Below are 234,980 nucleotides of genomic sequence, written 5' to 3'. Positions count from 1 at the left end.
TTGGCTCTCTGCTTGAGCATTTCTACCCAAACCTTCATATATATTTATTAGACATCTCGGATGTCTTCTTGTTTTCAAAGTTCTCATATGCAATAGATAGTAATTGTTTAAGTCCAGTGTGATCTGCAGTTATACAGTTACAAATCACCAGAAAATATTTCACATTTTCATGATTTATATGGTTGCCCCGTACTCTGGCCAAGAACAGAAATGGAGAATAAGGTACCCAGGTCACCTCAAAAGAAAAGAGTCAGTGTACAAAAGCCCCTCAAAATCATAAAGTCACTGGTGATCATAAAATGATATGGCACACTTTTTCAGGAGATTAATGAGTGGGTCATAAAATAGAATTAATTTTTTGGCCAACTTCCAGTCAGAAAGTTGTGTGTTTCCTAGGTAGTACTTTTCTAACCACCAAAGCCTTGCTCTGAAAATATTCGCAGCACAAAACACTAATGCTATTACATTTCTTCACTTAAAAAAAAAAATGAAAAGAGGAAAAGTAGCTATCAAAATCCCTAACAAATCCAGCATTTTCACCCCAGTTCACACTCCGTTATCTCTTTTTAGCTAAACTCCCCCAAATCAGCAGTGAGGGCAGAATGCTAATGAGGGGGCTCTGGTCCCCATGCCCCCCCCAACACACACATGTCAGAACCACAGATGGCTGCCAGACTGTACCCCCCAATTAGCAAGCTTGAAAACACAATTTATTGGTCACAGGAGTGATAATATTATGAAGTACAAACAAAAAAAAAAAAAAAACAATCACCACTTCTGGAAAAATAAATAACCCATACTAGTTGATCAGCCCCCAGAATGCCTGTAATGACTGACAGCACATTCACTCACACGGTAGGCTCAGAAAAAGGACATGCCCAGCCGACACCACAGCTTTTCCGAAATTCAGGGGGACCCTCAGTAAATGTAGCTGAGTCTGTAAGTGAGATTTTCTCTGTGAAAACTGGGACAGCATCATTTCATGTCAGTGCCTGCCTCCTAAATGTTCCTCCAGAACACCATATGACCTTGTGATGAACTGATTTACAATTATCTACCAACTGTATTTTAAAAATGAGAATTCTAAATACTTCTCACCTGAAATATTTCACTATTATTTTCACTTAAAAATACCATCTATGAATTTAAAAAACAAAACTTTAAGCCACTTTGAATTTCAAAACTCTTAGGAGAAATCAGGAATATTATCAAACACAAAAATATATTCAATTCAGAATATCATTAAAATAATAAACTTTTAGTTAAGATGCTAAAAGTCAAAAAGAGGCCTGTTTTATAATGATTTTGGGGTGTTCAAAACTTCCCAACTGTCCACCAACTTAAAGTTGCTTAAATGGGATATTTTACGTTCTCTTAAAAGCACAAGATGGTCTTTTCTAGCTGTATATTTCTGAGAGAACCTTAATGTACTAAAGTCAAATTCATTCATCCTCCCCCAAAGAGAAACCTGGATTCCAAGTGGGTTTCCATCAAAGCGAACTTTCCACATCCACAACACCACAGAATTATCAGGTATAAAAGAGACTTCATCTAAAATTTGATCTGTAATTTTATTCTTAAAAATGAGACCATATAGCCACATGCTGTGCATGCAATAGATGTGTATGTATGTGTGTGTGTGTGTTCTTTAGCAAATGTGCTGTACTTTATGCTGGTGTAAAATGTCATATTCGTTAATTTTGTCATGACAAATGTTTGACCACATGTGATTTCATGCCTTAAAAATACATCTGCATTTCAGGGGAAAAAAATAGGATGCCTCAGGTCTCATGCCAGATTTTAATGTAGAATTAATTCCTTTAAAAAAGAGGTTTTTTTAAAAAAACAACATTTTTCTAATGTACATTAAGGATGTCGGAGAGTTCACTGAAGCATATGCTCTGAGCTTTCAGGAGCAATCTGTAGTCAGGCATTTTAAATGAAAATTGATTTGTGATTTACATGGTCAGTGGAAAGAAAATTAACTTATGGAAGGTTGTAATGAAATATTAGACAAGTAAAAAAGTAGATGGTGATCTAGTGGAACTAAAAGTCCCATCTGGAAGAATTCTGTGACATTTTTACATTTATCTGTGTTCTGCATGAGTTGTAATGTTAGTGGTAATTTTATGGGACTGAACTGAAATGAAAAGGGTGTTATCACAGATTGCCTACAATATAGGATTGTGTTCAGTGGAGAGGCCTGTTTCCTTTTCTCCATTTTCCTATAATATGACTCATTGCACTTTTTTCAGCTACTGTTGTTGAATGCATTCAGCCTTTTACTTGAGGTTATTAAAGAAGAACATCAAATGCTCACAAATACAATCTAACTGCACATTTAAAAGCAATGCTGAGGCTTTTCCCTAGTTCTGCATTGTTTTGGTAATGTTCAGGAAAGAACCTTCAAAATGTACAAGAAAGAAGCAAGTGCATCGAATGTAAAGCTTGTACTTTAAGCCAATTTTCTTGTCTCAAAAGTATGATTAACACCTCACCAAAACCTAGAACATGCTAGCAGAATGGTAAATTTGTATCTTCCTTAAAATGGGTCATTCAGAAGTCGCCCGTTTTTTACCCTTTTTATTACAATTTGTAAAAGCAATCACAATTTTTTTTCTGTGGTCAAAGAAGAATGTTCTAGGGAAGAACATTCTTTTTCTGTTTTATATGAAAGAAATGCCTGTCGCATTTCAGTAGTAATGAGCTGATGTGACTTTTGAAAGGGGAATGAGTAGTGGGCTTAATTCACATACTAGTCTTTTTCCCTTTACATTTACTATATTTGACAGATGGTCATGACTTTTTGAAGTATATAATTTCTATATTACTGCACCTTAAATATTTGATAAAATTTAAATACTTTGACCCTGTACTAAAGAATAAGCAGTAAAATTATTTGCCTTAGAATTTCAACATCCAATTCTCTTTTCTTTCCTCTCCTTTCATCTCTTCCTCCATGAGCCACAGCTGAATATAGATAGAACTTCTAAAAAAAATTCTAAATATTAAGGTCTTTGGCTAAATCGATACTTGCACTATATTTAAATAAATCTGCTAAATGTGGGAAATCTTACTTTTCGGATAGTTTGGATTGTTCTTTCTTATTTTCAATGATTTTCACCAAGTAGTTTTAATTTGTGAAGTTTCCTCATTTTTATAATTCTCACCATTTTCTCTAATAAGAAAATTGCAGTTATTTCAGTACATTAAAATCATGTCATATTTATTTCACCCAGAGTGGCAGCTTTCTCTCTTTCTAATGTGCTTCTCAAATGTGACTGGCCATTAGCCTCACCCGGGACCTTTGTAAAAATATCAATTCTTAGGCCCCATCACAGAGTTCTGATTTAGTGGGTCCAGGGTACTTCCTGACATTGGTACCAATAAAAAGTCCCTGGTTGAGTTTAATGTGCAGCCAGGGTTGAGACCACAGCTCTGTAAGAGCAGCTGTAGGGACACCCTGCATGAAGCCACCCTATTTCAGGTGCGGAAGGAGAGGAGGCAGGGTTGGGTTGGTGGGACTGGATTCTCCCCTGCCTTGCTGGAGGATACAACTCGCATTTTCCTATATGCAGTTTTTAGGTTCCAGGAATAATTATTTGATCCACAGTATTTGGATTAGTGTATTTAACCTAAATATGTATACAAACAGTCAGGTTATAAGAGAATTCTGCGTTATTTATTTAATTGCATTTGCGAAGCACAGATTCAAAATATACTTTGAATCCATTGATTTTTATGTTTGATGGGACAGATTGCTGTCCCAATTTAAAATAAAATGCTTAAAACCTTGCTCATGAGAGCTGGGTAGAAGTATCTGATTTTGTAGGCACAAGCTGGTCTTTTGCTTCCATCCTTTGGGCTTGGTTTTTAGTTGTTTTGTTCAAGTGGAAAACAGATAACCCTCCCACCAACATGTCCTCTAACGTCAGAACGCAAGACTTTAGTGGTGGGTGCTGACGTAGCATTTAAACAACCATTTGACATCCATCCCTCCTGTCATTTCTGCTGTGCATTCAGTTCATAACATTTCTAGGGAAAAGGTCACAGATCTGTCACCAGCAGTGTTTGTGGCACTCAGAAAATAAAACGGGGTGGCTAATGATAGCTGGGGCAGCCCGCCTAATCACAGGATGCCGCCGAGGTCAATATCCCGTATTGGCTTTCCGTCCTGTCCATCCGAAACAATATACCGGAGTAAATGTAATCAGTAAGTGGTCGCAAATGAATCTTTTAGAGACATCAGCGTTACAGAAACAAGAGATTCAGGAGGAGATGCTAAGTGGGATCTTTTGGGTTGTAATTGCAGCCCTGGGAATAATTACCTTAATTAATAGCTGCTAAACCTGGGACCCTTGCTCCTGGACTCATGGATGAGCTCACAATTGCTGTCCTGGGAATGTCTTTTGGACTCTGCAGAGAGTGTCAGAGGGGTAAACAGACCCTGGGGACCAGGCTCAGGCGCTGAGAGCCTCCTGACTCCATCTTTTCCAAACCACAAGTACATCCCTGGTTATCAGATAGCCATCTCCACAGACCACAAAGTGGCGAGCAGCGGTGGTTGCGGAATGGGCTGAGGAGATCCATTTCAGCACTAAGTTCCTGCTTAGTAAAGACAATCTTAAATCTATCCTGCTTCCGGTGGATTGATAGCTCTGGTTAGGAGACAGCAGCCCTCCTGACATTTGCCGGTGAATATATAAAGAGCTCGAGAGAGAGGAAATAATAGGACAGCTTTTGTTTGTGTATCCTCCAGCCCTACTTCAGTAGACTGTCTTTAAGAGTCGGCAAAGCTCTGGCTGGAAGGGCCAGCCACAGGCAAAGCTGTGATGAGTTAGTTTCAGACCCCTCACTTGTCACGGACATCACTCTCTCCCCTCCTCACCTGCCCTCAGCTGTCTGGGCCCCTCTGCCTCCTCTCCTCAGTCCAGACCTCTCTCGGGAAAGTCCCAGTGAATTTCCCCATCCTGAGGTATAATTTCCCAGCAATGCTCCCAGAAGCATTTACAGGAAAGCAAAGGCTTGAGCCGGCCATCAGTTAACTGGATTTGGGAGTTATTTTGGACGGGAGAGAAACCTCCTTCACCTCCTGGCTTCATCCTGTGGCCATCACTAATATCATATCATTAATAGTTACTGAGGCCAGGATGTCATCATTGATTCATTGATTGATTTACTCACTGTAGAAGCTGATGTATGAACAACCACTGCTGATCAAAGTTTTCTCAGCAATGATCCAAATATTATCAACACAAAAGATGTCATTCACATGGAAAGCATATGTGTTAGAGAAGCAGGCAGGCCTCTTATAATAGTGTAAGTGTCTCTCCATCTGCCGGAAGCAATGTGTGTGTCCTGGACATTGTGAGGGAAGGAGAGGTACTAACTCAAACATTTGGAGGAGTTTAAATGTTGGTTACTGACTCGAATGCAGTTCACATTTGTTGAGGGCATACTAAATAGTGCGCACTCTCCAAGCTCATCTTGCTTACCTGACACAAGCACCCTGTAATAGTCTTTGTCCTCCTCACTATTCACAGTGGCTAAGGCTCAAATGTGATTAAGAGATTTTCCCAAAGTAATATAACTAGGTAGCAGCAGAACGTGAATTTGAACTTCAGGTGTCTGGCTGAGATACCCTATTCCTTCTGCTGATGCAGTAATTGGGGAATCAGGTTTACCTGCACCAGTTTGGAAGATTCAAAGTGGCTCCCACAAGCTTTATAAGGAGTTCAAGATAGCATGGTTTGATTACATAATTTTGGTAGCCTGAGATAGTAACAGGTGCTCAGTAAAACTTGATAAACTGAATTGATTAACTGGAACAACTTCGTGCCTCTGAATATAGCATTTCTGCTTCCCACAGCAATGGAATAATTTGCAAGTAAGTCCAGAAAGAGAGAAAATCATAAAGGGTCTAACAGATTGTCAGAATTGATTCAGATAGTTTCTGCCATTCCTAAAATAAACAAACCAAGAGAGAATGGCAGTTAGCACTAGTCAATATACTCAAAGTGTCTTTCTTATGTGTCTGATGGATATTATTGCTAAAATTTTAATTAGAATCCAAGCCTCCACCCTCAAGTAAGTCTGTGTGCTAGATAAAGGATTAGCACAGGAGTTCTCAACTGGGGGGATTCTTCCACCCACGCCCAGGGGACATTTGGCAATGTCTAAAAACATTTCTTGTTGTCACCACTAGGGGCGGTGATGCTACTAGCATCTAGAAAGAAGAGACCAGGGCTGCTGCTAAACATCCTTTGAGGCACAGGACAGCCCCACAACAAAAACTCGTCCAGCCCCAAATGTCAGTTTTGCTGGGGTTGAGAAACCTTAGATTAGAGAACTAAGATCAGGGGTAAAAAAATGACAACGGGTAAAGAAGCCTGATTGAATTTGCAATCTGAAAGTGTAAGTGTGGTTCTGTCTAGAAATTGCCATAAGGAAAGTGTCTTAATATTGTTAGCTTGATTGAAAAATTGTTTCAGTATTCTTCAGAGTTTAATAGGATAGGTTTTATAATAAATTTCAAACAGAGATGGAGTTAAATTCCAGGAAAACAGCAATGATAATAGGTGGCATTTTGGGACCACCTACTGTGTGCCAGGTATTTCATTTATGCTTTATACATATCATATTTAATCATCACAGCTCTATGAAGTAGGTATAATTACATGCTTTTATATATGATGAAATTTTGGCTGTAAGAAATCGAGTGGGGTGGCAGAGATACTTCTGTGATCACCATACCCCATTTCCTTTTCTCCTGGACACACAGACCATATTTTCCATCCCTTCTTCAGTTAAGTGGGCTCTGCGACTGATCCTGGCCAATGGAATGTGGGTGCAATAAGATATACGTTCTTCCAGGACTGGAGCCTAAAAATTTTACCTGCTCACTCCCCTGCATGTTCCGTTTTCCCTCAGAGGCATAGTATCCAGTGGAGGACTGAGGGACCCTAGGGAATGGCCTGGATCCTTGAATGTCCGTGTGGAGTAGACCCCCACTGCCCCTCACTGTACATTGATGTGAAAGAAAAAAAAAATTACATTTAGCCACTAAGAAATTGGAGTTGTTTCTTAGAGTAGTTGGCATGCCCTGATTAATACATACAGCTTTAGGTAAGCTGGAATCTGAATCCATACTTTTCTGATCCCAAAGCCCCTATTCATGACTGCTACATTGTGTTACAAATAAATGATTATTAACCTTTTCAAAACAAGTACAAATTATTTTCAAGAAATAGTTGTAAAAAGGTGTCTATAATTTTCTCTGTGTTTCTTCTGCATACAAAGCCAAAACATATAATTATCACTGAATTTTCTCATTATGAAGACATAAATTATACAAATATGTCCCTGAAGTATATAAATATTCAACAACTTCAGAAACAGATAAAATGTGTGGTTTTTATGATGATCATATGAATAGACACTATTCTTGACATGTTCTTCAGACATTATTAATAACTAGATGCTTATTAGCTGGTCTTTGTAAGCACAAAGCACAGGTAAATAAATTGCAAATATTTTAGAAAAAAAAAATGAAGAGGAGATAACCAAGTGCTGCTTATCTGTTCCTATTCCAAATCAAAATAAAATGCTGACTCTTGCTGAATGATCAAGATTACCAACCAGAAAGACAATCATTGCATGTCTAAGCTGGAGAACAAAGGGGGTTGCTTCTAAGAAGGCTAAGACTCCTGGTCACTAGGTTGAGAACTTTTTAATAGAAAACATCCTGCTTTATAAGAATTTGTTTACCTCCCTCTAGCAGGTAGGAGGTATTCAAATACTTATTAAATAAATCTATATGATCCTGTATTATTACAATTATAAGTGCTAACCAGAATAAACACATACTGGAACTAAAATTGTTGGTAGATTGCCTTTAACTTCTTGCTACCAATGATTGTATTGAACTCGAGATACCAAGCAGATACTATTGCAGTAGCAATCATTTAATGTTTCCATGACATGCTAAGATCAGAAGTAGTATGGCCCGTGTCATTTGCCTGAAATAATGCACATGCTAAAGGCAAAGAATCTTCTGGTGTGGGATCAATTTCCATGGCATTAAACTAAGGACTTGCCCATGAAATGAAGTTTTGTGCTCTCTCAAGGATATCTACAGAATTTCTTGACTCCACATATAATATTTCCATTCTTTCTGGGATGATTTTTTGGTTTTTAAGCTTTTAAGCCTCTTGTCAATAATATTTTAACTTAATGTAGATCACATTGGAGGCTGTTATATATTTAAGGTATTTTCTTATAAATAATGTGCAATTTATTCATCAGATATTTTATTAACTGCCTACCACATGCTATGCTCAGGAATACCACTTATCCAGCACCTCAATACACATTCTCAATATTATAATATCCTAACACGAGTAATACAGAGGTTGTAGTTTAGTGGGAAGAATAGACCTGAAAACAGGTAATGTGCAAAACAATTTGATAGAATATGGACATAAAGTGGGAGCTAAAGAAATGGTATGTTATCTGTCTTGCCAAAAAAGTATTTCTATTAACTAGTATCCAGTCTGCATTTAGGGTTTGGTTCTTCTCAAAATTATCATTAACTGCCTTCTAAATTAAGTAATTAAGTTGCCAATATTTTCAATAAATTAATAATTTTTTAAGAAATATGTTACTGCAAACCTTCTTGCACTGCTATATATTCATTCCCTGAAATCTGAAGGAAGGGGTCCATCCTAAACTCGATCTCCTCACCTCCCTCACTGCTCAGAGGAGGAATCCCATCCAGAGGGCTGGGGGTGATGATCTGGGTTATAGAAAGCCAGAGATGAGACATGGGCCTCTTCCTCTCATCCTGGGCTCCCTCCACAGGGCTGCACTACTAATGCCAGTGGCCAGAGTTCTGTGATCATTAGCCTACCCTCAAAAGAACACGGGCATGTGAGTGCCACCCTACACAATGTGGTTCTATTACTGAGCTTCCTGGTGGCTCATTTTCTCCTGCACAGTAGCGTCTTTTAAAAAAACCATAAAACCCGATCACTTTAATTATATCAATTCATCTGCTAGGTTGTCCCCTCTTGTGTTTTCCAGGCTCCCAGTTGTGAAATCAGAGCAGAAATCAGAGGATATTTTCTCTGAGACTTTTCATTAAATGGTATTCCGCACGGAGAAAGGCATTGTTGAATCTTTAATGTTCTGTTACCAATATCTACGTGGGCCTCCTGTCCTGCTTGTTCTAGCATAAATTTCATGGAAACTACATCTTTAGTACATATAGACTAAGCATACAGAGCCATAAGAGCCCCATCCGGTGGACAATAAGCCCAGGATGTTGCCATTTCTCTGTTAGACAAAAAATGCATGTTTCCCTTTTAATGATAAATGGGCCATTCAAATATTGAATAGGATGGTACTCTTAGGATTCCTTATGATTAAAATTAGATTATGGAAGGGGGGAAAAGAGTCTGGGTGGAAATGTTTTCTCACCTCTGATTAGCACCTTGGTGCTTTCAGTGCTGTCCTCTGGAGCAGTTCTCGCTGTGTTCTGAGCAAACGTGCCCTGTCCCCCCGGCCCTGACCCATTCCAGAGAACATGGTGTGAGAGGCGCCTCCTTGTATTGTGCAAAGCCATGGCCCTGGGTACTCTCAAGCCTTACCCTCTGTGAGTTTTGATGTGCAGAAGATTAATTTGGATCAGTTATTGGATTTAGCGATTTTTTTTCAGGTGAAGACAAAATGCATCCATGTTGCTGTATATCTCTGGAAAGGAGGCTGAGAGTAAAGGAACAAGATCACAGTGTGGTGCTTTTGGAAACCCACTTTTCTTGGTGGTTTTGTTTGTCTATCGGCTGCTTCGTATGCAACCTACCTCTAGGTACAAAAGTATGTTTTATTCCAATGATACTGTTGACCCCGTCTTCGTATAAACAGGCTACTATTTACTCGAGACTTTTCAAAAAATTTCTTTTTTGAAATGTCAATTTTCCTGCCAACACATTGAATTTCCCATGCATCACTCATGCCATTCTTCCCATCTAGTTCTGTTACACATAATGTTTTTCTAGAAGTAAAACTATCCAGATAGGGCATCAGCCAACAAAATAACTTTCTGCCAGACCGCTAGCTAAATAAGCTGTCTTGTGCATTCCTCCCTAGGCTTGGCTTTCTCTCTGTGTTCTGAAGCCGATTCTTTCATTCTAATCGAACAAAACAACTGCTTTCCCACTTTTAGTTCATGCATTTGTAACGCCTTGTAGATCCCGGCTCTGCTGTTTTTTGGAGGCTAAACTTCACACCACCAAGGTGGTGACTCTAGGTCAGCCCCTTACATTCTAGGATTTGCTATGTTTAACTTCCTAATTCATATTACACTGTCTTTTCCTTTCCTCACTGTTTAAATACCTGCTGCTCACATGCTCATGTCTCTTAGTAGCCTGCCTTTATCTGACCCAGATCTATAACTATTCACTTTTAGGAAAGAAAGAGGAAGAGGAAGTAATGAAGGCAACGTGATAGATGTATCTGGGCAGATCATAATAAAAAATACCTCCCAGTATCAAGTACCATGCTCAGGGCTTTCCACGTATCATCTCATTTATACACATAATGATTTTGTGTAATGTGTGCATTTCGCTTGTTCAAGGTCACACAGCAGGTAGGTGGTGGTGCTGGGATTAAAGCCAAAGCCTCCCTGCCTCCACCCCTGTGCCACCCTTCCCCGTCTCGCTCCAGCACGCTGGGCTCTCTCCCCCGAGAACCAAAGTTTCAGCCTATTTCCCCTCTGAGGTCCTTGGTGTTGACAAGACCTCAGCCTAGATCAGATTGCATTTTATCCCATTACTCCCTTGCATTGTCTCCACTGAGCTTTTTAACATACAGGGAGCCCTTCCTTAGAATAGCTGTCACCCAGGCCTATTGTAATTTATACCTATTGACACTACGCTGCAGATAATTCACCCTTGCAAACTGTCACTTTCCACTGTCACCAGAAACAGCTAGCAAACGGAAATCGTATGCATGGTGCCCATCAACAGAGGATCTTGGTGTCACCTGATGCAAACACACGTGGAAGAAAATGAGTCTGTACCTCTTGGATCACACAGATGTCTCCTTTCCGAGCAACAGCATCGTTTGATGACTTTGAGGAAGCCAGAAAATGAAAGGAATAACTCCTAAGATATGATCATTATTGAACTAGAATACTGAACAGGTGCATCTGCATTTTTCTGGGACTTCCCTCCAGGAGATCTTTTATTCTTGGGTTAAGTAGCAAAATGCAATTGCATTCCAAGAAACCATTAACATAATTCGTATTTTAAACCATACTGCCCTGCCCGTTTCCTTTGAGGGCTCAAAGATACGAATCAGAGGACCACAGGATTTCTTTAAATGAAACACGCTTCAGAAACTATTTGTTCCCACCTTTGATTTCACAATTAAAGAAATGGAGGTACGGAAATACTAAGGGATTCACTCAAGGTTAAAAGTGGCAAAGACTCCTCAAAGAATATAACTAAAGTGTCTCTCAAATTAATGTCATAGCAGTTATATACACTTCTGTACCTGTTACTTTTCTCTGCTTCCCTGGTGTTGATAATAATGGAAACTTATTCCTGCTTTCATATGGTGTTTGCATTTCTTTCCTCATCCTTATGGTTTGAAATAGTTAAAGCTTCAGCCCCAACCAATATGCACTTGAATTTGAAATTTGCTGTATGATGCTGCTGCTTTTCATTTTTTACCATTTCACACCTTGTCCGCATCTTGAGCAAGCTTGTAAGTTTCCAGTGCATACATTTCTTGTGATGATATATTGTCCTGGTGGAAAATTTCATTTACTGGCTGTGCCCTTTGCTGAACCTGTTGCTAGTCAGGGAACATGATAAGCGTATAAGTAGCATGCTACTTCATTTATCATACATCGTTTTAGACACTCAAATGTCTCATATACAATTCTGCATTCTGCACAAAGGGGAGCTACTCAGCTCACAGAAAAAAAAAAGATCTTCGAATAAATTGTCAGTTTATGATATATAAATGTATCCTCTTAATAAAAATTAATCATAGTTTATACTAAATCTGTAAGTACCTTTTATTATTTTTTATAACCCTGCTAACCACATGCTATCAAACACTAAGAGAAAGAATCTGGCTTTTGTGATTTGGTTTATAAGAAAATTGGAAGACATAAAAATGCTGTCTATTTTCAATAATTGAATTACATTGTGAAATAAATCAGGGCATTGGGAATCTCGGCAGCGTCTCAAGGCCTGTCTGGTGCCACACTGCTCACACGGCAAGTGCTTCAGCATTTTCCTCTTATCGCCTCAAGTGAAAACTGCTCAAAGTCAAAGCCAACACTTGGAGAAGGTTGAATTAGGCCAGAGAGAGAAGGCGCGCATCACGAATGGAAAGCCAGGAAAACAAAGCTCTAAGTGTCTAATGTAGAAAGTCTTTTTTTTTTTAAGTGTTATTTTCTGAGACTGCTCCAGGAGGCCAGGCCTGCCTAATTTCAGTAACTTTTCATGTATCGATTCCTGCTCTTCCCCTGCCTGTCATTACAATGGTTTACTAGCACCCATGTTTTATGTGTAGCGTAAAAAATCTACGTTCTGTCAGAATGGGGCCCTTGAAATTTTGAAAGTGAAACTTGATTTACATTAAACACTGCTTAGACTAATTAGGACCTTTCTCCAAGGAATTGTGAACATGAAATATAGCTAACAATTATGTGTTCGCTGTCTCTCTTTCTTTACAGTCAGAAAGTGCTTTAGCCGAGTGGAACCCACACAGACAGATGAGGACTACTGGCACTTCGATAAAGATGTAAATATAGATAGAAGCCCGGGCATTTTTATGTATGTAGGGCTATTGTCTGTCAGAAACAACAGCAGTGCCATGGTGTATATCAGCAGCAACTCGCTTAAATGCACCTAAGTGTGTGGCTTAGCTAGACCCTGCCTTGCAGGGGGCACCTTCGCAAAATGAGAGATGCCTCTCAAATGAAAACTCACTTTGTTTTAATAAAGAAGCATGCCCCTTTCTGAAATATAGGATTAGGATGCAGAATTCCAATGTGACATCGCTTCTGGCCACTGAAAAATACCTTGACTAAATATATAGCAACACCCATTTGATTTCCTCCATTTTTATGTTGATAAAACTCTCTCTAGGCCTGGGTTCTCCCTGCTCTTTGGATCAGAAAGTCTTTGAGACGCTAATAAAAGCTATGGATCTTCTCTATGGAAAAACATGCACGCCCTGAAACACACAGATGTCTGCATATATTATAATTTCAGGGCGTACAAATGCTCTGAGATTCACTCATGGATCCCTGAATGTGGTGGAAAGAGAACTGGATTCAAATAACTAGCTACAAACTTGGGCAGGTTATTCAGCCTTTCTGAACTCGGTTTGGGCATCTGTAAAATGGGCACAAAGATGGTACTTGCCTGAGTGGGTTTCTGTGGTGACTAAAGGAGACAGTAAGCATATGAGCTCAGACTCTGCCTGGCACACGGCAGTTGCTTAGCCAGTATGTGCTTTCTCTCCTTTCTCAGACTAACCTACCAGAAAGCGAAGTCCTCCGCTGGAAAGCAGAGCTTGGCAAACTGCAGCCTGCTGGCCAAATCTCACTCACCCTCTGTTTTTCTAAATAAAGATTTATCGGGATAGAGCCACACCCACTTGTTAAGCTCTTGTTAGTGGCTGCTTTTGGGCTGCAATGGTAGAGTTGAAGAGTTGTGATACAGATTATGTAGTTTACAAAACCAAAAATATTCTCTATCTGGCCCTTTATAGAAAAAGTTTGTGAATCCCTGCTCTGGGGCTGCTCACACAAGTCAAGATCATTCACAGGCTGGCTCCTTTCATCCCAGTTGGAGGAATCTGCTTATCCCCACTGGGACGGTGCCCTGTTTGGAGGCTGGGTCTGGGGTAGATACTGACATTTGGTCGTGGTAAGGTATGTAGTTCAGTCTCCAGCTCCATGCTGGAATCAACTCAAATGTCCATCAAGAGGAAAGTGGGCGAACACCTTACGGTATAGGATGTGTACAGCCAAATAGTGCACAGTAATAGCAAGAATGAGCTATCGCTATACACAGTCACATGGATCCCGCAAAGAAAGCCGGATATAGAAGGGTACATACTGTACAGTCACACTTATGTGAAGTTCTAGAACATGCAAAACTAATTCATGGTGATACAAGTCAGAACAGTAAGGGAGAGGGTGGTCCCTAGGAAGGGGTACGAGGGAAACCTCTGGGCTGCTGAAGTGTTCTATACCTTGATCATTGAGCTCAAGGTGATAGTTATATATGTAAAAATTTGTTGGGCTAATTGTTTGAAATTAGTGTACATTTTGCACTTGGTATTTTATATCTGAAGTGAGACAGTATGAGAGAATGAGAGAGAAAGACAGACAGACAGACAAGAGAATACTCTGAACTAAGGCTGTCAAGTTTCAAATCCTGCGTATCCACGACTAAGTTATATGACTTGGGGCAGCTGTCTTCATGTTGCCTCAGTTTCCTCAACTGCAGAATGGCCAAATGGTTGAGTAGGTCTAACCTTCCTTATCTACAATTTCAAAATCCAAAAAATATCTAAAAAGCAAAGGTGTTTTCATAATTCATTTAGCAGCAACACTGACCTTAACTTGTATCAGTGTATTTATAGTTTTTATTTATTCCACTTGGTATGAAAAGTTATAGCAGTTAATATCATTGCAGAAATATTAATGTTGTGGAATGCTGCCCTAGACCATACTGGCAGTGTCATGATGTCAGGACTATGTTTTCCATATTAAGTTTCTGAAATATAAAAAATTCTGAATTTTAAAACCTCTAGACCAAGGTCATCAGGTAAGAGACTGTAGACATCTACCTGCCTCATGGAGTTTATGAGAAATAAAGTAACACCTGATGGGCACTTGTAACAATGCCTGTCCTGCCGGGCACGGTGGCTCACGTCTGTAATCCTAGCACTCTAGGAGGCCAAGGCAGGTGGATCATTTGAGCTCAGGAATTCGAGACCAGCCTGAGCAAGAGCAAGACCTGTCTCTACTAAAAATAGAAAGAAATTAATTGGCCAACTAAAAATATATAGAAAAAATTAGCTGGGCATGGTGGCACATGCCTGTAGTCCCAGCTACCTGGGAGGCTGAGGCAGGAGGATCACTTGAGCTCAGGAAATTGAGGTTGCTGTGAGCTAGACTGACACCACAGCACTCTAGCTGGAGCAACAGAGTGAGACTCTGTCTCAAAAAAACAAAACAAAACAAAACAAAACAAACAAAAACAATGCCTGTCTAATGCAAAGCACTCAAAAAAGATTAATATTATTAGTTGTGGTCTCTGCTCCCACTCCAAGGAAGCTTGTGACTGCTTTTTACATAGGGCCAGTTGACACCAATTATGAAAACCATCATAAGTCGAATTTCTAAAGACCATCGTCTATAAACTTTCCCTTGAGCAAACTTTATGAGAAAGAAGTGGAAAACTATGGCTTTGTGGAAAGAGGAAAGCCCCGAATTATCATCACCTGGGAAAACTTTACATGTCACATGTCGAAGTGGACACTCCTTCCACTGAGACCAGAAATAGCTAAGCACTCTTGAACAGGGCATGAGGGTTTCTCTGAAGAACAAGAAAAGGAGTTTTGTCTAGTGCCGATTCTGTGTGAGCTTAAAAAATACACTATTCCCAGCATTCCTGCTGGGTGTGCGTATTTGAAGTACTCCACCATCCCTGAGGTCTTGCCTGCGCTGTGATTAAGGAGGAGGTACCCAAGGAGATTCCCCCAAATCAGAACAAGGGAAAGAAAACTTAATGAGAGAGGCAAATCACATAAATGATCTTTCAAGAGGATTTTCAGTATCTGAAAATAATCTAAAGAAGAGGCCTCTCTGCTTTAGTGGAAAGAGGTCATGGCTCTGAGCACCAAATTCTGCTTCTTGCTTTCGCCACTACCACCCGGGTGGCCTCGGACAAGCCGCTACAACCCTTTGTGCCTCAGTTTCCTCGTTCATAAAATAAAGGGATCTTATACATTGAAAGTTGATTTCTAATATAACTCCCAATGCTGTGAGTTCTAACTGTTCCGGTTCGGAAAGGCTGGAAACCAGTTCTTACCAACCACTTCAAACCCTTAACACGTGACATGACCTGAGGGTCCACAGAAAGAGGAACTTCACGAAATACTTGTTGATTTAAAATGCAACCTTGTTTTGTTCACTTCGGCATCCTCAGTATCTAAAATAGTGCCTGGCACAAAAGAGGTTTCTCAAAAAGTATTGTTGAGTGAATGAATGGCTATTTTAATTCTAGATCTGTTACTGAGGCAGCAAGTTTCTTTGACAAATAAATACTAATGAATTTTATGTTATTGAATGACTCTTGCAAGTAATGGATAGGATATTTTCAGCCATACAGAAAACCATAGCTCAAAATTATTTATGAGGAAAATGTCTTATCTCTTATAAAAAGAATTCAAGAGGTAAACAGCCTCTTTACTGGCTTATCCAGGGTTTAATGGTGCGACTTAAGGCCCAGGTTTCTTTCTTGTTCTGCCCTGCTGATTGGGCACATTAGCTTTCTTGTAGCTGGCTCACCTTGTGGCTGCATAAGGGCTGCTACCTGTGCAAGTGTCATGTTAAAGTTCTCTTAGAAAGAAAGAAGTAGAGGAATACATTTACATAGTCAACTAATAGTAGTGATCACTCCAGAATTAACTATCTGGTTAAAAAAAAACACCTGTTCAATAAATAAAAGAATGAATGAAGGGAGAAACAAATGGCATCAAGATAAAAAGTCAAATGTAAAAATGCCAAATGAATGATTCAGAGAGTAAGTGCCAGAGGAATATTCTGGAGATGTTACTGTGGACTGGTGTCAGTCCCAAGCAGGAAGGGATCACTGAGACAATGCCACATGACCTGGACTTGGAAGGTTTGGATACAGTTAAGAGCTGGTGAAGGCATTTCATTTGCAGGGACAATTTGATCCAATGCTGGGAAGTAGAAATACACACAACATGTATTAGTGACAAAGGGGACATTGAATGAAGAGAGGAGAGGTCCAGAGCGGACAGTAATTAAAGATCAATTTGGAAGAATAGATTTTACCACGTGGCTAATTGACTAGACCTTATTCTATTGGTAATGGGAAGAATTTTTTAAGTTAGATTTATTGACCTATACTTTATATAAAGTAAAACCTACTCTTTTTAGTTTGTAGTTCGATGAGTTTTGACAAACACATACTGCTGGTGTAACTACCACAACAGTCAGTACAGAGGATTGTTCCGGAATGTTCCTTCATGCCCCTTTGTAACTAACTCCTCCTTGACCACCACTATTAGTAACCACTGATCTGTTTTCTGTCTCTATAGTTTTGCCTTTTCCTGAATGTCATATGGAGCTTTTGAGTCTGGCTCCTTTCATTTAGCATTATACATTCGAGATCTATCCTTGTGGTATGTAGCAGTAGTTAGTTCCTTTTTATTTGAGTAAGGTTGCATTGTTTGGATATGCCACAGTTTGTTTATTCATTTACCAGTTGAAGGATATTTGGATGGTTTCCCTTTCTTTTTTTTTCCGCAATTATGAATAAAGCCACCATAAACATTTGCATATAAGTTTTTCTGTGAACCTACATTTTTATTTCTTTTGGGTAAATATTTAGGAGTGGGGTTACTGGTTTGTATGGTAAGTATGTGTCAATCGCCAAACAGTTTTCTAAAGTGGTTGGACCACTTTGTCATCCTACCAGCAAAGGATGAGCATTCCGGTTACTCCACATTCTTGTCACCATTTGGTATTGTCAGTTTTGGGGTTGCTTTTTTCTTTCTTCCTTTTTATTTGCTTTTATTGTTGTTGTTTAGCGATTCAAATAGGTGTGCAGTGGTGGCATCTGATTATGGCTTTAATTTTCATTTCTCTAATGACTAATTAGAGAATGTCAAGTATCTTTCTTGTACTTATTTGCTTTCTATATATCTTCTTTGGTAAAGTCTCTAAAGAGAAATGTTTTAATTTTTTTTTCTTTTTGGATCATGTTATGATAACATCAAAGCTTTAGAAAGTCTGGTCCAGGTCTGGAATGAGGGTGTTGGTGATATGGAAATTAGATAGGGATTTCCCTGCTGCATAAACCAAGTCCAAAGTGATGAGAGAGGTAGTATATCTACAACTAAGTAGTATATTTGCCCTAAAAAGTAGATTTTGAACATAGAAAATACCTTGCTCTGTGCCTGCCATTCAGTTTACTGAAAATGATTACTACCATTCATGATGTGCCAGACACATGCAGTCTCATGTGTGCTCTTCACAGGTATGAATCTTCACCCACCCCACAGCGTTCTAGTTTTCTCCTCTGCTTCTCATACAAGGAAACTGAGGCACAGAGAGAAAAATCACTCACTTATGATCTCATATCCAGTAAGTGGCATCTAGAGGATTTGAACTTTAATCATCTGGCTCTGTAACCCCCACATGATATTGCCTTTATAGAAGCATCTCATTAATGATTGTTGAATTAGATGAATTAAAAAACTATACAAAATCACCAGAAATATCTATTTCGCGGTTCTGGTTCTTAGAATCAAAATGTGTTTGGCAAAGGCATCCAGTGTAACTCTTCACAATAATACACAGCACATATGCCATATTATTTGGACAATAACAAAATGGTAGTGTTCTTCCTTATTTATCCAATTGGATCAAGAGTCGTGGTCCCCAAATGTAGCAGACTATAGGGTTCATTATCCATGTTCCTGTGATTCTTTCTCAAATCTGTCCCCCTGCTGATGGAAAGGAAAGGACCACTAAAGACAAGCTGCTGTGGGGAGCCACCTGCCCTGCACCCCTTAGCCAGCACATATTTGAGCCATGTCCTCACTCAGCCGATGTGAGCTCTTTTCATTCTCCACAGCAATGAGAGACCCAGCATCACTGCTTGGGAACAACTATGTCCCTGAAGGGCGTGGGAGCACATACCTTTGAAACCGCTCCTGCAGAGCCAGAGGATGAGGAGAAACAAACCAAAAACACAACAAAAAAGCCATTCATCCTTCTTCATTTCTCAGCTCAGCTATAGGAGAGTTATTCTGCTGAGTACCCCCAAGAAGAGATAAGAGGTGCTAATTGTAGCATCAATAATTTAGTGTAGGAACCAAGTCCATTTGTGCTACTAGATCAAAATAAACACATTTTTAGAGATCTTAAATCGTAAGGGTGTAAAAAGCCCACTTTGTCAAGGTAGTAGGCTAATCCCCAGAAATCCATCTGATCTCTCAGTCAATCAGGAAACTGAGAATCTGCTTTTCTTTTTTTTGCTCGGTGCCTTCTTTGAAAGAGGTATTTGATACTGTGCTCTAGCAAAGATTTACATGTGGGCAATGAAGGGGTTGGAGGTTATGCAAAAGTATCAAGCCTATCAGGCCTAAAGTACGAGAAACTTTACAGGTCATTGACAGTACCAGACCCACAACAGCATCTTCAGCTTCTTAAAACAAGATGCTGGTTGAGGGAGGAGACTTGAGGAAGCCTTTTGATCAAAAAGGTAACAGCATTTAATAAATTTCCGTTAATGATTTAATCTTTCCCTAGTAATGTCCTTTACAAGATTAGAGATAGGTTTCCTCAAGGGAAAAATTACTGTATTTCCAAATGAAGTAAGACTATGAAGTAGAAAAAAAAGAGAAATCTAATTAAAACTTCATATTAAAAAACCAAGTTTGTGATGAGACAATAAATTTCAACTGCTGTCATTTACTTTAGATTGTGATGTGTCTTTCTGAGACATAGGCATATTTTAAATTGCTTCTAAAAAGAAGACAGAAAACAATATCTTACCCCCAACACATGCTCATACTACAAAAAAATGTCATGACTACACCTTTTGGTGAACTATGGGAAACAGTCTGATCAAGCGGCAAGAGCTGAGTGTTGGTACAACTTGTGTGACCAAAATGGATTTCCTTCTCTGAGGGTGAATTTCCTTATCTATAACGTGGGCAGATGAATGTTGATACTTAGGGTTGTTGTTGTGAAGATTAGATTCATTAATATGTGGGAAATACTGGGAGTAGGTATTAATTTACTGGTATTTACTGGTGGTTCCTTTTTCTTCAAATTATACTCTCATGAAATTCCAAGGAATCCCGTAAACTAATCTTTCATTTCTATATGTGCACGCACACACACAAACACATACACAACATTTCTTACCAGCTGTATAGTGTTGATATAGAAAGATCATAATCTAAGGTTATCTATCTTCTGAGCGCCCAAATTCCAAGCCAGGTGTTAAAATCATTAGCAGAATCAACCATCTCCAGCTCAGAGGATTTAAACTTGCCAACAGGTTCTCCCCAGCACTACTTTGCAGCTGCTCCTTACCCAGAAATGATTCTTCCATTAAAAATGATTTGCTCTATAAAAATTCTATATTTTAATGAGCCAGAAGTCAGTAGCAGCCACAAATACTCCCACTGGCCTTTACTATTTCCAAAGGAATTTTGGGAATCTCTGAACTTCATAGCAGTCCATGAAGAAAGGGCTGAAGATGTCCAAATTCTATGACCTTGTATTTATTTCACAGAAATAATGTGGGGCTTAGATAATGAATTACTAAAGTTTAAGAATTTTGTTGAATGAGTTATTATCAAGCAAAGCTTATAAATCATGGAAATAAACATCTTTAAAGGTTAAATCTGCTTGGGGAAAATATACAGGCCTGCTTTAAGATATTTAGTTGAAGGTAATATCAAAATTAACTTATTCGAAAGTGAAGACAGGTTCATAAAACTTGAGCCAGGTAGAGCTTTCATGAGGACTGCCCAGTTCTCTAGTTCTGAATTCAGAGAAGTGCAAATAATACGTGATTATCTAACCTTCCAATTTTGTGCCTAGTCATTGGAGTCTCTTCATTCTGCTTACCAGTTAGTCAAACTGGGAAAATATTAGCCAAGTCATTAGCCCAAAAGGTTATGGCAATCTCTACCCCTTTCAAAGAAAATCTTTCCTTGTGACTTGGTTTTTGATCAATTTTTCACCTTCTCTTTAAACCTATTAACAAGTAACTACTGTGTGTGACACATCTTTCATTGGTTGGACAGTATTTTAATTCTACATGCTGGATTAGGACTGAACACTTATTCTGGTCACTTTTCCTCTAGGAGGAGCTTAGTTTTTGTAGTAAATGATGTTATCACCCCAGCAAAAACCTTAGTTGTCCTGGGTTTAAAACAGATGGGACTGCACATTGCTCTAGCTCGATTTTCAGTAGAGGGACCAATGGAGAAGCAATCCTTAAAAAATAGAAGGAAAACCAAATAATTTGACCAAGAGGATCATGGCTCTGATGCCTTTTGTTGCTGCCTTCACCACTATTTCCAACCCTTTTTCTAAAAACATGGTAAAGGGAACAAAGTTCAGATGGCATGTTGAGTTAAGCATTAGATAGATGGAGAAGAAACTGAAATATTATTTATGATTCAGTCTCTTCCCTCTCCTCCCACCGAGCATTTCAGAAAGCTCTATATCAGGGGGTCTTAGGGACACTGCTAATAAATAAACAAACAAGACTTAACCATATTTGAAAGTGAAACCAAGGCTGTTCTGCCACCTGCTACCACCTTTTGAAATTTTCTCATTGGAATGAATTTGGTCAATCTTTAGGAATACCATCAATGATGTAGTGTTTGCCTTCCACCAGCAAATATGTTCTGAGTCCCTCCTATGTGCTGGGCATTGTGATGGGCACTGGGATAGGGACAAGAAAGGCCTGGTTTCTGAGGGGACATTCTCGTGGGAGGGCAGTCATTCAGTGAAAGGCATGCACAAGAGGCATATCATTACAAATTGTGATTAGTACTACAAAGAGGGAAAACACACAGTTGGGATAGAGAAAATAAAGGGGGCACAGCTTAGATGGAGATGGTTTAGGTTGATCCCCCTCCTGAAAGTGACAGTTAAGGAACACTAATGGAAGATGTTTCCGAGTGGTTAAGCCACACTGCCTGGTATTGGGTGTCAGCTTCAGCCCTCCTTTGACCTTAGGCAAGTTGGTTAACCTGTCTGAGCCCTGGTTCCTTCATGTAAAATTGGGATGGCAAAACAACCTATCTTATGAAATTCATGAGATGACCCTGAGAATGAGCTAATTCCTGTAGATGGTTTAATGAATGTTGTCTGTCATCACCATCCTCATCACTGATGGTGGTATTGCCAGTAGTAATAGCAGTAGTTAATTGAGGCCCTTAGAATCTCATGAATCGAGACAATTTTTCTCACTCTGTTTCCTTAATAACTTGTTCCATAGATGTTTATAGCCAAAAAGAGAGAGAGAGAGAGAGAAAGTCTTCTCTTTGCTCAGATTTGAGACACATTCCAGCTCACCTAAATCCAGGATAGCTTTTTTTTTTTTTAGCTTGTAATCACTCCAATTGAGGAACAAAGTGAAGAACAAACAAGTTTTCAATACTCCTCGTGGTCCAAACTCTATGTTAGGTGCCTTGTCGTAGAATATTACCATTTAACACAGTGACTGCCACACTAGAAAAAAATTTTTTTTCCTTGGGGCTGCAATGTTTTATTATGAAAATAGAATAAAAACTTTGAAAACAAAACAATTCCTTCTAATTTAATGAAATTTTTTTTATTTTTTAGTGTTTTCTGTGCATGATTTATATGCAACTTGAAAAGTAGTTCTCAAGGCTCCCAAGGTAAAGAGATGGGTGAGTTGCATATGCTTCACAAGACCTCGGGCTCAAAATTAGCGTGAGTTAAATACAACTCACATGGCAGTTAATGTGTTCATTGACAACCATTGTTGGTTGGGGGGCATTATTTCCTCTCTACAGATGAAGAAATGGAGGCTCAGAGAGGCTCAAGTCTAATGTAGTCCCTGATACATCAGCCTATTCATTGATATACCCAGCACTCATAAATACCTATTTAATGATCATACTCACTCTCATAAGAGACCACGAAGGAATCCCAGAAACCACACACTTCCCAAAGCTAGCACTTACTTCAACAAAAACCAAGATGTCAGAGACTTTTAAGTTAATGGTCACCTATAACGAGCAGCTAGTAGGCGGGATCCCTGTCAGAGTCTGGAAGTTTCTGCTGTCTTCTAAGCATCTCTAGAATCTTTTTATTTTCCACTGCTATTTCTGGGTAGAGGCTAGGTCTTCCCTGACAATCTGGGATGAATCTTTTCCCTAAGAAATTATAAGATACATTTAATTCCTTAGTATGTATCCCATGTGGAAGCCTCAAAACACACCCAATATTAAAGACAAGATTTAGTGCGTTGATTTTGGTAGACCTCCTAGTAACTGTTTTCTTTTCAAGGGAAAAAAGCACAGTGACATTACCACTCTGGGAGAAGTGGACATATTGACTTACTAAGAGACATTGTTGACATTTCAAGTACCAGAAAGATGTGTAACAGGATATGGGATTAAAATAGTATTTCTGGCCAGTGGGGTGCTCACTTTTAAACTAAGCATCGACAAAGGGAAAGTTGTGGAAAATGGTATCTTCCCAATTAAAACAAAACAAAACACTTAAGAAAGAACCCTTACCAGGGAGGTAATAGAAAGGTATTTCAGAATGGTGAGACGTGCTCAGGAAAGCCCAGAGAGTGGAAGGTTGTCCTTGCTGCTCTCATTGCCTTTCCCGTCCTCAGCCATCTCAGCACTCCAGCGTGCCGAGGGTTGGCCAGAGTGGCCAGAGGTCTGTGCGTCTCCACTGTGACATGCAGCCCAGTCATCACGGAAGGCCTTTCTGCACTGATTTTCTCATCCCTAAAGGCCCCTCTCAATGCATGCACGGATAAAAATTTTTGATGGGTAATTTTAGTACAATATACCCACAGTATGTGCCATATCCACATTTAAATCCTTACTATCAGAATAACCATTGTATGCATTTCCGGCAGTTTGGGGCAATTCTGTTGTTTAGTATCAAATGCAAACATAAAGCAACCTGGTACCATTAATTTAGAGCCCGAACTCACTCGCCTTAGTTGGCCCGGTGCAGTTGCATATCACATGGGTGGTAGAGACAGGTTAGCTTTATTAGCCACAGCCCTGGAGGTCTCCTATCCCGCTGAGCTGACTTTGCCCATCTTGCTCAGTGGTTTTCAGAGTCAGACAAAATAGCATTTCCCACCTCCCCCACCGCACACACCCCTGCCCGGGACAAGCACATAAACAAGTTTTTTCATGGCTCACCCCCAAGGAGCTTTCTCAGGCCACAGTTTAGTTTCTCAGGCCTCCAGATCCCTATGACAATGACTCATTTTAGCCCATGAATTTTCTTTTTTACCTGGGGTGGATTTGTTTCCCATGCCCGTCCCCACATCCCACCCACCCACTCCTCTGACATCTGGGCCCCAGTGTAGCTGTAAAATCTTCATTGCAACAGGGTTTGAAGAATAAGAAGAAGTCTTATCCGTGTTGTTCCTGACTACTTAATGTGCTGCCACAACGTCTTTGCATTCCTTTCCGACTGAATTAATTTCAAGGACTGTTTTTTTTTTTTTTTTTTTTTGCTTCATCATTAAATGCCAACTGGTAAGCCTCCCTAAACCTCCACTTAACAGGGGCTATTAGCATTTTAAACCTGGGTTAGGACCCGCTTTCTCCCCTCCTCTGCAGCACCCCCAGAGTGTGCGTTTTTCCCCTGGAACCACAGATGCTATAACGCGTGTCTTGCAAAACATACGGCACCCACCGCATTTCTGCTCTTTCTCAAATCATGTCTGGGGAAACTGAGAAGCTCCTTTTGAATGATTACATTATGGCTTTGATTTTTATTTATAAAACATAAAGGACTAATATATATCAGTTAGGACATTTTGCTTCCAAAGTGCATTGTAGCAAAATAATTGGAAGGCAGTTGCACTGTGAAATATATGACAGCTTCACAGGACATAAAAAGCAGCTTTTTCTTTGTAATAGTGTAATTGCCTTAAACCCCACAATCATAATTGTTATCAAAAAATAATCCCGCGGAAAGGCTAATATAAGGTGAGCAGACTATTATAAGAGTTCTAATATACTCGATTCCTTGAACAGCAAATGCAGCTCTCAATCTCCAGGTGCTTTTAGTGTCAGTCAGAGAGTGCTCAGTCATTTCTGTGCATCAAGCCTGCAGTATTGATTTTTCCACTGACTGAAACAGCCATATAAGCATAAATTTTGCATGAGCCTTTCACTTTGTAGACTCTCCTTTGGTCAGATGACACATGATGTGAACATGAAGACTGTATAATAACAATGCATGGTCAACCTGCAGGCATTAAAGCGTGGGCTCTCGCGTCTCTGAAGGACAAAAGCTGGATCGGGAGAGGGCCGCCTCGGCAGTGCCGGGGAAAACAAATATCAGCTCCATCTTGGGAGCCCGCGTGCAATTTTATTTTCTACCTCTCTCCCGTATTTTCACGTCTCCTTTTCAGAGCACGCCCCCAACACACACATGCACACACACATTCACACACGTCTCGTCGGCTGCACCCACCCCAGGTAAAACTCGGCTTTATGAGAAAGAGTCACTGTGCTGATGGCTGAGCAGCCGCCCCAGCCCTCTCCCTGCACCGCCCTCTGGTTTTCTCCATGTTGTTTTGTTGGGTTCTGTTGTCGATGTCATTTCTTTTGTGTCCCCGGCCCCGCAGAGACTAAATAGTGTGTAACAACATTTGATAAGATCTGGTATCCCGCTGAGAAAGCCTTATCTAAAGATGTGGCTCATTGATACACAGGTACAAGAAAAACCAACCCTCCTTAATAGCCACATTCCATTTAACCTACTTTGGCCCTGTTTGAGATCTCCGTATTCATTAATAGTTCTTTATCTCATCTCTTTATGATTGAAAATGTTCTGTTTGAAGTGCAATCATTCTGTTACGAGATTTTGCCCGTGGAAACGAGAGAAGGGCGTATAATCCTACCCCCACGGGTCAGATCTCCCCTTAATCCCAGGTGGCGGAATTGCTCCAGCACAGCCACTCTGCTCAGTCCCATTAACTTTGGCCATTTCGTGTAATTAATTTATATTAGGATATGAAGAATTCTCAAGATTAAATTGAATTGGCCTGGGGCGGGTGGAGGGGGGGCAGGATGGGAATTACCTATAAAAGAACAAATCTCCGTTGGCCAGATAGAGTTAACCAGAAGGAGAACAGCATTTTCTTTTAAGTAAAAATCATGGTGCCAGGCAGGACCTTGCTGTAATGAATAACTGCAAATGCATTCACTTTTTCCCTTTCTGTAACCATTTGGAATAACAACAATAACCTTCGCCTCGAAGCTTGCTAACCTGAAGGAAGAGAGGTGCTAAACCCAGAATTAAACACTTCAAACTTCTACAGCATCTAATTAAGAGTATAAACCATTAGTTTATGTAAATCTAAACATGATTTGGTTTATTTTTAAAGAACCGTGGTCCTGCGTTCATCTGGAATTTCTCCATTGCCCAGAAATGGATTCTATCATTTAAAATTTTTTTAATGTTTCCCATTTCCAGAGGGGGCTGCCTATTTTTTGTTTGTTTGTTTGTTTGGTTTTTGTGATCAACTTCATTGGTGCTGCTTATTGTTTGGGAAAAGTTTTGAAAATTATCCTTTTTATCTCCAGTTGATGGCATCACAGGAGATATATCTACTTAAAGCCAAAGTTATTATAGTGAGAGCAATGTTCTTTGAAATGAGTTTTGGCCAAAGAGAATGAACAAAACGACCTTTGTGAGCCTAAGCTTGGAGAAGAGCTTAGTCTACAGGCTCGAGTGTGGAGGAGGAAGACCTGGTTTGCTTACTTTTTATAGGAAACTGAAAATCTGGAGAAAATACACTAAACGTTCTTTTTAATGCTTCATTTGCTCACCTCCTCCCATTAAAATAGGCTCAAATACCAATTGGGCAGAATAAGGATGCATGAGTATTTAATGTGAAGTAAAAAGAAATAAAAATAAGAAGATAGCTCCCCAGCCCAGCTGAGCCCCACTCCTGAGATTCCACTCCTTGTTTAGTAAATGCAATCTCAACTCCAGGACCCTGGGAGAAGGCACACCAAGACACCGGCCCTAGGATGTGCCCTACGATTGTGCACTCAGTAAAGCAGAATCCACTCTCCAGACCCCTCGCCCCAACAGAGGGGTGTTGTGGGGAGAGTTCCTTCTTCTCTTCTTTCTTTTTCCTTCTTTCACCACCCTTACCATCCCCACCCTGAACTTTGATTATAATCAAGAGAGAAAAACAAAGAGACTCAAAGACGTGAAAGAGCTAGTGTAGAATCTTCAGTGGTTCATGCCAGTGCCTGTTGCCCTGAATCCATCCCTGTGTCTAAAACGTGATCCTGTCTGCTCAGGCCTGTCTGAAATGTGAGGGCCAGCTCTGCAGCCTTCCGAGCGCATGGCTGGCCTTGTCATTCCTCTCACTCTCCTCGAGTCTCTGTGGAGAGATCAGCACATCATGGGAAAGGACACTAAAGGAGTTGACAGCCAGCGTCCCTTGAGCTCCAGGAGGGTTCCTTATCAATGGGAAAATATGCCAATGCGCTTCCTTCAGCTGTTCCTCAATCTGAACGTGGATGCAGCTCTGATGGAGCCAGAGGACCCTGAGGAGGTTGGAATAATCCTATAGACAAGTTGCATAGTTTAGATCCATAATTTTTACAGCCTCTCCATGGTCACCAGAAACACACACACACACACACACACACACACACACACACACACACACACACACAATTCTGAGCAGCCCTGGAAAAAAATCTGAAAAAAAAAAAAACCAAAAAAAAACCCAACTGACAGCTTGAAATAAAGATGTCTTTGCCACTATGAAATAAAAAACATTAACCCGAAACATGTTTCAGGTTCACACAGCTTTCTCTCCCATGAATGTATTCCTTATATCAAGCTGTAAATGAGCTTCCTTTTTGCAGAGGTTGGACACTTGTGTTTGGAGAACTGTATGGTTTCTGGCTGTTATTCGCATGTGCTCAGAGCCTTTGTGCTTGCTGTTCTTTCCCTTGGAATGCTTTTCCCTCAGATGTCCACATGGTTTATTTGCTTACTCCCCCAAAGGTCTGCTCATGGCATCTTATCAGTGGGACCTTTCATGCCACTGTGTAGAAATTAGCACCCCCACCCCACCAGCACACCTTATGCCTTCTTACCTGCTTTATTTTTAACCATAGCTCATAATACCACATGATAGACCATGTATTTCCTGAATATTTGTCCATTTTCTGCACTGCCCCCCCCATGGAATAGAAGCTCCAGCAGGGCACTGACTATATGTGGTTTCTGCTGCCTTCCCAGCTCCTGAGAAACTGCCCACAGTAGGCATTCCATGAACATCCCATGCAGAAGGGTGGCATCCATTGCTCTCTCTGTTTCCTCATCCAATATAGAGGAAAGAAACCATCTAGAAGGGAGACAGAAATATCCCTTCAGTCCCTGAGGTGCTGCTCCAGGGTGTTGGAGCTCAGCAGAACAGCTCCAGGGAACTACTTGCAGGGGTGGTTTGGAGGCTAGAGAATTTCCTAGAAGATGCAAGAGTCTAGATGTATCTACAGCCTTCTTTGCCTCATGCAAGAGCCTCAGCCCCAGCTGAGGACGTGTGTACCGACAGGGGCAGGAACAGGGTAGCACAGAGTCTGCTGATTGAGGTGCCGGGGAGCACCTGGTTAACAGAGCTTCTATCCTATAAATGCACACAGTGGCTTGTGATAGACAAGCTTTATAAAATAACACCAATAATAGCCTTTATTTAATTTTGGTATTTCTATATTTTTTGTACATTGCCTTTGGGCAGTGTGCAGCTTTAATAAATAAACACACAGCTAGCTTCTAATGAGGGAATGAAATTACAGAATTGCTACCAAACCCAGAACAAGAGCCGATCACTACTGCCCGTCACCTAAATGAGAAACATGTAATGTAGGTCACAATATCGAGAAGCCGGGGACCCCAGTGTCACGTAAAGTGGTGGATCTGGTAGAGGAGGGGACACAGGGTGGGGGGAGGAAAGGAGACACAGAGATGCCTGGAGCAACCCCTGAAAATGGGGCACTGCCGAGAAACTTCTATTTCTTTCTCTTCGAAGCTTCTGATGAAATTACTTAACTCTTTGTTTCCGTGTATGACAACCAAACCATTATTTTTTTTCTCTTAGAGTTTACTCATTATCAACATTCTGCCTCTTTACATCTGGGTTCATCTCCCTTCATTCATTAAATTTTATCTTGCCTAGGATGTGTACTGTAAATACTTGTCAATAAACTACAAGGGGTTGCCATGAGCCCACCTGAAAGTCAGGACACACTTTAGGGTCATTGGAAAATCAGTGCAAGGGAAGTGTGCTTAGATCTATGCTTCCTCCTGCCATTGCACATGCTGCCTCATGTCACAATTTCCCTACTCTGTGACATCCCCCCAAACCCTCCTCAGAGGCTGGACAGCTTCAGGGCAGACACTGGCTTATTCTCTCTGGATTTGTGACCCTCAGCACACACTCTTCCATATAGTAAGGTTCTACAAATATTTGTGTGAAAAATGGAAGACTGCATAATTTGGAAGCCAGTGACAACAAAATGTGCTTCTTGCTTAATCATTTCCAAAAGCCTGGTCGCCATCAAGCTACCATTCTTTCAGAAAAGAGGACAGCTCTTGCATTACCAAACGGGAAATGGGAGAATTGAGGTTTATAGAACGGGTCCACCCTGATTCCATGCTAGTCTGACTCTTCTAGTGTGAGAAGCAGAGGCCCATTTAAGCTGCTTTGAGTAAGAGGACGTCCATTATAAACATTAAGGAGGATCTCTGAGAGTCTAAGGAAGACACTGCAGAACAATCGAGGAACCCATGTCACACTCCCAGTGGGCCACACGTTCTTTATCACAGCATCTCTGCCTCTCTCCATGCATCTGCCCCTTCCTCTCCCTCGTCAAACCGTAGGACCCCTATTTTTGATAACTTCTTCTACCCTTCTATACTTTTGGCTTCCACAGTCATGTTGACCATCTTCTATCTGCTTTCTGGCTCTGACTTCAGCTTCGGTGTCCATTGCTACAGGTCTCTCCGATCCTAATTTCAAATTTCCGAGAGAAATGTGATCTGCCCTGCTCATCCATTTGAGCAATGTCACACATACCTTCGAGGAGAGAATTCGTGTGAGCTGGGATTCAGCCAGGCTTCATGAAGACAGTGGCCCTGGTTCAGGGCCTCAGCAGCTGCACAAACTCTCAACGCAGAGTGTTTCAAAATCTTGTTGTAATTCCACCCAACTCTTCCAGGTCATTTTGCAGCCCAACAGCAACTATACAGATTAATCTACAGAGAATGTAAACAATTTGGTAGGGTTATAAGATGTCTAGACAACTGTGAGAGTGTGAATATATCCTTTGTTTAATAACTGGGCACACAAATGGAAGAGTTAGAAACACTCCTAAAAATAATGAGACGTTCACTTTAAAGAAATTACACAACTTTTAAAAACTAGTGTGGTTTATTTAAATTGAAATACAAGTGGCCTTCTTACTTAATGATAAACATTTATTGTTGATAAAATTATTTTAATTGAGAATAATATATAGAAAATCAGAAAGTTCATACCCATTAAAGTATTAAGAGATCTAAACAGGAAAAGCTAAATTATAAAAGGATAGCTTTGCAGAGTAGATGAGAATATGCTCCACTAAATTATTACATGTGCCTCATGGAAAGAAAACATTTTATTCTTCGTGTTACAGTTGAGGACAAAGAAGTATGCCTTTTTAATCTTTGTGTGTCTGATGTCAAGTGAAGAATCTGACACATATTTGATGGTCAATAAATGTTTGGGGAATTTAATAATAAATGACTGTGGTCTTGATACTTTGGGAAATGGAGCAGAATGTAAACTACTTTGGAAAGTCTGAAGGCTCTAACTCAAGTTATTTAAAAATTAAATCAGCTAAATGTCTGGTTCAGATTAACCAATAGCCAAATAAGTCATCACAACCTATCTAACTTAAGGCTGTCTGTCCAAAACTGAGAGCCTTCTGGGAGGTTCCAGATGGGCTTCATTTAAGAAAGAGTATGTGTGTGTTGGGGGCTGGGTGTCCTCCATCCCCTTTAAAAGCAGCCCTACCTTCCCAAATTTCCAGCTGTGAGCTCCTCCAGGGGAAACAACGATATCATGTGCTTTGCCAGCTTCTAGCACAGGCCTCGTACAAGTTTGCTGAATGAATGGATTGCTCCACACCTGGACAAAATTAAAAATCAACCAAGAGTGTAGAATACGGCCTCAATGGACACTCACCAGTGGATTGGTTGATTTGAGACAACTACAAGTTTAAGAATGGCTTCTGCCCTTCCCAGCCAGGTTCCTTGGATCTCCCATTGATGTTTCTTTGTTTCACATTGAAATCATCTGATGTACTGTTCTGTTCTTCTCGACCCTGTTATTTTGCTTTTTCATAGTGTTCATCACTCTTGCGTTGTTATTTGTAGACATCTACTTTTGCTTCATAGAGCACATGGCCTTGCACAAAGTAGCCCTTCAACAAATAGTTAGCATAAGGAGGATGGAGTAAAAGAACAACATGCTCAAAGGTGGACGAGCAAAGGAGGACCTGGGTACTGAAACCTCCAAGAGAGAACACCATAGGGCTGATGGAAAAAAAGAGAGACAGTACTAATTCTTTAAGTGGAAAGAGGTGAGTCAGGAAGGTCACTGTAGAATGTATCCCACATTAAACTCTCTCTCCATGTGGTAGGAAGAATTAATGTCCCCCTCCAAAGATGTCCATATCCTAATCTCTGGAACCTCTGAATATGTTACATGGCAAAGGGAAGCTAAGGTTGCATATGGAATTAAGGCTGCTAATCTGCTCACTTTGAAGTAGGGAGATCATCCAGGATTATTGGGTGGATATAATGTAATCACAAGGGTCCATAAAAGCGGAACAGGGAGACAGAAAATGAGTCAGAGTTAAAGAAGGAGATCTGATGACAGAAGCAGGTCAACATGATGCGGTGCAGAAAGACTGGACCAGCCTTTGCTAGTTTTGCCGCTGGAGGGAGGGCCATGTGCCAGGGAATGTGGGCAGCCTGTAAGAGCTGGAAAAAGTGAGGCAAAGCATTCTGCCTTAGAGGCTCCAGGAAGGAACACAGCCAAGATGATGCTTGATTTCAGCCCAGTAAAACCCATTTTGGACTTTTGACCTCTAGAAATATAAGATAACAAATGTTTGTTTTCTATGGTAGTAAATTTCTGGTAATTTGTTACAGCAGCAAATAGCAAACCAATACACCTCATGGAAGTCTATTATTATAAGGAACATTTCACCTGAAAGTTTACCAGCCCATCAGCCCTCTCAAAATGAGGGTTTGTCACAACTATTAATTTCCCCAAGCCACACCAAGCTCAGCAGCCACATATATTTATATTTGGCGAGACAGAATAAATACTAAAGGGCCAAATACTAAAGGACCAAGGATACCTAACAGAAGGAAAAAGTGGACACTCTGAGACTTTTCACTTTCTGATATTGTGACTGACATACTTCCTAATACTTTGGGGGAAATGTACTAGAGTCAGGAGTAACATAAGTTCTGAAAAACCTAGATATTATTTAGCCATTGTAAAGCCTGGTTAGAATTTCAAATTATGTAAGATGCCTTAGATAGAATTTTCCATTTCTGAAGGGGAAAAAACATCTTCCTGACACAGTGAAATTTTAAATTCCTACTCATATTTGTTTTTCTTTTTCTGTTGCCCATCTGAAATCATTATGTGTTAGCCAGTAAGAAAATCCATAATCAACCTCCTTTAGGCTGCACATGTTGTATCTTCACACTGTTATGCACCCACAGACCAGCTCTGGGTGGTGGGAAAGGCACAACCTCATGCTCCATATGTACCTCACTGGCTTTGGGAAAATGCCTGCTTGGAAATAAAGAGCAAAACTAAGAAGGTGAGAGAAATAGGATTAGAATAGAGCAGGGGTCCTCAAACTTTTAAAACAGGGGGCCAGTTCACTGTCCCTCAGACTGTTGGAGGGCCAGACTATAGTTTTAAAAAAACTATGAACAAATTCCTATGCACACTGCACATATCTTATTTTGAAGTAAAAAAACAAACGGGCAAAAGCACCCGCATGTGGCCCGCGGGCCGTAGTTTGTGGACGCCTGGAATGGAATCTTAAACTGCAACCCCAAGCCTGAAACACCTAAAATAAGAAGATAATATTTATGCATTTGAACAAAAATCACATATAGCATCACAAATTCCAATGAGAAAATCCACCTTAGTGAAGTTCTGTGTGCCTAAGAGGCAGAGTGTACACAGTGGAAATTTACACATTCATTGCACCTCTACACTTATTATGTTTTTTTCCATGTATCTTCTCATGTATATCATAGCTTTCAGATATATATAACTTTTATGCAACGGCAACAACAAATTCTTAAAAGAAAGTATCAGTGCTTAATACTTTTTACATCCTTAGTTTTGAAACTAAATTGTTAGGTTTATCACTGTTTCCCCCAATTTCCTATTGATGCCAGATTTGCTAGGGAGAAGAAATGTAATATAAATTGAGGCTGAACATAAACAATTACATCACAAATTCTTAGCTTTCATATCCTTGGGTAAAGGAATTAACTTTCAGATGACACCATGTAGATGACTTGGTTATGAGTATAACTCACAACAGGAACAATAGTTACATATTTTTATTTTTTCATTTATTTGTCTCCCAAAATAGAAAAACATACCCAGAGGCAACAGCACTTTACTGTACTCTGAGAGATGTGAAGGCAGCAGATCTACCTTTTACTTTTCGAGAACATTTACTAGGTATAGATGAGAAAAATAGAAATATTAACAATAAGTGTGTTCTGGAGCTTTGGGTTTTATCCGGGCATTTTTACATATTGGTTTTACATTGTGCTTCATATTCTCTTGTCCTCATTGGTAGCTGGTCTGAGCCACAAGTGTCATGTTTTAAGAATCTTATGCCTAGACCCTGTATATCATAAATTAATCAACTCATCTTCTTCCTGGTTGCTTCATTCCACAGCGACCCTTCCAGGACAATCTGTAGTGTAATAACACAATTGTTGGTTGCTAATTTTTTTCTAATATGTTTAACAGTTTTTTTGACATCTCAGGTATAAAAATCACCAATAGTTATAAATTATTTTCTGGCTGCTTTGCGTACAAGGATACACAAACATGCTCTACATGTTACAAAAAAAAAGAGGAAGGGGGTGGGGTGTGACAGCAGGATTTGTGACGTTGAGAAGTGGTCGAGGTGGGCAGAAGATCACAGTGGCAGCTATAAACCACCTTGCTCATTTCAAGTGACAAAGAATGCAAAAGGAAATGGAAAAGGAAGCAAGCTGAAAAGAAGGGAAGCTAATTGCAGGCCATTTGTAACTGTTCGGAATGGGTAAACATATTACACTTCTCCCAGTATAACATACCGTTCTGGGTGAACTGCACCTAATTTTTTTCTTATTATGCCATTTGAAGGACAAACTCATTCTTCACAGAAATTGCTTCAGGGCCTGAGGGCTCATGTAACTTGTTTAATCATGATTGTTATTTGATAGCATTACCTGGTAATCACTCTATCAAAAGTTGGATGAGTATCTAGAAGCCACATTAAACAAAGACATTTAGAGACTACAGATTGATAAAAACTCAGTTCTGCCTTTGTAACAATACAGTCTGTGGACTTCAGCAGCAGCTGACTTTTGTTTTCCAACTCAGTGTTGTCCTATAGTGAAAAAATAAAATAAAATAAAATAAAATAAAATAGTGGACAGCCCTTTAAGCCAACTATTTATTCAGATGTAATCCTGGGTAAGTTCTTTAGCCTGACTTTGTGTTGAGAAGTTTCCCAGCCCTTGAAATAGACCATCCTGCAAAAATATTCACAAACCACAACTTGCCCTTCAGGAGAGATGCAAAACAAAGTAGACTGCTGGGCCAGAGTAGGAAGATGACAGAATACTCCAACAAGTGTGGGGTTCAGAAGGCAAGAGGCGAGCAGAGAGCACAGGGCAGGGAATGGTCCAGCTGTGTGCAGCCAGGACAGCAACGCACCAGCCCTGAGCTCTTGGAGCCAACTTCTTCCTCTAGGACTTTCCAAGGGCAGTGCTGCTCTCCTAGTCCAGCGATGACCAGGCAGCACAGGGACACACAGGGAGTCTGGGCCTGCACATTCCTAGTCCTTGAGTGCAGGCTTGTGGGATATGGAAAAGCCCATCCAAGCTCTGACTTAGCTCTCCATGTGTGTTCCCTGTTTCCCTGCATGAAGCCTTTTTTTAATCTCACCATTTCTTCTCACCCGCTCCAGCCCCTTCACTGCACATGGAGTTTCTGGCATTTTCCTGCCATATATAAGAATACTTGTATACTTGTATATGCTCTCAAACTTTCTGTCTTTTTTTTATATTTATTTATTTCATCATATTATGGAGGTACAAATATTGTTAGGGTTACAAATATTGCCCCTGCTCCCCTCCCTCCCCCCAATGTGTCCAATCCCCCGGTGATGTGCATCACACACGCTATGGAAGCATACACCCCTTTCCTCCTCCCCCCTACCTCAAACTTTCTGTCTTAAAGCCTTCATGGGACTGCTCCAGATTCTATCCCTCTGCTGGTCTTTTTTGACTTCCCAACAGCCTCCACAGGGAAGTCTGTGTACCGTTCCTGGCAGCACGTGCGCTTGCCCCAGCTCTCAGCTTCACGGTGAACTCTGCAGAGCCCAGATACCCGGATGCCCAGCTTGTGGGCACAACTGCAGCCTCAGGCCTGGGGACGAGGGACCTCCTGGTGGGGCCAGGAGCCTTGCGTATGCATGCATACTTGTACATACACACAGCACACACATCATACACACCACACTCACCACACACACAAACCACATACACAGACACGACATACCACACACACATATCCATACCACATATACACCACGTATACCACACATACATATACACCACAGACACCACACCACACACGTATCACACTCAGACACCACATACACTACACACACACCCCCCCATACATACCACACATACCAGATACATACATATACAACACACATATATCACATCACACACACCACATGCACTGAATACACATACACGCACACCACCCATCACAGCTACCACATACATACTACATACACACTACACACATACCACACACACACACACTCACCACAAATCTGTCTCCTGCTTCTCTTCAGCCAACAGTAAAACCTGCCATGGAGACTAACTTAGGCAAAGGGGTTCTGTGACCACAAACTCCACAACCAGCCAGGGCTGGGCCAGGCCGTCAGGAATGTGTTCTACCGGAAAGCTCTTCTTGCTTCCCTAGCTCTTTTCCCCATGCTCAGCTTTCTCCAAGAATTCTAATTCCTCCCTCACATCTTCTCTGTTCGTCCCTTAGGTCACTTTATTTAAGCGTGTGATTCCAGTGATTATCTTTTAGGACGTACCCAAGCCATCATCTGTATTTCTCTATTTGCTTGAAACTGACTTTCCATTCCTGGCTGTCTTGAGGAATCAGCTTTTCTGGTTCCCACTCTTATAAGGCATTGTTCTCATCAATTTACTTCAATTTTTCTCACTGAAACGCCCCAAATCTCCGCAGGTAGGGACAATTTACAGATGAGAAAACCAAGGCACAGAATATTCAAGCACCTTGCTCAAGACCACACCGCTGGTAAGTGGCAGAGGCGGGATGTGAACTTGGACCTGCCCACACTACACCACGTGTCATTTCTCAAAGGAGAAATGACGAAATGGAACTAGTAACTCCTAAGGCCCTTTTCATCTCTGTGGTTCTGTGATCTGTTTCTTACTATATTGTTCAGGTAAATGAGTTTTTATTTTTGTTATATTTATGCAGATTGGCTTAACCAGAAAATTCACTAGTCCTTTAAGAAGTCAGAGTAGATGTAAAAGAAATGAGCCAGTAAATCTAAAACACATTTCATATCTGCTCTTCTCTTGATTTTAGGCCTTCTGGGAATTAAGCTGTGAGGGAGAGCTTGAGATTGTTTTTGGAGTTGGCTGCTTCAGGAAGCAATGCAGAGTGGTGGAATAACACTGAAAAAGGAGTCTGGAATTTAAAAAAAAAATTCATGCAGTGGTGCCCGTTTGGGGAGATCTGTAAAGGTTCAAAATCTTTCACCTTCAACTAGTTTATAGCCAAATATAAGCTTTGTATATTATATAATTCAACTGAAAACAGTGGCTTATAAGATTTCTATTTTTATTAGGAGAACAGGGTTGTTTTGAGGCCTCAGTGGAATGCCCAGAGAATGAGACCCAACTGTGAACAGTCCAATTTGGGGAAAGGATAGCCTTACCAAACAGGAATCAATGGCTCTGGACTGCTGCAATGTGCTTGTGCCTATAGTCACAGTGGCTGGGGATACTGACCCTCAATTTTAGATCCATTTTCTTTTCCTCAGTGTGCCTGATATTAGCAAAACTCCATTGACAGAATCCACATTGGATCTCTGTTCAACTCTTCATTCTGCAAATGAATGCCAAACATCCAATATCTGCTATACGGCTATGTAGACCAATTTTGTGCTCCTTCTTTTTATAAATGACTGTTATTTTAAATATTTAATAAATGTATAACAATATACCAATCAATATTTTCCATAATCTTATGACAAACTAAGGGTGATTCTAGTTTTCTTTTTAATACTTTTCTGCATTTTTTGAATTTTAAAACTGGGAAAGTTTTAACGTTATCATCCCCAAAATGTGTAGAATTATATCAGAACCTAAACTTCTTTAAAGTCTTGTGGTATGCATTTTTTATTTATAGTACAGTTGTAGTTTGTTTTTTTTCCAACCTACATGAATCATAGAATTGGACTTTTTTTTAAACATAAAATGCATTGGAACCTATAACATATACTTAACAAAATTACCCACTGCATTTTCTGTGAATTGTACCCAACTCCCTTTCCCTTCTTTTCTGACAACAAGAGTGCTATTGCTCAGAAAATCACCATTTCCCCTCACTTTTATTTGACTGAAAACAGACAAGTTTCTACGGGTTTCCTAAGGTACCATGTTCTGTTCATCTGATATAAGATCACGTTAAAGATGATTGTGGCAATTTGTTTCCTCTTGTTGTGAAACCACATGCTGTCCCCAGAAATTCAGGCCATATTTTTAGAAACCTCTTTTGTGTGCCTTTTATTATTATAAAAATATACATGCACAGTTGTAAAATTTAAAAAATTCAGAAAAGTATTAAAAAGAAAACTAGAATCACCCCTAGTTTGTCATAAAATTATGGAAAATATTGTTTAATTTTTTTCTCTTTTCAGTATTATTAAAATAAAAAATGTGTTTTGAAATCACCCAGAATTGTATAACTCAGAGTTACCTTCTTATAATGTTTTGGTGTTCTTCCTTTTGGTATTTCATCTCATCACAGATAGTGTATCAATATTTTTAAAAGTTTAAATCACACCTTCTATAGTAATTAGGGTTTTTTTCTTTAGCATCTTATTCGGAATTTAGTCCCTAAGCTGTACCTTTGGTTTGAACTTAAGCAGATCTGCAAAGATCAGAGGATTATGTATTTGTTTAATTAAGACACACATGCTTTTATAATGTGGCTATACCTTGGATACAGTATACTGAACAAAGAAAAACAGAACATGTCAAAAGAGGAAATTCTGATATAATTTATATTGACCTTTGAGTTGCGAAACCTACAAGATATGCGTACAATCACACACGCACACGCACATACACACACACACACTCTGTCACCCGCCCCTACTTCTTATTTCTAATCACTTGTATTACAACCTGACAGAATACGGAATATCGTTTTATTGTCTGTTCTCTCTCACTCCCCGTCACCACGGACCAACCCCACATGTAGGCTCCATGGGCGCAGGGACTTCACTGTTGCACCTCCAGGACCGGGACCTGCGCCTGGCACTATTGACTTAGGTCCTCAATAAACGTGGGTGAAATAAAAGGTACGCACAGGGCCGCTTCTCGTCCTGCATTCCCTCCGTTCCCCCAACTCTTCAGTCTGACGTCTGGTGCCCATTTGCTGATTTTCTCCCCCGTGGCAGGAAGGACTGAGGATGGGAGGTTACTTCTCCACACTCCCAAGGCCTCTGAGAAAGATCAAATGTGAAGTCCCGCCCACTCTGTGGCGGAGGAGAGCGTGCGTCTCGGCGCTGACTTCCGGTTCTAGCTGCCCCACTTCCGGCCTGGGCCGCTGGGGCAATTCATCCGCCGCAGCTGCTGCGAGCGTCGTGTGATCTAGTGTCCATAAAGTTCCTAGAATAAGACGGGGCACGGTGTAAGTGTTCTATTGATGTCAGTTGTTAAAGAAATCAGGGAGCAAGGAAGTAAGATCAGAGGCACTTGGACACCCAGCCATCCAGCCGGCCCCGGCTGAGCAACTTGCCTGGTGAGAAAATTCGTTCCCTGTGTTGTAATGAAGACTTGAGAAAACCTAACTGACTGCAGAAGTGGGCTTGTGGGCCCCAAGATTATTTCCTGAGCGCATTGTTTTGGATGTAATGAGGGCCCCAGCTTTGTCTAAACTGTGTACATCTCTGGGGTTCTGCCAGTCCTGGCCATATGTGGGAGACTGACCCGTGAGGTCATCAGTTGTTTACCTACCTGGCTGAGGCCGCCTCCTCTGGTGTAATCCTGTAACCCTAGTTCCTAGTTTAGTGCCTGCCTCGTGCTTAGTATTCAATAAATATGAGTGAATAAACAGCCCATTCAATAAATAATACAGGTGTTCAGAATATATACGTATATGCATATGTGTATATATACACATAAATGTGCATGTATATATGTGTATATATACACACACACACATGCACAGGTGTGTGTGTAGATGGCTAATATGTATACTCCCTACATGCCACAAAGAATTACTCTAAAGAATAAATCCAAGAAGGTATCCAAAATTGATTGGGAAAACTGCAGATGTCTATACAACAAAAAAGTATTTGCTCTTATTGTCAGGCGTGGTCAGAGAAAGATTATTAGAGGGGATTGTTAGGTCTTAAGCTGAACTTTGAAGGAAAGGTAAAGTTTGGCCAGGCAGAGAAAAGCCTGCCTGGTGAAATGAACAGAAAAGGTCAGAATGTATACCTCAGGCAGTTCTTGATTTGCTGTTTTATAGAAAAAATAAAGACACCTTCCCTACCTACCCCCCAACACACACTCTAGTAAAAATGCTGGGCCCCTCTGGTTCTGAATATGTGGCATAGGAAATCCAGGCCTTTGGGACCTGCCCAAACCTGGGATCAGGGTGCTTAGACTGCTGAGCCATGCCCCTGGCTCGTAACTACCCCCACAGCCAATCCTGCCTGTCCTGAGCTTTGGGAGCCAGACTGCCTTTCGGGAAGTCTAAACAGGGTATTACTATTCTTCCACCCTGACTTCCTTCAGGGAGGAAACCAGAGCTTCTCAAAATCTCAGACCCAATGCTTATCTTCATAAAATTTAACATTCCTTATGTTCAGTCCATCTGAAAATAAAGTGCATGGATTTTCACATGTATGCATGTGTATTTCAAAAGGGTCATAAGGTTTCAAATAAGTTATCCTTATTGTTACCATTGAAAGACTCCACATTTTAGAATCTATTATCAAAATTAATAATTTATCTTAATCGGCAGTGTTTTTTTTCTCCAATTTGGTAGTCCCAGAGCTGGTCTTTATGCTGGAAGGCAGCATCTCAGGCTGGCAGGAGAGATTTCTATCTCGCTTTGACTCCATTAAAGTAAGCTTCTATAAACAGACATCAATTACAACCAGTTTTAAGGGTTTTAAAATGTAATCCAACAGTGCTGCTTAACTAAATGAATCCCAGGAAGTGATCTCCAGTGAATTAATAGAGCAGTGTGCAGACGACTCACTATGAGTCTGAGTTAATGACTGAAGAAGATCAAATTAATTACAAGTGTCTCCAAGGAGTTTGCAGGAAGAATTCTCCCTTATCAGTTAAAGTCTGTTTAACCCTTCATGTTCAAAGTCCATACATTTTCTAATTGCTAAGATACTAAGTGATAACGGGAAGAGAAAGGCTGATCTGCCTTCTCCTTGGAAGTGTAGGTTTTCAGATATATCAAAGCATCTCACCCCACTGGGAAGGAAGAAATCCCATGAAGACACTGTGATTCACCAGGCCCTTTTCATGGGTTGGAGTCCAGCTGGGTTTCTGTTTGACCCGTCAGCTGAGTTTCCTTGGCAAAGATCCACAGGAGATTTTAATGAAGTTTCTATGGTTAAAAAGTGTCCAAGAAAGATAACTTTAATTGGGGATGGAAGATATCCATGTGAACAGGATCAGATCAAAGTCTGCACTGACCAGGAAAAAGGGTTCAAGGCCATGATTAACATCATTTTGCACCACAAAGATGTGGTTGTTCTTCAGCAAAGAACTCCTGGATGAGCTGATTTCCCCAGGAATCACAGAGGGGCAAACTCTGAGGCCTTGCTCATCTGCACTGTTCACCCGGCCTTCAGGAATCACCCTCAACCCAGCCCTGAGCTTTAGCCCCTCGCTTCCCTAGTGATTTTTTTTTTAAATGACAAATTGTAATTGTACATATTTATGGGGCACAATTTGACATTTTGATACATATATGTTATATAATAATCAAATCAGGGTAGTTAGCATACTCATCACCTCATGCATTTGTCACTTCTTTGTGGTGAGACCATTCAAAAGCCTCTTTTCTATCTACTTTGTAATATACACTACCTTATTGTTAACCATAATCACCTAACTGCACTAGAGCACCAGTACCTACTTCTCCTCTGTAATGGTAACTTTGTACCAAGTGACCAAGCTCTCCCCCTGTGTAGTGATTTCCAAATGAAGATTTTGTTTTGTAAGTAAGCTTCCTTGTATTTTATTGCTGTCATAACCAAGAATTATTCTGGAGGGTGCATAGGGTGGTGTGCTTGCTTAAATAACATAATTGGACAGCAAAATGACAAAAGTATAGAAAAGTAAAGAAAAGGCAAGTCAAAAATAAGGAGTGAATAGTGTAGTGTGTGAGGAGCCTGGAAAATAAGAAAGAGAACACATACACAGACACACATAAAATTGTGTTACAGAAAATGCAAAGGTAATAGGGCTCCCAGATTCTCTGCTCTTCAAATAAACAAGTGTTCTCTATAATTTTCATATCCTTCGAGCACCCTCATTTTCAGTCTTTCATGGATTAATTCATTTATACATTGTATAAATGCTCATCGAGTGCCTCTTCTGAGCCAGGCATGTGCTGGGCCCTGGGGAGGCAGTGGCTGGGGGTCCTGCATCTGTTGCCTGTCACTGCGTACCCTATGAAAGGCTAGTTTCTGACATACAGAATCCCAGTAACATTGTATAATTTGCATGATTTGGAAAAGATATTCCTCTGTAAAGTAATATGCCTAACTGATAAGTACTAGCTGTTGACTTTTCATAATTTTTTTAAATTTGTTTTTGTTTTTTATTTTTTTAGAGACAAGGTCTCACTATGTTGCCCAGGCTGGCCTCAAACTCCTGGGCTCAAGTGATCCTCCTGCCTCAGCCTCCCAAGTAGCTGGGATTATAGGCATGACACTGAGCCCAGCTAAAGTTTTTAAAGTTTAATTGAGCACACACTATTAACTCTAACTAGCTAGTCTGCTGATATGCTAATTTCTCATGTCAGAGTTTGTCAATATTAAATTTATTATTAACACTATGAGGTTTACCCTGCTCAAGCTCTTTGTCTGTCAGTCTTTAAATAAGGTGAGTGCTGCACAGCTTGCTTGTGAGTAGAGTTTGAACAGAAGGGGTTGCTGAGGTTGATCTTTAAGGTGCGTCCTACAGCAATGCTGAGCTTCTTTTTAAAATATAGTAATTCCATAGAAGCATTAGTTCTTAGTGACTTTCAGAATTTCAGCCTCTGAGATAATATAGCATGTTTTTATGTATCATCTGCTTAGGGATGGGGCAACAGAGTGTGAAAGTCGTGGAGTCATGTGCCAAGATCAACTGTGATTTTGTTACTGCTGTAAAGTCCATCAAAGATAATGGAAAGTAGATAAAATAAAATCACATTGCCCGTTCTGCACCCACCCAAGCTGGAATTTCAGTGCCAGAACACTAATTGGTGCCGATTTTAGATCTGCCTGATGTTACCTTTATGAGTGTTCGTGCTTGTGGGACAATCATACAAAACATGTCAGGGTGACGGCTTACACCGGTAAAAGGAGGGAAGTACATAAAGTACTGAGGCGGAAGGTGCTCGATGACTTTCAGTGAGTTTTTTTAAACAGAGAGATAGAACTGTTGTTAAGTTGCTCAAGCAGAAGTATCTATAGGGCACTCCAAATGGCAGTGTTTTAAAAGAGCTCTTTTGTCACTTTTGTATTCCTTGGAACAATAGGTAAGGGACAGAGAAACTAATGCATGGGCTAGCCTTGCACAGTGAAGAATCGCCCTGCTCCAGTGTGACTCTCAAATGTCCTGCCAGACATTCATGCTCATGGAAAAACCCTTTTATGATGATCTGAGCTAAGAACCTTAAATTCATTTTACATATACATCCAAGTAATGTTTTATTTAGAGCTGATACGCATTGCGTTTTCCAAAAATGCGGCTACCATGGACATCAAGGGAGAGCTGAACTTTGTTTTGTTCAGATTTGTCACCATATACACAAGAGTTTTCCCTGCTTTAAGGAAGCCTCCAATTCGCATGATGCTGGTGGTATTTAAATTACTAATTCCAGGCTCTTTGTCATTCTGATTAATAGCTATGATCCTCCCAGAGTTCTTCCTACTGGTACAAAAATTAGACTACTTCACCATGTCTTTCAGTGTAGCCATGCCCGAGCATTTACAGTTAGAAATACTTGATATTTTATTACAAATTAGCTTCCTTTTATTTCTCCTTTGTGTTGTAGTTGAAGGATTATAATGATTTTTAAGAAAGTAAGTGTGTAGGTAGGTTATAGTGTTTCAATTCAGGCTAGTAAGGGAGTGTTACACAATAATGTGTTACAAAGAAATAATGTGGGTGTGATGTGGGTGAGAACTACTGGCCCAGGGCAAGAGAAGGAAAGTCTCAGACTAGCACCGACACCGTGTTTATGTTGTCTCATTTCAGCATGATGTTCACCTTTTCTGGACAGTTCCTTCCAGTACAGGGATTAGGAAGAAGGCCTTGATTCTCTCAAGGTTCTCCCTAGGACTCTCGCCAGCCCTGAGACAGGGGCCCCTGGCAGATACAGATGGTCAGCTGCCCTGGAGGCCTAGCTTGGCCTCTACAAGTCGAGTAGGCAAGAGCAAGCCGTTCCCTGTAATTCACCACATACCCTCTTGCCCTTTAAGTGGTTTTCCTTTCTTCTCCACCCTCTTTAAACTCAGCCCATAGAACCTGCCTTCCCAGATTTTAGAATTTGAGGCAGGACTTGGTTGCCCAGCAGGTCTTCTTCTTGGGAGTCCCCTAGCCCCTGCCCCAAGCCTGTTGAAGCACAGCCTGCTCCAGCCCGTTCAGTTCCTGGTGCAAACCAGGAGCTTGTGATATGGCTTTTTTATGTATTGTTTGGATGGAAAAATCTTGCACCACTGGTGAGAGTCATATAGTTAGGAGCCATACTGACTATGTATGTGTTACTGTCATGAAGTCCATCAAAGTTAATGTAGATAAAATAGAATCACACCAACCCATTCCAGTCTCACCAAACTGGAATTTCATTGCCAGGACCAAGTCAAAATTAGCTCTCAATATTTTCCCAAAACAGGAAGAAGTTTTATCAGTAATGTAGTTAAAACAATAATCATTAAGAAAGGACGCATAACAGTATATAGGAGAGGATTGGGGACATTTCACTCTAGATCTTGCTTATGTCTCCCTGTCTTTTCCTTCATGGGAAGCAGGGTACTATGGCAGTTAAGGAAATGAGCAGACTTGGCTTCAAATTCCAGTGGGTGGGGACTGTGGAGAAGCCACTGGCCCAAGCCCAGGTGTCCTTATAGGTGGTATGTGATTAATACTACCTCCTTTAAGCATCATTCTAAGCATGATGTGAGTAAGCAAACACCTACAATGCACCAGCTAGTATCGTAAGCGCCTTGTAGATATAAACTTACTTGATCTTTAAAACAATCTTATTTTACAGGTGAGGAAGCTGAGGCACAGAGAAGTTAAAGGACTTGCCAAGGTCCCATAGAAAGTATGTGGTAGGATGGGACTTGAAACCAGGCACTTTGACTTTGGAGATCATGCTTTTAACACGTATGCTATATTGTCCCGGGAAATGTATTTAGTAAATGGTAGCTATTATCACTATTGCTATTTTTATTCTCTTCCCTTCTCCTGTGGAATGGAAGGTAAGGGAAGGCATACAAGTCTTTGCAGGTAATGAAGTATAAGTGGGGCTTTTACTGCCTACACAGCCTAGGCCTGAATCTTGTCTTGGTAGTAAATGAGGCCATATTGCAACATTCATCCTCATTGGTCACTATGAGACTTGGAGGGTTTCGGAATCCCCCAGTGCTGCTCAAACTTTATTTTCCTGTCAATTATCTTACATATCTCTAAAATGTAGAATAATAGAAAGACTCTTAGAGATTCAAAACACCAGCCTTCTGGTCCCAACTTGTTATGTAACTTCAGCTCAGCTAGTTAACTTCTCTGAGACTTGCTTTCTTCACCCAGCTTCACGAGGCTATTTTATTTCAGCGTTCTAAGACCCCTTCGTCCTTGAGGATTCTAGGGTTCTTTCTCAGAGTCCCGGCTCAGTTCGCTTTCCATCACACACCCACCGAACACTCAGCGACCTCTTGTCCACCCAAGGGCCAGTACTGCCCTGAGGCCAGCTAGGTAATGACTTAGATCAAGGGACTCCCAACTAACACCTGTGGGCCAAATCCAGCCCACCATCTGTTTTCGTACGTTCTCGAGCTAAGAATGGTTTTTACATTTTTAAATGATTGAAAAAAATCAGATGGAGAACAATCTTTCCTAATACATAAGAAATTCAAATTTTAGTGTCCATAGATAGTTTTGTTAGGATCCAGCCTTGCTTATTCATTTATGTACTGTCTTTGGCTGTTTTGAAGCGGAGTTAAGTCTTAGTAGCAACAGGGACCTATGATCCTATATGGCAACGAAGCCTAAACTCTACTCTGTGGGTGCTTTACAGAAATAGTTTGCCAACCTTGGATCTAAATGAGTAGGAAGACAAAATTTTCTAGGTTGGCTTTGTTTAGTTTTTGTTTTTGCTTTTACAGAGGAAATCTAGGTATTGTCCTGTGTTCAGTCGGTGAAACAAATTACCCTTATGACCAGGGGGCAGTCCCTCTAGTCAGGAAATTACAGAATGCCCAGTCCTGGCAGCATGCCAGCAAAAGAGGGTTTGCAGCTGTGTGAACCATAGGAAGCGGCAGATTATCGCACCAGTGTGAGCTTTGCAAAACTCCCCTCTCGTGGCTGAGCAAACCTGCTCAATGTGCCACAACTTTCCATCAGTAACATGCCTATATGCTCATTTTCAAACATTATCTCTGTCAGTAGGGATAATTTGCTGTAATACAGGGGTGAGATCCAGAAGCAGCTCAACCAGCCATTTGATTTATTTTTTTTTAACTAAAAAAATCCTGGATATGGAAATGTGTTCAGCAAAACCAGTTTGCCATAGAAGAAAAAACTTGGAGATTTGATTATTACTGATCAAGTAGGAAGCTGGGGTCCCTGGGATCCACAAGGTTGTGAAGAGGATGAGGAACTGGCCTTTGTGAATATGTGTGTGTATGTGTGGTGGTGGTTAGGTCAGATTATAAAAAAGCTAATACTTCTGAAAAACATGTGAATGGTAGATATGGAGACATTTAAATAGTATGATGGCTACATAGGAGATTTAGGAGTAAGTCCAGAGATAACCCAGGGTTATAGGGAAGAAACTGTTCCGTGGTTTTTAAGAAAACACAGTACTTAGTAGTTGCTCAGATAGAAATGAGTCATAAATAACAAATAGAAATTTTAGAACTAGTCAATATGGATAGAGCTGGAATGCATTCTACTAAGTGAAGTATCCCAAGAATGGAAAAATAAGCACAACATGTACTCACCAGCAAAGTGGTATTAACTGATCAACACCTAAGTGGACATATAGGAATAACATTTATTGGGTGTCAGGCAGGTGGGGGAAGAGGGGATGGGTAGATACATACATAATGAGTGTGATGTGCACCAACTGGGGGATGGACACGCTTGAAGCTCTGACTCGAGAGGGGAGGGAGGACAAGGGCAATATACGTAACCTTAACATTTGTATCCCCATAATATCCTGAAAAAAAAAAACAGTGAAAATTTGAAAGAAAATTTAAAAAAATAAAGAACTAGTCAATTCATTATCCCTCCCACACCCCACTACTGCAGAGAGGTATAGAGTCCAGGCTAACCTTGCCTTTACTTCCATACCAACTTAGCTGCTGAAGTCTTCCCAATTAGCTCATCCAGCCTCCCCAGGGCTGGATGGGCCCTAATGTCTTCCTTCCCCACCAAGTGGAAGCCTCTGGGGACCAGCATCATATTAAACATTTTATTCCTCCGTGAATCCAAGACCTGCTATCAGGGCAAGAGCCATAATAGGGACCCTATAAATAAATGTTTGCTGAACAAAATCAGATACCTAGTTAGTTCAACTTCAGGAGGTGAGAATAACTTTTTTTTTGTTGAGATTGGAGCTCTCTGAAAATAAATATGCTAAGTATAGCACCAAACTTAAAATTCAAGCTTGAGTTTCTAAAACATTGGTTAAATTCATATCAACAAAAAATGAGTTGATTTGCTATGTTGTACTTTTGGATTCATAATTATATATATTTAGAAAGACCTATTTTAAGAAGAAAGGACAATCTTTAAATAAAGGTGATTTATTTAGTATATCTCTCTCCTTTCCCAAATTCTTCCGTTCTAAAACAAGTAGGAGAGGATGTAGCACTTAGATTATATTTATGGAACAATTATATTTACTTTAATTCTAGTTAAACAAAAAGCAGTAACAAAGTTAGAGCCCCTGACCTCCTTCCAGAATTCCTTGATAACGAGAATGAAAAGACAACTTTAAGCAAACTGTAAACATTTTAGGGAATGAAAGAATGGGTCACGATGGGGGAAAGTATGGGGAATATGATATTTTTCAGGATATTAACCAAGAAACTCTAAAGTACTAACTTGGGCAAGTCAAAGATAAGAAAAAGATAAAAAGAACTCTCAAATCTTTCTTAAAGAAGAATTCTAAATATCAAATTTAGATATTTCCTGCCCTCCAGAATATGGAACTTAGTTCTGCCCTTCTCCCTGCCCCTACCCCCTAGGCCGGGCTAGACTTTGTGACTTGCTTTCAAAGAACAGAGTATGGAAAGGGAAAAATCCTTTACAATGAACAAACCTAGCAGGCAACTTAACCAAGTGGTAACAGTTAACACCATCAGTAAGATCGTGTGGATGTCGTGTGGATATCGTGTATACTCTGATGTCATGTGATGAGAAAGACACTTAGCTTCTGTGGTGTTCTTTCCACAAACCCTTAACCCTGTTGAATCAAGATAAAACATCAAGTAAACCTAGATTGAGGGACATCTACAGGGTACCTGGCCAATATTCCTCAGAACTTTAAGTTTATGAAAAACAAGGAAAGACTGAGAAACTGTTACAGGCCAGAGGAGGCTGGGGAGACGTGACAACTAAATTTAACATGGCACCTTGGGTTTTATCCTGAAACACAAAGAGGACATCAATGGAAACCTAGTAAAAGCCAAACAAAGTCTAAAAAAAGAAAAAAAAGAGTGTACACCAAAAAAATCTCCATGATTTTGAAAGCCAAGTTCTAGTATATCTGAAAGCTGTTGAATGTTGAATCTGTACTAAGTACCTATTAATACACATAATGAAAAAGAGTATCATCAGGAAAAGAGTAAGTTATACTAACTAGTTCTCTCTTGACTTTTTCCTGGTAGACTGCAATTTTTCAACTACTTTCTTAATGTAATTATTTAATTGCTCAGAAAAGTTACCAAAGACTCCACTTTGTCAAAGTCTGTGTTGGCAACAAAATTATGGTGACAAGGCAATGAAATGTAAATGACTAAAAATGATACAGTTAAACACTTTTTGGAATAAACTGTAATGGTTAAAGAGAAAAATAATGAAAAAATATAAGCATAATACCCATGTGAATATGGCAACTTTATATGCTTATTCCCAATAAATTTAATTTACTTAAAGTAAACTAACAGCTATATTCAAGAGTTTGGTGATTTTTTTTTCACTTCACTTCAAACTACTCACCCAAATATTTATTGTTGGCCACTAGCATTTAATTTGAAACAGCCATATATAAAATTCTCTTTCAAAACATAGCTTGCAGCATTGTGCTTTGGGAGAAACTGTGTCTTTCAATTGGAAAAACAATAACTAAGATTTAAGAAACAGTACAATTTCAAGTAAACAAAGATAGATAGGAAATTCTCTGGTTTTCAAATCTCCTAGCTAATAAATCAACATAATCAAAAAGAAAAGAAACACATATTATTAAGTCTCCAAGCACCAGTGCTTTGATTTCAGCCCTGGGGGAGTATGGAGGGTCTAGGATCTCAGAATCTTTGTTGTCGTTCAGTTTATTGGGGACAGACTCAGGGAAAGGGAAAAGATAGGTGTGCTGGTTAACTCTCCCTTCAGAAACTTTCATAATAAGAAAAGGCCACCAAGGTGGTTGCGGAGAAATTCAACAGGGAAGCTGTTGGAGCCAGGTTGCCTTGTAGAGAATGGTGGGGGAACATGGATGAGAAACACCTCCTCTAGGTGCAAGAGGAACTGTGGGCAAAAGCAGAGAAAGTTATTTCAGAAAAAGCTCCTGAGAAAGGAGCCATGGGACACTTTAGCATTAGAGTGTGAGCAGAAACTGGAAGTAAGTTCCTCCTGTAGATCTAGACCCAGAAGACACCAACCAATGGCATTTAACCTTCTGCATGGGGTTGGGGGTGAGGGAAGTTTGCTCACCCAGTTTTGCTCATTCTCCACAGCAGTCAGAGTCCACATGGTCCAGGTCATAATAGTATTCTACTCTGTCCTTCGTGAAAAGAGGCTACATCTCTAATGAGAATGTGTTGCAGCTTGCCATATGCAGAGGGATGCAGTGAACAAAGGGTGTTCAGTAGAGTCTTATACTGGTTTGCAGATCTTCCTCATAGGTGTCACCAGATTGTGGGCACCCACCTTATGCTTGTCCCACTCTATTGCAGGGGGCAGAAGCCTCATTACTGCCTTAAGGTCCTTCTTTCTGATCACCGATAGTTCTTTGATGGTTCACCTCAGGAAAGTCCCTTTACCCAGTGGCCCTATGTTGATGCCTTTCTTCATCCCAGTATGCGGGGGGCCATACAGGCAGGAACAATGGGATGTGTGCATGTCACCAAATCCAGCATGTGGCTCAGTTGAGAAGCGCTTTTGTGCACTGAATCCTGCATATTGTCTTTCTCAGTCAAGGTATCACTGCCCACAGGTTGGAGAACCGAGACTCAAACATCCTTCTCCTTCATTACCAGCCACTTCCAGCCCCCACATTCTAGATTCTGTCTCCGAAATAGCACCGAATTTCACCTCCTACTGTAGCCTTAATCCCTACTCTTGTTGGTAAGTGAGATTAGGACCGCCCAACCTCCCAGCTGCTTCCTCTGGCTGTAGTCTCTCCAAACTGCCTGGCATGGCATACACAGCCACTCAGAATGGGCTCCAGCCACTTTTTCCAATCTCATGTCTCACCCCTCCATGCCACACATCCTATACTCCAGTCACTCAGAGCTTCTCCCTGGAATCATCTTCCTTCACATCGCCCTGGAATGCACTCCCTTCCCTGCCCAGCAGGTGTCTACTCCTCATGTCCCAAGCCCAATGCAGATGCCACCTGCCAACCTTCCCAGAAGCCCTAAGCAGCTTCTGCCTAGAGGTTGCCATGACGCTTGCATAACTTTTGATTCAATCTTTACCTCTCTGAGCCTCAGTTTCCACATCTTTAAAATAGGAGAAAAAAATAACATCTGTTTCACGGGATTGTTGTAGAAATGAAATGAAATCATGTATTGGTTTTCCAGGGCTATAGCAAACTATCACAAACTGGGTAGCCTAAAACAACAGAAATTCATTGTCTTGTGGTTCTGGAGGCTTGGAGTCTAAAATCGCAGTGTCAGCAGGTTTGAAACCTGCAAGAGGATCCTCCCTTGCTTCTTCCTAACTTTTAGTGGTTTGTCAGCAGTCTTTGGCATGCCTTAGCTTGTACATGCATCACTCCAATGCTCCAGCTTCACCTGGCTGTCTTTCTCTGTGTCTGTCTCTGTGTCCAAATTTTCCCTTTTATTAGGACACCAGTTCATATTGGATAAGGACCCCCTCATGATCTCATTCTAAAGTGATTATCCGTATAAAGACGCTCTTTCCAAATAAGATCACATTCTTAGTTACTGAAGTTCAGGACTTCAACATATCTTTTTGGGAGTACTTAATTCAAACATGACAGATAATAAATACAAAGTTTGGGTGTGTACTAAGCCCATGCTCCCCACAGTGTACACAGATGGCTTGCCTGCTACACTGTGGAGCTCAGCCCTCAAGTCTGTAACAAGTGACCAACAGTGTGTGTTCAACCAAAGAAAGACCATCAGTGCGGCTTCCTTTCCCTCCCTCTCCCCCAGACATTACCCTCTGACCTCATAGGAACCTTAGAAGCTGAAATTATGCCACTAGATATAATACAAGCATGAGGATTCAAATGGACCACGTCTCTGGAACTTACTCTCCTTTCCATTGCTTCTGAAAATTGCTGAAGAGGCAATTACAGCTACATGTTGGTAATGGAAATAATTATGACTACTTTCTGAAATGATGTATTTGATATATTCCTCATAGGTAATTTAAGGGGGCAGTGAAGTGGGATAGGTGGGTTCTTTTACTGAAAGCTCACACTAGATAATTGAACAGCATAATGGAGGAAGAAAACTAAAGCAACCAAGATAATGCATAAGATAATGCAATCAAGAGAAAATAAATTAACATACCGATGGCTTTGGGATTTCACTAGACTCTCACAACTGAAGTATTGGGAAAGATCCATGAGTGAAGACATCTTCTATGTACAAAGTGATCATCAGATGCCATATTTTAGATCCCTAAAATGTAGTGATCCTCACATGTTGGCAGACACCAGTGAATCTCCAGACATTCATGTTCTGGCTAGAATCCAGAACACCCTTGTACAAAATCTTTTAGGGTGGCACTAAAAAACATTTTGCAGGATAAATGCATCTTTTAGAAGTTTTAGTATTTACTAATGGAAGATACCTGGGAAATAAACAAAGAATACAAGATTTATGAAAACAAGCTCACTCATAAATTATTACTTTTTTATGTTTTAGGGGTTTTTAATTTTGGTAAAATATATATAACATTTATTATGTTTTTATTTTGTTTTTAATTAACATAATAATTGTACATACTTATGGGGTATACTGTGATGTCTCAATACATGTATACATCACATAATGACCAAATCAGGGTGTTTAGCATACCCATCACCTTGTACATTTATCATTTCTCTGTTGTGAGAACATTCAAAAGCCTCTCTTCTAGCTATTTGGAAATACAGTACAATACTGTTAACCATAGTTACCCTACTGTGCAATAGAACACCAGAACTTATTCCTCCTATCTAACTTTCTACCCATGGACCAATCTCTCTCCATCACCCCTCTTCTCCCCCCGCTTTTCAGGCTCTGGTAACCACTGCTCTACTATCTACTTCTATGAGATCATTTTTTTTTTTTTTTAGATTCCATATATGAATGAGATCATGTGACCTTTTAGTCCCTACCTTATTTCCCTTAACATAATGTCCTCCAGGTCCATCCATGTTGCCACAGTGACAGAATTTCATTTTTTTTTATGGCAGATTAGTATTCCATTGCATGTATATTTCACATTTTCTTTATTCATTCGTCAGTTGATGGATGCTTAGGTTGATTTAGCTATTGTGAATATCACTGAAGTAAACATGGGAGTTCAGATATCTCTTCAAAACATACCAACTTCATTTCTTTTGGATATATACCCAGCAGGGGATTGCTGGATCATATGGTAGTTCTATTTTTGATTTTTTTGAGGGACCTCCATGCTATTTTCCATAATGGCTATACTAATTTACATTCACACCAACATTATATAAGAGTTCCCCTTTCTCCACATCCATGCCAGCATTTGTTGTTGTTTTTTTCTTTTTAATAATAGCCATTCTGATTGGGGTGAGATGATATCTTGTTGTCATTTTGATTTTCATTTGCCTGATGATTAGTGATATTGAGCAATTTTTCACATACCTGTTGGCCATTTGTATGACTTCTTTTAAGATATGTCTATTTGGGTCTTTTGCCCATATTTTAATTGGATTATTTGTCTTTATGCTATTGAGTTGTTTTAGTTGCTTATATAGTATATTCTGGATTTTAAACCCTTGTCAGAAACATAGTTTGCAAATATTTTCTCCCATTCTGTAGATTATCTTTTCACTCTGTTGATTATTTCCTTTGCTATGTAGAAGCTTTTTAATTTTATATAATCTCATCTATTTTTGCTTTTGTTGGCTGTGTTTTTGAGGTCTTATTTTAAAAATCTTTACCCAGACCAATGTCATGAAGAATTGCCCTTATGATTATTTCTAGTAGTTTTATCATTTCAGGTCTTATATTTAAATCTTTAATCCATTTTGAGTTGATTTTGTATATAGTGAGAGGTAAGTGTCTAGTTTCTTTTTCTTCATGGGGATATCCAGTTTTCCTAGGACTAATCATTAAAGAGACTGTCCTTTCCCCAATGTATTATTGGTAACTTTGTTGAAAATCAATTGGGCTATCAGTGCATGGATTTATTTTTGTGCTCTTTATTCCATTCCCTTGGTCTATATGTCTATTTTTATGATAGTACCACACTGTTTGAGTTACTATAATGCTGTCATATATTTTGAAGTCTGGTAGTGTAATGCCTTCAGTTTTGTTCTTTTTGCTCAAAATTGTTTTAGCTATTCCAGGTCTTTTGTGGTTCCATATGAATTATAGGTTTGTTTTTTTTTTCTATTTTTGCAAAGAATCTTATTGGTATTTTCATAGAGATTGCAATAAATCTGTAGATTGCTTTGGGCAGTAAGGACATTTTAACAATATTAATTCTTTCACTCCATGAGTACAGAATATCTTTCTATTTATTTGTGTCCTCTTCAGTTTATTTCATCAATGTTTTATAGTTTTCATTATAAAGATTTTTCACCTCCTTGGTTAAATTTATTCCTAGGTAACTTATTTTTTTGTAGCTATTGTAAATGGGATTGCTTTCTTGATTTCTTTTTCACATAGTTCGCTATTGCTGTATAGAAATGAAACTGATTTATGTTGATTTTGCAACAACAAATCCTACAAATTTCCTAACTTCGTTTATTAGTTTTTACAGTTTTTTGGTGGAGTCTTTAGAGTTTTCTATATGTAAAATCATGTCATTTGCAAATAGGGACAGTTTGACTTCTTCCTTTCCTATTTCTATGCCCTTTATTTCTTTCTCTTGCATTATTGCTAGCTATTTTTAAGTGTACATTTCAGTGACATTAAGTACATTCACATTGGTAAGCAACCATCACTGCTATCCATCTCCAGAACTTCTTGATCATCTCAAACTGAAACTTTGTACTCATTAAACAAAAATTCCTTATTCACCCTGCATCCCAGCCCCTGACAACTAGCATTCTACTTTCTGTCTCTATGAATCTGATTACTACAGATAGATATGTCGTACAAATGGAACCATACAGTGATTGTCCTTTTGTGACTGGCTTCTTTCATTTAGCATAATGTCTTCAAGTTTCATTCATGTTGGAGTATATGTCCAAATTTCCTTTTTAAAGATAAATAATATTCCATTGTATGTATACATAGCATTTTTCAATCTATTCATCTGTCAGTGAACTCGGGTTGTTTACACCTTTTGAGCAAATCATGACTTTTAAAGCTTACTTTAATTCAACTGATTCCCAAGACCCACAGATTTTGTCCAGTGAACATGGTAAAGAAACACTGCTTCTGGGTAACTCAGCCAAAAGACACTTAATTCATTTTCCTTTCTAACATTAAAAAAAATAGCAAAGCCCTCTCAAAATGTGAGATATGCATTATTATTGTGATTATTGCAGATGAGGATACAAAAGCTTAGACCATTTAAGTGACTTGCACATCTAGTAAGTTACAAAATCAAGATGCCATTTCCATCTGTCTGCCTCCAAGTCTGAGCCTTTCCCCTGCACCACAACCCAAGTCCTACATGTATTAATGTTATCAAGATTCTGCAGGCTCAAGAAGGCAGGAAATTCCTTTGCAAAAGAGACTTGGTAATAAGATAAATTTTTCCAACATGCACATGATTAAGGTGGATCCTTAGTATAAATGTTGGAGATCTGGTTGATTCTACTTAACATGGCCCAGGTTGGGCTGGTGCAACTCTGTATATGAAAATGCATGTTTGTGGCCCAAAGTCTTCACAGCAGGGAGCAAATTTACAAGGAAGGAGTACAGTAAACTTCTGGGAGCTCTGGCTTTCTGTGGGTTTTGCAGCTGTGGTGGTAGCTGTTCACAAGATAAAGGGATCTGGTGGAGTCTGAAAAGACTACCATGCTCTACCAGTATTTTCTCCAGTGAATGTACTGGGGGAAATTTCTCCCAACAGGTTATTATGACTACTTTAATGTACGTATGACCAGCTCTCTGGAAAACAGTTCAAATTTTGAATAGTTTACAAATATACTGACAGATGTGGTGACAGCACATTGTAGCACCCTACATTTAATTTGATCTTTGTTCTTTAAAACAGTGATACTGCCTTCTGAGTGGGAGTAAGGCATTATATCCTTTGGAGAAATATACATCCCTTTTCTGTGTAGTAGCTTTCCAATACTTTCTCTTCGGAATTTTAATGTGTTTATGATTAAAATTATAACAGGTTTGGGTTTCTCCATGCCACTCCAGAAGTAAGAAATGGCCTTTCTTCCTAAGTTAAATTCAGTCAAGGTTTTTGAGAATCTGATATTAATCATTTCCGGGGCTGTCTCCTCCTCCTCTGACCATATAAGATCCCCAGGCGTATGCAACCCCCAACACGATGTCTGGGTGGGTCTAAGCATCTGTTGCTTCTCACTGGCCTGTGGGGTCCTAAAAAGCTGGAGGCTTCTTTCCCTCTGTGCCGTGCTCAGCCCTGGGGCTCTCCGTGCAGCCCTCAGGCCCACAGTGTGCTTCCCTCACAGGAGAGAACATCTCGTCTCACAGATAAGGGAACCAAGGCTGCTCTAGTGGCCTGCTTTGGTCCTGCAGAAAGTGCCAATGCTTGAATTTCACTCCCGGGTCTTCAGATCCCAAATTAAAAATTTTTTTCTAATTTGTCACAGCTATATTTGTTGGATTTCCCCTCCTGCAAGGATTGTAACTTATCATCTACCTGCTGCACCCCGACACTGTAGATATTTTCCACTGAAAACTCTCATGCCATGATTGGTTATGTGTATGATGCAGAGACAGGATATTTTTCAAAGCCACCCCAGAAACTAGGCTGTATGGCCACCACACCTATTGTCACTCACAGTCTTCTGGCCTACTGATCCACTAGCAAGAAGGCCCTTTGAATGTGTGGTTTATTTCCATAGCCAGTAGCAAAGGTTCAGGAATTCCTACTTGGGAATATAGGCAGAGTTGCCAGCTTATTTCAAAAAATGGTATTTGTGGCCGGGCGCTGTGGCTCACGCCTGTAATCCTAGCTCTTGGGAGGCCGAGGCGGGCGGATTGCTCAAGGTCAGGAGTTCAAAACCAGCCTGAGCGAGACCCCGTCTCTACTATAAATAGAAAGAAATTAATTGGCCAACTGATATATATATAAAAAAAAATTAGCCGGGCATGGTGGCGCATGCCTGTAGTCCCAGCTACCCGGGAGGCTGAGGCAGAAGGATCGCTTGAGCCCAGGAGTTTGAGGTTGCTGTGAGCTAGGCTGACGCCACGGCACTCACTCTAGCCCGGGCAACAAAGTGAGACTCTGTCTCAAAAAAAAAAAAAAAAAAAAAAAATGGTATTTGTGCAGAACTCAATTGTTACTCATTGTTTCTGAAACTTGGATGTCAAAGGTATAGATTTTAACATTTTTTTAAAACTAAAACACTCTCCTATTAAGGAACTAAAACCTTGTTTTTTAAATCATGTGAGTTAGATTTTGGAAAAAAAATATGTATCCCAATAAGCCATAGAGGAAACAAATCTGAAATTATGTGATGCCCTAAGAGAACTGGCCCTTGGTGCCTGCATGAGACACTAAAGTTTCTCAGTTATCTTCCCTAGCAATTCCATGTTGTCCCATCTGTCAGCTCCCCTGCATCCTTCTCACTCCTGTCCTTATATCCACACCTGTTTTCAGGACTGGTATCATCTCAGAATTTATTCCCTGAAGGGAGGAAGCTTGGGGCACACCTTGATTCTCTATCAATGTTGACTGATGGAGAAAATTAGCAAATGAATGGGTGAAGATGAATCTGTGAGTTTCTCCTCCCACCAGCGTTTGTACTTGAAGTGTCATCTCTACTTCTTGACCATGTAATTTCTCTTTTATTAAAGGAGCTTTAAAAAGGCCAGGCATGGTGGCCCGTATCTATAATCCCAGCACTTTGTGAGGCCAAGACAGGAAGATTGAGACCAGAAGTTTGAGACCAGCCTGGGCAACATAGCAAGACACCATCTCTACAAACAAAAAACAAACAAAAAAGAATTAGCTGAGCATGGTGGTGCATGCCGGTAGTCCCAGCTACTTGGGAGGCTGAGGTGGGAAGATAGCTTTAGCCTAGGGGTACAAAGTTACAGTGAGCTATGGCCACTGCATTCCAGCAGCGAGAGAGTTACCTGGGAAGTGGGAAGTAAGTAGGGAAACTCTGAAATCATGGTTTATACAGACACACATCGGATAGATGTGTGTCTTGCTTACCTACAAGATAGGCCTCAGGGCTACATTACATAAAGTCAAAGACTCTAGAGCTATTGCCCAGACCAAGGATTACAAAAGTAGCAGTATGGATAGGGTACATATGATTTATAAGGAGAAAACATCCTGGCTCAGCAGTGAATCCAAAATAATTTAATTACTTAACTACTTACAGTCTTTTTATGACATTATTTCCTAATGTCAGTTGTTTTAGTACCATAGCATGGTTTAGCCTTACTGCCAAATTAAGGGGCAGAACCAACAAGACCATGTAAGACACTGGTGGTGTTCTAACACCAGTGGCCCCTTCCTTAAGGTGGTGCATCCTTCCAGATGTACTCGACCATCTCTCAAACAGTCTTCTGCCCTGTCCTTGAACACGCCCGGTGATGGGGAGCTCGTTTTGGACAGTTTGTGGTGTTAGAAAGTTCTCCTTTACATCACTCCGAAGCCTGTTTCCCTGAAACTTTCGCTGACTGACTGTCTCATGGGTTGACACCAGCATTTTCCAAAGTGTGTCCTAAGGGTGCTAATTAGTTTCATGGGATTTTAAGAGGTATATTTTTAAAGGGAGACTGGGCGTTTGTGGTCAAATAAGAATAAAATCCCTAACTTAAAAGATGTCAAGCAAGTCTGCTTCCCCAGAACTTGTCAGCACCTTTAACAGGCTAATGGATGCTGTGAATCTCTATGAGAGAGGAGCAGAAAGCGTGCTCGTGCCCACAGCATCACTTTTAAACAGCAGCTCTCAAGATTAATAGCCCAACAAGCCATGTTTGCAAATAGTTATCTAAATAAACATAAAATAAACCTACTTTCCTTTCCTCATGCAAGCTCATCAGATATCTGAAGAAAATTATAAAGAAGATAAGTTCTAACTCCAGGTAAATATCATAGTTCTTTAAAAGACAGTGCCCCGCTTGAAGCTCTGGCAGAGCGGGGTGGGGAGGGGGGGGCAGGGGCAAGATATGTAACCCTAACAATATTTGTACCCACAGAATTTGAGATAAAAAAATTAAGAAAAAAAAATTAGACTGTGCCTGTGCTATGGCTTTTCAACCTCAATGGCCTAGTTCCCTCACCTAGATTCTTTTTCTAGTATTTTACGCCTCCTCTAATGCACGACATGTTAAAGCTAAAGTCCAGATCTGTAGTTGCTGCTGTCTGTGCTACTCATCCTCTCCGAGCCTTAGTGTTCTCATCTAAAAAGTGGGGAACGTCGTAGTCTACCAACATCACTAAACCGTTTTGAAAATTAAATATGTTCATGTACGTAGAATATATATGTTAGCCATGTGCTGTGTTTTTATCTTCTCTTCTGCTTAGGGCCTATTTCCTCTTAAATGTATTTGGTCTTGCTTTTCACATTCAGATTCCAGAAGACACATACAGAGAAAAACCTTGGGTCAGACATCTAATGGTCTAAATCTTACCTGTCTGCGGTCATTCTCTAGTTCCTAAGAGCTTTGCTGCTCCAAGATCATCTGGGAGCTGGTTAGAAGCTCAGGCTCAAGCCCAGATCTACTGAATCAGAGCCTGCATTTCCTCGGGAACTCCAGGCACTTCATGGGCACATGAATTGAGAAGCTCTGGCCGAGAAGGTACACACAGCACCCAGCCCAGGGCTCTGCATGCAGCAGGGCTCAGTGGGGCTTTCGAGCACCAGTGTTTATTGATTGAACCTATATAAAACCTTTCAGTCGGGGGATTGCTGACAGGGAAATTCTAGAGTCAAAGGCATGTGAAGAACAGATAGGAAAGGGCTTGCCTCATAGCAATTACCACAATATTCCTAAACAGGATGAAAGAACAGATACATTTTAAACACTAAAAAATAATTAAAGGCCCAGCTTTTGAATTATCTTTTTAATGGCTTTTTAATTATTTAATCTTCTTTCAATTACAATCAAAGCTTTAAATTGTGTGAGATAATGTTAACAATCCGGTGGACTATTTATCCTCAGAGGCAGTAGGATGCAGTGTCAAGACCATCATCTTTGCATTGAGACAGACCTGAGTTCAAAACTGAGTTCAAGGCTGTCACACAGCCTCTTACTAGCTGTGTGGCACTTGGGAAAATTACCTCACCTCTCTGAGCTTCAGTGTCTCATCTCTAATGGGGGTACAGTAATGCCTATCTCATAGGGCAAAGAAGGATAAACTAATGTACATATAGATTTCTAGCACAGTGACTCACAAGTAGCAGGCTTTCCACAAACATTGGATTCCTTCCTTCTCCACCACATACCAACTTTATTTTCATGAGAACCTTGATGGAGGGGAAAATTGAAATGCTATTTAGAAACATAACCACCTGGGTCATTGGTTTGCAAGCCCATCATTGATGCATGATCATAAACTGTCTGTCCTACAATGCCCACAGTCATCATTGTGAGCAAAGGGACAAGTTTTCAGCCCATTCTCCAATTACGGTTAATAGTGATCACATGATTTAAAAAAAGCAATTGAATGAGCATATCGTGTAGATGATGAAAACACCAGAGACTTTATTGAATCATAATGTCTGGCACGGAGAAGATACTCAGTGTTGGTCAGTGAAACTGACAGTTGTATACAGCCTTTGAGGACATCTAGTCCAAGTCCCCATCCAATCTGGGCATCTTTCCCTACCAGGAACTTACTACTCTCTGCCTATACAGCTCCAGCACTTAAGCGCTCAGTGATTCTCAAGAATGGCACATTCCATCCTTAAAATAAAAAAAATTAAGCCTTTATTTTATTTTAAGTCCAAGATAAAAGCCCACCTTTCTCCATCTTCCAAACATCGTTCCTAATCTTGACCTATACTAGAGCTACACTGCCTAAATATAATACCTTTTCTTCAGGAGAACATCTGGAAATATGTCAAGGGAGCACTCAGGTCTCCCTTTTCTGCTCATTATTTCTTCTGTGATCCCTTCCTCCCCAGCTCCTCCCTCCAGCTGCCTCTGGAAGGCAGCTCTGCCTGGCTGCAGGCCCTCCTACCCAGCATGACCCGACACAGGCCTCACTTGCATGGGGCCACTCCAGCGCCAGCACCGGAAACTAGACAGCACGGCCCAGAAGGGCTGCTGTACCCTTTCTATGAAGTTCATTCCAGCCATTAAACCACCCACCACATAGCCATTTTATTGCCAAGTAGTCAAATTGCCGGGTTCTAATCAACTAAAATCTTTTGTGTGTGTTACATACACTGCTATTAAGCCAAGTTTTCCTGGCCTTTTAGTTGTACAGTTTTGTTTTATTTTACCTAAAAGCAGGACTTCACAGTTTTTCCATTGAGGCTCACATTAAAAATTTTAACATTTTGATTCAATCATGAAAAAATATTAGCTATCATCTTTCACCGATGGCTGTTGATCATCCAACATCGAAATGATCTTTTAAAAGAAAATGTATACAGTCAGGTTTTAACAGTGTTCTCCAATAATCTGGATTTATAGTTCAAAACAGTTGGCCTTGGTTTTGATAGTCCATTAGAACAAATACCCTAGCCTCATGGTATAAAACATAGGTCATTTACAGTCAGAGATGTTACATTTCCATTATCATTTGTAGTTTGGGGCAATCCTCCTGGGGCTTATTATGCCATCTCTGGCCTGTGTTCCTCCTCACATTGCTGTCAGTGGTGTGAGCAGCGCCGCTGTTAAGCCATCTTAGCTTAACGATAGGGACTCAGGCCTTAGTGTTCACCACCTAGAAGTCCCGGTGACACTTACAAAGAATAGGCATAAGATTCAAAATGACAAAATGGAAAACCACTTCTTTTTATTAGGAATTATAAAATAAAGCACCATCCATAGTTAGAAAAAAATACAACCTAAGGAACAGTATATATTTTAATATAACATTTCAAGAAATTTATTTCGGCTCCTTTTTGTATACACAGGTTTTGAGTTTTTAAAATCCACTTCATATTTTGGGTTGGTCAACTTCCTCTTTCATGTTAGTCTGTCTCTTGAATTGCTCTTCACATCTGTCCCCAGAGACCCTATCCCCACCCATCCCATTTCAGAATCCAAATCTCACTCCCAGGATTCTTGTTGCTGTGGTCTGCCTGTCTCTGTATGCTTTCCCCTCGAGTTGCTCCCTGGGGTGGGGTTAAAAGCTTCAGGTTTCCTGGGCAAGTGTCCACACCAAGCCACTCCCCATACAGAATTTGTTCTCTGAGCTTTTCGTTCTTGTATTCCAGATTCTAAACATGGCTGTGCCGTATTCTTTTCAATCAAGTTCTTCAAGCTGAACCCGGTGAATGGCTTTGCAAGGGCCATTTTCAAGGACCAAAAATATTGTGCTAGAAAATCAATAGATGCTATATTCAAATCTAATGATCATTTCTGAGTAAATTGAAATTAGCCTAGCATCTCGTTGAAGGATTTGTTTGTTGTCATCATTACTTATTCCTCCCTAAGAAGGAGATCATGTGTTCATCTTGTTGATTCAGCTGTGTCCTCTCTTTGCAACCTCCCGAGATACTCAGGACTTTCTGTGGTGACTGCTCTCCTTTTGAGAGTGCAGGCCTGTGATTGTGAAATAGAAACAAAGTAAAACACACTGGTTCATATAGGACTTCATTCACATTATGCAGTTGCTAACCAATAGCAATGAGATGGGCTAATGAAAATTGCAAGTACTTATAGAAAAGATTGGACAATTGGTTCAAAGAATGCCACTCCTATAAAGAAAACTCTAATCTAGATTTATCAATCCACTTTGGTCCAGATCTCTGTACTTATAATATTTAGAGGAAAAGAGGACAGAGAAAAAAACAGTGCAGGGTTACAAAATAAGGAACTGATCATCATTGCTTAAGGTTTAAACTTAAAGCTGTTATCTGAGTATGGATACAAATCTGTAATTTTTGAATTACCTCTTTTAGCTGATAACTTATAGCATTTGGCAGTTATACGCTTACAAAGTCACAAATTAATTCCTGTCTAACTAATCATCACTGTCTTTCACTTTAGAATAATTAAACATGAGCTAATTAAATGAGTCTTTTGGAGGTGAAATTATTTGATCGTTTTAACCTACATTTGACCTGCTGTGGATGGCATAGTAGACACCCAGTGAAATCAGTGCATTATTTTAGGTTTTGCATTATGTTGTTGTGACCTGCTGTAATTATAAGAGGAAAATTTTTTCTTTATTTACAACACGTAATTTCAGAATGCTTCCAGATATTACATCTCATTTTGTTTCCCACTTTATGAGATGCAAAGATACTGCCACCATCCAATTATATTGGATCACAAGCTTTACACCTGCTATGATTTAATTACATTTTTGTTCATTCAAACGTTCATACCTCGTGTGTGTTTTCAAATCATTCTCACTCTGGTGGCAATTTCCCAATGTGGCTGTGGGAGAAAATGGCCTTTGAAATGGTGCTTTCTCTGTAGTGCTTTAGAAAAGAAGGCAGCACATGAAGAAGAACCTCAGAAGATGAGGGCCAGGCTTGAAGCACGGTTTCATTAATACTGGATGGCAGAAAAGGAGCCAAGTCCCAGATAATGAGGAAGGAGTTGCAATTTTTTTTAAAGCTATCTGGTGACAGGGAAAACAAAAATGACATTCAGCTGACGAATGAGCGGAGTTTGACCTAGCCTTTTGACCCTTGACAATCAATCTTACCTGCTACTTCATAAAGAATTATAGCTCTGCCACTCACATTTGACTCTGTATTTTTACTATTCCCTTTACCTTTTTTTTTTTTGAATACATGGTCCAAGAAGATAAATGTTTATGTTGGATATAGCAGAGAGGAGGAAATATGGGATGCTCAGAAGGGGGAAAAAAAACTGAGAAAGAGAGGAGAGAGCAACAACAAGACCAACGGCCATAAAATGGTTTATACATGCAATTCAGAATTGTCAGAGATATTTTTTATGTGGCTGACCAAAATAGCAACTGGAAATAACTGATGACCCTATATACACCTTCCACCCGGTGCTGGGCTGGATGAGAAACCTGGGAGAGCGGGGGTGAGTTCTGAGCCCACCTTCCCGCCTGCCTCTCGGCTCCCCACCTTCACCCGCCCAAAAATGCATCCAATGAATTTTGATGAATCCATTCCCTGTCCACGGGCTCTGATTATGGCGTGCATTGTGAAGGGTTTCGGTGCCATCATTACAGGAAAGAAAGGGCAGGGGGTCCAGGCCACCGAGCTGTTTTCATTATCTGCTCAAGGCACCAATGCAAGCACTAAACAGTTTGTGCTCGGTCCACCTTTGTGTCCGCGAAGAAGGCGTAAATCAACAGGGGTGAAAAGTGGCTCATTGGGGAGAGAGAGGAAACACCTTAGGAATAAGAGATAAGGTTCTCCTTGGCATTCGGGACGCTTTGTTTTTATATATAATTTGACGCGGTTTGTCTCAAGACACTGAAACGGAGGCTAGTCAGCAAGAGCAACTTTATGGAGCTCGGCCGGTGCATAAGCTGGCCGTGGGGAGTTTTTCTTGCCTTTATAGAGTCAAGATTCTTTTTCATGACTGTACTGGAGACTTCAGCAAAAACTCAGTCTCATAGAAGTAGAATGCAATTTTTGACCATTTAATCCATCCCGGATCACTGGGAATGTAAAACTGTTTTCTCATCTATCTTGAAACAAGAGCATCAAGTCGGGGGTCGGGAGGGGGACTGGAGGGATGGCTGGAGGCTCGAGGTGGCTCAAAAACAAAAACACACCACTGGAGTGGGCTGTACGCAAATGAGCCCTTTCTGGAGCAGGTTTCCTAACCCTGAATCCTGTTCTCTGGCCGCCCATGTCCTACAGAAGAGAGAAAGCATCCAGGCAAATAAAAAGAACCTGGTTCTTGTGTGAAAAGCCACCACTCTACCTCTGACGCCCTTCTGGGGAAGCAGGGATTAAACTTTGCTGTTAGGCGCTTCACAGACCGAGCTGCGGTGGCGGCCACTGCCCGGCCACTGCCGTGCCAGGGCCCTCTCTGCCCACAGCCAGCTGGCTCTCGAAGTGCCACCCTCCCTCTCCTTGGCAGGGAATTCATGACTTCCAGAATTACCAGGCTGACAAGCTGTTTATGAGGTGTTTCTGGGCTGTGTGTTCGTAAAGAATCTCCCCTCAAAATAGGGCGAGCTCGTTAATGGAGGAAGTGAGGTCAGTGTGCTTCTGACAGTCCTAACAAGATGACAGAATTTATGAAACGCCGCGGTGGAAAGATGTAGTTATCTGCAGTCTATTCATATAATAAGGCCACTTGGGGCCCGTCGTTCCTCCCCTTGAATTTGTTTTCCTTTCTTCATTCCTTTTTGTTGTCTGGCTCTTCCTTTGGCTTCCCTCTCAGATCCACACGGAACCGCTGTGGTAGCTGAGGCAGACGGGCCCACTTCCGCCTATGGCCCGGTGCCTGTGCTGGGGGCTGTGTGGCCAGGTCCTCGGGCCCGTTTTGTGTAACACTTAAACGTGGTATCAAGTCAGCCACATCTTAAGACCAAGTTAAAATTTTCAACTCAAAAAAAGAAACTTGTGACAGCTTCTTTTAAAAGTCCAATGTCCTTTTTTATTCCAATGAATGGTGACATCTCTTTTTCCACAGCTCTGTGAGGTGGGAGGAATTGTTTTGTCCCTGGGAAAACTAAGAGGTGTGAAACCGTTGTGGCCCTAGTAATCAGGGAAGACTCGATGGGTCCGCACAGCTTGATCTGTGCAAGAATGGAGCAAAGGATTTAGAAGGCGAAAGGGAAGAAGGGAAATGGTAGGTTAAACCATTTCTGGTATTAAAGTTAAGGAACAATTTGCTCATAGTATTTTTTTTTTATTTCGGCATATTATGGGGGAACAGATTTTAAGGTTTCAATAAATGCCCTCCCCCCCACAAGTCTGAGTTTCCAGCATGACCATCCCTCAGATGGTGCACATCTCACTCCTTATGTATATATATACCCGCCCCCTCCCCCCTCCCACCTGCCCAATACCCTATTACTGTAGTACCTATGTGTCCACTTAGGTGCTACTCAGTTAATACCAGTTTTCTGGAGAATATATCTGGTGCTTGTTTTTCCATTCTTGGGATACTTCACTTAGTAGTATGGGTTCCAGCTCTAACCAGGAAAATATAAGATGTGCTATGTCACCATTGTTTCTTAGAGCTGAATAGTACTCCATGGTATACATATACCACATTTTATTAATCCATTCTTGGATTTATGGGCACTTGGGCTGTTTCCACAGCCTTGCAATTATGAATTGTGCTGCTATAAACATTCGAGTGCAGGTGTCTTTTTTGTAGAGTGTCATTGGATCATTTGGGTAGATGCCCAGCAATGGGATTGCTGGATCAAATGGTAGATTCACTTGTATCGCTTTAAGGTATCTCCATATTGCTTTCCACAGAGGTTGAACTAGTTTGCAGTCCCACTAGCAGTGTAGGAGTGTTGCTCATAGTATTTTTTAGTTGTAAAAACTAGTAACAGATCAAGTCTATCGGTAACAGGAAATAAAATAGTGCCTATATTTAAACCATGGGGATCCGGTCTAGTGAGATCATTTCCCTGTGGGAGAAACATCCCTTCAGAAATCCACAGCTGCAATGGCAGCAGCTGCCTCAGTTTTTACTCTGACTCAATATTTCTTGTCAACTGGACATATTAAAAGTAGGTTTTCCCAGCTAAATTGTTAATGAGATGCATTCACTGTGTATAATTTTTCCTAGGAATAATACCTCACAATTCATTGGGGGAAAAGGAAAAATAAAGAGTTACCTCAGATAAGCAGAACAAGAACAAAAACACAGTATTTCTTCTATCTAGACCCAAAGAGCCATGAAGTAGTAGCAAGTGGTCCAAACTGTGTCTGAGTGCAGAACAAATCTACACATCTGATTAAAAAAAAAAAAAAAAAAAAAAACGAACGCCTATCTTACCTTTGACTCTTATGGACTAAAAATGTTGTTGAGCTAGTTGTTGTACTATTCGGGTCCTCCAAATGCGCCTTGATTCATTCTGCAGATCTAGAAAGAGACAGGCAGTCTTGGCTAAGCCAGATCACCAAGAGACTCCGGGACCTGTACCCATCTCAACACAAGTGACTGAAATGTACCCAGCCTGGTGGACATGTGACCGCTGGGCCATTTGACCTCCTTCCGTAAGGCTGACTTGTATTTGACCCAAAGAAAGACCTCTTATTGGATGCTTGCTGGACTGAGCCCATGACATGAGGACATTTCAGAGTCAGACCTGCAATGCTTAGCATTGAGATCAGGGGTGGGTCTGGAAAGAATGGCCCCTGAATCTGGCTGGTGAAACAGGACATTCCATAACATTTCACGGATTTTGAGAAACAGGTTATGGAAAGATTCTCATTTGTTGGTCATGCTATGAATTACTCTAGGATCAAAAAATTACATTTATAAGTTTGCATTCTAAACAATCTAAGCAAGATTGTTTTAAATGTTTTCTTTTTTTACCAAGATATTTAGTCCAAATTATCTTCTATACATTCTAGTACAGTGTACAATTATCAGATTCCTGGATTGGAAATATAAGTACATGTGTGACTGAGTTCTGTAAGCAACACAGGAAAATCAGCCTTGGTGCTTTCTTGGGACCAATGGGAGAATTGTGAGGGGACAATAAAAAGTTGGATACAGGGAAGAAAAGTGCCAGCCCAAGCCTAATATTTAGATAAAGTAGTCTCGTATGTTTTTGTGTCTCAGTAAATATTAGGAAAGCCATACTACTTAACATGACCTCTATTCATCTATATTTATTATTTATTCCTCTATACAACCTATTCTTCCTATATTTATTCCTCTATACAACCTTTATTCCAAATTGTCTAAAACTCATCCATTATAAATTTCTTCCTATATGTTGTTAAATATATTCTTTCAAAACACAAGCAACTTGAGAGAATTAACCCAGATTCATTCCATATAAACAGTATGTGCCAGACACTAGGCTAGACCTGAGGATATAAAGAGGGATCCTGGTCCCTGCCTCTGTAGAGCTTATTCCACTGTTATCAGCCCTTCACACTTTAGTGGAAATTAACTAGGAGCTAGTAGTGTTGTTATCAGCCCTTCACACCCTAATGGGAATTAATTTATCACATAAATGTCTTCTATAATAGCTTAATCAGAACAAAGTGACATCATAGATTTAAGGAAATTGAAACTTGGAGATATTAAGCATATAACATTCTATTTGTAATTTCAGAGTGCAGCCCAGTTCTGCCACATAAATTCCTGCTGTGCATTTTCTGAATTTCTATCTTTTGTAGAAACACAGGAAAATGAAAGAGTTATTTGGTGCTCATTAATTATGATAACTCTAAAATTAATCATGTTTCCTCTATTTTTTCTACCAAACATATCTTAAATCTTAATTTGTGCCTCCCCTACTAAGTACTCTTGAAAGTAAGATACCATGTCTTAGTCATAATTGCATCCCTAATACACATGTTTTCTGTGTATGGTATTTAAATAAGCTATTATCCTCTCTCCTCTTGCCCTCCCCAAATCCAATCTGTTCTCCACATTGCAACCGGAGTGATTCTCTCTAAATGTAAATTTTAGCATGTTGCATCCCTGTAGTTCTTGGGATAAAATCCAAAATCCCTAAACACAGCCTCAAGGCCTCCTTATCCAGTTACCCTGACCCCCTCCTGCTGCAGAGTCTATATGGGAGTTGTTCCCTCCGCTTGGAACCTTCTTCCTCCCCACCTCGTTGGCATAGACTCATCCTTAGGAAGGCTCACCCTCCTGCCTGTACCACCCCAGAGGGGAGCGAAATGTAATTTTGTGTTTGCATATGCCATTCTGGGGCTAACATGTTTTCCCCTCTTGAGTCTTAGCTCTGTGACAATAGGTTCTATGCCTGGCTTTGTTTATCACTGTTTCCCCAGTGCCTGGCCTATATCTAGCAATGAATGCATGAATGAACAAATGCATGAATGAATGAATGAGTTTAACTGCTTAATAAAAGCTCAGTGCATTTATTTATTTGAGGGCACAAGAATATTTAACGCTAACATACTTTGAAGCCCTAAGGTATCAGAACAATACGTACAGCCTGGAGAACTTTCCGATTCTAAAATAATTTTGAAAGCCAAGGTCTGTATATGCCTGAGAGAGAAAAGAGTTAAATTCCGCAGTAATTAAGCAAAGTTAATGATTAGAGTAAAACCTCTAATAAAGACACCTGCTTAAATTATATTCTTTAGTGTTTGTGCTTAATTATTTTAATAGGGGTTTTGAGTTTTTACAGACACACACACACACACACACACAAATTCACATATGCACATCCACATTGTTTTCCTGGACTGAATTCGGCATGGCTATAGAAAGTCTGGGACTTTGCACCATGATGCCATAACCGTCACTCGTTTCCTGTTGGCATTTACCTTCACTACGAGACAAAATTCACTTGAAACTCACATTTAACAAGTGATAACACGGACCATGGTTATTATAGTATTAACTCTTATATATTTGTTATTATTATATTTATTATATTTGTTAATTATATGTATTAATAATTATAATAATTATTATAATTGATATTATAATTAATTAATAGAAGAAAAAATGGTTAAGTGTATAGTTTTACCTCAAGCCAATCTCTTATCTGACCATTACTAGAGCCGAAAAGTAGGGAGACCAAAAGTCTGTTGCTTTAACATATATAATCAAGGCCTGAATTAATTTGCAAGACCACTGTGACAAACATTTCTGCGCTCTTAAGTCCAGTGTTAAATAAAAGTATGTGCCCTGACAGATACTTCTGCCATCTGTGAAACGTCCCTGCCAGTATGGGGCGGAATTCATTGTAGTCAAATTAAACTACCCTCACCTGTTTTCGAAGTCTGGCCTAGCAGATGCTTGCAGTTTTATTTTTCATTGCTTATTTCACATATTTTTTTTTCATCTGTTTGAATAACCAGACAAACTTACCCTATGACCCTTTTGGCTACTGCTGTGTATTTCATCTATCTTGTAAAGATCTGTTTGGGCCCACTTAAAGAGGGAGCCCAAATAATTAATAAGCCCTATTCCCTGAATTGTGCCCATAGCATTTGATACTTCTGAAAGACACTGAAATAAACAAAACAGAAACAGCTAGAAGTGTGTCAATTTCACAGTAGGGGGAGGGGGGCTGAAAACAACCCTCCCTGCCTAGCAGAAAGCTATGACCGAATCAGTAATGAGGGGGTTGAGTTGTTTGAAGTTTGGTATAGACTGTATTCATAATTGGATGTCGGAATCTAAATATGGTGAGAATTAAATGCACTGGATTTAAGAAGCATGTGCTTAAAAACTAAACAACGCTCAGAGAGTCCCCCATCCTGCCTGCATTTGTGCTGTTTCTGCACGTAGGTCTTCATTCAACTCCAAAAGGGCCTTTGCTGATGTCAAGGTCCCTCAGGCACGAAAGACTCCAGAGAATTCTCCGCCAGGGGAAAAGTGAAGAGCCACAACTTGATTAACTTAGCACACGGGCATTTGCCTCTAGGCAGCTTCCTTCGGGCCATGCTTTTTGCTGCCAGACAGCCACTGTTCTTTCATGTCCCCAGCCAGGAGGAGGCAGAGGCTCCTTGCCAGCACCCAGCCTGCATGCTCCGCTGTCCCAGAGACTGACTTCTGCCTGGAGAGACACAGAACATCTCTCCCTCCCAAAGGCAAGCCAGCCTCGGAAGGAAGGACTCGTGACCCTTTGTATTTCCCAATACCCATCACTCTCAGTCACTAATGACATCCTGAAACCCAAGCAGAGAAAACGGTGTCCTTCATGAAGACCTTACAAGAAAAAGATGAATAATTGTGATTTTATAAAAGTTTAAAACTTCTGTGTGGGTCAACTCAACATTGTAATAAATAACCAGAAGTAAAATGGAGGCTAGAGTTCAGTTGTGTGCAGTGGAGACATCCCAAATAGTAGGGACGTACCACAGTCCCCAAAGACCAAGGAGAGAATGGGAAGCTGGCAGAGGAGTGGCAGGGACCTCAGGAAAGGGCATTGCAGTGCTGGGGAGGGGCTTACGACTCTCAGGACAGTCCTGGTAGCTGGTGACAAATCCTGGAGCTGGCAGAGGACCGCCACCTTCAGCCCTCACTTAACTTTGGTGCCTGTTGGCTCGTGCTGCCCTAACAAAGTACCACAGATGGGGTGGCTAAAACAACAGAAATTCACTTTCTCACAGTTCTGGAGACTGAAAGTCCAAGATCATGGCGTCGGCAGGTGTGGTTCCTTCTGAGGGTATATGGGAAAGGTCTGCTCCCGGCCTCTCCCTGGCCTGTAATGGGATGGCTGTCCCTGCGTACTCACACCACTTCCTCTCAGGCCATGTCCAGATTTCCTCTTCTTGTCAGGACACTGGTCATATTGGGTTAGGGCCCACCCTAATGGCCTCATTTTAACTTAATGTCCTCTTCAAAGATCCCGTCTCCAAATACAGTGACGTTCTGTGGTACTGGGGTTGGGACTTCAACATAGAAATCTGGCCGGGTTTGAAAAGTCATTTTCCTTGGAATGTTGTCTTTAATTTCATAGGGAATTATCCTGCTAAGTCATTTTGCCTTTCTTATTCCCAAGGTTTTTGCATTCCAGTCCTATCTATCTATGATGGCTATCCAGACATTCAAAAGTGTATTTTTTAGTGTCTATTTAATAGTTTTTTGACTCCTTTTCATTGTCATATTGTGAAGTTAGAATTGACTCATTTCTAGAAGTTTTGGGTTTATTTCAGAGTCTCTCAGCATCTTGAGGCAATGTTGGAATTCCCCTCAGTGCTCCAGGTAAATCATGGCGTCCAGAACTGAGCACAGCATTCCTGGTAGGATCTCCCAGTCCAGTGTGCAGAGGGATTTTACAGCCTTTCTTCTGAGCTCTGTTCCTTTATGGATCACGTTGGCTTTGGCCAACCATGTCATTTTGTTGCTCGTTGTCATTAAGACCTGTAAGACTTTTTAATGTGTGCTGCTGCTACCCACAGATCCCACTCTCGCAATCCTATAGGGGCACACGTGTGTGTGTGTGTGTGTGTGTGTGTGTGTGTGTGTGTGTGTGTGCACATGTGTATGTGCTAAACCACCACATAGATTGCTAACTTTGTCTTTATTAAATTTTATTTGGTCAAGTTTGTTTCATCATTCCAGCCTGTCATGAACTTTTTGGACCCTTGGCAGTGCTCCCTTCTCTGCTCTTACTCCAGTCTCTAAAGAAAATGTTAACCAGGAAAAGGCTGAAGACAGATCTTTGAGGCAGTGAACCAGAGAGCTCTATCTGGGTTGACACTGTGCCATTAAAAAGTCCTCTGGATTTGCATGCTCGGTGATTTGTCACCTTTATGGAGCCACCAGTAGCCTGCATTTTTCCAACTTATTCCCAGACCTTGTTGATTATTTCTGCTTAAACATAAATAATAATAGCAATTTGTTTATAGCTTCCCCCAAATCTACAAAACTAATAAGTTTCCCAGGGAAAAAAAGTAAAGAATTCTTCCTCTTAATTTGTTCATGGTTAACATGTGCCAGCTCTGTTATAAACATTGCCCCTTTTAAGTAGTTATAAGCCACGCATTTAATACAGTAGCTGTGAGTTTGACATGAGAATAAAGTCAATTTCTAAAGTCTACAGTTTTCAGAAACTATCTTTTTCTCTGTGTTGAAAATTTTCACATTTTCTCAATTTCAAACCCCATTTTCCTGCTCAAATTTAAAAGATTTGGGGCAAGTGTTGTTCAAGTAAGCTTTGAATGAGAGTAACCTAAGGATTCTTAGAGGGTAAAAGCAACTGGGATGGGATCTGCCCATCCCACAAATAAAGATCACAACTTTGGGGGTGACATTTATTTACTTCCTGCTCCATGCTCTTGTGGATGTTGTTCCACTACCAAAAGGTTTGAGTGAAACAGCCATTTGAAGACTCATAGAGTGGAAAAGGAGAAACTCTCTATACTCCATGTTTGCACCGAATTTAGTAGTTGAATCTATAGCCTAAGTTGGTACTGCTTATTCTCTGAATGTTTGATGGGTCTCAATGACATTGTGAGATCCTTGAGGACAGAGGCTATGTCATATCATTCCTTAGAAGTTCTACGGCGATTAGCACAGCAAAAGACATACAAAATATCAATAAGTACCAGGTGTCTTAACTTGAACGAAAAAATGAGAGCAATAAATGAGAGCCAAGAAACTAGAGTAAAATCAAAATTATGTTTTAAGTAGGTGACATGTGCACTTGCATCTTTTCTTTGTCACTTGCACATCTACCATGTAGCCAGTTATCGTCAGAATGCAAACATAACAGGCATGCAGTAATTGCTGAGTGATGAGTCACTGAATGTTGGAAATCTAGATGTGAGGTCTAATCTAGTCCAGTGGTTCTCAAACTTGAATGTGCATCAGAATCCACTTGGAAGACTTTTTAAGACACAGGTTGCTGGGCTCCAACTCAGAGTTTTCTATCTGTTGGTCCAGGGTGGGACCTGAAAATTTGCATTTCTAACAAGCTCCCAAGTGCTACTGATACGGCTGGACGGAGGACCACACTTGAAGAACCACTTGTCTCACATATGTGCTTGAAAAGGCAACAGCTCTTACATCACAGACACCACCTTCATTCAGTACAACGCACTGCTTTGTGCTTTAGTTCCTCTACTTAGCTATTTTATATGGATGCGTTGAAACGCCTAACATTCGCAGATTGCAATTGTTAATATCCTCTATGTTTTCACCATATTCTCATTCCTGCAACTTTTGAAAGGTGAAAAAGGAGTTGATCTTCTGGATGGGATTGTGTGGAATGCAACTCTGGAGGTTGGGCTGACTTCCCTTCCTTCAGCAAAACTTCAGTACGAATGATGGCCTACGTGATGATGTGCATGGCACACCCAGCCATGGCCTGGTCCCTACAAGCTGCAGACTTGGGAATGAACATGTGATTTATATATTTATAGGAAAGGAAAGGAGAGAGGGAGAGATGTTAGATAAATTCTAAGAAATAATCTCATGAATTAATGAATAAACTTTTTTTCTCATAGAATTCTTAGAGAAAAAAAAGAAGTTATAATTCATGAAACACCATGTACTTCAGATCTCTATTGTTTCGTATCAAGATTATTAAACTCCACCCTCCCCATCTTCCACTTTGATCTACTTCTGGCTATCCCAAATATGGTATCAGACTAATTCACTAAACCACAGTCCTGAGAAGGTCACCCCCTTGAGCTAGCACTTTCAGTGATATTTATCTCTACTCAAATGGGATGAGGTGTTTCCAAAAGTAAAAGCAAAGAAAACAAGTCTGTAAAGGAAAATCTTCAAAAATTTGATATATAAAAATATAGGCTGGGTGCGGTGGCTCACGCCTGTAATCTGGGAGGCCGAGGCGGGCAGATTGCTCGAGGTCAGGAGTTTGAAACCAGCCTGAGCAAGAGTGAGCCCCTGTCTGTACTAAAAATGGAAAGAAATATATAGAAACTAAAAATATATAGAAAAATATATTTTATAGAGAGAGAAATATATAGAACTATATAAAAATATATAGAAACTAAAAATATATAGAAAATATATAGCCAACTAAAAATATATAGAAAAAATTAGCCGGGCATGGTGGCATATGCCCGTAGTCCCAGCTACTCGGGAGGCTGAGACAGAGGATTGCTTGAGCCCAGGAGTTTAAGGTTGCTGTGAGCTAGGCTGACGCCATGGCACTCACTCTAGCCTGGGTAACAAAGCGAGACTCTGTCTCAAAAAAAAAAAATATATATATATATACATATATATGTATATATATAAAAGATCTTTCTATTAAAATACTCACAGAAATGAAAAGATAAATAATCAACAGAGAAAAAATAGGTGCAACATATATGACAGGCTAGGAAGTATCTTTAATATATAAAGAAAACTTATAAATCAATAATAAAAGGGTAAATGCATCACAGAAAAAAATAGGCAAGGACACAAGAGAGAAAATTTAAAAATTACAGAAACGATATTCTGAGAGCTTTATAGAATTCAAACAACATCTCTTGAGCCAACACTTGGTGGGTCTCTTGGACATCTGAACAATCTAGGAATCTCAAACATTTCACCATCATTAACGCCTACTGGACCTCTGCTAACCAGTCTGTACAGTAGAAGTATGAGCATCACAGGATCCCTCCAAAACACTGACCCCAAATTAGAGCCAGAAGATTTTGTAAAACAAAGCCAATGCAAAGCAGGAGAAAAGAAACAATCCTAATCTCAGCTCTAATGGGAAAAAAAAAAAAAAAACAAGAAATGGGGCCCTCTGTCATAGTAAGTAAAGACCATTAACCCTGGTTTAGACAGAAGTTTTTGATCCAAAGATTAAAATAAAAATGATGCCCCATGCAAGCTGAGAGCACACACAAATGATGTCTTTCTATCTGGAAAGGAAGTCCCTAGGTTTTTGGTATCCTGCAGAAAATTCTAAATTCCTGGACAGTTTTACTGAATTAAGATAATTAGATCTGGTAGTGACCCCAAAAGTAACCCTAAGGCTAAAAATCCCTGAGACAATGATTATTATGGACACCAGAATGTGATAATAAATTTGATAAAATTAAATCATACAGAACATCATTTAATTAAGTCTTTTAGTTAGGTAAGGTATGTTAAAAGATAAGATTTATACCTTCATCTAATCCTTGCCCAGCCAAGTACATAGCCTATATTCAAAAAACAGAACAAAAAAACAAACAAAAAAACCCTTTTCTTTTATAGTATACAAATTCACAAGTTAACATATATTGGTGCTAAATCCATTATGTCTCTTGTGGGCCAAAATAATAATAATTACCATTATTGGACATTTAGTGCTGAGATAAGCTCTTTAGAAACATTATTTCATTTAATCTTCACAGTAACTTTATTAAGAAGGTACTCTTCCCCTGTTTTACTCCTAAAGAAGTTAAGGCTTAATGAAATCAAGTAACTTGCCCAAGGGCATACAATTGGTAATAATAATGTCCCTAATTTTACACTTCTTACTCTATAATCAATGACAATTCCTATCTTCTTGTTTTCTAAACTGTGTTTAAATCAAAAAGGGTTTAACTCAAAGGCACCTTTCTTATAACTCTTAAAGTGTAAAAAATAATCAGAATGGCAGTCTGACTTTTTATTGAGTTTATTAGCACGTGGCCAAGATGACTCAGATTGCTCCCCAGCGCTCATGCTGTAATCATGATGTTTGTGCAGAGGTGCAGCAACTGTCTGCACATTTCCTGGTGTTTGTGGTTTTTATTAACACTTACAGTCCTCAATGTTGAAATTTCGAGGTTTTCAAGTATCATATTTACACGAGGGGACTCCTGTAGAGGTTTTTCTCCTGCTGTGCAATTCCAATGAGAACATACAAGTTCGAACTGAAGGGAAATGGTTGGCTTAAATTGGCAATATTAGACCTCTTTGAAAATGTAAGATGGTAAACGGGCCTTTGCTAATGTTCTTTGATGTGCTGGGAATTGTCATGTATGTGATTTCCATTGAATATTTGTAAAAGAAGAGAGAAAGGAGCTAAATTTACTCTTAGAAAGCTTCAATAGTTTTCTTTGTTGGAATAGAATAGTAAAATTTTTAACCACTCTGAAATATGACTCCAATTTCCTTTCCTTTGAGAATAACCCTTCTTACTATTTCTATTTCTTTTTTCTTTTTTTTTTTTTTTTCTTCAAATCTGTAGTTACTTAACTGTAGGGAAAATTTGCAAATTCAGTCCATGAAATCCTATATACGTGAACAATATTTAAACTTTCCAGGCTTCCAACAAATAAAAACCAGGTTCACAAATCAAGAGAACCCAACACATTAAATCAACCAGCACTGCCAGCCTGTCAGTAGCCAATAAATTAGCATTGTTGAAAATAAAGTCACGCTTGCTTATAAAAGCAGCTATTATTGATGAGTACAACACGTCAACCTTCAAACAGCAGTGGTGGCATAAACCCACGAGGGAAAAAAAATAGCTATCATTGGTTGAGTATCTACCAGGATCCAGACACTTTACCCACAGCATCGTGTTTATCCTTCCTAACATCCTTGCAGGTGGGCATCAGTAAGTTTGCTTTATGGATGAGAAAACCAAGGCTAAGGTGGAAGTCAAGTAACACAGCCAGGGTCACTTAGTAAGTACCAGAGATCTAAGCCCAGATCTCCAAAACTCATGGCCCCCTGCCCCACCACACCACACCACGATTACATCACTAACGAGGTACCAGTGGAGACCCTCATTCTACTTTCTAGAATGTATTATCACATGCTGGCATCTGTTGCAATCACTGCCTCGGGGTTGTTAGCTCTAGTGTTGATTTGGGGTCAGAAATCAAGTAACTAATCAGAATATCTAAGTAAATTCAGAAAAACTTGCCAGGAATTTAGAATTTTCTGCAGAACACCCAAAGCCCAGGAACCTTCTTTACAAATGGGAAGGATGCTATTGGTATATGATTTCAGCATGTCCAGAGCATCATTTTATATGGTAATCTTTAGTTTGGGGACTTCTGACCAAACTGGAGTTAATTTTCAATGCCAGAGGGCCCTGTTTCCATCCAGGTTGAAAATAAGATTGTTTCTTGATTTCTTGGCTTCTGTTTTTAAAAGGCTTTGCCATTACAAGCTTTCAACTCTGATTTGGGGTCAGAATTTTGGAGGGATTCATTAAAAGAGGTTCAGGGGGAGTGAGTCAGTGATGAGATGTTTGAGGACATTGAATTGTTCATATATCCAGGACACTCACGGAATGATGACTTGAGAAATATTGATCTGAATTCTAAAATGCCCTCAGAAGGCTGTTTCTGCAGTTACTATTATGCATTTAAAATAACTGACACCCAGCCACCACCTTTAAAAAACATTTTTTTTTGTGAAGTCAGTTTTTAATAGGTCAGAATATTCTTTCTACGTGAGCAGATTTGGGGTTGTACAGCATGAAGCTTACATAATTTTGGGAACTGTCTTTAAGAAAAAGAATATAAAATTAAAAATACAAAATTATGTATTAAAGTTAATATTTTTTAGAATGAGGAAAACTCACAGTAAATTACAAGTGTAAAAAAATAGTTGAAAAAGCCATAAGCAGCACAAAATCCACAAATATAATCTATCATACTCTATACTATGTCCAAAGTTTTTGGTTAATATCGTTCAACTGCCTCTCCAGATGGCAAAAGTTGTGTAATATCAATATCTACATAGATTAGTAAAAGATTATTCAATGTTTCCTCTGTCATGGTTAATCTTTTTTTGAAAAATTATTCCTTCTTTAGAAAAGTTTCTTAGAGCTTCATTTGTTATTGATAAAGTTTTAAGACTGTTGTTAAATTTGAGAAGAATCTCTATCTAATTACTTTCATTATAAGAGTCATGAGATTTACAAGAATTTTTCATAGACTAGCCTCTGGCTTTGCACATTTCAACTGTTGCCTCCACTACCCACACATTTCCAGTGCCTGTCCCATTGAACAAGGACCTATGGCAGTGCTCATCCATGTCACAAAGATGGGTGATAGGAATATTGCTAGAAGGCCTTCCTCCACCAAGATATTTAGCTGTAACTTAACAGTTCATGGGAGAAACTGCAAACCACATAAATACATCCTAGTAAACCCGTACTAAATATATCACTAACTCAACTTCCCCACAAATACCCACAACCACTCCAAGTACCACCTGGCCAAGGGCAAGGGTTGGGGTGGGGGTAGGGGTGGGGCTCAAAGTGGAAAGAGGCAGCAGACACAGCCAACTGCCGTTGAAGTACCTCAGTAAAGCATGTCGTCAGGTGGACACAGTGCTAGGGCCTCTTCTGGAGGCTTTGAAGGGGCCTGTGCCCATGAGGGCCCCTGGGACTTAAGCTTCACTAGCTTCATAGGGAAAGGAGGTTGTCAGGTTTGGTGCTACAAGCTTCCTAATCCACAAGCCACCCAAAGTTGGTACTGGACCCCAGACATGAATGAGAAATTAACCCATGATTCTATGTAAAAGTAGCTTCATAATTCCAACTGGAATATCAAAACACTGTCCTCAAAAACAATAAGATTTGGGGTTCCCTTGCTTCTCCCCTACCCCATACCAGGCAGAAGAAGCAGAAAGCCATCAGCTGTAAACTGCAGGTGACTGTTCCCGAGGGCAGCCAGAAAGGGAGTGATTCTGCTCCACCAAGTCAGGGCAGAGGCACCCTGTGCCTGTGTCCCCCACCCCACTCCCGGAAACAAGCTGACTGCCCATAACGAACTGGTTTCTTTCCCCCTGTGGGCCCCAGGTGTTGGTCCACCTACTTCCCGGTCCACTTTTCAGCCCCGGGGTTTTGATAGCCATTTAGTGAAGAGGCGTCTCAGAGCTCCCTCAGTGTGCTGTGTCTCAAATACACATCTAGACACACACTACTTTTCTGGCATTTTCCAAGGGGATGCCTCCACCCATGTTACCCACCTTCCTTTTGTTTTTTTCCCCTACATAGACATAATAAAAACAGGCACTCCTTGCTATGGACAAGAGCAAAGGGGAGGCGGAATGGCACAGAATAGAGAGAGAACTAAAAAAGACTCAATTGCATCTGAGGAAAATCAGGACTTGGACAGAAAATTCCAAGGAATTTTCTTTAAGTAGCGACACAGGACCCTTCGTGAGTGAGATGCTACAAGAAATCCTGCCTAGCCAAGCCAGACTGGGGGGACCACGGTGGATGGAACAATCTTTGACAACAGTCCTATCTCTTTCTTCCTCTGCCTTTCTAATCGCTCACTAGCAGAGGAAGCAAGGTAGGATGGGAAAGAAAGTTCTGGAAAGAAAGTTCCTAGAAGAAATGAGAGAGTGAAGATGGTAAAGGGAACCCCACACAATGGTCATGACCACTGGCTGGGACAACTGATCCCCCTGGCTATCCACAAAGAAGACACCAGCAAGAAGGAGCGTGGCCCGCAATACAGACACTCTACATCTTTAAAAAAAAAAAAAATTTCCTCAGGTTCACAAACTGAAGGGCATTTAAAGAAAACTGGAGGGCTAGTATAATGTCAAGGTTAACATTTTAATTGCATAAAACATGGAGAAAGCCAACGCTTGTCATTTTTACAAGGTTACCTTTCCTGTACAATGGACGCTTTCATCCAGCAACTCTATACGAGTTGGTGACATGACATAGAATGTGACTTACATAAATGGAAGAGCTCACACTCTTTTTTCCTCTATAGCTCCTCCACAAGGCACCGTCAGGTAGCTAAATTGTGGCCTTTTAAACCTTTCCTCGCAGATAAGAAATGCACATATATGTGTCATTTTGTAGTTTTGAATGCACAAGGCCTAATTCTCCTATAGTATGTCTGGCCCCTCCGTGCCCAGAGCCCCATCGACTTCAAAGAGGGTTTTGCAGGTGGAATGGCAGATAAGCGGTGGAGAATTTAGCTCTTTTGGATGATGTGATCACATAACAAAAGGCTGCTGTAACCCTGCGAGAAGGCAAAGTTAAGGTTACTGTTGGAGCCTTAACTCTGAATTCCCTGAATCTAGGGCAATCCGGAGTACATAGCCCCACAGTGCAATACTTCACAGCGCTTTACAATGAGTGGAAAAAGAGAAAGAAAAAAGTCTTGTAAAGGATGGGAAGCCTTTCAGATCTGGGCATTGAATCTCAGTTTTCTTTCTTTTTTTTGAAAAATAACTTTCCAAGGTTGAAAAGTAGCTGAAGTAAGTTTCTACACATTGCACGCACTTAGGAAAATAACAGCTTTAGGTATTAGATGTGGAAGGGACAAGTGTCCTTATAGGTTTATTCACAAATGTCTACTTAAGTTTTCATTTCATAAGACTCAGGTACGCACAGGAGATTGTCATCCATAACACAGACTTTTAAATAAAAGACCATCATTCTCACCACCAGTTTAGAGATCCATCTCCAAATCCTCAGGTGTTACTGCCTTAAATATCAAAATGAAGATAGACTCCCCTTAAAACAGGACTGGTTCTTTTTTAAATTAAGGAAACACCACCACACATCAGTTCATATTCTGTGATGCTAAAGGGTCACATGTCACATTACATGTGTACAACACGCTAGCTTTGTTCTCCCAGCCAGGAGGAAGGCAGCGTTGGGATCGCCCAGAACCAAAAGCATCGGTTTGCCTGAATGCAAGGCAGCAAGGGAGTCTGTGACTGAGACAGAGGCCCAAGTGGAGGTCCCCTACGCCCCCACAGCAGGAGCCCCACCAGCTGCCTGCCTTTGCCCACCCTCTGTCCAAGAGACGGGTGAAGTAGGACTCTGACCACCTAGAGTGAAAGGGACATCAACCTGCACTGGGGGAGGGAGGGACAATTAGGAGGGTGAACCTCCAGGGAAGCAGGACACATCTAGTTTGTGTAAAATCATCCAAGTTTGTGGTTTTTAACAATATTTCAGAAGAGAGGATGGGAAGTGGATTCCCAAGTTCCCATGTGGCTGTCTGAGATCCCAGCTGACCTCTTTCCTCTTCTTCACCCCCTCAATGAAAAGCCCCAGCCCTCAACAGAAGCTCTGAGGGGGCAAAAGATCTCTGCTAGGTAGGGACAAGGCTTCAGGGGAATCCACTCACACTGCGCAAGAGGAAAGAGTGGCCACGTGGGCACATGCTGTGCTCGTGCAGAGCAGCCAGGCATCTCCTTTAAAACAAAAATGCTTCAAGTCGTATCACTCCTCTGCTCAGACCTCTCTAGGAGTTAGTTGTTGCACTCCTGCCACCTCACCCGCCACTGCCTTCACCGTAGCACTGGCCACCTCGTACCGCGTTAGGTCACCTGCCTGCGGGCGATGCTAGTTATGTACTTTCTGTCCCCCCCCCAGAATGTAAGCTCCGCAAGGGCAGAGATTCTTGCCCATTTTTATCCCTGCCTTACGATTAGTCCCCAAAATAGTGTCTGACACCTACCAGCAGCCAATAAATATCTGTTGAATGAATAGGTTAATTAATGGATGGATGGATAAATGTGATAGCGTTAGACAGGACAGGAGTAATGCAGTGATCTAGCTGCTTGGCGTAGGTAGAGATGGAGACAGAGACACCAATGGCCGCAGGTATAGATAAAGTCCCACTTAAAGGTCATGATTGGCTGGGAGTGGTGGCTCATGCCTGTAATCCTAGCACTGTGGGAGGCCGAGGCCGGCGGATTGCTCGAGGTAGGGAGTTCGAAACCAGCCTGAGCAAGACCCCGTCTCTACTAAAAATAGAAAGAAATTAATTGACCAACTAAAAATATATATACAAAAAATTAGCCGGGCATGGTGGCGCATGCCTGTAGTCCCAGCTACTTGGGAGGCTGAGGCAGGAGGATTGCTTGAGCCAGGAGTTTGAGGTTGCTGTGAGCTAGGCTGATGCCACGGCACTCACTCTAGCCAGGACAACAAAGTGAGACTCTGTCTCAAAAAAAAAAAAAAAAATTTCGTGATAGACAGAGATACACACGGCTAGGTGTAAAATAGAGGAACAAAGTATGCCAAGGCCAAGCAAAGAATTTATCCTGAAAGAAATATTTTAAAAAAGAAAAAATTCCTTTATAAAGGAAATGAAACAGGGCATGTAATTAATGAAACAAGACCTCACAGAGGTGATGGTAACACTAAATGAAATTTTTAAAGGAAGAATTAGGGGCCACAAAAACACATTGTAAATCAGAATACTACTATTAAAGAGTGGATTGATAAATTAGAAACATCAATGAGGAGAATACACATATATCTATCTGCAGTGAAAGTAGAAGGAAAGGAATCATAGATTAGAGTGATAGAAGGGTAAAAGACATAGGGGATAGATGTTAGTGATCCAACAGAAATGTACAACAATTGATTTTTCAAAGAGTGGAAGAAGTAGTAATAGCAGAAAAACTTATCTGGAAATGAAGAAAGGGCTGAATCAGCATGAGAAACATATTCTAGAGAAAAGAAATAATAGAGAATGCTTGCTATAAGGCATGTTTTGGTACCATTACTGAACTTAAAAGTTAATTATTCAGGCATACAGGCATCAGAAGCAAGCTATCTAGAAAGAACAAATAGTAAGCCAATCTCTAGCTTCTCCACAGAAATACTCAATGCAGAAGATGGTGGTGCAAACTCAAAGAAGTTTTGAGAGAAGCAGTGACCTAAGTATTTTGTACCAAGCCAAGCAGTCACCCAAGCCTTAGAGCCGCTACAGGAGTCCTCTTACCCATAAGGGATACATTCCAAGACCCCCATGCATGCCTAAAACCATGTACCCAATCCTGTATACACTATGTTTTTTCCTTATTAAGTCTAGAACTTTCTTTTTTTCACTTAAAGGAAGCACTTTACAGCTTCTCTTTGGCACATACAAATGGCCAGCATCACTACTCTTGTGCTTTAGGGCCATTACTAAGTAAACTAAGGGCGACTTGAACACAAACACTTTGATACTGCAACAGTCGATCTGATAACCGAGGCAGCTGTGACGTGACAAAGGGTTGGGTAGCAGACACAGTGTGAACACACTGGTCAAAGGCACGATTCATGTCCCTCAAAGGACAGAGTGGGACAGCATGAGATTTCATCATGCTACTCAACTCAGAATGGCACGCAATTTAAATTATGAATTGTTTTTTTCCGGAATTTTCTATATAATATTGTCTGACCATGGGTGACCGATAAGGAGGGACTCCTGTACTATGTAAGAGCCCAGGGAATATAGCACTCCTGAAAATCCACTCAACAAACAGGTGGAAAATCCACCTCACTCAGAGTAAAAGCCAAAGTTCTCTCAATGGTTCACAAGCTCTCCATACCTTCTGGTGTCCCTGATCTTTCCAATCCATTGCCCGTTCCCTCCCCTCTTGCCCCACGCTCTCCACCCTTGCTCCCCTCCTTCCCGAGGCCGGACACATCAACCACGCTGCTGGCCTTGCACCAGTGTCCCTGCCCCAAGTGCCCTTCACCACATGTCTGGATGCCTTGTTCCCTCACCTAGTGGGAGAGGCTTCCTTGCTGCCCAATCCAAAACTGCAATACTCCAGACACTCTCTTTTTCTCTTCCCTGCTTGATTTTCCCCTTAGTTATTACCACCGTCTAACACACTTCCTTTTCTTTATGTATCTTGTTTCCTATCTATCTCCCCCCACTAACAAGTAAGCTCCCCAAGGACACACATGTTTATCTGCTTTGCCTGTTTCTTTCTTCCTGGAATACTGCCTGGAACATAGTAGACATTCAAGCATTTATTGAATGAATAGGTAAATCCTCTGGGGTGTGCGTCTCCCCTTCCCACCCATCCCCTTAGCAGTTTTGAACCAGAGTGAGCCCGGAGGGTGAAGGGCAGCACTCAGAGGAGTCCGTTAGCACAATCTGATGAACACCCAGCCTTCCTGTTCATTGACCCTAAATGTATCCAAAGGAATGTCAAAAAAGACTTTTTAGGTATTGCTTCAGAAATAGAATTTGGACATTTACAGAAAAGTAAATTTTTAGTTTTCCAAGAAAATCATCTTCCAGTCAGTCCGAGCCAATGATAAAATCAGTCTCTTGTAAACACTGAGCTTTCCTGCCAATGGAGATTGTGAAAAAGATGCTGGATATTTTCTGACAGGGGTCCTGTGGAAGAAATTCCCACCATGTAAAGGAGTTGAGTACAAAGAGCCCCCAAATTCCTCTGCTTTGAGATTTTTGCAATCCATGCACACATGAGATTGTGGGGTGCCGTGCACACGGTTTCCTCGTTCTGTTGGGTGTGATGGTGCTTTGCAGAGGTGTACATTTGGGAACTGGAGCTATATTCCTGACTGCAGGTCCCTGGCTTCTTCACCCAGTTCCTGCTGGCTGCACTCTGAATCGCAGCACTCCCTGTGGGTAGGAGTCCAGCACAGTTGGTTGAGTGGCCATTTCTGAAGAGATTTACAACTGAGCAGGCATTCCAACAGGAGAAATCCATTTACTATAATTGAGTAAGCAGGTCATCTCCTACTTCTTTTGAAAATTGTCATTAATAAGATCTCTGGGCAATTTCTCCCAGCCAGACATGGGCCTTAGTTGAAGCAAGATTTTTATATTTCCCTAAAGTAAGGATAAAACAATCTTATGAAAAGGAGCTAAAGATTCTAAAGAGAGTTGAGTTAGTTCTGGGCATTTCACTAAGAGGGCAGCACATTCTCGCTGGGGAATCATAAGGAAGAGCCTGAAACACACATTTTTATTTGTTTGCTTTTCTGTTTTGTTGTTATTGTTTCCCTAATAGTCATGTTTTATGTGGTTATTCCTGTTTCTGAGTCCAGTTGATAAGATATGGAATTCATAATAGCATTCAATACAGCAGTCAAAATTTAAAACACTTATTCTTAACATTTAAAAAAATACTTATTTGGCCTGGAGGGTTGCAACCTAAATTAATTATGATTTTATTTTATAGGCTACATGAACTAAACTATAGCAAAAATATTAGAGAGAGCTGAGGCTCTGAACAAAAGCAAAGAATTGTTCCCAATAATTCTTTAGAAATTCACCTTCTTAAGCCCAAATGACAGCAGTCACCCTCCTGAACTTGAAAGTGGACAACTTTTTAAGAATCTTTTGACCATGGAACCATGACAGTGATGATCTTCCTGAAGATGGTATAAATAAAGCTTCAGGTGGGATCAAAATTAAAACATAACAAAACCCCAAACCTCTGTGTTCTTAACTATTCACTGTATTTCATAGCCCTTCCGTGACTGAGATTTATGGTTCTGTCAGTTCTAGTGTCCCGTTTTACAGCCATAGAAAGAAAAATTTGTGTTTCGCATTCATTGTTGAGCGGGGGATAGCTACTATGTATGGCTCTGCGTGGGTTAGGATTTTTGAGGGAGGCTTGCTACTCTAATTCTATAAACCATCTGAGAGAATCTTCTTTCTATTTGTAAATGTTTCCTTAATATTTACAATGTTAGTTTTTCCAGGGAAGCGTACAGACTCTAGGATCACTGCAAGAAGAACTTTCTTGGCCTGGCTTGAGGCCGGTCCATGGCACAGGTCCCTTAAGCTGTACGTGCAAAATAACCACCAGGGCTTCTTGTGAGAGTAGCAGGAGGTTACGTGTGGCACATAATAGGTACTCAGTGAATGATCCATAAACTGTTTGATTGTGTTAGTTTGTACTTTCAGGCCCAATGAATCTGTATTGTTAGAAAAATAAATGCCCACTAGTTCATGGGCAGTTCCTACTCTCTTCGTGCTCCAGGCAGGCAGCCCTCCTATACCATGGACCTCTCAATGCAGCCCTGCTACCCAGGGGAATAGCCTTCCCTTTATTCCTCTTTGGTCCACTCCCCTTTCTCCTTCAGACTCCCCTCCCCCCATCTCACAGATCTTCTTCCCTGGTTGGAGTCTCCAGTAGCAGGAATAGTAGTGGGTTCAGGGGAAAGGAAAGGAAAGAATTCCTTTCCTGATGTTCCTACTTCATAGGTGACATTGACCTAGGGCTTTGCATGCACTATTTCACTTTAGCTTTATAGCATCCATGTGAAATCACAAATTTTTCTAATTGTATAGACAAAAGATCTAAGATTTAGTTAAATAGTTTGCCCCAAGTTAATTATTTTTTCCTTTTGGTATATTTGTCTTGTGAGAAAATCCTACCACTTAAGGTGAGAGAAGTTGGTTGACAGCAGATTGAGGAGTCCTCCTTGAGTTCAAGTTCTATTTACCACTGTGTTCCAATGATAATATTGATAACAGCAGAGTAACAGTAATGAGAGTAGTAATAGTCATACCAGCAATTATAGCTATAGTAGTAGAAAACTTAGAAATAGTATTGACAGGCTTCAATATTCGACTTGCTATCTTCTCAGTGTTCCTGTTTTAAGTACTCTAACAGTATCACTCAAGTCACTGAGCTTATGGATATGAATTTATCTTGTTGCCGGGAACCCTCTGAATACAAGTAGGAACTTAGTGGTTTGGTTTCCTTTCTTTTGATTTTCAAAAATGTTTTTTGGAGAGACAGGGTCTTGATATGTTGCTCAGCCTGGTCTCAAACTCCTGGGCTCAAATGATCCTCCTGCCTCCACCTCCCAAAATGCTGCAATTATAGTTGTGAGCCACCACAACTGGCCTTGATTTCTTTTTTTTTAACTCTAATACTAACAAAGCCTAATTGTGACCTTACTCAGAGCTGCATCTGCCACCCATCCGCACCAGATCCAGGGACTCACATAAGAAGATCTAACAACAAGGGGCTAAGCTCTCAGGCAATATGGCTGAGGAATAGCCTATGATAGAACCTGAGCTTGCCCCTGAGACCCCTTGAGTTCCTACCCAGTATGTGCTGGTTACAGAGTGAGTGAGCCACTCCACAAGGGTGAGGGTCCAAGCACAGCTGGGGACAAGTAGTCCCCATACTTGCAAAGCTCTTTTATTTTCCATGTAAGACTTGCAACTTGGGGGCACCTATGTTGGTGCAATACACAGTCCTCTGTGTACCGTCTCATCTGAAAGTCTTTAGGTTTCTCAGTTCCCTTCCTACGTGCGGCTCTGCACACTGTCACAGTCTTTATTTCTAAGACAAGGCAGCAGATCCCTCTGTCCTCTTGCTCCACTTTGCTGTGGCTGGAGGCAGATGAACTGTTGCTGCAATTATGAATTTCAGAATAGGACTTGATTTATTATTAACTGCCTAATAATAAAAGGGGAAAGAAACTCATGCGGATTTGAGTCTTTTGAGTACCCATTCTCTCTAAATTCTTTCGCTTCGGTAAGTGAGGGGCAAAACCAAAAAGCACACACGGCAGCCTGGCCTCACAGGCAAAAGCTTCCCAGTACCATGCCGTTGTCTCAGTCTGAGAGGGAGGACTTGATGTTCTTCCTGAGTGAAGAATCAGGAGCGCACTTTCCTTTTTGAAATAAGTGCGACACTTTATTCCAGAGCAGAAATTTCTCTCTCTCTCTCTCTCTCTCTCTCTCTCTCTCTCTCTCTCTCTCTCTCTCTCTCATCTCACCTCCTGTGCAGTTAAGTTGTCCTTTATTCTAGAAGGAAGTAGGTGCTGTTGAGTTGCCTCGCCCAACCTTGAAAGTATTGGAGCAATAATATTTCCCAGAGGACACCCAACTCAGTAGCATGTAAAACGGACTCCCAGGCAGCGGGACCTGGAAATCAGCTGCCTGCGTGGCTGGCACTCACTGACGCTTTGTAAGAAGCCGGCACGCAACCAGAGTGGCTGTAGCCCTTTCTAATGTGAATGACTCTTTCTTTAATTTATCAAGTTTGCTTGGAAGTCATCACAGTGCCTGGAACATGGTAGGCACTCAGTACATACATGTTGCCTGAACAAATGAAGATAAATATACAACTCGGTTTTTGTGCCAATGGTATTTTTCAGGTTTAATAATTTATGGTCAAAAGCTAAGAGCTAATAAATTACCATGGGGATTTTTTTCCCTACTTGCTTGTATTATCTTAGATAAAATAGTTCTTTAAAAAGAAGCTTTTGGATCCCTTTCTAATTATCTTCCTCATTTAATAATGTATTTACAGAGATTTTAACTATTAGGTGTAGAACTGCCTCTAGAATTCTAAGCCAGTAAGATTCCCCTTGGTATAAGTGCTTATTGGTTCAAGATATATTCAAAATACACAGACAAACAATCCTATCTTTTCCTTTTTGTGCACTTGAGCAAATCATTTCAGGTCTCTTGGTCTCATTTTTCTTATTTCTCAAGGGTGAGATTGGGTTTGATGAGTTCCAAGGACCCTGCCAGCTCCGATTCTCATATAGATGGCAGAGTGCTGGCGAAGGAATCCTTAGATTACAAGTCACTCTTTCACTGTGGCAGCCTCTTAAAGACCTAACCCTTCTTTTTCCTTTGCTCCCCAGTCTGACCCCACTGCCTTAGAAAACCTTTCTTTCTTTGCGCTTACGATGGGTTTTCCTCTTACTTCCTACCCTAACCCTACTGCTGTCTCATGGTTCATAAACACTGCCAAAGAAATACATGCTCGAACATATTAATAATTTGCAGGCTATCTGCGCATGCCACCAAACTGTTAGTTTTTTTGAGGGTAAGAAATATATCTGGTTCCTTGTGGTGTCCTAGGCACCGAACACCAGGCCTGGCACCCTGTAGAGACCACTGCTAGTCAAGAGCAGCCCAAGTACCCCCTGTGTCAGTAGCTTGTTTAAAGGGCGCCAATCCCTCAGCCCACTACAGAGCTATGTAATCAAATTTTGTGGAGGTGGAGCCCTGGAATCGGCATTCTTACAAGTACCTCTGAACCCTGAAGTTTGACAGCCTCTGCAGTATATAGTCGACAGATATGTGTAGAATGCTGAATGAATATTTCCAAAGAAAGGGGACCATTACTGTTTTACGTCTTAGACCCACAAAGGCAATACCAGGGAGAAAAGGAGAAAAGACAGAGAGGAAAACACGGCCCTTAAGCCGGTGGTTCTTAAGTGTCTGCTGCAAAGGAGCCTATCAGCTCTCTTAGGAAAAAACAAACCAAGGCTCCGTTCCTCTGGGGTTAGTGCAACCATACATTGAACAACAAGCAGGGCTTTCGACCCCGCACTGTTGCTTTAAACTCATTAGTCAGGGCTGGTTCTTCCTCTGCCCCCAAATTCCAGCTCCAGGAGGTCTCACAACCTCCCTGGCCATTGTTAGGTGATACAAACACTGCTTCAGTTTAATAAGTCTTGAAGGCACAGATGTAGTTAAATAGTCAAAACTCCCACCCCCGCCCCAGGCCTCTCACATTCTACATCTCAACAGAGTTGCAAGCAAAAGGCATGCTTGGGGGAAGCAATTGTCAGCTCTCTCTCTTTGTTCCCCACCTAAAGTTTCGGCTCCTCCCCCACTCTCCAGTTGCCGAAAGGGAAGGAAAAGGAAAGCAGGAAAGTTCCAACTTGACTGGTCAGCTGGCTTTATGCTCACTGGACTTGGAGATATTTGCAGATGACTCTTTTTTGGAGGGATGATTTTATGGGTTTTTCTTTTGGAAACCTCCCAATCCCAGCCTCCTAAATATAGATCTTTTGGTGTGGACGATGCACTACCTCTAAATTCTCTATTCTGAACTATATCCCCCCCCTCCATGGGGCTCTCTCAGACAGGCTCCTAGATGGGCCACACCAGCATTCTCTTGTGCACGCAGCCCACCTCTGCCCCTGGGAAGTTCTGGTACAAACCTCAAGTGCCAGCCACTAGGGCTGCCATCCCTCCTTAGCTTCCCTATTAGAGCCCCTAACCAGCCTGTCTTCTTTACCTTTAGCATTTTCCAACAAAAGGCCAATGCAGGTCTGATGTGTTCCCCTACCACAAGGACAAAAACAAGCTCTCTGTGTCCTTCCATGGAAGCCCCCTTTCTTCGGCATGAAGCGAAGGGGAGAGAGCCCCTACTCCTTGAGGGGGTGGCAATAAGATATGGAATTCATAATAACATTCAACACAACAGTCAAAATTTAAAACATTTATTCTTACATTAAAAAAAAAAATACTTATTTGGCCTGGAGGGTTGCAACCTAAATTAATTATGGTTTTATTTTATAGGCTACATGAACTAAACCATAGCAAAGATATTAGAGATACCTCTTTCCAACAATACTATTTAAAAGCATATTTCTTTATAACACAGATGAAGAGTTAAGAGATGTCTACCTGATTCTCAGATAGCCTCTTTACAAGCCTGCTTCCTGGTCTAGCAGTGCGCTGTACTGTCCGATATCTGCTACGGTAGGATCCCTGTAAGCCCCTATAACAAAAGTGAGACGAAGGTGGACTATTCAAACATGACTTTAGTAAAAGCCCAGAGAGCTTTTCCTCTCTACAAGGTAGTCTGGCTCTCACTTGGAGCTCACTCACAATGAATCCCCACGTGGCAGAGAGAGTCTCCAATTCTTTCCACCTAGGAGATCCAGAGCATAGGTGAGAATCTCAAGACCTTCAAGGGGCAGAGTTCCCTCAACCGCCTGTGCCCACCTTCCAAGTTCTGAACCTCTGTCGAAAAACTACCTCTCTCGGCAGTGGACACCAGTGAAGGGCCATGCATTTCCAGGAAGGCCAATGTCCTTTGCCCAGATCTGGACCCTGATCTCCAAGCAGAGAGTCTTAGCCATGGGTAGGTATCTGAATGGACTTCAAAAGAGTCTGAAATCTCCTACAAAGTTATGCAATTTTGGCATATCCTCCGGAAAGGACATATATTTTTATCAGATTCTCAAAGGGGTTCATGATCCAAAAAGACTTATCACAGGTCTAGAGTCTCAGCATGATCGGAACAAGGAGACCAATGTTCTAATACATTACAACGTGGATAACAGCTACAAAAAAGATACAGTAGCCCCCCCTGACCTGTGGGCAATGGGTTCCAAAACCCCAGTGGGTGCATAAAGCCATGGATAGTACTGAACCCTACATATACACGATGTTTTTTCCTGTACTCATAGACCTATGAAGTTTAATTTATAAATTAGGCACAGAAAGAAGTTAACAACAATAAAAATCATTCTATAAAATAGAATGATTATAAAAATATACTGTAATAAAAGTTATCTGAATGTGGTCTCTCACATTCTTTTAGGGCAATGTGTCTCTCTCAGAATGCTGTAATATTTTCGGACCATGATTGACCACAGATTACTGAAACCAGAGGAAGTGAAACTGCAGATAAAAAGGGACTGTTGTGTGTACAGACCATAACTAGGGTGTCACTTCACTGCACCTACTATGTGCTAAATGGGAGCAGAAGAGGCTGCCCAGAAAGATGAGCTGAGTTTTTAAAGAAATACAGGATTGTGACAGAGTGAAACGGAGAGGGGGAGAGGGTGTCACCATTTCAGAGAGCAGGAAAAAGCACGAGCAAAAGCCAAGTGTGAGTGTGAAACGTAGTGCAGGTAGTTCAGCTAGAATGTGAGGCTCCATGTGGGAGCCTGACTGGAGCTCAGACTAGAAAATGGGGTGAGGATTAAGTTGTGAAGGGTGAAGATATGCACTTATTTCAGAGATGTGGGAAGACGGTGAAAATCACTGACCAAGAAGAAATATTATTAACATATCACATTGAATTGTAGTTGGGCATTTGTATGTCTGTTTCCCCAGACAGAATGTACAGCAAAGCAGAACCAAATTTTAAGTAACATTTATAAGTTTAGCCTGCACATTCCCTGGCATATGGTAGGTGCTTAATTAATGCTTAGAGTAAGGAAAGAAGACGGATAGAAGAAGGAAGGGGACCAAGCGTGGTGGCTCACACTTGCAATTCTAGCACTCTGGGAGGCCTAGGTGGGCAGATCATTTGAACTCAGGAGTTCGAGACCAGCCTGAGCAAGAACAAGACCCTGTCTCTACTAAAAATAGAAAGAAGTTAGTTGGACAACTAAAAATATATAGAAAAAAGTAGCCAGGCATGGTGGCACATGCCTGTAGTCCCAGCTACCCGGGAGGCTTAGCCAGAAGGATTGCTCAAGCCCAGGAGTTTGAGGTTGCTGTGAGCTAGGCTGACACCATGGCACTCTAGCCTGGGCAACAGAGTGAGACTCTGTCTCAAAAAAAAGAAAAAAGAAAGAAAGAAAGAAAGAGAAGACAAGAAGAAAGGGAAGGGAGGAAAATGGGAGAGGAATAAAGGAGGAAGGGAGAGGGAGAAAGAGCAGTGGGGGAGGAGGGAGCTGCACTTGAAAGCATACATATGGGAAGAGAAAACAGACACCATAACATCGGCCCAGGCAAGCAACACTGAGGACTTTCGTGAAGGGAGTGAGTAACTTTTACTTGTGAGATGCTATGTTGCCACAAAGCACAAATTCTCGTCTTCCTCTAAACAGCTTTTGTATAACCTGCTCAGATTTGTACTAAATGGTTTTCTTTTTTTTTATTTCAGCATACTATGGGAGTACAAATGTCTAGGTTACATATATTGCCCTTGCCCCACCCTCCCGAGTCAGAGCTTCAAGGTTGTCCATCCACCAGACAGTGCGCACCGCACTCATTATGTATGCATAGACCCATCCCCTCCTCCCCCCTCCCATCTGCCCAATGCCCGATGAATGTTATTCTTATATGTGCACTTAGGTGTTGATCAGTGAAACCAATTTGATGGTGAGCACATGTGGTGCTTATTTTTGCATTCTTGGTACTAAATGTTTTAGTTTATTATGATTAGAAAGGGTCTGGAAGTGTTGTTTTACCAGTCCTGTTAGTGATGTCGTGCTCACCCATCCTTTACTTTAGCCTGGTTTCCCTTATGAACAGAGCGTGCATTTGCTGATGGCATGGAGTGGATGGAGTGTGGCCATATGGGAAGATGGGAAAGTAACTGACCCGTGGGTCCCCACATGCACCTTGCTTGTGGTTTGGCCCTTCCATCAGCCACTCACTCAACAGGGCAACGTGTTTGCTATGCCTGGCTGGCTTTTACATCCTGCCAGCCTGGACATACTAAAAACCTGACCTTCAACTTAAACCCTCTTAATCCGTATGCTCTATTATATCTCTCCCAGATTGAGTGGTATTTGGGTCAGCCCTGGGTTAGGATGACATTTTTCACTCTTCTAAGATTATGATTTAATCTGTCCATCTCAGATCCACCTGAAGCACTTTTCTGTTTATCCAGATAACCTTTCAGGGCTTTCTCAGCCTGTCATTTCCTCTTTGACCACATTTTATATACATGTTTCATGTTGAATTTCTATGGCACACCTTGAATCCTGAATCCTTAGATGTTCATTCCCTTCCTTTGATAACTTGCTAGTTCATAAACAAAAATATCCTGCAGAATTTTGAGGACATGAGTCCATATGTATCAGAGTGGCTGCCTTGGTCTGTATAGTTACAAAAAGGAGCACAGGAATTTGACTTTAAAAAAAATAAATCTATAACATTCCCCAAATTAATTACAACTCCTCTGATGCTCAGAGGTCACGTGATTTACAAGTAGTCTGCTAGAAACCTGAGCACTGAATCCCTTTAACCTCAAGAATTCTTTAACGATATCTGTTCTTTTGTGAACCAAACCAGAGCAGGCATACGGTACATGACAGGTAAGGAGAATAAACTGAAGTTAGCCAGTGGCCAAATTACAGTTCCCTACGATTACTTCTAATTTTTTTAGTGAACATCTACTATATGCAGGTTGCTAAGAGAGAGAGCAGGAAGATTTAAAAACAACAACAACAACAACAAAAAAAAAACCTGATTACCTTCCTTAGGAAGCTATTCAGTAAAGGAAGCAACCAGGGACACATTAATCTTAGTGCAGGGCACAACACTCTGTCCCCGTACAGGAGTGCAGAGGAGGGCAATTCATTCCGGCTACTGTGGGTCCCAGCCCTGCCCTAGAGGGCTTCTGCTACTCACCTCCAGTTCCCACATAGAGTCATACAGACCTTCTAGATGTTCTCCGTGTGTGTGTATGCGTGTGTATGTGTGTGTGTATGTGTGTGTGTTTTAGGAAAAAACGGACAATGCATATTTTATTAGAGGGTTTCTCGAGTTTGGTTTACTCTTGTCAACCAATTCAAATTTTTTTGAAGCCCTGATTCCATAATTGTACGAGTGGGGCATCCATGTGTGCTGGCTGTGTATAGCCATGTAGCACCAGCTTCTACCCCCAAACTAGAAGTGAAGCTATCAGAAGAGGTTAGAAGGTGTCTGCAAAGGTGGGTTGAACCCAGAGTGTACTCATTCTCCAATACTGGGCTGAGCACAGTGGTTTAATTGTTTGGACTATGAGAAATATCATACAGTCCTTTTTCTTTTTTCCAGTTGGTGGGATAATCCCATCAGTGTTTTAGAAAGATAATTCTCATGGCAGATGGGTACTTGGCACAAGACTTGATAATATTAGTTAATTTAATGAACGAGAGAGAGAAAGAGCAAGAGAGCGAGAGAAGGAGGAGAGGAAGGCAAGAGATCAGAGGTCAGTTAAAAGGCTCTTTCAATGATCCAGGCAAGGCATAATGAGGTTCAACTAAGGGAAATGACAATGGAAAGAAACTAATAAATATAAAAACTATCTCGGAAGTAGAGTGAGGTATTTGTGGAGGTCATTAACGGAAATTTTTCTGGCTCTCTCCCTCTCTGGGCGTTGAGAGTATGACACTTCCTGGTCTCCTTGCGTTTGGGTGGTGCCATGTGACTAGTGCTGGCCAGTGAGTTGCAAGAGAAAGTGATGGGGGTTACTTCTGAGCCAAAGCATTTAATTACCACCCTCAAAATCTCTCTTTCCTTCTGGTACAGTTGAAGATAGTGGCTTCTCCTTCATCTTGGGCACTCATGTGACTATAATGAACTAAGCTGATTTATGACATATAAAGAGGTAAACTCTGCTAGGATTTTAAGGTTATTTGTTACCACAGCATAACCTAACCTATCTTGATCGAAACGTGTGTTTGCCTCTTTTGTCTATACTTCATTATACAAAGTAAAAATACTACTATTGTACTTCCCATAAGCAAGACCAACCATCCTGGCAAAAATCCAAGAGACATTTTCACAAACATCTGAACTCACATAGGTAATGCAACTATATTACGTCCTAGCCCCATTAATATTCCAGAATCTATTGCTTTTTTTGAATTTTCCCAGGATTCTTTTTTGATGACTCTTTTCTCCCAGTAGAGTTTATCATTAATATAATTATTTCATTAAAGCTATTAGTTGCCTTCTTTTTAACTTACTACGTATGAAAGCCTTTAAAAGGAATTACGTGAATTGAATGACTAATTTGCACATCAGTACAAAATAGCCAAATCACTCATGCAGTATATTCATTCTCCCACTAAAGAATTTTACTGTAGAGATGGAAAGGGAATATAAGAATAAGAATAGTAATATTATTTATGCTGTAATATAAATAACTTTTAACATTTAACAGGAGTAACATTTTGCTACACAAGTAAAGTCATTTTGTTATGGGTTTCTTTTCAAAGAGTCTGGAATGGAATTGCAAATCTAGCAAAGACATATTTTTGAATCTTATATTTTAAAATATGAAAATAGATGTAGCTTAAAGCAAGTATTATTTATTGTGAAGGCAAAGCAAAGCTAGCAAACATGTGGTCCTAGAATCATGTCTTAGATTTCCTCATCTGTAAAGTGAGAGGAAATATATTAATACTCTATTTCCTCTTCCCAAAAAATAAGCAAGAACCAATGAAGTGAGATCTGCAAAAGCTTTTTTTGGCAACCCTGAAGTTGTTGTATAGGAACAAAATTGAATTGCTTATTTACGAAGTTTAAGTTCACCCTAGATAAGAAAGATTTGTGATGATACAGGGGAAAATTAAAGAGAGAGCATAGTCAGATTCTTAAAAAGAAATCTCTTGCTATACACTCTGGCTTCCACAGCTTTCTAAAGGAATCAGCCACTGCATCTTTGTCACTTAACTTTTTTTAATCTGAACTGACAGATACTGGAGAATAACTGTAGGGAATAATCCCCACACTGGCAGAGGGGATGGATTAAATCAACCATGAAAATAAGCACTGGCCCATGTGTCTATAGCCTAAAAGAAATTTGAGTGAACATAGTGCTGTGTTTAAACCAGGTGCAGTAGCCACTGAATTGCCTGTAATATTTTCTTCTACAAATCTCCATTTGAAGAAAACGGAAGCACCGATGCTTTGAAAGCCAGGATGCATTGCTTTGTCTGCTAAATTTAAATAATTATCGTATTAACATAGCGAAATAAAATGAACATACTTTTACCCCTTCCCCCATATCCATAGCATCATTTTTTAGTGAAATTGTCTTCTCTTCTACTTTTATTTTTTTTATAAAGTAAAAAATTTCTTGGAAAAACCATGCTCAATAAATGTTAGCTACAATTTTAAACATTTTAAGCTCCAAGATAGACAGGCCTTCTAAGAAGAGGCCACCAAGGATGTAAATAACTGTCTTACACATTTGTGGAGGAAAGATAATGAGATTGAATATTACATGAGCACTTCTTTGAGCTGCTTTCCTATTTCTCCCAAATGTATTTTTTTGTCCTTAAACACATACGGTATCAAGAAGAAAGTGAGGCACAGATGGTGACTCTCAAATGTCTCAAAAAGCAAACAAACAAACAACAATGATGGCTTGATTGTCCATGTACTGGAGAATGTGCAGAGCACAGAGAACTGACATCCAAGGAGAACCATTGTTCTGCCCTATTCTTTACTAAGCCTCTGCCATTCTCCATAGGGAAGGACACTAGTTATTGTGGGAGGGTTAGGATTCTCTGATGGATAAATTTGGTCTCATCTGTTAACCAGATTTCAAATCAAGAATCAGTGTTTCCATATACAGTCTGTGGAATCCCTGCGGGTTATGCAAGCATCAATAGAGCAAAATCAAGGAATATGTAGGATCTATCTACTGGAATTCAGTTAAAATATACATTCAAATCCTAGGGGTTCTAATGTGATATTGGATTAACACCCAAAGGATACTTTAAAATTTGATGGGAAAGGGTTATTTAATTGTTTTGCTTAAGGAAGATCTTATTTAAATGTTTAGTATTGATAGAACTGCATTTTCCTTCTTTACTCATGCTATAGGCTTATTTGGGGAGCAAGATATCCACACCGGGCTCCTCACAGCGAAAAGTCCATGGTCGCCATGCCTTCCCAGAGTCTGGGAAGGGGGCAAGTAACACCCAGCTTGTCCTAGCTGGTCCTAGAACGCCCAAGCTCCAGTTTCCCACCTTTTCACACTTTAAGTCCCTTTTTTGTATTTCTTTCTCCTTTCCTACCAGACTATCTAAAATACTTTGCATTTAAGGAAACTGCATGTGTTAAAAAAATTGTTATGTACATACCCCTTAGCACATATTTACACTTTTTAATCAATCCAAGATGTTTATTACACTCACTTAAACTTTCTCTTCAGTATGAATTAACCAGATTCACCACACCGGATAAATTCATCACATGAATTAATCCATGTAGCCTCATTAGGGGTAAACTTAAGAATTTCATTAGGCTTATTTTATACTGAAAATAGCTTACCACTTCCTTCAGAGACCCTGATATAAACTATATACATATAACTGTATTTATATGTATGTATAAAATTCTTTCATTATCAAAGTGGTCATTTCTGACTATAATAGACAGAGACACCTTCAGGTTATTTCTAAGTGGGCCCCTCAGGATATTAGTTCCATACATATGCATAAGTTTGCGTCAAGAAAAAACAAGACAATGGAATTGCAAGGTCAAATGAATTTGGTCAGTGTGGGATGGAAAGTATTAATCAGGTTTCTTTAATGCTGAAATTCTAGTTATCAATATTCTAATGCTCACTATGGATTGCCAAAAATAGGATACAACATGTGGTGTCTCCCAAAGGTTTTGGCTATGGAACACCATTTTTTTTCATGAAATATATGTGGGGACTAGCATCCTATGGAATAGCCCTTGGGAATATTTCTTGGACTATCAAGAACAAATGTCTATTGTTGACTTTTCAAAAGAAGGTTCATGTCACAGTTGGTGTCACCAGCGGAGCCAAAGGTGAAGTCAGTTCCATCCAGAGTCTACCCTCAACCTAAGGAGCTCAAGACACTCAATCTAGTGAGTGTCCTAGGATGGATCAGAATCTCACATGCTGACTCAAACCTAGGAAGACAGATTATAAAACCAGGATGCCCATTTTAACTTACAAAGAGAAATATAATCATCAAGGGGAACTAACGTGATTGCCCTTTAGCCAACACCTTCTCTGCTTGTGATTTCCATGGAAATCCTTAGTTTCAGAAGGTTGCCAGATGAGCGTGGATACAGAAGTAGGCACGCCAATTACTGAAAGATACAATGGTCACATGTATCTGCACGATGGGAGATACCTGCCAGCCGGACCAGAGAGGTCACAGCCTCCGACCACCTCTCCAACCGCAGGATTGGCTTCTGTGGTGTTTGTCTTTGTACTTCTAGTACCCTCCATCTGATGGACATCCGTCGGCATGCTAAACCTTTCACCAGTTCAAAGCTTCCAATGCAGCTGAACTCTAAGCACTATGAGAGCAAGAACATCTCTGTTTTGTTCAGTAATTATTAATTGACCAAGTTTTTGAAGCCTGGGGACTATCTGTGTCTTTAATGTGGCTTTCTGTAATGTATATATAAATAATATATGATATTGTGAATATATGTAATATTGAATTATATAATATAATATATATTATATTATATATAATAATTATATATAATTATATATTATATATAATTATATATGACATTATATATTATATAATTATAATTACATATAATATATAATTATATAATATATAATATTGTGTGTGTATATATATATATATATACACACACATATATAGTGAAAAGGAGAACAAGAGTCTGGATCAAGGAGACCTATTATAATTGTGCTTTCCACCAATCCATTACAGATTAGCTCCATGGAAATGTATATTTTGTCTCTCTGAGGGCAATTTCCCTCTTCTTAAGAGTACCTTAATGTGGCCTACTATGTAGCATCGTCACCTCTGATGGTAGTTTTAAAATACTGTGCTCCGATTCTTAGGAAGTTATTTGATTCTTTGGCACTGAAGCCACCTCCCCTTTAAGAAGAGCTAAATATGTTTATAGTTAATGCCCCATTTCACCCAGGAACCAATGACTCATTAGTGCAGGGAGGAATAGAAGGGACACAGGGACTATTCAAGGCAAGATAAACCCTGAGGGGCAATTTATGCTTCAGAGCTCCCTGGAATCAGGATGAGACTGGGACTTCACCGGAAGTCTGACCTTTGCTCCCTTCCTGGCCTCTCTAGGGAGCCCTTCCTTAAAACATTTGCACTTGAATCTTTGGCTGCATTTGGGAGAATGCAATGTAGAAGACCTATTTTATAAGATTGTTGAGAAGACCAATGAGGAAATTAATGTCAAGCACTTAGAACAGTGCCTGGCACATAAGAATTTGCTGCTATCATACAAGATGTAGCCAAAATTTTGAAACTAACTTTAAAAAAAAAAAAGTATCAGTGTAATACATGCATGTGGTTAAAAATCAATTCAGAAAGACATGCTGAGTTCTCAGCTATACTCCTTTCCACTCTCAGGTTTACTACCCCAGGGCAATCATATTTACCCATTTCTGGGTTTAGGCCTTATAGGTTTACCTCCATATTTCTAAAGACTTCTCCTTTATCTCTATTCTTGGTTTATTCACTTTGTGTGTCTTCTGTATGTTTCCTGCTGTGGTGTATGAGGATTTAGCTCAAGTACATCTCCCACTTTCTCTTCCTCCATCCTCCTAACAGAAGTACAGTCCTATTTTTAGGTAACTTTGTAACTTTAAATATTTAAATCCCTATTCTTCCTGTCAACTATAGATTCTTCACTTAGCCCTCTGGTCTTTACTTTCTCTTCTCCCTCCCACCAATCTTTCATTTCTGCGTGGTTAAGGGTGATAACATTTGTGTTCTCATCATATATATCATTCTTTGTTTATAGGTTGTTCCAAAAATTGAAAGGCTATAAACACTTTTGACTTTAATATGGCTACCTTATTATTTCCTGCAGAGTCAAGAAATACGTATGAGCAGGTGTCCCTCTCAGTCTGGATTTTAGCACACTCATAGAAAACATCCCAAGTGGATCATCCATTCATACTCAAAGTGCTCAAAATCACACCGCGTTTTATTTTATTTTGTTCTATTTTATTTCATGTTATTTTATTGACATAATATAATTGTATAATACATATCTATGGTGTACAGTGATTCAATCAAGGTAGTTAGTGTATCCATCACCTCATGCATTATCATATCTGTGTGGTAAGAACATTCAAAAACCTCTCTTCTAGCTATTTCATAATATGTAATATTTTACTGTTAACCATAGTCACCGTACAATGCCATAAAACACCAGAATTTATTCCTCCTATCTAATTATGTTTGATTACAAATTCTCACCATCTTCCCTGCTCCCTTGCCAGTCTCTGGTAACCATTGTTCAATTCTCTGTCTCTATGATATTAAACTTTTTTTTCCTAAGATCCCACAAATGAATGAAATCATATGGTATTTGTCTTCCTGTGTCACTTACTTCACTTAACACAATGTCCTCCAGGTTCATCCACGTTGCTACACATGACAAGATTTCACTCTTTTTATGGCTGAATAATATTCCATTGTGTATATGTACCACCTTTTGTTTATCCATTCATCCATTGATGGACATTTAGGCTGATTCCATATCTTGGCTATTGTGAATAATGCTGCAATAAACATGGGAGTGTAAATATCCCTTCAACATACTGATTATATTTTCTTTGGATATATACCCAGTAGTGGGATTGTTGGATCATATGATAGTTCTATTTTTAATTTTTTGAGAAACCTCCATACTGTTTTCTACAGTTGCTGTACTAGTTTACAATCCCACCAAAGTGTTCCCTTTTCTCCACATCCTTGCCAACATGTTTGCTTTTGTCTTTTTGATAATAGCCATTCTAACTGGAGTGAGGTGGTATCTCATTGTCGTTGTGATTTGCACTAATGATTAGCATACCACATTTTATTGCAGAATTGAGTCATGTTATTTCCTTTATTATTTCTTATAAAACCATACATTTTCTTATATTGTTTGTTTTGCCTGAAGTTTCTATAAAATAATAAAGTTCCCCATTCTTTAGTATTATTATTATAAGAAGAAGAAATGTATACCTTCTTTAGGAAGTGGCTAGCATCTTCTAACTTACTACTTTCTCTATATAGCATTGAATCCATTTAGTTTTTCTTCTTGAAGTTCAATGACTTCTTGGACTTCTCGTTCTAATTTGGAATAACTCACTCATATCTACATTGTGACTTTCCCAGACCAACTTTGAGATTTTCCTGAAGTTTCTAGTTTCTTTTTTCCATTTTTTCAAATTCTTCCAAAATAGCAAATATTTTATCATTACTATGGAATCCCTCAATTTTATGCAGATATTTCACCTTAGAGCTTTCTGCCTTTATGCTCCACTCTGGACTGGTTGCAGTCTAGAACGCCTGGACAGCTGTCATGGTGGCGTCCCTCCTGTTGCTCTCTTGGGGGACATACACTGTCTCCTGGATACTATGTCTTCTTATTTCTTAGTTCATGACTTTATTTTATGGAAGTACCTATTCAACTTTGTAAGAAAAAGTATGTTAAAAATAAGATGTCTAAGTCTTTGTAAGTTCCAAAATGGGCCTTACTCTGCTCTTGCTTTGGCCAGATAGTTGAGCTAGCAATAGAATTTTTGGCACAAGATAATTTTCCCTCAGAACTTTGATAACATTGCTTCTCTGATTTTAGCTATATGGTTTTGCCGATGAGAGGTATGATATCAGTTTAATTTTTGTTTTTCTGTAGGTGGCCTTTTATTTTCTCTCTGAAATCTGTTTGAATTTTAAAATATCTTTATCTTTGGTGTCCTGCAGTTCCATGGGGGAGCTATGTAGGTGTGGATCTTTTTTTCTTTCACCTTGGTTGGCACTCAGTGGGAATCTGGAAGGACTTCATAAGTACTTGGAAGAGTGATCTGATTTAGAGCTCAATGTATTAAAGTGAGATTGTGGGTGAATGAGAGGAGAAGCACTGTACGTACTTTGGAGTGCCTATGTTCCCACATTAAAAATCCTAGATCTTCCCTGGACAGTTGTTCAATTTCTTTAGAGGAGAGCCTTTCCCTTATTTTCCTGAGACATTAGGCCTAGCTGTGGGCCATTCTGCAGGCAGAGATGGTAAGGAGGTCAGCTGCTCCATAAAGGGACTTGTACCTCTGAGTCCTTAGCCCCTCTGACACTCTGCTGGGTGAGTGCAGCTCCCCTGGGGACAGTCCTGCCAGAGCCCCTTCTCTGCTTTACAGGGGGACTCATCCTGTGCTTTTCATCTTCCTTGTTTAACGAGGCATCTAAAAGATAATGTTATGTGTCAGGCTTAACCCTTCTTAAATTACTGCAACAAGAGTGCCCCCTAAAATGTCAGCAAAGGCAATAGCAGTTGGTGAATTGTCCTGATTTCCAAAATAAGGTACTAAAGAACACTGGGTGATCCTAGGTGTCTGTTGTCTTTTCTTTCCAATCCATTTTTTTTTCTTTTTTGCTAATGGCAGAACAATTTGTTGAGATGAAAGAGCCTCAGAGTCACGGGGCTGGATAAGCAAGCTGATCTGCTTGGTTGAAGGTCAAGGGAAGAGCCACCCTTCCCTGCTTGCAGCCACTCCAGTGTGGGCGTGGGGGCTCCAAGGGCAACAGCTCCCGACCCCCTAGGGGTCTTTGGAATGCAGATTTTAATCCTTCTCTCTGGAACCTACTTTCCTAACCAGCTCCCCAGGTGATTCTGGTCCACAGTTTGAGATTGGCCACTAGGATTGGTGACAACAATCAATCTAAGAGAGAAGCTTGGGCTGCTCAGGCAATACATAGAAAGTTGAAGGGATGTTTTCATTGGACGAATTTATCTCTTTTCCCCTGACATCTCCAGAGACACTTAGATCTCTGCCTTAAATGCAAAAGAAAAAAAATCAGATTAAGGACATGCATAGCAATATTTTTGGAGCTGATAACACTGATCATGTGTAAGATGGTCACACATCATAATCTTTGAGGCAGACTTGACTCTGGTTGTTTCTTACATTGTTGCCAAGAATAAAGGCAGAATTCCCAGCAAGTGTTCACCTGCTGTGCTTTTTCAAAACCCCCAGTCCTCAGCTACCTACCTTTTTCCATCTACTTTGCAAAACTTCTGCCTTCTAGTGTAAGCTAGCTAGGGATGATCTTACTGAGGGCAGCAGAAAGGGTTTCTGACCTGCATCCTTAGTTCGGCTACATTAGATGTTCTTACCTAAGGGGCATGTGTGAATGTCCTATTTACTAACTCAAATTCCTCCTATTGGGTTCTTCTAGATTCCACTTTTTTCTTCTTCTAGAGGTTACAGTGGGCAACAAAAGTGAACAATAAATAGAGTTAATGAAGTGAAGGCTACATCTGGAAGCATTGGGTTTTTTTCATGGACCCAGAGATTCTTTTTAACCACTTGGGTACGGTGCTCACCGGCCATGACACTCTTGCCCACAGCAGGCACTCAAAGTCCGCACAATAGTTTGTGCTGTGCATTGACGACGGATCCGTTTTGCTCTTGTGTGATGAGGAAAGCTTGAGAGCACTGAAAGCTTGTTTTACTTTACAGGCAGGTTTACTTGTAATGTAAATCAGAATAGGTAACATATACATATATGTTTTCATTACGTTATTTTTAAATGTTCACAATTTTATTTTGATAAATGAAAAATTAGAAAAGTCATATCACGGCTGTCGGCTAAAGTCGATGCTCGGCTGTGCGCGTTCATCTGTGGCTGTCGACTATAGTCAACGCTCATACCAAAGTGGTTAAGAGTAGGGGTGATCTGGGAGTTGCTGTTGCCAGTTAAGGACAAATCCAGCTGGAGAACTCTTAGATGCCACCCCAGTGATACTCTAGAGACAAAATCCTACTCACTTTCCTTAAAATGGCACGAGGCCTGAGCACAGTGTTGCTGCCACCCTATGTCTAAGCATGGAGGCAATGTTTTCTTACCATCAAGGCCCACTTGTGACACGAATAAAGTGCACTGTGGCCCTTCCCCACTTCCCTTCCACTCATGCCCCGTTCCTTCCTGCAACACCCCTTGTGCGTTTCTGTTCCTCGTAGTAACTCACGGCTCACACTCAAATTAGCATCTTAATCCTTGAAACGCACATTTACATCTCACATCATCACGCTTTGCCGGCAGCCGGACAGGGAACACCTGTGCACACCTTCCCAGGGGCTGAACCGCTCGTCACTGAACAACCATTCAATTTAGGCTTTCTAGCTGCATACCTGAGCCACCCCTTCTCAAGAGCACAGCCACGGATGGCATCTCTCTGCAAGTGAGCGGTTATCTTGGTTCAAACCTCGAGGAGGAAATAAGTGGCCCCTTCAGTGCAAGTAATTCTATTCTGTTTCAAGGCTTTGGGAAGCACCCAGAGCACTCACTGGCTGTGTAAATTTGGGAAGGTCACTTAACCTTTCTGAGCCCAAATTCTGATGTATAACATGGCAGTGATATAATCTAGCTACATGATTGTCTCGAAAATTTAACTCATCATAGTAAATGAAAGTACTTTCCAAACTATGAAGCACTGTCTTACTTTTGACCCAAGTCACCATGACCGTTCTCCGCCTGTGCACACTCTGTCCAGCTTCCGAGTCTTCCCGGCACTGCTTGTCAACATATAAGAACAGAACAGAAAAATGCAGGATTCTTGACTACTCCTTTGTCGTATTATTAATTATTTATTCAGGAAGTTTCAAGACACTGGTTCTGTCACAGCATTCTCTTCCCTCTAGGAAATTCAGTTTGATGGAATTTTGTTTTGTGTTTCTTTTTCAAAATTGCAAATTTTTAAATTTTCAGAATGTATTTCTTTCTGTGCATGTCTTTTTTTTTCATAGCTGTTGTTACTGTAGTTAAATTTCACATTTAACATTGCCCTGTGTAGTGTATAATAACCAGACTTAGAGGAAACAATCATAAAAGACATAAATACAAGAAAAGAAAGTAAAATCTTTAATCTTCCTTGCCTGGGGTCAGAGTATTACCCCAACAAGCATCATTTTATCTGCAAACATTCTTTGTAGTTCAAATATGTCCTTGAACCTCCCTGATTTTATTCTTGTTTTTTTTTTTTTCATTTTTTATGTCTATATTTCACTATGCTTTATGCAATGAGCCATTTAGAAGCATGGTATTTTCACATTTTTTTAACTTTCACTTTTATATTATTGCGTAGGTGGCTTTGGCATTTATTAGACCAGAGTTACGTTCTCATACACCCCTCTTGCTTTTCTTTGCATACTGTACATAATCTGAACGTATTTTATTTTCCATCATCTTTTGCTTGCAGATGCCAAATTAGTTTACGTAACTTGAAGGAGGTCCGCTTAGGTTTATGCCTTTCCAGTCAATCTGCTGTTACGGGAAAGAAATGTCCAAGCAATGGGAACTCGCTGCCCTAAAGAAACGAAGACACATTGGGGACCGTGGCTTATTAGTAGGTTAGGGTCTGCTGCGCTTACCCGTCTGCCAATATCTATCTGCCAATATTCCCCAGTCTTCCCTGCTTCTAAATGCTGATTTAGATAAATGCTTTTCTAACCAAAATGAAACAGTATAATATTTAAGTCAACCATGAAAATAAGCACTGACATATGTGCCCCCACCTGAGAGAAATCAGGATAGGCTTGATTCGAATCAGGCAGGAGGCCAGATGCAATCAGTTCCCAAAGTCTGTAACTCTACCCAAAGGAGAGATCAGGCTTCCAGGATCCTGCAGAATGCAGACAGTCTTGGGAGGTCAGAATCTCGCTGGGTGCCCAGATCTTCAATGAAATGTAATTCTGCGCAAGAGGAGGGAGGGAGGGGGAAATGACAAAACCAGGTCTTCTAACAGTTTCCATTAAGGGCACGAGGCAGGGGTACTTTCCAGGCCTCACTCACACACACCACCTCTACCTCCCGGAGCCACATCACGGGCCCGGAGCACCCTGGATTTACATGCAAGGCAGGACACATGCTGGACTGTTGGAACAGACCCGGAGCAATTCAATGGCCCAGGGAGGACTTGCTGTCCCAACTGGCCCATCATGGAAGCCATACGTGTGGTTCTTGAGATCACAGAATTGGTATTTGGTACTCCCGGGAATGGTCAAGCTATCACTTCAACACTACAGCTATATTTCCCTTTAAGTAAACCTGATGTATATGTTGACAATCTGGCTTACACCAAAGGTGACTTGGAAGGGTCCATCTTCCCACCTCTTTCACAAGATAGGCTCTCCACCTTCTCTAGGGTTGCAAGTTATTCCAAACTTCCTAGATCCTCAGCTCCAGGCAGTCCATTCTCTACATCGTCCTTCAGAAGTATCAAACTGTGCTATCACCTGGGTGTTTCTCCAGCCTGGAGTAGCGTCTCTTCCCGCATCTCACTCTCCCAGATTCTCTCTGCTCACATCCTACATCCACCGCGAATGGTGCGTTGGCCTCTCCATCCCACAGAGGCCCCACCCCCGACTCTTCCAGACCTTCTGGTCACTTTCTCGCTGTTGACCATTTAGTCACTTAGCAGCTACGTATCACACATCTGCGGTTAGCAGGACTCTGTGACATGTTCCTCTGAACCTGATTGTTTCTTACAAGTTAATATTATTTCCCCAAATAGACTGCAAGCACCTTGAAGGCAGGACTGTGTCTTTTTTAAAAATCAGATTACCTGGCACATTACCAGGACATAGCTGGCACTCAATACATTTTAAAAACAATGATTTTTAACTTTACAAAAATAGTTACTGGCTGACTTTCTTACAGAGAAAGTTCTCCAGGTGCCCTCAATATATGGTTCAACATAAGTGTATTTTTCAAGAACATTATTTGTGGTGTGAAGGAGGGTATGTTGTATGTCGCTTTACAGAACCAGTAGATTTTTAAAAATAGGGACTAGTTTAATTGTCGCAAACAGCAGTTATTACCTTTGGAAATCTTGACTAATTCTAGGTAGAAGAGGCAGGAAAACATAGCAACCAAGGCTGACAGGTGGAACATTGATCCTTATATCTATTCATTCACGGGCTTATTAGAAAGCTTTTAAACTGAGATTTAGGCCAAGCAGGAAGTGAATTTGTTTTTTAGCTATAATTTTCTGTTTATCATTCTTTGGTTCAACTAAGTTGCTTCCCACTGCAGAAACTGCTCCGTGTCCGATGGACATGCAAGAACAAATTTCACATGCTCAGTACTAACACAGCTTCTCCCACCAACTCTCACCTTTCCCATGGCAAGGGAATCTTAGAAGACGCCTTCGTTGCCTGAGTGCCTTACTTGTCCTTGAGGTATCGCTGTGTCTCATCACCACACTGTACAGTGCACAGTCACCTGCCGTACTCACTCCAGTTTGGGGCTCTGTCTCTGCTCAGCAGGTGAAAAATTCAAACTCAGACTCTTGACTCTGCAATATGGAGAAGCAGGTCCTATCATTAAATTTAAAAAAAAGAACTGTAGACACCTGAACCTAAGATGCCTAGGCAGGTTGGTGGAGGTCTGAAGTAGCAAGTGAAACTACACCAGTAACGGTGTTGGTCATGGATGAAAGGGAGACTGCAAACAATTTCGTGTTCTGTTCTTAACTCCAGTCAAGCACTTACCAAAAGAATTAAACTGGTTGAGCTTTAAAAATCAAATTCAAATCTTGAAGAGCACGAGTGTATTTCCTGAGCAGTATGGAAAGGAAGAGAGAGAAAAGTACTTACAAATGATCTCCACTCCCACGACACCCCCTTGGGGTGTCTCGCTCACCGCCTTTAAAAGTAATGTCCGATTATGTGCTACATTCTGGTCCTCCCTAAATTTTACGATGTCGATGTCCCCAAGAAGCGACTTTATTTCTCCCAGTGCCTCCCAACCTCTTTCAATGCCAAAGAACGTCAGGGGGAGAGGGCAAGCTTTTTCTGGAGGAGGCCCTTCTTGGCTTGTACAGGATGGGCTGTCAAGACCCAGCCAGACGGTGTGTCATGTTGATTTCACTCCCCGTTCACTTTCTCTCCTTGTAGCTACCTCATCCCTGAACTCCCAACTCCAGCAGCTCCAGCTCCAGCTCCAGCAGCAGCAGCAGCAGCAGCAGCAGCAGCAGCCTGCACCGCCACCCAGCCAGCACCCGCAGCCAGCCCCGCAGGCGCCCTCGCAGCCCCAGCCGCCGCCACCGCAGCCCACCCCACCCCAGCAGCCGCCACCACCTGCCTCCCAGCAGCTGCCAGCTCCTCCATCTCAGCTGCAGCAGGCCCCGCCGCCCCAGCAGCATCCACCGCACTCCCACCCCCAGAACCAGAACCAACCGTCTCCAACCCAGCAGAGCGCAAGCCCCCCGCAGAAACCCAGTCAGTCTCCAGGACATGGCCTTCCTTCGCCGCTCACGCCACCCAATCCTCTCCAGGTAGGCTCCCCGTCCGCCCCCAGGGGCACAGAGGACCCTTGCGTGGGGTTGCGCCGTCCCCAGGGGCAGAGGACCAGCAAAACTTAACCGTCCAGCGCTGCAGAGTCTAATTCAAATTGATCTCTTAGACGTAGGGAAGAGGAAGCAAATAGCAGGCAACTGGGGATACATGTAAACGAAACAAATAGAAGCCCATTGATGTTGCCCTCCAAAGGATAAATGTTATCTGTTTCCTCCTGTGAGAGGCCAGCACTATAAGTGCACTTGTAGCCTGTAATAATTCCATTTTATGATACTTTTTGAAGGCAGCAAAGATAGCATCCAATTAAAATTATTACTAGCACAGTTTTGTAGCCCCGTGGAGAACTGCATCTACTGTCCATGAGGCATGGTGGTTATTTCTCTATATTATGAATACAACAGTGTCTTACCTTAAGTACTTTGTGCTCTTTTGTTTCTATTTTTCTAAAGACTCTCTGGGGTTAGGAGGGCAAAGAAATTTAGCCCCAGTCTTATGTCCCAGATTCCAACCATTACTCCGCGGTCTAACAAGTACTCTAAATTCATGCCGAGAGCCTCAACAAATATGCATCTTTATAAAATAATAACACATCTCTATATTTACTTTATTAGTGTGAGGCTGAGGGGCATCAAAAATAGATATTTCAGGCTAATCATGAAAGCTTATCTTTAACCTACCTATTGAGCAGGAAGGATGGGAGCATTTAGGAATATATAACTTTAAACTTCAGAAAATCATTTTTAGCTTAGGTGCCTTCAAAATAAATTAGCGTCAAAACATAATGACTGTGATGTCAACATATCAGATCTAGAAATTAATAGCTCAGTTGAACCATCCATTCTTTGACTTGCATACTGATGTTTTCCCCTGTGAGATTTCAGATGACTTAGTGTATTGGCAGCACTGTGACAACATCAAACAGAGTGAGCAGCCTATGCACCCCTTTCAAATGCCAACTCACCCCCTTCCTTGGTGGTGGGCAGGCACCCCTACCTGAGGATGATAATTGCAATGGCATCCTTGGCTCCTAAATAGCAAAGGATACAAAATAGAGACAGATGGATACACAGTCATAAAGGCAGGTAGATTAGGGTCTTAGTATTTTAGAACTGATGTAGTTTCTTGTCCTATAGCCTTATCTCTGAACTTGGATTCTCCGCAGTGGCTCAAAGTTTTCCTAGAAATGAAAACATTTGGGTGAGATGAGTAATTATGTTTAATTAAGTATCCCTGGGCAGTTGGGCCAGGGATACTTTCAATCTGAACCCTTTCCTGAGTTGGGTTTGAAGATGTATTTTCACAAGTCTTACCTGGGTGAGACAACACAGCACCTTTGACACAGGACTGAAATGAACATGGGCTTAAAAGGCCTTCACTGTACACTTGACATCTATAGAGAGAGTATATATTTATCAAATTTACAAGATGCATGATTACAGAAACCCTAATGTTTTCAGCACTTGGAATCCAACTCTATTGTTCCAAAGAAAGAGTTCAATGCTTTTTAAGAATAGATAGATTAGATGTACCTACACACCGTGTGATTAAACACTTCCTCTATTCTAGGCACCAAAATAGGTAAAATTACCAAAGGAAAAAATTGCCCTGTTCTCAGGGATAAAATCACTTTGCTGTGCTCCTGATTGTTGACTATATTCCAGTATTTCTTCCTGGTAAGTGAACGCTTTGGGTCCTGTGGCCATCAGCCTTCTCTGAACACCTCAGACAGCTCTGCTGGCCAGGGAAATCCCAGTGTAGACAGGCCCAGTTGAATGACTGTTGACAGAACTTTAGATCAGGTGACCATTCAGCCTCATGGAAATAAATTCTTAGGAGAATTTCCAAAACTTCTCCTAACAGTTTCCCATGGAAATCCGGGGGCTGTTTTGTTTTTGCAACAAATGAAGGCTCAGAGCCACATGGCTTTCTTTATAACCCTAGGAGAATATTCCGATTTTTCACTGTTGGGGTTTTAGCTTACAAACTTAATAGATACATTAAGAATACATTTAAATATAGATAGAGTAGATTCTACTCTAACTCCTTCTGTGGATCTAGGGGTGAACACTAAAGGACTTGGTACAAATTTTTGAAACATTACTGAGCAGATACAGAACTAATTTTGAATAAATCATGTCAGTAGGAATAAAAGGACTTCTTTCCTTTGCTATAGGCATATGTAAAGAAAATGGAGAATTTTATAGTTTAATTTTTTTTTCTACACTGGCTGCAGGGTTTTTGAGTTTGTAGAACATGGAATGTTTGAACTTTTTAAAAAAGAAAACTATTTAAAAGGAACTACAAAGATATTTAACTCTCAAAGGTGATGATCTTTATAAAATGTTTTTGTTTGAAGATTATTAAGGGAATAAAAATCAACTAAATTCATATATGACAGCTTAAATTTTATTTTACAATTCTTCATTTTCATACAGGCTCTATCTTTTTACATTATTCAAAATCTGTCTGAGAGATATTAGTTTAGAACTATGCAATGTAGATTGTCAGGGGAAACCAGTAAATCGGAAGGTGCTTTGCTTAAAAAAACAAAACTTGGGAAGATAATTATTTCTAAAACTGTACAGATGCTGTCTTGTCTTTAGAAAAAATAAATAAATGAAAGTAGGTTGTATAGGCATATTTGGGTGAGCACATTTCTCAAGATGAAAAAAAAATTAATAGTGCTGATGGGTATAAACGCTCTAGACAAAAATTCTCCAAATAGCTCTTATCGGGTTTTTCTGTAATAGTACACAGTATAATTTTATTTCAGTCTTTTACTCAATTCCATAAAATGCATTGCATTTACAAAACCAGGTGGTTGTTTCAAGACAAATAGGATTCTAAAGTATTTTCTTTGCAGAGAAGCCCAGGTACGGGGACAAGAGCACCCAAGATTAGAAGAGATCTGGTGGTCTAGAGTGGGTACCAGCAGCCGGCTCCGCAGGGCTGGGTTTAGATCTCAATGGGGATTGAGACTCACCCACCCCCAGCTTCATTCTTGCCCAGGAAACATGAGGAGAGGAGTTCTAAACAGGAAGTACAAACACAAAGGTTTTTAGGGGCCAGGCAGTCAGTGTAAACAAGTAAGGTGGTCTTGGTTGTAAAACCCCAAATCAAATTCAGCCCTTGGGTTCCAGGATAGACAGCAGTGCATAGTCCTTACTGATTTTTGCTCTAACCCACTGGCCACAGGTTGTGCCAGAATCTAAAGCCTGAAACCGCAGGTGTGTTGGATAGGAGCAGATCAGAAACATAAATGGAAGCGTTTATATGGGGAAAGATGTGATCTAATCATTCCTGGGTACAAAAATAAATACAATTTTAATTTGGATATACACATTTGATCTGGATAAAGATCCCATAAGCACAACAATAATGAAATAAAGCCTCCTTTCTATGACCTTTGAGAAGGTTTTTTGTTTTTGTTTTTGTTTTTTTTTCTTTTTGAGAATGTTCCTCAGAAGTTTTTATTTGCACTGGGGAAATTCCAAAGGTTTTGTAAAAGCCATAATGTGCACATTTTCCCGAGTGAGTGGTCTGGAGGCCCAAGGGCATGGGTGGAGCCCAGGTGTGCCCACGCTGTGGTGCAGGTTGAGAGAGTAGCTGGGGGTTTGAGGCCTCATTCTACTTCTGACCCTGCCTCCAACTAACTCACAACTTTGGATAAGTCAGTTTATTTTCCTCATCTGTGTGGTCTAAGGCCTTTTTCGGTCCTATGAGTCTATGATCTACATGCTGGTAGGCCTCTGGAATTTTATTGGCTATTGCAAACCTGATGGTCCTAAAGATTCTCTGAGTATTCTTCAAGGTCAGGTTAATTTCTTCCCACTCAGCTGGGTGGCAGAGTGAAAAGAGAGTGGGGGACAAACATAAGTGGGATAATGATAGCAGAAGCAGATTTTATCTTAGCCAGAAGGGTCCAAATTAAAGTCAAGTTTTTATCCTCAGAGAGTCACTGCTGTGAGCTCTGGTCCCAGATTGCTTTTCCACACCTATACATTAGAGGAGCTTAAGAAACCAAATGCTGCATTTAACCTTGGCCTTCTGCGTACCATCCTGCATGGCAGGAAGCAGGATAATCTTTTCCTTTTCTTGTTGTATTGCACATTTTAATAAATAACAGAGGGAGAGAGAGATCAGTGGAAATAGGAGAGAGAAAGCCATCTGGGCTCGTATGAGGAATGAGGGGCATGGTCACCTCCTCAGAGGTGAAGTTGCTCTAGAAATAGTGTAAAATGCATTCTCAACCGTGTGTACTTGCTAATGGAAAGGTCTAGTTACCACTCGGGCATAGTGGGGTAAAACTGCATCGGGATGCCGCCGCTGTCGTACGGTGGGCACAGCCTTCTGATCTTCCTGTTTGAGACGTTTTCCCACTGGCAGACTTAGATTAAGTTCCAAAGTGTGTATGTGATGGGAGAGGGTGGTACATTATCACTTTTTAAAACAAAGAGTCCAGACCCTTGAGAAAGAGTTAGATCTATGTGACTTTTATCCTCTTCAAAGCAAATGGTTTCCAGTCATGGGTCTGCCCTATAGAAAAGGCCCAGTGTCCTGAGCCAGAGGCCCCTTCCCCGAGAAATTAGCCTTGATCGATTTACCACCATAGTAGTAGTCAAGGCTCTGTGGGTCTATGTTTTTTCATCTATAAGTCGAGGGGGTAAAATTAAATACTTTTTAGAACTCTGTCAGTTCTATTTGGAGTTTTTTTTTGTTTTTTTTTTATTTCGGCATATTATGGGGGTACAGATTTTAAGGTTTCAATAAATGCTATTTGGAGTTTTATGTTACAAACCCCTAAAACTGTGACCTATGCAGGCATATTCATATAACCCATTGTGGGCCACAGTAAATTCTAACAGGATTCAGATATCTTTATATCTACACAGGGCGGAATCAGTGTAGAATTCACCTAGCCACAACTGAGACTAAGGGGAGGCCATGAAGCTCTCGTTTCAGATGCAGAATTTAAGGGTGCACCCAAAAATTCAGTAATCAAGATAAACAATATTTTAATAAAATGTTTTAAAAATCAAAAGGAATACCAAAAACCCATGGTTAATAAGATTTCAAATTTTTAAACACTGGATCAGTAACAGTATTGAGCCATATCAGAGTAATACCAACATTTATTGATCATACATTTTTGGTATTCATTTTTACTTTTTAAAATATTACATTAAAATGTATTCATCTTGACTGCTATGTTTTGAGCACACCCTTAAATTTGGTGTCTGAGGTGAGTGCTTCATTCATTTGCCTCACCCGTGTTGCTCCCAGCTTAGCTACTAGCTGTGTAATGATTAAGCGCAAACATTCTTCAAGGTCAATGGCATTCTGTCCACTATAAATTCCAACCAGGCCTTAGATCTCACTTTCTAGTTGAATTTGAAAGTTGCACCAAATTTTGTATAGTAGAAAAACAAATGCATGTTGGATAAGGCATTGGGGCAAGGGGTGGAGTAGAAATCCATCTTCCCAGTTGCAGACAACTGATAAGCCAATCATTGTTGATTGACTTGAAATGTTATCAAATCATATAGCTCTTTTGGCTGACTTTTGTCACTGAGCTAATTTATGATTTTATGAAGTTAAGTAAACTTGGTGAACATGGTAGGAGTATCACTATGTAGACAATATTCTCTTAGAGCAATCTAAGCCCTGAGGACCTTTTGAAAACTGGAAGAGTCCACATGGGGTGGGCAAGGCTTCCTCTTGGACTAAAGAACCAAAAAAAAACTTTATTATTTTGGATAAGAAAATCCATCCAAACTCACAGTTGTTGTGAAAATTAAATATACTGATAAAAATACTTTGTATGCTATAAATTTGTTAAACAAATGTTGATTATCTTAAAGATATGAAAGCATATGAATTTATTTCTGCTTATACTATCATCCAGAAAATTGAGGGCTTCATTCATGATTCACTCATCCAGCAGGAGGTTGGGTAAGAAATGAGAATACCTTTACCCAACAGTATTAAGCGCTGAATAAAATAAACAAAACATATTTACCCATATACTCTGCAAGGGACAATTTCTGCTTTTATGAAAGAAAGAAAATCTCCTTAAAAAAAAACCCCTCAGTTCAACATTACTGACATTTCAAAGAATTTATTACATGCATTTGAGATCCAGCAGGAACAACAAAGTTTATATTGCTTTGAGAGTGGCAGGGGAAAAATTAGTTTACCAAGAATATACTTATATACTGCGATGCTTCTTTGTCATTGTCTAGATTTACCATTCCTGGGCTCTGCTCTGTAGATTAGTCAAATCATGTAGAAAGGGGTTTAACAAAGCAGGCAGCATGTTCGCAGCACCGGCTATAGAAGCTCACGTCAAGTAGTGATAGATGGTGAGGGAGCCAGACTCAAAGAGGGGACGGAAAGCTTCTTGTGGCATCTGAACATGGCAAGTGACTACTTCTCAGAGAACACAGAACCTCTCTGATCACCGCAGGGGGGCAGATCCATGGGCTCTCTGCAGTGAGCTCAGTAAGGGCCTGGAGCCACCTACACTGCCCAATCCCATCACTGTCTACTGGGTAGTGGCTGATAAAGTCATCCCAAAGTCCAGCTCAGAACGCTTCTGAAACAGTTTTGCCTTCATGTGCAGAGATATAGGGTCTAATGGCAATTTGAGATGCCCGAAATGTGCTGGCTGGCACTTTGCTCTACACAAGCAAAACGTACCCAGCATTTATGTGAACTTAATACAATAGTCTAGTGCTTTCATGATCACGTGTTACGATTCCTCATCTTTTAGACTCAATTCATTTCCCACAAGTTTAGGGTAAATTTTCCATGGGCTTTTAAATTAACTTCCAAAGCATTGAGTTGCATGTGAATATTCTCCAGGTCGTAAGAAAGCACTTTTATCATTATCTGCAAACGTTGAGCACCTATGGTGTGCATTGTCCCGGGGAGGATTTGCAGAACAGACAGGGTGATGCCTTAGAGAGAGTGTGGTCTTCGGAAGCAGACAAACCTAGATTCAAATGCTGGCTCTGCTGGAGCCATGGGTCCAGTCTGCTCATCCTACTAAGCCTCATTCTCCCCTTTGGTTGGAGAGTTGATGTGCGGATTAAATTGAATGACTTATAGGGGAGCATCTAATTTGGTTCCTGATAGATAGCTGGCACTCAAAAAAAAATATTAGTATCCTGTTTGCCTTTTTTCCTTCCTTGGCTATAGATCAGGCGTCCTCAAACTACAGCCCGCAGGCCACATGTAAGTGTTTTTGCCTGTTTGTTTTTTCACTTCAAAATAAGATATGTACAGAGTGCATAGAAAATTTGTTCATAGTTTTTTTAAAACTATAGTCTGGCCCTCCAACAGTCTGAGGGACAGTGAACTGGCCCCGTGTTTAAAAAGTTTGAGGACCCCTGCATGTAGATATTATAATCTAAGGAATAACACAAGACAAACAGATGCACTTAAAGTTTAACAAAAAGCAAAGAGTCATAGAGATAAAAAATGCACATGTACACAGTAAAGTCATGCACCGCAAACTACGGAAAAGCTTGTATTAGCTAGAATGAGGCTAATAATTGCATCATCGTGAGTCAGAGAGGTAAGATTCCGGGGAGGGTGTGTGGAGCACATGCAGCGCAGGGCAAGCCTACACAAAGGGTGGCTCAGAGAGACGTGACGCCTCCGAGGTGTTTAGAGCAGAGAGAGAATTGCACTCACATAATGCTAATATTGTCTAACCATATAATTTTACAGAATTCTCACTTAAACCTACAGAACCTCCATTTTGCCATCTATATTATTAAGATCGAAAAATTACTTTTTTCTTCTAAATTCCTAAAGTTGTGGGTTTTAGTGTATGGGTAAAGAAGAAGAATCTTGATACTTTGGGGCCATGGGCAAGTCACCTAATCTCTTTGAGACTCAGTTGTGTCACTTATTATATGAAAAGTTTATATTAGGTGATCTTTAAGTCTTTTCCATCTCTATATTCTACTTATGAAATAACACACATAACATGATTTAAATTCTATGGAAAGAAAGAAAGAACTATATATACACCACACCATAACCCACATCACATATGCAATACTCAATTAATACTCCTGGTAATATTTGCAGTGTATTTTGAAATTTACAAAGTGAATTTTTATATACATCATTTTGTGCATTTGGGCTCACGGGTTCACAGTTTTAACGAGAACAATCCTGATCATTTATCATGTGGTCTCTATGCATCTTATACTGTCTAAATTCTTCAGTCTCTCATTTTCTCTTCAAAACAACCCAGAAGAGGCAAAAATTATCTTTATTCAGATCCAGAGAAACTGAGTCTAGGAAGGTTGAGGCAAATTCCTCAACATCACTAATAATGACTGAATCAAAATTCCAGATCCGGTCTGACTGTGAAGTGTCTCTATTTACATTTCAGTCCCTCTGCAGTGTTCACTCTGATTGTTGGGGAAATATATATTCGTATTTCCTTATTTGCCCACCAGCATTTTCATCATTTCCCAGTGTCTTCCACAAACACTAATCCAAAGAAACATTGTTGAGTACAGCTTGCATGGTAGGTAGGTAAACAGGGACGGAGAGATAAACGCTCCATACTGCATGCTGCTCCTACATATTTCTCAGGATTATTTTGAATACTGAAAGCTAAAAGGCCTCCTGCCGTAGAAATATCTAGTTAACATGTATCTAACCAAGACATTCCAAAACTAGTGTGACCACCAGAGCCTTTTCTTTCACATAATGCTAATGAATATCCCAGGGAGAATCCTTCAGGAACCTCTGCTCGAAGGCTTCCTTCTCTAATGGTTGTAGGGGCAGCACAGCTAAAATAACCTTCCATTTCCTTACCCAGAACAGTATGCAGAAATCCACAAACCAGATTCGATAGGCTGGACACTGGAGAAAGAAAAAGTATGGAAAGTATAGAAAGATGAGAAAAACTCAAAACCAAAGGAAGGGCAGGGAAAGCTGAAACCGAGAGTCCTTACCGTCAGCGATGAGCAAAATCACTTGATGGGAAAATCTGGCTGGACCGCTCTCCCTGGCAGCGGGAGCCCTGGAGCCTTCTCTCTTCCTCTTCCTCACTGCCCACTGTCTCTTCTGCTCAGGCACCTGGAGTCCTGCCTCCCACGCTGCAGCGTGAACCGCGGGCAGGGTGCCGCTGGACCACCCAGCCCCTGCAGACCCAGGGGACCAACAGCACTGGGAGACAGCACACGTCCCTCCCCTCCCCTCGACCCTCCTCATCTTTTTTTTTTTAATATACAATAACTATAATATTGTTCTTTATTTATCTACTTATTTTTTGTATTATGGAATATCAGTATGGTATAGGTTTTTTCTTCTTTTTTTTATTATTATTTTTTCTTTTTTTATTATTATTATTTTTTATTTCGGCATATTATGGGGGTCACCTCATCTTTTGACTGAGGAAGTTTCAGTGCCCAGGTGGTCCGCTGACAGCCTCAGTCTCCACCCCTGTGTTTTGAGAGGGTTTGGATTCCAAACGACAGGTCCAGATCCAGTTAGTCTGAGCTGCGAATGGCAAGCCAGGGCTGAGTCCAGAGCACCAGGCTGTCGAAACTCCATGCCTGTGGGGCATGTTCTTAGTTTTAAGGCCCCCATCCTGCTCTTTTTCCATCTCTTGCATTTTGAAAAAAATGGACTTTCAGAGTCGCTGGGGTTTTTCTTCTCTTTCATCCTCCACTGTTAAGAACTAAATTGGACATTCTGGCTTAAAATGCCAATACTAGGTAGGGCCCTGTGAGTGCAGAGGTAAGGCCTAGAAAGGCACCATGTTGAGACATGCAAGAGAGAAACCCCTCAGGTGCTCCTCAGAGAGGCTGTCTAGCAGACAGGGCAACCTCGTGTCCTTGGCCACTCGGTGGGATGCCACCGAGGCTACAGGTGAATACACACGAAGGACTTTGCATTTGTATGCCGACAGCTCCATGCTCAGAGCTAGTGGCTGTGTCTGAAGGCCCAGTTGGGCTCCGATCAATGCCAGCTTCCTAGCCCATTTTGTCTGAACTGTTGTTCGACAGGGAGCTGCCTGGCATCACCGCTCAGCCTGCTACACCAGGAGCTATTTAACTGTCATACAAAAGAAGCGAAGTTAGAGACCCTCTTCTTTTTCCCAGCTGGACTCCGTATCCTCCCAGAGACTGGCTCCTCTTTCCGGAGTTGAGTTCTCTGTCCGTGCACTGTGAGGTTGTGAATGCAGCATTTAAAAAGAACAAAGCCACGTTTAAGGATTCAGAGAGGAGAAGATTTAAGAGAAACCCTCTCACTTCCCCCAAGGAAAGCTCTCTGGAGTCTGGTTGGCTTGGAAACGTCTATTATTTTAATTAGAGGGAAAAAAAATCTTGTACTTCTGTCTAAGGTTCTAAGAAATGATATTCCTTAGTGTAGTTACCACCTTCGGTACTCTGCACTCTATGGAAGGATCTGACGGACCTAGGGCTAATGGCTAATGGTCCTTGCAACCAACCGGACAAGGCAGAAAATTACTAAAGCCAGAAAGCAAAGACAGGGTGTTTTCCAAGCTCCCTGCTGCAACAATCACACGGAATCCATTTTAAACATCTTCAAGGCTCAACCCACATACCATGTGCATTGCCAGTGAACCTCCTTAGGTCATAAGGTGAGTATCTTCCTACCACAAAGGAAGACCTGCATATAAGCAAATATTCTCAGGGCCACTGGGGACTTGTCTGGCTGAGAACTCTCTCTTCCTCTTGTCTCACCCAAGCCACATCATCTTCCAACAGCTGAAGCTATGCCTGTGCCCCTGCAGCTGTATTTTGTCCAATTCCTTTGTTTTCTTTTTCAAGAGAACATTGCCCAACTCTGCAGTAGTGGTTCAAAACATAGGTGATACATTGGGGTCACCTGAGGAGTTCTGTGGTTTTTGTTTTTTTTTTCCTGAACTAGCAATACTTGGGCCCTACCCAGAGATTCGAGTTGAACCAGAGTGGGCATCAGCAGTTTTTAAACTTCCCAGCAGACCCCAGTGGGCAGCCGGGGTTGAGGACAACTACATATGGTCTTGTAAATCAGCTCCCCATTATTCATTTCTAAAAGGACAAATTCGTGCCCTTTGTTTATATAAAATGCTTTTTACCTTAAATGTTGGTTGCATGAGTTGGCACTGACTTTACTTTTGTGAAATAATAAGACTGGGTTTTCATTTCCAAAAAGAATGAGCTGGCATCACTTGTGCCCTATTTCTCTTTAGACTCACGCCCACCAGGGAAGGAAAACAGCCATGTCTGTTCTTTGTTATCCACCCAAACTCGGAAGTTAGGTTATTAGCCTGGTGTCGGCAGAAAAATCTCAAACTTGGTGATTCATATATGACATTCAAAATATAATGGGAGAAATAATATCAAAAATATATATCAATAATATAATCGTCCTTTCATAATCTTTAACATCCTCTCAATATAAGAACACTGTATTGAGAACATTGATTGAGAGCATATTGGACACCTCATAGCTATTAGATATTGTCTCATCTAGTCTATACTAGGGCTTTGCAGACTTGTTTGCATATGAATCCCCCTGGAAGCTGATGGATGGGAGTTCTGATCCAGTGGTTCTGGGGTAGAGAGACACCCAGATTCTGCCTTTCTAACCAGCTCCCAGGTGATGCTGATGCTACGGCTCCTCAGCCCACACCTGGAATAATAAAGCTCTGCTCAAGGAACCTCCCAGTGCCACTAGCTTCATTTCCCAGGTGAGGAAGTCAGGTGTGAGAACTTGTAATAGGCATGTTTCAAATTTAGATCTAGAGCACCAGACCTGAAGCAGGAGACTCGCTTGAGCCCAGGGGTTTGAGGTTGCAGTGAGCTATGATGATGCCATTGCAATCCAGCCAGGGCAACAGAGAGCCTGTCTCAAAAATAAGTAAGGAAATAAATAAATAAATTCAGAAGGTCTTATACTAATTTTGGCCCCAAATCGCCTTGCTGTAGGATGGTAAAGATCCCACATACCTATGCCCCACCATCTTTCAAGATATATGCAAAAAAAAGATCTTTAAAATGTAGATGCCATAATGTAGATGTCAGAATGTTGTTCTTTCTACCTGATTTCAGACAGTGGTAGTTTGTATAATAGGCATCTTTATTGCAATCATATGTTTGTTTTCAGAAATAGCCATTTCTGTTAGAACGGGGAATTGGGGAACTTACATATATAATTGGGAGCCATCATTGTAAGACCATGTTGTGTTATGTTTTGTTTTGTTTTTGATAAAATGGAAGAAAAGTCTTCAAAAACACCTCCCCTTTTGAAGGTCTTGGCCTTTCTTTTTGTATTTCCTTCAAAGAGGCCTGTGGACCCAGTAACCCGGGCAAAGCCTTGACACTTGCCCAGTGTCTGCCTACCCCAGACTGGACAGTCAGCTCCTGGGGATTAAACAGCTTTAGGAAGAAATCTTATTAACACCTTCATCTTCAAAGAACAGAAACCTAACAGAACTTGTACAAATATCAGCCTAAAGATTCATAAGTGAATGCATGGGTTGACCTAAGAGAAAACAAACTGGGAAAATAAACTCTTAAACCCTGCCAACCCAAATCTAACATGTGCATGTCTGTGTACTTGCACTAAAGGGTTAAACTGTACGTATATGTGTAGATTATAAATCTTCCTAGTTATGTGTATGTTTATTCAATATTTGTGTGTATACATGTTTGTGTTTGATATACGTGTATGCACGTATTTATTAGAAATACCATCTCAGGGATTATGCACATTGTCTCGGGGCCATCCAGGTAGTTTGGGCAAATCAGTGGGGTATAAGCACATGGGGAAGGAGGGACATTGTCTGGGGCTTTTCTTTCTTTCCTTTTCTGCCTTGGCCGGCCGTTTTTTTTTTTTGTTTTGTTTTTTTTTTTTGAGAGAATGACTAAGCAGTGTTGGAGATTACGAATTTGCTTAAGTGTGAATGGCTGATTGCCGAGCGGGAGGCCGGCCCTCCCCAAGGTGATTGACTGGGGCTGCAGGTCTTCACACTTGATGCCTGGATTTGACTCGGAAAGTCTGCCAAGTCTTTTACTCGGAAATTTATCTTAATTAGATCTGAAAGACCTGCCACAGCAGAATAGTCACACCGATTAAAATGAAAAACAGGAGAAATTACTGATCAAATTAATCATAATGTCGGGTTACAGCTGTAGGTCTGATGTAATTTGCCACTCCAGTGAGTTACATCGGCCCGGGCCCGGGAAAGGAAGCTGGCTTTACGCTGATCCGTAACACCCGCCCGCTCCAGGCGCCCGGCAGGAGGCTGATTCCATTCATTTTCCTGGCTTGCTCTGACCTCCCTGCTGCAACTAGAAACAAATCAGGCACCAAACAAATGGGGGGGGGGGGTCGGGGGGAAGCCGGGAAGGGTAAACAAGAAATATTCTCTTACCCAAGCGATGGGACTATTGTACTATTTCAAAATGGTGAGCTCTGAAATCTCGCCCCGGTGGGCTTGGGGCCTGGCGCTTGTTTGGCTTTGTGCTTTCGGTTTTTCCACTTAACCTCCTTTTAGTTTTACCTGTGGTGACCTGACATTGATTAGATGCAGAGCGGGAATCAAAAGGTCAGAGGACAAAACCTTTGGCTCTGAGCAATGGGAAAAAAAAAACCTTTAGAAAAATCTCCTTGCCAACATGGCTCTACAAATAGAGCCTGGATTGAAATAATCTAACGTGTCACAACAGAGGGAGAAGAAAACTGGGCCGTGCCATCTGATTCTTCCAACATGGGTGTGGTCCCGGTATACTAATTTTTAAATAAACACCACTTTATACCATGTGTTTGGGGGTGAGATGGGTGGAGGATACTTTTTTTTTTTAAAGAAAACAAATCAGAGTCTAAATCCTTTTCATTGTATAGCCCTGAATCTATGGTTCACTCAGTGTTTACGAAACTTATCTTCCCATTAGAAATTCAAAGAAGGGGACCCTAAAACACCCCTCAGCCTAGGCATTCGATTGGGAATTCTCAGAAGTTAGGATTTAAGAGCAATACAGTACTTGTCCCCAACTATTTTATCAGGGAGCTAACCTTTCCTGGAGGAAATTACCTTAAAATAGAGGCTTTCGAAAGCAACAGGGAGAGGGAGTCATAAGACTTCTTTTTGGCCATATGATGGGTTGCACAAATCCCATTTACTCATCACTGGGCCAGTTGTTTATTGCCCCAGTCTGAAAAGTCTCATCTTTTCTCCTTCCCACCAAGAATGAATCTGGTACTTTTGTGAATGAGGGTTCCTTGACCCAAGGATAGGAAGACAGACAGACATAGGAGTTGAGCTGGCCTTGGCACTCAGGAGTCTCTGCCTCTGGACCTTTCTATGGATTCTTGTGAAGAATTAGGTGTGCCCAGATTAGGGAAGAAAAAAGTGTTTTCTGTGACATTGTGAGTGGTTATTTAAATTAGTTTAATGGTTTGTAACCAGCACTTTTTAAAGAAAATAATAGAAAATTCCACGGCATATCACACATAGAAAGGCTATCTATTTTTTCTTAAAACTTTTGTTTAAGTGATGTACATTTATATAGACATATATAGTTATATGTGTGTGTATATATATATATATGGAGAGAGAGATAATTATATGCATTTTTATGTATATATATATGTTGGCTTGAGATGTGAAATGTATTTTTTACTAAGGGACAAGGTCAGAAGAATTTGAAAAATACTACCCTGGAAGACCAACTTTTCAGGCAAGTGGAGATAGGATTTCTTAGGCATATAACAGGTCAGGCAACAGGTTTATCAGTGTTCTAACATGTTGCATATGATGATGAGCTCCTAAATACCAAACACCCTCCCCAACAGTCAAAAAAAAAGGAAGGCCCATCACCCCTACCAGCCCATACACACACATCTTACAGGGAACTTCAAGATTCAACATTATATCTTTTTTTTTTTTTCCATTCTTGGGATACTTCACTTAGTAGAATGGGTTCCAGCTCTATCTAGGAAAATGCATGTGCACTGTCTGGGGGATGGACACGCTTGAAGCTCTGGGGAAGGGGGGCAATGGCAATATATGCAACCTAAACATTTGTACCCCCATAATATGCTGAAATAAAAAAACATTATATCATTATCATTATATATCATTATATCATTATCTATGTGGTTGAAAACTCACATCAAGTGAGTGGCTTAACAAATCTATTAAACTGAGAGACTAAGTAATATCTTAAAAGCTGATGAAGTAGTCCCACCAAAAGGAATGGATAATTCTGAGAATGTGAAAGGTGAGAAAGAAAATGGTAGGAAGGAAGCACAGAACACTGCAGTGATTAACTGGCTAATTTAGGTTCCTGCAAAGGGCCACGTCCCCCAGGAAGGTGCAAGCCAGCGGCCAGGCCCGCAGGCTGCTGGTCAGAGAAAGCTGGGGCTGTCAAGCTCCACATCCAAGGTGCCTGGAACTTTTCTCGGTTCTTCCAGCCCCAGGGAGGAGCTATCACTAACCTCCCTAAGTTGGTCTGCTGAATTCTGTTTTCTCTTGGATCCAATCCACTTTGCAAACCACTGCCAAGTTAACCTTCCTAAAAGAACATTTAGTTCACATCACCTCTGTACTTAAAACCCTTCCTTTTGGCCTCCTGAGCCTGGATACTCTGGCCCTCCTCTCCACCCCATCTGCCACCTCCCTCCGCTGCATTCAGCCTGGCCTCCTGGGTCTCTGCCCCTTGTGGGGATGCCTGCTTCTCTCCTCACCGCTGGCCCCTGCACTTCCTGCTCCTTCCACAAAGCACCCACGAAGGTGTAGCCCTTAATAATCACCCTGTTTTCTGAACTCACACATGGGGTACTTAGTATGTGATCTTTGAGTCTTTTTCTTTTTTTCTCTTTATTTGTTAATGGAAATATCTAATATCATACTTGAATTGCAAGCCCTGTAAGAACAGACACTGTGTCTCACACCTCTGTGTATCCCAAGGCTGTCAATAATTGTTGCAAGTGAAGATTCCTCATTTTGCAGCTATTCACGTCACAAATATGTAAGTGCTTGTTTTCAGACTGTCTTAAAATTATTTACAAAATAACTTGATGAAGATAGTTACTAATGAGCGAAATGATAGCTATTTATTATTATAATTAGAACAATGCCTGGCACATGGCAAGGACTATCTATGAAAGCCTTAGATCTTATTATGATTCCTTGGAAAATGTTTCAACCCCATCCTTCTCTGCACTATCTTCTCAGTGGGCTTTAGGAAATGCAGACGTGATTTAGATTGTTCAAATCAGCTTCTTTCGTTTGGGTGGAAATGTACATCAAAGTAAGGACCATCATTTTCTAATTAATCTGCTTCCTTTTTCCCAGCATCTCAACAACCCGTGGTGGTTCCTGATATTCAGAATATAATGGATAGAGGAGCAGGCCTTCTTAATGTTTTATAGATCTGATTGATCTGTGGGCTAAATCATGTTTTCCAACGCATAAAAGCATCACAAAGCAGATAGGGAGACCCGAGGAAAAGGAAAGTGGATTTCCCACCTTGGGTGTGCCCCATACCACACCATTTGATGTCTGGAACTCTCACGTGACACACCCTGGCTGCCTCTAACCCCACTGGGAGTGGACAAACACACACAGAATCTCCTAGTATAAGAATTATAATTCTATTAAAAAACAGACTGTTGAGCATTTAACACGTGCCAGGCACTGTCGTAGGTGTTTTGCGTGTGTGTTCCTATTTATGCCTTGCAATCACTTATGGGAATGAGGAAACTAGGGCTCAGAGAAGCTGGTAACTCATCAAAGCTGTGCAGTTTGTAAGAGGAGGACCTAGGATTTGAGCCCAGTCTGGGTCCGGCCAGAGGAACCTCCTACCTCCTTTTAATCAGGACAGTTTCTGTGCATGTCCATCGTCCAATGTAATCACTAATGGCACCCATTTCACTCTCAGAGCTATTCTGGCTTGGAGGGTGAAATATTTGGCCTCTTACTCCAAGCCCATGCTCACCATGTTACCTCCAACATTTTTCTAAACCGCCTGCACCTTGTTTCACTCCACTAGATACCACAAAGGCTAAGCAGTTTGAATGACTTCTTAATTTAATTAGAAGATAGAAATAGTAATTCTTATAAATATATTGTGTTCTCTCTAGAGCCAAAAATGCAATGTTTTACAAAGGTTTGCAGGTGACATGAAGGGGAAAGGGCAAAAATTTTCTAAGCAAGGGTGGGGCTTCAGGTGCTGATTGCTCCAGCTTCCCGCCTGGGTGGCCCCTGAGGATGCCTCAGAGCACTAAATATTCCCAGTCTGGCCATACATCAAAACCACCTGGGAAGAGTTCTTCAACAAATGGTTTTCCAGATAAAGTGAGAGAGAGACAGAGAGAGAAAGAGCTGGGGAAAGTTGGCCTGTAGATGAAAAGACACAGCAACCAATTTCATTGTGTGGGTCTTATTTAGGTTACAATTCAAGCAAACTGTAAAAAGGGAAAAGTACAAGGTTTACAAGACAATTAGAAATTATGGGCACCACCTGGATATCTGATGATATGAAATAATTATTTTTAATATTTTTTGGTGTGATTGTATGTAATATGCAGGAGTTTTTTTTAAAGAGTAGCTGTTGAAGATACATACTGAAATACAAATGAAATGATGGCATATCTGGGATTTTTTTATTTTATTTTATTTCTTTGCTAAAATGACAAGGGAGAAATAAAGAATAATATGGATGGAGGTGGCTGAGTGGGGTATGAATGAAAGAATATTGGCCATGAGTTAATAACTATTAAAGCTGCATGATAGGTCCATATGAGTTAATTATACTATTGTTTCATCTTTATATGTGTTTAAAATTTCCATTAGAAAAAAAATTGAAGAAAAAAATTTTTAACCAGCTGGGGATTCTTTAATAATACAAATTCCCTGCACCCAACCCAAAAATGACCAAATCAGAGTATCCTGGGTAGAGGTAGTGATCTTGATGACCAATGCGGTTTAAGAAATACTGCTCTATAGAACTATAAACAATTTATTAGATCAAGACAAGTTGGTTAAGGCTCAGGGGCAGCACGCTAACATGGTTAATGGATTGGGCCACAGTATCTTAAATGGAGGATTTTTAACTGAATGACTAAATAACTGAAGACGGTTGTGAATTTTGTTTTGGTGGTTCTCCGGTAGTGTAGAGGTGCTGGACCAGATGAGCTCTGTGGTCCTGCCCAACTCTGAGAGTCTGTGGTTAACCCTGAGAACAAAAAAAAAGGAAATGGAGTTATACTTCTGTGTAAAGAAAGTGAGTATGACAGGTAGATGCTTTTATCACCAGGTGAATTAAACTTTGGAACAGATAATGGAGAAAAGGTAAAATATCTTCTTGGCCGTGGTTTAAACACAGACCAAAGCCTTACTGAGTCAATCTGTGGGTCTTAGTCACCCCTGTGCCCTGCCTGCCTAACACGAAACTTGATACGTATTGATGTCGCCAATTGAATGTTGTTTGCGTCTATGAGGTGATTCCCACAAGGAAGTGATGATTTTGGGGGGAGGTTTTAGTGTGAGAGGAGAGAGGAAGAAACTGATACAGAATAAGTATCCAGCAGTGTGTCAGACAGGGTATGAAGGATTCGCCCCATCTGTACTGTTTGGTTTGGAAAAGGTAATAGCACTTCTAAGTCTTATGGTGGTTTGGCCTTCCCATTGCCCCAAGGATTAGACATGGCAGGTGGAGAGAAACACCATCTAACTCAACAAGATACTCATGTATCTTTAAACATTCTGTGGATCTATTATAGAAAAATCTTTGGTTATAAAACTTTACAGTTTGTAAGTTTCTCTACTAGAACTATTATAAACAGCCTCCGTATTAAAATATTTTTATGTAAAACATATGCTCTCATCCCTAATTTATAGAAATAGGAAAATAGGTATACTGTAGTCTTTAATTAATTAAATTAGCATACTCCTAGAACAAATAAATAAAAAGCAGTGGGGGAAAAGCTGGAGGAATGAAGTCTTGTTTTATTTTTCAGATACCCAATGTTTTCTGTAGCAGTTGATCAGGAGCTGTCAAATGCACTGATGAGAGGTTTCCCAAAGTTAATTTTTCTCATAATACAATAACCAAATTTGCTTTAACACTTGAAAAGGCCCATCCATACTAAAAAGAGTCAGTTGCTTAATCCTAAAATTAAAGGTTATTGCATGCAAGAGAAAATAATTACATGCTCAAAGTATGGAAAAAAGAAAACTTTTTTTTAATATGTAGGTATTTGTATAATTAAAGACTAATCAAGCGTGAAGGGCTGCTGACTAAACCAGAAAATGAGATTGTTGGCAAGCAATATTGTAATGTAAATGCCATTTTTGTTTAACTACTAAGAAGCTGGAGAAATGATATCCTGAACAGATTAAAAGCAAACAGCATTGATAATAAATATTTATCAGATTTCAAATGCAACACAGAGAATTTTTATATTTTACATGCAAGATTTGTTTGCAGTGAAGTATTCAGGCACTTTTCAAGGGGGTAGTTAACATCCTTATTTAGAATTACATTTTCAGATAGTATCTTCCTACTGTTAAAGTACATGTGAAATATTAACCAAGGGAAAGTGCCTCTTTTGAGATATACTGCCCACAATGCAGTTATCTATTAATTAGGATGCTGTTGATTGGTATTAGTTACTTAGACTTGCTAATGCATATACTGAATCTATTTTTAGAGAGAGAGATGAGATACAAGCCACACAGCATTGTTAAAACAAAGGAAATAGAAATATTAAATGTAAAATAAACAATTTCTATAAACTTCAAGCACATGATTTAAAGTAGAAATAGTAGAAACTTTGAAGTCACATAAAAAAATTCTGAGACTTTTTACAACCATAAAATATTATATAGCACACTCATTTATCTTGAGGTTTAAATAATATGTGTAAAGCACCTTTCCGTTCCTAGGATATAATAGTCACTCAGTGAATCTTAGTGTTGCTTCCTTTCTTCCCTCTCATCTGCTGACCTAATTTAATCTGACCATTCATGTTCCTGTCGTCACGGAGACTGTCACCTCTGGAGACCCCGATTCTGCGTCATGGATTTGCACAGAGAACTGGCCCACCACCCTCAGCCTTCCTGAGATGGGAGAGTACTCTGAAGGGTGGAGAGTCTGTGTTTTTTCCTTGGCCTGAGGGAGCTCAGAAATTCAACAGGAAAGAAAGATCATACCACAGACAGACCAAAGATTTTAATTGAATGAAGCCCTCACTGTAAAATTTACTTTCTATTTGTAGGTGGTGATTTCTCTGTGTTCAACTGTGCTCACCCCTGATTCATCCTGTAAATCAAGATTTGTTGTGTAAATGAACAGCAGACATCTTGACCCACTGATAAAAGTATGAATGAATTAATGAAAAGTAGCTTTTAAAACTCAGGTATTGTACTCAGCAAGTATGTTGTTTTCCTCCCACCACGAAGCGTAATTATAGATAAGTTTTCAGGAGAAGCAAGACTGTCATTTTTTTACCCTCAAAAACACTAGAAGATTCACTTTTCAGTTTCTAAATTAGAATCTGTCAGTTTGACTGCCTCTGTTTCTTTTGGGTATGGATCCAGAAAGCTGAAAGCTTGCAGACCTACTAAAATGCATTTGGGGATTTTCAGAAACAGATTACTGAGTGACAATATGATAGCCTTCAGGCTTGCTGCTAGAAATTTTTATTTAACTTATTTTCTCCCTAATGTGGTAGTAACATGTACCTATTTTCCGAAGATTGCTGAGCACATCATCAAATGACAGTTCAAAAAACATTTTAAAGTTTATTCTTTTCCTTTTTATGTAACTTACTTTGAGCGCCAGGGAACGGCAGGCACAGATGTGTTCCTCTCTCTGCTGCTCCCCACTCCTGCTGTTGGAAGAGGTCACAGCGAAATCGCGAGTTCTTGAGTCCGAATAAAGAACACCCACAAATGTTCGAGCTCTGATTTTAGACAGTCTGAGGTTATTTGCAGAAGTGAGTGGGTCACATGGGAGGAGGAACCCACAGAGAGCGCCTTTGTCACATACACGCAGGGTGTACTTCACAAGCGGCCAGCGGACAAAGCGCCCAGCTGCACAGGACAGCGCCGATCCCCTCTGGGTGCTGTCACCCAGCAGTGACATCTGAGGACATGAGGTGTTACTCGCCTTCCTCAGCCTACTGCTATTGCCACAGCAGTCCTCGCCGCCCCCTCATCTGGGAATGGAGAGCTGCTCTTTCCGAGAATCAGAACCAAGTTATAATCTAGTCTTAAATGACTCAAAAAAAAAAATCTTTCATTAAAACAAATCTTGGAGTTTCCAGTCCTGACCAAAATTCAGACGGTGTGCATTTAGGCAACATCTCTTAAAGTCCTGTTGAAAGCTATCAATGGCCAGGAATAAACACAAAGGGAGAAAGGAGTGAAGTAGTTTATTCCAACACGTATAAGAAGTGTTGAGTAGCCCAAGAGAGGACCTGTTGGGGTCCCCTTGGCACCCCCCTCTTTTCTGGGCAAGTTTGCTTAGAAGAGGAACAAGATGAGGAGGATTTGTGGGATACTGAGATTCACAGAGGACTGGGAGGCAAAGTGACCCAGACCTCATCTTCTCGGGAACTTTTTTTTCAAGTTCCTGATACCATTTGTGATTAGATGTCTGATCTACATTCCTGATAACATTTTAATCCTTGGAACCATTCATTCATTCATTCATTCATTCATCAGCTTTGTATTGAGCATCTACAGATGCCAAGAAGTACTCTAGGAGCCAGGGCAGAAATCAGGGGCGCCTGCATATAAAAAAGGCAAATAAACACTTAAATGCATATTAGCATATCAAACACTGATAATGTGTTATATGGAGGGATAATAAATGAGGTCAAAGTGAAAGAAGATGCTAGAGTCGAGGGTTACTATTTGATATAGCGTAACCAGAGAAGTCATCTCTATTTCAATAGAGACCTGTAGGGAGAGATAATAAATGTAATTTTTAAATCTGATAATATGCATGTATGTTTTTTTTTCATGTACTTTAAAAGACACAGAATGGAAGAATATCAGGATAGCATAGGAAAATCTTGGCTATCCATCACCCTTAAGGAACAAAGTTTCTCTTGATAGATGAGCCTTCTCAGAAGAGCTAAGGGTTAAACCTTTTAGCGCTAGCACTGTAAAAGGTATAAAATGTAAATCTTTTTAAAGCATTTTACTCCCATCTCTTCCCTTCTTAAACAGAGTATCATAGTAATAAAAACCTTCTATTTGTATCATGCCTTGTGGTTTACAAAGTACTTTAACAAACATTATCTCACACAGGCATACCTCATTTTATTGCACTTTGCTTTATTATGCTTTGCAGATATTGCGTTTTTTACAAATTGAAGGTTTGTGGCAACCCTGCATTGAGCAAGTCTATCCGCACAATTTTTCTGATAGCATGTGCTCACTTTCTGTCTCTGTGTCCCATTTTGGTAATTCTTGCAATATTTCAAATTTTCCTTATTATTATTAGGTCTGTTATGGTGATCTGTGGTCAGTAATCTTTGATGTTACTATTGTCATTGTTTTGGAGTGTCATGAACCACAGTCAGAAAAGATGGCAAACTTAATTATTAAATGTTGTGTGTTCTGACTACTCCACCAACCACTGTTCCCCTGTCTCTGTCCCTCTCCTTGGGCCCACCTATTCCCTGAAATACAACAGTATTGAAATTAGGCCAATACATAATCCTAAAATGTCCTCTAAAGTGTTCAAATGAAAGGAAGAATCGCATGTCTCTCACTTTATCAAAAGCTAGAAATGATTAAGCTTAGTGAGGAAGGCATGTTGAAAGCTGAAACAGGCTGAAAGCTAGTCCTCTTGTCCCAGTTAGCCAAGTTGTGAATGCTCAGGAAAATTACTGAAGGAAATTAAAAGCAAAGTGTGAAACAGCCCTATTGCTGATGTGGAATAAGTTTTAGTGGTCAACATAGACATAGAACATCAAACCAGCTACAATGTTCCCTTAGAACAAAGCCTAATCCAGAGCAAGGCCCCAACTCTCTTCAATTCTATGAAGGCTGAGAAAGGTGAGGAAGCTGCAGGATAAAAGTTTGAAGCTAGGAGATGTTGGTTTATGGAAAGAAGGAAAGAAGCCACCTCTACAACATAAAAAAAGAACAAGGCGAAGCAGCAAGTGCTGATGTAGAAGCTATAGCAAGTTATCCAGATCTAACTAAGATGACTGATGAAAGTGGCTACACTAAACAACAGATTTTCCGTGTAAATGAAACAGCCTTACATTAGAAGAAGATGCCATCTAGGACTTTCTTTTCACAGACAGAGAGGAGAAGTTAATGCCCGACTTCAAAGCTTCAACGGACAGGCTGCCTCTCTTATTAAGAGCTAATGCAGTTGGTGACTTTAAGTTGAAGCTAATACTCCATCATTATTCTGAAACCCCTAGGTCTCTTAATAGTGCTGCCAAATCTACTCTGTGCTCTGTAAATGGAACAGAAAAGCCTAGATGACAGCACTTCTGTCTATAGCATGGTTTACTGAACATTTTAAGCCCACGGTTAAGACCTACTGCTCAGAAAAAAAAAAAAAGATTCCTTTCAAACTATTACTATTCTTTGACAATGAAGCACATGGTCAAGCAGGAGCTCTGATGGAGATGCTCAGGAGGTTAATGTTGCTTTCATGCCTGCTAACACAACATCCATTCTGCAGCCCATGGATCTAAGAGTAATTTCAACTTTCACATCGTACTATTTAAGAAATGCATTCTGTAAGGGTATGGATGGTCATTCCTCTGATGGATCTGGACAACATAAATTAAAAACCTTGTGGGAAGGATTCACCATTCCAGGTGCCACTAAGGACATTCTTGATTCATGGGACGAGGTCCAAATATTAACATCAACAGGAGTCACCCTCATGGATGGCTTGGAGGAGTTCAAGACCTCAGTAGAAGGTCAGTAGAAGGTGAACATTAATCAAACAAACTAACCAGTTTAAAGTCAACCACAGGCTCATTGCGATAGCACAGGAGTCAGCAAACATTTTGTTTTAAAACCCTAATAGTAAATATTTTAGACTTTGCAAGTTAAGATGCAAAATCAAGGATATTCTTTATGTACTTATATAAGAAGAGAAAAACAATTAGTAGAGGAAGTAACTGCAGATGTGGGGGAAATAGCAAGAGCATTAGAATTAGAAGTGGAGCCGGAAGATGTGACTGAATTGCTGCAATCTCATGATGAAACTTGAACAGATGAGGGGTTGCGTCTTATGGATGAATGAAGAAAGTGGTTTCTTGAGATGGAATCTACTCCTGGTCAAGATGCTGTGAACACTGTTGAACGGACAACAAAGGATTTAGAGTATGGCATAAACTTGGTTGATAAAGCAGCAGCAGAGTTTGAGGGGATTGATTCTGATTTTGAAAGAAGTTCTCCTGTGGGTAAAATGCTATCCAACAGCATCAGGTGCTACAGAGAAATATTTTGTGAAAGGAAAAGTCAGTTGATGCAGAAACTTTATTGTTGTCTTATTTTAAGGAATTGCCACAGCTACTCTAACAACCTTTAGCAACTACCACCTTGATCACTCGACAGCCATCAACATCAAGGCAAGATCTTCCACCAGCAAAAAGGATTATGACTTGCTGAAGGCTCAACTGATTGCTGACTTTTTTTAGCAATAAAGTATTTTTAAATTAAGACATGTGTATTGTCTTTAGACATAATGTCATTGCACATTTTATAGACTGCAGTATAACATAAACATAACTTTTATATATGCACTGGGAAACCAAAAAATTTAAGTGACTTACTTTATTGCGATATTTACTTTCTTGTGATGGTCAGGAATAGAATATGTGATATCTCCAAAGTATGCCTATATTATCCTACAACAGTGCCTGGTAAAACAGACACTTCAAAGACTTGACAGATTGATGAGATAGTCACTAGAGTGTGAGTGACCTAGTGTAGATGAAAGGGAACATAACTACAACTTCCTGATGATTTTGAGCCATTATTATTGGGATTACTAGGATGTTCCTGGAAGGCAAGACTAACATGCAACATAAGAGAGCATAATGAATGATCAAACTTAGAGACCCAAAGAGGAGCCAGCTGAAGACTGGAAGTGTCCAGGAGGACTTCCTGGAGGCGGGAACTTGAGCAGAACTCAAAGTTCAGTAGAATTTAGAAGGACAGAAGGAGCCAGAGGGAGACAGTAGTAAGTGTACTTACTCCTGGATGTTTGAATCAGTAGCAGTAACGTACTTGGATGATTTCTCTTTTGCTGCAAGTGGGTACCACTGCTTTGGCCAACTGTGCCCCTGCTCCACTCCCCACCTAAATTAGTTCCCATAACTGTTAATTTTATGCATCAACTTGACTAGACCATGGTGCCAGGTATTTGCTCAGGCATTATTCTGGGTGTTTCTGTGGGGGTGTTTTTGGATAAGATTAACAGTTACATTGGTGGACTGTGAGTAAAGCAGATTGCCTTGTAGAACAAAAGACTAACCTCCTCCAATGAATAGGAAATTTTGCAGCAGATGCCCTTTGAACTTGAACTTCAATATCGGCTCTCCCTAGGATGCCAGCCTGCAGCTCATCCTGCAGACTTTGAGCTTGGCAGGCTCCATAATCTCATGAGCCAATTCCTTAAAATAAATTTCTCTCCCTCTCCTCTCTCTTCTCTCTCTCTCTTTCTGCACACGTGCATGCGTGCACACACACACATACATACACACACATTTCTTATTGGTTCTGTTTCTCTGGAGAACCCCTAAGGAATACAGGTCCTTTCTCATAAGTCATAGAAATTTCCAGAAAGACAAAAGGGGTATAATTCTTTTCTGCACAGTCTAGACCTGTGCAGTGGGTGGAAGGAAGAACACTTACCCATACAGTCAGTGGAATCAAGGATGTCCCTGTGATTATGTGGGCAAAAGAAGCCGGACGTGGAGAGTGGCTCTCTTGATTCAGCCTGGGGTGACCCAGCCCCAGAGCTCTGGAGCCCAGTGTCTCTTGTCTTTCACCGCTGGCTGCTCTGCTCGGAGCCTCACCAGTTATCATGTCATCTCTACAGGTTTCCGCCTGAGCTCCTGTGTCTCTGCCCAGTCCCATCCAAGGGGATGATCGTGCTGGACACAGGGCGGTTACCCTCTGTCATTTGACTCCACTGACAATTCTGCCAAACACCTACTTAAGGTGGACATTGATCAAACTAACTAACCAGTTTAGATTCAACCACAGGCCCATTGCTATAGCACAGGAGTCAGCAAACATTTTGTTTCAAGAGCCAACTTGTAAATATTTTAGACTTTGCAAGTTCGGAGGCAAAATCAAGGATATTCTTTATGTACTTACATAAAAAGAGAAAAACAATTTTTCACAATTTTTTAATTGATGAAATTCAAAATATAATAATAGTCATTGAGTAGAATTTTTATAATACAGATTTTCCAGTGAGAATAATGGAATTCTTTTTGAGGGGTGTTTTAATCAATGTTCCCTAGAGAAACATAACCAATAGAATCTGTCTATCTACCTATCTATCAAGAGAGAGAGAAAGAGAAAGAGGGAAGCTGCTTTATGATAAGGAATTGTCTTATGCAATTATGGAGGCTCTCAAGTCCAAAACCTGCCGAGCTGGTGTCCTGTTAATATGTAATAGTTACAGTCTGAAGACCAGCAGGAGAAAAGTCTCTTTTGCTAGGGGAAGGGTCAGGCTTTTGTGCTATTCAAGCCTTCAGCTGATTGGATGAGGCCCAGCCACATGATGGAGAGCAGGCTTCCTTATCATTCTATCAATTTAAATGTTAATCTCATCCAAAAACACTCTCACAGAAACACCCAGAACATAATGTTTGACCAAACAGCTCAGCATCCCCACGGCCCAGTCAAGTTAACACATAAAACCAACCATCACAGGGGGCTGACATTCCACACTTAATTGGAGTACAAACTTGGTGCTCCTCATCAGCAAACCAATTGCAAATGTTCATCTGGAAAAATCATTCTTAGCTTGTAGACCACACGAAAACAGACTGTGGGCCCAATTTGGCCCGTCAGGAGTAGTCTGCCAACCCTTGCTATAGAAAAAAAACCCATAATAATGATAGTTATGCCCCCTAAAAATAAAGATACAAAAAAGATAAAAATAAAGGTAATGAGAGCTGCTACAGTATATAGTTAAGAGAAAAGACTGAAGCCCAACTGCTTGGGTTTGAATTCTTACTCTCTCACTTAGAGGCTGTACGATTCTAGACAAATCGTTTAGCCCGTCTGTGCCTCGGTTTCCTTTTTTTAAAAATGCAGATGAAAGTGTCAACCTCATAGATTTCCTATAAGGATTAAATTAGTATCTATGAAGTTCTGAGAACAATGTCTGCTACACAGAGAGTGCTGTGTAAGTACTAGATGTGATAATGATGGTGTCGAAGTTGATGGAAGAAGGAGGTGGGGCACAACGAAGATGTCAGATAAGACCTCATGATGCCAAGACACTGAGTGGTCTCCACAGGGTGTGAGCACTGCTAGAAAATTGGTTAATTGACCTCTGAGGCCGACCAACCCTTTTAGCAACTCAAATATGGGACATTCTGTTATATTCCAAGAATCAAGAGTCATGGTCCTGTATTATAGCCCAACAATCAAGATTATGAGTGTTCATTTCACTCTGAAGACCCTACAGCCTAGAGAAGTTCGGCATGGGGAGAATGGCAGATGGAAGAATTGGGTACTTACCTTCAGAAACGATTCAGAAACGATTCAGAACCTAGCACACTGCAAGTGGAGAGCAGCCTGCCCAGTCTTAGCTAACCGTGTGAGTTTACTGGAGAAGCAATAATTTTGCAAAGAGGCTGGGAGTTGGTATCCTTATTGAATAAAGAATAAGCTCCCAGATTTACATTCATTGATTTTCTATCCAGTTTCTATCTATATTCGTCATGTTGAATTTCTTCTTAGTATCCAAAAATCAAGCCGTTGAGAAAGCAAATGTATCTGTCTCTGTGCACTCAGTAAGGCCCACGCCCTTTGTAAATAAGGCCAATTTTTTATAGACCTTAACTCTTAATTGTACTCGTTCCAAAAAGAAGATTTTTTTTTCTAAAGAAATAATGGATTTTGAAAAATGAAAAGATCTGGCCTTATTGCTTCGATGAAGATTTGCCACCCTTGACCCTTTAAATATTGAACTTGGACTATAAAAATATCACTTCTTATTGATCACATGGTTATTAAAGTCAGTCAAATGCTGAATTTATATGTCAAACACTTGTAATATTTCCTGTAAATATTAGGGCAAAGGGAGAAGATGATAATGCCACTGTGGAGTCACATTAGATTTGTCCAACTTTACGTAACTGAGAAATAATAAAACTGTCATCAAGAATTTCATTATATGTGCCAAGCACTTGTCAAAACCTGCTGCACATCATTTATGCATCTATATATGGCTATGTATGAGCCCACACATGTGCCATGGAGGAGAATGGGCTGGCAAGCAGTCCGTGCACCTGTTCCCCTACACCATACCTGTACAGAGTAGCGTCCAACTGCAGCTGGGATTCTGTGGGCAGCCCCAAACACATTTGGGTTCGCCTTTTCTTGAACTCCAATCTCCCATGAGATATTCACCAACTGTCCGGGTCTAGAGGAAGCCTGGGAACTCAACAAGTCAACAAATGCTAAATAAGGGCTCAAGGCAGATTCTTAAAACCCATCGGATTCTTAAAATCCCCACCTAATGATATTCAACAGTGCGTTTGGGGAGAGGTCAGCACAGAGACTCTTAGATTTCCGGTTTCCCCACAAGACACCTTTCCATATAAGCAAATGCTTCCCGGTGAGTGACAGAACGGAACCCTCAGCCAACCACTGGGGAGGCCTCCCTGGGAGTCTTGGATTGGAGGCCCAGGGCAGGCCGCCGATCGGAGAAGTGGAGAGGCATTCCTAATGGCATTTTGATGTACATGCACAAAATTGATGTCGGAAGGATCATTGTAAAGCCCCAAACAGTGGAATATTGAGGACATTTTCAGGTGGCAGTCAGATTCTGGCTGGGTGAGCCCAGTATATTTTCTCATGTCACAGTTGATTAGGTTCACAGGGAAGTGGAAAGAGTAAAAAAATTCTCTTATTACTGCAGCAATGCTGTCTCAGCCTCTTTTCCCTTTGAATGCAACATTAGTTTTTGTCCAGAAGTCTAACTGCTTTCTACAGTTTGGGGAATTGTAAAGCAGAAACAATTTTCCCAGCCAGGCTGACCTTCACAGTAATGAGAAATGACTGGAATTTCTCTCTATTTCTCTAACATTTGGGGAGCTTTTGGGAGGGGGGGCTGGGGGGGGGGATAAAGGAATACGCTTGTTTTACCTGATATTATGTTGTGGGCGTCCATTTGGCACTTCGAGCTTAATTTTTTTCCATTCAGGGGATTACATGGACTGTTGCACCGTGTGACCTGGAGCCAGACCACAAGTGTATTGAGAAACGACAGAGATGCACTTTAAACCTTTTGTTATCACAACAGAGATGGCATTTTGTTTCAGCCATTAAATGAATAAATATTTCTCTCCTGGGGATGGCTATTTTCATTTACTCTCCAGCCCTTAACTCAGGTGATGACCAGTGGGGCTGGGAGATTCCACCTTCGTGGAGGTGGTGCCACCAGGTCTCTGGTGCCCCTGGAGTCCTCCCAGCCGCAGGACCTCCCAGCGAGGCTCCCCCAGAGCCAGCCGCGCGGTGCTCACTTCTGGGTCCTCCTTCCCGGCTTCTTGCTCACCGTTCAGCTCTCCCTTTGCTGGGATGGGGGACAAATGGACTGTCTGGGCAGCACCAATGCTTCCTCCTTGATTTTTTAAATATTTAAGGTTCCTGTTTAAGTGCAGAAGTGTGCAAACTCCCAGCAGGGGAGTGCAGAAGATGAAATCTAACAGTCCCCCCCCACTCCCCGCGAGGCAGTTAGCCCTAAAGTGGACATTTAGTCACAGGAGACATACCCTGAGCTGTCCTGTAACTAAGTGCTCGGGTTGGCATTCAACCGCAAGGGGCACTTCAGCAGAGACAGCAATTTATTGGGTGGGGGTGGGAGGTTGTTGCTCTCCCCCGCCCCCAAACTCCATTCCTGCAGTAGGGAGTACAGGTTCATGACTATATCCTACTCTGCCACTCGCTAGCTGTGTGACCTTGGACAAGCTACATAAACTCTCTGAACCTCAGTTTCCTCATCTGTAAAATGGGCTTATAATAGTGCCTACTCCACAAGATTGTTGCTATTTGAAAGAAAAAAAAAAAAAAACCCTTAGCACAATGCCTGTTGTGTGCAATCAGTAAATGTCCTCAACGAACTGCAGCTTGTATCGTTGACTCAATTCTGTCCATTTTAAGTGCATGGCAGAGTGGTGATTAACTTGCCCTATGATATCACACAACACTCCACAATTCACCCATTCACGGGCACATGCCACAGAAAGGCGCTGGTGGATGCTCATCATAGGACAGCAGATGAAGAGAGACGGTGGTCTGGGCCTGAAACTTGCTTTTTTCCAGACTGCTAGAACTGGGGGTGAACACTAAGCGCTGGAGTAGTGAGTAGTCAAGAGGAGAATTCGCATGAGAATCAGAAGAAACAGAGCGCCTAGGTGTGGAGAACGGGGTCTCCAGAAGGGAATCTCAGCGTCTGCTCCGCCACCAACTCAGAGCTGCACCCTCTGCTGATGAGCAGCACTGGCCAACATTCCCACGCTCTCTCCTTTCACACAAAGGGAAAGTGAAACCCAGAATATTGGAGCAACACACCTAAGGCCACATACGCCCAGGAGGTACACGGTCTCCAGGGACTCTTTTGACTCTAAAACTTCTGATCCACTAGAATATTATTTGCTATTTACAACAGTCACAATCACAAATACTAGAAGCCTCCACTTCCTAGAATAGACGTCAGAACTCAAAATGACACTTTAAATATCCGATTATCTATGGTGGGCATAGCTTTCTTATTTATTTTTAGAATTACTTTAAACTATTTTAATATTATTTTAGCATATTTTAATATTAGTGCAGTTTAATATCCATTTAGCATGTCTATACTTATATGTTTATATATTTAGCATTTATTTAGTATATTTATTGTATGTATACTTATGTATAATTATACATTTATAATTATATAAATATATTTTACTTAATATTACATATAAATATATTTGTTTAATTATATACTAAATATGTACTAAGTAAATTAAAATCAAATAAACTAATTCATATAATTATATTTAAGTTATAATAAATAACTTAAATATTAAATATATTTATATTTTACTTATATATAAGACAAATCATTTTGTTGGGAAATGAAAATGTTTGCCATAGTTAAGAGAATGATTCAATGGTTCTCTTCTTAGGCCCCATCTCCAAGATTCACCAAAGCACGTGGGCATTGGCAGCTTTATAGGAAGGACTTCCAGAGCTTCCTTTGGTGTTCAAATGTCAGGAACCAGCTCCTTGCTCCCACCTCACTGTGTCAACCTTGGAGCAGAAGAATTTAAATACACCTATTTTGCAATGTGTGTTTAAAGATAAGACCTTAACATGTGGGTATAATCCCAGCAATTCCCTGAAGAACTAAGGGTCAACTTGGGAGGGCGACTTGGTAGAGAGAGGGAGAGTTGTAAAAAAGCAGGCAAAGACACAAAAACCTTATTAACTTACAAAATTAGTTACTTTGTAATAAGTAACATAAAAGCCACATAAGGTAGGTACCTCTAAGAAAAGCTGGTGCAGGAGAGGAACCGTTTCTTTCCCCCAAACTTTTCCTTCTCCCTCTGGCTTGGAGAAGTCTCTTGACTAAGTTTTTGCCAGCAACCTGTCCCTCAAGGAATCTGCATCCCTTGGGATGCTTTCTGCCACTAATTGGTCCACCGATATAAGTGGGAATCTCCTGTAGCCAATCTCCTGCCCCAGGTATTGCTGGCATCTCATGAGTGACTGACTGACCACTACCTTGGAGGATAATCCACCTCTTATAATGATGAGAACATATTTCAAGAGATCATCTCTGTCCCCAGAACATCTTTGAGGAAAAGTAGTGGTTTATGGGTATAGTCATGTTCTCCTTCGCAAATTCGTTCCTCTTTCTCTGTCTTCACTGCCACCATCTTGGATTGTAATAGTTCTTGAGGTTCCAGCACTAAGCCACTTCCCACCCTCCCTAATCCATGCTTCCCCAAAGCCCCTCTCAACCCACAGACAGACCAAGTCAACCTTCTGAAACTTTGGTGAAGCACGTTGGTGGCATAAGGTGGTATGATGTGGCATGATGCTCCGTGGTGTGGCATGATGTAGCATGGTTGGCTGTGGAAGAGCATGGACCCGGTGAATCACAGGACAGAGTTCAAGCAAGTCCTGACTCTGCCTCTCCCTCTATGCCTGTAAATCTCTCGTTTCGATGATTTTTAGTTTGCACTTCTGAAAAATGAGCCCATAGATTTTCTGAAAGACCCCTTCTTTCTCCAACACTGTGGGATTTATCCAAGGCTCCATGGGTTATCATCCTTGCAACCTGGGTCATTTAAAAAGTGGCAGAAATTCTTCATATTCTTGGAGGACCAATGTGAGATCCTTATTAAATTGTTTCTGATCATTTGAAAGACTAAATAAGCTATTCTTGGCAATTCCTGTGCTCATAGAATTGTCTAATGTCCACATTGTGATGCAATTATGTAGTTCTTTGAGATTTTTTTGGGGGGGTGGGGAAGATTGATTAAGCATGGAAAATGCTAGAAGCAGATCAAGGAGAATGATCTTGCAATAAATAGTCCAAATGTGAAGAAAGGCGGGTCTGAGCAAGGCCAACAGCAGTGGGAAGGAGGGAGACAAGTGGACGCCTCCTCAAAGGCAAAATGGTAAGATTTAGACACTGGCTGGACCTAGGAGTGAGTAGAGAAAGGGGCCAGGAGTGAATGACACTGGAATTGGGGACGAGGGGATCTGGGGACAGAATTGAGTTCTGCTTTGAACAGGCTGAGTTTTAGGGGCTGTGTGTCATCACTGTGGAAATACACAGCAGATCCTTGGGATGTGTCTGGCAGTAGGCCCAAGTCGGAGCTAGAGCCATAGAACTCGGAGCTAGAGCCATAGAACTCGACGCAGAATCATACACATTAAAATCTCTCCTGGTGGAAGGATGGCTTTGCTACCCTGCCCTTTCTTCCAGCCATCAATCCCCCTGCTTTTTCGCTCTTGGTTGTGCAGGTAGCCACTTTCCCCTTCTGTCCCCAAACTACCTACCATCCACTGTACCCTGCACCCGCTTGCTTGCAGTATCATGTCAACTCCTTTCCTTAAGGTCCAACCCCCCTCACTTAGATGTTCAGGAAGAGACAGAAACTGTTTCTTTTCCTCTTCCGCACGACCCATTACTACATGCCCTTTAGGTAAAATTCCACCCAGCTTCTGTGATCCTGCAGCGGAGCCAGACAATCCACAAGCTCTGCTATTTTCCACGACGATTACCATTGTTCTCCTTTTTTCTTTTTACATTTTTTTTAAACACAAAGAAATCCGGGGCCAGTTTCTCCCCTTGGTTCTCCCACCCTGTCTCCCCCTCGTATCACCAACACCAACTCCCCTGGTTTTCAGGGAGCACTGTGTGCTTGGGTCAGTATGTGAGAGGATATTCCTTCTCCAAATGAAAGCCCTCGTCATTTGGAGGTAAAATGCCTTTCTAGACAGCTGTATGACTTTCTGAAAGAGGGCATTTATAGAACCTCAAATAGATGAATCGTTTTCTTTCAAGCAGGGAAATGTATTTCACTCTTCTTGCTTCAACTGGGATTGAGCCCATTCATTTCATTTTTTTATGCTCTCCTGTTTTATTTAGAAATGATCTATTCATCCCAACCCAATTGAAGAAATATAGATAACTCAGAAAAAAATTGCCATATTATTCACATGAGAAGTATAGATGCTCCCACTGAATATTTTCATGGCTCCATTTAATTTGAGCTGTATAAACCTGGCCTACAAAATTCTCTTTTATTTGTTACGCTCTAAGAAGGCAGTGTAATGCCTGCAGGGAGTGAGACCCAGATTCTAATTGCAGCCGCTCTCGTGCCCCTTGGACAAGGGATTTAACCTCAGTTTCTTCACCTGAAAATGGGAATAATCAAATCTATTTTCCAGTTTGTTATAGGACGAATTGAGGTAATATGCGTTAAGCATCTGACACATACCATGTTATATGGTAAATATTATGACATGTGTAAAGACCCTATCTTGCAGGAATATTTTTGCGTCTCCGATAGCATTAGTGTAAACCTCTCTGCTAGCCTAACGGGAGGATGCTCTGTTTCACTCCTTCGTTGTCAGGTCAGCACTGCTTCTCTTGCAAATTATAGGAGATTTTTAAACTGTAATAAAATAAGAATATTGTAAGTGTGAGAATGCTAGATGATGGCCAAAAAAAAAAAAAAAAAAAACTTTACCTCATTATAAATTGAAATCTCTTTTACCAAATTGTTTTTTATTATTTTATCAGCATGGATCTGCTTCTGTGATAGATATCTAGAGAGGCAAAGCAATTGAAAGTTGCAGAAGTGCTGCCTCCTACCCTTTTTGCTTCTAGGAGTCTTCTCTTCTTGAGTTCCTTCACAGTGATTTTTTTTTTTGAGACAGAATCTCACTCTGTTGCCCGGGCTAGAGTGCCATGGTGTCAGCCTAGCTCACAGCAACCTCAAACTCCTGGGCTCAAGCAATCCTTCTGCCTCAGCCTTCTGAGTAGCTGAGACTACAGGCATGTACCACCATGCCCAGCTAATTTTTTCTATATATATTTAGTTGGCCAATTTATTTCTTTCTATTTTTAGTAGAGACAGGGTCTCACTCTTGCTCAAGCTGGTTTTGAACTTCTGACCTTAAGCGATCTACCTGCCTCGAGGCCTCTCAGAATGGTAGGATTATGGGCGTGAGCCATCGTGCCCAGCCCACAGTGATATTTTATAATGTCTTTGCTGAGACAGGTTTCACAACAGATCCCCAGATCCTGCATCGTGGTGCCATGTCCACCAGAAATTGTGCTCATGCTCAGCCCACCAATTCCCCCGATGGTCCCTGGGAGAAGCCCTGGGTGACGTGCAGGAGAAAGGTGGGCACCGAGCCCTTTGATGACCTCATTCCCAAATAAGAGAGAGTCGTTCATGGGGGATCCCACAGCATGGGGTGGCATAGGAAAAGTGTGATCAGTGCTCCAACCTCTTCATTTGCCCCATTTCTAGAAACATGGTGAATGCCTTCCTTCACCTTCCCAGACACAGGCATTTCACCTTGACTCGCCTCTCACCAGCCCATCCAAAACTCCTTGCAAGAGAACCCTAATAAGGTCTTTTGCTATGGGTTGCAAAAGTCTGATTTGTGTGTGTACGTGTTTCTTCTCTTCAAGATATTTGCATGATTGCAGGGGACAATGCTCCTGTTCCAATTTAAGCAGAAAAGTGACCTAATTATGGAATGGATTCCTATAATCAGTTGATTGGATTTTTGATTTCCATTTATTAACCTAGTTTCTGTCTTTAGAAAGTTATATAAACTCTTGTGGAACCTGTTTATATCTTTAAGAACTCTCTTGAGCTAATAGCTGTGAAATATCATGACAAAATATAAGAAAAACAATTTTTTTCACCCACAAGTAGGGTAACAACTCCCCTGCTGGAAACCAGCAAAGTGGCTCTTTGAAACAGTTGAGAATCGAGCGACAAGCAAGAAATAATAATAATATGAAAATTGTTAAATCTTTGTCAAAATGTCCGTGCACATTATCTAAAGGAGAGAAGACCCTTAAGCTTTGACCCAGATCCATCCAAATTGGTTATCTGGTTACAAAAGCACAGCAGCTGATAAGCAACCTTTAAGAAGGGAAAGAGGTACTCTTGGAAGCAATCCCAAGGACAGCTGAGAAAAATGGCGCTGCTTATCAGCATGGGAAGGTGCAGAAACAGGCAAGTCAGAAAGCACAGGGCCTCCGGGCCTGTGGACAGGAGGCACAGGGTGCAAGTGATCTGGTAGCACAGAGAGCAGCACCAGCACTGAGACTCCGGGCTGGGTAGGCAGCGGGTAGAGGACTTGGAAGAACCAGGACGGGAGAGTGGATGGGATGAGGCAGACGACTGGGATAGACCCCAACCCAGGGGCAGACCCGCCGCAGATTCCAGAAAGAGAAGGCAGAACCCTGGAGCCAGGAATTCATGTGGCGGACACAGGCCCTGGCAGGCAGGATGAGGCGAGAGTTCGGGACAGAGCCGTGCTCTCTTGGGAAGCTCGGAAGACTGAAGGTGGGGACAGGGTGTCAGACTGAAAGGAACCTTGCAGGTTTTCAGGGAAAGAACTTCGAGCAGGAGAGAATGTGACCATGACCCTGATTAAAGAGGCTGGTTGCCACACTGAACCTTAGAGTAGGGCACCGAGTCAGGGGGAGGCCGAGTGTACTGTTGATCTGAGAGGGCAAAGTGCCTCAAATGGAGATCCTCCAACGTCCCATAAAGATAGGACTAGGGACAGAGAGCCAGGCAGATCACACTATACCAACTTATTGTCATAATAACACCCTGGAGTCATCAAGAAAATGAGGCATTCCATTAGGAAGGCACAAAAAATGTATTGGTATGGAAAGGTACGAATAGTATATAATATAGTAAAAAAGAGTGAATAAAAAAAGATTATCCTTCTCCCAAAAGTACTTACATTGTGCCCCTATTATTGTTAATATATGTATCACCAGGGAGAAGCCCAAGAGGACAGATATCAAAATGTTGACACTGTTATCTCTGAGGTTGGAGTGGTTTTAATTTATATCTCATTTGCTTGTCTTTATTTCACAGTTTTCTACAACAAATTTGTACTTTGTGTGTAATAAAATTGATAAAGGGTAAAAAGGAGGGTGTGCAGTTGGCAATGCATTTTGTAAGATTTCCATGTGCGGGATTAAAAGTGTTTTTAAAACCCCTCAGCCATTCAGAAGTCCTGATGATCTGGTATGATTTATACTCCAGAAACCCCAGACATCTGAGATTTTCCTTTTCCTATGCAACAAGAACCTCAGTCTGAACCACACTAACAGAAACTTTCTATCCCCCTGTCTCCTGCAATATTTTAGCCTATTCTTACAAGGATGATGTTAAATTACCTTTGATCAGGAGATCAAAGACCCCCAGTTAGCTCAACCCAGTGGTGTAACCTCTTCATCATTAAGAGCTATGTCTTTGACCTCTTTTGTCTTCACCAATGAAGTATCGAAACCATCACTGGGTCCACAGAAGTCGTTCAGAGATGCTTATCCGTTGACCAAAACTCTGAAAGATTACATGGAGGTGTCCACAATCACAGATTAAGCCAGTGCTTAGAGTGCTAGAGCCCAGGCCCCTGAGGACTAATCACCATTTCTATCTACAAAAGCCACAGCCATTGTCAAACCTACTGAGAAAGCACCTGTTTTAAGAGGTCAGAGGTTTCTGCGCCTATAAGACCTGTGCAACTTCTCTGAGCTTCTGTTTCTTCACTTGTCAACTGCCCATCTGGGAGCCTTCCTGTGACATGAGATCACGTGGAAACGCTCCTCAGTTCTGCAAGGGCAGAATGACTGAATGCCATCATCTTCTTCCCAGAATGCTTGATTTGAATATGACAAATAGGACCCCAGATAGGGGTCTTAAAACGTGGTAAATAACAAATCATTCATGAGTGAGGAACTCAAAGATCTTTGATCCAAAAGCTGATTCAATAATCCAAAGCAAGGCCCACTTAGAGATCGGGGAGGGGAGGATAAATCCCAACCAGCCCCAGTGGTTCTCATTTGTTCCACTAAAGTCTGGAGAAAGGAATTTTATTGGTTATGGCTCATAGAATAACAGATGCTCCATCCTTAGAAATACTTGCAGTTGGTTCAGATCAAATGCTCCGGGGCTTGGACCAGACACCATGGCTGGGCTGTTTCCTTTTTGTAATACCAGTAACAGATGGGCATGTTAAAAACCTTACAAAGTTTTTAAAAGTCTCAACAAAGTACCCTCAAACAAGCAACTCAAAACATGCACCTATTAGTGATTGTGTTTAAAGACTTTAGAAATGTAGGTTGACATATGAGTTGAAAACCAAAGAGTCATCTGGAATCTGTCATTGTTTTGTGGTTCTTTACCAAGGTAAACAAATCTGCTATGTGTATTGGATATAAATTAATATAACTAACATCCAAATAATTATAACTATTTTTTCAAACCTAGGGCTTGCAAACAGCCTTGCATCTTTCTGCCTCAGGGCCTTTGCACTTGCTATTCCCTCTCGCATAGTCCTGCATCCAGATATTTATGTGGCTGGCTTCATCTCATCTCTAAACTCTTACCTGAAATCTCACCTTTTCAGAGAGCTCTCTCCTAACCACACAATCTAAAAAAGTCCCTCTATCATAACTTTTGTTTTATTTTCTTCCTAGCACTTGCTACTACCTAAAATTATCTTGTCTGATATTTACCCATTTACTGTTTGTCACTTCCATAAGAATGCAAGCTATCCAAGAGCTGGCACCTTGTCCTCATATTGATCTTGACCCCTACTGTGCTACCTAGTATCTAGGGCAGTGCCAGGCATGTGACGGGCACTTAGTAAATATATACTGAATGAATGAATGAATGAGTCTCTTTGTTTCAGTATTTATGTTTCTACCCTGTGGGCCATACTTGGGCACAATCCCCACCATATTTTATCTATAAAACATTTTTCCTTAACTCCCCAGAAACAGAATAGGCACAAAACTATTGGTTCAAGTTGACTCAGAACACATTTGGAAGCTTTTGTTCTCTAAATAAATCCTTATAAGTAAAGGGATGAATTTTGATCAGATAGTAATATCCAAATGTTTCTGAAGCCAGAATATGGAAGACGTTCTAAATTCTTATTTGTATATATGTAATTTATAACCCACCTACCTGCAAAAGGGATCTGAAAGGGCTTATACTAAAAAACATTATAATACCCATAAGCAGAGCCAATAAAACAAACACCAAAATCCATGCAGAGTGAAAGGAAAACAAGACATCAAATGGCCAGCCTAATACCATTTCTATAACTGCTCATTAAATTTAACCCTGGACTTCCCAAGGCTGAAGTTAGAAAAGGAAATAATAGAGGTTCTGTAACTCTCAAATCCTTGCAATGGGAAGAGTATAGTGTGTCACAAACAGCCACTCTTTTCCTTTCTTGTATTTATTCATTCAACAAACACCCGTTGCTTGCCCAGCAAGGCACTGTGCTCAGTACCGGGGCAAAGAAGGAAGTAAAGAGGAGTAAGACAGGGGCTCTGCTATTGAGTTGCTCACGGTCCTGGGGACGGGAGGGAATCAGGCATGGCTGGAATTGATTACGACATGACAAATCTTATGTAAGGCTCATGTACAAAGTGCTAGTGTGAGAATAACAGAGCAGGGAGTGATTCACTGTCTGGGGGTAGGACTTTGAAGGCAGGACTTTCACGTTGGCACTGGGTAGGGAAGGAGCTCATCAGTGAGGGAGAAATATTCTAGTCGGAGGCTCCGAGGTATGTAAGAGCATGTTGAGTTCTAGGAGCAGCAAAGTTTAACGTGGGTGGAGCACTAAGAGCCCAGCGATGATGCGTAGTAGCAAGCATCTGCTTCGTGCCAGAGCGTTGAACTTCATATGGGTGCCCCAAGGCAAATGCTTTTATTACTCCCCAGAGACACTGGAGGAGACTGAGACTAGAGCAGGCTAGGTGTGGGGACTCTCTGATGGCTTCCCAGAGCCTCCTTCAATGGAGAACGTGTTGCTCCAGCTGTCTGGGAGTCTTGTTGGCACACAACCACCAGCTGTCGGCTGCCAGATGGCCTTGGCCACAGACAGCCCACCCACCCCAAGCCTTGCCCAAGGCCATGCCCATTTCCAGGATGGCCCACATCCAACAACCTGCTCCCGGGGGCTTTAAAGGCCCAACCAGGCCACTCATACAGAACATTCTAAGTCCAAAGCTTCCCCATGGGGTTGAAAGAGAAGTCAGGCCTGCATCATAGCTTGAATTCGCTCTGCTCACCCCTGCTTCCACCCCCTCTTTCCTTCAGGGGTCAATCCCAAGGGCACTTCATTGACAGCCTACACACTGAACTCACAGGCTCTGCTTCTGGGCAAGTTCTCCTGCAGCTCAGTCAATAGGACTCAGAGCCCAGGCAATGTGACTCCAGAGTTAGTTCACCCCTGTTAGCCCAGCTCCCTCATGCCCAATGCAGAGTGAAGATGAGGCTGGAAATACAAATCTGGGCCAGACTGTGGCTGCCTTTTTGTGTCATCCCCAAATGGTGAGATGCTATTCTGAGGCCAAAGGAGAATGAGCCAGGATTGTAATCAGGAGGGGGAAGTCATCCTATGTTATAGGATGGTCCCTCCGGCAACAGCACAGGACTGGCCTATGATGGGAAGGGTCACCTTATCTCCCTCTATAACGACCACGGTCAAGTTAGAATCCTACTTTATTTTATGTACAATTCCTTCCATAATGGCAGAACTCAGAGAAACCTGACGTTTGTTTTGCAGTTTACTTAGCTGATTTAATGTACTTTCTACAGTTCTGTTACATCTCTATCAAGCACACTAGTTTTTCCCTTTAAAGAACAGGGCACTGCAGAGGAATGCTGGTATCAGGTTGGCGTGTAGGAGGGCACACTGTATCCAAACAAACCTCCAACAGACCTGATCAGCTGGGTGCGGTTCTTTAGCTCTGTCCATCTGGATACAGGAGAGTTTCTGTTCAAAGCAGTTGTTTTCATTTGCTACAGTTGCTCTTGAGCTGCTGTCTTGATGGTCATGGCTTGATCAAACATCTCGTCCGCTAGCTGTCGGACACTGAGCTAATGTGGAAGTCACTGAGTGAATCTAAGATTCAGTCACTTCCCTTAAAAGTGCACATCTAGGCCGGGCGCGGTGGCTCACGCCTGTAATCCTAGCTCTCTGGGAGGCTGAGGCAGGCGGATTGCTCGAGGTCAGGAGTTCGAAACCAGCCTGAGCAAGAGCGAGACCCCGTCTCTACTATAAATAGAAAGAAATTAATTGGCCAACTAAAAAATATATAGAAAAAATTAGCCAGGCATGGTGGCATATGCCTGTAGTCCCAGCTACTTGGGAGGCTGAGGCAGGAGGATTGCTTGAGCCCAGGAGTTTGAGGTTGCTGTGAGTTAGGCTGATGCCACGGCACTCACTCTAGCCTGGGCAACAAAGCAAGACTCTGTCTCAAAAAAAAAAAAAAAAAAAAGTGCACATCTAACACATTCATCTGATTCCTGAGGCCGCTCCTAGTTCCGGGGGGGGAAACTGGACCTCCTCCCTTAAAAGCAGTCATCTAGTCCACCAAAAGGCCTCTTCGTATCCTTTAATTGTAAAATAAGGGGATATCAGAAGCAGTCATTTCTAGGGAATAATAATTACTCAGGTTATGGTCCTCCAAGAAAGGAGCAGAATGGATGTCTTTCAACCTTCATAAAAGAGAATGGAGAGGTTTGGGGGTGAAAGCAGGATTGAACGTGTGTCTATTTTCATGATCAAGGGTTTCACAGGTTCGTGGCCGCGCTCACATGAAAAACCCAACTATTGCATGAACAGTGAGGGCAACCTTTGTAGGCATCATGACAGGCCCTGGTCAATAAAAGGCATCTCCTCACTTCCATTGTTTGAATGGCCTGTGGATATCCTTGTTTGATTATCAGAATGATTTTCAAACAAACAAACAAAAAAGTTGGCTGTGGAATGACTCTAATAATGATAAATTGAATTTCCTGGACTTAGTCTTCTAAGAAAACAAAAATCAGAAAGAGGAAAAAGACCTTATTTTGCTGTCAAGTTCATCTATCTGTTATGTTAAATTAATGGCTAGTACATAAATTCTATTTTATATTTGAAACCATTTCTACACGAGATAACCTATTTTATAATGTATTGCATGATTACTGCTCGAATACCAGATGACAAAGTTCATGAGAGAGAAATGCATTAAAAATGTTTAGAGAATTATAGGATTGTTTCAAAAAGTTTTTGAAATGGAATGCAATTTTCACTACATTTCCTGGGTTTATTTACCATAATTTTATTGTTTTACTTTGGGCAATTTATGGGCATCTACATACATCAGTTTATTGACTCTCCTCCTTCTAGAGAAGACATTTGTCACAAAGAAATATATCAATAGTGGTCATAGTATTGCTAACAATGATCATAAGACACACAGTAGTGTCATTTATTTTCAGAAATATACAAGTCACTATACCATTTTACTTTTCTACACACATGTGAAAATTTAGGAAAAAGACAGTAGCACATGATTATATCACATTTCAAATATATTTATTTCCCAGAACAATAATTCTATATGTTTTGGTTTATTTCTGACGTGCTTCAAAACAATCTCGTCACTGACAAATTCTAAAATATAAACTTGATTTATCTTAGAGCCAGGCTGTAAGATTTAGTTATATTAATAATTTATAATGACTATATTTTTTTGTTAAGGAAATTTTTTTCCAGAACTTTGGATACAACCAAACCAATATCTTTTAATAACTTACCTTTATTTCAATTGTGAAATAAAGCAACTGATCTATAGGTACAAATAAATTTATCTACCAATATTTCTAAGGTTAAAAAAGTTGTGGTTATAGAAATTAAGGAAAATAGATGACCAAAGGTGAATTTGCTCCTTAATACAATTTTTTTCTTAACTATAATACCATTCATATATATATATATATGTGTGTGTGTGTGTGTTTCTTGTTTTATTTGTTAACATTAAGGTTTTAAAAATAAAATGAAAGTCTTAGTGGCCATTTTTTCCCTGTGTTTAGCAATTATCTTCTAGGGCATATATGAGTAGAAAATAGTAAAGCATAGTACTCTCAAGTCAAAATTAGGCAAGTCAGCCACAGATGAGTTCAGAATCTATAGCCTTTAAAGTAGATACCCTTGGACATACATGGCCCCTTTCCAAATCTCCACCTACCTGTACAGAGAACCATTTTCTAGTTTTTCCCTCTTAAGAGTTTCTTGTCTAATACATGTGCTTGCTTCCCATTGCATCCCATTCCATTCAAACCTCTTCTCATTCTGAGATGTAAAAGGTGCCACATCATGTAGTATAATAGTGAAGACACCATCCCACACGACCATGCTCACTTAACGGTAATATTGGACTTGATAGTAATGCAGAAATATTACCATCATGGGCACTTAATGGTAACACAGATGTGCTTGTAATTCTCAAAGCTCATGAATCTCTATGATTTTTTTTTAAATCAATAAATCTCATCTTTACCAATTTGCATGAACATTTTTAAAAGCACCAGAGGGAATGTTTTCCAGACCTAGATGGTTTGTGGAGCATCTAGGTTTGGAAGATAAAGTCCTTCCGTTAGATATAGTTGATGAGAATAGCCAAGGTGGATCACACGCTTTTTCCATCAGCCCATTTGTTAAATCTGTAGAAAACAAAGTTATACATCACCCAGCTTTTCCCAGAGTGTATAACATAGACACACACAAACCCTAAAGCATGTAAGTGATGTTACATGAAAAGGGGGGTACTATGATTAAATAATCTTGGGAAATACTGAGTTAAACAAGCTGAACAGATTTCTTTACCATGGATAACTTTCAGAACCTTTGACATGCAGAGATGCATCATAAATAACAAAGAGGTAGATAATTCATGCAGTGTTTCCCAAAGCTATTTTATTCCCAAACTTTTATTCCAGAGCAAATCCTAAGACCAGCGTTCCATGAAACACACTTTGGGAATTGCTGTAATTCTCAAGTCTTCTACCAAATATCATTGCTTGCTAGCATGTACAGCTACAAGTTGAAAGTACATTGTTCCAAAAACATCATGAACTTCCATTTTATTTTGAAATTTTCAGATCTCAAATTCTTGAAAATCATATTTATCCTTGTTACTTGATAGTTTCTCTTAAAACTCATGTGACTATCTTGGTCAATTTGTCCAAGTTCTTGAAACCAAAATCTGGGAAAAATTAAACATGTTTCACATGTTAAGGTTGTTTTTTTTTTTCATTTTCTATTTCCATATTTTATTTTAATGATGTTTTCTATACAATAACTACCATGTTTCCCCAAAAATAAGACAGGGTCTTATATTTATTTTTCCTCAAGAAGACACCCTAGGGCATATTTTCAGGGAATGTGTTATTTTTTTTAAGTACAGTACAACAATCTACATTTATTCAAATATAGTTAAGTCATCTTCTTCTGGAACATCATCATAACTCTCCAAACCCCGAATTCCATCCTGAATTTCTTGAGACTCAGTTTTCTTTAGAACCATTGGCCCTAATCTCTCATGTTGAGCAATAGAGCTCTCATGGGGCAGATGAGAAGAGCTGTTCGTCTTCTTTACCACTCCACGACTGGACAAAATGCATGGGTTGTGCAGATACCCTGGGTAGCCACGCCCATCACTAGGTCTTATTTTCAGGGTAGGGCTTATATTGCGCTAATGCTTAGAAATCCTGCTAGGGCTTATTTTATGTGTAGGTCCTATTTTCGGGGAAACACGGTATAGTATCCCCTCCTAAAGTTGTGCACTTTCTTCTCTTCCCTTTTTTACATTAAGCCCTTTTGCTTTTTTTTCCCTCCATGTGTGGCAATTGAGAAGCATAAAGACATAAAGAATAATAAAATGTGCTCTTGTTTTTTTAAGAAAGTGGTATGCAGAACTAGAACAAAGCAGTGTGCATGCTAATCTCAAAAATCAAACAAAGCATGAGTGAAATTTTCTACTATCTGGCATAAGACTATAACCCCTCAAAACCTAGGTCATTCTAGCGTTTCCATAGTAAAGTTATACTGATACAAATCCCCAGCAGGTGTATTTCAGCCTAAGTTTCATAGGGCTGACCATTCCTTTCTTTTCCTGCCTTCTGCAATGGTTCCCAGTATACAGGCAAAACTGAGCTATGCCAGTTCTTAGTCTTGGCTATAATCCTTGAAAGCCTTTGTCTGGATGATTTGCAGGTAGTTTTCTTTTAACATCAAGTAATTAGTTTTTTGTTAAAACTCTGTTGTAGGTTTAAAATTATATTGCTATTCCCTATGACAAAACGTGATAGCTCTGATAGTGTTGGAAAGGTCCCTGGTCCCAATCACATGGCAGCCCAGAGGTGTTCACATACCTATTGCTACTGCCCATGGGCTGCTGGAAGCCAACCCAGGAGTCAGTGAACAGCACAGTCGTTTTAGAAACTTGCTACAAGCCCTGACTCACTACATACTTATTGCCAGCCAGGTGTTCCCACTTGGTAAAGCAGACTTAGAAAATTGTAGTTAGTTAATATATTTATTTCATAATTCTTACAGAAGTAGAACTCAAAAAAAAATTTTTTTTATAGCACTGTTCCAAATTTTATCCCATTTTAGCATCACCATAGACTTTTACCATTTGAAGGAAGCTTAGAGATTATCTAGTCTGCTCCAGAGTTTCTGAGTCTGCAGGTTTGGGGCTGGGGCAGAGGCTGAGATTTTGCACTTCCAACAGTTCCCAGGTGAGGCTTTGGTGGCTCCTCCCAGGACCACGCTCTGAGAGCCACCCTGGGGGAAAGCACTTCCTTCCAGAAGCTGCCCCTTTCTGGAGCTGGCCTTCCACACCATGCCCTGCAGAGATCTGGGAGGAAGGAGCAAATCTTGCTTTCTGAAACACAGGAATGATTGATTGGTGAGCGTCCACTTGTATCAGGGGTTTTCGTCAGGGAAGGCTAACTCTGTAACACACATCCCTAAAACTGCTATGGCTTCACTGCCATCAGGGACCACATTTGGACGATCATTGGTCTAGTTCAGTCTTCTCATTTTTACAGATAAGGACATGCAGGTCAGGCGGGGCGAGATGGCATGATCAGGGGACTGCTGACTCAGGAAGAGGACCCAGGTGCCCTGACTTCCCGCGATTCCCTCCTGCGTTGCTAGTTACCTGGTTTCTGCCCGTCACTCCTCAATAGTCACCAGGATTGGCAAGACATTTTTATAAATACTTTTCTCTTTGGCGATTGGGAAGTTTGGTTTCGACAGTCAGCGACTCCCTGCTCTCTTCTCCCTCAATGTGGAAAATGCCCACGCAGCCTTGCTTTTGCTCTTGGTGAAATGAAGCTTTATGTTTTTAAACCTATGTTCAGTTTTATTAATGGGAACTTCCCAAACAATCTATATAACAACTTTTTATATTTTCTTGGCTCACGGCTCCTACAGGTAGTGGTTCTTACTGTTAGCTTAATGTTTTTAGAACAACCTGTAACCAATATATTTTGTAAGCAGAGAAGGATTTCTATTTACCTCTGAGCATTCTAGTCATTTTTTTTTTTTTTTGCTTTCTCTTTCATGTGCTTATCTTTCCACTTCCACGGAGTCGTATTTTCTCTAATAACTTGGACAGTTTCTTTTTCCTAACGGCATAGTTCTCTTCGGGGACTTATGGTGCAGCACACCTGGCACAGGTGTGGCAGCTGCTCCTGTGATGTTCAAAGTCAATTCTTGAACCATCTGCCAAAAGTCCACCCATACTCTTTACAATGAGGGACCCCCCATGGGTGATGATCCCAGGCTGCTTCACAGATACTCACTTTACACAGGTGTGACATGACCAGAAATGGTACTTTCTTCTCCCTGTAGTCTAAATGATATATCTGACTCTTACTGTGAATTTAAGAGAGTATATGTTGTTCTAAGGTTCGATGGCAGAACAACAACAAATGGGCTGATTCTACTGATCCTCTAAAAAAAAATAACAAATGTAGTATTGTTTTGTGGGAAGACTAGCATATCTTCTGACTAGCTCTCTCTCTTCCACAACAGCTGTTCAGTGAATAAATTTTATGAGGCAAACAAAACATTATGCATAATATTAAAATTCAGTAACAGCTTAAACAAGGCTCTCCACTTGGCCATGGGTTGATAAAATGAAAATATTACACATAACATGTGTTACAAACACATTTTAATAACCAATGTGGTTAGTGAGATGGAAGGAAGAGGAGGCATATGTTTTGTTCTTTATAAGTGATAAATTGAATTGCTTGGATTTATGAAAAGTTTCTTGGGTTTCAATGGTAAAAATGGAACCTGGAGAAAATATACATATTCAGGAGTAAAATAGCCCTAGAGTAAATAGAAGACATCCGTCTATCCTGGGAAGATTCTCAGGGACCAGAGATCTTATAAACTAGTATAGCTCTTCTAATTAATTTATAAAATCATAGCTCAGTCTTTTTTTAAAAATAGATACTTAGATTTATTGTAAGGAATTGGCTCACATGATTACAAAGGCTGAGAAGTTCCAAGATCTTCAGTTGGCAAGGTGGAGACGCAGGAGGGCCAGTGATAGAGTTCTAGTCCAAGTCCAAAGGACCAGAGCCAGTGGTATTAGTTCCAGTCTGAATAGCTCAGTAGTAACACATGGACCCAGCCATGGATACCATGGTGGTCCTTCATAATCCGCGTTTGTAGTTTTTTGCGAGAGAGAACATTGTTTTTACAGATGATGGCTTTGTTTTTATTATTCAAAGTCCAATTATTAATTTTTAGTCAGCCAGCAGTTTAGATTTCCCTTTATATAAAATAAATGAATGGGCATTTACTGAAACCTTAAAATCTGTACCCCCATAATATGCCGAAAAAAAAAACAAACCATAAAATAAGTTGAAATAAAATAAAATAAAATAAAATAAAATGCTGAAAAGAAATTTAACTAAAAAATACTTAATCATTATAAAATGTAGATATTTAGAAAGTGATAGAAATGAAAAAAAGAAATCCAGAAATATCTCTAGATGTTATGATAAGCAATTAGTACAATATGTTAAGAGTGTGTATTTTAAAAAATAGATTGAGCATTTATTCATCAAGCAAGGAAGTTTACTTGATAATTAAAATGTTTCCTTTTTAAAAATAATTAAATAAATTTAAGCAAAGAGTAGAAAAAAATAAAATAAAATAAATGAAAGTACTTTATGACTTGATGACTGTCAATTAGTATTGTTTCCTGGGCTGCAAAGCTATTAAGGCTACCTCCATAATGTTGCAAAAGGATATGGAAATTTAGGTATTTTCATAGCAACCGCGTGCAGGGGGGTTGCTCGGGAGGCATCTACACTCATGCCCACCATTCACACGTGGGCTTCCTAATGATATTTCCCTACCTCCTTTCTCTGACTTCAAAACCCAGATCAGAAGGTTACTGCCTAGCTCCATCTCCTGCCCTAGCTGTGCCCTGAATGTGCAGAACACAGCAGGTTTTCTGATGTCCCCTCATCCTGTACTCATTCTTTTTTCTCCTCAACTCTCTTCTCCTAGTTGCTTAGCGGGTCTGTGATTTATTCAAGACTGAGCTCCTATCAACTGAAGCTTCTCTAACACGCTTCCTCTTTCCCCCATGGAGCTAACCAGCTCCCAGTGTTTCCACGGTTCACTGAGCATACCCCTGCCCTGGCTGTACCCACCACTGCCTCTTATCTGCCTGTGCATCTATCTCCCCTACACCCTAGAAGCCTTCTAGGGGGGGAGCTCTACGGGGGACCACACAACTAAACCTGACACGCATGGTTGATGCTCAGCGTTTGCTGAATTTATGAATGAATGAATGGTGAAGCAGACAGTGCTTCAGTGTGCAGTTACCCCCAGCTGCCCCCTTCTCCTAGTTAAGAACAACCCTCTCCCTCTGCCCTCACTCCCAGCTGCCCCCTGTTCTCCTTTGCCTCCAGTCTGATCCCCCCAACCCAGTCCAGCTTAGTCTCCAAAGTGATCATTCTAAAATTCAGATCTGGTCACATCCCTCCACCCTTGCCTGCAGAAAAAAGGACAAGCCCATGAACTGATGCACAAAGTCCTCCTTCCCTAAGCATGCGCCTTCCCTCAACATCTGCTGTTTCCCTCCTTCCACCGCATGTGCCCCAAAATGCCAGACGTGCCCAACTGGTGCTCCACACACACAAAATCCTGCTTCATGACCCCACAACTTGGACTATGCTATTCCCAGTGGTTGAGACACCTTTTCCTCTCCGCTTCTCACTTCCCCTACAATCAACTCCTGACCACCCTTTAAGCCTCACTTCCAAAGCAGCCCTCCTGGGAAATCTCCCCTATTCCCCACAGCCTGGCAAGGCTCCTTCGCCCTTTTCTGAACAGCACTGCCTACGCAGGGTGACTGGACAGAAAGCGCCCCAAGGCAAGAGGCTCTTGCGTCACTGATCTCTGTGTCCCTGGGGCTGGCACAGAGCCCGCACTGTGGTTAGCAGAAAGTATCTGATGAACAAAATTGTCCTGAAGCTCCATCAAGGCAGAAGCTGTCCCTCAGCTTTCTTCGAGTCCCCCATTTTTTCTTGTCTTTCTTCTGCACTCAATAGTACCTATTTTCCCTTGTAGGGACTCAACAAGGATTGGGAACTACCTTGAGGAAATTAGGCTTGGACGTGTAGAGTATATTGTGCTCTTCCACAGCTAGAAACTAGAATAATACCAACTACTGTAGCGTGGCAACAATTTTAGCTCTAAAAAAAACTTTCATCACAGGAGTGCTTCCAATCACTTGTTTAAACTGGATGATAGAATAAAAAAAAAAAGAGTAATTTTGAAATATCAACAAATTCACCTAACTAATGTGCCATGACAATAGGCAATTGGTAAGAGTAGCACTATTGTATGTAAGTAGGAGAATAGCATGAAACTCAATAAAAAGATAGATTTTTCAGGTTATTAAATGGAGGACTAGACAGAAAAGGAAATGAGATGTGTAGGCTTGTCGTAATACAGTATTTGTCTACATAGAACTTGGACAAAATCTGATTTAGAGTTGGTGTGTTTTCGTAATGCTGACCTCTCTACTTCAAAATCAAATAAATGTATTGGGTTAAGTTAAAAGCTGGTTTTTCCCCTCAGCTCTGGGCTTGGCTATTTTATCAGTAAACCTGAAAATAAAAAAGGAATGCATCCGTTTGGAGAGCTTTCTAATAGTTTGCCACCAAATCACAGTGTGTCAGCCAGACTTGTTTCATTCCCTCCCGCCCCCTTCAAGTGTGCCCAAGCTCCTCCGGGGCAGATCTCTTCAATTATCCTGCATAACTTGGACCCAGACCCCCTGCAGGATCTACCTGTCTCTCCAGTGTACTTCTAGAACACTCTCTAGAGTGAATGTTCATGTGTGCTCCTGGAGAGTCCCCTCTGCCCACCTGCAGTGATATCCAGACTGTGAAGCCATCCGAGTAGAGCCTCAGTTTTGACTCTGCATCCAATGACCTCCAGGAGCCACAAGCCACCTAAATGCCCAAGTGACCTGACTCGCCCTAAAACCCTACCCCAGGGAGGCCACACAAAAGAAGAGAATGCCCCTCCTTAACTGACGTCACAGCAGTGCTTGTACCCAGGGGCACATACAGTCCATCCTTATCTGGGGAAAGCACTGCCTCAGAGCCACCACTGTAAATCTCAAGCCCCCCAGCCCCCCAGAGATCTCTCAGCAATGGTCGGTGGAGATTTTCGGTGGGTTGGCAAAAAGTTGGAAGGTCAGCATCTAGCACACTGCCCACCTCTGCAGGAAAGTGGGGGCAGACAGCAAGCAGCAAACCATGGCTCAATACTGCAGTTTACAAAGCTGGTTTCTGACTGTTACAAGAGTTTTATAACACAGTCATAATCATGAGACCAAGGGGAAAAGCCTGGTTGGATAAAACACACATCAAGTAAGTTCTTGAGACAAATATGGCCACCCTTTCAATATTTCCCTAACTGTTATTTTCTTGACCTTTTACAAGAGACTAGAGGGTAAAAAGTAGAAGTACTGATTTGGCTAGAAGAGTTCCAAGGAACCAAGAAACATGTTTTTCACACATCTAGGAAAAGTCAAAGCCCTAATGTATGTAAATAAACTCAAAAGCTGCATTTGCCCTGCTGTTTCTAAGCAGCCACTGCTGAGTCATTTCGAACCTTAAATGAGGAATGAATAGTGATGAATGCATTTATGAATATCCTCATTTAAAAACAAACGGCAACACAGTTCCAGAGTTCTAAATTGAAAAGTTAGTAGCAAAAAAAAAAAAAAAAAAAAAAAAATGAGCTGCTCCAAAATCCATACTCTATAAAATCCACATAGCTCATGATGAGAATGATAGAACTATAGATCATGGGTAATTATGCTCCAAAGAAAGGTTTTGAGCCTGCTGAATTCATAAGTCCTCTTAGAATAAAGATATAAATATATAATACCATGGCTAAATTGCCTCATCATGCTACCATATTTTTGTAAATGAGATTTGTAATAGTAGAATCATGTAATCTGCACATTTGCATGAGCAATAGTAAGACTACTAATGTTCAGATTTAAGAAACCTGAATTCTTTCCAGGATGCAAAATATGAGTCTTTCAGAGAAAGAGAATATGGGTGGTGACTTGGAGAAAAATTCTCCTCCATCATGTAATGATATCATCTATGGTGACATCTATATGATGTCATACATATGACATCATCTAAGGGTACTCCTTGGGCAGACTTGGTCAAAGTTTTTTTTCTCATCACCATTTAATGTCCACCTACAACAAGGAGACACACCATTGTAAATACGGATTTATTCTCATTACGAGATGGGCACCCGATATCCATATTGACGTGTGGTCATAGAAATATTAATAAATCGTTGCAAAGCCTAAGGGAACATTTTTTTTTTGCAAATCCTTTTCCTGCATGCCCTCACTATGAAATCAGCAACTGTGGGATAGACTCATTCACAATATTTTGACATGAGGCAGGAATCAGACTCCAAAATGCGTGTCCTTATGGGACTCCAACAAATGTTGTAAACTAAGAATGAGGAAAATGTATTGTTAAAGAAGGTAATGCCTTGTCTTGCTCACCTGTCACCTACTGACTCTCGCTTCAGCATCTAAACACTATTTTATCTATAAATGAGCCAGTCCCATTCCATAGGAGAGGCCCACGACAAGTGGGCCCAAGACAAGCTATGTTTTAAATACTTTTTCTTGATGCCCTCCACTCTAAAATACTTTTAAACAGCTTTCAAGCTGCCCTTTTTAAAAAAAGTAAAATAAAATTGCTATAAAAATCAAGAATAGTTGCCCTTGTTCACGTTATTTCCAAAGTAAGAAGACATTTATGGAAGCGAGTTCTAATTCTGATAAATTGATTAGTTCAAAATCCCCATACACAGTATGAACTGTGAGAATATTAATGAGCATTTATTAAGGAAAAAAATGAAATATGCTAGGTATTGTTCTAAAACTTTGTATTTGTTATCTCACTTAATTCTCATCCTACCCTTCTGAGTGGCATTATTTTTACACCCATTTTATCCAGGAGAAAAATGAGGCCTGGTTTCCTTAAAATCACAAAGCAAGCCAATCTGGTGTCAAAAGCAATGCCCTCAAGAGCATTCATGGATGGGTGAGTGGAATGTGAGGTTTGGAGCCCTTCCTCACTGGTACAAAAGTATTTTAAAAAAATTATTGTGATATTTTATTCTCTAAAATTCTAGGAGGAAGAAAACTGTCTTAAGAAATCAGTGCTATTAGTGGGGTTTTGACTCCAAAACTGTAACTTGATGTACTCAGGGCCCAGAATCCATTTGGATGTAACATAAAAACTGTAGCCCTCTGCAAATCCTTACTTTGAAAGCTTCCACTTTTGTGAACAAGCATGCACCAGAATTCAGTGTGCCTTTTGAGCTGGTCTGTTGGAAACACAACCGTGTAACACAGTCAGACTTCATTTGGGCCGTCCTTTGCTGGTTAGGTACATTGGCAATGAAAATGTGAAGGCATAAACTTGGCAGCAGCTTCAAAATATCCAGATGGTCCTGGAACGTTAACGTGCTCATTATGTGCATTTGTTGTGCCTGGTCTCCCCGCTGTCCAAATCTAACCCAGAGTCTCCAATCAAGAGGAAGTATTGATAGGAACACTGCTAACATGACATGACTGGGGACGATACAGAGAGACATGACCCGAGGTGATGAGAGGAGAACACGTTATGGTTTCTCTGCCACCCCTCCCCCTCCCTGCCACGTATCTTAATGCATATTACATCCCTGCCTTGGCAGTCGCAGACAGAAAAGCCAGAAGATATTTATGAAGTTGCATCCATCAACACTAGCAATGGTCCACCTGAAATGCTGTCAGCTTACAGACTGGCTCGAACCCACTGTCTGTGCGCACACACTCTGTGACTGAAGTCCTAGCTCTCCTTCTACAGGGGCAGCGGGGTGTCTCCCTAGAGCCCTGCCACCTTTCACAAAGACCCACTGGGGTGCCCAGTAGGAAGTAAGAGGGTCAGTGACTTGGCATTTGCTTTGTTAAGAGGGAAAGGCAGCAAAAAGAGGAACAAGTTGGATTTCGAACTAGGACCAGAAATAAACATTTAAAATAAAACAAACTTGTGTATTTGTGGTTGCTGAAGCAACCTTCCAAAGTAGTTGAAGTGAACCCATTTCTGGCCCTAAAACACAAAGTCTCAGAAACTCAATTTTAAGTAGATACTTTGTTTTATATGCAGAATGGTCATTCACCTTTTATGCAATACCTGGATTTATAGCAAATACGTGGGACTATAACTGAACAATACACTAGTGTCCCGAATGTAAGGAATTCTCAATGTGCATTGTTGTATTGTATGCAGAGAGTAATTCCACAATTTCCTATATGGATTTTTGATTGATTTAGCTATTAGGGAAATGTCCTATAATTATTAAAAATATTTTGTCTTCATTAAATAGGAATAGCTGCCTATCTTCTTCAGGGAGCATTCTGCATGCACCGATTTAAGTTTTTTGCCCAAAATTCATAGACAAAATTGTATATTCAGCACTAAGACCAAACTGGCACACAATTTAATCTTTCTTTGAAAATTAAGAAGCTTATTTTGAGATGTCAAAACTCAGGAGTTTCATTATGATTTCAACTTGTACTGCATAAAAGAAATGTGAAGATGGCAGTTGACAGATGGCCTAAGAACGGTGTACCAATGGGCAGTGTCTAGACTGGCAGTTTTGCAAAAGTGTTCCCTAAAAGCTCCCTAAGAGAAAAAAGGGAAAAAAACCACAATATGAACTCTTCTCACTTTAGGTAGTCAAGCTAAAAACAAGGAAAGAGTGTTCTCTGGACACATACTGTTACTCACCTCACATGCACTATATAAAAACATAGAAAACCAAGACCAAGACCAACCTGAATTTTAAATCCCATGGTGGTAATCTGGGATAAGACAGGGTTTCTCTTTAGGCTGACGAATGAGAATTTTTTTCCTCCTTAAAAAAGAAAAACACTACTGTCTTTTAGGAGAGAGATAAAGGCAAAAGACATAAAGTAATAAACTTAAAAATGGATTTTCATGTCTTAAAAAATATGTTCTCGGTCAACAGAATTACTGTAGAACTAGTTATGTGAAATTTGGTTATAAATGAAGAAAGAAACCAATAAGATAAGGATATCACATTAATGAAAAAAGAATTATTAAATTTCTGTCCTTTTTGATGTTTCCTCTGATAATTAGTATTTTCTTCTTCATCAGATGATATAAACTGTAGGCAAATTTCCAAAGGAATTAAGTAATAAAATATATTTCGAGGGAAAGAAAGAAATAGGGAAGAAGGAAAGGAAAGAGAGAAGAGAGACTGAGACAGGATGAAGAGACTAAAGAAGAAAGTAAAAGAAGTATTTCTGGAAGAGCTTCCAGGATTTGAATTAAGTATGGCATTAATTTTTTTCCACCAAGTCTTAGTCTTGGCAGGTTTCTGCTAAAACGCAGGAATTTCATGGATGTGGGAACTGGTGATGGAAAATGAATTATTATACACCACAATTGTTGTACTTGAGAGAAACTATATGGGGAAAAAAATAACACCCTAGAATAAATACAAATGAAATTCATGTATCAAAACCAATACTGTGAAAATAGTTTAACTGTTTCTTGAATTTATATCTAGTCATTAACCTAAATGCAGATTTTAGTTCAAGCCACACTTCTGCCTCATGGTCAGAAGGCCTGAAAACCTGTGGCGTGGAAAATTGGCAGGAAGAAGAATATTGAATTGGTCTCCATGAAAAAAAACAGATTTTGGCAGCCATAACCTCCTCCCCGAGCAGGTCTCTCTCCCCCCTCGAGTCCTCCCTCTCTGCTTCGCTCTTGTCCCGGGAAAGAGGCCAAGGGAAGGCCATATAGTAGCTAAAATAGTAAGCAGATGTCAACTTGACCGGTTGTCAAAGGACCTTTCTCACTGGCCTCGAATCCCATGGTGAGGATGAGCCCCCAAAATGTCCCAACCCTAGATTTGCCCCCTGAGAGCATAGAGGCTATAGATTTCCACCTCTACCAGCTTTGGTTTCCTTCTTCTCTCAAAGAAGGAAGTGGGGTGGGACACCTACCTCACTTAATGACCCTAAAAGAAAGTGCAATTCGCAAATGGAAAATGATAAATTCATTGACAGAAATTCTGAGATCTATTCCTCTCTTCCTCCTACCCTTACCCTGTTTTATTACCTATTTGCCTGGTTACCTCAAGGAAAGTAGACAGTTCCTCGGAGATCTATTTAGTCTAGAGGACAAAATCCAGGGACTTCTCCAAAATCATTCGTCTACCTGGGAAGATCCTACTAGCCCACCTCAGCCCTTGAGTTCAGGCTCATTCCCTACTGGGGTAGCCCTAAACCCAGGCTCCATGAAGCAGCCCAGTGTTGGTGGAGAACGTTTTCCTTCCAGCCACGTTTCTGTCCTCCCCTAAACCCCAGAACTTCCACTGGAATGTTCCCCAGGCCCGGCCGGTGGGTTCCAGGCCCTTTGCATGAGCGAACTGAGGCGAGAACTACCTCCCCTGAGTCAATGTTGTGTCCGTGTGCTGTGCCTGTGCCTCTTGGTGGTTTTCACAGTGATCTTTTCTCTCTTTGCAGCTGGTTAATAATCCACTAGCAAGTCAGGCTGCAGCGGCTGCAGCAGCCATGAGCTCCATAGCAAGCTCACAGGCCTTTGGCAATGCCCTCTCCAGTCTTCAGGGGGTCACAGGTCAACTAGTTACTAATGCACAAGGACAGGTGAGTGGGAGATGGGAATAAGAGTGAATTTTTATGGCAGATTGAACTCGGAAAGGAAATGAATTTCTTTTGCATGACAGTGATATGTAACCGCATCTATTCGAGGCAAATAAATAATGTTTACTAGCAATGTCAAGAATAGGAGAAGGGTTGGGAGGTGTTTCTATATTTTAGAAGCAAGATTTTTTTTCCTTCCTCTAGAATGTCGAAGTTTTATTTTGTTTTTATTTCTATAGATGACTCATGTTATGACTTTAATTAAAGAGGTTATCTTTCATTACCAGGGCATTCTTTTTAAAGAGAAAAAAAAAAGGTTAAATTTTAAAAATAAAATTTCACTTTTGCTTTTTTATTTTTCACTCTTTTTAAAACTTGGATAATGGGGGAAACTGGTCTGTTTCCTTCCTTAATTGCTGTAAGATTTCTAAATTAGTCCTACTAAAGCCAATTTCTGAATGAATGTACGGGAAGGTGATGAAGAAGTCTTATAAAAGCAACAAAGAAAAAAGGGTGAGTTAGAATGAAGCCAATTGCAAGTCAGCTCCAGGGCCCCGCCTCTCGCTGACTGTCACAGAAGCTAGGTGGTCTCTTGCATGCTTTAAATTTATTTCAGTTTGTCAGGGTCAGTAAACCTTCTTTATGTCATGAGAGAGGGTCCGTCCCCTTATACTGCTAATGTGCCCACTCATGGTCACCAAGATACTGACAGAGCTTCAGACAACCCAATAACCCAAAAGCTGCATAAAAGCAAGTAAGAGATGAAACTGACGCTGTCAGGGGGACCCTCCCGTGGAGGGCCTGACCCAGAGCCCAGCCTCGGTGGTCAGGCCACTTGGTTCTCCGACGTGGCTGCTTATGATCATGAAACACAAGGGAGTAGGACCTGGCATTCTCATGAGGACTTTTCCTCCCCGAGTTATTTATTTAGTAGCAGTGTGTTTACCTACTCCAGGCTGGGCCTGCTCTGTGCCGAGCAGCAATTGCGATGTCTTGAACCCTGTTTTTATTTTACATAAAGAGTAAACAAAGATGCATTATAAGCTAAACCGTCTCCGTCTACGTCTCAGGGAAAAAAAGCTGACCTTGTTTTATTTCCTGGGCGGGTGCAGGATTGTCCCGTCAGAACCCCGAGGGCTGAACGATGGAGCTTGTCAAAGAGAGGCCCCGTGTAATGAATCATCTTATCACAGGTGCACACCACACATATTAAAGGAGGGCTGTGTGAACACCGTGCCCTCTACAGTAACCTTTCAATGTCTGCTTTAACCCTTGTTCCAATCCCTTTTCATCAAAGGGTCATTTTATGCAGCCGGCCCTGAATGGAGGCTCTCAAAAGCCTATTAAGATTTCTGGAGGGATGGGGTATTGGTGTGGAGGAAAAGTTGGTTTTAATATCTATAACTCATACTCACATCAGGTTGGTCCCAGAAGCTGCTTCTTACACCTGTGCCCAGATATAGAACACCCTGCTTCACCCCTGCCAGGAGAGTGGCCCCTGAGATGTAAATGTCAAGAGTTCAAGATAGAAACCATATCCAAAAATGGGTATTACCCTCTGATTTTTCTGCTCCAATATCCAAGTAAAATGCACTACTATGCCCAACCACTGGAATATTTGTGATGGAAAAAAAATGCTGCATTATTTAGAAGAAATTATTAGGAGTTTATTCTTTGGATGATTTAAATGGCTGATTGCTTTGCCAGTTACAAATTCTCAGGGGCTAGAGTTGTGATCTTTGCTTTGTTTGGCTTTTGCCAGCCCCCAATCCCAGGGATAGCTCTCCCAGCCTGTAAGTATCCACAAGAAAATGATCTTCGAAGTAGAAGATTGATTGGTACTGTGCATACATTAAATAAGACTTGACTTTACTTAAAATTTTTTTGTTTTAGAAACTGTGTTATGATAGTTTATTTGGATGATACACACACTTCCTAAAGTGGAAAAAAATTACACTGACAGAGAAATCAAGAATGCCCACTTGTGAAATCTTGTCTGAGTTTTAACACACATGTCCAATGATGTTACGTCCTCCTCCTAGTGCAGACAGAGTCCAAGAGTCAAAATATTCACATTTTCAGTAGATAAATTGGCCACAGTTATGTAGCTCTATTATTTTTTTAATCTTTGTAATATAAACACACTTATCGTCCCAGAAAAAGGTACGTGTCCTTCATGTGTTGGCACGGAGATACTTGTTTGGGCCTTGTGAAATGGTGCTGAACTCCCTATGGTCAAATTACACCAAAAAAAGACAGACAAAAATGCTTTGCTGGTTTTGTGTGTGCATGTGTGCATTTCTTTGGTTTGTGTTAGCAGGGTACAGAAGGTAAGAATACTTTGGAATCAGGTTAATACAATTAGCCTTGCTCAAAATACCACATAAAGCAGTATTACTGTACCCAACCCATTTTAAATTCCCTAAAAATCTTCATAGAACTTTCCCGGAAAAGGTACAAAGAGAAAACTCTCAGTATGTTTAGAGATTCTTTCATTTGAGTTCTTGACATCAACTATTTTTTTTACATTTGAAAGTTCACACAGGGATAATAACATTAAAATCTCAACCTAAGTTTAAAAAGCGTGTTTTACCCCACCGATAGCTTGGCGAGGTTAGGTCTGCTGAGATGGCCTCAAGCGTGGGAGGCATTCCATCATCAGACATGCCCTGATCCTCCTACTCCCCATCTGCTAAGACTCCTGGCTACCTGGGAACAAAAGACAGCCTTGCCCAGTAGTTAAGAGCCCCAACTTTGAATTCAGACCTACCTGGGATTGGATTTAGGCTTCACCTCCTTCTAGTTTTACAACCTTGGGGCAATGACTTAACCTACCTAAGCCACAGCCTTGTCTCTAGTGTTCAAATGGAACCTATGTGAGGGGCTCCAAGACACACTGTGGCCACAGAGCCTGCGGTACCCGTAGCTGGTGCCAGGGGCACAGATTCGCAGCGTGAGAGGTCTTACGTATGCCTCCTTGGCTGGGCAGGTGCCCACTCCACGTGGGAAACACATCAGAATCTTCCTTCAGGCTCTTGGCCTTCAGCTCTCAATAGAAGAAATCCCACCTCCTGAGACTTGCGCTTTTGCTTTCCTGTCTTGGAATCTTTGTTTTCATCAACCGGATCTCAGTAAATTTAAAGAGATGGGAAACTCTATATATTGAAGGAATTTTTTTCTTGCATCTTTTTTTTTTCCCCAACCAGTATTTATGAACAAATATGGAGTAAAAACTTCAGTCATTTTTATACCTTTCTAACCCTTCCTGTTCATGTACCATTAATTGAAAGGACAGACACTATTCAATAGAGCTATTAATTTTTATCAGAAATACTACACTGTAAAGTCACAAAGCATACATCTTACCCAGGGATGTTAAAGTGTTTTAAATTTATATCATACCCAACTTTCGCTCTGAGATGGGAAAGTAGCAAGTGTCCTCCTGTAGTTTGTAGTCACACAATTAATAATGGCTATGGTGTTTCTGGGAAGAACATCCTAGTTCTCTCTACTTCTGGATCTGGAACTTGTGCAAGCATGGAAGGTAGGCAATGGAATGAGCGCTGGCTGTGAACTTGTGTAAACTCCAGTCAGCCAATAACTAGCCCTGTGTCCTTGAGCAAATTACTTGAGCTCTCTAATCCTCAGTTTTGCCAACTATAAAGTAAGGATAATAAAATTTAAGCCCCTAGCTTGTAAAAATTAAATGAGATGATATGTGGGGAAAGCCTACCACAATGCCTGAGTACACAGCTAAAGGGTCATTAAGTGGTTGCCATAATTATCATCATCATCATCATTGTTCAGAGTTTTGTCTAGCATTTTCTGGAAACTGACATTTGGTTTGGATATGCAGCAAGAGGCAGTACAGTGTACAGGCAAAGAGAAAGAGTCCTGGAGCCAGACTGCCATTAACTAACTGTGAGACTGTGGGCAATTTCCTTATCTTCTCTCTGCCTCAATTTCTTCATCTGAAAAATGGGGATAATAACTTCATAACTGCACACAAACCTATGCTAAAGTCTCTGTAGTATGTATGTATGAGGAATTTGAGAACGTGAGAATCTTAGTAGTAGGACATTAAGCTATTTTAGGGAACTCTCATCCTTAACCTGGGGTGGGGGGAGAATATAAGAGTTTATGTATGTGCTCCTAACACTCATTCAGTGGGTATGTTCAGGATTTGGCAAGTAGATTTACCACCGATTTGTTTAGCTATAGAATTGGCTTCCCTTGTGCCCTTGGCAATATCTCCTTATTGGTGTTATTGCAGAAAAGTAAAAGCAAATGAAATTTTATTTTATCCTGGGGCTAAGAAAGCATTTAACATTTTAACTGAAGTTCAGAATGTTTCCTGATGAAATTAAGTCCTGGACCACTGTGAGATTTTCTTAAGTGGCAGCAAGTAAAGTCAAAGCCCCTCCCCTTGGTCTTTAAATAGCCAGTCAAGCTGTGGGGGTGGGGGGGAGTGGAAATCAACAAAACAACATTGCATTTTTTAGTGTATAAGAAGAAAACAGTAAGGAGACTTACCCATTCGGGTTACCCAGGAACGCACATACCATTATATGATGCTGAGCAGAGCTGATTCATTGAGATGAAAGGATTAACAGTAGCAGTGTAGGATAGGAGATGCCTCCTAAAATGATCACAAGGCCGTGATAAAAAGACAATCTACTGATTCTAACAGTAGCCTGTACATTGTGATTTAGAGGATCCATCACTGGCTGTACAAAACCACTGATTGTGACTCGCCTCTATTCAGCAGCTCTGGGCTGGATGGACAGGCAGGGATACCACCAGCACCCCGTATGTACACATCAACTGGAAGACCATTCCAATATCATCACTTTCAAATGGGATTAAAAAGTACATACCTAACAATTGAAGAAAAATGATGCTCAATGGGGATATTACTCTGAATTACAATAATAAGCTAAATAACATCTCCCAAGGGCAATGGAGTACTTAAGAGCATGGATTTCAGCTGGAACACAAACATCATTTATTAGCTGGTCTAGCCTTAGATAAGTAATATAATTTTCTGGCCCTCTGTTTCCTCATTAGTCAAATGAGAATGATAAGACTTCTCACATATATTTGTTGTGAAGTTAAATGTGATAATATTAATAGCAGGAAAAGTGCTTAGCACAGTGCCTGATATATATCTTAAGCATTTGATAAATTATAGCTATTCTTTTTAGGCTGAAGAACCAGCAATTGACCCTGAACTGTGGGTTGCTAAAGTAATTCAGCACATAATTTAAATAGAAGGATGAGTACCTTTTAGAGCAAATCACTACAAAATGAAAGAAAATAAAGTTATACTAAATGCAAATCTCAGCCAAAGGATTGAAATATAATGAATTTTTTCAATAAGCGTCTATTGAGCCCCTCTGTTGGTTTTATTAGGTCTGCGTAGAAGAACTAACAAAGCCATAACTGCACATATTTATAAAACTATTTTTAAGCCCTATGGAAAAGAAATAGTGTGCAAATCTGACCATGTGACTCAAGAAATGAGGTGCATTAGACATAACCCGTCAAAGCCAGTTGATCAGGAATTTAGGGAGTTTTAGGGAGTTTTACATATATTCTTTTATTTCATTTAAAGAATGAAACACATTAAATGTACAGAAAATAATTTTTTACAAAAAAAAAAAAAGATACCCTTGTTTACCTAGATGTTGACATTTTTTTCCCTGTTAGCTTCAATTCTCTTGGTTATTTTTTAAAGAAACAAATCATAACAGACACAGCTAAGCCTTAACCCCCTCTTCTCCCATTCCCAAGGTGATTACTAGGATAAAGCTGGCAGTTCCTTCCCATGCAAACTCTGCATTTTTACTACAAAATATTGATTAAAAAGCAAGATACAAAATGATATGTACAGAATGATGCCATATTTAAATATAAAAAAGCAGTAGAATATATTGTTTAGACATTTTGCATAAATAAGCATCAAACATATTTTGTTGAAAATCCAGAGTTGGTATCTGTAAATTCAGAGTTGGTGTCTGTATGTTTTCTCACAAATATTATGAACAGAGCAGTCTATTTATATCGTACAGTTGACTAATGATTTGGGCCATGTTTTATAAACTGAAAATCAAAACAGTCTGACAAAAGATTTTATTTTCTCATTTGCAATGTCATTATGGGAAGTTTTTTTTTAAAAAAAAAGGTGTAAAAATTAAATCACATTGAGGGAACTATATTTCAAGTAGTATTTATTTTATTTTATTTTTTTGGCTAGAATAACGTTTTTTAAATCAGCCCTTTCTAGAGACTGGGAAATATATGTTCATGGGATTACTAACATTATAAGAATTTTACCCTGGCTTCATGTGAGTTATAAAGATAAAACAATAAACAACCTCAATCTTTCTACTAACATACCAAATTTCCCCTTTGAGCCCAGTTGAGAGCTTTATTTCCTCATTTCGGGAGAGGCAATTGCGTTAATGCAGCGTCTCCCAAAGCGTGCGCCTCGGAACGAACAGAAAACAACGAGCGCACAAACGAGGGTCCCCGGGTCAGACGCGCGTGCCGGTGACCGTGCGGGTCACTGTCGCGAGTGGAGCCCGGCGGGGGGCGCCCCACGCTGCGCAAGCCCCAGCAGCGCCTTTAAGTTTCCTCGCCCCGCTTTCCCCACTTCCCATCTGCAGAGCCCGCTTTAGAAAATGCTGCAGGGAGCAATTAATACTCATCCCGATCCACTTTTTTTTTTTTTTAATGGGAAATAATTTAAATCAGAAAAGAATCTTTCTTCCAAGCGGGGTGGGGAGGTTGCTTTACAACGGGGTCTTCGGGTCTTCGCGGAGATTCCGTGCTGCTGCCTTGGGGGCGCACGCCTGCATAGCACGTTTGCAGGCATGAAAGATCTCAAACTGTTTCCAAACTCTGGGGACTCTGGTAACATGCAAACCCAGGGCAGGTCAAGGCGGGGCAGTTTGCGGCGGCCCGGGCTGGAGTGGCGCTCTGCCACCACCGGCCGCAGGTGGCAGGGAGTGAATGGGGGGCGGAGGCGCTCGTGGTCGCAAGAGCTGGGCCCTCTCCGTGGTAAATGGCACTATTGGGCCCCGAAGCGCAGTGTCCCCGCACTTGCTGGGAGGCTCCTGCGGCCACGCGGGGCGAAACTGGCTCTCAGAGCCGGCCAGCGCCACCCCCCCCACCCCCCCGCTAGAACCCGGACTGTTCAGCGTGGTGGACCTTCGCTGCTTTGCCAAACAAAAGTCGCCCCTCTCTCCCCATCCCGCGCCACTCCCTATCCCCATTTCTGAAACGGAAGGGTCATGGGCCCAGAGAGCTGGTCAACTTAAAGCACTAAAAATAAAGCCCTCTCTGAACTCTTTCTCCCCTCCTTCCCCAGCAAAACTCAGCTGTGCAACCTGTTTTGAACAATAAAAGGGGTGGAAAGGATTAGACAGTTTTTTTTTTTTAAAAGGTCTAGTTTGGCGGATTCCCCCTGAGATAGAGCCAGAGGAGACCAAGGTCTCTCTCACCTAAAGCAGAACTGTTGTGCTGTCAGTTTTTTTTCCCCCTTTGGTTGCTGCAGCATTTTGGTTTTTTAAATTCTTTATCCATGAGTATTTCATTTTCCTGAGAATAGGGAAATGTTTTCTTGTGTAGTCTCCTGGATCAAGACTGTTGACACATCCTTTCTGTCTAAAGAATAGCAGAGGGGCCAATTAACTAATGAAGCAACTTAATTAACAGCTATAATTCTAAACAGGAAATAAGTTACAAGACGCAGTTTACAAACAGCTCCCTCAGAGCTAGTCTGACTTCGTGGATCTTTGTTTCAGGAGAATAGTTTGCATTCTAATTAATGCAGCCTTATGGCAAAACACTATCACTAACTAATGGTCACGTGGCTCATTTCAGCGTGCAAAGCTCTGTAACCGGCTTAATCCTTAGAGGAGAGCTTGATTTTAGCTGAATGTTCCTTCAGGCAAAGTGACATCTAAGAAAAGAACAATGAAAATAATATCTCCCATACACTGAGCCTTCACCCTAGGGCTGGTATCTTCTAAAATCCTACTGGAGAAGTTCACAGTAGCTTTGATTATCACAGCTGTGCAAATGAGCAAACTCTCAAGGTGTCAGAGGTGTCAAGAGTTAAACGATTCCCTGGCTTAACATCTTTTGTAAGAACAGAACTGAGATTTGAGCTCAAAGTCCACACCCATGTTCCATACCACCCTGATTTTCTTGGGTTCAAAGACCCGGTTCATTTCCTGGGTGCTCCATAGACATGTCGCAAACTTCGGAATCTTTATTTCTCCATCTGCAAATGGGAACTGCAAATGGGTATTTCTTGCGCTGTCAACCTCACAGAGTTCTCTTAAAGGTGTGTGTGTGTGTGTGTGTGTGTGTGTGTGTGTGTGTGTGTGTATGTATAGGTAAAAACTGTAAAGAAATATAAATCTTACCAAATAAATACAGGGTACTTGAATTTGTATTCTCACCATTATTATTTTTGCCAGAGAAAATCCCCTCAAGGTGTCGGGGCCTGGAGGGCCATAGGTCCCCTACCTTCCAGCCAGGCAACCTAGCCATGAGGAAAGAAGTCCATGGTGAGTGCTTCATACGGGCAGCCACCAAAGTGAAACTTTCAGAGCTCCATAGGAAACCCTACTCCAGTGAATCTGCTGCCAGGCTGTGTGGTAATACCACACAGCAAAATGATGTTAGAATTGATGAAGCTCCCAATGTGGCAAGGCCCCATGTATTTCTAGATCCTTCCCTTTGAGAGCTGCCCCTCTAATGGAGTAGGCCCTTCTAAAGAAAAAGAGAAATATCTAATACTGTATTTTAAGTCTAAGAAACCAGTGATTTTAAGTTACACTTAAAGATACACCATGGGCCGGGCGCTGTGGCTCACGCCTGTAATCCTAGCTCTTGGGAGGCCGAGGCGGGCGGATTGCTCAAGGTCAGGAGTTCGAAACCAGCCTGAGCAAGAGCGAGACCCCGTCTCTACTATAAATAGAAAGAAATTAATTGGCCAACTGATATATATATAAAAAATTAGCCGGGCATAGTGGCGCATGTCTGTAGTCCCAGCTACTCGGGAGGCTGAGGCAGAAGGATCACTGGAGCCCAGGAGTTTGAGGTTGCTGTGAGCTAGGCTGACGCCACGGCACTGACTCTAGCCTGGACAACAAAGCGAGACTCTGTCTCAAAAAAAAAAAAAAAAAAGATACACCATGGATTTTTTTGTGAGCAGGGGAGAAAATACTATCACCTTAAACAAATATATCAATTGTTAGAGGTAGCCTAATTTCACAAATGTTAAAAATCTTTTAAAAAGTTATAAATGAAGTGTTATAATTCAGGAGGGTGTTATAATTGATGAAATATGTTATATATTTGATAAGCTTTTTAACCAAATCCAGTATCAGAAAGACTATACACTGGGCTGTCAATGACCGATACCTTTTTAGCAGTTAGTAAAAAGTCAGGGATGTGAGTGGAAACTATTTATGTCTTAGTTTTTCCAACTGGAGAATGAAAATTAAAATTGATTTGATTCCTGGGGTGGCAAGGAAAGGCAGGAAGTCCTGAATTTTGATTTAGCATTCCTAAAACATCAGCTATTTCTACAAACTATGTTTATAGTGAAGCAGAACATTATCAGAGAGGGGGAGACATTAAATTCACATTGAGAAACATTCAACCTCCAAATAAACATTCGGTGTATCATTTATACACATATGCCCAGTAATACAGACAACTTTCTTGTTGGCATGTGAGTTGTTGGCATGATGAATAGTCTTAAAGATGCCATCAACTCAATGGGCCAATAAGAAAGAAATATTAATAGATCAGAGATAGGTAGAAATGGAAAAGTCACAATTCACAACAGTGAGCGGAGCCAGGTTCAAGGGCAAATGTACAGAAGTAGGCCTTTGAATTACCCAGTTGAATGTAATGCATTAGCCAAAGGACATTGCTCCAAATTGCCATTTATCTCATCAACTAACCTCTTCTACATTGTGTATCTAACAACATAGATCCTGAGAAGATATCATAAGGTAGAGAGTTCAGAATACTATAGTCAAGTCAAGATGTAATACAGCTTTATACTTACAAGTAAATGGTATTAAGCAACACATAGATACACAAACAGAAAAAAAAAATGTTGCACACTCCCTAGATCAGACACTTGGCAATAGATATTCACAATAATTCAATCTTATTGGAGTAACAGAGGTGAACAGTGCAAATGTCATGTGCTCACATGGAAGGCAGCCCAGGATAAACAACACGGGCTTTCAAATCAGACAGGCAGGGTCTAAATCTAACTCCATCCCCAGGCAGATCTGCAAGCCCTGGCAAGGTATCTAATCTTCCCCAGCTATAGTTTTCTCTTCCATGAAACAACACCAACATCTTCCTCTCAGGGTTATTAGGAGGATTAGTATTAACAGCAATAATAAAATTAATAAAACGCTGCCACTTAGTGAGCACTATGTGCCAAGCAGTGGAACTTGATATGCCATGTCACTTCCTGCTTACCACTGCCACACAGCATGGTTTATCCCCATCGTACAGACTAAGAAACTTCCAAGATCACCCAACTAAAAATGGCAGGATTCACACTCAGTTTTGTCTCATATCAGAGATTACTCTTCATCACTGTGCTCTAATAATAATTTAAAACGCTTTCTTACATAACCTTAACATTTGTAACCCCATAATATGCTGAAATAAAAAAAAAATAAAATAAAACACTTTCTTTGGTTCACTGATGTATCCCAAGTGGCTATGATAGCACCTGGCACACAGTAAGCATAAATATAGTAATACAATCTGTGGCCCCAGTGGAGTATTTCAGATATGCTAATATGCTAGTCAGTGGGCGTTTGCATAAAATTCATCATTTCATTTCATTCTCACAATGATGTTGCACTATTATTTCTAATTTGTAGCTGAGGAACTGGAGGCTCAGGAAAGTTATCCAGCTTTCCAGTTAGTACCCAACAAAGCCTAGGTTAGCACCCAGATCTGGCTGCCTCAAAGCCCAGCTATCCTCTGAAGCAAAGCTGCTTTCAGCTTAGCATGCACAAGTGCCTAATGCAGTGCCGGCCATATAGTAGTCATTTCGTATTTTTTACATCTACTTTGGGTGGCTGGTCTAACGTGGGGCCTATTTAATATATTGAAGTTTTATGTAGGAATGCTTTTAAGTGGGCCATCTAGCATTACTCTATCTGATGGAAATGGCAATTGTCTATTTAGTTAACTTTCAACCAAATGGTTTTTTTTTAACAATTAACACATCAGGGATGTTGTAAAGAGTAAAAGTAATAAAAGATGCTCTTCCCTCCTCACCTTGATGGCTTGACCACATCTGTCTTGAAATACATGGTCCAGCATCTCCACCATGCAGTGGACCAGGTTGATGATTGTGGGTCAGAGGCCCACACCATTAGTAACCTGGTAAGCTGGACAATCTTGTTTTCTCCAGATTATCCGCAGCAGCAGGCTAGATGTTGTCACCTCCATAACATGACTGTATGGCTTCTGGACACAATAGCATTCACTTTTCTCCACAACAAAATGTGGTACTTTATTTAATCAAAAGACAGAGCCCCAGATACATTACCGGTTAGGCTCATTTAACCACTGCTAATTTCCTCCCAAGCTCTGGAATAAAAACATTCCCCTCTGCCTTCAGTAAATCTGCAAATGAAGTTAGCAAGCTATCCCAGATAACCACAGGAAGAGACAAGTGATATAGACAGCCAGAAAAACAGGAATCTGTTCTAAATTCACAGGGAATTTGAGAATTTGATTGTAAGTTTAAAGTGGAAGCCTTTTTGCCAGGCATGGTGGCACGTGCCTGTAGTCCTAGCTACTCGGGGAGGCTGAGGTAGAAGGATTGCTTGATCACAGGGGTTCAAGGCTAGCCCTGGCAACATAGCGAGACTTATTTCCTTAAAATAATGATAAATGTGAGCATCTTCTCAGTGTCATTGAGTTATGAAAGAACCATTTAGGTTTATTATAAAGGGTGACATCTTTGAGAGAAAGGATGATTATGTTTAAAATATGATACGTTACTTAAATGAACACAAAAGGCAGACGCATAGTGTGCTACTTGGGTCTCTGAGAACCCATTTTAATTTTTGAGGGCTCAAAATCATAGACTTTTTAAAATATTTAAAAAGCAGAGTGTCTGCCCCTCTCAGATCACATGGAGACGAGACAGCAGAAATGAGGATGTATCTATGGTTTTGCGTATCTAGACTTGTTCCTGCAATCCAGAACCTCAATGACTCAGAAAGTACTAAGAATTCATCCTTCTCATAAACCAAATCTGTTTCTACAAACGTTGCTAGACATGCTCCAATATTTTTAGAAAGGTTAGGTAGATCATTTTTAACTCTAAGTTATTAAGTTAATGGTTTTGTAACTAGATGGCTTAAGTGTTTTTCAAGGTAAGTATCACTGTACCAGCTTCTCCATTATTTAATAATATATGTCTAGTTTGTGAATCATTATATCTGGCAAGAATGTGAGACATGTTCCTGATAAGGCTATACTTCAAAAATAACTTTTGAAATTAAAAATTCCAAAAATGCATCCTATTGGCATAAATTTAAAAATTATTGAACTTAAGACACTCAAAAAATCACTACATCAGTGATTTTTTAGCAATGATAAATCACATTTCCCAGGACCAAATTTGAAGTACCAGAGTGTTTAAGTATATTCTTTTTTTGAGGAACATTTAAGTTAGGAATCAGAAAACTATGAGAAACCACAATTGGAAGAGTATATCCCACCCTCTTTGCTTACATGTATAAAAAACTGCCTGATCATTAAGGATAAAGGTGCAGATTGATCACCTATGAAATGGGGATGCAATTTTATGAGAAAAACTCATCAGCATAATTCTAATGAATTATGGTTTTTGTTGTGAGAAATGAGAAATTCTGTGGTCTCACCCTAAAGTCCATTAAAAAAACATTACCAACAGGAAATTGAAAAAGTAATATATGTTAGAGTGATGAGGACAACTTTTTTTCTGATTGAACAGATAGATAAATATTCCATGCAAGTATCAAAATACATTTAATTTTGCCATAACAATGGATATTCTCTTCACAAAAAGCATATGAATCATCCTGGACTCATGAAACAGGGAGGTGATAAACAGATGAATCTTTAATGGCACTTGGTGTGGCTTCATTCCCCACCCTTTTATTTTTCTTAGAGGCTTTTTTTTGTTGTTTGTCCTAATTTAAATTCAGCTTTACAGCCTGAATGCACTCACTGAGTATAAACAGAGCACTAGGAGATGCTAAATATGTATAGTACTTTCTTGAGCAATTGCCAATCATTTTCTTCATCAATTCCCATTGCTCCAAAGAATTTGGAATATTGAAAATCACTGGTTACCAATTTAGTTGTTGTTTTGTTTTGGTTTTGGTTTTTTGCTGTCATTGCTATAGCTCTTTTTTCATCTCATTTGGGAAGAAATATAAAATAAACAGCTCTAAGGTCCAGGGCTTTATTTAGGAATGTTTACTAAGGCTTCTAAGTACCAAGGCTGACTCAAACTAAATGATGTTCTCCCAAGCAATAAATAACTTTAATCTGATTTATTCACTTAATCTGGCATCAACAGGCAGAAGCAGAAATACTTCTGCAAATTCTAGGTATTTTTTTTTTTGCTGGTATTAAAACTTAAAGTCGTAAGCAAAGCCACATAAAGATTCAGAAAGTTGGCCTTTCTGCAAAATGATGGCTTCACCACAGTTGTGATTCTCTTTTGAGGGGGAAAAGATGTTTTAAAAATTCCACAGTGTTGGCAGCTGCAGAGAAAATGAAAAGAACTTATAGTTTAATTTGTAGCCATTGGGGAAAAGAGGAAAGAATGATGAAAAGAAATGTTTCCAGTTCATCCTTAAGAATTTGTCTTTGTTTTCTGGTACATGGAACATTCTTAAACTTTCTAGTGGACAAATGTAATCCAAATATAAAATCACTAAGGAGAATTGTAAATGGAGGCATTAGATCATATTTACAAATATTTTCATTTCCTTCCACTGAATAAGTAATATTTAAGCAAATAAATAAAGTGGAAAAAAAGAATAAATAATGTGAGAAGCTACAAATTGAAACTAAGGCTACAATAGCTTGAAGGAATTAGCTTTTATGAGACATCACAGTTGCCCTTGTGATAAATAACTGTGGATCGAAATGTACATTCATCTTTATTCCAATTAGGAGTCTGTAGATAGGAAGATTAAAATAAATTCATAGATGGGGGAGCTTTTTGAGAGCATGGTGGAGCTGAGCCACTGTTTACCAAGTTAGAAATTCGTAGGATTCTTGTGATGGAGTCAAGGTGTGCAGAGGTTGTCCCTGTGATGTTACCGCAGGGGAGGAGCACTGTGTTGTTCAAAATTAGGGGCATTCTCCCCCATGTGCCCATCATTTCCACTCTCCAGTGGGAAACCAGGAAACCGGCAATCTCAGTTTATGTGCTTGGAGACCAGAGATCCCAGTGGATCGACTCTCCACCTACTTCCTATAAAGTAACCCAGTTCTGATTGTTAGGTGACTTCTACAGACATTTTAGCCATCTTTTTTCTTACAGAGTGGTTTAAAAGTGAAATTCAGAGTAGTCAGATGTTTCTCAGATCTGAGATGTTTCTCCTGGCATCTAGAACAGTCCCTGGCACATAGTAGGTATTCAGTAAGTAGAACGCAATACAATTCATCCATCTAACTAAACACACGTGTGCCCCCTAAGTCTATGGAAATAAAAAAAAAAAAGTAGAATGCAGAAGTGAATTTCCAATAATATTAGCCTTATTCAAAGATTAAAAAAAAACAAAAACCTGCCACTTTCAAGAGAGAATAAACACCTATTTCAAGGAAGGGTGAACTCAGCTGTCCAGCAACACATCTGAGCATGTAAACAATTAGTCTTCAAAAAGAAGGACCTCAAGAGATCACCTAAAGTCATTGACAATTGCAGCAGTTTCTGAGAGGAGAAAAGAGCCCTTAAGACTCTTGTCTACAGAGGGATTTCAGGTTTATGTAAATTGCTACCATTTGACTGTCCTGCCAGCAGGGGAATCTAGGCTTTCTTCTTCATTGGTGGGTTGCTGGTGCCATAAGAGAGTGATATTTACAGACATTTTCCAATTTTTAATCCAAAAGAAAAGGTTTACACAGACTCAGATGACGGGGTGATTTCCCAGTCTTCCACAGTGGGAGCAAGTACAATGTGGCATGGCCCAGTGCTGGCACACTGAAGGCCCTCAGAAAGGATTTGCTGAGTGAGTGAGTGAATATGTGAATGATGAGTTTGTGCATGAGTAAATGCATGGATAAAACAAACTTGCAGTTTTGAGGCAATTATGTAATAAAGGATAGGTGTTCTGCTGATGATAATTCTGCAAATGTCTATATTATCTAACCATATGGAGATACTTTTATTATGTAAAATATTAATATTTGTACAAACATAACCAAACTCACATACTCAAAGCCTTTGAGTATATGTTGACCATAAGCAATTGATTTCCAAGGGGAAGACAGGTATGGAACAAAATGGCAAGTTCTCCATCCATTTCCAAAAGGATCCCTCCACATTCCACTTCCTTTGCCCAAAGAAAATTGCAATAGTGCTGACAATCTTGCTTATTTGGCCCCTCTGGGAGGACTACTTTGTATCACTATTTCTCCCTAGTCATACATGAAGCCAGTCAACACTGATTCTGACATTATGACTGTCTTAGTCCCATTCAGACTGTTAAATGAATACCATAAACTGGGTGGCTTATAAACAACAGAAATTCATTTCAAACAGTTCTGGAGGCTGAGAAGTTCAAGATCAGGGTGCCAGCAGATTCAGGGTCTAGTGAGGGTCTGCTTCCTGATTCATAGATGTCCATCTTCTCACTGTGTCCTCACATAACAGAAGGGGCCAGAGGGCTCTCTGGGGTCTCTTTTGTAAGAGCACTAATCCCATTTGACCTACTCATTGTCCAACGTCTTCACCTCCAAATACCATCACATTGGAGATTAGGTTTCAGCATATGAAGATTGATGGGGGGATAAACCTTCCATTCTATAGCAATGCCCAGCTGAACCTTGTCAATAGCTAGAGAGAACATTTTGAGGAATTGACTCTTCTGTTTTCATTGTACCATCTTCCAGTTATTCAGGGCAGTAGAAGGAAAACAGCACCATAGACAAATCAAGAACCCATAAATAATCCAGAGCTTTCTCATATGCTTTTCATTAGAGTAGATAAATAATTCACATATAATTTTAAAACTTGTGTTGATGGTGGACACCTATACTGTGTTCAATAGAAGGGTACATCTCCTGGACACCGATCGCTGCCCACCAGTCACTCAAGGAACAGACCCCGAAGGCAGTTATGATGACTTCTCACTTCATTCTCATTTCAATGTAATATCATCTTGTGTATTTAATTTAATCTTTTGATTATATGCTGAATCAAATCTTTTCTTCTACCAGTGCTTCCTAATGCTTAAGTGGGAACCCAAATAAAAGAGAAAATACCAAATCTTACAATTATAGTAAAATATGTAAGTACAGATATTAAGCTGCAGCCCGAAATAAAATAAAAAAATTAAGGAAAAACAAACAAAACAAAACACCTGCCTCCAGAGAGTAGTGTGCCAGATTCAGTTGTAGTATTATTGCAGTAGGAACTGTCAACTGCTCAGAACTGGGACGAGGCTGCTAACTTCATTTTACTGAAGAATCCGAGAAAGATTCAGGTCCAGTAAGGGTGGTCATTGTATCAATTGAGTTGACTCTTCCCTGGGAGGCCTGTCGGGTCCCTGAGATGTGGAGTTTCTTCTGCAAAGTTTGCTGCTAATGAGATGCATGAGTAGGGTTCAGGCCGTGCTCTGTACGCAAATTGTTCCTGCAAAGCAGCTTTGGAATTGACATTATTCATCCTGTCTTACATCATTAAGACCCAGTAGGATCCCCTTCACCTTACCTCATCTTTGGTAATTGGAAAACACAGGCAGACACTTTGGATTTCTTCTTCTCCAACAACTAAACAAACAAACCGTGTTCAGCAGTGTGTCTGGGAGTTCAGAGTTTAAGTAAAGACAAGAGAGGAAATGAAGACCCACAAAAGCACATCTTCGTAATGCCTTATAAATATTGCTGATTACTAATGAGAATATTGTCAAGTGACCGTGTCAGCATTTCTCCTGACTCTTCTGACCTTTCCTTAGACACACCATCACTAATGTCCCCTGGGGTGGGCACTGGCTTTCCCTGTTATAATTTTAAGGTTTTTCAGAAACTTCAGAGGAACCTCAGCAACTAACCCAATGGAACAGTGTACATGTTTAAGTCAGCTGAAACGTCAACAATCAGTATTATAAATAGCAGCCACTGCTTCTCGGAAATAAACTGAATTCATAGTTTATGGGGAAACGTGCATATTCTGCTGGCAATTTTAAATTCCCTCCCTCCGGCAGCTTGTTATATTCTCCCTTCTTGCCTTCCTTTCTCCTCAATTTTTCAAGCATTCTTAGTTGACAAAGTCCTCACATTGCGACCCATGAAGGGGGTCCTTTTTGAGTGTTACTGACCTTAATGTATGAGGACAGGGCAGTCCCTTCCAACCTTCTCAGCGATGATGGTCCTTCCTCTGCCCCTGCACAAAAGCTCAGGTTCTTGTTTCTTGACTTCTCTGGGCATCCCAAGTAACACAATCTTCTGTGGTCTTTAAATTGCAAATAAGATTCCCAGTTTCCCCACAATAGTCGAAACTGCAAACTAACTTGAAACACCACTAGCAGCAGCAGCGGTGGCCTGATCTAGTTCCTCCTTCCTTTGGCTTGCTGCCGTGGGGAAGGGTAGCTCAGCACCTCCTCCTTTCCCTGTTGGGAAGAGTGTCCTTTCCCGGCTTGCCAAATGATGTCTCTGACTGCTCAGGTTGAAGTGGGGAGAGCAAGGATAGGGGAATAAGAATGGCCCCAGCCCCCTGCTGGCCCAGAGAGCAGATGGCTTCCTGCCCACTGGGCCAGCAGATGGTTCAAGCCAATTCTTGGGGGCACATTCATAAGTTCTTTTGAAGCCCAGTTGGGACCTTCCAGTGGCACATTGCTATGGGCAATGTTTTCTTCCAGCTGCCCACTTCCCTCTCAGAGCTTGGTTTTCTGTAGATCTACTCCTCAAAGCTTTCTCTGGTGCTGTCCCCACGCCACTCCCCGGAGAGTCCTTTGGGACAGGATTTTAAATGGCTCAGACTCATGATCTTGAGTCCAGAGAAACACTCATACATCCTGCCCTGCTATCCATGGGAGCGTAGCTAGAGCCAATTCCTGTCTCTCTCTCTCTCCCCCTCCCCCTCTACTTCCTCCTCCTCCTCCTCCCTCATCTTCTCTCTCTCTTGTTCTCCACCCGCTTTCTGTCTCCTTCCTCTTCCTGTATTTTCTCTCTCCTCCCTCCTCAGCTCAAGCCATAGCCTCTCATCTTTTTATTCCTTTTTATGTCCCCCTAACTTGAGAGGACAATATTTATTCAGCCACTTTCATTAACCTTGAGGTAAGGAGAAAGCCCTCCATGCCCCACCCCTGGGAGGGAGGAAGACACACAAAATTTCAAGCATTCTCTGTGTCTACCCTTTTTGTGAAGGTCTGAGTTCTGGAATTGTTGAACTGGTTTTCAGTAACCTCTGTAAATGCAGCTATGGTCTTGTCCCTCCTTTGAAATGTGGCACCTGTTGAATCTTGGTGCCTCCATGGAAACTTCCAACTTAGTATTCTATTATAAAACAAAAAGATTTAATTATTTTTCATGGTACGCTACTGTCTTCTATTCTTCATGGTAAACTATTTTTATGATGAAATTAAAACATGCAGAAGAATTTAAAAGGGCCTCTGCAATTCAGTTCAAATACCCAGGAGTTACCACACAAGCATGTAGACAAAATTAAGTGAAGGATGAACATTTATTGAACACCTATTTGGTTGGTAAAGTTGAATGATTTGCATATATTATCTTATTTAGTACTCTAAGTAACTTTATGAATTGGACATTATTATTCCCATTTTACAGATGAGTAGACTGAGATTCCAAGAGGTAAAGTAATTCACCAATGATCTCCTACTAGTTAGTGGCAAAGCCTGGGCTTAAATCCAACCAGTGGGGAATGTGTTTCTCTGTATACATCTTAAACTCTATTAAGGAGAATTACGTTTAATGTCTTTTGAGAAGCTTTTAGGGGAGAGGATTGTTTTTATTCTTGTTACTGCTGTTTTTATAATATCGGTTTTCATGTAAATTATTCCTCTCTAATATGACAGAAAGTGCCATTTTAAAGATCCTAATACCTTCAATTCTTTACTCTTGTGTGTGAGTGTGTTTCTAAAGTTGAAACCAAACAGTAGAGCACGCAGCAGGGATTCTAAATGTAACTGATGTGCAAAACATAGAGTATGTGGGCATTCCTAGGGCAGAGTACTTATAGGTACCCCTAATAAAAGCATTAAAATGTACACCTTAAAAAATTCTTTCTCACAGTTGCTCATTAAAGAAATATCTGTCATCCATTTCTTACAAGTTGGTCCAAGTTCGTTTGTCTGATGTCCTGGGCCACCAGGTGATGCCACCTTCAAGCACATTGCCATTCCCTGTCCCCACACCCATGCCAGGCATTGTCAGTCAATGATGGCACTGTTTCTTCCTGAACTCGGGAAACTCCAGAACTGCGGAAAGCCATGGCCAGCTGTTGCATTGCCTACAGGGCTAAACCCGTTTGTCTTTGGTCTGGTGTCTTCCTCTGGTGGCTTGCCTTCATCTGCTTATCTTCGTGGCTTTGCATTCTCTGACTCAGATGCCCTGCGAAAGCCCCTCTCAGTATTTACACTTCTCTTTTTCCCCTCCCCATCTTGGACACAGTCAAAGGCAAGAAGGCACTAGATTGCATCTTGGAAAAATACGTTTTGTTTGAGAAACAGTGAGATTCTCCTACCCTTTCTAGAATCAATGCCCTAATCAGAGTTGCCGAAGTAATTCTAAGTGAGTTTAACCTTAAAGCTGGGAGCACAGTGAGCCTGGAATGAATGTATGAATCAACAAGACAAAATCATCACTTGGAGAAAGAGAGAGAATAGCTGTGGCCAGACCAGAAGAGAAGGAGAGGGTCATTGGCTGCTTCCATTTGGTGGTCGCTCACCCCCAGCTCCTTGGCTCTCAAATGCCATAAGCTCCTTGTTCGAAAATGGACATAGTGACGCTAGCGTTAACAAAAGCCTCTTGACCAAAATGCGCTAAGGTTACACAAATATTTGAGAAAGAATTTTCTCTGCTCGTGGATTTAAAAACGTGGGGAATTCACCAATTCACAGCATTGATGGGTTTCCTTTTCTTAAAGATATGGGCGACAAAATGACTTGTCAATTTGACATCTGCTATCACATTCTCCGTAGCAGAGTTTAACAGCATATCATCTACTATAGGCACATGTGGCCCATCAGATGACTTGTCTGGGCTTCTGTGACACAACCTCAGACTGCTGCTGATGGCACCTACACATTGACAGTGCATATACTCAGGGTGCTTCCCTTTCCCATCACTCCTAATTCATCCCTATTGACTACCTCACATAGACTGAGGTGCATGAGGGCAATGGCAGTACCCTCATGGCCCATAGGAGCCCTGCATGTTTCCAAATTCATGGCCCTGAATTGCTGAGGTTTGCTAAAATCACAAGGTAATAGTCATGATAGCTTAAATTGCAATTGCTGCTGAATTAATGATAGTCACATTTAGGTGTAAGCCACCTAAATTCCTATGGAAACAGGGATCTTTCAAACCCATGTGTTAATGGACACTAGTAGTCATTCGAATGAATTTTTAGTTGCTCTTGCTACACGAACTTTATTTCTTGTTTGCAGTTTATGCTCTTAACTCATCTAAGGAAAGAGATGGGTGGACATGCACAGCCAGAGCTTTCAGGAAGCCAGAACTCTGTTAGGTCACAAATTATCATTATAATACCAGCATGGGCCTCGGCCTGGCGAAAGCATTCATCAGAGATGAGTCGTCACTGGTAGAGAGTGAGGACAAAGCATAGAGGATCATTGCAAATGATGCCTGAGCTATTTGCTGTGGGATTGATGAGGCAATAACTTTACTCAAACATTTCTAATATTGCAGCCAGGCATCGAGTAGGCCATGCCTTTTGATTTGAAGTGGACGTCAACCCCTAAGCCAAGGATTCGTTGAGGCTTCACACTTGAACGACTACAGCAGCATCCCAGGTCTGATCTCCTGGTCTGCAGTCTCTCACCACTGGAGCTCACTCTGTGCACACTGTCACATTCACACCTGAATAGCTCCATTTCACACTTCTCCCTGCCCCCCATCTAAACCCACTCATCATATGCCTTGACTGGATGGAATTTGACCCTTCTGGGCTAACCCATCTCAACCTTTTATGGTATCCAAACTAGTCAGCTCACCATTCCCAGGTTTCTCACCTTCAGGCCAGTCATCTGTTTGGAATGGTTTCCCTGCCATGCCAGATCCCACTCAATCTCCAAGACACTGCTTGGCCCTTCTTTCTTCTGCTAAGTCTTCCCAAACCATCCCCCGCTTTCTTCCTCGGAAGTAACTCATTCATTCCCAATGTTCTTTTGAGCACCCACCATGTGGGCATAGAGATTTTTATTGGAGACTCCTTGTCACTTGTTTGGCCATTATCCTTTCCTCCCTTAGACTGTCGGAGTCTTTGCATCTGAAGTGTCTGTCCTGTCTCTCCCTTGCCTGCCCCAGTTGCATCTTCTTGTCATCCCCCATGGCAGTGACAAACTACTTATAGAAAGAAGGCTCCACAGGTATTAGGCTGCTCTGCCACAATCCTCAGCATTTTAGGAGAGTGTGAATTTGTCTTGCATATTGAATGGCTTGAACGGGAGTCATAGCCTAGCTTCCCTGTTTGCTTAGCAACATTTCCTTCCAGCAGGACTTCTCCTAGTGGTAACTCCTTAGCTTCTGAATGCTGGGAGGTCCAATTCCAAAAGCCAGTTTAAGGACTACAAGTATCTTCTTTGTACCTTGGCTCTCAAATCGAAGATCCCCTACAGCCATGTCAAACCTCTGTTTTAATTTCCTAATTTAGTTGAAATATATGTAGATGTGAATACTTCTCTTTGACTATCAAAAGACCTTTAATTTAAAATACAGTTTCCACAAGTAAACTGGACGACTTCTCACAAGCACAGAGTCTCAGGCCTTGGCCTCCTCTGGCTTTCTTGTTGCAATCTCTGTGAAGTCAAAGTTCGTGGAAGAGTTCTGATTTGATCTGCAGAAATGCTAAAAGGAATCAGAGCCAGGCTGAGCAAAACAGGCACTTGGGAGAATTTTTAGACAACACAATGTGATCATCTCTATTTTTCAATGAATGGGAGTAAATTAAAACGAACATGTTGTGATGCATTGGAGAATGTGACAAAATTCCCCAGAATGCACTGCTGAGTTTTTTGTTTGTTTGTTTGTTTGTTTGTTTTTTTGAGACAGAGTCTCACTGTTGTTGCCCAGGCTACAGTGCCATGGTGTCAGCCTAGCTCACAGCAACCTCAAACTCCTGGGCTCAAGCAATCCTTCTGTCTCAGTCTCCCGAGTAGCTGGGACTACAGGCATGCGCCACCATGCCTGGCTAATTTTTTTTTCTATATGTATTTTTAATTGGCCAATTAGTTTCTTTCTACTTTTAGTAGAGACAGGGTCTCACTCTTGCTCAGGCTGGTTTTGAACCCCTGACCTTGAGTGATCCACCCACCTCGGCCTCCCAGAGTGCTAGGATTGCAAGTGTGAGCCATTGTGCCTGGCCTACTGCCGAGTTTTTGACACTTTGTTTGTGACCCCAACGCTCCTGAAAGGGAAACGAAAATGTGCACTGCACAACTTCGCAGAGGCCTCCTGACTTTACAGCCGCCCCTGCCCCCACCCCTCCGCTTGCAGGCAGACTCTCTGTGAAAGGCTTCTGCAGTCAGGCCATTATGCATTCCTCCGGCTCTGACACTGCTGTTGTCCCAACATCCTTGATAAGTGATGCTCAGGCCCAGGAAAGGAGAGAGGGGAGGATGAGGAGGAACACGAGTGGTGCCATGTTTTAGTCATGTCGCTGCGGTGTCGGGAAGCGAGGCTGCGCTTAGGGGAGAGGCTGCGTGGGCCTCTCTTCTTCTTTCCTCCCAGAGAGCAGGCAGAGCATGTCATTACTGCAGAGAGGAGCACAGACTTGTGACACTCTTCCCGGGGCAGAATGCCTCTCCCTTCATCACAGCGAGGCTGTCATGTGCCGAGCCTCGCTCTGAACCGTTCTCTCAGGCTACTTACTCCCACCGACTCCTAACACGCTGGCACCTGCCGGAAACAGAATCCTCAGCCCTGCCCCGTAAATGCATCCAGCCCCCACAGACTGACAGCTCGGGCCGCCTTGAAGGAGCGGGGCTGCGGAGGCCTGCGACACCGACACCGGGGACAGCCGGAGCGGGTGGGTGGGGGCCCGGTCTTCCGCGTGTAGAAAGGGGAATTGCCCAACGTGGGCTGAGGGCGGAGGCTGCTCCACAGGCCCCTCTTACTTGGCCTGCGGGGTCACAGGAAGCAGCCTTTGAGTCCCGGGCTGTTTAATGCAAGACCACTCATCAATAAAGTGCTTATGCGCCGGGATCTATCGACGTGGACTCCTCCTGACCTTGCTCGGGCTGCTGCCGTGGGCGGGCGGGCTCGCTGCCACGCAGCCCTGCACGCTCCCGAGGGGCCGCTGACCACTCTCGCAGTCATTACCCGACCTTTATCAGTCTCCACTGACAACTGCCATTGAGACTCGATATTCGCACGGCTCCTCCATTAGCGCCATCCCACAGGGGCTCTTGCGGTGGGAGCAGCGGCCCAGGGAGGAAGAGGCTTCCTCCAGTCTGTCAGCGGGCCGTGGGGCCCTGCAGTTCTGCGGCAGCCCCAGCTACACCTGGAGTCCCAGGGACCGCTGAGTCTGGAAACTGTTCAGCCACAGCACATTCACCGAGAACCTATGTTCACAGCATGCTGGGGTGCATGGCGGGTAGAAAGCGGTATCGCTTATAAACCCAGCCCACAAGCAGCCTTCCGTCCAGTGGCAAATGGCAAACAAGGTGTCGTGTGTTTGCTAAGAGCCTGCCTCCTTCCACGTCCCCCATGCAGGCACAGCCGGGTGGCATCACATTTGGGGTCAGCCAGGCCTGGACCGCAGTTCCAGCTCTGTCCCTCACAGACTCCTCCAGGCAGAGACAAAGCTTAGTTCCCGGGCCTCGCTGTACCTGGTGTCTTTCCTAGGAAGTGGAGGCATGCCCAGCACCTGCTTCTTAGAGGTGTTGCAAGAATGTAGCATGAAATGAAAGCTTCCATGCAAAAACACCTGCTGAGGGCTTATGGTTACTACGTCTTGGTGACCCCCAGGCCAGGTCACCACAGCTCACAGCTGGGAGGCAGCCCCTGAAGGCGACCAGCAAAGAGCTGTGTGACTACCCTGTGGCGGGTGCAGGTGGGAAACCACCCACACAGCAAGCTCCGTGACACCCCCATACAGAGTCCACAACATTTAGAAACAAAGATCATATTTTCAGTTTTTTTGCAAATTACCTCTGTCCCTATTTCCAGATTCTATGGACATTAGCTTTTCCTATTCATGGTCCCTTTCTCCTTAGCCTGGTCATTGGACCCAGCCAGGCCCCTCCTGTGGTCAGTCTACATGACCCAGTCACTGAAGCCAGAGGCCACCTGACGCAGAGAAGAGCCTCTCCTGCCGCCTGTCACAGAAGCCCTGAACCCTAACCTTTGGGCCCCAGCTTGAAACACATCGTCTGAAGGGCACTTTCTTTCTGGTTTCAATCCTCAGTAGTCATTTCACCTCTATTTTAAGAGTTCTCAAACATTTGTTTATGATCCCACTTCTTTCAAGCATTCAGAAAGTTTAAGTCCCATGTGACAAGTGCGACACAGCCAGTGGCAGGCACAGCTGGGAATGGGACCTACCTGTCTGTCCCCAGAGCCAGGGATCTCAACCCCCATGAGCACCAGGGTGCTTGAGGCCCGCATCCTGCAGGGGTATCAGGGAGCCAACTGCTGACCTTGTGAGAGGAGCAGGATGTCGGGCTGTGGGTGACGGGAGGAGGCAGAGGATGTGAGGGGGCCCATGTTGTGGGAGGAGCCCCCATGGGCCTCCCAGGTAGACAAGGACCTTGAGTGCTCATCCTCTCTCTGGTTCTGAGAGAAAGCAGATGTCAGCACTGCCCTGGCAGAAATTGCATGTTTGTGCCTTTAACCCATGCTTGATTTTATTTTTAAATAAGATGTCTTCCCTCCCTTTGTGACCTCAGTCCACATGCACTTATCTCTTCTTTAGATGCTTGTCCTGACACTTTCTCCCACACCCCGCTCCAGACCTGCCTGCAGATTCTGAATCAGCTCCTAGGTAGCACCCTATGGAGACCAGGGTGCTGCGTGGGCTTAAATTGCAGGTGCAGACTCCGAATGGAGCCCGGCTCCTCACCTCTGGGCCTGTCTCTTGCAGATTATCGGGACCATTCCACTGATGCCTAATCCGGGGCCCTCGAGCCAAGCAGCGAGCGGCACTCAGGGCCTTCAAGTACAGCCAATCACGCCCCAGCTCCTGACAAACGCCCAGGGCCAGATCATCGCCACGGTCATCGGGAACCAGATCCTGCCTGTGATCAACACCCAGGGCATCACGCTGTCGCCCATCAAGCCAGGCCAGCAGGTAACGATTCCAGGCCCAGGAAGCCACCACACTGGGACACCTGCCCTCCCTCCCTGCTCCTCTTCGGTCTCAATCAATGAAAAGTGATTTTTACATTTCAAAATATTTAATCCCACTAATCCAAACCTATCAATACTTATTTAAAAAAAGCATGTAGCTTTATTTTTCATCCTTAGTAAATATGGGCAATAACTAAATAGCTCTTTAATCTAAAAACAGGAATATGTTAAATTCTAAGCGGAGATAGTAACCTAAAATTTGATAAAGTTGTGTTCTTATTCATCTACACTCATAATACTAAATTTGCAGGAGTTTTTTTTAATGTTGAAAAGAAACCAAAACTACTTATGCCTTAACTGTAAATAATAAAAAAAAAAGATTAAATACCAAGAGATCTCAGGTTGATGCTACTGAAACTGCTGCCTATAAATGAGGGAATGAAAAATAGGAAGTTCTGCTTGGTTCAGTTGCACTAAAACCATGGCGATCCAATTCATTTTTCCATTCACATATCAACGGAGCACTTCCTATGTGTTCATGCTAAAATCCAGGACACCAAAGAAGACAGACATGGTCCCTCTCCTCATGGAGCCTCTGGTTAATTGATTCCTTCAACAAACACTTTTTGGTAGCCGAATGTATAACAGGCCCCTGATAAATGCTAAGAAATGCAGGTGAGGGCTGGGCGTGGTGGCTCACGCCTGTAATCCTAGCACTCTGGGAGGCCGAGGCAGGCGGATTGCTCAAGGTCAGGAGTTCGAAACCAGCCTGAGCGAGACCCCGTCTCTACCAAAAAATAGAAATAAATTAATTGACCAACTAAAAATATATATACAAAAAATTAGCCGGGCATGGTGGCACATGCCTGTAGTCCCAGCTACTCGGGAGGCTGAGGCAGTAGGATCGCTGAGCCCCGGAGATTGAGGTTGCTGTGAGCCAGGCTGACGCCACGGCACTCACTCTAGCCTGGGCAACAAAGTGAGACTCTGTCTCAAAAAAAAAAAAAAAAAAAGAAATGCAGGTGAAAAGAGAGCTGCTATCTGATTTGGGGAGCTCATCACACTGTAGAGGACACAAATACATAAGCAGAGCTGTTGTGCAGTAAAGCAGAGACTGTCCGGGGACAGGGCAGGTGTGACCACAGAGATGAAAGTGACCAGCTGAGTTTCTGCCCAGAGAGTTTTGAGTCCTCCCAGAGATAATGGCTTGGGAACAGAGTCCAGAGGGGTGGGTAAGAGTTAACCAGGTAAATGAAGGGTTAACAACATTCCAGGCCGTGGGAAGTGTAGGCACAAAGACAAGGAAATGGGAGCGGACAGAGTGTTGAGAAATAGGGGAAAGGTCCACATGATTGGAGTGGAGGTCAGTCATGGAAGGGCCCTACAGCCAAGCTAAAAAGCATGGACTTTGTCACCGTGTGGTCTTGAACACACTACAGGTTTCCATCTGTAGCATGTGCCCCAGGTTCCTCGTCTGCAACATGGGGACACCCCAGTACCTATCTCACAGAGTGCATGTGAGGATTAAATGAGTTAATATATATGAATAGTGCCTGGCACACAGTAAACACAAATATAGTCATGATGATAGTGATTATGATGATGAAGAAGATGATAATGATAATTTACTCCGCAGCCCTGAGAATCTATAAGAGGTATTTTAAAAGGGGAACAACATGATCAGTTTTGGGGTTTTTTATTCCCCCAAGAAAACAACCTCTGGTAAAGCAGTATGAAGGTTGAACTAAAGTGGTGAAGCATCTATTATAAGCAAGCCATTTAGGAAACTACAGCAAAACACAAAAAAGAATTAAAGAAAGCATGTACTTGATAGTTGAAAATAAGGTCTGGAATTGTAGTTGAGCTCAGGACAGCAGCGTTAGATCTGGGAGTCATGAGTACATTTGTTGTGGCTAAAAACAAATGAGACATCCAGAGAAAGAGGAGGAGCAAGAGAAGGAAGAAAGAGAAGAAGGGAAGGAAGACCAAGAAGTTATCTTGGGAAACACTCACTTTTAAGGGATGGAAGGGGGGAGGGAGAGAGAAGTGTTTGGATAACTAGGAGAGGGATTGAGAATGTAGTGATCAAACATCCAAGATTTTTCAAAAAAAGTAGGAAGTAGACAGTGTCATGTGCCACAGGTAAAGCCATGGAGAAACATGAATTCCTCTATTTCTTTGTTGTAATGTTTGAAAGTCTGCATCATCCCTGTTTGAAATATATTGAAATGGGGAGCCTGTTAACTGTGTGAGCTAAGAAGTAAGAGGTGGGCGAGGCTAGGACCCAGATTTAATTTGGGGGTGTGCACTCACAAAGAAAGACAGTGGAAGAGAAGACCAACAGGGAGGATATGAGCAAGCATATGGCTTTATGTGTTGTTGGAAACTGTATAAAGCGAAGTATTTAGCAAGAAAATAAAATACACAGGGAAAGGAAGAAGAAAGTACCAATATCATCATTTGTCTACCACAATGCAGAAACATCCTTCCAGAGACCTCGGCCATTGCCTCCTGGTGGCTTCTGATCCAACTGGGAAAACAGCCCATTCAGAGGCTGTGCTTGGACAATCCATTTGCTTGCTCAATGAATATTAAAAAATCTGTTTAATGGAAATAGTTATTGCCCACCTACCATGTGCTGGGCACTGTGCCAGGAAGCTAGGCTTTGTTGGTGGGCAAGACAGATACCAAGAGCCCTTCCTTCAAGGCACAGGAAGACTGTAAACTCTAGCGAGAGAGATGTACATTCATCAAAGACTTGTGCAAACAGGTCCCTGAGATCAGTAAGTCCAGGAGAGAGAAGTGAGGTGACCTGTGAGAGTGGTCAGCGGGGGAACTTTATCCAGTTGACAGAGGCAACGCCAGGGAAAAAACTGAGTCTGCATACTCACACTTCCTAGAGACAGAGATGTCCATCTCCTTGCTCTGAATCTGCGTCTCCAGCCTGGGGAGCCACGGTTCCCAGCCACCCCCTTCTTCCTCAAAGATATCCTGGGCAGTGGGGCGGTCACCAACAAACTTATCACAGTATCATTAAGGACTTTCCTCCCTCGTCGCTCAGCTGTTTTTTTTTTCTTTTACTATTTACAAGATTCCATTCGATTCTCTTTGAACTTTCCAAATGGCTCCCCAAATGAGGCGAGATTCTCTATCTTTCACTGGCTTTTTAAACCCTAGTTCTATCTGTTCCAACTACGTTCAGAATAAGCTCTAGGGGGAAAAAATGAGGAGATTGGCCTCTTTTTGTTCAATCTGCTAAAAACTATTTCTGTCAACAAAGGCAGTTGTAAAAATTGCCAAAAACGTGATGAATTAGTTAGAAATCATTAACATTTAATACAAAGTAGCTCCCACTCTCCCCCTGACTTTCAAAGGCAGGTGTGGGTGATAGACTATGGCTGTTACATGAAATTACAGCTCTAGATTTGAGACAGGGTAGCTTTGAACCAGGATGAGGGCCTAACCAAGACATGGCAAATAAGAGGCCGGAATGGTGCTGCTCCTCAACCCCTTGCCCATTGTAGACGTTAGCAATCCACTGCTACGCTCTCTTTCGTGAGCCCAGACCACCTCAGGAGCTTTCTCCCACAGCCCCTGTCAGCCCCTGGAATGAAACCCTGTTACTCCTGCAGAAACATCACGTCCTCTGCTGGTCTAGCCACCATCCTCCTCCTCTTCACTGCAGAATTGGAGATCTAGCAACTGGGAGGAAACAGCCAGCTTCTAGAGAGTATACCTTGCAAATCCAACCAACCAACGTGTCAGCTACAGCCAACATCCCAAAGAGCAAAACTCCACTTGCCAGTGGGCATTACACGTGCCTCTGGTCTATGTGCACATGCAGAGAGAACACGCGAGTACAGCTGAACAGAGTGACGTGGGAACCGTCTCAAATACCCAAGTCCCTGTTCCTCCTGTTCAAGGCATGTGGCAGTTGTCTATCCTAGTCCCAGAAAAATCCAGAAAACCAATGGTGACCCTGGTCAGAAATACCAGAGAAATGGTGGAAATAAATGAACAACTTTATTTCTTGGCATCACTTCCAGTCGAAACACCTTAGAACGTGTAGTAAAGCTAACGAGTTGGGCAGATCGACGGGAGATGCACAAGTCTGAGTCTCAGATATAAAAGCTGTGATTCTGGGGATAGTGGATCATAAAATTCCCAGAGCCAAAAAGTAAAAAGCTCAAAACTAGAGATATGAGGATAGTGGTCTTCCATTTTTTCATTAAATATTACCCTTTACATTGAAGAAATATAATATGGACAACCACTAAAAAATAAAGGATTTCTGTCACACAGTAGAGAAGTTTCTCAATTTATTTTTTCATGTGATTTATGACAAATGCTTGATCTCACAAAAGCATAGTTCTGACAGTAAAACATGTCGTAAATTACAGGAAAAGAGAGTTCCTGTAAGGAAGTCCACTTTCCTGGAGGAAAGTATAGGACTCTTGAACCAGAAGACCTAGAGCAATTTTTTTTAACTTAATAAAAGTAATTACATCTTTAATTTAACTTTTACATCTGCCTACCATTAATTAAAAGAGCCTGAATTTAAGAATAGAGTACCCAACACTCTTGATGGTAATTTATCCCAATGAGGAAAGATTGAGAAGAACGTGTAAATTATCATCTAAAATGAAAACGCTATTTTAAAAAACAATACACATAGTTTATCATCTCCTAGTATAAATAGGTAAACTCTTTTTTATTGGTGTGCTAAATGCAAACATCTATCATTCTTTTCCTATCAAAAAGGTAACTGTCAAAGTATAAAATATGAGGCTTAAATATAACAGTACTGTATAGAACATCAAAGAAATATGAAACTCTAGGAGCAACTTATCCTATTAACTTTTAACCACTTTAATTGCTGCTTAAAAATAAATAAATAAATAAAAATACACGAGTATCCAATAGCCCTAGATAAAGCTTCCACAGTGTCATATCAGAGATCCTTGGTATGCAATGAAATAAAAGTCAGAAAAGGACTAGATGAAAAAAAGAGATAAAATTTTTGTGCACCTGAAAAAAAATTACTACAAAAGTATTTAGTGGAGCTGCAAAGTAACCTTGTGTTCCCTCCATGAAATTCTACACCATACACCAAGCCATGTGGGGAACTCCCCAGGTCCGAGTGGTACCAGGTCCTGTCATTGCTTTCCCCTGATTATCCTGTGACTACAAATTAATTGTTTATTTATAAGCCACATAGACATAATTTTCATGTATATTTATTCTTCCTTTGACTAAATTCTAACAAAAGTTAAGAGGAGGTTTTAGCATCATTAAGGGGATAGAGACATTTGAAAGGAAAAATGTAATTTTGTAACATCAAAGCATTGAAATTTTTCAAACATTAAATACCATAGCTATTAATATAATACTTGGAGACTACCATCCATGAAGGCACTCAGTTTTTCTTCAAAAAGTAATCTTGGTGCTAAATAGAAAGCCAAAGGAAGGCAGCTTCTTCAAATTAGCTCTCCTAAAATGCCATGTGATTATCATAATCCATCCCTTCTTCTTTTCAAGTACATACAAAAACATACTTCTTTACCAACTTTTAAAAATCAATTTTCCTAGGCTGTGTGCAGTGGCTCATGCCTGTAACCCTAGCACTCTGGGAGGCCGAGGCAGGTGGATCACTCAAGGTTAGGAGTTCAAAACCAGCCTGAGCAAAAGTGAGACCCCATCTCTACTATAAAATAGAAAGAAATTAATTGGCCAACTAAAAATATATAGAAAAAATTAGCCGGGCCTGGTGGCGCATGCCTGTAGTCCCAGCTACTTGGGAGGCTGAGGCAGTAGGATCGCTTGAGCCCAGGAGTTTGAGGTTGCTGTGAGCTAGGCTGACGCCACGGCACTCTAACCTGGGCAACACAGTGAGACTCTGTCTCAAAAAAATCAATTTTCCTTCCCAGCCTTGGCCTGAATCACTGATTCTCAATTTTTTTCTTGGAGCCACCCAGAATGAGATATAAATGAGGCATTCCCACCCACAAGGAATTTAAAATAGTATAGGGGTTTATCTAGATGGATAAAATGCATATGGTGACCCCAGTACAAAGAAACCCTTTGGCCTTCCAGCCTTGCATCTGGGCATCTCACTTCTATGGTCGCACGTCTCACCCCCTGCCACGCTCAGCCTATACAATTCCTGCCCTCTCTACATTCTGTCCCCCTGGCCTGGAATGCTTCTCCCCAGCTTCCCTGACTGGCAAACTCCTGCCCAGCCACCCTATGGGGTCTGGATCCACTGTCCCTCCTCTGTCCCCTAACTCACCCCTGTGAAGCCTCTCTGAACACTCTTTGAGAAGCATTTCCCTCTCTTCTCTGCTTTCCCCTACACTGCATTCATTTTTGCTAAACTGTATTGTCATTAAGATTCTACACTTAAGGCCGGGCATGCTGGCTCACGACTGTAATCCTAGCACTCTGGGAGGCCAAGGAGGAAGGATCACTCAAAGTCAGGAGTTCGAAACCAGCCTGAGCAAGAGTGAGATCCCGTCTCTACTAATAGAAAGAAATTAATTGGCCAACTAAAAATATATAGAGAAAAATTTGGCCAGGCATGGTGGTGCATGCCTGTAGTCTCAGCTACTCAAGAGGCTGAGGCAGGAGGATCCCTTGAGCCCAGGAGTTTGAGGTTGCTGTGAGCTAGGCTGACGCCACAGCACTCTAGCCTGCGCAACACAGTGAGACTCTGTCTAAAAAAGGAAAAAAAAAAAAAACAAAAAAAAAACCTATACTTGAAATGCAGGGACCAGACAGATTTAGCCCTGGTCCAGACAGTTCAGGACCCAACCCATGCTGGGCGCCCAGTCGGTTGTGTTTCATTTAATTGCTGCGGAATCATGGTATTTCCCTGCCCAAGGCGCAGGCATCCCGGAGCCAGGCTTCCAGCAAAACTCAGCTCAGGCTCTTCTGGGCCTTTCCAGTTCTGTGCCTTCTGTTGTTTGCCAGTATGTTCTAAATTTGCACCTGCCAGGGGCTTGAAAAGCCTTTCTGCACAGCACTCTCTTCTCTATTTACCTATTTTCTGAATGCCGTCATCTCTCCGAACTCTCCCACCTCGTTATCTCAACTGCATTCAGTCCCTCGTTTTTCTGCTCTGCACTGAAATCTAACCCCCATTCCATCATCTGTCCTTGCTGAGCGCTTGCTGTGTATTACCACCTTGTTTTATGAATGTCTTGGCCTTCCCTGCAGGTGTTCTGGCATCTCCACTCAATCCTTCCCTCATTCTAACTCTCCTCACTCCCCATGTCCTCACTTCCCCTGGCTCTGTGGGCTGAGCCACACAGCTGTCCTCTGTCTTCCTCGAAGCCACTTACATTCCTGCCGTACTTACACCCCTGCAGATAGGAGGTGCATGTTCTAGAACCTTACATCTGGGACTCTTCTTCCTACTCAGGTTAAAGAGATGTTTCAAAGTCAGGCACTACAGCTGGAAGGAAAACCCAGTACGTCTCCCAAACCCCGCCAAAAGGATAACTTCCTCCTCGCTTTTTGAACTTTCCACAAAGACAGCTAAAATCTCCCCTGTGTCATGTTCCAGATCCTCAAAATTTTTCAAGGTAGATTATCCTGATGTCAACCCTAAATCTTCCAGCAAATTTAATACTTGCACTCTTGTCGTGTCCGCAGCACACAAAACGCCTCGCTAAGACTCGGGCTCTTATTCTCTCTGGGCTCTGGCTTCTCTTGCCTAGACGTAATAAATGCGCTTTCTTTCCCCTTTTCCAAGAGAAGCTCCTTCCAAAACCTGTGTGGTCTCCTAACCACAGTAGCGGCATCACCTCAGAACTTGTTCTTGAACAAATTCTTGAACCCTGGGTTTTTACAGCCCTCTAGGTAATTCTGATGAAGCAGAAATCTTGAGAACCACTGATTTAACTTCTCTTTCGTCTATTATTCTAAGACACACATTTCTCAGAAAAGTGCCAGCCAGCGCAGGGAGGGAGGAAGAGTCACCATGCTCCTCCCACATGTTCTGGCTCCCAAAGGGCCCCCCCCCGTTGTGTTCACTGCCCCCCCACACCACACGGGGGTGTACCTGAGGTTCGCCATGGCACCCTGGCACATCTGTAAAGGGCCAGACCTCCTCCATTTTGCCTTTGCAGATTTGGAGTAGGTTTTCTTCCCCAAACGAATTTCTCTATATTTAATCCTATTTGAATTTTACTGTTTATAGGCATTCACTTTTCCAATATGTCTAGTGCATTCTGCATTTTATTCCATTTTCCAAGACATTTGCTACCCCCATTTATTTTTCTATCAATCGCGGATTTAATTAGAAGATGCTTTATTCCAGAAACTAGAGCATTATTAAGGATATAGTGCATTACACATGGGAGAGACGTGGGAGCAGCAGCACAGAAAATCAAGACAGCCTCTACTGCACACTGCTATTCCAGTCTATTTCTGGTGAATGTATTAAACACCCTGGCAGCGCCAAGCAACACAAACAAACCAGCAAAGCCAGCCTGTGAGAGCCAGCGGGAAGCGTAAAGCTTTTCAGACCCTGCATCCCGTCTTCCCCGTTTGTCATTCCATGTGTGTGATGGACATGGTTCCTCCTTCCCTGGATGACGCACTGCCCCAGGCTGACACAAGCTGTCCCTTCTCTCTTCTTTCTTGCGGACTCTCCATGCTCTCAGCCCATGGACACCTGGCGCACAGCTCAAAAAGGGACAAGAAAGTGACCGTGTGAACTTGGAGGGAGATAAACTCGAGCTCCTTTAGACAGTCTAGTAGCAGTGTGCTGAGTCAATAGAAAATATGATCATATTTTAATATGATCATACCCATTAACAGGGTATAATACTAAGAAGAGTAAGTTTGGGGTACTACAGATAGTCGGAATTAATAATAATAAGCAAAGGACAATCTGTAGGCAACTCCATGTTGGATGTGTGTCCAGACTTTACTAAAATCATTGGCCGGGCATGGTGGCTTATGCCTATAATCCTAGCACTTTGGGAGGCCGAGGCGGGAGGATCGCTCAAGGTCAGGAGTTCGAAACCAGCCTGAACAAGAGTGAGACCCTGTCTCTACTATAAATAGAAAGAAGTTAGCCAAACAACGAAAAATAGAAAAAATGAGCCGGGCACGGTGTTGTGTGCCTGTAGTGCCAGCTACTTGGGAGGCTGAGGCAGGAGGATCGCTAGAGCCCAGGAGTTTGAGGTTGCTGTGAGCTAGGCTGATGGCACAGCACTCTAGCCCAGGCAACAGAGTGAGACTCTGTCTCAAAAAAAAAAAAATCATAATAACATTTTTGGGTAATCCTCTAGCCACCTGAGAGTTCCATATTTTCTTAAAAGTATGACATCTTAAATACTTTGGGAGCTGCAGAGAATAATTCCAAAAGCAGAAAAATATTAAACATTTTATGTTAGGAAAAAAAAACCACCAATGAGATGTGTTCAGAATGATAGACTGTGATGGTCTACACTAGGGCTGATCAACTAGAAAGTGTAGCTCACCATGACCCATCAGTTTGAACATATCTCATTCGTTCCCACACTCCCGACTAGAGCCCCCTGCTGTTCCCCTGACTTGTAAGAGCATCTCCAGGGACTGAGCAGGGTTGAGACAAAGTGCAGGGCACAGTGAACGGGGCGCTGGCTGTTGAGTCAGAGTTATGTGGATTCAAAGCTTACTTATGCTAGTACCTGTGCAATCCCAGGTATGTTATCTCGTCTTTTTAAGTCTGCTTCCTCTTCTATAACAGTATCACCAAAACCTAACCAAGAGAGCTATTGCCAGGATGATGTAGGAAACATCCAATAGGTGGAATCCACATATTCATATTTGGCCTTTCAAGATTAAGACAATGTAATAAAACATCTGCCTTTATAGACGCTTCTTTCCAGGAAGGAAAAGTAAGAAATTTTTCCTTCACACTTCTAGTTATTCCCTGACTCTCTGCATTTTCTTTTAGTAAACTATTCCAAATTTTGTGGACAGTTATGTTTTAGGATTTATACATCTATTTCTTTTGCCAATAGGTACGCAATACAAACCTACATGATTTTTGCAACACAAACCTATATGAGCTTTGCAATTAAGTGTCTGAAAAACAACATACTTAAATCAAATAGTATTTTCCTAATGCTGCTTATTTAAAGTATATTAAATTTTTATATTGGACCTCAGAATTGTTTTATGAAGTAGCTTAAATCTCTGCTTTGTCTTTTTGTGTTTGATAAATATATTTTAACTATAAAATTTCTAAAGATTAATATACCAAAATCATGAAACTAAGAACATCAATTACTTAGTGCTATATTTCATAGTTTGCCTGAAAAAACTGCAGTTTTAGGGAATGAAGGAAACAGACGTGACACCTCTAAAGTCCTCCTTTTTGGAAGAAAGAAGTTATGAAGGAGAAGTTCATTTCTGAGCTGATTTTGATATGTACAGTAGGCTATCCTACCTGGGTTTGCAAGAGATTCTAGAATTAACAGACACCTTTGTACACAGGCAATTGGAATGAGATATATCGGCTCCATTAGGATGCTACTGCTTATATAATTCCCTTGATTCTTGACAAGTTAAAACTTTTAAAAATTTTTATTGGTTTTTCTGAACTGTCTGGTTAAACTCTGAAGGTAAACAGAACTCCAATGTTCTAAAAAATATATATTATTTACTTTGAAAGAAAAATATCTTTTCCTCTAAGAAATCTTAGATTCCTTTTGACTGTGTAGACATGGAACAAGTTCTTAAAAGCACTATTTTATTGTCCTCTCAAATTTCTTCTCTTGCAGAGCTTAACGCATAAGCCCTAGCTTGCTTTCGTGACTCCTAAGTGAGAGTGCAGCCTAGTTATTTTTTCTTAACTGAGTTGTGTCTGAGGAAGAAATATTTAAATTGATTATTGTCTTACTCAGTTACTTGATGGCTCTTTACCACACCCAGGGCCAATAAAATATTGATAGAATGGTAAAATCAAAGACTATCTTATGATTCAGTAACTGAAAACTGTAAAAAGCTTTTGCCAAGTATCGGTTTTGAGAAGGACAGCTCAATAGGTTAGAGGGGGTAGACTGGCATGCAAACATCCATCACATTTTATTAAGCAAATTAAAAATAGATTTAATCTTTGATATGTGTCCCAAAGTATAAAATTTACTGGATTCAATTGTTGATTATATGCTCGTCAGCTTAGCTAATTACCTTTGGCAGATGCTTGATGCATATTAATTGGGGTTTCTGTATAGATTATAACTATCCTTGGTTCATAATCTAGCCTCCACTTAGCATAGATGAGTAACACTACAGGTGTGCACTGGAAATGTAACTGCAGGCAATTCTGTAGGAGGGATAGATAGAATCCTGGGAAGAGCCCTGAACTATGAGATGGGAGCCTGGATTCTAATGTTCAGCAGCCAGATGGCCTTGGGCCATTTACTTTTCATAATCATACCAGGCGTGTCTGCTGCATAGGAAAATAGCATGTGGATAAGGGGACCTACTATTAATGTTAATACCACAAGGGACCAGGAGGGGAAATAGTTCCTTAAGCACATTTCCAAATTAGCCCCTTACCAGCAATTGTTTGAAGATAAAATGTTAACTTTATGGCTAAAAACATTTTAGGGAATTAAAAAGATTGACAATCCCAAGTGTTGGCAAGGATGTGGAGCAACTGGAATTCTCATACACTGCCGGTGGGAATATAAAGTGGTACAACCACTTTGGAAAATAGTTTGAGAGTTTCTCAAAAAGTGAAACACACATTTATAGTACGATCCACTAATTCCATTCCTAGGTATTTGCATAAGAGAAACAAAAACACAAGTAGACACACAAACTTGTATGTCTACTTGTGTATAGTAGACTTATGTCTACTTGTGTATGTCTTGTGTATGACAACTTTATTCATCATAGCCCCATAATAGCCCCAAACTGGGAACAACCCAAATGTCTATGAACAGATGAATGGATAAACAATATATCATTTGTGTATGTATACACAAATACTATTCAGCAATAAAAAGGAATGAGCTACTGATGCATGCAATAGTATCAATGAATTTTGAAAATACCACGCCAAGCAAAAGAAGCCAGATACAAAAAGAGTTCATCCTATATGATTCCATTTCTGGAATCTCACTAATGAATCCATAGCGACAGAAAGCAGAGCAGTGGCTGTCTGGGGCAGGGAGTTAGAAGAAAATTGATTGCAAAAGGTGGGACGGAATGTTGTGGAATGATGAGAAGCTTCTATATCTTCACTGTGGTGGTGGTGTTTTCACGACTGTACATAGTTAACAAAACACGGCAAACTTTGTGTTTAAAATGGGTGTGTTTTATTATGTGTAAATTATATCTTAATAAAGTTGAATGAAAAGCTGAACATACACACACTGGGAAAGCAGTGACAAATCTGAAATTGAAATACCCCAGGCTGGCTCTTAGATGCTGGGAAGGTGGTAGGCCTTCTCAGGTTGGTGCCCGTTTAGGGCACCAAAGTTCAAGGCCTGATGCTATTCCCAGGCTGACTGCCTTTTACAGAAACCGTGCTACACCTCTGTGAGTGTGCTGATGGATAGAAAAGCACTGTGTAAACCAAAAAGTGCTATATACAATTGATAAAAATGGTTAATACTGAGACTAATTGTCCACCTGCAACACACGGTGGATGGAGAGAGATCCCTCCCAGGCCTCAAAGTAGACTTAGAACCTGCAATCATTTTCCTTTCCTCTCTCCTTCCTCTCCTCAGCTGAGCTCCTCTCACCAGCAACAGTCCTTCAATAACCTGTAAAGGAATAATGAATAAATGAATGTAAAGACAATCTGCTCTGATGCACACAAAATTTTAAAAATTAAATTAATTCTTCCTTGTGACATTGTGACTAACAGCTTGGGCCCCAGGGTCAGACTTCATAAGTCCAGAGACCAGCTCTTCCACACCAGCTGGATGGACCTATAAAACCCTTTAACTTCTCTGTGCCTCGGCTTCCTTGTTTGTAAAAGAGGGGTCACAGTAGTACTCACACCACAGGCTGATGTGAGAATTAAATGAATATCCTTAACACAGTGGCTGGCGCAGAGTAAGAATAAGAACTGAAAGCTACAAATATTACTGGGTATTTTTGTCCCGACTCCTCACCTTCTCTCTTAATTTTCTATGGGACATCAGAGAGCATTTTGTCAACTCCACGGTAATCTATCCGGACTCTTTAGTCTGCAAGAGCAGGAAGTTCCCATGTACACTGAGCCTAAACTGGAACTTGCCCCCAAATACCAGTTACATAAGATCAAATGCTGAGGCACGGCCACACCTTTAAGTTTGATTTTCGCATTCCAAGTTGATTGTGCTGTATTTTATCTACACTTACTGGAGAAGCTTGTCAAGTGCACTGTAATTAAATGACTAGGCAGAAGGAGTCCAGCCACACACCACAGTTGAGAAATGTAGAAAATTGGGTGCTCTAGCAAGCCAAGTAGGGAATTAATAATATATTTAGAATTACTAATAAAGTGCCTGTCAAGCAATCGGCAACATAATATATACAAAAAAATCCTGCCTGTTGAGTAGGGCATGCACTGCTCCTGAGAAGTATATATTCTTGGAAATAAAATGATTCAACCCCAGATGAAACTTCTGTTCCCTGGCATTTCCCCCCTAATTTTCATTCATTTGTGTATTTTTTTACATCCCCCCCCATGTAGCTCCACCAACCCTCCCAGACGTCAGTGGGTCAAGCAGCCTCTCAAGGCAACCTTCTGCACCTGGCTCACAGCCAAGCATCCATGTCTCAAAGTCCCGTCCGGCAGGCTTCCTCTTCTTCCTCCTCATCCTCCTCTTCTTCAGCTTTGAGCGTGGGCCAGTTAGTCAGCAGTAAGTATCCTTTCTGGCTCGGTTTAAATCATGGTGGCCTTCTTGTTGCCTATTTGCAATGCTTTCCTTCTCTCTTTCTCTCTCTCTCTCTCTTTCTCTCTCTTTCTCTCTCCCTTTCTCCCCCCATGAAGTCCATGGCCAGAGCCAAATGGCTCCTTAGGGAAGCAGGCCCCCGGAGCACACCCCCTGGATTAGTGCATGTTTTCCCGCATGTCAGGGGCTGGGCTCCATCTTAAGTGGCTCCCCCCATGTGCTGAGTCAGTCCTGCCACTTCAGAAGGTCGGAACTGCTCAGCTTGCAGGGCCTGAGCCACACAGCTCAGAACTGAAATAACCAACAACAGGCACTCTGCCGGCGGGTCAAGCTGCTTTTCTGTGTGTTTGAAGTCCCCTGCCGTTCTATTTGTAGGTGTCAGAGGAAATAAAAGAGAGCATGCCTGTGGGCGGGTGGGTGTGTGTGCACAATGAGCCGCCTTCAGTGGCACGTGGGGGAAGCTGCATGGGCAGGAATCCGATGAGAAGTCTCTGAACAACCATTCACAAAATAAAATAAGCCTGAAAGTCTGCTTTTCTGACCAGGTGAGATACACACACACACAGATATATATATAATTTTTAGAAATGGTATTTGGCCCTAGGTGAAAATAGAGTATTTATCACATGCAGATAGAAACATGTTAAGATCAACAGGACAATGGTCCGATTTAATGTCAGTTATTCACCATTAGTGCAATTTTTACTGATATATAAAATCACAGAATACATGCATAGATTGCAATTCATTAGGGGCCAAAAACCCAGTAGCTGTGGGTTTCAAGGGCTACAGCACTGCACAGGCACCTGTGCCATGAAATGAACACGTGGGATTCTGCGTTTGGTCAAGCATCATGAGTGATCTGACAATGAATGTGCTAGGTGGAATTCCAATTGCACAGTGGCCATTAGGACATCGAAGTTCTAGGTTTATGGTGAGTGAACCATATAACCATAACAGGAACAATAGGATCCTCTCAAATTATGGGACAAATCTGGTAACACAAATCAAAATGGAGGGTTGCCATGTTCTCCCCCCACAAGCAGCCCCCGAAAAGAAAAATAATTTTGCAGATATATATTTTCTAATTATATGGATAATTCAGGCAAGAAAGATGCCTGTGGGTGGGGAAGAGATGGAAAGAGGTATAATGGAAAGATGTTAGAATTCCCAGGTACTTCAGTGGACTAGCCTGAGGCTCTTGATCTTAAAGATGGGTCAAAACCAAACAGACACTCAGCATACATACGCAGTTTCCATCAACCATATTTTAGGTTGTTTAGATATACAACCCTCTTCATTTGGGCCAGAAACCCTAGTCTTACTTGAATAAAATAATAGATAAAATTAATGTAATTATAGCCAAATTTTTCCCAATTAAAAAAACCTCTTTTAGGGTTGTTGTGGGAAAAGATTCTAACTTTGCTGCAATTCAATATTGTGCATAAGTTTCTGCAAAATGTTCTGTTTCTAAATGGCAGCAAGGTCATAAATTTAGGATAGGCTGTTAAGCTTTGGTCCTGAAAGAAAAGGGACCAAAGTAAAGCATCTTATCAACAAAAAAATAAGGTAAATATGAAACAAATGTACAAACCACACACACCCCCAGCCACTAACACAGTGTTTTACACAAGGAAAATATTAATAGTTAATACATGTTAGATGGATATAGAGTTGGATAAATGGAATGGATGGACAGCAGACATGGGTGGGTGGAACTGGGTTCACTCTAGTCACTTCTCACAAGCTGGACAGGGAAGGATTAACCTTTTTCAGAAATTAGTAACAGAGTTACTTAATGGGCTGGGTGGAATTCCAATTGCACCGTGGCCATTGGGACATCGAAGTTCTAGGTTTATGGTGAGTGAACCATATTACATATCCTTGTGGAATAGAAAGACTCCACATGCACTTGAAGCAGCACACTCCCAATTCGTATGCAAAGCCTGAAAGAGGAGCCCAAGCTAACTTTACAGTCTTCTCTGGCAGGCATAAGAGGCTCTAGCAGTGCCACTAGAAGTCAAACTTTGCAAAATCCCATCCCTGGACTTAACAGTTGCTTACAGATTTTACACATGTTGTTTAGTTAATTCCCTTCTGTCTCAACACTCAACAACAGAATGAATAATACATGGGTCATATCCCTCTGATTCCATAACTGGCTGTGATGGTTCACGGAACTCAGGGAAACACTTAACGTTTACTGGTTTACTATAAAAGATATGATAAAGAATGCGGATGAACAGCCAGATGAAGACATATACAGAGCAAGGTCTCAAAAGATCTTGAGGACAGGAACTTCTGTCCCTGTGGAATTGGGGTGCACCACCCTCTAGGCAAGTGGATGTATTTGCCAACTCTGAATCTCTCTAAATTCCATAATTTAGTGATTTTTATGGAGGCTTCATCATCTTGGCATGATCGATTGTTAAATCAATCTCCAGCTCTTCTTCCCTCTCTGGAGTATGTAGGTGGAGCTGAAAGTTCCAAGGTTCTAATCATGGCTGGGTCTTTCTGATAGCCAGCCACCATTCTGAAGGTATCCAGGAGCCCACTAAGAGTCACCTCATTAGAAGAAAAGATGTTCCAATCACCCAGGACATTCCAAGGGATTTATGAGCTCTGTCAGAAACAGGGATCAAAGACTAAATATTAAAACAAAAGATGCTCCTAGCACACTCAGGAAATTATAAGGATTTTAGGAGCTCTGGGCCAGGAACCCAGGACAGAGACCAAATATGTGTTTCTCGGTATATCAGAATATCACAGAACCTTTGGCAAAACCTGGGCCAATGAGGAGTCCATGTTATCATCAAAGACTTTCAATCTAATGTTGGCTAACCAGCTATATTCCAGATGAACTAAAGTTGCTGGATCATACAAAACTCTTTCCCACTCCAAGCAGAGGAATGCCAAGTTAATGTCCTAGTAATGATAACAGAAGCTTCATATGCAAAGAACAGCACATCTGGGCTCAGAATTAATGAATACACACACTTGTTAGAACATCTGCATAGTACCTATTGATAGTACCTACACACCTTGCCCTGTGTTAAACCTTGCTCAGTCTCCATAGTTATCAGGGGTAGAGATAGTTTCTATAAGTAGGGTCTTTGGAAAATCTAGGAGAAAAATCATACTTTTCTTGACAAATGTCTCAATTTGGTTTAAGATTTACAGTGTACCATTTAGAAATAGGTAAATTTGAGGGTTTTGCTTGCTTGCTGGGTTTTTTTTTTCTTTTTTTTTTTTTGAGTCCACTTTTTTTAAAACCCCTTAGCTTGATCCTTAGACAGCAAAGGGCTTATAGCTAGTTCCAGAAAAACCAAAACCATAAAGTGAACACAAAGATGCATGGTGATAGCACATGGCATAGTGAAACCCCTGACGCACAGTTCACACCATTTCCCACAGCCCAGCGAAGTCACCACATTGCAAGTACGCCGTTCTCCCAAATTAAATTGCACATTCCCAAATGGTTTCTTATTTCCCAGAAATATTTGGTAAATATGCCCATTATTTGTTGTGAGAGTAGCACCAAAAAGCCAGACAGACGTTTACATAAGATAGTTAATCCATGCTTCTTTGAAGCTGCATATTATCCCCATAACAACCCACGAGCAGGGATCACAGAAGGATGATGTTGACTCATGGTGACAGCTCAACCCATTTAGCAGCCCCTTACTGATACCCAGGCTAATGGTAGGAAAGAGCTAAATTTAAAAAACTGAAAGGAAAAGCAAAACATCTGTCCTGATTGATGCATCCTGAGCACTCGATTCAGTGTGGGCCCAGCGACTATGAACCAGATTCTACAAAACAGATTGGTTTTCACACACTTTGCATATGGCTCCCGTAAAAATCTTTTTACTTTTCAGTCCATGCAATCCAGATTTGATTTGGGAAACACCATCATTATACTTATGAGTCACTGCCAATTTTCAATGCCAGTTTATCCTATGGGCCAGTTACACTCTTTATAGGTTGATCAAGGGTCAGACTCAGGCTGGACCCCTGGCCGTCATTGCCATTGCTGGCCCTGTATTTAATATATTGGGCTGACTTAATCTGGAGCAAACTTCTATAAAACATGTTATTTCCTCCTCAGTCCAAAGAAACCCCAGACTGGGTGTTGTCCTCGAGCTGGTTAAAGGTGCTCGATCCACCTTATGGGAAATCTGAGTGTTCCCCATGAGGTTCCCACAAGGTAGCCTCAGATGCATGCTTAAAACTAACCCAACCTCCCCAGAGCCAGGAGAATGGATGACAGAAAGCCAGACTGACCTGTCCCAGGGCAGAATGTCAAACTGAGCTAGGTTGAGAGCTCAGACAACATCCCAGGAAAGCTTCCTTTTACCACATTCACCTCTTATTTTCCATCCTCAAGCTGAAAAGCACATGGCCCATATGGAAGGGAAATTGTTCCCACGGCGAAACAACCTCAAGAGTTTAAGACAGAAACTTTGGGATAACAATAGCATTAGTCTTCTGATGAGTTCAAAACATCTCACAGACACCATCTAACAAGTTCTCCCAGTGTATGAAGACAAACCCCACATGTTGTAATCAGGGTAAAGGTAATATTTCTCTAGGCATGGACTCCTTCTTTGGAGACTTCTATAATCTTGGAAACCATGGCGCGAAACCATAATAATGCACTTTGCCAACTGAGTTTCATGGGTAAGAACTAATATAAAGAAGGCTGAGCAGCTCACCTACAGTGATCAAAAAATTGCACGAAGAGATATTGAGTTCCCCTAACCTGGCCTTTGTCCAGCAGACCACCACCCTGTTTAAATTTCACAAGAATTCCTATCTTATCACCTCTCTAAGCAGAACCAGAAGAAAGTACGAGAGTGGAAACTACGTGAGAAGAGGAAGAAGGAATCCGGCTTTCTGGTGTAATGAATGTTTGCCAGGGCCCCATGGGCTCAGTGGCTGGGGCTCCTGCCCATCTCTCTGAGCTTTAGAGTGGAAGTTTGAAATCTGTCCAACACCACTCACAGCTTGGGAGCTAAGAGTCCACAGCCTCCTTTTCAACTCCGGTTATTGTCAGGAATCTGCCAAAAAGCAACCTGCACAATCACGAATGCATATTTCGTTCCTAGTATCAAAGAACTAGTGAGGAGACATAAACAATAGAGGCAGCAGGAGAAGAAAAGAAGGATGACAGGAGGCATTTACATGAAGAGTCATAAACCTGCCCAGTACCGCACTGCTAAGTCAGGCCCCGAGACTGAAGCAGACCATGAAACCCTACCAGTTAAAGACCTGCCCCTCAGGTGCTGAATAATTCAACTGATTCCAGTTGATCCAAAAAGCCTCCTTGCAAGGAGAGTGGGGTGTTAACATTAATAAAATAATAGTTGAGGTGAGGCAGCAGGTTTTCCGTGTTCTGGAACGTGCTGAGTAATAATGGTAAAGGGTCAGGAAAGATGCTGGCACACAGAGGACACCACACCCAGACTGGGCCAGGCCTGGCCATAGAGAAAGAGTCGTGTGAGGTCAGCTGATCTCCTGCATCAGGATCACCTGTGGCACTTGTTTAAAATATTCATCCCTGGGCCCCAGCAGGTGACTCCGATACCTGCAAATTCACACCGCCACAGTCCTAAAAGCCATAGTGTCACAAGGAAAGTCTCCAGCTTCCATTCTTTTCAGTTTCGAGCCTCCACGCCCACCCTTGCAAGGCTGCCAAGCCCCTCTTCCCTCTTTCCTGGGGGGAGGCCAGACCCCCCTCTCACCATACCATTCCATACTAAGTGGCCCTTTGTGCTCCAAACCAGCGTTTCTCAACTATTATTTTATTAATGTTAACACCCCACTCTCCTGGCAAGGAGCCTTTTTGGATTTATTTTTATCCTAATTGTCCTCCTTCCACCCATGACATTTTGATAGCACAGATATACTGCGTATCTGTTCTGCTGATGCACTGTGGCCCTTTGAGGAGCCATACATGGTACTATCTAAGACTCTTCCTACTTCTCCTCCCGCCCCCACCCCAGAACCAATATGAGCCCCATTAAGAATGCAGGCTCTAAACGCAGGGTCACGGAACAGGCTGAGCAGCCAGCAGGTCCGAGGCGGGCTGGCAGGAGGATGCCGAGGGGCTCAAGGGACAGCCAGAATCAGTTCCAGCCGACTGAGCATTACCAAATGCAAATGGACATCCAGTGCGGCCAGATCTTCTAACATTTCAGAAGAACGTGGAAAACCTAGATTTTTCTTTAGAAATCGATGTTTACATGTTGGCGAGTCATTTTTTAAAAGTTTTTAAGCACTAGGAAAGCTGGGTTTTATTTGCAAGCCGCTCATTTGCAACCTCTGCTCGAAGGATTTTTTTCAAGAAGAAGGAAAGGTGCTCAAGGCTGCAGTGTGCCAGATGTGACCTCCCAGAATCCCCAGCGAGTCCAGGCAGCCATGCTGGTAGGATTTAGTATCCAAAGCGCTGCCTCCACCATGGACCACCCAAACACGTCTTTCAGTAACCAAGTGTTGCCAGCCTGGGGGACAGGGGGAGGGTGTAGTTTAGGGAGAAAAAGTAAGATTTTAATTCATCTTAGCCACACCAGTTTTATAGTCATCTGCCCCAACCCTGGCTATGCACATGGATTCTCAATGTGCTACCCTGAAATATTCATCACTCCTAGCGTGAGCCCCTGCTCCGCCCTAGCAACCTTGCAGGCCCCCACAGTGCTCTGCTCCTCCCTGCATCTGTCTCGTCTGCACACTCTTCACACTGACCAGATCTGGCCCCTCCATGCACTGCCCATTGGAGAAGACCCAGATGAGTCCTCCCTCGTGGCCTCTCTCCCTCCTCTGCACACCCGGTGTGGGGGTCACACTATTAGCTCTTCATGATACTCTGCCTGCTGTTTTTCTCTCATTGTTTCTTATGCTTTAGTATTGGATCCCAAAGCCCTACAGACAGCAAACTGCACAGACGCTGGGACTGTTTCTAGTATTTCTCTTGCCCCTTCCCGCTACTCAGGACTCCCAGGAGTCACTTTAGAAAACACTCACAGACTGATCACAGTGGTTTTACCACTTTTCAACCTTTCTACAACAAAATTATGACTAATGACAGGTAAAAATTCTACAGGATCTTTTTTTTTTAATGTGAAGATAAAGGTACAACGTACACCCATATCGCTGATTCTATTTGCAGAGTCTGTTTTCTTTGGGCTGGATTTTCCCCAATAATGAGAGAATCTATACATGAAGCTCTAAACTCCCCACAGATATTAACGTCCTTATTTAAAAGTTCATGAAAAATTGGCACTTGGCATGCAAATGTTGAATTTCTTGTTTCATAACAACTGGAGTTACTACAGCCCTGAGCCCAGAAGAGCCATGCAGTCCACCACAGTCCTTGGACAAGTACTTGAATTTACTGAAATTGATGGGTTATTGTGCAGAAAGAGGAAGAGAAAAACTTTTCACCTAAGTGGGAGGAATGAGGCGAAGAACAATAGCGGCAGCTCACAGGGAGAATGGCTTCGCTACAGGCAGGATTGAGCAGCACTTTGAAATCTTCCACCATCCCCAACCCATGCTGTCTCCAGCTTGGTGCATGCTTTCATTTATCCAGGGATCAGTAGCCTGGGGGAGGGGGGAGTTTCATTCTCCAGCTGTTGTGTCATTTCCCTTGATAAGTCCTAAATTGACCGCGTTATCCAGCACCAAAGGAGCCTTCCTGTGGTAGGCATTTTTTATTATGTGCCCTTTCAGGGGACAAAGGCGTCTGTGTCAGTAAACTACTGCGGGGGGAGGGGAAAGACAGTATTATTCTTGCAGTCGCATAAGCACGCTCTTCTGAGGGGCTAATGTGGATGTAAGAAATTAGGCAGCATTACCGTGTGTTAGCCTGGCTGCATCAGTATCAGGCGAAGGAAAAACATATAATATTATTGTCTTCAAGTGCAATTTCTAGTGCTAAAGATTCCCAATGAAGACAATTCAAATGGAAACCTTTCCATTTTTACATTTTTGCATAATATTGGAACATGTTTATGGGCAAAATGGAGTTGCGCCCCCAAAACAAGTGCCTCCCCGTGCTGGCTGTTATTTGAGGAGCATGCTCTGGCATTGGGCAGGTGGCAGTGGCAGCAAGCTGTGGTTTTATCCGGGGTAGAAACATCTCGAAGGATGATTTGTGGAGGTGTGATCATTTGAGGATGGAGACTTGGGTGCCTCACCTGGGAGACAAAAAGGACATTCTGTGATGGTTCCCCACCTCTCTGCTGTTAAAGAGAGCCACTTTCTTATAAACCGTAATAAACAAATACTGCTCGGCCGTGTGTTGACGTATTGATCCTATTTTTAAAAACATCTCCACAGATCCTCAAATGGCAGCGGGTGAGGTGGATGGGGTTAATCTGGAGGAGATCCGAGAATTTGCCAAAGCTTTTAAAATCCGTCGCCTGTCCCTTGGCCTGACCCAGACTCAGGTGGGCCAAGCCCTCAGTGCTACAGAGGGGCCCGCGTACAGCCAGTCGGCCATCTGCAGGTAACCCGCGCCCGCATGCTGTCACCTCTCCTGGCCGGCCTGGGCCTCGTTTGTCCTCGCGGCTCAGCCTTTCTTCTTTGGGTGGGCAAAGCTGGAGGGGCAGAGTGTGGGAACAAAGTTCGGGGCAGCTATATATTGGGATTGGTGATCTTGAAGTAGATGGAGGTGCTAAAGCAGATTTGGGGGCCTGGCTTGATAACTCCTGTCAACTCACAAAGAACTTCCAAGGCAGTCACATTGGAAATACAATACCCTGGAGCCAGGGGCCTTCCTTCTGGGCCCACACTCCTATGCAGCTGAGAGCTACCAACTGCTCTGCACGCATAGGTATCCTGAGCAAATATTGTAAAGCTGCCAGTCCTAATTGGTGTTAACATTTCCACCATTTCTGCCCAGAGATGGCGATCAGGATTTTCCAAGAAAACACACATTAAAAAAAAAAAAAAATTAACCATCTTCTGACCTTGAAGGTTTTAACTTGCCTTCCCAGATGCAGCTTTAAAAGCACATCTTTAAAAAAAAAGAAGTGGCTGCTTTAAATGGCTCAGAAAAGGGTAGTGAGAATCTGGCCTAACTTCTTCCACCACCACCCCAAATTAAATAAATAAGTGACAGAATCGAGCCTTGGTTGTGTTCGAGTTGATCCGGGTTAAGTCGTCAGACGCAGACCCCATGCATGCATGTGTGTGTTGCACTAATCCCATGTTTATGCATGAGGTAACAAAGGCACTTCGGTAAGAGCTTTTTCCTCTTGGGCAATGCCTTATGAGTCCTCCTCCATCAGGAAAAGCCAAGAAACCAACTCTAAACTCATTTAAGTGGATTTTGTTCTTGGTGATCCATGAAATGCTGTCTTTTTATCTGCTCTTTATACTTTTAATGTATTCCCCAAAGGACGGAAGTGTACTTTTCCTGCAGTTTAAGACTAAGGTTATAAATAACATCAGTATGGGGTAGTAGCTTGCAGCTCACATTTTGCTCAATGATTTTCCATAAAACCCATTGATTGTTGTTAAATACAAAAAGCACCATAGGATCCTCTCACTTCTATGGCCTCCCCTACTGTTTTTTCTTATAAGATACCTCCCTGTAGAAAATAACCTTTATTCAGTCTATACAAGGATACTACTGCTGGGAAATTTGTTTCAAGGCTTGTATATGTTATTCCAAACAACATGTACAGAAGCATCAACACTAACAAGCAGCATCGATGATATGAATACCGTTTGCTCCCTGTTGGGAAACATTAATTTCGTTTCATCTTGACAGCCTTGGGATAAAGGCAGCCACAGGTTTTTAAGTTGTTGCCAATTTTCTGTTGGTGCTAAATTCCTCTTTCACTTATTTTTAGTTCTAAAATGTGATTTCCTTCTATTGCTGTAAGTGCTAGCTAATGTTTTAACTCATACACCTAGCCATCTCTTGGGCATTTCCAATCAAATATGTTGATTTCTGAAGTCTTCCCCAGGAGGGAGCCAAAAAGGCTGTGGCTGAAATGCACAGACCTTGGGAATTCCCAGGATAATAGAACATGTAAGATGCCTTGACTTCAGGCAGCTGCATGTTGGGATTCCAGCTTCCATTGTTTCAGGCAGATCGGTTTAGGAGCTATCTACCAAGGGGGAAAAAAAAAGAAAGACCAAGATTTGGAACACTGGAACAATTTAAGTGAATTCTAAGGGTAGGAAGGACTGCATTAGAGCCTGCACACAGGTGACACTTGTCCCTTATTAGCTGCAGTGACCCCTACGCACTGCTTTGAGTCCCTCCTTATCAGAGTCACAGAGGAAAAGATGCCCCCAGTGCACTCAACAGCCCTATCACAAGCTCTGTGCCCTGGTGCCATGGCTCCGTAAAGACTGTTGCCATGCTATCAAGAGTTGCAGCTGTACTCTGGGAGGCCGAGGCGGGCGGATTGCTCGAAGTCAGGAGTTCAAAACCAGCCTGAGCAAGAGTGAGACCCCGTCTCTACTATAAATAGAAAGAAATTAATTGGCCAACTAATATATATAGAAAAAATTAGCCGGGCATGGTGGCGCATGCCTGTAGTCCCAAGCTACTCGGGAGGCTCAGGCAGGAAGATTGCTAGAGGCCAGGAGTTTGAGGTTGCTGTGAGCTAGGCTGACGCCATGACACTCACTCTAGCCTGGGCAACAAAGTGAGACTCAGTCTCAAAAAAAAAAAAAAAAAAAGAGTTGAAGCTTTGGGGCTTTCATGGCGAATCATGGCAAAATGTGGTATGTGGCAAATTAGCACAACAATGAGAGCTTGGGGGAGGGGGAGCTTGGCACAAATGACAGCTCATTAAATAACATCAAATTATCAGTTCGCTTTGTACTGAAAGTAAATGTACTTCTCTTCTTAACCAGTACTGGAAGTTGGGTTTTTCAAAAATTAATAGATAAAAATTGCATTAAGATCCAATATTATTTGTGCTTCTTATCACATTGTAGGAGATCTAAAATGTGCTGCCAAAAGTAAGAATATGGCACACAAAGAAGGCCTATTCCATCCCTTTGCAAGCATCCTTACTGAACATATTCTGACTGACTCACGCGTGCTCATTCTGGCTCTGTGAGAACAGACCATTGTAATAAAGATGCTCAGACGGTTGTTTTTCAACAGCACGGAGCACTTTAAAAAGAGAGAGGGGTAATCGCTTCTCGGCCTTTTGGCTAAGATCAAGTGTAGTAAAAAGAGAGAGGGGAATTCTATGTATCCAAAGTTGCCATACTGGAGGGTTGTGAATTTGGATATAGAATAAACAAACAAACAAACAAAAGGTAATTGGTACTTTTTTCTTTTTCATTGAGAGTGAGTATGAGTTTGGTACCAGGATGACCTCTTAAAACACTCTATATAATTTTGTCCAAGAGGCTTCATATTTTTTAAAGTCAATGTAGCAAAGAATTGCTGATGGCAATTGATACATAGAAGACCTCATTTACAGAAAATGATATCGTTCAAGTACAGTTTGCAGATATCACACATTAAACACAGCTTGATGCCGTGGTGCAAAAGTACACCATTACGCTGGACCGTGTTTGGAAGGCATGAGGTGGCCTTAGCACACCCAGGGGTGGGGTGTTCCATAGTTATTACAATGTGTCCAGCTGTTTGAGCCAGAAAGCAGCAATGGGGCTGTGTTTCACCTGGAAAGGGGGGCATGTTGTTAACTTGCATATGGTGAAAATTGTTCACCATATGAGAGAGAGAGAGGGATAAAAAGGGAGCCATGAAAGGAACGTCCCAGTTGCCATCACTGACTATGATAATAGCTGCAACATTCTCATAACCAAGTCAATAGGGGGGGGGGGGACTTAAAGAAAACCAAATGCAAAACATACCATTTCAAGCGAAAGACCGTGACCACTGTCGTCTTTGATGTCACTTTCTAGCGTTAATTTTTGCCTTAGGGATTCTGAAGGCTGGGGACACGGGGCTGGTACCGTTCAAATGGAAGCTCAGAGCTCAGCGTTTGCAGGGGAAAGGCCGGCGAGTCGTTGCGTGCCCGCGTCGCAGCCCGCGCGTCCCCTGTCCGCCCGTGTGTGTGCCGTGTGGTCTGCATGCGCTGGCATGGAGCACGTGGGGGGTGGCTCTGGCTTGGGCGGGGCTGGCCACCTTGCGGCCGGCCACTAACCTGCAGCGAATCCGCCCTGCCAGGCAGTCAGGCAGGCAGGCAGGAGGCCCACCCTGGCAGAGGACTCAGTGTAAGACTGTTCTTTCTCAATTTTCCCCCCAGACACACCATCCTGAGAAGCCACTTTTTCCTACCACAGGAAGCCCAAGAGAACACTATAGCTAGCAGTCTGACAGCCAAACTGAACCCTGGCCTTTTGTATCCTGCCAGGTTTGAAAAGCTGGACATCACCCCTAAAAGTGCCCAGAAGATCAAGCCGGTGCTTGAGCGGTGGATGGCCGAGGCTGAGGCCCGCCATCGCGCAGGTATGCAGAACCTGACCGAGTTTATCGGGAGCGAACCGTCCAAAAAGCGCAAGCGGCGCACCTCCTTCACACCCCAGGCCCTTGAGATCCTCAATGCCCACTTTGAGAAGAACACACACCCCTCTGGGCAGGAAATGACCGAAATTGCTGAGAAGCTGAACTATGACCGGGAGGTAGTTAGAGTTTGGTTCTGCAATAAGAGGCAAGCCCTGAAGAACACAATTAAACGCTTAAAACAGCACGAGCCGGCCACGGCCGTCCCTCTGGAGCCCTTAACAGACTCGCTGGAAGAAAACTCCTAAAGAGAATTGGAAGCAAAACCCACAGAAACTAAATTCCACCCTTGGGACGCCACCAAAAAAAGAAGAAAGAAGACGACAAAGAAGAAGAAATTAAATTAAATTAGAAAAATAGCCCCAGTCATTGTCACCGTTGTAAGTAAAAGACTAAGAAAACTACCAAGTGGACAGAATGGTTTCTACACGTCCGTTGGTTTTCCAAAAAGGAAAATGAAAAATTTTTTGAAAATTTTTAAACAAGGAATCCACCACACTGAAGGTGTGTGTGGTAGCATAGTTCCTGTCCCCCAACCTGTCTCCCCAAAGCCAGTTTTTTAATGGACTTAAAGCAAACCAAATAACCACGAACTTTTTTCTGTATATTATGAAAATATGAACACGTTTTAAGGAAAAAGAAAAAAAAAACAAACAAACTAAACCAAAAACCAACAACAAACAAAAACTTTTAGCTGTTCAAAGCGAATACAAGCCTGCCACCTGGAGGAAGGACTGCATCCTTTCAGGTACTAAGTGCTGATTCACTATGAAACCTATTAACCAAAGTCAGAAACATGGCATTGCAGACGTGATCTTTCGTCTACTCTTCTCTGCGCGTAAAGTTGTGTTACGAATTTTTACATTTGTACTAATGGAAACATAGGAAGCCTGATTTCTCCCATCTTTCCCATCTGTTGTCTCCGCCCATGGGGTGGGTACCATTGTTGAAGCCATTCTGTGAGGCTCACTGTTGGGTTTTTTGGGGGGAGGGTGGACATTTTTCTTTTTCTTTCCTTTTTTTGGTGGGGTGGGGGGGGCATCCTGGATCGTGTGCCAAAGCATTCGTTGCTTTCTTCTCACTATGACTTGTGGGTTTGAGAAAAGAAAATGGAGCTCGCATTTCTCTTTTTTCTTCCATTTCTCCGTCTCCCTTGCACGTGGCCTCCCAGGTCTGCTGGAAGGCCACAGAAGTAGGGAGGAACAGTGTTTTTTTCCACTCAGATCCTAGTGAAATGCAGAAGAGACTCCAGAATAACTAGGGCTTTGCTCGATGAACTGTCAACACTGACATAAGCTGTAATTGTGCTCACTGTCCACACCAGAGCTTGGGATTTTTCTCAGTCTGTTGGCCACGTACATGGAGAGCTGACCAAAACTAATTTTGTAATATAAACATAAGCTGCACATTTGGTTCAATACTTACATCTATGTTATGCTTCTGTGCAAAGCAATTTCTCTCAGAAGTCTGATAGCCAAAGAAATGTCTCAAGATTTCAGTCAAAATACACACATGGCATGCGCACGCCCATACACACACACACACACACACACAAAGAAACAGGCTAAAAAGATATCATTAAAGGCCATCATATATCCTGTTAATCTCATCTTTTCTGCTACTTCTTGCATTCCAATAGCGATGGCAGACTTTTTTCAGGGGGGAGCAATTATGCTTGGGATCTGTAAACGGAGCAGAAAGGTAGCAGGCAAATGTAAGCAGTTGGAATCAGGGGCCAGGTTCTTGAGGGGAAAGGAAGTCCTAACAGGGAAGTGTCTTTATGAAAAGAAAAAAATAAGGGCAACATATGTAACTTAAACATTTGTACCCCTGTAATATGCTGAAATGATAATTTAAAAATAACATTTAGAATAAAAGAAAGAAATATAGGAGGGGCTTCTCCAACGCATCAGAATAGCCTTTACTATTAGAACTAGAGGATTGTTTCTTTTTTTTAAAAAAAAAAATAGCCTACTCTAAAGATCTGTGGGCCACAATAACCTACTGAGCAAAAAGGACGTGCTGAGCTGTGGGGATGGCTGTGCAGGTGAGCGACTGGAACCTGCTGCTCATGTTTTCACCCAAGTCTAGGCAGAAAGTATTCTGTTAAAGTGGCAGGCAAGACAGAACTGTCAATTTGCTCACTGTCTGAATGTAAATATTTAGGAATAATTAATTAATAATCATGCTCATGTATTATCTAGAAGTAAATTGTGAAATAAAAAAGAGAAACCCCACCACAAGTTTCCCAACTGATTAGACATGCCATCTCCTTCCCCTAACACACTCCCTGTCCCCTGGGGGTTTGAGTTTCTTCTGTTGGCTACTTTGCTGGTTGTGTAAATGCTACAGTATAATTGTCCCTTCAGATGATTCATGCAGCAATCAGGAGACTACCAGCAAAGGAAACTCTAAAAGAAATCCTGGAAGTGGAACTAGTCACTTGTAAAGGTGTTTCCATTTTGCCAGTCTGATGCTAATTGGACCACCGCTAACCTGATCTTCAATTCCAACGACATCATGGTACCCGTTTCACCACTTGAGAAACTGCACAAATACCAACAACCCAGAAACCCAAAACTTCATTGATTAAAACAAAATTTTGTATTCTCCTAGGACCTGCTCCAAATTCCATCAAGAAAAGCTCCCCAAGAAAAGAAGTTAACAAGATAACATATGACGGATGCTAAATGTTTAAATATATGCCGGCAGCAGTTACATAAGGCCTGCTCAGTTCTGAGATCTATAATTGGGAGGGTATAACTAGGACAGAGAAAATATAAAATAAAAGTAATCTTCCAGAATGGAACAAAAAAGAAAAAGATTCATCCCACAGTCGTAAAACCATTCATGTGCAGTGATTTTTTTTATAGTTTTATAATTTTGTATTGTTTTATAAATTATTTATAAGGTGTTGTAATGCTTCTTATATTAATTTTTTACAGATAAATTTTTTGCTACAAGGCATAAAATAGTGCCTGAACAGATTCTTAGGAATATAAATTATACTGTGTAACTCATAAGTCTTTGGGACCACACCTGTTGTTTAATTTTATGATGACATTTCTTATTTCCACTTGTAAACAACTTCATATGCCAATAGCGTTTAAGTGTCTTTTATGTTTCCATCAACTGAAGGTTAAGGTTGCCACCGACAAAAAAAATAAAAGCCACTTTGGGCATATGCGATTGTATTTCAAGCTTCAAAATTTTTCTCACATATTTTTATATTATTGCCATCTTCATTATCTTCATTATTTGATGGAAAACGTGACAATGTACGTTATATTTTACTTTTGTTTGTGAGTTTTCCTTTCTTTTTCAACCAAAAAAAATATTTTGAACAGTTAAAAGTTTTAATTACGTTGCAAGGTTTTGGTTTCTTTATGTTGTAATCATACAGATACACACATACACACACACAACACAACACAACACAAAAGAGAGAACAAAAAAGCAAAAGGAGCTAGGAAAGAAAAAAAAAAAAAAAACAAGTAGAGGCGTATCAAAGAACTCAAGCTATAACCAAAAAGAAATCGTAAAATGCCTTTGCTCGTTTCTCTTCGCTGGACCAAAGCTCAATATTTGTAGGTATATGCACATTGTATAGATATGGCTAAATGTTGCTGACAATCTCGCAATACTAAACTGTTCCTATTTTAAGAAAAAAAAAAAAGAAATACAAACTGTTCATCAATGTTTTACCTCAGCACTCTACTTGTACCCAGTTAATGACCAAGCTTAAAAAAAAAAAAAAAAAGGAGAAAAAGGAAATTGATTTTCATTTCAATGTTTGACTGTAAAATCTGTTTGGATAACATTTTGTAATGAGCTTTTTGTCATGTGATTTGCTTGTCTTCAACTTGAAATTATGTGAGGCACATTTGTTTATTTGTTGTTAAGAAAGTGATTTTTTTTTTCTTGTCCTATGTGCTATGATCTAGACTGGTCACCAGGGTCACTTATGAGGCACCACAAAGAGATCTGCTTTCTCCATGCTTGGAGCAGGCAGCAGGAGGGGGGGGGGCAGGAAAACAGACTGGGTTGTTTTGGAAAAATCATCATGACAAGAAGTTGACATGATATACTTGTGACCAAGAAGCCAAACTGGATATTTCAAAGCTCCTTACTTGCTCTGACATTGAAACCAAAGCTGATTTATCTGCACAGGTTGCTTAATGTTTAAAAAAAAAAAAGTAACTGTACTTTATCTAGAGCAATATCTGTATGGTCAGTAAAGCTGCACTTTGTGTATTTCTTAACAGCTTCAGATCTGTCACTTTTAATTTGTACCATAAAAAATAAAGAATTGTTTGACATGAGCTTCCAGGCTAAGTGTGTCTCGCACTGAGATGTGTCATTTAAATTGTAAACATTTAAGTAAGCGTACATTACAAGCCCAAATGTGAGAAAAGGAAGGGGTTCAAGACAGACTGGTTACTATTACAATTATTTTAACTTTTCAAATGAAATTACTATACTCATTGGGACTTGTTTGGTTGCAAGATACAGAAATCCAACTCAAACTTACCTAAACAAAAAGATACTATGTTGTTTGACTTAACTGGGAAGTCCTGTGGTGGAGCTCAAGAACATCTGGATACAGTGGTTTCAAAGACATCATCAGCCTGTCCTGCTTGGCTTCCTTCTCAGAGGGATTCTCTAACCATGGACCCCAGGGCACGGAGTCATGTGCCTGTCTCTAAACTCAGCGCTGGTGCTGGGGAATGGTGCATTTAAATCAGCCATTTGCAGTCACAGGCCCTGTCTGAGGTGGGGCCATGGCGTCTCTTGAAGACAACCCCATAGGACCACAAGGAATGAAAGAGGAGGCCCCATAAGAACCAGAAGACAGAAGAAGAGACATGACAGTGGGCAGACAAAACCCAGAGCCGCCATGGTCTGCTACTAACACCCAGCTGTGAGCCAGGTATTGTAGAGAGTTCTGCTGGGAAAGTAGTGTTCTGCTGGTCTTAAAGAATGTCTGTAATCACATATTCTGGCAAAGTGGGGCACTTCAGTTATGCTCCTGCTTGAAATTTAATGTGAGTAGCAGGGGTGAGTTAATGTTATATTGTCTCACCAAAAATGCCGGTAAAGTATAATAATAATATTTAGAACCACAATCTCCATAGCTTTAGTGACCTTTAGCAAACATTTCTCATGCTGCATGGAGATCTGTGTATCAACTTCATGTTATGATTGGCAAAAGCGCTTTAGGACAAGCAACAGACCCAAAAGTCTGAGTGCCCATGCACTATACATGGGCAAACAAAGTGGCCAGGAAGCTCCAAGACTGACTTTAAGAGGAGCAAAAAAATAGTGATGCCTCTGCCCTCATGAGTGACAAAAAGATAAAAGAAAGTCATTTCAAGCTTTTTTTTCCACATAAAATACTCTAAAAATATGCTGGGCAAAGGTCCTGCCTGTGATTGTGCTTATTATTATGAAATATGACTTAGAAAACTCTAAAATTTCTTCTTTTTAAAGACAGCTGTCATTCAAATGCAATCATCCCATATTCCACGAATATCTGCTAAGCATTTCACAGGTGCCAGAACATTCTCTGTGCTGGGGACTCAGAAATAAACAGAATCTTTGCCTACGAGAAACTCATATTCATAGTGCCAAAACCAGTAATATTTCTCCAGAAATTAAAATCATCACATGTTTCTTGTACTATAACATTTCACAAATAAAATAAATTTCAAAATTAAAATGATGAGACACAGTTCTGAGGCCAACTTCAAAACAGAAAATGAATGGGCAGGAATAGCTGAGGCTTAAAGGACAATCACGAGCATCTGTTTTAAAGGATTCCAAAAACTGTTCCAGTAATAATTTTCTACTAAACCAACCATATACACACAATATATTCAGTGGCAAGTGTAGCAGGTTGATGAGTTTAATAAAAACTCTGTGGTTGTGGTTGGAAAGGGTTCAGAAGCAGCCTGTCACCCCACATGGGAAAACCGACTTCTCGTTAACAAACACAGGGCTGGGCTCCTTATCTGTTGTTCTGCCCTTTGAAGAGAGTCCAGCCAAACAGCAGCCATTTTTCTTGTCTACTCTGCGCTAAGGAAAGCCATGTCAAGGGAAGAAGTTGACGCCTAAGGAGGTGTATAGGATGAAAATCTTTCTAAAACATATGAAATATTGTCATGTCTTCTGAAAGCAGTTCATGAACATAGTTTACCCTCTTCTCGAGGGCCTTTCTCCTGCCATTTGCTTTATTCTTGTTAACAGCTCTATTCATTAGCCATCCACAGCAGAAGTCTGGGAGTCCTTCGAACACCCCACATATACATACACACCCCAAGTCACCTAAAGTCCTGGCAATTCTGCCTCAGTTATTCCCTTTGAATCTGTCTCCTGACCTCCATCTCCCACTGCCTCTCACCTGGATCCCTATGATCTGTTCCTTCTGGTCTCTCCGCCCATCCTACATCTGCCCCCAGAGTAGTCATTCTAATCTAAAAGGCCAATATCAACATATTTCTCTTTTGTTTAAAACCTTTCCAACGTTCATCGTTGCCTTCAGAATGAAAAACAGACTCCAGCATAGCACACAGTACCTTTCCTCACCTGGTTCGTGACTCCTTCTTCAGCCTGATCTGTCATCAATTCCAGTTCACACAGTTGTGTCTTTTAGAACTTCTTAAAATTTCTCTAATGCCCCAAACATTTTTACTGCTCTACCCTCTACTTGAAATGTCCATCCACTGCACTGTTAACCTATCTAACTTCTACTATTCTTCAAGATTCAATTCTATTCAATTTACAAATAGTTATTGGACTCCTACTATGTGCCAAGCATTGTGCTTCCTTTAACATAGCATTAATCAAGTTTGCAGATTTGTTAGCCATCACTTAAATATTGCAAAATCCCTACTAGAGACATCTGAATGGTCTGTAGACTTGGCTTATAGATAAGTGTAGTTTGGCAATATGTTCTTTTAACCAGCTGTCATTTGTGTGTGACAGATCTTCCTTGTCTAGTAACAGTAATCGCATATTTGAATAATTTTCAAAGCTTTCTTGTATACATTATTTTATTTACCCCCATCATAAAAGCCCATGGAAATGGGATGATCCCTATTTTATAGATAAGAACTAAGAATCATAAAAGTTAATAAGTGAAGAAAAGTGGGCTTCAGTCATGGAAACGTGACCCCCCAGGTAGTGGTAGGTCTGTGGTGGCTAACACCATGAACTTTTTCTCAAGATGAGACCCTCCACCTCTACCTTACATTCAGAGAATGTTTTGTCTTCACATAAGTCCAAACCATGACAATGCCTTCGATGACCATATATATCATGCACACACTAAGTATTATACACATGTATCAAGAGGGGAACCAGTCTATAACATAAAGGCATGGGAAAATGACTTCAACTTATCCAAACCACTCCCTGCCATCTAATTTGGTAAAACATGACACACCCTGACACACACACACATACACACACACACACACACATCAAACATTTACCTTGCTTCTTTTCAATAGCACAGGCTTCACTCTTACTTTTTAACACATTGCCATGGTGCCATCAGTGTTCAAATTCCTACTTTGGGGGTTTGAGCTGCTTTGAATAAAGGAGAAAAGTCTACAGGGGCTCCTGGTCCTACTCCTTGGAGGTCACAGAACAACCAGTCTTTCCAAAAAATAATGTGTGCTCAAGCACTTGCATGTACATATTCTTTATTTCTGCTTCTAGAAGTATCAGACTCCCCAGGAGGAACAAAAAAAGGAAAAAACGAATATATCTGTAGGCTCCAAAGAGTGCAAGAACACAAGACAATTCATTATTTCTTGGACATACCCCCTCAATTTTCTCAACCAGGGGACTCTACTTAGATTTTGTGTTCTCTTGGCCTATCGTTCCTTCCCTGTCCTCACATCCCAGCCATAATCAGCCTCCACGGTCCAGATGAGAGGCCTAAGACTCGAAAATACAACAGTGAAATTGACTATTTGGAGCTGAGGTCTAAATGAGGATTTATTTATTACAAGAGCTAGAAAATAGTAAATATTTTAGGCTGTAAAGGCCTCTGATGTAGCACAAAATCAGCCACAGGCAGTGTGTAACAAATGGTATTGGTTGTGTTCCAATAAAACTTTAGCAACAAAAACTGGCAGCTGGCTGGATTTGGTTCATGGACCATAGTTTACTGACCCCTGATCTATTAAGCTAAGTTGGTTTGGAGACCACACAGGCCCTATAAGTCTTCTGTGAACTCTGGGCATGGACCCAACTTCTGGCTGTCTGTAGTGACATTGTCAGGGTTTGCCCAGAGCTCCTAGAATATTTTTACCTCTTTTCTCTGTACCCTGCTTCAAAATGCTTTGCCACCAAAATTGTGCACCTGTGCCTTTTCTGGAAGACTTTCTCGGGCTCCTGCAGTCACTTTTGTCTGTAGGGGCATAGAGACCCAAGTGCCAGGGAGTTTATGCCCAGCAACCCCCAACCCCCAGGGCGAGAGAATGACTGTCCAGCCCATCCCCCCACCCCACCCCACCTGCACCCCTGGCCTGAGCACCTCTGAGGCTCATGCTCACTCCAGATTGAGGGATCTGGCTGCAGGCGCCCTCACCAGAAGGTGGCCTGAAATCACTCCCTCGTTCGTCCTGCCTCTTTCTCCCTTATCAGGTTTTCCCAAAGTCCTTCCTTAATTAATCACTTCCTTAATTAATTAATTACTTCCTTAATTAAGTCCTTTCCCAAATCCTCATCTCTGGGGAAGCTGACCCTCACACACCATCTCAAATTGCTCTGCACATGTTTTGCCTCCAGTAAGTGTTTGCAGCCCCTGGAACAGATGCTCAGCTGTATCCCTAGATGGACACGGGGCCCAGGAGCTCTGTGGGAAAGACCTCAATTCCAGCCCGCAGTTGGGGTTCAAACATATGCAGAAGAACTGAGAGACTAGAGTTCCCTCAGAAACCTAGATTGGAGGGAGGGAGAGGAGCTCTTGAGGAAAGATACCTGTGAGTGGGGAGGAGTCTAGCAACAGGATCAGCAGAGGCCTGAGCAGCCGTGAGGACGAGATCTTGTTTGCACTGGGAAGGGAAGAGGGGCAGAGAACCATGACATTCGGGGATAAATAGCTCCCCACTCCTCGAAGCATGGCCAGGCCTAGGATGAGGCAAGCAAGGCCCATGAGTCACAAAATTCTTTAAGAAGGCATTTTGGGCTGGGCGTGGTGGCTCACGCCTGTAATCCTAGCACACTGGGAGGCCTAGGCGGGAGGATCACTCAAGGTCAAGAGATCAAGACCAGCCTGAGCAAGAGTGAGACCCCGTCTTTACTAAAAATACAAAGAAATTAGCCAGACAACTAAAAATATATAGAAAAAATGAGCCGGGCATGGTGGTGCATGCCTGTAGTCCCAGCTACTTGGGAGGCTGAGGCAGAAGGATCGCTTGAGCCCAGGAGTTTGAGGTTGCTGTGAGCTAGGCTGAAGCCACGGCACTCACTCTAGCCTGGGCAACAGAGTGAGACTCGGTCTCACAAAAAAAAAAAACACAAAAAAACAAAAAAATGAAGGTATTTGGAGCATGTGTAAAATTTAAATTTGACATCCTACCACCTCACCTTTGTCATGGCCCTTCTCCAGGGGCTGGTGCCAAGATGCGGAGAGTTCCTCCCGGCCAGAGAAGAGCTCGGGAAGGTCGGCTGCCTGGCAGAAGTTGGAAGCTTTAAAGTGGCCGCAAGGGCAGCGGCTCCTGAAAAAAGGCTGCAGAGCCTGGAACTCTGTGGTTGTGCCCCAGTGGGACGGCCGTGGACTCAGCCTCCCTGCTCTTCCTGGTACAGGCCAGGCACCCTCCCTGGCTCTGCACCTTCACTCGAACTGTACCCTCTGCCCAGAAAGCTCCCCCTCCCTCGCCTTCTTCCAGGCTTTGCTCAAATCTCATCTTTTAAGTGACCTGCAGGGACCACCCTAATTACTATTGCTGCGTGCATCACCAACTCCCAGCACTCCCTAAACCCTTAACCTACTCGACTTTTTGTCCCATAGCTCTTTTAATCATCTCACATGCTATGTAGTTTAATTATTTAATATATTTGTTATTTATTTTCTGTCTCTTCCTGCTAGAATATGACCTCCTCAGAGTCAGCAGTCCTTGTTTGATTTACTTTTTGCAGGCCCTGGGAGCAGTGCCTGATGTATAATAGGTGCTCAATGAATGTCCGTTGCCTGTATGAATGAAGGAAGGAAGGAAGTTTGGGAACTGGTTAGGGTTGCCAGATCTAGCAAATAAAATCATAGGACATCTGGTTCAATTTGAATTTCAGATGAATAACAAAATTTTTTAGTATAAAAAGTGTGCCCCAAATATTGCATGAGACATACAAAAAAACTGTCGTCATTCAAACCAGATGTGGTGGCACACGCCTGTAATCCCAGCTACTGAGGCGGCTGAGGCTGGAGAATCAGTTGAGCCTAGGAGTTCAAGACTATCCCCGGACAACATAGCAAGATCTTATCCCTAAAAAAGTTTAAGAATTAAAAAATAATAACTATAACAATAATAATTGCCATTTGTTGATTGAAAAACTGCAACATGCCAGGGACTGTGTTAAGATCTTCCCCACATTTAATCTGTACGACAACTCTATAAACCATTTAGGATCTTTCTTTTGCAGAAGAGGCAACTGAAGCAGAAGAGAGAGCCTAAGTCCCTAGCCCAAAGTCTCACAGCCAGTAAGTGGAAGAATAAAGATAAAAGAGCAGCTCTGTCTGTACCTCGAGGCCTAAAAGCAGATTCTCCCTAACCTAGATGCCCACAGCATTGCCCGAGCATCTGTGGCACTCCTCCCTCTGTTTCTTCTCGGCATTTCTGTGTTCCTCCCAACACCTGCCACAGTGGCTTTTTCCACGTCCAGTCTAATCCCAATAGAGCAGAGACAATCGCCCGGATTGCAGGTGGAAGCCGTGGAGCTGCCAGAGTGCTTACTACGGCTGCAGACGCTCACTGCCAACCCCCAGCCCAGACCTCGCGAGAAGGAGGCACCCGGCCAGCTTGAGAGACGGCAAATATCTGCAGTCCAAAGAAATGTTTTCAGGAAAACTGTGATAAATCATACCAAAATGAAAAAAAAAAAAAAAGTCATACCAAAATGGCCCAGCCTTCCTCTCGAGGCCAGAGGAGGAGAGATGGAAAGGTTGCTCCCTTGTCTTTGAGCCCGGGGCCCTCGGTGTGAGATGAAAGGCCTACTTTGGTTATGCATTACCGGGACACTCTGGATGGGGGGCTATTCAGGACAACGGGCATAAACTGAGACTTGCCTTAAATATTGGTAAATAATAAAAATGCTACTCATTTGACTCATGTGTATATTGCTTTTTGCGAAAAGTAAAGTTATAACGGTGGTCATAAACTCAAATGCTATCAAGGCTGGGAGATAACGCACGTGAGCAACATGGAGCCAGAGAACAGTGTAAGCACCTGACACTCGGCCCCCTTGTCGGAGGCAGTAGGGAGTAGGGGGGAGCAAGGTGAACTCCTGCCTTATCTAAGGGCATGACTGTGACTCAGCTCTGGTCTGTCGTCACTGTGTGGGAAGGTAGAGCCTGGGTCGTCGGATCGTCTAGTTTTTCTAGAAAGGCAGAAAATCTTTTCTTTTATGTGAATTCTCCTAATTTATTGGCAACAGTCTTTTCTTTTTTTTAATTTCAATATACACAGACCAAAGAAAATCTACCTAAACACTACTGGCTTTTTTTTTTTTTTTTAAGACAGAGTCTCACTTTGTTGCCCAGGCTAGAGTGAGTGCCGTGGCGTCAGCCTAGCTCACAGCAACCTCAAACTCCTGGGCTCAAGCAATCCTCCTTCCTCAGCCTCCCAAGTAGCTGGGACTACGGGCATGCGCCACCATGCCCGGCTAATTTTTTCTATATATGTATTAGTTGGCTAATTAATTTCTTTCTATTTATAGTAGAGACGGGGTCTCACTCTTGCTCAGGCTGGTTTCTAACTTCTGACCTCGAGCAATCCGCCCACCTCGGCCTCCCAGAGTGCTAGGATTACAGGCGTGAGCCACCGCACCTGGCCAACACTACTGGCTTTTAACACCTGAGTATGAACATTGGACAATTCATAAGGAATGACATCCGGCATCCTTTAAGTAATTTGCTTGTATGTCCATCCGCCCAGCTCTGTGACTGCAGGGACCATGTCTCATCCGTTTTTGAGTGTTCGGCGCCTACACTGGGCATATACTAAGTGATCAACAAATGTTAACTGAGATGAAATACAATGCAATCACCAGGGTTGATCCTTTAGTGGCCGTGGTCCTTGGGTCCCCCAGTAAAAAAAGACGGGCATGAACTCCAGATATGTGGGAAAATCTATTGACCTCATGGTGTGCACCAACACCCTGAGAGTTCCTCAAGTGGCATCTCAACCGCAGCTCAGTATCTTCTCCAATTCTCTTCCGATTTAACCTCCTCACCCTCAACTTCTAACATCAACGCCATCAGCATTGTATAATCATCAGAGCCTTTACAGAGAAAAAGAAAAGGGAGGAGCTTGACATTTTATTACTGATACATTAGTAACATTTACTTATATGCTTTTTGGTGTACTAAGACAACTCACATTTAAAGTGATTATTAACATAGTTGGATTAGTATTTACATTTGTAGCTGTTTTCTACTCATTGCCCTTGTTCTTTGTTTCTTTTTTGTCTTCTACTCTTTTTCTGCTTTCTCTAGTTTTGATTGAACATTTTATATGATCCCATTTTCTGTCCTGTCTAAACATATTGATTATCCTTCTTTGTTTAATTTTTTAGAGTTTGCCCTAGAGTTTGCAATATATATTTACACTTAACCCAAGTCCACTTTAAAATAATACTATACTGCTTTACAGTTAGTCCAAGTAACCTGCAACAGAGAATTCCAATTCTTCCCTTCCATTCCTTATAACATTGCTATCATTCATTTCACTTATCCATAAACTATAATAACTGAATACATCATTGTTGTTATTATTTGAACAAACTATTATCTGTTAGATCAATTAAGAATAAGAAAAATAAAATACTTGATTTACCTTCTTTTTTATGTAGATTGGAGTGTCTGACCTATATTATTTTCTTTGTCTCTGAAGAATTATTTCAACATTTCTTACAAGGCAAGTCTACCAGGACAAATCCCCTAAATTTCTATTTGTTTGATAAAGTCTATTTCTTCTTCACTCTCAAAGGATGATTTCCCTGCCTATAGAATTCTAGGCTGGTGGTTTTTTCATTCAGCCCTTTAAATATTTCATTTCACTGTCTTCTCAGTTAAATTATTTCTGATGAGAAGTTTGATATAATTGTTATGTTTGCTCCTCTGTGGGTAAGGTGTTTTTCTTCCTCTGGCCCCCTTCAGGATTTTCTCTTTGACTTTGATTTTCTGCACTTTGAATATGACTGTGGCCTCAATGTCAAGGACAATTGATTATGCCTGGGTGTAAATTTTTAGTATTTATCCTGCTTATTCTCTGAGCTCCCTGAATCTGTGGTTTTGTGGTCTGTCATTAATTTTGGAGAATTTTCAGATATATTACTTCACATATTTATTCTGTTTCTTTCTCTCTTTCCTTCTGATATTCCCATTACACATTTGTTGCACCTTTTGTAATTGCCCTACAGTTCTTGGTTATTCTGTTCCATCTTTTTCATTCCTTTTTCTCTTTGCCTTTCAATGTGAGAAGTTTCTATTGACAAATCTCCAAGCTTGCTAATTCTTTCCTTGGCCATGTCCAGTCTACTGATGAGCCCATCAAAGGCATTCTTCATTTCTGTTATAATATTTTTCATTTCTATAATTTTCTTTGTGTTTACATCTTTGCTTACATTACCCATACTTTCTTGCATGTTGTCTATATTTTCCACTAGAGCTCTTGACATATTAATTATGGTAGTTTAAATTCCAGGATTGATAATTCCAAAATCTCTGCCATATCTAAATTTGGTTCTGATATTTGCTTTGCCTCTTTTTTGTTTATTTGTTTGTTTTCCTTTAAGCATACCTTGTAATCCTTCACTGAAAGCCAGACATGATGTATCAGGTAAAAGAAACTGAGGTAAATGGGCTTTTAGTATAAGGTTTTATGTTTTTCTGGCTAGGGGATAAGCTATGTTGACTATTGGCTACAACTGTCATGTCAGAGGCTAAAATGTCCTCTGATGTCCTTGTTTTTGTCTTCCCTGTTGTCTTAGATTTCTCTAGAGACTTCCTCTTAAATAAAGTCTGAAATTTGTAGTTTTTTCTACTGTAATCCCCTGTTATTATACAGGAACTTGATGATGTGGTGGTTTGTTGTGTGGGTGGGAAACTGCTCTATAATCCTATGATTAAGTCTCAGTCTTTTAGTGAGCCTGAGTTGAATATTTCCCTTCTCCCAAATCAAAAGCTAGAGGGGGTTGAAACTGGGTATTTTCCTTCTCTTCTCCCTACTTGCTTAGGCTCTAGTAAAACAGTTTCTCTTAAGGGCAGACATTATTAGGGAGAGTAGAGAGCTCTGAGCTACTTCAAAATGGTTGCTTTTCTCCTCCCTGAGCAGGAAGGAGGGGATTTTTCTCCTGTCTTCATAGTAAGAATCTAATGGGGATCCTGGAAGTAAAACTCAAGAAAATGAGTCTCCCACCCCCTCAAGACTGGGAATAAATCAACTAGTAGGTCTACTTTTAGTTCTTTGAGGAAATCTCCATACTGTTTTCCATAGAGGTTGTACTAATTTGCAGTCCCACCAACAGTGTATAAGCGTTCTTTTCTCTCTGCATCCATGCCAATGTCCATTGTCTTTGGACATTTTAATAAAAGCCATTCTAACTGGGGTAAGGTGATATCTCATTGTGGTTTTAATTTGCATTTTCCTGATGATTACTGATATTGAGCACTTTTTCATATGTTTATTAGCCATTTGTCTATCTTCTTTTGAAAAGCTTCTGTTCATATCTTTTGCCCACTTTTTCATGGGGTTGTTTATTTTTTTTTTCTTGCTGATTTGCTTGAGTTCTTTATAGATTCTGGTTATTAGCCCTTTATTGGATGAGAGAGGAGATATTTGATTGAGCTTTCTAAAAATTAATGTAGATTCACAAAGAAAAAATATACTAAATCAAATGTAGGCTCCTGAGACCCCCTTCTTTTCCCCAAGGATGGTAATTATGTCACCCCCAGGGACTCCCATATTGAGCTTTGGGTCAAAATGAAACCACAGAACACTGTCACATGAAATGCTGCTAAATAAAATCTCTACCTTGTGAAATTGACTTATGTTTTTAGTCAAAATGCAGAACTGTGCTGGCTTGAGCCCATGTACCAGCCTGCCAACGTGTTTCTCAGTAAAGGTTCTGTCATTTCATGAAAACATCTACTTGCTCTCAAAGTCTGAAGCCAACTTTTTGGAGATCCTAAATAGATGTCTTCAGCTACAACTTATAGAAATAATCTTTGACTCTCTTAAATAAAAAGGGAAATTTTATTGAGAGAGAATTGGGAATTCAGAGAATTGAAATGTGCCTGGTTGATCAGGCTAGGAAAAGGGACAGAAACTATCTTATAAGGGCTGAGAAGCAAGAAGCACAATTATCTTTTAGCAGCAATGGTCTATTTAAGATACTCCCACCACCACCATGTGATGCCACTGCCCCTGTCCCAGGTCACTGATGCTGCCTCCAACTTGAATGGACACTACAATCCCCTTGCCTTGTATCCGATTGGCCAAGACTCTGACACATTTTTGGAAGTCAGAGAATGGGGAAAGGAAAAATTCTTCTGATGACTTTTTACATCAGTAGTGAAAGGCTGGGCACTGCCCTTTATATCATGAAAACCACACACAGTGGGGAATTTCCTCAATATAGCAGCTAGGGTTGGACACTGGAAAGTTAAAAAATATTAAAGTTTATCATAAGTGGGGCATTTTATTTTTTTAAATGTTTTAGAATAGCATAAAGCAAAAATTGATATGCAGAGGATATATATTGCTACAGATATACCTGTTGGTCACAACCAGCATCTTTTCTGATTGGCCTTTGTTATTGAATATTTTGACTATCATTCTGTATTTGAAGCTGTATGAAGCAGACTATTGTTAGGATTAGGGTCTAGCTCTGTTGCCCAGGCTGGAATGCAATGGCACAATCATAGCTCACTGCAGCCTCAAACTCCTGGGCTCAAGTCATCCTCCCAAGTAGCAGGGATTACAGGTAGGAACCACCATGTCTGGCTAATTTTTAAAATTTTTTTAGAGACATGGTCTAGCTATGTTGCCCAGGCTAGTCTCAAACTCTTTGTCTCAAGTGATCCTCCCACTTTGGCTTCCCCAGTTGCTGGGATTACAGGTGAGAGCCACTGTGCTCAACTGAAGTGGATTTAATTAAATAAGATGGATGAAAATGATGATATAATCTTAGCTAAATAAAAAGTATGATTATCAAGCAGTGATATGAATTTTCTGGTGTGACTTATGAATAAGTTCTACAGGTAATTCCAAAAGAGGAGTCCAGAAATGCTTTGATCTTTGGCAGTAGCATTGGAATAAAGAGGCTAAGGTGAGGGTAGCTTGGTTTTTGATGTTGTATGTAAAGGCTGGTGCACAGTCCTAGAATAAATGTACTCACATATAATAAACCATCCTTTATGTTGTACTAGACAATGTGGCTGACCAAATGTTCCTGGTCATGAATTTTCCAATGAACAGCAACAAGTAACTTGTGGTGGAAAAGGAGTAAAATAAAGGTCTTTTTTAAAGGATAGTTATTATGCTCAAATAGCCAAGCATCTAAGCCAGCAAGAGAGAGTTGCAAGGAAAAACATCAGAATAAATAACATGGAAATGCATTCAATTGACCAAGAGGATCAGCACAAAAAGGAAAACAAACTGGACTCACAAGATAAAATTTTAAAAAGAGACAACCACAGGCAGAGGAGGGCCAGAGGAGGAAAGAAATGGAGGAATCAAAACGAGTCAACACAAAATCTACAAAGAAAAACAGAACAGATTTTAGGGCTGAAAAACACAACCCACTAGGGCCACATAAAACGCCTGATGAAGGCAGTCTTGTTCACTGCACTAAACCCTTTCGTTTTTCATCTGCTCGGCTCTCAACACCCAGAAAGAGGCCCCTATCTACAAACCTCTCCACAGGCCCCATTGTTAGAAAGTTGGATCCTTGGAGCTGAAAAATTTCCCTCATTCTGATGAGGCCCATTATCCTCTGCTATACTTTTAACCTCAGTCAATAACTTGTCCCTTTTCCTTCCGTTATTAGTCCTCAGTATTTATAGATGCATCAGTAGTTTCTTTCCTTCAAAATGTGAACATTCAATTCCCTCGATCCCAGCTGCCTTCAAAATGCATGATTTTGAAAAGAGTAGAAAGGAGAGAGAGACAAGGGTTACCTTTATGATACTTTGCATATCCCCACTTCATCAATGTCTCCTCAATAACGAGAAAGGCCAGGCTGTACCAGGCATTTAGTCCCCTAAGTGGGCACATCTATCAGCCTCCCTACATATTGATTAGTTGATTGATTTTTAAGATTTATAGACATGCACTCACTGCCAAGGTCTCTGGGCACCTCTACGACAGTAACATTAAGCAACATAAAGAGGTGGACATT

General features: G+C 41.2%; 2 protein-coding genes across 2 annotated transcripts; both read left to right on the top strand.

The window, feature by feature from the left end:
• Nucleotides 1-27,413: 27,413 nt before the first annotated feature.
• POU6F2 (POU class 6 homeobox 2) lies at nucleotides 27,414-221,860 on the top strand. Its single transcript, XM_076006212.1, has 6 exons — nucleotides 27,414-27,626; nucleotides 102,327-102,349; nucleotides 108,737-109,019; nucleotides 190,744-190,950; nucleotides 204,640-204,808; nucleotides 219,966-221,860. Exons 1-6 carry the CDS (start codon nucleotides 27,414-27,416, stop codon nucleotides 220,037-220,039), a joined length of 969 nt encoding a protein of 322 aa, XP_075862327.1. The 3' UTR covers nucleotides 220,040-221,860.
• LOC142872959 (POU domain, class 6, transcription factor 2-like) lies at nucleotides 210,854-218,058 on the top strand. Its single transcript, XM_076006763.1, has 3 exons — nucleotides 210,854-210,917; nucleotides 213,182-213,350; nucleotides 216,778-218,058. Exons 1-3 carry the CDS (start codon nucleotides 210,854-210,856, stop codon nucleotides 217,595-217,597), a joined length of 1,053 nt encoding a protein of 350 aa, XP_075862878.1. The 3' UTR covers nucleotides 217,598-218,058.
• Nucleotides 221,861-234,980: the final 13,120 nt, after the last annotated feature.

This window comes from Microcebus murinus, chromosome 9, assembly GCF_040939455.1.
Source record: "Microcebus murinus isolate Inina chromosome 9, M.murinus_Inina_mat1.0, whole genome shotgun sequence".
Taxonomy (NCBI): Eukaryota; Metazoa; Chordata; class Mammalia; order Primates; family Cheirogaleidae; genus Microcebus; species Microcebus murinus.
The sequence above is the reverse complement of the archived record's forward strand: the minus strand, read 5'-3'. Positions and strand labels throughout refer to the sequence as shown.

What these genes read in the sequence shown, in the direction of transcription:
- POU6F2 (XM_076006212.1), top strand. Translation starts at nt 27,414, where the DNA reads ATGGCTGGCCTTGTCATTCCTCTCACTCTCCTCGAGTCTCTGTGGAGA. An exon ending in AGCCAGAGGACCCTGAGGAG is followed by an intron (nt 27,627 to 102,326) that starts GTTGGAATAATC and finishes CTCTGATTTTAG; the next exon opens with CTATATGGTTTTGCCGATGA. An exon ending in CGTGGGCCAGTTAGTCAGCA is followed by an intron (nt 204,809 to 219,965) that starts GTAAGTATCCTT and finishes GTATTCTCCTAG; the next exon opens with GACCTGCTCCAAATTCCATC.
- LOC142872959 (XM_076006763.1), top strand. Translation starts at nt 210,854, where the DNA reads ATGAGCCCCATTAAGAATGCAGGCTCTAAACGCAGGGTCACGGAACAG. An exon ending in ACAGGCTGAGCAGCCAGCAG is followed by an intron (nt 210,918 to 213,181) that starts GTCCGAGGCGGG and finishes ACATCTCCACAG; the next exon opens with ATCCTCAAATGGCAGCGGGT. An exon ending in AGCCAGTCGGCCATCTGCAG is followed by an intron (nt 213,351 to 216,777) that starts GTAACCCGCGCC and finishes GGGATTCTGAAG; the next exon opens with GCTGGGGACACGGGGCTGGT.